The following is a 288,358-nucleotide window of genomic DNA, read 5'->3' on the forward strand; positions in this document are numbered from 1 at the left end:
AATGTTAGTTGGTTCTATATAGTTTGATTGGTTTATAATTCTTATAGCTCTTTTTTGTAACTTGAAAATATGAAGAGTGTTCGTTTTATATGCATTACCCCATATCTCCAGACAGTAAGTCATATATGGAAGCAACAGAGTACAATAAAGTGTGTATAATGATTTTTTGTTCAGGACATGCTTTGTTTTATAGAGAATAGCAATGGTTTTTGACATTTTTGTTTTCACGTGGTTTATATGAGACTTCCAACTCAGCTTATCATCAATTATCACTCCAAGAAATTTATTTTCGTACACTCTTTCAATTTCAATTCCATTAACCCTTATTTTAGATACATTTTCCATTTGTCTAGTGCCAAAAATAATCAATTTTGTTTTCTTTATATTTAATGATAACTTATTTACATCAAACCAGTTTTTTAATATATTTAACTCCTTTTCCGCTGTAGTCAGAAGCTGTTCTAAGTTTTTACCTGAGCAGTACAGAGTGGTATCATCAGCAAACAATACACATTTTAACAGTTTGGAAACACTACATATGTCATTTATATATAATATAAATAATTTAGGGCCCAGCACAGAGCCCTGAGGAACACCACAAGTTACCTTCAACTGCTTAGATTTTACATTATTGAATTCGACATATTGATATCTGTCATCCAAGTAACTTTTCATCCACTTGTATGCTATCCCTCTTATGCCATATCTCTCTAGTTTATTCATTAATATAGAATGATCAATTGTATCAAACGCCTTTTTTAAGTCTATAAAAACACCAACAGTATATTCCTTATTATCTATTGCATTAGATATCCCTTCAACAAGTTCCATCACTGCCATTGAAGTGGACCTTTTCACTCTAAAGCCATATTGGTTATCACTTAGGAGATTATGCTTCTCAATATATTTATCAAGTCTATTAACGAATAACTTTTCTAAAATTTTTGAGAACTGTGGGAGTAGTGATATTGGCCTATAATTGGTAAACTGACATCTCTCTCCGTTTTTATGGATTGGAATAACTTTTGCTATTTTCATTTCCTTACCTTTGGGCACTGAATCTGCTGCTGTGAGCGAGCACACTTGTGTTTGTTTCTTCACACACCTTCTTTCCTGATGCTGGAACCCACCAGCCTGGATACAGAGGTTTCTACTTTCTAAGCGTGTCTGATTCTAAACACATGATAAACAAATGGCCCTTACTGTAGTGACAAAACGCTCATATGAGACATTTCCTTTACACTTCAGCAGGCCATTTTAGGTGCATTAGCCCCGAGAAAAGGAGCCCTTGCAGTTGCAATATGTTTCACTAATCCATCATGACCCCTATTCCCCCCTTCCCTGCTCCACATACAAGAAAACAGAGGGAAGAAGAGAGGACAAATAAAGTTCAAGAGACCAGGAGAGGGGACAAAAGGGGGGACAAGCAACCTTTCACATACTTTAAGTCTCAAATGAATCCATTAAGCGGTTTAAAATGTGTCACAGAGCATCTAGATTGCTATGAGTAGGACAAACAAGGACACCACAAGCTCAAAAACAACACGGTGTTTTCCATTTTGGCATAAAACTAGCCAACAGAGTAGCAGGGAGGGCCACAGTGTTGTTTTGTGAAAACACTATTTCATATTGTAATTCAGATGTCAGACTTGCCCATAATATACTGGTGGACTTTTGTGTGGGGTTTTTTTACCCACAGAAAAAAGTATGCCGAGAGGTTCAGCTGTAAGTCATTGGCACCATGCAACCACTTCCCCTCTGTTTAGTTCACCTCACACCTTCAACAATGGGCAACAGTGGTACACTGTCCATTTTGGTGCAGCAGGGCTTTGGTCGCCGTTCTTAGAAGACAGCACAACAGCACAGAGGTTTCAACAAACAAGCCTCTACACTTTCGTGAAAGTTGCATGCACTTTTGCACATTTAACAATGGCCAAACTTGAAATGGCTGTTTGCATGTGTGAAGCTCAAAGGTGTTTCTCACGCAGGAACTGGCAAAGTCAGTGACTAAAGAGTTACTTTAGTTTGTGATTAACCCAGAAGTTGTGACACAATCTTTTTCTTAGTGGGCCAGTCATCAACTGTATCTGCACTGCTCCATAAAAGACAGAACCTACCTGGTCTCTATTTGCTCAACTTGTTGTAAAAATGAGTGCAGCAGTTAAACATAGCCAGACTTACTGTGAGAATGTGATAAAGGAACAGGCTTGACTCCTTATTTTATTGTTTCAATCTTACAGTAGAGGGAACAAAACACTGCTGGCTACCATCCATGCATTACTCACCCAAATCTAGCCCTATTTGTGATCACAGCACTTGGTGCATTACTCTGTGATTCCGTCATTTTTCCCACAAAAACCTTTAAAGAAAGATTTGGATAAGTTGTGACTTTACCTGGAGTATTTATTTTAAATATATCTGTGATACTTGTGTTTGCATGTCAGGAGCTAAACCAATTGTTTAAATATAATATTTCCACATAGACTATCCATGCAGTCTGCACAGATGACTTAAAATGATTCAGGTAAAGCAAAAACCTAAATGGACAGTGCTTTTGCAGCGCTTTTCTACTCAATTTGAACACTCTAAGCGCTTTCTTACAACAAGCCTCATTCACCCATTCATACAAACACTTTTAACCCAACATTCACCCCTGACTGATGCATCGGGGTAACTCTGGATTCAGTATTTTGTGGGATCCAGGGATCGAACCACAAAACCTTCCAATTTACCTCCTGAGCCACAGCCACCCCCCTGGAGAACATTTCATTGATCATGGCAAAAGTCAGACATCACCGAGTTCAAATGTACTTTAAAAAGGCTTCCTGAAGCTGGGCAGTATTTAACCATAACAATCGCAAATAGGTAAATATATGTATATCATTTCTTTGCAGTGAGTTTTTTTTCTGTTATGTTGTCATGTGCCTTAGACAACAGTTTTGCATTAGATCAAGTATTACAGAATCAATGTATCTTCAGAAGCTTCATAGTAGCATCATAAATCTTTCACTTCTCAGTGTCTACTGCTTTCACTCTATGATTAGTACACAGCAAAATCTCCAGTGTTAAATTAACACTGGAGAGTGTCTATATGGGTCCACACCTCTGAGTGTTAAATACAACACTGTTGAGTGTTAAATTAACACTTTTGACAGTGTTATATGTTTAAAAGTAACCTAGTCAGTTTTGAAGATTAACAAAGACTAACACTGAGCAGTGCTGATTTTCTAACACTGGAATATTTCTAACATTTTGAGTTATTTTCCAGTGTTAGAAAATTCTTCTGCCTTTCAATTGTATATAAGCATGAAAACTTATCAAGAGTAATTGTGCAGTAAACGTGTGAACATGCACACAACATGCATATATGTACTTTAAAGCTTGAGTGTTACATATATGTACTTTGGTAGTAAATGAACAGGTGCAAATACACAGCCCAGTCTTAAATATGTAGTTTTACCAAACCCTAGAGGTGGGCGGATCAATCCAAATATCGATAGTATCGATACCTACCTACTCTAGTATTGTTATCAGATAGATACTAGCACGATTGGATAGATACTTTGTTTTTGTCCTTCAGGTTCAGTATGTAGCCCGCTGAACTGTGTTAATTATTTCTTTGGAAAAAATAAACCTCAAGCATGCACTATGAAAAATGTCTGAACCTTTTTGTGTGCTTTAGAGACAGAAAAATTTACATTCCAGGACTCCAAAAACCCAGTTTGAAAACACATGAAAAGCTGAAAGGTGTGTTTTGTTGTGTTATACAGTTATTCTGGAAAGTAACAATCACAGTGATATAGTGGTGTTTAAAATGTGTTCAGAATTTGCAAATTGAGAATTCATCTCACAAGTCACGGCACACTGCTCTTCCCAATTAGTTGCCTGAATAACTTAAAATTATTGGCACTGATATCGGCAATACTGGCCCTGTATTTACTTGCCATTGGATTGATACCAAAATTTGTCGTGTGGCACAGCAGTACTGTAAATGAGGGGAAGTGTGGATGTTGAATGTTTTTGTTGAAATGTCCAGGCAAGTATGTACATGTTAAATGACATGATATATGTCTTCAAATCGCATCAATTAACGCACAACTTCAGGATTTTTTTTTTCGATATGATAATTCTTCATAATTAAACAATAAGAACAAGTAGTCTGATGTCCTGTAATCATTATGAAGCTATAATTTGAAATACGGTAACATATTAAGTTTTTGTACAAAAACAAAGTATTGGTATCGAATCAGTATCGTTGATACCACCCTGAATTTTACTTGGTATCTTGTGTGCCCTTTTCTTGAGACTTTTTTTTTATGTGTGTGTGTGCATGTGGAGTCCTGCCTGTGCCCCTCAACAATAACATTGAACTATTCATCACAATTTTGCTAAATAAAATGATCTGGCTTGCATCAGTCACATGACTACCATTAACTAATGTTCGCCCTTTACAGCAGCAAAATTATTGAATTTCTACAGTTTAAACATTTAATAAGCTATCTGCCTTGCACAGAGTGGACATTCAAACAAACTGAATCATCATAAATACATTTTATATTTATTATTTATTTTTAATTTTTTTAATTCTCATTACTTTTTTATTACAGCACTAGGAATAAATAATAATGGAAGGTATAAAATGTCGCTCTGTGTGTGTGTGTGTTATGTGTATAGATTTTTTAAAATCATTACTCATGATATAACATTATCCAGACATTCCCTGTAAGGGCATTAGGAGGAAACAGTGACAAAAAGAGCTATGTGAGGCTGCTAAAGGCAGTGGATCCCTCACCAGTTGGATTAAAAAGCTTAGGGAACAATAACACATGTACTAGTTGTTGCATTGTAGAGGTATTCAAATATTAAACCAATAATAAACACAACTGCAATGTTTTGGTTCTATAACATTTTTCTATAATTACTTTATTTTGGATTAGGTGCAAGAGTTGTTAAGTGTGGATAATTAAATCATAGATGCAATAGCAAATTGTGCTTTGTTCTCAGATGGACAGCAAGTGGAGAGTGATAGACCAGATGAGGAGATTTAAGGAGGAAGAGAGGCAAAGAGTGATTCACAGGGAGAGCCTAGTTTATTTCCCAAAGTTTTTTTTAAATTCTGCTGCCTTACGGTTTTAAGTGCTATCACCAATCTTTGCATTTTATTATTATCTCATAACACTTCTTTAATTAGCTACCATCTCTCCTATGGACTTTTCAATGTCTACAGTCTAGATCAACACAGCCCTGGCTTCCAGAACTCTCAGCAGTAGGAGCAGGAGCAACCCCTCAACAGCAACATTGTACCCCATCAGGTAAAACATAGGCTATGTTTGCTTTGCATTGTCCCCACCTGATGACAGTGATATAGTATGATGTGATTCAATATTAGATTCCTGATGAATGTAGGTTGTTGTTATTCAGTCTGGTTCTATGTGTCCCTTTTTTAACTTTGAGCACCTGACCCTTCAAACATCTCTGCATGGCCCTGAGTTTTACATTATATTTAGGATAAGATATACATTATTATGCAGTTAGGACATCTCTGAATATATCCAATAATCATCATCAAGCCAAGAGATTGTTTTTTAAAATCACTTATTAGTAGTGTAATGTAAGTAATCAGTTCATGATACATTTACAATTAAAAAGCTACTTTATTAGCAGTAATGAATCTTTTAAAAAGTCCATAATTACAATGCACACTGCTTTGTAAAGTACTGTATTTATACCACAGTAACACATCAATGTGCAGTCTTTTACATAATATTTTTATTATGTAACAGGTAATGCAGTACAATACAGCTAAAGTATACAGTCTGGCTTTTCTCTATGTTACCTGTAAAGGAACAAACATATGTTCAGTATCATACATGTAGCTAGAATTAGTTTAAAATCATATGACAGCAATCACAGATAAATGTATTTTTAAAAGTGTGCATGTATTTTTTTCACACCTCAGAAATGTGATGATTAAGCGTAAACTAATACTGTGAAGGCAGGGTCAAAGACTCCTTGTTTTAAAGGGATTACATATTGTTGTTTTTAGCGTAATTTTTTAATCTTCTTCTCTGTTAAATGTGCAAGAGACAGGAAAGCACTCCAACGAAGCATAAATCAACAACTCCCGTCAAAGAGCTTTGAGCAAGAAAACAGTAAACCGCCAACAGCTCCTGCTAAACTGTTTAACACACCACGGCTTTTCCCTGAAGAGCTTTGTCTGTCTGTGTGTCATTAAAATGTGGTCATGTTGTAAATAACTAATCAGCTAGACTTGGCCTGCTGAATGTGGGGAAAAACTACAATTCTAAAGAATAAGGCTAATAGTGAAATGTAACATTTTAATGACCAAGTGAGTTTCAAATGATTTACTGCCTGTGTTAGGTTTTAATGCTTACACAAAGTACGATCAAATAGTTTCACAACTGTGAAAAATAAAAAGCAGAAACTATAGGTACATTTCATGAGTCCATTATCCCTCTTAAACAGATATTCTTATGAAGTGTGGCATCTCCAGCACCCTTGTTATGTTTTGAATCGCACCCTGGATCGCACTGACCATTTGCACCTCAGCACTGAATTCTGAATGCCATCTGGTGAGTTAAGTAATGGTATAGACTGGGACAGTAACTGTAAGGTTACACAGGTTATCCAGATGAAATTCAAATTATCAGGGGGAACTTTTCTGTTGTAAATATATTCTAAATTGCCCTTAAGTCTGGTAAGGCATGGTCTTGCATTTGTAATATAGGCACTTTATGTGTTTTTGTAAAAGTGCATTCAAAACATCTTTTTTTCTTCTTATTTTTTGAGCCAGCACCATTTGGTGCACTGTGAATTTAAATGACAAGCACATTGCATTATATGCAGGTATATGCATGCACTGAATACCATCATTCAATTAAGTGCTGACTGCAAACATAAACTGGCACAAGAAGCTGCAATGCAACCAGAGTAAACCCACAGACTTCTACATTAACAGCTTCTCTTAAACACCACAGCTGTTACTTCTTTTTTTTTCAACCAATTTAGTGACCTTGCACTTGCTTGACTACTCTTTTTTTGTTTCTTTCCATGATGAAGAAATTCCTCTTATTCACTCACTACATGCAATTTCAGTTTAATAGCACCTGATATTCAGAGCATCTCTACTCTTTCCATTACACAATAATCAGTGGTCCATGGGCAAAAGGGCAATCACCAGATAAGGCACAAGGCGCACAGGGTGTGGTGACTATGTTAGGTATTTGTGTGCCCAGAGGCACATGGCGCACCTGCGGCACAAGTAGAAATTGGTATTGTATTACTATCAATACAGTGTGGTGTTTTACTACTTGGTATCTAAATCAGGCTTGCATATTCACTTTAAAAGGACTCTCAGCAGTCCTTTGAAAAACTAAGTACACCCCACGATTCAGTAGATTGTACTACTTTTAGCAGTAGTAGCTTGATGTTTTCTGTTTAAATTTATCTTTCTCTGATTTTGTTGTGGAGAAATTTTGGCCTCCTCTTCTTTATGATGTTTCAGTTCACTGAGGTTTGCAGGGGTTCATTTATGCACAGTTCTCTTAAGGTCCTGCTGCAGCATTTCAATCAGGTTGAGGTCTGGACTTTGACTGGTCCATTGCAACACCTAGATTCAGATGACATGGGTGACTCTAGAACACTTTGTTATGCAGAGGAGTTCTTAGAGACATCTTAGAGAGCCACATCTGGTGAGTTGGGTAATGGTGTAGACTAGGACAGTCATTGTTCTAGTCTATACCAAATTACTGTATTCGAGGGAAAACTCCAACAGTCAGACAACATCCTAAGAGCAAGCGGTTTGCAGTGGTGGGAAAGTCCATCCATCCACAATACAAAGCTTGTCATTAATATACTGCAACAACATGGGAATAGAGCAGCTTCGAGAGAATTCAACATTAATGAATCAATGGTACGAAGAATGAGTTGAGTAAAGTTTGACTTATCTGACTGTTTTGTTTCGCTTAATGCGCCTTATAATCCGGTGCGCCTTATGGTCCGAAAAGTAAATAACATGCTGGAGTAGTATATAAACATGTGGAGAGTGAAAAGACACGCATGGAGAAAAAGTGCTCAATGCACAAGTCCACAGCAGTCTGAGCCAATACCAACATAACGAAGAAATAGATCAGGGTCACCTGATCCAATCCTAGTAAAAAACTTAATGAAAAAGGAAAGAATCTGGAGATGATGTGTATCTCCTGAATCTAAAATGGAAGCTGGTTCCACAGGAGAGGGGCCTGAAAGCTGAAGCACCCTTGTTACCCTTGTTAGCGTTTCTACTTTTAGAAACTCTAAGAACCACAAGTAAGCCAGCAGTCTAAGAGTGAAGTGTTCTGTTAGGATTATAAGCTACTATGAGGTCTTTCAGATATGATGGGGCCTGATTATTCAAGATTTTGTATGTGGGGAAAAGGATTTTACATTAAATTCTGGATTTAGTAGAGAGCTAAGGAAGAGAAGGTGATGGAGGAGAAACATGGCCACTCTTTCTCGTCCTTGTTAGCAGGCTCAGTACAGTGTTTTGAATCAACTGAAGCTTTTCACAGAACTTTTACAACAATCTGATAATAATGAATTAAAGTCGTCCAGCCAAGAAGTAATGAGCTCATGAACTAGTTTTACAACATCAATCTGAGACAGGAGGTAAATTTAAAGACATGTGCAGATGATAGAACAGCCCTACATATTTGTTTGACATGGGCTCTGATGGACAAATCCTGATCAAAAATGACTAAAAGATTTCTCACAGTGTTGCTGAAGGCCAAAATAATTCCATCAGAATTAAGTATTTGATTAGAAAACATGTTTCAAATATATTTAGGGTCAAATATAATAACCTCAGTTTTGTCGAATTTAGAAGAAAAAAATTACAGGAATTCCAGGTATTTATGTCTTTAAGTCAGGCTCATAGTTCACCTAATTGATTTGTGTCATCTAGCTTGATGGATAAATAAAGCTGGGTATCATCTGCACAGCGGTGAAAATATGCACAGTGTTTTCTAATAATCTTGCTGAAGGAAAGCGGGTATAGTGTAAAAAAGAGTGATCCCAACACAGAACACGATGTAACTCCATGACTAACTTTTGTGTGTGGAGAAGACTTCCCATTTTCTAGAACAAATTGGAATCTATCTGATAGATATGGCTCAAACATTGCAGCTTATTTGTTTTAATAACATTGCACAGCCTGACCTTGGTGTCAGTTTGTTGGGGCATTCACTTCTGGGAATATTGTGGCATTGTATCAATGCATATCTGAATCCTCCAGACCAGCAGACACTTAATGATAATCAGTTAATCAAGTGAATTTGATTAGCAGCACTACCCTCCAATTCCTATGGAAGCACGAAGGGCGTACTGTAATTTTTGTTGTTGTTGTTGTTGTTTTGACTATCCTTTTTCAGGACTGCAGATTCCTGTGAAAATGTTCTTTTTCAGGTGATTATATAGGAAGCTATGGACCTCACAAAGATTAACTTCACCTGAAGGTGCAACTTTATGAGCAATGTATTTTCTATTGAATTTGTGAAAAAGTGATTATTTAACATCTGCACACTGTAATTACAGGCTAAGTTCTCATGCATGGTATCTAATTGACTAAGAAATTAGGCTGAAGGTCAAAACACACTTAATTTACTTCTAGACTGAGGTTATTAATTTTAGGCAGTGCTGCAGAGAGTACACTTTTCAATGCGTACTTTTCTTTTGTTCTAATACTTCCTGAGGACATTGCAAAACATCAGGAGGAGGCCTGAATTCTAGTATTATGTTCATTAATATGACATTAAAAAATAATGTGCGGAAGTGTAACTGTAAACAATATTACTGAATAGGAGCACTATTTACTGAGAGTTTGCAGAAAGAAACATTGAGATCTGCATTTATTTTATACGTCCACACAGTAGAAGTCCATGTACTATGACATTTCAGTCCAAGCAAAGAGAGGTGAGTTGAAAGTGCATATTATTTTTATAGTCTTTTCTTTATCAATGTATTTGTGGGTGTAGCGAATTCTTATGAAGAGAAACACTACCCCACAGTGGTTAGATTTTCTCAGTGCTCCAAACTGTTCCTGTCTCACACTAGTGGAAAGATTTTTGCCCACCGCAGAAGGATTCAGTAAAAGGCAAAAGTGCATTTTTATATACATCATGTGAGCGATTTAAATTACGCTATATGTGTAATAAATGTAACCTCCACTGCCAGAAAAGATCTCATCTGTCTTTAAAAAGAAAAGAAACAATGCAAGAGGGAAAAGAATGCTTTAATTTTTAACAGCACACAGCCAGGATAAACAACAACAAAAAAGATCTAATAAAACAGTTGATCAAATGAGCTATAACAATAAATGAATTAGCTAATTGCAGTGCTGAAAGTACATTTACCTACTACAAGTTTTAGTGCATTCTTTAACTATATGTCATATAATTACTACATTACACACATTTAAAGTGACTGTTGATGAAAACCCCAAAAAAAATTACAAATGCCGTCAGTTCCCCTAAGCTCTACACAGCTTTATAGCTTCTCGTCAACACTTTCATCAGCACAGTTTTCAACCACAGGAGGCAGCAGATACAGTAAATGACTAGCTGGTGAACACAACAGAGCATTTAAGAGCTGAAGAGAGCCACATATTTCCCTCAGGAGTTACTGTTGACAAAATCAAACCCACAAATGACAGTGAATAAATATTGAACCTGCATTGATTTGGCTGTCTGAAATATGACTGCAAATAAAGGCCAATGTTTCCTTTGTGTGTGCTGGATGTGTAAAACTGCAACTTTCACCATATTAACTTCCCAAGGTAATATGTCAGCAGTCTGTTTACAGCTTGGGGCATCCCCAAAGTGTCAAAAACTAACAATTACTGCTGTTTAACATGAGCCGATGTTTCATTTGAAAATGAAACCATGTGATTAACATGAGGTTGGCTAGTTACTCTAAGAAAAAGACTAGATTAAGTGAAAATATACATGCATTTAATTTTATTTTAATTTTCATTGTTTTCTTTGTTAAAATAGAAGTGCTTCTGTTTAATGAGGGGGTTATGTGTTTAACAGAGTGGATCAAAACTGAAAAGCTGTTTTCACAAATAAACTTTGTTCTTGTTCTTTAGCCTAAGGCTAAAGGGCTAGACACCCCGTATGGAAAAGAAATAGGAAAAACCTATAAAAGACTTGCATCAGCTTTAGCTTGCTTCATATAGTGAATCACATAAGTCTTATATGATTTACTCACCACTTTCTCATTACTTTCATATATTGTTTTAGGAAGTATCCAAAACATACAAGTTTCATTTATATAATTTTTCAAGGGATCTTATATCTGTTTTCACTCTTGTATGCTTTTCATACAAGTTTCACACAAGACAGATACAAACTTTATAAGATTTATATATATCTTTTCCATATGGGACAGTTCAGTGAGTCCTGGTAATCCCCTGTGTCTAAGAAATGAAGAATGTTCACTTTCAAAGTTGTGCCTCATCACGGCAGCCAATGCAATTTAAAAGGTGCAACTTTTACTATAAAGGCAAAGGATCTGCATTTCCAGCTTGTCCACACTTTTCACAGATCACCAAGCAATTTGTGAGTGTTTGCAGATAAATCTCCATTTTCCATTCAATCTGCAGGTGACTACAGCACCCTTCTATTGCCCTTGCAACGAGTTTTTCTGTACAGCATATATCTCTTTGCAACTGATTTTACCCAGTTACTGGAAGCAACCTCTAGCAACCACCAACCAGTTGGAAACCAGTCTTTTCCTATCATGGCCCTGACCAGTCTCTAGGCCAGTGCAACTGGTTTTTAGTAACCCCCAACAATCACTATTTGGCGTGTCTGGTCAATTTGGATGGAGGACATATTGTTTTGTCTCTGTTTTCCATTTGAACAGGCACTGTGCAGAACATCCAGTTCCCTATTATGGCTTTCACATTACTAAGATTCCAGTATCAAATGATTATATAATTCTGATTTGTTGTTCCTGCACTCCATAACCTTGGATTTGACTCAGGGTTATCTTTTTCTGCTGAGGTTAAGTAGAACTTATTTGTTCCATTATCATACAAGATATGTAGCTTCACTGTATGCTGTGAAAAGTGTCAGTGATTTTCACTTTTTGTCTCTCTTGGCTACCCTCTATCTTTTAGCTCTGATGCTCAATATAAAAAAAGGCAAGCCCTAAGGGGCAATTTGATGCTAAGGCTTGAACTGTCATTAGGAAGTCAGAGATAGTGTGACCATAACGCCAGATGACGCTGTCCATCTGCCCTCAGAAAAGTGTCAGTAGTCACAATAGTCACCTTCTTCTAAAGCAGCCTTATATATCCGATGTTCGTCATTCCCAAGCTATTATAATGCATCTTTTGTCTTCTGGCCAAAGCTGAGACCAAAGAGCATCTCAGACAAGGGGTCATAGAAACAGCGAATGAAAGTAAAGCCTTCATCGGCCTTTCAAGGTAATAAAACACTTGTCATTTTGTTCCAACAGTATTATAAATAAATTTGTGACACTGCTGTTTTCAAGCCTTGAAAAGGGTTTCTGAGGACATACACAACTCCAGTCATTTATGGTGTTGTATTGTTGCTTGTAAGTGTCGACAACACCAATTTTATATTGTCCAACCAAGACCTACTACATTTACTGCAAAACTGTCGTCATGGAACTAAACAGAAAGCTGGTTGTACTGACTCAGAGGAGGCTTGCGTTTATGATGACCTAGAATTTTTAACTATTAAGGCTTTCAGCTAACAGTCTTATATTAAAGGTTACTCATGGATATAATTCCTTCGCAGCAATGGAGGACAGCCTGCTCTAAAGAAGCATCTAAGTCTTAAGGCCTAAAGCACCCGCCCTCATTAAAAGGTTACCCATGGATATAGTGCCTCACAAGCAAAAGAGGGCAAAATGTTTCAGGTTTTTATATATATAAAAACAATTTGTATAACTTAATACAAGCACCTTCGTGGATTAGTGCATATTTCCTAGTTGTCAGTCTGCTGAAAGGCTGTTAGTGAAGGAACACTGGGATACAAATTATCTGTAAGTTAAATGTTTTATCTCCAACATTCCCTTTGAAATCTTTCAGAGTGCATGCCCTGTGATCCCATTTTTGCACGATCAGCCTATGTGGTCTTGTCATTCATCCCTTTTATCTGTATAAATGCTCATTGTGATACCATCCCCTCAAGCTATATTCTAGTATCTAAGTATGCTAGCATCAGCACAGTGCTCACTGTTGTCTGTGACAAGTGGCATATGTCTGATATAGAGTATTCTCGCAAAAGAACAAGAATGGTCTTCATCAGACTGAAATCTGTAGATGTTCAAAAGTGCCAGTATAATCCACGATCCCATTTATTGGCACTATAATGCCCCCAAATATAATTATAAATATATTTTCCATCACTCAACTTAATTGACTTACTATTTCCACTTTCATTAATAAGTTGTTTTTATTGTCTCAGCATGGCACCTGGCAGTTGTTTGAGATGTGGTGGGGGTTTTTATATACCTAATTATCTGTGCTTGAAATCAATTAGCTTTTATTCTCTTTAGGCTTGGCAGTAGGATAGAATATATTTTCAGTATAGTCCTGGTATACAGCAAGAAAAACAGCCAGCCGGTGAGGGAATAAATGTGGATCCTTTTAGCCACAAAGACTAGCCCTGTGTGAAACTCTACCTCAAACAGTCCCCAAACATAATAATTGAAAACCACAGAGGCAAGCGAAACATAGAAACACATATTAGCCTATGTGTGTCCTGTAGCTGCAGGCCATCTTTTGAAAGCACGCTGTCAAATTAATTTTCAACCTCTCAATCTGAAAGTCCTGCTGATGGCGAGGTTTGGTTTATCCTGCCTGTTCATTGTGGAACTACATTTGCAACTGATAGAGCACCAGAAATCCATGCTGTTTTCCTTTTGTATGCCCACAAAGTCTACTGGGTGTGGACAATGAAGAGAAATGGTGGTGTAGTTTAAACAGTGTGATATGTAGGAGGCAGTGAATGAAAATCAGTTAAAAGGTTGTTACATGTTTAGGCTAAAGCAACTGACAAATAAATACCATCTTAGTCAGCTGTTAACTATTGATGGAAAGAGTTAAAAAAGCAGTGCTGCCTAACAGACTGATTATATTCTGTTATACTCTCTGGAGGATTTCCTGCTTTTTCTGGGAAGACATGAATTGGGCTCATTAAGATTCATGTTGGGATTGGTGTCTGCTTTTCTTACTCAATATCTAATGACTTTTCAGCAATGACTTGTCATCCTCTCTGACTCTTAGAGTGACCGTAATTGACAAAATGGATCAGATGTTCTATTCAATATGACCTGAAACTAGTCACTAGGCCCATAAAGTCATCATCAAAGTATTTACTGAGATCACAGCATAGGGAGCGGACGGCTGTTTTCCCATCTTTACAGTCTGAAGTATTGTTGTCACCCTGCCCTTTCTTTAGAAAGAATTCATGTTTTAGCACTTAATTAACTTACCAGACCCAGAAGCTGCGTCCCTATCATACACCGTTTCTCCTAGAAATACTGGTTAACAGAACAGGCTTGCTAGCTGCTATTCTAGAGACAAATGACTAGCAATGTCAGGTAAGCATTTGAAATGATAATATTCTGAAACTCTGATAAGTCCATTTTAGTCATTACAATTTTTCAGGATATGTACTGGATTGCCAGATTTTCAATCTATTTAGTGGATGTGGTCGTATTATAGTGTGGACCAAAGAGCAACCAAGTGAATGTCACATCGACATCCATAAAGCAATTACACAACCGTGTTCAAATATGCTCTGCCTCTGACCTGTAAATGGCACTGCTAGTGATCCTGGTTCTGCTGGTGAAATTATGCAGTTGATATAATGCAATTGAGCAAAAGGAAGCACAATGTGATGCACATGGAGCACCAAAATTCTATCATCATTCCTAAATGACCGTGACACACATTGCATAAGACAACTCCTTCTTGTTTCTCAGATCACCCTCTTTCCTTTTTTGTCCTTGCAGAGTTAACAAACTCCCCAGTGAGAGAAAACAAATGATTTTCTATTAGTTTTCAAGATTCAAACGGTGAGTGTGACTCACCATTGGCTTATACAACACAAACCTTCGTAGTTCTCAAAGCTCTTCTATCCTATCCTCTCTCCTTCTGTCACTCCTCTCATTCTGTCTTTCTCTCTCCATTTTCTTCACCATCGTGCTTAGTCTCAAGGGTAGACGAATGTCCTCTTCCATTTGGCTGCTATTTTGGTCTCCATGTCAACAAGATATGAGTCACCACACCCTCCAAAAATGTGGACACAATCACTGAAACAAGCTACTAATAATACAGCAATCAACCAGTTAATTCACTGCTCACACATGACCGTGCGTCACTCAAGCTCCATCTGAACAGCTGGCCCAGTGATAAGAAGATGAATAAAACCATGTGAACATTTGAACAAAGCATCGCACTGTAAGCATTTTACTTATGAGCCTATTTTTACATGCTGCAGTTAAAGCACTTTCTACAAAAAAAAAACACTGGACCACAGACTCTCTGTGCATGTGTCTATCTATCTATCTATCTGTCTGTCTATCTGTTGCCTACTGGCAAGTAGCATTCCAGATTAACCCAATTTAGTGTAATTAAGGCCATTTAAATTTGTTTAAGGTAGCTGATTTGATGTAATTCATCTACTAATCAGTATTAGCTCTGCATATTAGCTTAGCAGTCTCACCTAAATTATAAATCATCAGAAGTATGCAAGTATGTGTCAGCTTTGTTTGGTTGCATCATGCAGTTAAACATTCTGATTAATACATTATGATAATGATTGCGTGCGTGCTAAGCAGTCAGCTATATAATATTACAGAGGGAAGCCTCAGGGATTTAGTCAGCAGATGATTCCTTTTGTGTGCGTTTAAAAAATTTTTCCTGGTTTTCCCTCTGTGACAAAATACAGTGATGTTCAAGAAAATAGCGGGTTAGCCATTTCACTCATGAACTGCTTGAGAATATTGGGAGCTGTCCAGAGTTGTCCTTTGTTATTCTGAGGATGAAGTCTAAATGATATATAAATGGTACATAGCAATTTAAATGATAAAAAGGTTACATTTGGACTTTTTTATTTTATTTTGATGGCTACACATTTGGTATTTACTTTTGAACAAAACCTACAAATAATGACAACTAAATAAGACATGTCTCAAGATGGTTTTTCTAAAATACAATTCCAATATTAACCCCACTGAGCTAATCTGTTAACCAAAAGACCAGCGATATGATGACACAGGAATCTAATTTTTATAATGAAATGCAGTCACCAGCCATTTTATTATGGTAAAAATGGTAAATGGCCTGCATTTGTATAGCGCTTTACTCAGTCCCTAAGGACCCCAAAGCGCTTTACACTACATTAAGTCATTCACCCATTCACACACTGGCAATGGCAAGTTACATTGTAGTCACAGCTGCCCTGGGGCGCACTGACAGAGGCGAGGCTGCTGGACACTGGCGCCACCAGGCCCTCTGACCACCACCAGTAGGTAAACATGGGGTTAGTATCTTGCCCAAGGATATTTGACATGCAGCCAGGAGGCAGCCTGGGATCGAACCACCGACCTTCTGATTAGTGGCTGACCTGCTCTGCCGCCTGAGCTACAGCCACCTACACACACAACTTGGTAGCAACAGGTTGGACCCCCTTTAATTCTTCATGGCATAGATTCAACAAGGTACTGAAAATATTCCTCTGAGATTTTGGTCCATCACATGGCTGTCTCATCACAGAAACTAATGGTCAAACTCTCCTTTCCAGCACCCTGGCATAGACTTTCCCAGGGAGGCTGAGGAGTGTGATTCCCCTGTAGTTGGAACACACCCTCCAGTCCCCTTTCTTAAAGATGGGGACCACCACCTGGGTCTGCCAGTCCAGGGGTACTGCCCCTGATCTCCATGCAACATTGCCATTCAGTCCTTATATGACCGTTGCAAGAGCTTGGTCCGCATAGCCAGCAATAAGTCAGACTCATTCCTGATGGCTGATGGGCTCCGCCAGGGCTGCCCTTTGTCACCGATTCTGTTCATAATTTTTATGGACAGAATTTCTAGGTGTAGCCAAGTGGCGGAAGGCTTTCACTTTGGTGGTATCAGGATCTCAACTCTGCTTTTCGCAGATGATGTGGTCCTGTTGGCTTCATTGGGTGATGGGCTACAGCTCACCTTGGAACGGTTCACAGCTGAGTGTAAAGCGGTGGGAATGAGAATCAGCACCTCCAAATCTGAGGCCATGGTCCTCAGCCGGAAAAGGGTGGAGTGCCCACTCCGGGTCAGGGATGAGACCTGCCCCAAGTGGAGGAGTTTAAGTATCTCAGGGTCTTGTTCACGATTGATGGGAGAAGGGAGCCGGAGATCGACAGACGGATTGGTGCAGCGGCTACAGTGATGTGGACGCTGTACCGGTCTGTTGTGGTGAAGAGAGAGCTGAGTGTAAAAGCGAAACTCTCAATTTACCGGTCGATCTACGCCCCTACCCTCACCTATGGTCACGAGCTGTGGGTAGTGACCGAAAGAACGAGATCGTGAATACAAGCGGCAGAAATGGGTTTCCTGCGAAGGGTGTCTGGCCTCTCCCTTAGAGATAGGGTGAGAAGTTCGGCCATTCGGGAGGGGCTCAGAGTAGAGCCGCTGCTCCTCCACATCGAAAGGAGCCAGTTGAGGTGGTTCAGGCATCTGACAAGGATGCCCCCTAAGGGGGACTTCTGGGCGAGGTTTTACGGGCATGTCCCACCGGGAGGAGGCCGAGGGGCAGACCCAGGACACGCTGGAGAGATTATATCTCTCGACTGGCCTGGGAATGCCTTGATGTTCCCCTGGAGAAGCTGGAGGAGGTGTCTGGGGAGAGGGAGGTCTGGGCTTCTCTGCTTGGGCTGCTGCGCCGGATAAGCGGAAGAAAATGGATGGATGGATGGACATTCTTTTTCCCTTTTTTTTTTTGCCTGTCCCATTTGGTTCTTTAGCTGTCCGAATTGTTGTCTGAAGACCAACAAGGATACCCAATGGATTTACTTTGACAAATGGATCATCACGGCCTTGCCGTATTGGTCCATTTGATCGACCTTTGTTGTTTATTTATTATTATTTGTTTTATTTTTTTTTCAGTTGTTACAGACGGGACAGACATGACTGAGGGATAGGGAAGGGAGAAAGAAAGATGAAGGAAAAGAAAAACAGAAGGGAAGAGGGACAGTGAGAAAGGGCACTTAAAAAGAGAAAGAAGAAAAAAAATCTCCTGGATCACCTGTTGAGAGAAAAAGAAGAGAAAACAAGCAAAAAAAAACAGAGCAACATACTAAACACAACACCATCACGTTAATCTAGCTAAGTGTAAACAGCAGTAAATACTAAATATTGAATCTTGTTGTGTAGCAAGCAGGACCGACAGCGCACAATGTGCTTGGAAATAGCAGCCAATAAAGGTGTAGTTTGTCTATGAACAGTGAACACCCGTGTGCACACCTGTGTGGATCAGCGTGCTTGTATTCAAAAGGTTTCCCCATGTAACAGTCTGCTAGAGGGTCTAGAGAGCTATAGCCCCGCCCCCCAGGGCATGAAGCAGGCATGGAGGAGATCCAGGCTCCAGACATCCAGAGGCCCCACAGTGAGAGAGGACCACTGGAGGGGCATCCGTGCCACCCTCCTGGGAAGAGCTGAGGAGAGCCCCAGATGAGGGGTCACCCAGTAGCCACGGAGCAGAAGCCAGAGGGGGCTGCAGTGGCGTGCCCGCCAGCTTTGCCGGCAGCCAGCTGTACCAGAGTGAACCGAGCTGCAGGCCCAGATGCCGGAGGCCTGAGGGCCCCCTTTGCCCTGGAAGAGGCCTGACCGAGCAACAGGCACCAGGCCCCGCCAAGTAGTCACCGGGAGTGAGCTGGTACATACCTGAGCGCCCAGCCCCGGACACCAAGAACCACCAACGCACCAACCCCTGAGGGCATCAGTTACCAGCAGGGAGTGTGGTGAGGGGAGATAGGCCTTTGGAGGGCCTGGGAGTTCCCAGAGAGGTGGAGTGTAAGACCCGACCTGACATATAGACACGGACAAACAGGCACACACAGACACAAACAAGCATTCCCACCCTCATGCACCCATATACAGATACTCAGCCAATCACCCAACGTAGGGATAGACATACATGGACACTGTACACACAATCACACTCCCCAAACAAACTCTATACCCCGGGTCCAGGTACCCTCGCCCCTGGAGGGGGAAACGGCACCTAGATCCAGGAGATGTTACCCTTTCCCCCGGGGTGGAGGCAAGCAGACTGCCCCAGGCTCCGCAGCAGCAGGGAGGCCCCGCATCCCAGATCCCAATCGGATGGCCAACTCCTCCCCTGCACCCTGGTGACACACCCGCACCCCAAGGCCCTACTTGTGTGGGTGGGTGTGTTGGAGCGAGAAGAGGGAGGCAGCCGGGGATGGGGAGGAAAAGAAGGGAGGAGCAAGATGCCCCTCCAAAAAACCCCAAATCCAAACCGTGGCTCCGCTCCAGTGAAAACAGCGCTCTGCTCCCGATTCGGATTTGACACAATAATCCAGCATCAACTGAAGCCCAGCCACACTGTTAAGTAGAGAGGCTCCTGATGAAGGCAACCAGTTAGAGCTGGTGACGGCAAAACCTGAGCTAGGCTTCAGCGCAGGAACTCCTCTCAGCCTGACGGTGCCTGTAAACTGGCCTTCTGGATACACACATACGCACACACAAACACATGCACACACACACACACACACACACACACGGGAGCAGAGCGCTGTTTTCACTGGAGCGGAGCCACGGTTTGGATTTGGGGTTTTTTGGAGTTTTTGTCATTCACCTTTAACCTCCTAGGACCTGTCGTCCACATATGTGGACATCACATTTTGGGTTGTCTAGACCAAAATACTACATTTTGCTCTACAAGGGCCTGATATCCACGTACGAGGACATTATACTGCCGCTGTTCTATTGAAATTTTAAACAAATATCCTCATAAGTGGATCTAATTTTTCTCAGAAACAAAAATTAGGTTAAAAAAAATAAAAATCTGGTAATTCTTTGTTTTTACATTCATCAGGTGCCAAGCAGCCCAAATATCAAAGAGAAATTTAAAATGCATACCATGGAAGAGTTCGGGTCTTAGCAGGTTAATGGACGCTTGCACTGTGTGGGATTTTGGCAGAATCACCATGGGAGCCACAGTGCGAGGACTGTCACCATTGGCTTTTGTTTTGTGTTTCTCATCACTGTAATTAAACTCACTGTCTGCATCGTAAGAGTCCTGCGTTTGGGTCCTACTTCAGCCAGACCCTGACAGGTGTGTGCCTTTTTAAATCATGTCCAATCAACTGACTTTATCACAGGTGAACTCAAATTGAGCTGTAGAAACATCTGACAGATGATCAGTGGATGTACCTGACCTCAAACTGTTTTAACTTTGTTATTATGATGTGTTGTGTGTTGAATTTTGAGGTGAAAAATGAATGTAATCCATTTTGGAATAATGCTGTAACACAACAAAATATGGACTAATTTTTACCTTTAGTTAGTTGGCTCATTTACCTACCTTGTCTGAGGTTAATATCCTTTATCGTTAGTTGTTATTTTGTCTCATAGTAACACTTTAATGTTACACCAATATAATGGATGTATATATACAGTTTAAATATAAATCATGTAAACAAGCCACACTGTGTACCAAGGAAAAACATAACACTGTATAGAAGCCAAAGTTTATAGCCCTAAGTATAGAAGATAGTATTTCTAGCTCACCACTCATGTGCAAAACTAATTAATAATTTCTCAGCTGATGTCCTCCATGAGAGACATCAGAGGATTGAATCACGTCACTGGGTCTCTCTTGCGTGGATATTTCTGCCAGCACAGTTAAGCAAGGCTTTCCCAAAGACCTCTAGGCATTTCTGTGTTTGATGAGATTCTGTTAACAAAGCAGCTGTGAAGCAAAGAAATGGAGACTGCAGACAGACTGCAGCAGTATGAACCTTGTTAAATAGGGAGAAATGATGAATAATGTGACATATATTTTACATGTTAGATTAGTCAACTGTACATCAACAATAAGAGAGAGCAGAAATGCTTTAATCCATATAATTTCAGCTATCAGTCACAAGGAATCCTGTTTTTTCTTTTTCCCACAACATTGCTTGAAGTTGCTTCACAACTGATGATCTGCATCATTCAATACAAAATACATTCAATGCAGAGTGGCCTTTGAAGACACAAATCACAATTTTGTGGTGACTGTGGCTCAGGAGATAGAGCAGGTCATCTGCTAACAGGAAGGTTAGGGATTTGATCCCTGACTGCTTCAGTCTACAAGTATCCTTGGGCAAGATACTGAACCCCAAGTAGCCCTAAATTCATCTGCGTTAGAATATATGTGAATGTTAGACATAAAGTACTTAGGTGTAGAAAAAAATACTTGTATGTGTTGCATATGTATACGTGGGTGAATGGGGCATGTTGTATAAAGCCCTTTAACTGCTCAAATAGAAGAAGTACTGTTTAAGAAGCAGTCCATTTACAATTTTCTGTGGGTTTGTCTATGCACTACCAACTCCTTTCACATTTATAGATTTATGATCCATTGAGAAATATCGATTATTTCCTGTTTTAAAAGTGACCTGTTGCTGAAGGTAATGCTGAACATCAAAAACAGCTAGTAACTGATTATGAATGAGATCGCTTTATGTGAACCAATGAGAGATTGAAACATTTTGCTGTGCTGAAAATATCAAACAGTGAAGCTTGCAGCACTTTGCTATCGTAAAGAAAGAAAGAAAGAAAGAAAGAATTAAAGAGATTTTGATTGTGATCACATGTGATTACAAAAAACTAATAGTTATACAGTAGTCTCCTGCTTCTTGTTTCTGCTGTCCTTTTCAGCTCAAACTGTTCTTTACAGCCACTAATATTTGTGACTTAAATTCTGAGATCTTATTCAAATGAACTTGGATGGGATTAAAATTGAAAAGCTTCAATTCCCACATGGCTGACATTACAAGCAACAAATAATGAAGAGTGCAAAGTTAGAAGTCACAGCATACAAACAACAGATGTAACAAGTCCCAGTGTCCCCAGAACAGGCATAAGCAAGCTGGTAAGCTAGATCTGGCCTGCTAACATTTCTTTCTTACCCAAGCTTAGCATGGTTTGTATAACTCCTGAAAATATATGCACAATTAAAACCACTAAAATCAATGAAGAAAATATGAATATTTTGATAAATGAATATCCTTCATAATCTTGCATCTAAGAAGAGAAGGAACATAAGGTCACACTAGTACCATGTGTGACCTTATGTTCCTTATGTTCCAAATGTCGAAGGCATTAAATACGATATAAACAGACTCAATTAAAAAAACAACTGAATTTTCACATGAACGCGATGGCTAGCAGACATTTTAAGAATAAAAAGTTTGACTCAAAGATCATGATAAAATGAATGGGCGTGAATGGATGAAATGAATTTTATTCACAATCTCTTCCAAATCACACAGATGACACCGTCTGCCCTCCTCTGGGACTTAATGGAAGCGTCCAGTTTCCACAGCTAGAGGCAGGATGCCAGGTTTTAGCTGAGCACAAACAGACCACTGAGCTCTGCCCAGGTTCAGGGTGACATATTGCTCAGGATGGTAAATGTGTGGAATAAACACAATATGTTCTCAGTTTGCTTAGTATTTCTTCTGAACATCTTTCTTAATAAACACTACAAATACTGCTAATATGAATCCCTTTCACTTCTATAGCTACTGAAGCAATCCCAATAAAACCTTTGCTTAGTGAGTAACTTTATTGTCATGCAGTAAATAACAACAGTAAGTCACCCTTCACATGGTTCCCAGATCACTGTACACAAACTCGAAGTTTGTTCAGCTATCACCTTCCAGCTGCAAGGATCTTTACAGAGCTAACCCTTAACAAAAAAAAAAACCAACACAAACAAAAAAACAAAACACTATACACCCATAAAAACAGTTACAAACCAAGGTAAAGCCTAAATATTTAAAATGACCCACTGAAATGCAATTTGTTGTCTAAAATGCATGATCTGACCCATTTACTAGCAGGAAGTAAACTGTTAAATTATTTACATGAAATCCAAAGAGTGTAGGGGAAAGCACAGGCAGTCTTTACTCATTAATTTGCTTGATAGCTTTTGCAGCTTTATAAAGTATCCAATCAATACCAGATTTCTGTAGATTGAATGTCATGATTTACACTATCAATAACCTTAAAAAACCATAAAGCAAAAAGTCAAAGTCCCTTCCTGCATTCTTGCATGAATGATTGTGCAGAGAAAGTATAAACTGATGAGAGGTAACAGTACACTACCTGCTTAAGACTGTGTTGTCTAGCATCAGTTAATGCATGCAGAAAAATGTGAATAGGTTGGAAATTATTCTGGGAAAAAGCTCAGCCGCAGTGTTCAAACGACCAAAATGAATGAGAGAAAAGATTGTTGCTTTGTCAAACTCCCAAGTTACAGACAGCCCTGATGGCAATACCAGTGCTAGTTAGCATTTTTATCTGTCCCTTTCCAAAACTGATGATACAATTTAAGGAAAGAAAGAAAACAAAACATAATAAAAGTGTATCTTTTTATGTTTGTTACTCTGATAGGTTGAATTTAAAATGTTTATTCTATAAATCAATGTACCAAGAAAAAAAAGACACATTTTTAAAGGCAATTTAATTTATATAAAAATGAAAATGAAAAAAACAATTCAAATTAAAATTGCATCAAATATGTGTACTCAACAATCTAACTGCAATGTAAAACCTGAACTGTTGTCATAATCTCTATTAATTTAACTGTAATAAGAAAGAATAAAAGTCGACTCACTCTCTTCTGCTTATCCAGTTTAGTTGTTGCTGGAGACTATCTCAGCTGCCACAGCGTGGTGATACACCCTGAACAGATCACCAGTCTGCCCAAGGCCAACAAAGAGAGACAGACAACCATTCACACTCACACCTATGGGCAATTTCACTCGCTGGGCCCATGTCCTCATTTTAGGTTTGACAGTGTTTTAGTAGATGAAGGTGTACGGCTTAAACATAGAGCTGCGATTTGGGAAAGGCCTCAAAGGGGACTGGCGGCAGCTCCTGGGCCTGGCAGATCCCAAAGAAGGCATCCCTTAGAACATAGGTGTCAAACTCTGGCCCGCGGGCCAAATTTGGCCCGCAGCCTACTTACATTTGGCCCGCGAAGCCATACCAAATTACTATCAGAGCTGGTCTACTGGTATTATACAGCTAATATATATATATATATTGTTTAGTATTAAGCTTTGCTTGTTCCATATTCAGTTTTTCAGCAAAACGTGTTTGAGTCCATAAGAAAAGATTCATTCTTATATCTGGAGGAATAAATATATTTCAATAAATATTAACGTTAGCCCACGACTTTGTTTCAGTTTTGAATTTTGGCCCACTGTGTATTTGAGTTTGACACCCCTGCCTTAGAAGCAGAAATGACTCTGCGTTATGAAGGTCAAAGACCTCTGCAGTAATAATAATACAATCGCATGACCCCCTATGAGCAAGCAATTTGGCGACAGTGGAAAAAAAAAACTCCCTTTAAACAGGAAGAAATCTCAGGCAGTACCAGTTTCAGGGAGGGGCAGCCATCTGCCGCGACCGGTTGGGGTGAGAGAAGGAAAACAAAACAAAACACATTTGCGGAGAGAGCAAACGCCAAGTGACATCACCACCCAAAGGAGAGGAATATAACTGGTAGGCAGGCTAGCGAAGATAAACAGCCCATGGACTCAATAAGGTGGTCAAGGATTCCATAGAGTGGAGTGGATGAGCTTGGAAAATTAGGAAGGAACGGCGGGAGAAGAGATCAAGGGAAATTCGAACAATGAAAAACCTTAATAGATGAATGAGGGGAATCCTTAGTCAGGTAGCGATGTGGCTCGACTCTGAACTGAGCTCTGACAGTGACGCATGCCGGGATTTTAAGACGGCTCATAAAAGCTTATGTAAGCTTGTCTTTCAGTAGAAGATGGAGAGGGGGTGTCTAGCTGGTTAATTCACTTTGGGTAAGGTAGCGATAATTACTGTGCCGATTTCTGAAACGAACAGAGGTGATGGTGAGCAGTTTTGGAAGGGTTGGTTGAATTGAAAGACTGATTAGAGGAGAAACACCTTTTATAATGATAACCCCCAAAACCGGCAGAGAACAGATTATGATTCCACCAAACCTCATAGAACACGTGTCAAACTGCTAATGTGCTAATGTGGCTATAAATTAAGGAATTTAATTTAAGATGGCACTCCGAGACAAAACATCAGGATAAGCTGAAAAGCTTAAATGCAGAGCAGAAGCTACAGAAAGTAGAAGAGGTAAAGAAGAATCTAACATTTCAGCAGACATTTGTCACCAGAGCAAAATCACAAATGAAGCGGTTGTGAAAGCAAGTTTTATTGTAGCAGAGGAGATAGCCAAATCAGCCTGGCCATTTACAGAGGGAGAGTTTCTGAAGAGCTGCATGATGAAGGTGTGTTATACCTATACCCCAGTGTACACATGCGAATGCTTTGGGAAAGGGAAACCACCACAGGTGCCTAGCCTCCCACAAACGGCCGAACCTTCTCCAAAGAAAAGGACAAAAGAATTACACAAAACATACAACTCAAATAAACAACAAACACGGACTCCATCCTAGAGTCTCCTTTAAACACACTTTAAAACATCACCATCAAGCGTAAAATACCATCACACTAGGGGCAAATAAATGCCGACCCTAGTTAGGTATAAACCCAATTATGGATGGATGGATAGTAAAAAACAATTAGCTAATGTTGTTCAAGAGACTAGTGTCATCTCACTTTGGTTATGTAACTATAATATGGCCACTATTAAATTTATTATTATATTAATTATTTTTATTTATAATAGCATAAAACTCAATCTCTGAACTCAAATACTGAGCTTCAGTAAAGATTCAAGTTGCATTTATCTATATTTCCTATCACTTTATATCTTCACTCAAGGACAAGTATCTTTTACAGTGTATTTATAGTTGTATTATATATAAGAGACAAATATTGTTCTTTTAATATGTTGGCATTGCATAAAATTTGTCTGAATGCTTACATTCTGTGATAATTGTTTTTGATAAAATGAAGAGTAGACTAATATAATAAATATTCCTTTATTGGGTGAAAAAATCATACCATGTCATAACTGCTTTAAGTCATACAGAATAGATATCAGAGCCTTAAACAGGCTGACTTCTGCTAAATGGGCAGAAATGATACAAACACATAACAGCCTTATAAAATATGATGCAACACTATAGATCAACTTACTCAAAATATATAAAGCATATGAACATTTACAGCAATATGATGCAACAAACACAGCAGTACTCCAAAATACTCCATGCTTCATATAACTGAAAAAAAAAATATGGACATTTATTTTCAGGTAGACTCTGCTGCTTATACATACATACTTTAAGTTTCTGAATATAAAACTTTTTATTGCCTTTCATAGTGTTTAACTTAAAGGCCCTGAGTACTGAAAACACTTGAATGGAAAAAAATATTTTAACATTACCTAATAAGACTGATTCAAGACAAATAGTTATTTTAAATTTTTCTAGCAGTCCTTCACAAAGAGGGAACAGTCTGTCTATTCTTTCCATCTCTCAGCTGGTGCTGGCCCTTCCTCAGACACTGCTGAGTTTGTCCTGGTGTATCATCAGGGGTGCAAAACCTCACAGATGATGTGCAGCAGTGGTTTCTTCAGTCTGTCCTCACTCTGGACACTTGCAGTTCTCACACATGGAAATCAAATGTGTGATAAGCTGCAGGATTCAAACACAAGTTCATCTTATAAATACATTTTCATGCTTTTATTAAACAATCCGATAGAAAGAAAAAGAGAGAGAGTACAGGACAGACAGAAAAGTGATGGGCTCAGGTGGTATACACTATTACAAAACAGCAAAAGAGAAGGAGTCTTTTCTGTTTGTGAATTAGCAGTATTAAATAAGTAGAGTTCCCAGCTGGTACAGTGGCCACGTTTCACTCCTATGAATAAAGCACCTTTCTTTTAGCTTAACGAGTGAACCGTCACCTTTAATAAATGTTGAAGTCCGTTTGGCCACCGAACAGAGGCCGCAAAATAACCAAGCTAACATTAACGGTGCAGTGAATCCTACTTGTGCTGTGATATTCAGGACTGAAAACCAGGCAGCATTCACATACTTTCATCTTGTTCTGTCTGTAGATATATTACTAACTTTATTTATCCATGAAATTGTCACATTCTCTTTAAGATTAAGGTCAACTATTGAACAGTTCATGTTTTAAAGTAAAGGCTTTAAAACCAAGTAGAACCTGAACCACGTTAAGTACTAACATCACTAAAATCAGATTACTTTACCAACATGTGGCCAACAGTAATCTTTTAATGTTCTTCGTTATTAAAACATTTGTATCATAAATAAGTGACATAAAAGTCAGTATAGTGGTCCCTCACTATGACGCGGTTCACTTTACACGGCCTCGCTCTTTCGCTGATTTTTTTTTTTTTTGCAGGCTTTTTTTTGTCTTTGTTAACAGCGCATTGTGTTCTGCATCCTGATCGGCTGTAGACCATTGTCAATCAATCTCCGCCGTGCCGTGTCTCCTGTACAGTACAGAATGCATTCAGCTTATCAAATTTACATAAATCTTCGATCTATCGCAGTGTGACTCTGAAGTGCTGTACTGTATGTTTGTAAGTTTTGTCCCCAACAAACACAACAATGTCGACGAAACATTTTGCACCATCAAAGACACCTGCAGTAGCATCCAAAAGGCAGAGGAAGATGCTAACCGTCGCACAAAAAGTTGGACTTCTGGACATGCTAAAGGAAGGTAGAAGTTATCGTATTTTTCAGACCATACGCCGCACCGGTGCATTAAGCGAAATAAAACAGTCAGATAAGTCAAACTTTACTCAGCTCATTCTTCTAGCTTCCTGTACTTCCGTACCATTAATTCATTAATGTTGCTCAAATAGCTGCTATATTCCCATGTTCTGGACCTGAAAATAGGGTTTGATCTTTGGTTTCATTCTATAATACTGGACACATTTTTCTACTAAGGTTTGAACTTTGAGGGTGTTTAAACAAGAGAGAAAAGTGTGAAAATGTTCATGCCTGTCTGAGAAAAGTGTATAAAGTGTGTACTGAGGGGGTTTACAGCCTTAAAACATTTATAATAATTGTAAAAAGTAAAGTTGGCTACTTCGCAGATTTCACCTATCGTGGGTTATTTTTTGAAGTTTACTCTTTGGCTGCCCCGCTTGAGCCATTCCCCATTTTTTCTAAAAAAAAAACCCCAAAATGCAGCACTATGAATCCTGGGATAGGTTGGGCCACGAAGGATACACCTGACCAATCCTTCAAATCCAGGGAAAAGGAGGACGCATTTGTGGGCCGCATTTGGAGCAGCCTTCATTGCCTGGCTTTGACGTAATCAGCCTTTAAGTGGGGCCTCCGAAGGATGTGGCCTATGAATTGGGACACAGCTTTTATCTCTAATTAGGATCACTAATCACTAAGTGCATGTCTTTTAGCTGTGAGAGGAAGGTGGAGTACCCAAATGGTGCATTTGAACCCAGGACCTTCTTACTGTAACAGTGCTAACCATCACACTGTAGCCTGGAGATATTTAAAGGGGCTAAGTTTTATTTCTAATGTACATGTACATGTATATATGACTAGTTCTATTTGTTCATTTTTGTATATCCATTTTAGTGGAAATTAAGTTTGTTGTTAAGGTGCTTTTATTTTGGAAGAAGAGGTCAAGTGGTAGAGCAAGCAGAGACAGCAGGCTGCAAAAAAGGAGAGAGAAAGCGAGGAAAGAGCGGAGCCACGAGGAACCGGAGTGAGATGGAAGAGCCTGTGGTTGGATGCCACTAGCATCAACTAGGACACTTGTGAGGGACAGTGAGGATAACCCATCTCACGTCTACAGCTAAGGAACAGAATAAGGCAGAATGTGAGTTAGTGCAGCTTGGACTACCTTTGTACTTTTGCCCAGTAAACCAGTTAGCGGCTAGCTGGCTAGGCTAACCTAACCTACCGCTGTTGACATCATCCTTTGCAGTAAGATCGTAATGTGCTGTGTTTCATTTGAGAGAATACAACCCTGTCACAATTTACTCATGCTAAAGTAATTTTTTTGTTTGGATTTATCTTCAGGCCATGTTGAACCGGAGGTATTTCAGTAGGGAAAGCAATAATGATGGTCAAGATGCAGATAGAATACTGGTATAATTTACAGAGGCTACTGCAAACTATAACATAAGTGAAATAAGCTGTTGAACTCTGTTGAGTTATCATGAGTGTTTTAGTGAGCAAGCTGCTCTCATAAAGTGAAGACATGTTCGCTGCGCGTCTGCTCTGGACCCAGAACTCTTTTTGCCCTCTAATGATGAGAAGAGCAGAGGATGTTTAAAAGGCAAACCCTGCCAAGTGAACCCACATAAAATATTTAATTATTTTAATTCCCACCTCTGTATGAGCAACCCATTACCTTCAGTTATGGGGCAGAACATGAGGTTTTATGAGCATAAGGCCAGAAGCAGCAGATATATGCAGAGGTGCGTGTTTCATATGAGGAGGCCAGCTCTAATAAAGAACTACAATAAAGAATTTCAGTGACTCTGGCCAATTGCACGTGTTTTCACGTTGAGCTATAGGTGGCCCATGATGAATTGGATGAGATGTTGGAGTAAGTTATCACCCAACTCTTGCAAGCTCAGTTAGTAAACTGCTCGCATAAACTGTGCATACAACATACAGACACATATGGCATAATAAGTGCTCAGTAAAAGACTATTAAATATTAGAATTTCACCTACCAAACTGATTTATTCTGTACAAAGCAACAATATTTGTCAGATATTACATTTAAAATGCTCTGAAAGGCACCAACTGCCCAAATATGGTGGAAAGATTCAGATCATTAACTCACATCAGCAGGGGTGAGGCCAGCAGACATTTATCCATTGCAGCTGCCTCCGTTAGGATACCACTTTTCTTTTTTAAATCATGGCTCTAAATACCCCTTTTCATGCTGTAAAGTTGGAAATTTTAACATGCAACTCTATGAAAATGGACTCACTTTTAGGGCTAGCCCAACATGGCAATTTGATTGTGTTTTTGTGTTTAAAAATATATATATATTTCTCATTTTTAAAGGGCAAAAGAGGTAAGCATTTCGAGGTTCAAGCAATTAGTAGTGGAGCAGATTATTTTGATGCTCAAGCTAGAGGTCAAGGTTTGAGACCAACATGTCAGATTGTGAAATGCACTACACACAGGTACACACACACACAGGTCTTTATCACCAGATTCCACATTTATTCATAGTTTTCCCTGGGTTATGGCTGAGCACGGTTTGACAGCTGTCGGTCCCAGCTGATTTCCCTCTCTTCCGCTCCTCTCCGTCTCACTATAAAAAGGGAAGGAAACCACCATCAGTCCAAATCGCCATCAGCTGTTCTCACCGGCATCTCCAGCACCGCCCCGTTGAGCTCACTGCACCACTCCTCTCCTGCAGCCGCGCCCGGGACCACACCTCCGCCACACAGATTTTTACAGATGACTCGTCATCATTTTTAAATGCGTTAATTATTCAAACATGCTGCTTAGTTACATTTAGGCTTTAAAAGCAACTTGGTTAGGTTTAAGCTCTAAAAAGTAGTTGATTGAGGCTAGGATTTAAAACTGTTGGATTATATTCATGTTAGGGTTAGGGTTAGTATATTCAAGAGTAGGTCATCTACTTATTGAAAGGTTGGTGGTTTGATCCCTAGCTGTTTGAGTCTGCGTGCCTTGTATCCTTGGGCAAGACACTGAAGGACACAACTTTGTGTGGGAAAAAAAATCAGTTTCATCAAGTCCCTTTTTATTTTTTGTATTTGTATTTTTTTATTTTTTGGAAGGTGTCTCATAATTTTTCTTAACATACTCGGGGATTTTTTGACTTAAGGACCTGAAATCTACACAGATTATTTTTCCTGCTTTACAAACCTCTTGAAAGCTGAATGTGACATTTAAATGGGTGATTAAGACGGATGTGTTTGGAGCAACGTGTATACGTTTAAATAACATTCAGCGCTAGATATTGAAGTTACAGGAGGATCCGCGTCACTACATCTCCTAAAGCTCAATTATTTTTCAGCCGCCTCTCTCACACACTGAACCCTGTCTCTCACCCTCATTTCTTCTGTCCATCATTCAGCACCTATGCGTCATCCTCTCTTTCTTTGAAATTCAGCTCACAGGCAGTCCATGTCAAAATGACTTATCATACATGATAACTAATATTGGATGCATAATTAACTGGAATTCATATGTTTTCGCACTATTTTTAAGTAAAAATGGTGTTTGAAGCTTCACACCAGCTACATTTCACATGATGCATATCAATTTTCAAACATCTGCTACGTGCAGACACCTGTGAACACTGGCTGCATGGACAGAAATATAGAACAAACCATTCTGTCTACTTTAAAATGAGTAAGCATCACCTTTGTGTTCTTCCTACTAATAAGTGCAAGAAATCTGGCCTGTAGGGTGGTGGCCACTAATAAGTACAAAGTAACAAAATCCAGTGACATTGTACACTCTTTCTTTACCCTGAAATGTGTGGACTGAGTGAAAAGGAGGCTCTTGCTGTCAGTGTGAACAAGAGAACAAGAGAAAATCTGCGTCACAGTGATGCAGCACTTCTGTAAACTTATTTAAGCCTTCATTTGAGTCAGAAAGAAAGACATAAAAAGACAAAAAAACAACTGTGGGTTGATTAGGAAGCTTGAATTCTGTATAATACTTTAAGACAGAAAACAGAAGATTTGCTTTAGTAAATTGATAGTTTAGCACTTTGACAAACTCTTCACTCTCTAGATTTGATGATCAGCACCGTGTCTATACACCAAAAATTAAACCAAAGGCAGGAGCTGATTAGCTTAACTTAGCATGAAAGCTGTTAACAGGGGAAACGGCTAGCCAAACACGTGTCCAAACACGAGCTAGCAGCACTATTAAAGCTCACTAATTAACATGTTAAATAATTTGTTTAATGTGTTCACAACCGTGATCTGTTCCCATCAGTTTGACACTGCCAAGCAAACACACCACAGGAAGTCACAATAATCAGCCAAGAACTTGTTGCCACATGTTACTCACAGTGAAACCCTGGCTTTTCATTTTCACATTTCCCTTTGTAGATTAATCCAACATATTCTCACAATTCCCAGTTGCTCGCATATGATACTTAGTCAGGATGTTTTAGCACCGTTTCAATGCACGGGTATCCCATTTACAATTACATATTGATAGACTGTAGTATGTGGCTGGATGAGGACATACAGAAAGCGCTCACAGTGGAATGCAGACAGGATGGGAATAGCATGGACCACACTACTTTCAGAATGCATTATCTTGTTTAGGACCACCCCTTTTTCTACTTTGACTTCACAGTCACTGTTTGGTTACGTTTAAGAAAAGAGGTTAAAATACACGTTAGACCCACAAAGCATCTGCAAAAAGTTTTATCATTAACATGGTGTTGACTATATCCACAGTACCAACAGAAAACCTGTGGCTACAATCTCATTGCATCTGTCTCAAAAGTCAGTCTATCCACTATTCTTTGAGCATTCCTGTTTTCACTCTTAACCTCCTAGTACCTGGCATCCACATATGTGGACATCACATTTTGGGTTGTCTAGACCACAACATCAAATTTTGCTCTACAAGGGCCTGATATCCTCTTCTCAGAAACTACATCAGGTAAAAAGATAATTGTTTGTTTTTACATTCATCAGGTCCCGATCAGCCCAAATAGCAAAGAGAAATTAAAAATGCATGCCATGAAAGAGTTCGGGTCTTAGGAGGTTAATGCTAAGTTGGGCTACAGCCTTAGTCACACAGGTCTAGAAATTGGTTGGCCATTCCCTGGTTGCCAGCAAAAATGTGTATTGATTGACCAGTTGGCAAGTTGCTTGAGGTTGCTGGCTGTCAGTCAGTGAAATCAGACACAAAGACAATTCTGCACCAAAAACCTCCTTGTGATTATTTTTGTTACTAGTAGATTGCCACAGTTACCTTTAGTTTACATGGAAGTTGCTGACTTGTCCCCAAACACTTGCCACCTGACTGCCCCTTCCTCAGCCTGCTTCTTCTGGAAGCTTCTTCCTGTTGAAAGGGAGTTTGTCCATCCCACTGTTGCCAAGTGCTTGCTTATAGGGGGTCTTGTACTATTATTGTAGGGTTTTTGCTTTACAATACAAAACACCTTGAGGCGACTGTTGTGATTTGGTGCTATATAAATAAAACTAAATTGAACTGAAAAGCAGTCATGCATAACTTTTATTTTGAAGGTTTCACTACAACTTGGCGAGTAGTTGGTGTCAATGCAAACTACAGGCAACAGTGGTAACCAAACTTGTCAGGGAATTTACATTTTTTCTACAGACAGGCGGTTGCCAGGGGATCACCAGCTGGTCTGTAGGCCTGTGAGAATGCGGCTATGTGGGATCTTCCCATATGACAAAAAAGAAAAAAAAGTGGTATTTCCAAAAACTCCTTGAATCCCCAGAGCCTGGGATACACACCAGGCTACAAAATATCAATATGAAGGCCAGTGAACTTTTTCTTAAGAATACTTCTTCACAGGAGACATTTGGAGTTGCCACTGAATAAGAAGAAAGTGTCTTAAATTTTGTCAGGTGCTTGGTTCATTCCACACAAGCATTCTGAAACGAGTATTTTCAGTCATGCCTTTGCCTTTTCTCCCATGTCAAGTCAAAATAACTAATGAAAAACTAACATTTTACAGTTTACATTAAATACTGAAGTTAATCTGTAAAATATTTGGAAAGTTTTGCGTAGTAGTAACACAACAGTTCTTACTGATAGCATTAATGATGCCGACTGGACTGTTAAACTGAGGCAGCTAAATGGAACAAACAGCTAAACTGCTAGTCTTTATATATATATCTATCTATATCTATATAGATAGATATAGATATAGATAGATATAGATATACTTTGTGTTTTTCCAACCTTTCTTAAAAAGAAAAAAAAGGTCTGCTATTTTGAAATCATGTTAAGATATATTCGGATGAAGTGGACTTTTTTTTCATTCAGTAAGAAATGAGTACAAAGTTCCCATAAATCCTATTAGGTATTTTAAGGGACCATTTTGTGTCTCTTTCTTATGGACATTATTTTCTTTCTTTCTTTCTATGCAATTTAAGAAAATTGCATAGAAAACCTTTAAATGAGAGTGAAATATAAAAATAATCGTTTGTAAGCCCTCCTGGCTGAAGGATGAGTCCTAATATATTTGGTTTCTTTAGCTAAATAACAGGGACAGGAATAGCTTAAGTGTTATGAATGAAAATTCCACACTGTCTAAACTGTGGTGTGTCATACCCAAACAATGTCACTAGATGCTTCTAGCAGTGAAAATACAGTCAGCTATTAAGTGGGTGCCATAATTAACAGTACATTTATTGTACTATTCGGAAATAAAGACCTCAGGCCTTGGAGTAAACACAGGCATGGAAAGCGCTCCAACCCTAATGGTGTTAGGTGGAATATGGAAGGAATGCTTCATCTGTCTCCTCAGTCAGGTTGAAAGGAGGTATTTAAGTGTGTCTAACATTGTTTTGCATCCTGAATGAAACATTTCAGCGACATTTACGTTTATGTTATCCTCGCCGAGTACAGCCAGCACTGAACTGGTCTAACCCAGACTACTGATTAAGGAAAGGCATCCTTGGACTGGAAACTGATCTATGTAAGGAAGACATCCGCACATTTCAAAGGTTATTGGTCATCATGATGTTAAACATTTCAAGGAGGACTATTAATGAGGTGTTCAGGGAGGTAACAGTCCTTTCACATTGCAGCTGCATAACTTCGAGAGAGAGAGAGGAAGAGAGAAAGAGAAAAAAAATTGTTTCCAAATTCAGTTTTATTCACAATGGTATCTCTCATTCCTTGTCTTCCTTTCTGGTTATGTTTTCTTTCTGTCCCTGCCTTCCTCCTCCCCTCCGTGTTATTCTCACCTCCAGCTCCCAAAACTGCAGCCTGGCTGACTCATCACTGGCCTTGCTATTAGGCTCCTGCCAACACTCACTGATTAAATCATAAAGGAAAAGAAAAATGAGCGTTATTGAACACACTGGGCCCTATGCATGTGCCAGTGATAAATAAAGAGAATACAGTAAACAAGGTAATAAAGTCAGCACAGGCAGTGGGGAGTGGTATGTTTAAAGCATATTTGACAACTTAAATTCTCTCATGTCCGACCAGTACATAACACACATAACAGATGTACAGCGAGAGGATGGCAGAGTATAGACATGAGTTTCATCTGTGTTATTTAAACTGTGAGCTCTACAGTTTAAGTTATAATAATATATTTATTTTCCATTAGAGGGCAGAAGAGTTCCAAAACGAGCTGAGAGACACACAGAGACCTCAAAATGTTCTCACCTTGTAAATATGGCAAAGCGCAGCTGACTCGTGTTGAAAGATTAGACATCTACCAAACACTGGACAACATTACGATCCCATCATAGTGCTTTTTCTGGCTCGTGGCCTTCAAATGGAAACACAATTACTGATGTGACACCCCCTAGTGGCAGTGCACCCTAATTTGTAAAAGTTTTTTTTTCCATTTTTGGTATAGGTAAATAGTTAAAAGTTGTTGGGAATCTGTTTTGCAGCAGTATAGTTAAAGAGGAAGGAACGACTCTTTTTATGTATCGGATGAGGTTGTGTAATCTGCACTCACACAACGTCGGTTGCTACATCAGCCTCCAACAATTTAAGGCAGGATTACCACCTTTCTTGGTCTCAAAAAATATGTCTGTTAAACTATGGGATAAGTGAAACCTAGAAAACCTGATTTTGTGAAGGACTTTTTTTGTGTATTTTATTTTATTAATCTGTAAAATGTATGGATGGCAGAGGATAACACAGCATGCTAGTTCTGTTAGTTACCTTGTAAACATGAACTGTTCTCTGAAAATAAAGAATTAGAAAAAAGCACACAGATAATACAGATACAAATACAGAAATCTGTCAGTAAAAAAATAAATTAACATAATTTAACAAAACAAACAAAAAGGAAAAGCAGCACACGATAACAAATGACAAGTAGAGATTAGCTGAGGTGTATCCTGCAAGTGAAGTTCAACATAGCCAGGTTTTCTTTGAGTTAGCTGGCTTGAGAAAACCTAAAAACCTCAGTCAGAGATAACAGATATCACAATGGTGGTTATCAACTTTCTTTGTTAGCCCAGGCTTTCTGCTTCAGCTTCTGAATAAAATCTATCAATTGAGCATCACCTACTCCAATCAGAGACATTTTCAGATAAGGACAGGCCGGAGATGTATAAGCGCATAGAAAAATGGTTAAACAGTAAAATGTGATGCTGGTACTCCAAATAAAGCAATGCTGCAGAAAACAGTTAATCTTGGTAATTTGTTTCATTTATTTTACTAGCATAAGGCATGATCATTGGTAAAATAGATGCATTAATCTCACTTGGTGCTGCTGTTTAGTTCTAATGTGACAGCTTCACTTTCCAGCTCTGAAACTTCGAACATGTTCACTTCTGACTCTGTCCCACAGCCTAATGAAGCAGATGTAGAAATCACATTATAGTGTGTCGCCAAATCATAGGGAAATTGATTTTACCGATTCAATCTTGTCAGTGATCAATAGCCTACAAATGCAACTAATTCATTTTTCAGCTCTGTGTTCTATTAGCTGCAATTTCAGCAGTGTGAAAGAGACTTCGCATCAGATTGGCGCCGAGCACAACGCAATGGACAGTTTGTGATTCTGTAACTTTGCAGTAATGTCTCATTCAGTGCACAGTAAACAAAAGCATAATGCTCCGGATCAGCATAGGTACTATGGTAATCTAGGTAGAAAGGTAAAAACACAAAACTCAGACTTTAAAACTTTGACTTTCAGGTCATTGTACCTTCCTAGCCTAATAATCTTGCTTCCTAATAGTTTAGGATTTAGAAGTGGTGAACATGAGATGATTTTCCTCTTTTTGCCCTTTCCCATATTAACTAAAAAACAGATGCTGTGATCAAATTATATCTTTTTATGTCTCTGGTGATTCATAAAGTGCATGCCTTCAAAACCATTTACTTTCAGTTTAAAGTCTGTTCCACTTTCTCTCCGAAGACGTCGCTCTAATGTTGCCTGACCTTCTTCTTTCCTCCTGTCTTCATAAATATAGCTGTCAAATCATCTTTTCTCCTCAAGACCAACATATATGAATATATCTTCAGGCCACTTGATGAATTCCTTCTGTTTTTTAACTCCGGTTTGGTCTCTACCGATATTTTAAAAAATATCTGGGTCTCCAGGAAATGCCAGTTTCTATCTCATAGACAAGAATCTGAAAATAACATAGAATCACGTCATGAGCCCGCTGAGTAAACATATTTCATAAAGACTTATTGAGACCTATGACGCCAGTGTGACGTAAACAGAGGGTGTGTCTCAAAGTGAGAGACACTTTGATTCTGGGAACACCTCTGGCTCCTCACATCTTTGCGTCTCAGTTATGATCTGAGTAACATAATCAACAGCCCCAAAATAGCAGCTCCCACCTCTTTCCAGGGTATTCTGGAGCACTGATCCAACAACCTGCTTTAGCAGGATTTAGATACATTATTCTTCACATCATCTGTGTGCTATGTTAAGGATATCTTTGCCGCAAGGAAACTGCACCTAACAGGTCGTCTCTTCCTGACACAAGACACTGACAAAGATCTTTTGGGCGCATAAACAGGAGCAGTTTATAATCAATCCTTCTACCTTTTGCAGTGACGTACCCATTTCATTATAAGGTGTGTGCAGTAAAGTAATCTGGTAGTCCGACGACGGAGAGTGAGTGCTGTTCTCTGTAATAAGGCAGTGGGGATGAGTCATCAGCGGAAGTGAAGCTGGGAAATAAGGAATGTGAAGACTGTGGCCTCTGGCTGAGATGAAAACCTCTGGTTCTAAAAGACAGACACACTTTACTCCTGTGCAGCAAACGTGACCCACAAAGTCCATAACAGTGAGTCTCTATTCACTTACAATAAGTCGATACAGTTAAAAGTCCACATGGCTCCGACAGTGTGTTCACTATTTCAGTGCTGTCTTTTAAATCATGGATGCAGAAGTGCAGATGACACTTTACTGACACTTATTTTTGCTGTTCATTGATAAGCTCTGTATGCTGTGTAGTTTTCAAAGATATAAATGGAAATAAAAACTGCCAGCACAGCTGATATGAAGTGAAATTCTTTGTTATATTTTCCACTATATGTATCTTTATTTGTTTTACCATTAGAAATTATTTTGATTGAACTCAAGGTGACAGGTACTATAATAAAGAAAATGAAACTGTGTAACAAATAAAATGTCACGTTACGAACATGGCCATCTTACATTTGAAGAAGCAAAACCAAATAAACTTGGATTCAGTATATAAAACACATGATTAAACACATGATTAAATAAATAAAATCAGGGCTTAAATTTTCATTTTACTAAAAAAAAAAGTCCCATAACTGAAACTGTATATACAGCTGATTTTCAGTTAAATTCTTTTAAAACAGTGGTTTGCACCCGATTGTTAATGACGGTCAACATGCGTAGTGAAAATGGACTAATGCATTAACATAATAATAATTAAAAATAATCATATTTTACAAATCACCAAGGTACACAAAAAGGTACAAGAAACAACTATGGATTAAAAACAAAGGTTAAAGGTGTGGTTAAAACCCAGTCATAGCTTTAATGGTGACCAGTGCCTCCTGGAGTTAACAATGGTAACGTAAGGAGCTAATTAATGTCTCTTTTCATCAGATGAGGCCGCCCACTAAACCAAGCCATAGTCATCATGCTTGTTAAACTCCCATCTTACATGGGTTGTTGCATACTTATAAATGATATACACTGTATACATGCATTATACATTATTATTTACATTAATTAAATTCTAAAGATACAGATTATGCCTACATGTACAAATTATTTCAGTGTTTCAACACACCTAGATATGTTGTAATTTGTTTTCTGGCAGATTTTCTCTGCATCCTTGTTACCATTAATACAACCCCTAAATAATTAGCCTTTCCTGTCCATCTTTGATGTTTTCATTATCCTTCATTTCTTACAATAATATGTAAATTCTCTGTCAGTCTGTGTGTTTGTTTGCGTCTTTGTCCAAAAATTCCCTCTAGACCATTGTGAGTTGAATGACCAAACTTGGCACACAGGCACATCTCTGATCCCTGATGGTTCATATCTATATCAGATGTTATGATATCATCGTGTTGCTTAGCAACCACCTAGCAACACCCATTTTAAACCTTTATGCATGTACAATACCTTAGGAAAGTATCCTATCATTTTAATTTCATGATTATAACATCATTTATATCCACAAAAGTTGAATGATACATGTCTGGCTTTACTTTTAATACAGAGATTAAGTATATAATTTTGCCAATAGCACACAGGGCATATATTTGTTGTAATAATTTATGGAGGCATTTTTTCCTAAATTTACTTAATAACCTTTCAGAGATCACAAACAAGCATTATTTACTAACCGTACTACACTATTGTTTATGTAGTTTCAACAGATAAGCCAAGACAAAGTCATTGTGTTGTTAAATCCCATCTCATATGGCAATAACTACATGTAGACAGAAGCAGGTTTGTATTGATGTTATAAAATATTTACAAAGCAAGTAAATCATTAACTAAATAAGCAATCTCTAAAACTGTAGAATATGTTTGTATAATCTGCATCTTTCTGTCCATTTTTGATCCTTGTATTATCCTGTTTAACTAATAGCCTTAAAAATAGTCTGAATAGTAGTTTGAGAAGTTTGACAAAAGCTGAAGTAACTACACCAATGAAGATGTACAGCTGTTCATCCAGAAGTGAAGCTCGACCTTAAGATTAGACCTTATGACCTTAAGCATAAAATTCACATTATTCTTTCCCCTTATCCTTGTTGTGGGTCAGGGTCCTCACTTATATAAAAAGGCATTCACTAATAAATTAGAATTTGCAGTACATACATAGACTTTCCCTCTAAAGCATTTTTGTGCACAGACATACCAGTTCTCTGACAAAATGTTGCTCCATTCATTCTCAATAGTGTGACGTCAGTCTCTAAACATGCCTGTGCTCTGTCTCGGGGTGACTTCAGTCAACACCACAGCCCCAGCGAATATAAATAAAATTGAACTGGTTCTTTTCATACATCATGCTTGGAGTATCCATACTATGCACAGTATTTTGCCAATGAACAGGCTCCAAGTCCTGTGAATGTCATTTATAAGAAGAGAGTGAAATGATAAACAAAGAGTGGCCGGGGGTTCGCCCTCCAACCTTTCAACATGACGATCAAGGTAATGTGATAAAGGTTTACTATGAGGATAGAGGGCCTGGTGAGTCATAGGTCAACAGTAGGTGAGAACATCGCAAAACCTCGGGCGTTTAGGGAGATAATGAGGCCTCATGCATCTCCCAGCTGACCAACATTAAGAGTTATTACTTCCTATCCTGCTGTAGCTTCAAGCCTCTCGTTTCATTCACCGTCTTGGTGCAACTGCTGTAATTGCATACACGCGTGCAAAACGTGCATGTCATCAAAATCAAACACACATGCACCAGGCTTCACACACAACCTGCTAAAACAGCCTGTAGTATTTACTTTGGTCTAATTTGATAAAGGGATTATTATTTTGTAACGTCAGTTCACTAAATCGCTCATGTCTCACGTTTATAAGCTTTATCCAAATGCAGGTCAAAGCAAAGCATGCTCTCGCGTTTCACAATCTGCCCTTCAGCCTGTTCGTTTTCACAGCTCCATGTGCTGCAAATAGTGTTTTAAAAAGATCTGAGCCAGAACAACCTTCTGCTTATCTGTATCTGACATTATACCAGCAATTAAAGAAACATAGAAGACCAGTCAGTACATACGTCATTACTCTGATGTAAGTTGCATCCAAGGCCATCTTTGCAATGATGTGGTCCTTTAAAGGCGTCAGTGCACCACCCACTATTTCTTTGCTTCTGCTGCACTGCTGCAGCTCATATCATTTAGCATTTTATGAATATCACTTTTGTCTCAATTAGGAATACTGAGTTTTGTTTTGTGTTTTGTTTTTCATGATATCAGTGTCCTTAGAGTGTTTTAGTGGATTAGTGTTTTAGCTGTAGTGTTAGGTTTCAGTCTTTTACAGTAAAGGTCAAAGGCTGGTTAAAGTTAAATCAATTTCATGAATTATATTATAATGTTACATTTATCCATACTTTTGGAAATAATATTAATTTCTTTCCCTGTCTTTTTTATGCTATGTTTTATACTATTTATATTCATTGGAGTTTTGTATTTATAGTGTAACTGAATGTTGTAAATCTTGCTTGTGTATTGTGAATGTAAGAACCCAACAAGAGACAAGAGTTGAAGTTCAGCAATAATTATAACCTCTATGAATTACATTTAAGAGTTTCACGCTCCACATCAGAACTGTGTTGAAATTCATTGTCCCTTTTAAATAATTAAATCTAAGTTTAAATTTAAATTTGACCTTTTTGTACTTGGTTTATGCATCTTTCCTGTCAGCTTGATCCGTTCACTAGACAATTTGGGATATCTAAAAAGGGTGGAGTGATACATTAATCAGCTAATGCTGGCTTGCATGGTCAGCAAGGTGCATCCAGCAGGTAAATGGGTGCACCACACTGAGTTGTGCAGACACAGATGCTTGCTCATAAGAATCTATGTAGCAGAAATAGCAGAATTTCACTCACCAAAACTAGTACGCAAACTGCAAAAGGCACCAACACCACAAACATGGTCAAATAGTCCAGTTCAGTGACTCATATTAGCTGAAGTCAGCACTCACATAACACTCATAATATCCTGCATAACTTTAAGCACAAATGCAAATAAATTGAGTGAGTGACATTAGATTTTCTGAACTGTGCAGCTGCAGTTCATGATTGTTGTTTCTTCCACCAGGTTGCAAATGTGTTTATTTCTCCTTTTAAAGTGGGCAATGTAGCATGGGGGCCAGCGTTGTGTGACTCACATTTGCAGCCAGCCTCAAGTGGCGCCTCCAGAGCACTGCAGTTCACTTCTGACTTGGCTTCATTTTCTAGCCTGCTGCTTAAAGACATCACAAAGAAACAGCAGAAAAATACCACAAAAGAAATATGACCAGCAGTCGTAGGATGAGCACGCAGTCTTAGGTGGGAGTGGGTGTGCTTGACATTTAGTGAGGCTTGTAAAACAAAAAAAAAAGTTACTGGAAAGTCCTTACTTACTGAAACTCGTCTGGCTTACAGTTTTATTGAAGTCAGTGAAATGCTCCACCGAGCACACTCCACTGTGATGTGTCCTTTTGACCCCGCTGATGTAAGATATTTATGTGAGAGTCACACGGAGATATGTTTCCAACAATCAAAATATGTAAACTGCCATTTGCCATTGGTTTTGACTCCTGTTCCCACAGCAGTTCCTGACAAGTTTCAATATTTACATTTTTCTATGGCGTCAAAATGCAGCAGACTGAACAAAGGGAGGATGAATACGGTGCAGAGCTCTTGCTTTGTTCTTCAAAGGGAAACAGTTCCTCATCTGCAAAATATCTGAAGCGCTGTCACATGGACTCAACGGAATTTGAAGCATTTACAGGCTCCATCTTGTAACTGTCAAAATGCTAAGTGTTGAGGGTAAGTGTCGTTATTGTTTTGGAATGCCTGTTCTGCCATCACTGTCTCTTCCTGTATTTTCATTTATGTAAAAAGTTAAATAAAATACATTCAGGTGAATGGTGCTGCTCAACTGATCTAATTTCATATCCAGTCATTTCATTCAAAGCCTTCTGAAAGTGTATTTTAATAATTGTTTGGTGCCTGTCCTGGTTTGGTGAAAAATAAAAGCATCTTAGTTGATCTTGATGAAAAAACAGAGTCTGATGGTACTTGGGGGACTATTCAAGTGGCTGCAGGAAAAAAAAAAGAAAAATAAAATGCCTTGAAAAGAATAAATATAAAAAAAAATTTCAGCATATATGAAGCAGATTTGCCTGCAGGGAAACTGGATATCGTGGGTCACAGAGAATTGTGTAATACTGCTGGCAGGCTGAAGCAAAGGTTTTCGAGATTTCAAAATTGGTCTTACTTGATGGATGGTTGATAAATATTTAAGCAAGGGGCTTGTCTTTCCTCTTTTTGTAAGGCATGCCCTCCCACAAATATTATATTTCACAGGTCTTTCTCTAACTTTTGTAAAGTGTATCCACAGCCGGGAACTTCAGTCTTTTAGTAACAACTGTCACAACGACAGCGCAACTTTGTATATGTCACCACTTTTTTGTTGCTGGTCTTGTTATTATTATTATTATTATTATTATTATTATTAAAATATGTTATTTAAAAGCAAGCATAAATAAAACATTCTGTGAGGGATTTAAAAGGCACAGTTTAATAAACCTCGGTATTTTTTTAACTTTGAATCATTTACTAATAAAAACGGGTTGAGATTATATTTACCTACACCCACTTTATGCTGCATATGCACACAGATGTTTTCACCCCCAAACCACCACCATTTGCAAGCTACATGAAAAGCCAGTGGGGTCACTCGGGTATAGCTGTGTGACTTCATCATTCCATTACTTCATCACATCATATCACACCTAAAGTAATACAGACATTTTTTTTCTTTAGTTGCTGCAGAGGGCCAAAGTGAAAGCAGGTCTATGTAAAAGTTTTAGACTCGCTAGAGGTTTTGGGTTTTTTGCACAGTACCATCAGGGAGGTCAGTGTGGTTCCCGATTAATTCTGCAGCATGACAACTACCCCAAACATGCAGCCAAAGTCATAAAAAACTGTCTTCATCCACAAGGAAAACAAATAGTCCTGCAGCAGATGGTATGGCCCCAAAGAGCCCTGATTCTGAACATCACTGAGTGAGCCTGGGCTTGCATTAAGAGATAGAAATCCACAAACAACAGTTTGAAGAACTTGTGTGCAGATTATCTGGCAAACTGTGTGCAAATGTATTTTGTGTTTTATTTTATGTTTTTTTTTTCTGTTTACTACCTATTGTATTATGTTAATAGATAAATAAAAACAATTGAAACTATTAGTTTTGAAATCACACCAAGACTAAGTTCCAGAAAGATTTTTAAAAACCCATAAAACATAAAACTTGGAACAAACATGTTTTACTCTTCAGTTGTGTGGAAAGCAACTAATACCTAACTCTAGATTTGTTTTCCTCTCCGTGCTTTGTTTTGATTAGTTGTGAATTTCCGTGCCTTATGGGTGTCCTGGTGGATGCTGATTCCTGGAGTGAAGTTTCAACAAGAAACAGGCCATGAGTGGAATCATGTCCAAAGGCTGAGGATCACATCCTCTTGCTACAGGGAGGTATGACCTAATCTCTGTGGGTTTACTGCAGAGAAATTCCTTGGAAGTTGGGGGGCAGGACAGCAGAGACGAGATGAGGTTCAGATATGAAGTTTGAGACACTGAAGGACTATTGTTGCATTAGAAATGTTAACTACACTTCCAGTTATCTTTTCAAACACCAAAAGAGAGTTTTGTTATAATATCCACAGGGAAGAATGAATCAAACAACTCTCAAAAAATAAACTCAAATAATAGTCTTGGTGCAAGTTGCTGAAAAAAAAAACACACCCACACCCACCGAGGACAGTTAATTTACCTGAAGCCAACTACAACATGATAACTGTACTAAGAACAGAGTGATAACAGAAGCATGTGAAAATCACGCTCTGTGTCTTACTTCAGTCATTTATCCTTTCTTTGTCTCCTGATCAATTCTAAGTTACCATTCACAAGACTCAACACTTAAAAGCCTGTAAGTGAAATTTGGTATGAAAATTGAGACGAATCGAGATTAACACTGTAATTAAATGGTTTGCACTGGTGTTGTCAGCCTCTGGGGTTTCGCTTGTCTTTCACCAGTTTCACTCTGTGTGAGAAAAAAACTCCATCTATCTGACTATCTATCTATTCTAAGATGCATTTAAAGATACAAACTTAATTAATAAAAAGATGGATAAATGATTTTTATGTTCTGTACATTTATTTAAACAAAACATTTTTAAATAAATTAGTGTTGTGTTCATAAGTGAAATAGAATTTTTAATCCAGTCATTAATTTGCAGAATACAAATATAAAAACAAATGACTTCAAACAAATTCATCAATAAAATATGTTTTATATGATCCCCTTGGCATAACTCGGTCTCCATCGCTAAAACTACATTTGATGTTGTGAAAAACATGTTATGTGATTAGATGTGCTGTGACTTTGTAAGCGAGGAGTTGTGTCGTGTGACGTGAATGAAAACCTTCCCTGATCTGTGTCACTGTTCGAATCAGTCTGCCTTTGCGTCATCTCTTTTCCAGCTCCACTCACAGCTTTATTCACTATTCTGTAGTATTAAAAGTATCCAAATATTTTCTTTAATTAGTACCTCATTATCAGTCCACAGTTATTCATCCAGCAATTGAAGACGTTTGTTTTTGTGGTAATAAAGAGTCAGTGTGTTAATGTGCCCTCCTACCATTCTAGACTATGACTCATATCTAATCCTCACTGCAGAGAGTTATATGTGAGGTGAATACTTATGAAGGCAACAATCCTAAACTTGTTTCTACACTTCAGCCTTGTAAACCTGTATGTCAGCAGCATGTACTGTTTGCCTTTCATATGTATATGAACAAATGCGCACAATGCTACATATAACAGTTTAACGACACTGTCTTTAAAAGAAACAAAATCTGTTTAAAGAGAAATGAAACGGTTATTGGAAATGCTTTTTTTGGTCATGTCCATTTGGTTCTTATTTTTGCTGCATTTAAAATTGTATATTTACATAACTCCTTATGCATGGCAGGATTGTTAATATGAGGAACCATATTACATATTAATCTTATGTGTTTCTTGTTTGCTAAGAAATATCTTAATGCTTTATTTTTTTTAAGCCTAAAAGTTATTGAGTGTGTTTTGAGAGGGGAGGGGGACTGTTAACTGACCAACTGAAATAACTGTTGTTTGACGTCATGATTTTATTTTTAGAAGGTAATATATGGGTGTGGAAGTGCCTTTTCATGTTAGAATGAAAATACAAACACGTAACATACACACGCTGATGTACCCATGTGCAGAGGGCAGACAGTGTGTGTGTGTGTGTGTGTGTGTGTGTGTGTGTGTGTGTGTGTGTGCATTTGGATGAGAGTTTTGCTGCTAATACCAGAAATATGTATTCACACCTGCTGATGAGCTATTTTTGTTTGCACATGTACTGCTCTGCACTGGCTCAAAGGTTTGTGTTTGTGCTGTGTTTATTTGCGTAAGCCATGTCGAAACAATATAAGACCTAAACTTTGAATTGCATCAGATGAGGAAGGATTTCAGTTTAGTTTTTTTGCCTCTCACCTGAAATATCCTCACAGTGGGTGAAAGTATTAACTTGGATTGTTCAGGCTGAGTCCTGGTTTGCCACTGATATCCAGATCTCTGTGGTCACTTGGACATGTGCACTCTAACATGGTAAAAAAAAAAACAACAACAAACAAACAGTAAAGGTAAAGTGTGTGCAACAAGAACAACTAAAAAAAATGTGGATGAAGGTGGACAGAATAATATTGGACAAATACTATAACTGTGTAAAAATTTAAATCAGCAAAATCAAAATATGGTATATATAAATGAGTAGAGAGTCAATAGAAGAAAAAAAAATGAAAATATACCTATCAATAAGGCTACAAATGAAATTTCAAATAGTTTATTTCAATTTATTTACTTTTTAAGTTGTTTTTTTTGACAATTCAAGACATTTTTCATTGTTTCTTATGCAACCGGCATTTAGGACTTGATCAAATTGCCTTTCATTGAATGCTTTGAAGTAAGATATCTCAAGAATGCATTCTGAAATTTTAAAGATTTTTTTAAATGACACAGTCATAAAATAAAGTAGGTAAAATAAAATTTAAAAAAAAACTGTGTCCACAAACGCAAGAAGGAAACTGAGAAAACCCACAATGTTAAATTATTATTAGCTTTACTTGGTTTTAAACTGTAAGGTTTTTGGAACTGTTCAGTCTAGGAATATTCATAACCTTAGTTTTAATAATTTTAATGTATTTAATAAAACCCTAAGCTAATATAGTCACTTTGATTTATAGCTGAGTTTAGTGGTCAAGAAAACATTTAAGCTGAAAAACAAGGACCCTTTAAATATATATTCTTCTTCTTATTGTTGTACATTAAATTAATATTAATATTAAATCATGCAATATCCTCACAGTGGGTGAGGATATACTTTGCCTCGTATCTTCAGACTTAGACAAACTGCCATTAAATTGTTTGTACTTTAAAATAAAGTTAAATGTAATTAGTTAAATCTCAGCATAAACTACTTGTTTTTTGAATGATATACAAGAAATTTAAATTTACAAATGTGACTATTTTTCAAATTGCATCAGTTTCCCCATAAATATTTAGGTAGTCATAGGCCTTTTTTAAAAACAAACAAACAAACAAACGTATATACATCAACTTTAAAATGTTGTTTTGTTTTTCTCTACAGTAAAGTAGCATTTGTAAAGTAGGCTGCTTGACAGAATACCACAATTCAGTTTGTTTAAAGTATTTAGTCAGAAGATGTTTATATTTGGAACTTGGTCCAGTTAAACTCCCTACAAAGAAAAGCTTGTCAGGTTAATAGTTCTAAATTAAGACCTCAAATAGTTGGAGTGAGTAACTAGAAAAAGTTAATAGGATAAACCTACTTTTTGTTCCAGCACCTGCATTACTTAGCTACAAGCATGCTAGCAAGTCTAAAACTGTCCTAAAAACTGCAGCACCTAAATAAGCTAAATAAAATCTTGCTAGCCTCCTGCCTGTTTCTGCTCTAGGGATGGGTATCGAAACCCGGTTCTTGTTGAGAACCGGTTCCCACTGTTTCAATTCCTTGGAATTGTTTGCCATTTTTGCAAACGATTCCCTTATCGATTCCAGTCGCCCCGAATGACGTCACCACGTTGCGGAGCGTCATTTACCTGGCAGGAAACACGGTGCCTAAGCGGCTCAAACGCTCAAAAGTTTGGTTACACTTTACGAGAACGGATGACAACAGGGCAACTTGCAATACTTGAAAAGTAGATATTTCATTTAAGGGAGGAAACACTACGAATATGCAAAAGCATTTGCTCACAAAACACACGATGACCTTAAATGAATGTCGTGTTTTTAATTCCGCTCCAGACTCGTGAATCTCAACCCAGCAGCAGCGGTAACGTTTGCACGTCCTCTTCCGTTAATGCGGCAGGTAAATAATCAACTAACAGTGCAAATTATGTTAGCGCGATCTGCCTTATTACAAAACCTGCCGTTACTGTGCATTTAGGTGACCATGATGAGAGAGACAGAGTCTGGCTGGCTCAGATGCTGGCAGTTCTCGCTGCAGTCTACCGTTAGCGTCTCCTTTCAGGCCAGGATAGACGAATGTCACCGAGCAGTGACTAAGTTTGTGGTAAAAGGCTTGCACCCATTTGCCACAGCAGATGCCCCCGATGTTTGGTAAGAGAATGTGTTTAATTGTAGGCAGGGACATTACTGGAAATTCTTGTGTAATTGCTACAGAATAATTTATGTTACACTTTGTTATTGCTACAGAAGAATATTTATTTTATTATTTTACATTTACAATTTTTTTTCCTGGGGACCCTGTGACACCCCATTGAAGAGCCGTAGGCTGTGGACCTCTTAAGATCTCACTGTTGGGTTTGTAAGGCCATGTTACTCCTAAATTTCTATCTTGTTCAAAGAGAAGATATAAAACGAAGTTCTAAGCTAATCGACCTTAGTGTTCTCCTTTTTTAAAAAGAATCGATAAGAGAATCGATAAAGAATCGAATCGTTAAACAGAATCGAAAATGGAATCGGAATCGTGAAAATCTTATCAATACCCATCCCTATTCTGCTCCTAAGTTCACTTGTCACCTGCCTGTTCCTGCCTCTGTGTTGGATAACCATAGGCCTGCTTGCAATGATCCTGACAGCCTCTAGCGACTTCTTGTTCCTGAGTGCCTCGTGCCTGGTTCCACCCTCAACGACTCCCACCCATCAACTATCCCAGGAACCCTGCTAGCACTTAAAATGACTCTCACAGCATCTGAATGACATTGAAGGTCTTGCTTTCTCCTGCTGTCTGTCATCTAGCTGTTGGTCCTTTTTCGAGCTCTTGATGCATTTAGCTGCCAGCCGACCAGTACTCGTAATCTGTTGGTCTGTCTGTCTCCAGCCTGAATCAGTTTCTATGCCGGACAGGATGCTTCTCTCTGGTTGGCCAGTGCAATAGCACACAATCAGTGAACTTCCTGGTCCACCTATGGGATTCCTTTCAGGGTAGCCCTCCAGAAGGTTATATAGCTTCCAGACTATAATCTGTTCAGATCCTCATTGATACTAGTCCCTAATGTCAAGGAAATCAGTCTGCTCAACACAAAAGCCAATGGTGTGGCTAGTGGCCCAGCCCATGTCTGGTTCATGCTTCCTGATCAAGAGTCTACTGTCTCTCTTAGGCTACGTCCACACGTACACGGGTATTTTTGAAAACTGAGATTTTCCGTTTTCGTTTTTAAAAAAAATCCCGTCCACATGTAAACGCAGAAATGAAGGAAAACGCTGCTAGGAACATGCCAAAGCAACAGGTGGCGATATGTTCCTAACTGTGTAGAAATGTTGGCCAATCAGAAGTCTAGAAGCCTCGGTGGGAAATAGTAAACAAGGATGGGGCATAGAAGCAGAACCGAGTCGTATGTGTGGAGGGACAGTAACTGTGTGTGTATATGTAAGCATTTAAACACTGCAGAGAGTACAATTAACAGTAACAGTATTGTAGAAATTCATTTCACCAAAACAATAATGTGGCGCACAGTGTGACGTCAAAAAAGGCGCACACCTTTGACGCTGCGTTTTCTGAGTTTTCTCCGTTTTCTCCGTTTTTCTCGTCCACACTTAAATGCAAAAACTGAGTTTTCAAAAATATCCACCCTGGACGGAGTTTTTAAAAATCTCCGTTTTCAGTGACCGAAAACACCGTTTACGTGTGGACAAAAGGTGCAAACGCATAGAAAAATCTGCGTTTTCAAAAATGCCCGGGTACGTGTGGACGTAGCCTTAAACTCATTTGCCCTGGTACCATGCTTTTTTGCTTATGGGCCGTTGTCTTTAGCTGCCTCATTGTCAACACAGCCTCTGGGTTGCTCTCTTGAGCAGCCCTGGCCAGGGACCAGAGGGTTTTCGGCACTTTACCAGACTGTTGATCCTCCTTACTTGGTTCTTGTTGATGTTTCAGAACAGAAAAAACATAATTACTAAAACCAATATTTGTCATGTCTTTGTTTTTCATTAAAAGCTTCATGTCTGATAAAGGCAAAACAAAAAGAAATTATGAACCCATTTAATCCCAAAATTTTTCCTTAAGTGTATGCATTTTACTCCTTAGACTTCCCCTAAACACAATATGTTAAATTTTTTGTTAATGTAATAGGGGGTTAAAATGGCAACAATTGTTGCCGGTGGGGTTAAATGGGTTAATAAAGCAATTTTAGTTAAAAAGTGCAAATATGCATGAATGCTGGTCTTTGGAAACATGTGAATCTACGCGAATTTCCTCTGAAAATATGAGAGCTTTTCAGTCAGCAGGGGGAGAAAACACTTCATCCCACTCTCAGTATTTCAAATCTTGGTCTCACGCTTTCTCTCTCTCTCTCTCTCTTGCTCTCTCTCTCTCTCTCTCTCTGCCGACTGAGTCTCCCTCCCCCACTGTAGGCAACACCATGAGTCAGAGAATGGCACACTGGCATAAGTGCCATGGCCAGCTTCAAATATACTCAAAGATACACCTTGGACTTTTTTTCATTGTCCACATCCTGTGAAAATATGTCCTTCTTAAGCCTAAGTTACCTTGTTTGCAAGCAAAAGCTGGATGCCGTCAAAGTCTATGACAACAGCCTCGGGGACTTGATCAAGGCCACAAACTGAAAGATTTTCAGGTCAGATGAGCAATGTTTTGATTCTTTTGTTAAGTACTAAGAATCAAACAAGGGTCATAGGTCACAGAGCTTACACATGTTTGCTTCTGAGTCTATTTACATCTGTGTGGACAGAGCAAAGTGACATATTACACAGATTACTGACTAAAATTAGTTACAACAGTGAAACGGGGATGGTTTGTCAACTAATTAAAGGTCGGGCTTAGTTAAAAGTCAGCTGAAAGTGAATATAATGAATTCTGACTAACTAACTATGCGTCAATCCAAATATATTTTATTCATGGGAAGAAATGTGCTAAATTCTAAAATAGATGGATGCACCTGAACCTAATTACATGCCAAGCACTGAATAGTTTGGAACCAATTTCTAAACTGCTGCTGCAACTTCTGTGCAGTACTAACATGTTGCAAAAGAAGTAATACTATACAACATAATTTCTAGGTGATAATTAACACAAACCTGCTTTAAATTAATTTATCGCTTGCAACTCCTGGTCTGACTAAGGTATGGAGCATCACATTTAAACTAATAGATTTATGTTTTTGTATATTATATACACTTTGTCTCATTATTCCTATTGTAAGCCAGTTCTCTTTTACATAAAGGTTAGTCCCAGATTCTAACCATAATATATAACATGCACTTACCCCTCTCAAAGAGTATTCAGAAGTATCCTGGGAGGTCCAAAGGCTAAAGGCCAGGATGCAGCAACTGGCAAAGACATTGCTGAGGTCAGGTTAGGTCAGTGGCAGGCCAGCACGCAGGGTAAAAAGGGAAAACAGAGGACACGCTTGGCAAGTTAATGAAGCCAACATTCATATTGCTTTGATGGTTCAAGGGTTTGCACTCATTAAAAACACCTAAAAGATTTCCCAGTGCATGGCAGTTTTTTGTCATGGCCAGAAGTGATAGCTATGGTTGCTGCTGTCATTTGATATGTGTTAGTTTACAAATGAGCAGGGTTTTCATGGTTTTTTGTGGTTGCTCTTGGTCCCCCAGTGGGCCAGAGGCCATCACTATGAGCTCTCCAGGCACATCCATCATGGACTAGTGTCTCTAGCTGTCCTCAGATATTCACAAATGTACATAGGATGTGCTAGAAATCCATCATGAGCATCATTGGTATAGTTTATCATCACCAGCAGTTGTTTTAGTCACTGCCAAATGTCTTGATGCTGTTAATGCTCTCAGGCCACCAAATCTGAATAACATTAAAGAGGAAGGTACTGAGGAAATTATGGATTTTCTCGCCAATCTGAACTGTAATGTTTTGCACCGCTTTCTTATTTACAGTGCTTCTAAAGGGGTTTTCAGAAAAGACATGGCATGTGCCAAGCAGTGTTAAGCACACTGACAAAAAAAATCTGCTTTACCTCCATTTTGCCTGCCTTGCTAACAGCTGCCAGTGCTAGCGCTTTGCTTGGTACAATGCACGAAACTGGAAATAACAGGCGTCATAGTGCAAGGGTGCTGTTACTGTGTCCAATCTGAAAGAGTCTTTAGATGTTCAAAGATCTCTGTCCTGTTAGTGCTTTACCTCAAGATAATGAAGACTCTGGTGATAGTGATCAATGGAGGCTCGCTCTTCCCCATGTGGATGTTGAGGTCAAAGACTGCTGAAGTTTTGGCTCATTGAATTACAAGCAGAAAAATATTGCAACCTTTAAAGCATTTTGGAGAATGAGAACAGTTTTAAAGAATTCTGGGAAATATCCTCATTTGCTTTATTGCTGTCTAAATATAAAACTACTGTTAGCATCTTACTTAGCTTAGTTTAGCATAAAGATGGGTGAAAAACTGTTCAAAAGTAACAAAATCTTCTTAGGAGCGCCAAGCAGTGATTCCAAAGTTTGTTGGGTCCCTTGGCAAAAAAATTCCAAGAGGCGTCTCCAGCAGGTATTCATCATAATTATGTTATAAACAATCTGACACCAACAAAGAAATTGGGTACTCAACTTACATTGTGGCTAGCAGAGCTTGACACTTTGCTTGGTAGGTTAGTTAATGTTAAACATGAACATAAACAACAGAACATAGAATGCAAATTAAAAAATGGCATTATAGTTAGCCATTTATTAATATTCTCCACCCTCCACTGTCTAGCTTGTTGTCATTACATTTCTTTAAACTGGATCATGCTGACACTTACTGTGCGAGTGAGTGGAGTCAGGTGGTTAGGACCCTGTAAAGAGGTCAGTCACTCCTTGGGGCTTGGGGCACCAAACAGTTGCCTCCTTTGCCTGGTGGCAAGTGATGCCTCTGCCAGCACCACTCACTGATTAATACGTTAGAAGTAATTTGTTTAATTTGTATTATAGACATTTTTTTCATCACTGCAGGTCAAAAAAATCATTTTTATCAATATGGTTTGGGGTTGGGTTTTTTTTAGTTTATTGTTTGGTTTGGACTAAAGACTTGTTTAATTTTATTTAACTGGCAAACTTTACAAATGCTGAGAGAAATAGGAAAGGAAATTCTTGATGCCAGAATAGCAGTCTAACCTAACTGCCTACAGCTGCATAATTACGCTACAGATTTCCACATCTCTCTCTATAGATCTACCTATTAACAACATGGGATATAAAAAGTGGAAGATTTTATACAGACACAGATAAATAAAATGAGAAAAAATTAATAAGGTAAGGAGTAGTTTAATATTTTTTTAAATAGTAATACCAATAGATAGATATAAGGAGTGAAACATTTAAAAAACAAAAAGGCTAATGTTAATTTTAAAAGGTAATGAAAGGCAATACATACAATAAAACACATGTTACAAAATGTTATTGTTATGTTCACTTATTATCAATATATAATCAGCTTATTTTGAGAACTGCAGTGACTTCTTTTTTCTCTATCTATAATACACAAAGGCACAGAAAGAGACACTTTCCAGATGAAGACCTGATCTTAACATCTGGGATCTGTGTATAGTATGCTGAGCATGTTTGCTGTGATTAGTTATTTGGTCAATAAGCATGAATATTAACGACGGCACAAGCTTACCAGATCATTTGACTTTTTTATGATGAATAAATGTATGAAACTAAAGCTATCTTCTGCTTTACTCTTATCAATAGCTGTTTGTTTGTTTTTTGTGATTTACATGAATTCAAAAACATAACAAAAATGTGAATATTGTTAGCATTGGGGAACAGCAATAAATGAAAGAGAAATGAGGCAGTTGTCATGTTAAAGAATGATAGATGGGAAAATACAATAGCTGAATGCCCCTCATAACCAATCAGAAAGAAAGGGCAGATGAGTAGGATTTTTTAAAGAAATGAGTCACGATTTGTATTCCTGTCTTCACCGTATATTGGGAAATGCACCCTAAATAACATAGAAGCTATATATAGCAAATGTGTAAATCGCATCACACGCAGATACACACACACAGACAGACACGTTGTGCATTTTAATTGTCTCACCGTTTGAAGTAACTCAAAGTGAATATGTGATTTGTCAATTGATTCTTTTTCTCCCAGGCTATGAATAAAATGCTTTAATTATTGATGTACTGACGTCAGATGTTCGCTTGAATGTTGTATGTGGTGCAGACCTCTTTCTCCGGGCAAGCTACTTCCACCCACCCTGTTCTCAACCCAACAGCACCCCACCACCACCTCTGCCACCACCCCTCCCCAAGCAGACACCCTCATGCTCCCCCTAGCTGATGCCTCTACCTGGCAAGAGTGAAACTTGAACACGTTGCAGGCAGCTCGCAGACAGGTGTCAACCAATACAAAAAATTAAGTCAGCATCTCTATATCTGCCAGCCCTCCCCTCAATCTACTGCAGTCTTACCCACGAGAGGTTTGTGTGTGTGTGTGTGTGTGTGTGTGTGTGTGTGTGTGTGTGTGCCATGCAATCGGAGCACTGCTGCTCTGTAGAGCAACTGGTATATCTGGAAAACTGCATCCAAAAAGTGGAGGTGGACATGTGTGGAAATGCGGGGTGGAGAGGCTTAAAAAAAGCTATTGTAAAAGTTAAAAATAAGTAAATACATAAATAGATCCAGACGAAATTCTGACAGTTGCTGATGTCATAAATTAAGATCACCGGCCCTTTTCCGAGTGTTTTTTCCTTCAGCAAAGAAACTCCAATGATTTAACTCGGCTGGCTTTCCACACACCATCGAAAAAAATAAACAGCAGTAGCTGTATCAATATTTTTTTTCTTTTCTGCCCTACAGTGTCAGGTGTATTTGTTTTTAAAAAAAACAGTAAGTATACAGGCAAAATGTAAACCCTTTAATTAAGAGAATTTATTTAAGGTGATTGTTGTGGACAAATGAAAGGGATTAGAGTTGAAACTATTTTTTTCCTCATCAAATAAATTATCTGATTTAGTAAACATAAGAGAAAGATATCCCATCATGCCTGAATTGACATCTTCAAAATAACAAAGTCCATATAAACAAAAAAAAACTGTATTAGATAAAAAAAAAACCTAGAACTAGAATGTCTGTTATTTTATAATTTATTGATTATTGCTTAATTGACTGAGCGTTTTAGCTTTGTTGTGACCTGGGACCTTTCTATGCCTGCCTGTTAAATAAAAGCAGCCATTGGAAAACGCAGTCGCTATTGCAATACAAGCATTGTCATTTGTACTCATTTACAGACATTTATTTATTGTATGATATTATTTTTGCTGTTAGCTTTCACATTGTGACCTTTACGTGTAATATCTAACGTGCCATTTAATGTCAGAGAAAGGTTCTAGCTTAAATGCTACTGAATGAGCCTAGAGGCATTAATGATCTAATGTCTTGATGCATGCTCAATCATCCAGGTAAGTAAAGCCCCAAAAGTTGATTCTGTTCATATGGACGTAGTTTTCAGTGGGAGAATAATGATCTAATGGTTTTTTGTTTGTTTGTTTGTTTGTTTGGGGGGGGGGGGGGGGGGTTTAAATCTATTTTTACATTTATTCTTACATTTTACCTCCACTCAGCGATCCCTCGCCAACTGCTGTTAAGAAAGAGCTCGAGAGGTTTGTATCTTTGTATCTGGGCAGTTCAACGAAAATATTTTAAGTGTTTTTCTGCAAGTGATGGGTGAATCATCCCAGCTCTGATGTAGCAGCTCCTGTTCATCACAAACAGTCTTTTTTCTGCTTTAATGAACTCCTTATAAACATAAATCTTCACTGCAGAGCTACAAAAGCATTTGCTCTCTTAACCTGAACACTGTTAGGTCTGAAAGATATTACAGGCTGCTGGCCTGTTGTGCTGTTCTTTGTCTAGCAGTGCAGAGAAAAGGTGTGACTCACTGCGTTTCCACCACCGAACTGTGCTATTGTCTGAATATTATCAATACAAAGATATCACTTTCACATTGTCAAGATATCTAAAAGAAAAAGCAAATCCCTTTGTACCCAGCACAGGATGACAAAGCCTGGAACTTCTCTTGAACGTCAACTCTTTTATTTGTTATCCTGCATTTTTGACTATATATATATATATTTTTTTTTTTTTAAAAAAAGCTTTTATCATAATTAGAAATAAAACATTTCATGCTTGATGAGCACCCACCCCAAAGGTGTGGAGAGAGACAAAGATAGACAAGCATAGCTAGGACTGGCGTATGCCATGGATGTGAAGAGATCCTCTTGAGGAGGCGGAGGGATGGAGGGAGGCAGAGGCACATTGAAGCAGATGCAGAGAAATGTGAGAGGGTGTCAGTGAGACTGGTGATGACGCGCTCATGGCTGCGGAGAGCTGGCGAGGCCGCGGCCCTGGCTCTGACTCACCTCATCCCCACGGGGCCTCCTGGTTGACGTCACTCAGTGTGCGCTGTGGCATTTCTCTGCTTCAACTTCTTTGTGTGCAGCAGCCACACTTGAGCCTTTCTCACATCTGAGAGAGTCTGAAAATCTGCATTTGTCTATGTTTACAGCATCCATCTATCTATCTATTTATCTAGCTATCTCTCTATCACTCTTTCTGTCTGTCTGTCTGTCTGTCTGTCTATCTATCTCTTTATCTATCTAAATACTCTACAAAAGCTTTTTATTTTGGGCAGTTTATTATCCGTTAGTAAAGCTGAAAAACAGTAGCACACAATAATTTATTAGCACCACTGATACTGCTACTTTTTACATATGCTAGAAATATTCAAGAGGCATCATAGGATTGTTGATATAACAGAAAGTCCTATTGGTAATCTCTTCCTACAATCTACGAACCATGTGAGTGTTCCTGGATACCTACTGCAGTGTTTTTACTTTGAAAAGAGTAAAAAAGAAAAAAAAATCCTCACTAGGAGGAAGGTGGGGTGATGGAGACAACACTTGCTGTTTACTTTTGTTTTCACCTGCTGTTTGTTTATGATTAGACACAAAAATGACTTGGTTAAAACAATTTGACGACATGTCTGAAAGGAAATTGTTAAGGTTACTAATGTGCTGATTTCAGCCCCAATAATGTGGACCACATTCTACATGCACTGATTAACATGGGCGTTAAAGATCCGTTTACTTTAAAAAATAAGTATGGGCTATAATAACAGCATTTGCTTCATACAAACATCCATGTTTGCTCACTCCTGTCCTCCAGCATCGATCTACCTTTTTTTAACCCCCCTTATTAATCTCTCTCGCTCTCTTTCTTACCTTTTAATAGTGGCATGGCCATCCTCTGGTTCGCACACACTGCCGACTGACACACCTGCAACCAATCTCCATTCATCTCCTGCTCTTAAGCACCAGCTCATCATCTAGTTCTCCATCACATCGTTCCTTCTACTTGTGTGAAAATCTCACTCACACTCACAGTTACACTTAGTAAAACTCTAGTTCTTGTTACCTCAATGATCCTGCCTCAGACTTACCTTTGTCTCTCGCTCTTTTCACTGTTGCAGAGCCTCCCCTTATATTTGAGCCGCCATCTCAGTTCTCAAAGGTGGCTTTTTGGAGTCACTCTCACATACCTGTAAAGTGCTTACCTGATGCTTACTGCATGTATGCGTTAATACATCTGCACTTTATATGCTAATTGTTTTCCAGTTGTCACATCCTCCTTTAAGGACAAAAACAAATAAGTGACAAGAAGAAATTAAGCTAAAATTGTGGGCAAGCAATGTGGCCTTTGAATTGCTTTCAGGCTTGGCTAGGTTTCACTCATACTGTGTGAACATTTTGTTTCATTCTGTTAAGAAGAGCACACTGAATGCTCTTCTGGACCACTTTTATGCATCCAAGTGAAACTATAGCATCAACATGAGCTTCAAGCTGATTTATTAAATGAATGAGCCTCAATTAAGCTGCATATGCTGTTGCCCTGAAGACAGAACAACAGCACCTTGGGTTTGTACAGCCACGGTGCTAAACTGGCTTGTGTCATAACCATGTACAATATAACAAGCAGGAAATTTTTTATTTAAAACAAAATATACAGATAATTATCATCGGCATAGCAAGGGTATATATTTTCCTGAAGACTTTGTGGCCAAATCTGTACATTAAAACAAGATGTGCAATTTTGGGGCCGTTACTCAACAAATCTGTATCCTAATGAGAACACACAAGATCTTTCTTTTGGTGTTTCAGTTTTAATACAAAGCCGACAACACAAAGCATAGTTTAAAAACAGCCCAAAGGTACCTCAAAGGGATCGCCACACAGATTGTACTGTAGAAACATGTACAGGTAGAATTGGATGCTTCAAATCACAGCTGTTGTTTCCTGCTATATATCGAGCTCTGGCTGATGGGCTCAGGTTGGTATACTCTTAGGTTTAACATCACTCTAGGCTCTTAGTTAGTTTCGTGTTATTGTTGCATGTTGTTTGTGCAGATGTGTTAACTTTATCATGCAGCTGTTTCTGTCCTGGCCACATTTTGCACTTTTTCATCGCACTCTTGTTCTTTCCTGGAATAAAAATAATGCCCATATATCCACTCCTCAAAAGTTCTAGACGACGCTGCTGTTTTACTCCTCTCTACATATTAACTGAAATCAGCTGGTTGTAGTCTAAGCGTGCAAGAAAAAAAATGCATGTTTGATGTTTTTTCTTTCTTTCTGTCCTTATCTTGCAGATAAATAAGCTTTGTTTGTAACTGTAATGTAATTACAGTAATTAGTACACGAGTATATTACATCACTGGATTACCAAGAAATGTGAAGTGATTTAGAAAATGTTACACCCAACACTGGGCATTTGTAAACTGAATTAAGTCAAATGAAGCATCAGCCCTTGTTAGACAAGAACATGTTTTTCCCCCAACAGTTCCCCTGGCAACCATGTTTTTACTGCTTTAAAGGTGCACAAGATAAAATTGTTGAAGGTGGGTGATGTGATTTCAAAATTGCCATCAGGTCCAAACTAAATTTTTTTCAGCCATGTTGATGTTGTGATAAATGACAAGTTTTTTGACTTGACCTGAGGTTTTGACTTTTCAGTGCACATGCAACCATCGCTGAATATTCACAGTTGATACAAATTGCACTCATGTCCTTGTTCATACAAACAGATGTAAAGTTAACACAGTAATATGAGACTTACAACATGTTTGATTTGAAGGTAAGGAAAAGCTTTATTTATTTTTTATTGTATGTAAGATTAAATTGAGGCTAACAAGTAAATAATGTATTGCAGCTTTTCAGGCATGAGGCCACATAAGAATGAATAATTATGATGTCTTTAAGATGCTGGAGCAGGTTATAATGGTAATTAATGTCAACATGTAGAGGTTGAACCTTTAGCTACAAATGTTGCACAAAACTAAATGTCATCCAGACAATTTGAAAAAGAAGAACACTGCAAGAGTCACTTCAGCAAGTGCTCCAAAACTATATATATTTATGTTCAAATACAAAGGGAGAAGGAAGAGTCAGCATGGGTCAAATACATGACTTTAAAAATGACCTTCTTTCATAACTTTAAACTTTTACAGGTAGTTCACTAACCTTTGTTGTGAGTAGACACTTTTAGCTTTTTCATTCATGTATTGTTGCTTCTTTGGTGGTTTTTGTTTATTTGTTCACATGAAGGAAGTGTTTTGGGGAACAATCAGCTTGTTAAATCTGACATCATTAGTAATTTCTGGGTCCAGATGCTACTTTGGTTTCCAAAATCAAAGAAACAAAAAAGCACCACTGAGAGTCCAAATTATGTCAGCTCCAATAAAAAGATCCACGAAAAAGAGGATTTACTAGGTTTGGCTGAGTTGGAAATTAGCAGGAGGTTAGCTCGCTAGTGTGGGAACAAAAAAACAAAACAAAACAAAAAAAAACCCAAAATGAACTTGGAACTTTTTGTCAGAGTTTCTACCAGAAAATGTGTCTGAAAGCTCCAGAAAAAAAATATTTACATTTTATTCACCAGCGCTAAGACAGAAAGACAGACAACCATTCATGCTTACATTCACATTTTGAGACAGTTTAGAATCACCAGTTAACGTGTTTGTCTGCGAACAGCAGGAGGAAGCCGGAGTACCCAGTGATAACCAATGCAAAAGCTCCAGCCCAGATTCAAACTCAAGACCTACTTGTTGTGAGGCAACAGTGCTAATCACCACATCACTGTGCTACCAGTACTAATAGTTGTGATATAAAATTAACTGTCATGCTCAACCTCACATAGGATTTATAATTGTTTTGTAATTGTTGGTATTTTCTGTGAGGAAATTGACTTGAATGAACTGAGTTAATAGCTGCATGAAGTGTTCCATATTGAAGTATTGGCACACTGAAGGTTGAGATACTGAACCCCAAGTTGCCCCCAATATATCCATTGAAGTGTGAGAACATATGTGAATGTTAGATCAAGTGCTCTATGAATGAGTGGCTGAGGTTTATATGAAAGCACTCTATAAGTACCAGTATTTATCATTTAAATTACCAAAATGTAATGAACCCTGAATTAACAAAGTGCTGTGTTTACATTGCTACAGCAGCACACTGATGATATACCCATAAAAAATTGGAGGGCACCCATTAAAGGCCTGAGTGAAGGTGTCCTGTGTTATGGAGTAATTTACACTTGCACAAACTCCATCATTTTAACCCCAGGGTGACTGTTCAGCGCGTAGCCTCGGTTTCTCTGTCAGTGTAGAAAGTGGTGCCTCAATAAGAGCCAAATGGACAACTGCTGGGAATATTGCAGGCTTGTAACCAGACAGGCAATTTTCCCTACGGTGGGATAATGGCAGAAAATGGGGGGGTGGAAAGATTTAGTCATATACTGTACACCTACTTGGAGGGTGGTGATTTTATTCCGCTGCCACCATCCAATATATCGCCTCATTGGTGTTGATTACAGACAGTTCCTGGTTTCTAGGTTTTGCCATCTCACCTCCTACAACCTGATTTAAAGGTAGTTGGGGTTTTTTTTTTGTTGTTTTTTTCCTTGCAGTGTGATTTTACCTCAGTCTTATTTTGTTATTTTACGGCAGTACAGAAAAAATGGCAGTTATTTTCCTGGAATGAAACACATTTCGGTGACAAGGTATGATCTAAATTTAGGACAAAGTGAACCATGTGTGTTTATAACGAATATAGATTCAAGTCAAGTTGATTCTACACATTTAAAAAAAAAATCATTCTCGTTTCACATCTTCGCTGGCATTCAGAGATGTAGCTCTGCATCTGGTTTTACTGTGTCTATAACAAAATCTGGTCTTGGGTCTTTATATTCACACGTGGTGCTAATATGCATACACATTATCTCAGTTCTCTCCGCACTGTGACTCAACATGTAAATTAGACCAGCAGAACTGGCAGTGTTATTAGCAAACATAGAGCATGAAGGTCAACTTAACTGATGTGGGACAATCTTGAGGGACTATAATGGCCTGCAAGGGCGGGTGCCATGTGACAGACAGAGAGACAGCTGAAATCATCCCAAAACCACTTTTCAGTTTGCTAAAGTTACTAATCCTGAAACAAGGTGATCAATGGTTTGTTTGCACCAAAGTTAAATGTCCTCCAGAGTGTCAGCTGCACAAAAGACGAAGCATAATGAAATATCTGTTAAACCTTTCCTAAAAATCTCTATGATCCCTGGAATTTGTTATGTTCGGAGTCTTCTTAATTACTATATTTGAGTTTGACTTTGGGTTTTTTCCCCTTTTATTCCAGTGTTTGTAATTTAGATTTCTGTGTTATATTATGTTTTGGTTCTCTGTTAAGTTAGCCTCCCCAGTGTTCCTTCGCTTCATGTTCAGTATGTCGTCTTCTCTGTGTGTTTGGTTGGTTTTCTTTTGCAGTTTCCTGCAAACGCTAGCTGTCACTTGTGCTTTACTTCCTCCCCTGTGATTGTCTGGATTACCTGAGTCTTGTTTCCCTAGCTGACTTCACTTCTCTAACCCTACTAGTACACACCCATGCTACTTTGTTGATTGGCCTGTTTAGGTGGTTGGCCATGAAAATAAAATGATACAATGATTTGATAAGGTGTTATAGATTCATAAGTACTAAAGCAATTCTTAGGTGTTTGCTAGAAAACATGATATCATAATCATAATCATAATATATGATATAGATTTTTTTTAAAACATGAAAAGGCCTAAAATATACTTGAGGGCCATATTTGGTTCCTCCTAATCGTGTATCAGGAGTTGGCAGACAAAGAAACAAACACACAGATAGACAAATGTGTATAAATAGTCCAATCATTTTTCTCAGTCTTTGTCATACCGTCTGTGTACTTCCTCCTTGTGCTCCTCATTTTATCTTGCTCCCTGTGAGATTTTGTTTTAGGTATCTGTTGCTTTCCATGTCGTTCCATGTCCAATGTCGTTAGAAAGCACTAAGTGTAGATAAAGTGCTTGTGAGAATGGGTGTGATTGGGTGAATGAGGCATGTTGTATAGAGCGCTTTGAGTACTCCGTGAGAATAGAAAAGCGCTATATAAGAATCAGTCCATTTACAACATAACAGAAACTTACATAATACCAAATACATCACAATCATCATCATTATTATTATTATTATTCTCAGGTTTGCTGTAAGACTGCTACACTTAAATATCAAAATAGATGATAGAAATAAGGAGGTATGTCTTTGAAGGTTCTCAGTTATTCATGTCATCGTAGTCTACGGAGGATGGAAGGAAAAGCGTCTGGAATTCTTTACGTTTGCTTGAAGATGTTTCACCTCTCATCCAAGAAATTTCTTCAGTTCTAAGAGCAACTGGTGGAGAGTCCCAGATTTTAAGCCCTATGGGAGTGTCCCCAAGAGGGTCATTGACCCTCTATTGATCCTCTACACTTTGGCGACAGTGGGAAGGAAAAACTCCCTTTTAACAGGACGAAAACTCTGGCCGAACCAGGCTCAGGGAGGGGCAGCAATATGCCGTGACCAGTTTAGGTGAGAGAATGAAGACAGGACAAAAGACATGCTGTGCAAGAGAGCCAGAGATTAATAACAAGTATAATTCAACGCAGAGGTCTATTAACACATAGTGAGCGAGGAAGGTGACTGAAGAAGAAATACTCAATGCATCATGGGAATCCCCCAGCAGCCTACACCTATTGCAGCATAACTAAGGGAGGATTCAGGGTCACCTGATCCAGCTCTAACTACAGTATCTCACAAAAGTGAGTACACCCCTCACATTTTTGTAAATATTTTATTACCTTCCATTTGAGGATGCACTGATGCTCAATAGGGTTTGAGTTTGGAGACATGCTTGGCCAGTCCAGTATCTTTACCCTCAGTTTATTTAGCATTCACTGGTCTTTTTGGAGGTGTGTTTGGGGTTGTTATCATGTTGGAATACTGTCCTCTGGCCCAGTTTCTGAAGGGAGGGGATCATGCTCTGCTTTAGTATGTCACAGTATTTGTTGGCATTCATGGTTCCTTCAATTAACTGTAGTTCTCCAGTGCCAGCAGCACTCATGCAGCCCCAAACAATGACATCCCAACTCCATGCTTGACTGTAGGCAAGACACACTTGTCTTTGTACTCCTCACCTGGTTGCTGCAACACACCCTTGACACCATCCGAACCAAATAAGTTTAATCTTGGTCTCATCAGACCACAGGTAATCCATGTCCTTAGTCTGCTTGTATTCAGCAAACTGTTTGTGGGTTTTCTTGTGCTTTATCTTTAGAATAGGCTTCCTTCTGGGATGACAGCCACTCAGACCAATTTGATGCAGTGGCTGACTGTGTCTGAGCACTGATGGGCTGACTCCCCACACCTTCAACCAATGCCAGCAATGCTGGCAGCAATCATGCATCTATTTTCAAAAGACTACCTCTGGTTATGACGCTAAGCATGTGCAGTCAGCTTCTTTGGTCGATCATGGCGAGGTTTGTTCTAAGTGGAACCTGTCCTGTTAAACTCCTGTATGGTCTTGGCCACCATGTTGCTCAGTTTCAGGGTGTTGGCAATATTCTTCAAAGCTTTGTTAGCTTAGTGTCAAATAAGTTACAAACCGTAGGTAGATGTTGCAACTTTCTGTGCTTAGCCTTAAATAATCAGCAGTATTGGTTAGTTAACCTCTGAGTATAGGCTGTATGTAAAAGATGGGACAGTTGTCCACAGTCTAGAGGTCCAGTTAATGTTTGGAATTAGTGGAGATGAGGAATCTATGCATGCACTGAGGGGGTGGACTTCAAAGAAGTATAATAGGAATGGAACTCAGTGTCTCCAGCAGACATCGAGGTTTTACAGTCCCACAGGCCTAGAGACTAGTTGGTGGCCACCTAGCACCAACGAAGGAAACTGATTGCAGTGTGGTTAGAGTGGGTTGGTTGCTGTCACTAGGGGAAACTGGTCGCAAAGAGGTATATGGTGCTGCACCAAACTTCTCTTTGAGATTGCTTTTGTAGCTTGTAGACTGCTGATTTGTCTGCAAACACTCACCAACCTCACAGACCAATGGCCTTCAAAGAAAATTTGTGCCTTTTCAAATGTGTTGGTTTCATGAGTAAGCCACAACTTTTACTTTGAAGGCAAACAGCTTACACTTCTGGTTTGTGTTTCCAGCCACTCAGTTAGCACTTGTCTTTAGACAGATTAGTGTCTTCCATGCAAACTACAGGCTACGACAGTTTTTGGTGCCACATCTTCTTTGTGACCAGGTTCACCAAGTGACAGCCAACAACCTCCAGCACATCACTCGCCACGCAGGTGGTGAATACTGGAGTTTATACTATCACTGAAGTTGCATTTTAACATGAGAGACTGTGGTGATAGATGCTCAAGAGAGTACGGACTAGCATTTATATATCACTTTTCTAATCCTTCTGATCATGCAAAGCACTTTTAGACTCCAGGCCACACAGATCCATAAATTCATACAGTGCTTCATTTTCCACACTTTTATCTCTTTATCTACCTCACATCCATTTAGAGTCACCAATCACACTGCATGTCTTTGAACTGTGGGAAGAAACCTATGCAGGTACAGGGAGAAAACGCAATAAGACACTGTGTTGCTGCAAGGTGTCTAACCACTACACTATGGTCATGATGCGAAGTCTAGCTAAAATAAACTAATTGCTAAAAAAAACTGTAAATTATTTAGCTATTGATTAGCATTATGCATGCTTTGCAAACATGTAAACATGTCAAAAAAGTTTTAAATATAAAAAGAACGTGTATTTGTTGTATGTTACATATGCATTTGATGAATTTCATTTAAACTTTTCTTAGCAAACCTTTGTGATTAAGTTTTCCCTCCAGAAATTGAAGCCATAGAACACATACAGCTGAGGTTAAAAATCCTCTGTAACTATTATTATTACTATTAGCATTCACATCAATCCTGAGAATGAGTCCTTACAGCATCTTAAATGAGAAATGAATCACTTCTAACATGTAAACTTTTAAAATGTGGCCCATCAATTTCAACCAAACATCTGTGTTATGCCTTTTGGTCAAAAGTCAGTAGTTAGTGCATAGTCTGATTAAGTTATATAAGCAAAGTGATAAATAAGTTCAAAGTTAAGAAATATTATAAGTAATTCATGCTAAAAACAGTTAAAATGTATGGGTTCGAAATTTGCTCAGAGTGAGACATCATTATCACAAGCGATCTTTGTATTGTATGTGCGGAAATGGGAGCGAGGGAACGCTCTAATCATTCGCATATCTTTGACGTGTTTTCTCCGTAAATGCCGTGAAAAGTGCTTCGGCAGTATTAAAAGAGTGAACGAGGTCATGTACACGCTAAGAGTGCCCTACACGCTTGTGCCTTGGGAAACGTTCGTCTTTGTGAGTATTAATATGTTCAGAGATAACTTTTATATGTGTTTACCTGGAGTGAACTGCGATGTTAATGTAACGCACGTGTTAAGCTAGGCTAATCAGTAAGTTTGTCATTAAGATGTGTATTAGCTAGCAATTTATTTTCATTTTCTGTATGTTTCAGTTACAAATAAGAAATAGCAAGGAGAAGCCTTGAGAGAGATAAGACTTTAAAGGATCTTCATTAAAAGCAAGAAAAGCAAGCCTTGTGTGGAAGATCTCCTCTATTTTGTTCGCTAGCTGTCTAGCTTCACATGGTCACGTGTCGTGAGGGCAGCATAATCTGCATTGTTTAAGACTTCTTTAATCCCATTTAGGATGACAGAAGTAAAAATCATTATACTGTAAAATAACGGCAGGGTTTTTTTATTATTATTATTTTTTAACATTAATAGGGACTTTGGACAGCACGACTGCGGCAGGGTTTGTTATAGCCAGACAGAAACGAGCAGGTGCAAAAATCCAATTGGCTGTTACAGGAGGCAAGAAAACTGGTGTTGTTGTCTCCTTCAGTTTGAGATTCTGGAGTATGTGAGCTGACATCAGGTCACTCTGTACACTACCTGACACAGCAAGTAGTAGTCTGGTGACGGGTGTAACATAATGAAGAGGCTGTGATCAGCTTACGCTCAAGAATGAACTACACACCAACCCAAAGGTGACAAATTTGAGTAAGTCTTAAAAAGGGTTTGGTTTTTTTTTTTTTTCAGTGCTGTGGTATAATCATTTGAGCTGAGTTTCAAAACTGAACCTTAGTGGTTGGATCTCCTTCCCACGAGACCTTCAAGGATTGTGTCAATCATGAAAATGATTAAAACAGTTTTGACCTTAGCATTTTGCCACAAGAAAAAAAAAAGAGATGGGCATGCAGTGAGAGTAAGACAGGAGTAAAAATGTAAACAGAGGATTCTGAGACTGTCTTACAGTGTGTTCACACCGAACGCGATGGGCGCGTGAAAAAAGCCCCAAACGCCCCTAACTTGACGCGTGCACATTCGCACCCTCTACGCGTGTCCAAGAAAAATCCATCGCGCCCCAAAATATCATATTTTAACGCGCGTGAACCGGAAATGTGGGAGGGATGTGGGAGGAAGTTTTGCAAGACCGGTATCTTTGCAAGATGGCAGCTGTCGAGCTAGCGCTTGAAGAGAGAGTCTCCCTTCTCTATTTACTGTGGAGAGCAGAGTAGCGGCGTAAAGGACGTCCTTGCCGTACCTGGGTCCATCAGGTCCTCCAGAGGCGTGAGCAGTTTGGTGAGTTTCACCACTTGCTCCAGGAGCTGCGCCTGGATGACGGCCGATTCCAGCGCTATCACCGTCATTCACTCGGCCAGTTTGAGGACCTGCTGTCCCGCGTCGGTCCCAGAATCGCCCGCCTAGACACCAATTACAGGCGCTCAATCCCACCTGCAGAGCGCCTGTCCGTCTGCCTGAGGTTAGTAAAAGTGTTTAATACGGTAGTCCTTTATTGATACCTGTGCTAATATATGCTAAACCATCCATTTATACACTGCTAACATGGATGTGCTATGCTAACAGTGAATGCTGTCGGTGTTTACTGAAAGCAAACTGTTGTACAGAGACGACTGTTTATAATATTTCTAGTGATACTCAGAAGGTCTCATCAAGTCCCGATTTAATTCGATTTATGCTGTTATCAGTGTTTGAATGATAGCATGGCTGTGGTGTCACATCAATGTATGCGCTGGTGTTTGCTGATATCAAACTGTAGCATTAGCACCACTGAGTTAACCTTGTAGTGATACTCACTCCTTTTTATTTAGACCTGGTTTGATTCTGGGATAGTTGAATATTTGTATATAATCCCTGCAGCTGTCAGACTCTATAGCAGGGGTCACCAGCCTTTATTAAAACAGAGTTAGATAAAACTGAACAGTTTGGTTCATCTCTAGTTACATGGTTCTATCTTGATAAGCTATGTCTTATCACAGATTAATTTTTCAAAAATATTAATGATTTAAGCAAGGAAAGGGCTACATGTCAACATACAACTCTTTATTTCTATTAATGTCTTACTTCATTCCTACCTGATTGACATGTTTAGGAATTATGAGTGATTGGCTCACTGTAGTTGTGAAAGTTGCTACCAATCAAATTATGATATGTTAAAGTTAAAACAAAACACAACTGTTTTAGATATGATCTAATATACATTTTGTAATTATCCTTATAATTACAAAATGTTTTATGTAAGATTTAAGTTTTGTGATTTAAATCTGACATCACAAAAGTATTTTGGAATTTGAATAATGTATTTTGTAACTGCAGTACACATAATACTGATTTTGAACAATTTTGTCCAGGTTCCTTGTCACCGCGGACTGCTTCAGCACCAAGCGTTCAGTTACAGAGTCGGTGTGTCCACGGTGAGCCAGATCACCCCCCAGGCAGCGACGGCCACCTGGGACTGTCTAGTGGACGACTTCATGGCTGTGCCTTCACCTGGAGACTGGCGGTCCATCACAGAGGGATTCCAGGAGCGCTGGAACTTTCCTCTGTGCTGTGCAGCTCTGGATGGGAAGCACGTCCAGACAAAGGCACCCCATATATCATATAGGAGACACACACATTGATGTACACTAAATATTTATTTCATTTATTTTTTGTGGTGCCCAAATTTATGGACCTGCCTGATTTTGTTTAAACAATTATTGCACACTTTCTGTAAATCCAGTAAACTTCTTTTCACTTCTCAAATATCACTGTGTCTGTCTCCTGTATGATATTTAACTGACATTTTTTATTGTAACAACCAAGGATTTATACAGGAAAATTATGTCTATTAACAAGGTTGCCCAAACCTTTGCATCCCACTGTATTAGTATATTTTGTCATTAGTATAATATGAAATAAATTCTACATGTGTCAAGTCGTGTGCCAACATTTGCTGTGTAGTAGAACTGAGACATTAGTCATTATAAAAATTTATTTGAAATAATATTAAAATTCTCAAACAGAAAAACATTAAACATAAATATATAAAATATAAGTATTTACAGAGAGACAGGAATAAAAAGGACCAGCTGCTCTCCAGAGCAGGAACATGGCTGAGGAGGAAATGCTCCATTGGAGACTGGCGTGGCCTCTTCAGGGACTTCAGGATGGCCAGCTCCACCACCGATGGAACGTCCTGGGACCCGTCCCTCATCTGCCTCGGAGCCGTCCTCCCCTGTGGGCCTGTAAAAAAGCACAGAACACAAAGAAATGAGAAGGCTGCGACTAGATTTTTATTTCAACATTGAAAAAAAACAAACAAAACAAAAACAGGATATAATCAGATTGGTTGTAGATATTTAAGGTGATCACAAGGCAATCCCACCGACTAAAAAGGTATCAGTGCTTGCTGTACATACCTGTGGGTGCAGGAGCTCAGGGACTGGGGAGCCAGGAGAAGCAACAGGGGATGCTCTGCTTCAGAATCAGTTGGTTCTATCAATACAGTATTAAATGTTAACAGGTTGGATATAATAATCATAGAGTAGACAGTGGTCCCTCATTTATTGCAGCAGGGGTTCTCAGAATAACTAGCCCCTGGTCACGCACTTTATACACTGTTTTCCCCACACACATGAACATTGGTCACAGTTCTCACAATTGATTCTCAAAGTACAAACCTTTGTAGATTGCAAAACGTAAAAGTATTATTATGCCGTGTTTTGTCTTCATCTGCCTGCCACTTTCGTGCGCCTTTTTCCCTTGCGGTGCAGGTGTCTATTTCCGAATGAGGGTTGTAGTTATGGGTGTTTTTGTGCTGTTTTTTCTATTGGACGTGATAGTTATCAAAACCAAACATGATAAATTTGGCAAGCGCAGGAGACACGACACGAAGGAGATTTGTCAATCAGGCTGCAGAATGCAATGCTGTACGGTGCAAAAAAAAGAATAGAAAAAGAAAATCAGCGAAAAAGCGAAGCAGTGACGGATGAACAGCGGGACCACTGTGTGCTGTTTATTAATAAACAAAATATATTCCTAAATGACAACATGCATAAAAGCAGAATGGTATTTGTATGTCAGAGGGAAAATAGCGGTGGCTTGCTAGCTTTTGTGCGGCTTCCCCGGGTCAGTGAAAACTTTAGAGAAAACTTAAGAGAAATGAATGAACTTACCAGATTGCCCGATCTCTTCACATATCTTCCTCCAAGCTCGGTCCTTTATATTCCTGTCTCGGTACAGAAAGCAGCTGGTGTCGTAGAGCTCCGGGTTGTTTGCTACCGCATTGATTAGCCTTCCCCTCCATTGGAGTATGAAAGGCTTTGGCTGGATCTGCCCCTTTGACCTAGGTAACAGCCACGTCACCAAGCTCCTGATTGGTTGTCGCGGCGCGATTTGACGCTGGAGTTCAGATTTTTCCAACTCGAGCGGTAGACGCGAAACGCGCGTATGCACAAAATGCAACACAAAAACTCACACGCGTTTTTTTTTTCGCGAGTCAAACGCCTGAAACGCGCTACACTGACGCGCGTTTCACGCGTTTTGGCGTTTTCGCGACGCAAATCTGCTTCCGAATTTTCGCGGGAGCCGCAATCGCGGGTCATCGCGCCTTTCCATTAACTTTACATGTAAACCTGACGCTCTGGCCGCCTCTATCGCGTTCGGTGTGAACACACCGTTAGCCTTCAACACTGTGAAATACATACATTCTTCAGTCTGCTACACATGGAGCCACAGACCAACTTATCTCACTCCTCACACTGAAAGGTAATGGTCACAGGGCCAAGATTACTTCTCTCTGCCAGAGAAGGTCAAAAAGCAAAAGCTACAATTTAAAAAAAAAAAAACAACAACTATTCTTTCAGTCTTCATATATTTAGCCTTGTCTCTTTTGATTATGTCCCTCACAACAGTGGCAGCTGTGGCCCAAAGCTTTCCAGGCCTTTTTATCCGTGTCTCTTGAAAGTTGTGGAAGCGTGAATGTTCACTTTGACTGAGGACACTCTTGCATTACAGGTGGCACTACTGCAGTTTTTGGAAGTGATGTCTGTGTTGCCACAATACTGTTAGTGACAGATCCTGGACACAAAATTTTAATATCCTGACTTATCTCTTTAAAAATATCTTTTCAGCATCAGAATGTTTGATATGTGACTTAAGGAAAATGTGTACATTATATATAGCAGGACACCAAGGACCTGCTGTTAGTATGCTACAGCTATCTACTTGACAGTCAATTTATAGAGTCCAAGTGTTTAATAACATCATCACCTTACCATATATTTACTGTTATCTGAAGATACCGTTTCCATGGTAAGTTTGCAGTCATAGATAACAGGAATTTGTAATTAGTGCTCCTGTCTATCAGTCTCTCCTGCACTCGGTAATAAACACCAAGTGATGAACTTCAAGGAGTATTTTGTGCATTTACCTGCAATCAGCCATCATGAAACTGCTCACACTCAGTCTCAAAAATAAACCGTCCATGAAAGTCCATGAAAACAGCAGATCTGAAATGATGAAAACTCACACTGTCTGAAGCATAAATTATAGGTTTATGAATGACTGCAAAATAACAAAGCAGAATATAGCTTTATAATATTATATCTTATAATATATAAGAGTGGCACATGATGTGGCCTTGTGCTCCTGTAGCCCTTCTGCTTCAAGGTTTGAGATGCTCTTCTGCATACCTCGGTTGTTACAAGTGCTTATTTGTGCTAATGTTGCATTTCTTTCAGCTTGAAGCAGTCTGGCTATTCTCCTCTGACCTCTGGGATCAACAATACTCAGACCAACCTGTTGGGCACCAACAACTATGACACATTCAAAGTCACTTAAATCACCTATCTTCTCCATTCTGATGCTCGGCTTGAACTTCAGCAGGTTGCTATTCCATGTGATTGGCTGGTTGGATATTTGCGTTAATGAACATTTACATATATTTGCATGCTGCTAACGACCCCGCAAACTGCTAGTGAGTCCACATCTTTCATGTTCCACACTTAAATGATGTGTTTTCCCCTTTTTTCAAAACTGCAGCTTTAAAGTCAGTGTTAAATGTTGAGCTACTTATCAGACGAATTAGAAAATATTTCAAGTTCATCTTAATTTTAGTCATGCATCTATTTTCATGACTGCTGTAGCTAGACTACTTGTGGTGAGTATGATCCTCCTGTGATCTGTAGAAGCAGAGCTAAGATTACAAATATGCTGAAAATAAGAACGCACACAATAACATGGCTCCGTACTGGGTACAATGATAACAGAAGAAATGACTGCTTTAAAAGGGCAAGAAAACGTCAGAAAAAGACTACTATTATTACTGTTCAGGGAAAATGTTTACTCAGAAAAAAGTGCATCTCATCTCCCCTATCTGCTGCTTTCTTCATCCTTTTGCATTTATATGAACGCTGTCACGTGTCAGTGCGAAATGAAGTCGTGAGTCTAAGTTTCTTACCCGTGTTCACCTCCCGACACACGATCAACAGTTTGATTCAGTAAAGAGTTTTTGGCCATAAAATAGAAACAAAGTATCCACAAGCTCAAATGTTAGGACATGTTCAGTCAGCAGGGATGGTGTTTTCACATCCACTGATGTCAAAAGGGAGGGACAATCAAACTCACGATGCAGCATCATTTCATATTAGATTAAAACAGCATATAATTTTAGACACAGTTGAGTGTTACTTGCGCCATTTAGTTTCCAAGGTAACGAGAAGGGTATATTTAGAGAGCACTAAACTGAGACAGAAGAGAAAAAAAGTGCTAATAATCTTGACGGAGCAATTACAATTAGTCAAAGTCAAATAGTAAAGATCAAAACACCTCATCTGCTTACAGTTGAAGGTGAGAGAATGCTCAAGAACAACCACCCAGCTCATTCAGCACCACTTCTGACACTTGCGTCATTCAGTATTTTGTGGCATTACTGATTCATGTGGTACAGTAGAGGTCTCACTCAGCCAGGGAGGTTCAGGGAAAATACAGACGTCAATGAGAGAAGGTGGGGTTTTTCTTTTTGTTTGTTTGTTTTATATGTTGAGCTACTTAGCTACAGTGACTGTTTAACATGCTGTCAAACATGAGCAGTGTAAGAAAGTATATGCTGGATTTAAAAAAAAAAAAAATTGCTAAAACATAAGACCTTCCTTCACTTCAAACACAGCATGGGATCATTGCAGCACTGGTGGAATGAAAGGAATTGATCAATAAGGACAACAAATACAAAAACAGACAATAACTTTATTTGGGAATAAAACTTCAAAAATGGCCAGCTTCGTACAAGTCTGTGCTGACTGTTTCATCTTCTATGTTAAGCACATTGAGTTTGTGTGTAATTAAACATGTTGTTTATGTGCCATTGCTACTGTTGTAGCTTCTGTTTGATCTTGGTAAGAGGCCTGCACTAAGAAGTATCATTTAATCTTATCCAGGTATAACTTCAAGGTGAACCCCGGGGTTTTTGTGTCACTTCTTACAGAGGTATACCAGTGGTAACTTATGCTACAGACCTAACCTGCACAGAGCAGGTTCAGGTATGAAATCATCACCTACTCACCAATAACATCTCTAGAATATGGCGTCACCATTCATGGAAGATTTTGCAGCATTGTTGCTGCAGAACTTATGCATAGGTTTTCAAATTTTACAATTTACATTTGCATTTGAAGTTATGAAAATTATTCATTAAACATGTTTGTGGTTGTTACAGTAAAAAATATAGCTTTCTCTACTAGGATGTTATGTTTTTTGTCTGATTTTAGATCAAATGTGTTAATACAGTATGCATTAAAATGAAAAAATAAAGAAAAATTCAGACATGTGAGGTTGTGCTGAAAAGAATAATATAATATTGTAACTCAGTTACTAACTCAGTTACTTTTTTGAAGAGGTAACTAGTAACTATAACTAATTACTTTTTCAAAGTAACTTTCCCAAAACTGCTGGAACTGTTGTCCATTTTTGTTAACTTCCCTTGCCATCCATCCCCAAAAGTACTCAATTGGATTTATTTCAGGGGAACACGCAGGATGGTCCAAAAGAGGGCATTGTGTACTGCAGCATTGTCCTGTTGAAAAACCCAATTGTTACCTTACAGACGAGGGCCTTCAGTCATGATGAGGGATGCTCTCCGCAACATCTGGACATAGCCAGCAGTCGTTTGACGCCCCTGCACCTCCTGAAGCTCCATTGTTCCACTGAAGGAAAAAGCACCCCAGACCATTATGGCGTCCCCTCAGGTGGGATCTGCTTGTCATGCCAGTAACATTGGAAATCAGCACCTTGAGGCAACTGTCGTTGTGATTTGGTGCTGTATAAATAAAATTGAATTGAATTGAGTTCTTTTAACTCTAAGTATCAGTAATGTGGTAACATCTGGACTGAAATGTTTACAGACAGCGTTTTAACCACGAGTTTAAAGGCTGTAGGTTGCAGCCATTGCTCTAACACTGTAAAAATGTAACAGGGCTCAGTTGCTGGTTAGCCATGCTAGCACGTTAACTTGAACAGGTGGTCAGGCTGAGTCCCCAGGCCCACACTCGGAGCTTCAGCACTCTGTTTCACTGCAGAGCCCCTTCATTCTTCACATATCCATGTCGGGCAGAGTATAAATCTCGAGGCTGAATGGCAATTGTGCAAGCACCCACACTACTTAGTGGTGCAAAGCTATGAGCACAAACAGCAGTATATAATATTCCAGGCAGCCAGCCTGTGTCTGTCCAACCAATCAGGGAGCTCCTTACATTGCGCTGTGTGGCTAATTTGCATTGCTTCAGGATTTTGGAAATGAGATAGCTAATCTGACAGCTAATCCAGTAGTTAATCTCAAAGCTAATTCAACAGTAGAGTTAGGTGGATCAATCCAAATATCGATGCACTGATACCAGCACTAGTATTGGTATCGGATAGATACTAGCACAATTGAATCGATACTTTGTTTTTATCCTTCAAGTTCAGTATGTAGCCCACTGTACTGTGTTAATTATATATTTGGAAAAAACAAACCTCAAACACGCACAATGAAAAATGTCTGAACCTTTTTGTGTGCTTTAGAGACAGAAATTTTTACATTCCTGGACTCCAAAAACCCAGTTTGAAACACATGAAAAACTGAAAGATGTGTTTTGTTGTGTTAAATAATTATTGTGGAAAGTAACAATCACAGTGATATAGTGGTGTTTAAAATGTGTTCAGGATTTGCAAATTGAATGGATGAATGTTGAAAGTTTTTGTTGAAATGTCCAGGCAAGTATATACATGTTAAATGACAACATATGTGTTCAAATAGCGTCAATTAACATACAACTTCAGGTTTTTATTCCTATATAACAATTCTTCATAATTAAACAATAAGAATACCCATATGGAAAAGAAATAGAAAAGACTTATAAAAGACTTGCATAAGATTTGGCTTGCTTCATATAGTGAATCATATAAGGCTTATATCACCGGTCCCCAACCCCCTGGGCCTCGGACCGGTACTGGTCCGTGAGTCGTTTGGTACCGGGCCGCGAGAGTTGAGGCTCAGGCGTGAAATGTATGGTTTTCGGGGTTTTTATCGGTTTTCAGCGTTATTTTGTTATCGTTTTTATCGTTAACTCGGTTTTCCTGGGTCTTTTCGCGTGTGTTATGAATAGAGATGGCACGATACCACTTTTTTATGTCCGATACCGATACCGATATCATAAATTTGGATATCTGCTGATACCGATATGAATCCGATATAGTGTTTTTTAATCAACAAAACTGTTTTTTTAAATATCTTGCTGCATTTTGTATAAGTTCATACTCAAGTTTAAAACAACAACTACACTAAAGCTATTCTGTTATACCTGTATGCAAAAAAAAAAAAAATTCATAGTTCAGCAATACTGATCAATCTAATAAACTTAAACCTACACCATCCTCCCTATTCTGGTATTTTAAAGAGTACTTAGCATAAATATTAAGCAACCTAACTAATAGGGTTCCAACTCCCAGCAACAACAAAAATAAATAAATAAAAAATAGGGAACCACCCCTCACGCTCCACCTCATGATGCTTAATCGACGTAATCAACCTTAATTTGATGCAGTGTGAAAAAAAAAATGCCCAGAAATAAATTATTTTTCAAGAAATATTAAATAGATTCAACATCTTTCTTCAACAAAATTGCAGACTGCACAGATGGTACCTTCCCAAAGGAAAAAGTACTATAGCTTACTAGGGTATATATATTAGACTTAATAGTCACTATATACAGTAATTGACTTCTATTCATTTTACATCAAATTAAAACTTTGGGTGTCAGATAATTATTTATTAAAAGCTCGACATTTTAAATGAGAATAAGAAAGAAAAGTATGTCTTTGTGCCGCCTTTTCCCTGTTAATGCCCTATTGGCCCCCCTGGCTAAACTTTGCTAGATCCGCCCCTGCACAGTTACCAGCGTCAGCTACGTAGAAAAAGATCCTGGTGTAGAAAGTAATATTAAATACATTCTAACAACAGCTGATCAAGCTTAAACGTGCTGCTGTTGTTCCACCGCTGGTTTCCTCTTTCTGGTGCAAAGAGGGCCAAAAACAAAGAAGAGAGACGGAGTCGCGACAGAAAAGCCGATCAGCTGATCATTAAGCAGTTTCATGATTGAAGCAGCAGCAGGAAGAGGCAGTCGCTTGTTAAGCTTAACGCAGGAATGCTTTACAAACATTCAGAGATGGACTTACACACTTGCTTTACTTCTCTCGGGGATAACTTTATCGGAGATGAAATGCCGGGTTGCTAGCGAAGCTCCAAATTCTATCCAGACCACCGACAGGTCCCGCATGCCACAGCTGCTCTATCACGTGATGCATACTGCTCCGACGTGCTAACGTTCTGAGGTGAGTTACGGCGTGTTGCAAGTTTTGCGAGGTGCTTTCGTGATATTTAATGGATCGGATTACATTTTTTATTTTTCTCCGATATCCGATCCAGTAATTTAGGTCAGTATCGGACCGATACCGATACGTAATATCGGATCGGTCCATCTCTAGTTATGAATAAATCTTTTTTTTTCTCGGTACCGGTACTAGTTTTATTTTGTTGTATTTATCCGCGACACTTTAAAGGCCAGTCCGTGAAAATATTGTCGGGCATAAACCAAAAACATAAACCGAGCATAAAATGCTGGTATTAGCCTATTCGTCGTAGCAAGCTAGCCTGAAGCTAATATTTGCTAAATTTAGGGACACCTGTGTCTCTTTAGGAGTTGGAGGCCGGTGTTTTAGGAGCGGCAGAAGATCTCATCAACAGGCAGTGTTGGGGAGTAACGTAATACATGTACCGGCTTTACGTATTTAAAATACAAAATATGAGTAAATGTATTTGTTACAGTTACCGTTTAATAGGTGACATTTAGAATACAGTTACTTTGCTGAAATAAATTGATTACATGGCGGTATTTTCCTGTTTCATGTGTTAGGCTATGGTCTCTCTATTTTTGGTAATTCCACGCCAAAACCCAAACAAAACACACAATAAGAGGCTCTAATGCCTGTATCTTGCAGTGACATGGGCCGCAAGATATAATAACAATAATAATTTTTTAAAAATTATTATACAAAAATTATTTAATATGAAGCCAATAGGCAGAGTGTTACAGGCATAGCCCTAATAAATGTAGCCTCATGGGCAGTGTAATCCGTGCTGCAGGAAGAATGGACTGCCATATCCGTTATGTGTCTGTGAGCGAGGGAGGGAGAAAAAGGAGAGTGGAAAACTACGAGCTGTCACGGAGCAGAAACGGGAGCTGGAAGCATGTAAATATAATAATAATCACTGCAGCCAAGAAGAGTGCCTGACGAGCCCAGTTGTAAGTACGCTATTAAGACTCGACTGTACACCGTGTTCGTGTTTTCCTGTGAAACAATAAGTTCCGTTGGAGCAGCCTTTCAACGCCTCTCTCTGTCTGTCGCTAGCAAAGTTGACCCAGACAACAAAGTAAAGCTAGTTTTCAGCTACAAGCCCGACACGAACCCGACATATTAGCCAGAGGTCCCTTTACTACGGTTCGGAGCCGCGGACCTGTTTTATATACGTGTGGAATAGTTTTCTATACAAGATCGCTGCAAAAAGTGCAGCCTAATGTCCACCCTGCTGTTACTCATTTATATTAAGATTTAAACATCTAGTTGGTATTGGTATGGCAAGTAGCCTTCAGTAATAGTAATAGATCACACAGCAATAGTACATTCATGTAGTTGTAAAGTATTCAGAATACGTTACTTCTGTAATCTTTAAAAGTAACCTTCCCAATACTGTCAACAGGTTAGCACCTCATACCACAGTGCAGCAAAGCAGTCTCATGAGCGCTGGGAAGGACAAGCCCAGAGCCCAAAACAGACAGTGCAGGAGATGACAAGGTTAGTAATTGTATGGTGAAAATTATACTTTTAGTTATCTTGATTGGCAAAAGAAAAGTAAATACAAAATCTGCTTCTCACATATAGGGCATTTCCAAGATTTTTTTCAGACCTTCTTCCCTTTATTTCATTACAACAGTCCTGTGCCAGATGTTCTGTTGACCCACAGTGAGAGACATCATTTCAGAAACACCAGGAAGACTGAAACTCATCGCAGGGATCAAGCAGGGCTTGTGATCTTCACCAGCAGCTCCCTCACAAGAGGGATAAACCCAGCATTTCATGAACACTGATGGAGACCTTTGCTTTGTGTAATGTTAGAAGTACTCAGACAATCCTCAGAGGGTCTGGATTTTTACATAATATAATATCTTTAAATCCTGTAGAAAGTTAAATATATGTTGTGCTCTCTGGTTACTCTGGTATGAATGACTCTGAATTACTTTATGATAAATAACACACTTTTGACAAAAAACAATGAAAGAATTCCAGATCCAGATTCCAGAAGTTTTTAGTTCAAAATACAAGTAACAACCTTTGACTTTAATCAGGTTTTATTTAATTGTGCTCTTCATGTAGCTGAGTACATTCAGTGGATTATAGATAATCTATATGGATTATAGACCCAGTTTTGAGATCCCTTCCCAGACGCCTTAACGCCCACTCACATCCTGGGCCGTCTGACCTCAGGAAATCACATGATAGGGTGGGGCCAGGTTTCACAATGAGCTCACCCGAAACCCTGGCTGATTGGGACCCACACCCGCTTTCACACCTTGGCTCATGTGATTAGGTAGAGGATCATCAGGGGGTCCTTTTTCCCTGTTTGCGGGGAAACTCCCACTGGGTTTAAATCTGGGACTCTCCACCATTTGACCCTTAGAACTGAAGAAGCTTCTCGGATGAGAGGTGAAACGTCTTCAAGCAACTCAAAGAAGTCCAGACGCTTTTCCTTCCAAGCTCCTTAGACTACGATGACCTGGATGACTGAGAACCTTCACACATGAAACTATGAACAACTATGAAACACAGTGTGAAACTACGACAAAGACTATGAAGACTGTGGTGACTGTGGTAAGTATAACAGACGACCTGACAATGAAACACAGAAAACAGAGGACTTAAATACACAGCAGGTGATCAGGAAAATTGAGAACACATGGGGAAACAGCTGACTGAAATTAAACAATAACATCACAAGTGAAACTAAACACAGTGACAAAAGAACACATGACTCTTTTAAAATAAAACCGGATAACATGGAAACGTAGACATGATAACACCAGCTCGACAGACCTAAAATACTAACAAGAGTCAAAGATACCAAATAAACTCAAAACGCTGGGTCAGGTTCCCAGCCTGTGACACTCTGACTCATTGATTGAAATTTGTTTAACATTTAAACCTATTTTCTGCATATTCCAGGACAAAGAAGTGTGTTTACACTCACTCTTTCAAATAGATGCAAATAAAACACAGCAAAAAAATAAATAAAATCAAAGATTCAGCAGCACTAAGTCCTGTCGCTCTTAAGTCTATTTTCACCTGTTTGGCAGGAACTTTGCCCGGTGCCACAGCGGTCAGGTTTCTCTTTTAATTTCACATTCCCAAGGCAGCGCGCCAGGTGCTTGCTCAGATTTGAAGTTTAATTTATATGCTGGAATATGCAGAAAACAAATTTCTTCTAGAGAATGTTGCATAAAGTTAAAAGACTAAAACTAATAAAACAATTTTTAAAAAGAGACTTTTTCATTTGACTCAATTTTATATGATGGATTACGCAGAAAAAAAATAGAATTGGGCTGAAAGGTCTATTTCTTTATAATGCATTCAGGTTGTGTGTCATGTTTTTTTAAAAAAAAAAAACTAAGTAACTAATTACTTTTGAAAATAAGTAATCAGTAAGTAATGGGATTACTTTCTTGGAGAAGTAATCAGTAATTAGTAACTAATTTCTATTTCCAAGTAACTTGACCAACACTGTTTAAGCACAGAATTCTTTATAGCTTACTTACAACTGGACTACACTGCCCATGAGGCTACATTCTTTAGGGCTATGCCTGTAACACTCTGCCTATTGCCTTCATATTAAATAATTTTTTAAACAATAATTTTTAAAAAGATTTCGTCACGTCCTTATGCGGGCCGCAAGTAGAGGTGACATAGGCCGCGAGATTGAGACACAGACATTAGAGCCTCTTAATGCGTGTTTTGTTTGAGTTTCCACCAGCATGGAATTACCAAAAAAAGGACGGGACAGCCTAGCATATGAAACAGGAAAAGACCGCCGTGTAATCCCTTTATTTCAACTAAATAACTGTATTCTAAATACCACCTTTTTAAACGGTAACCGTAACGGAATACAGTTACTCATATTTTGTATTTTAAATACGTAACGGTGGTACATGTATTACGTTACTCCCCAACACTGCCTGTTGATGAGATCTTCTGCCGCTCCTAAAACACCGGCCTCCAACATGTATTCCGTTACTCCCCAACATTGTTGGTAGTACATGACTCCGGTAAGGCAGACCGAGGTAACAACAGTTGACTAAAATATAAAGGCTAAGCACTTATCAAGTTCCCTCCACACGGTTTAAAAAGAGTCTTATTTTCTGTGACATCAAATGCGAAATGGCTCCATATGACTTGTCTTCTTCCCAAACGTTGACATTTTGTCACATTTTCATGAGAAACAGAGAGCATGAGCGCTAGCCGTACCTTTTACCAAAAAAATCTCATCTTACTTCACAAGATCACTTTTGATTGGATCACTTCCCCTAACTCCTCCCACCTTCCTAACAAGTTAATTAATTCTGATTGGACCTCGTCTCTCCGGAATATTTTCATCCATTTTTATTCATTTACCAAAGGGTCAATTAGGGATGGGTATCGTTTAGGTTTTATCCGATACCGGTGCCAAACCGGTACTTTTGAAATGGTGCCGGTGCTTAAACGGTGCTCAAACTGGTGCTTAAAGAATGAAGAACACAAACTTTGTCCAAAAACCTCTCATGTTTAGCTGTTTTCCACTTTTTCTTTGGTCATTTTAGCCTTTTTGCCAGGGTGAAGGGAGTATCTGCCATCAAACAGGAAGACAGCCACATGTAACTACAACGGTGTTTGCTAATTCACCTTACATGCATTAATTTAATAACGTGGTTAGCCTACTCAGCGTAAATTACACACGAACAACATTAAACTACTGACCCAGAGAAGAACGGCTGCTGTTCATCATCATCGGTCATCATTTCTGCTACACTGGCAGGGCTAGGGGCCAGGACTCTCCTCGTCGGGTTTTTGGGGGATGTTGCTAACTCCGGGTCCGATAACAGGCACCACACCCGCAGTAGATGTGCTTGATGTGAGGTCTCGCAGCAAGCTATCAAATACGGTGCATTTCTCAGCTTTTAAAAAACGCTATGCGTCGCCAGGTGTTTCATCGGATTCGAGGTGTTACCTCCTTTGCACAGTATCACCTTAAAGCACTTGTTGCAGGCTGCTGAGTTTGCATCTTTTGCTGTGAAGAACAGCCAGACTTTTGACCACTTCGCCTTAGGCATTTTTAATCTGTAGCTCTGCTCTAAAAGAACGTACGTACCTGGGCCCGCCTACTACGCTTGCAAAGGTAAAATGATTGGCTGGAATCTAAAGTGTATCACAGCTCAGGAAAAAAAAGCACCGAAATAAAGCACCGAAATGTGCGCTGCTTTTCGGTCTGGTTACTACTGTTTATGTCAGAACCGGTGCCGTCATGGCACCGGATACCGGTACCCATCCCTACTGTCAATACATTTCATCACAGTTTTTGTCCTCGTGCATTAGTTTTTCTTTACTTATCATCTTGTTTTTGTCAGAAAAAAAACAGGTTGTTCACAACAACTAGGAATATGAAATCAACACTGGTAAACATTTGTTCCATTTAATTCAAAATTTTAACTGTAAATGAATTTTTTATGTTCCTTACAAAGCAAATAGGAAACAGTACAATCACCTCATGTCTAAAGTCCACTTAGTAGCTTACAGTAACACACTGAACTCTGCTGAGCTCCTTTGTTACAAAGTGATACCAAGTCTACTGAGATTTAACCCTGAGTCTTTGTAGAAGTTTAATGTTCAATGTAAAAAGCTCCAACTTTTTTTCTACAACTTCTATTGTCTTATATTTAATGTTCAATAGTTATCGTCTGAGTGCTGCCCTGAGTTTGGAGGAGCGTCCTCGAGGATTCTCCTTAACGTCGTCTTTTTCTGGAGTGATCACTTTTCTTCGCAGAGGAAGCCAATAGACACTTCCGTCACTTTTTTCATGCGATAGGTTTTCCTTCTTGGTACCTTGCTTCCTCTGGCTGAAGTGATCCAGATTAGACAAGTCATCTCCCCGGAGGAAACGTTTGACCAGTCTATCTTCTAGTGAATGAAAGGTGATAACACAGAGACGTCCGCTGGGTTTTAGCAACGTCTGGGCAGCACACAGGCCAGCGTGAAGTTCATTCAGCTCATCATTCACAAAGATACGCAAGGCCTGGAAAGTCTTAGTGGCCACGTGTGCAGGTCTGTTGAGCCGGTCTTTACGTGCAAAGAGAACTGCAGGAGGAAACGATCCTGGAAACAAGAATTGGTCAGAGTTAATCTTACAAGTTTAATGGTCCAATAATGATTTATTACAGCATTATTGCATTTTAATTCCAAATAAAAACAGAACAAATTAAACTAATAGTTTTACTAATTTGGTGATAACTTAAAGGTAGAGTTACACTTCTATCCAGTCACAAAATTCACACATTTTTATGCAGTTGAGTCAACTCTTTTAGGAAATATTCCTGAAAGGTTATAACAATAAATGTTTAAAAAAAAAAAAAAAAAATTATAATGACCAGTGGAAACCTTCAGAGCCATGCAGAAGTGGAAAACAATGCAGTTCCTCTAGGCCCCAATTGAGGCTACTTAGAGGCTTACATGTCAAAATGCCTAATTTTACTGCATAAAGAAAAATCATATTGGTACAGATATAAAGAAAAATCTATATTTTAAAACAAAGGCACCCGCGGTTGCCTTTGACGGTGCAAAACATTTCGTAGACATTGGGGTGTGTGTGGGGGAGAAAACTTACATACAGTACAGCACTTTAGAGTTACACTGCTAGCGATCGAAGATTTATGTAAATTTGACAAGCTGAATGCACTCTGTAGCGTACAGGAGACACTGCACGAGACTGATTGACAATGGTCTTAAGCCAGTCGGGAGAAAGGACAGAATGCGCTGTAAGAAAAATAAAAAGCATGCAAAATTGCACCAAAAAAATCTGTGAAACAGCGAGGCGGCGAAAGGTGAACTGCATTGTAGCGAGGGACCACTGTATTTTATCAGTACACCACTGAGCACCAAAAAAACATGTCTCTAAGTGGCACCCATATAGTATATGAATGCAGCTGCTGACCAGGCTAGCTAACATTAGCTGATAATTTGGCAGTACAGGTCAACCGTCTGGACTGACCGGACTGGAGGACATGGTTTTAAAAATTTGTGAATGGTGTTAAACAGACGAGCAAAAAAATGCACATGGCAGCCAGTGAAACCCCACAGCCTCCTGGTTTGAAAATTATAGGCGCTTTGTATTAGTTCTGGTGGATTATGCAACGTAATACATAATCCACCAGAACTGACCATTTATCAGTACATATCCATACAGCGCTGTACACAACGGTAGACTAGTGCGTAATAATCAAGCGAATAACGCAGAAAACAGAGATTTGAGATGGGAAACTGTTCCTTAGTACACTGAGAGAGAGAAAAACGTGTGCAGGAAGTGTGATTTTATCGTGGTGGAAGCAAAACAGCAAAAGTAAGCACGAATTCATGACGATGTTTTTCAAACGTGGAGCATAGTTTTTATGTTCTTTTGCTGCTGTTTCAGTGAATTTTGGTCGGAGAGTGACAAAAGCTGCAGCATCAGAATCTGTGAGATGTCGGCTTTCAGCCCCGGCGGCATGTCTATGTACATGCTGTCGGGTGAACGACACTCGCTTTGTGTTTGCATCTTTGTGTGGAATCCGTTTACCTGCTCTCATTTGCTGTTTTAGCTGTTTGGTGGTTGCTGAAATAGTTTTGTGAACTCTAACCTGAGATTCTGGCATTTCTGCCTAAATACATTTATATTTAAAAATAGATTCAGAATTTAATGAGTTGATATTGCGCTATTCAAGCTAAAATCAGTTTGATTTGATATTTTAAACCCACCCTTATTAGTGACCAGTGGTTCTCAGTGGTCTTTAGACCTGTGTGACTGGGAAGTTGAACAGACAAGAGAAATACTGACAAGTAAAGCAGATCAAGCATAGCATCTTAAAAACAGAGTGGGTTCATGCCATACTACTTATCTGCTAACACATTACCAATCTACACACTGATCGTTGTGACTTCAACAGCCCTCAGGTGTTATCCTTATGAGAATAACACTGGAAATGTTAAAATAACTCCCGGTATCCTCTCTCTTCAGGAAAATAAAAGAAACCCGTTGAATGAAAACATTTCCCAGAATAAAATAAATCAAGCTGCCTTAACATTTCTACACTCCTGAATAATTTGCACCTGACATTCAGAGGAAGAAATCTTTTTCTTACAAAACCTCTTGTACCCCTTTAATTTATTTGAGCCTGTGGTCAAAATGCATGTGCCATACAGAGCATTGTAAACTGCAGACACTCACCAAATATTTAAAGTTTCCAGAGCAACTGCACTTACCAAACTTTGCACGAGTAACATATACAGGGTGCAGAATGCACAGAGCTAATGTGCAAATCAGTCATGTCAAATCAATCAAATCATGTGGGTATTAAAGCAAAAACTAAAAACTGATTATTTGCTGCATATTAAAGTTTCAAAATCTTTCTTTTTGCATTAAAACAAGTGAAGAGCTTTTAGTGCCTCTAACCAACCACAACACAGAAGAGACAAGAACAATTAGACACTTACATAGACCAAAAAAGAAACCGCAATAAATAGAGAAGTGAGTGATGTGGCATTTTCTCTCCTCCTGCACTGAACAGCCCAAGGTGTGACTCACACTGCAATCAATACAATGCCTGCACAGCAAGGACCAGCCCAGGGCTAGCCTCACCAAGCCATGTGCACCCTCTCTAATTCATCTTTCAAAAGGTCCTGAAGACAGATCCATTGAGAACAGAAGAGATTATGATGTGTACATGAAGGAGAATCAGGTAGTTAAGCGTGAACCAAAGCAATGTTAATGTTTTGGCAGATTTTAAATCAAACAATCAAAATGTGATTTAACTACAAATTATCGATTTTGATTTAAGAGGTTTATTAAAAGTATTGCATTAGGTTAAGAAATTATCATAGCCATTCTTATACACACTTTTATACACAGTGTTTTTTTACAGTAAGCTGTTTATACAGTTTTGCAGCATTTGACTGAATCTGACCAGAGAGTGTAGCCCTCTACACACAGTTCATCCTGCCTCCTCTATCAGCAGTCACATTATCACTCAGTTTCATCGGCAGCCACACGTGCCCGTGCTATAACATTGACTCCACCATGTTTGACAGATGATGTGATATGTTTCAGATCATGAGCTGCTCCTCTGGGAAACAAAGAGCGGGAGCGATTACGCCCTGTAGTCATGTCGCAGCTCCAATACGCAGCCAAGCCCCGTTTATTCCCAGGCTTTAAATGTCACTTAATGTTTCTTCTATCAGCTTGTGCTGCTTAACGGCCGATTTATGCTCACCACATTGGTCACTTTGTGCACTGACGTGATGTCATCACACAACCATATTTATACCTGTCATTACAGGAGCTTTGTCCATTTGCAATATTTTCTGTGAATCCCTGTGCTCTTACACATGTGTGTCATATCAATTCAATTCCATTCAACACAAATTAAAATTTAAATATACAGCACCAAATCAAGATAACAGTTTTAGAAAGAATTTTTAAACCTCTGTCGTAAATACAACAACCAATCAACTCTTAATCTAAAATCTAAAAAACAAAAAGCTTGTTGGAAAAATAAGGTTTGCAAATCAATTTATTAGTTAAAATAAATACATTTCTAATTCAAAATTTATAAAGCTGAAAAGATCTTATGGTTCTGTTTGAAAAAGGAGGCACCCAACACACACACACACACACACACACACACACACACACACACACACTGTGTATGTGTGTGTTGGAATATGTTCACTTTGTTGATGTGTTTTAATTTAAACTTTGAAGCATTTTCTGTGTTTGAAAAAGTTATAAAGTTGTAAATAAAGTTATTATTATTATTATTATTATTATCATCATCATCATCATCATCATCATCATGCTTTTATTCAGTCATCCTATTTTCTTTTTTATTTGTTTAATATTTATTTTTATGCAACTCAAAAGTTGGATTTTTAGGGCATTTTTGTTTGATTTTTTTGATCTGTGTGTGGGAAGATGGTTAAGCATTGGTCTTAAATGCTTCATCTATTGTAGATCATTTGTATTTGGACCCATTAGTGTATACAGATCCTGAGCCCTGGTTCTTTGTTTACCTATTGCTAATTTCAGTAAATTAATGACTGAAAACAAATGAAAGTTAAAAACATTCTGCAGAACTTTTTTGTTGTGTCCATGTAAAAAAAACAAAAAAAAACACAACTTTAAATATATTTGTGTATTGCTGAGTAATGTCCCACATTATCCCTAAAAAAGAAAAGCATAAGCCCCTCGTCATTTATTCTGAAAATGATGCCGAGTATCACTGTCACAACTGGTCAGAGAGCTCCCCCTGGAACTTTCTTAAAAAAACCAGACCTCTTAGATTGTTCCCAATAAACACTGGTGGTAGCTCGCTTTGCTCTTCAAAAAGCATCAAACAGCTGCTCTTACTCACACCTGTTCTCCCAGGGTGACACTGACGCACATACTGCTCTGTGCAATAACTGTTGCAACGACATCTCTCCCATTCAGCATCTCAAATGTGGAGTCATAAGGCTTAAGAGGAAAAAAAGGAAAAAAAACAATCATCGAAGACAAATAATCTAACCCCGGTTGTATGCAACTCGTGTGTCGTTTGTGAGTGCATGTGGGTGTTTGCATTTGTGTCAGGTGTATGTCTGTATTTGTGAGCAAAGAAAAGACGGGGGAAAAAGAGGGGGAAAGGAAACAAAAAAGGTAGGCAGTGTGGAAGGAGAGAGATGGGCTCCTGCATGTGAGTTAGGCATACATTTTATTCCAGCCATCTACAACTCAGTTTCTTCCTCATCTTTATCTCTCCAAGGATGGTGGAATAAAAACACCCAAAACAGAGGCACAAGAGAGGATGATGACTGAGATCACAGTTCACATAATTTTCTGAGACACACACATCCCACTGGGAGACAGCCTTAATAACTCCACTCCTTTTTTATTTTCCCTTATAGCCTCCTGAATGCTGCAGGGAATTAATCAGGGTGGTGTCTATTTACCTGCAACCACACTGGCCAACTGCTGTGTCCGGGTGATGGGGCTGACACGGCGTGCCTCCACAATGGCTGAAGCTATTTTCCTGGCGTGTCTTTCTTCCCCATATGCAGTGAGGATGGATGCAAGAGCCTGTTGATCTAAGGTATTCACAACGTCAGCGGCGCAGGGCATGTCGGGGTACCTACGCACAAAGAGAAGCCCAATTAAGTTGCTTGACGTCATGTCCTTGCTGACAGTGGTGAATCCTGACAACTCTGAGCTACAGCTGAAAACCTTTATGACAGTCATGAATAGAATGATTGTGAGGGAAGGAAAAGAGAAAAGCAGCTTTTGCATCAGCTTGTAAAGGAGTTTCTTTGTGAATTATGCTGACATTTTAAAGTGATGCAGAAATGTTTCTGAAAATATTCGGGAAGGAATATGGATATTTCTATAAAATAATATATAAAAACTGACACAAAATGTAGTACATTTTACTACTTGGGAAATACATACTTTATTGGATAAGACCAAAAGGGAGAAATTGATCTTTTGGTTTGGAAAATACAGTTGTGGTCAAACATTTACATACACTTGTAAAGAATATAATATAATGGCTCTAATGAGTGTCCCGTTATTTCTAAAACTCTGATTTTTCTCAGATAGAGTGATTGGAACAGATACTTCTTTGTCACAAAAAACATTCATGAAGTTTGGTTCTTTAATGACTTTATTATGGGTTAACAGAAAAAAGTGATGACATTTGCTGGGTCAAAAATATACATACAGCAACATGAATTAGCAATTTTGGTGACTTAGAAAGCTGTCAGTGAACTGAGCTTCATAGCATAGCCTCTTAACTTCTTGTGAGTGATTATGAGTGACTACAGCTGGTGACTTCTCTTAGGCCAGTTAAATAGGGCTCATTGGATACAAACGCCCACAAACGCTACAATGGGAAAGTCAAAGGAGCTCAGCATGGATCTGAAAAAGCGAATTATTGACTTGAACAAGTCAGGAAAGTCACTTGGGGCCATTTCAAAGCAGCTGCATATCCCAAGAGCAACAGTGCAAACAATTGTTTGTAAGTATAAAGTGCATGGCACTGTTTCGTCACTGCCAAGATCAGGAAGAAAACGCAAGCTATCACCTGCTGCTGAGAGAAAATTGGTCAGGAGGGTGAAGAGTCAACCAAGAATCACCAAAAAGCAGATCTGCCAAGAATTAGAAGCTGCTGGAACACAGGTGTCATTGTCCACAGTCAAACGTGTTTTGCGTCTCCATGGACTGAGATGCTGCCGTGCAAGAAGGAAGCCCTTGCTCCAAAAGCGGCACCTTAAGGCTCGACTGAAGTTTGCTGCTGATCACATGAACAAAGATAAGACCTTCTGGAGGAAAGTTCTGTGGTCAGACAAAACAAAAATCGAGCTTTTTGGCCACAATCCCCAGTAATATGTTTGGAGGAGAAAAGGTGAGGCCTTTAACCCCAAGAACACCATGCCTACAATCAAGCATGGTGGTGGGCGTATTATGCTGTGGGGCTGTTTTGCTGCCAATGGAACTGGTGCTTTACAGAGAGTAAATGGGATAATGAAGAAGGAGGATTACCTTCACATTCTTCAACATAACCTAAAATCATCAGCACGAAGGTTGGGTCTTGGGTGCAGTTGGGTGTTCCAACAGGACAATGACCCCAAACACACATCAAAAGTGGTAAAGGAATAATAATAATAATAATAATAATAATAATAATGGATTGGATTTATATAGCGCTTTTCAAGGCACCCAAAGCGCTTTACAATGCCACTATTCATTCACTCTCACATTCATACACTGGTGGAGGCAAGCTACAGTTGTAGCCACAGCTGCCCTGGGGCAGACTGACAGAAGCGAGGCTGCCATATCACGCCATCGGCCCCTCTGGCCAACACCATTAGGCAAGTAGGGCTAAATCAGGCTAGAATAAGGGTTTTAGAATGTCTCCTGAAAGGTTTAGGTCCCAGTCACATGGACGTAAAGACAGGTCCTGGAGACAACAATTCACTGAGGAAAAATGGAAACATAAAATAACAGAGCTTTTCACCACTGTAGCCAACACATTTTTGTGTGCCTCTGTTCAGTTTCACTACAACTCAGAACGTAGCTCCAGTAGTTTGTAAACAAAGTTTCCCATGGATACTAGAGCCAACCATGGTAATCAGTGCATACCCATATGGAAAAGAAATAGTAAAAACATATATGATTTACTCATGAAAGTGGCCACTTTCTCATTACTTTCATATATTTTTTTTAGTAAGTATATAAAACATACAAGTTTCATTATATAATTTTTCAAGGGATCTTATATGTGTTTTCACTCTTGTATGCTTTTCATACAAGTTTCATACAAGACAGATAAAAACTTTATAAGATTTATATATATCTTTTCCATATGGGTAACCACAGCAATTGCACCATACATCTCATTGGGACAAATTTACCTCGTGACTGCTAGCAACCACTCACCAATCAGTCAGGGAACTCAAATGTAGCTAGCCCAGTCGCTAAGTGTGACTGAGGCATTAGTACACTGATGCTGACATCTGTGGAAGAATTGAATGTACTGTGTTTTTTTTATGTTAGCCCAATCACAATCTCAGTGAATGAGTTCCTTGCTGAGATTGTGTAACATGGGTATGTTAACGTCTACTAATTACCGGTACAGTAAATTATCTAAAGGGTATAACTACAAAATTACCAAATTAAATCGCAATGCTAACTCCCTTCTTACATATACCATCAGTTTACTTTTTGCCCTGTTACTGTGTACAAGTCCCGAGCACATCTCAGATAAACAATATAAAAAGAATAGAACTTTTGTAATGCAAAGTGCTTTCATGCCTGGCACAGCCAGTTTCATTGATCAGATTGGAAGTTTAGTTTTGCTTCACAAACACTCTGCAAATGTTCAATGTAGGAACAGGACAAAAGTTTTTTGGTGAACGCTTTCTTTAACATAACCACTAGAGGTCGACTGAAAATGGGTTTGTTTTCATTGTTTAAAAAAAACAAACAAACATTTTTTCACGCCTTCAGGTCATCACTTATAGGAGAAACAAATAACATTAATTGGACCCATGCTGTTGGTAACCCATTTTAGGTACGCCTTTTTGTACAATCTGCACTTTCACATTATTACACTGATTAATACCGCACAAGCGCTTCTGATTATCCAGCATATCACAATAAGCCAACCAATGTATGTATCAAATCTTTTACCTGTCTCCATCCATTCTCATATCCAACGGTCCATCTTTGCTCAGGGAGAAGCCTCTTTCTGCCTCATCCATCTGCATGGAGGAACAGCCAGCATCCAACAGGACAGCATCAATGCTGCCTGGCTTAACGTTCATGTTTGACAGCAGGTCTTCAAGCTCACTGAACCGGCCAAGCATTGGTTTCACACGACCACTGAGAAAGAATTAGGGAACGAAATAGTGTATTTAGAGACAAAGACAACTGAAGACATGATGGCTATTAAAAGACTGGAGAATATGTTTCGGCTACATATAAAACATATGTAGTCGAAATCTAGAAAAAAATATTTTATAATGTAATACAAAGAGATTATATTTGTAACCAAAGAAAAAAATCCATAGTAAATTGAAGAAGACCTACCTTCACAAATGCTTACAATGTGGAGACAAATGAGTATTTCTAATACTATTGTGAAATGTGTTCCATATTTTACAAAAAGAAGTTGTATTACATAATTTTATATTCTAAAATGTGTCTATTAACTAGGGCTGCCACGATTAGTCGACTAGTCACGATTACATCGACTACGTCGTTTGAAGCTTTGTAAGATCACAAAAGACGCAGGAATAAGTAGTAGGATTTAAGAGTGCAATAACGGACTGAAACAGAAGATGGCAGCACTGCATGTACAAGGATGCCAGCTGCCGTTAAACCCCGAAGAAGAAGAAGCTGTGTCCCAGAATTCATAGTGCAGCCCAGCTCAGTTTCCAACAATGGCGGCAGCTAGTTAGTTTTAATATTACTCTTATTATTCTTTCTGGGTCACAAAATAAACGTTTAACATATTTTCAGGCGAGAATGTAACTGTATAAACCTCAAATATCTGCTCAGTTTATCAAGACACCACATGCTTTCAAAAGCACTCCGACGTTTTTGGAAACGTCTGTTACCCACTAGCTCGACAGCTAGCCGGGGGTAAGGCTCACTAGAGCCCGTGAGAACACCGGACTCCCGGCAAATTGTTTTCAAACCAACTGCAGTCTTTCGCTACTCAGGTTAAACATATATAAGTCATTTAGATAACTTCAAAATGTTATTGTTTGGCTTTTTTATTATTTTATTTGTTCCTGAGTAAATCGGTTTGGCTGAGATTAAAGTTATAGTTTTTACACAGCTGAATAAACATCAAGAAGACAGCTGATTATCAGAAGTGTGAGATGCTCGAGAATATACTCCGGTGTCCTGTTATATTTTAGATAGCAAGGAGTTTATTAAACTTCACCGAAACAATCTGCAAATTTCATTAAAATTTAATAAACTATCATCTTGTCTTTATTTTTAGTTAGCACATACCTTAAACACTTAAAACTGTAAGCTAATGATAGTTATATAAGAGCAGACGCATGCTGGTGCAATAAGCTGTACGTTTTACGTCCAATGGATGCATGATCTGATTAGTCGACTAATCGCAAAAATAATCGGTGACTAGTCGACTATCAAAATAATCGTTTGTGGCAGCCCTACTATTAACTAGACAAAATATATAGTTAATGAGTTTATTAACTGATACGTAAAATGTAAGAAATATTTGTGGCTAACAGAAGCAGCTTACTGTCATGTGCATAAAGAGGGTAAAAAATGGTTAATCATGAACATTAAAAAAAAAAAAAAAAAGGAAGACTAGTAGACCAAGAATACTTCCCTGAGGTACACCAATATCACAAACAGAGTAAGTTTCAATGACCAGTTCTTACCATCTTTTCTAGAGTTCTTTTAACCCTCTGGAGTGTAAGCAGTCATTAGTATACAGCAACTGTAACCCAAACCCTAACTTTAAACTATCAGCATTTAAAATTTTTGTTTTAATTCAACTGTTTTCCTAAATCTCAGCAAGCAGAGAACAACTAAATTCTTCATTCTGACTCCCATCAAAAACCATTGAAATCTTTTCCCCAAAAGTTCATTACTGCCTTCCAAAACTTAGGATTAAATTAGGTTTAGCACTAGGGTTGTAAATGTTATTTTTCCTTTCTTTTCTGATTTTGTTCGTTTTTGGGAGGTTTTGTCACACCGGTCAGAGGCTAGAGGTTGTACTTACCCTTAGTCTGGGCTACGACCAAAGTAAGTGGCACAAACAAACACTGCTCTCTTTTTCTCACTTTATCAGACCTTAATGGCACAACTTCATCTGGTAAGAATGGTTAACAAACGAATCTTGCAAATCTTTGGGGCATAAACATGAATACATAAAATCTTAAAACAACCCGCACACACAACATCTGGAGAGTGGTTGTTTTAAGCTGCCGAGTTCAAGAGGAGTATGACATACCAGCGAGTCACTGGCAACACATAAAAGCTTGAGTAGTTTTTCGTGAACCTTTTAAAAAATGAATCAGTTATTTTTACCCCCTTGGAGGCCGACTGTCTTAGCTAGCCTACTGAGATCCTTCCCCTTGTCTGACAGAGGAGACTCTGTGTACCGACTTCCTCATGCACGAGTGGTAAGATGCTTAAGCCATCTTCATGCATTTTTCATGTGACCTTTTAACATTGTGTGAACAAAGATGATGGCAGAAAAGAGCAACAGGAGTTAGCGTCTATACATTGGGGGCAAAAGGTCGTATGCAGCCTTCGTCAGCTCCCAGATATATGAAAATACATTTCTAGTGAAGTCATTACTCATCAAAAAAGCAACCAAAATGTCAGATTGTCCTTTCCAAATGACAAAAAAAACAATTTTGTAGGTTGCAGAGTAACAGCAAAAAGCTAAGCAGCTCAAAATCTGAATTCATATGTTTCATACCACAAAAATGGAACGGCTGCTCCACTTCTCTAAACCTCAACCAATAGTTTAGAATCAACATACTGCAATTGTTGCAACTGCATCTCTCCTTCTTGATTTAATTCCTTTAATGGTTTACATTTCCTCAGTTTTTTTTATTTATTACACTTGCCGCAGTTACATAAGCTACCAATGTCCATTTATTAATGTTTGGTTCAGCCTACATACTGGAGGGCATCACTTGTTAAACAAATGAAATTATCTGGAAAACTTTGTAGTTACTGACCTTGGTCTGTTTGCCTTTCTCTATTCCTTAAAAGGTATTGAGTATGAGCATTTACTGGAAAAAAAACAAACATTTTGACAACTCAGAAGAGAGAATGTTGGAATTATTGGCCCTTAGCAATTACACTGCAATAATATTTCAGTGTTTCGATGGTTGGGATAGCGTCAATAAGCTACGCTGCCCAGATTCTTCTTTTTTTTTGACAAGCCTTAATGTTAGCTAGTGAAGCAAGCCTCTGCTCTTAAATGCATGCAAAGCACTTTCAAATGCCTTGTTAAATCTGATGTCTCACCCATCTTTGAAAAAAATCAGCAACCTGTGCACAAAGACTGAGTCACTGCTCTCAACACACGAACCTCCATCTGGAGAAGGATGGTTAATTTCAGTCTATGCCTGCCATGTGTAAGCTATACATCACAATAAGTGCTCACAGCTAATCAAAAACAACACGCTATTAATTTTTCCCGTCCCTCCATTTGTAAAGGACACATTTTCAACACGCATTGGTGCACTTAGGTATACATTTTAATCCACATAATAAAAATGCATGCTGATCAAAGCCTTGCAAGAGTGTTTTTTTGTCATTAGCTTCCCAACTGATGCTGCTGCTCTTTGGTTCCCTATCATTTTTATTCGTTTTAGTTCATTTGCTTGATGTTTCCGAGACAGTACTCTTACAGCACCCATTCATTACCGTTTATAAAAACCAGTTTATTTTTAATGACGATGATTATTATCAAATTGTTAAACAATCAAATCGTTGGACTATTTTCTATACAGGTTAATCCGAGAGTGTTGTAAAAGTATGTATCAATAACATTATTCAAAATCTACATTGATGCAGTCGTGGTATTAATGACAATAACAGAAAGTCTATATAAACAAAATGTAATTTGTTTTTGAACTGTCGCCAGCTCTGGTTGTGAGATTGTGAGGAGTGTCAATAATAAATCGGATACTGCCGTAATCTGTGTAGTAACTGTTTATGTTTGCATGTATAGTATTGATTGATTGATTGATTGATTGATTGCAGTATTTTCACTACTACTGATTGCTGCCTGTAAGCTAAATTGGCCCTGAGGGGGCAATAAACTCTAGTAAGATAGTTTACTCAATTAGAAACTTGCCCTTTTTAGGTACATTACAGACTCCACCTTCCTCAAGATTAACTAGGGGCATTAAAAGAAGGAACACAAATTGACAGGTCCTCTATTTCAAAACCCACTGAAGACAAAATGGCAAGGGAGCATCTCACCCACACAGTCAGGGCCTTTCTTTGCTTTGCTGTTGTTATTCACTATCCCGCACAGTGATTAATTTGTTGGAAAATCTATAGTAAAGGCTTTGTTGTTTTCCCCCATCACCTGCACAATCCCTTTTTTGTTCTGCCTCCTCAGTAGCACTCTACCCACCATCTCCAATTTCTACCTTTTTTTTCATTATTTAAAGTTGCAGTGTAAATGATTTGGCAAGAGTTTCAAAACTCTTACAGTTAAGTTCAGTGGAGAACAGTGTGGCACTGTTTCAAAGCTATTTGCTAAATTTATCTGCAAAGGCAGCATATTAGGTGGCTATTTTCTCCATATGTTTCTCCATATCTTTGAGTAACTACATTACAAAGTTACTTATCCATCCATCCATCTTTATTATTATTATTGTTACATATTATGTATGAGCAGTGACAAAGAAAGTAGTGGCTTAAAAATATTAATATAAGATCGCAACATTTACCCATGACAACTATATTTGAGCTCGAGGTCAACATAACAAAATCATTTAGGCACATTTTATGTGACTATGTGACATGATTATGTAATTTGCTAATGAAATGCAATTGTTTAATTGATCATCAGCAAGTGTGCACAGCTCTATAACAACAGAAGATTTGGTAGTTTGCAGGTCTGGAGCATTCAGGTGTGTGTCAACACTAGAGCAGGGCGATATGACCAAAAATATTTATCACGATATGCATTTGAAAATTTGCGATAACGATATAACTGACGATATAAATGACACTAGACAAAATACTTTACAACTCCACAACTTTATTAGTGCAAAAAAAATAAATGTATTTTCACTTAAACAAGCAGCTGTTTTTTTATGTGCATTAAAGTTATATAAAAATTTAACAGTGCAAATGCAAATGCCTTGCTGACAGTTTAACCAAAAGGCATTTCCAGTGGAAATTGGCCGACATACCCTCAGCATAACCATGTTTAATATCCACAAAACTTAAAAAGAGGTTATACACACACACAATACGGTAATATTATGTTGAAGCACAGTACATATCACACCGCGAGGCTCCTGCCTATGATAGCCGTAATGCTCCGACAATCCATCGAGCAGTGCAGAGTCGTAGGTTAGCAAAGTCGTACTAAAATATTTGACAGATTTTCGAGCGCCGTGTACCACATAAAATTGTTTCAAAGTCAGTAAACACAACCACAATTCATACATAAGGCACACGGGATTATAAGGGGCACTGTCGATTTTCAGAAAAATCAAAGGATTGATTTTAAGTGTGCCGAATTTTTCCAAAAAACACGGTAATAACGACGGCCCGCTAGCATGCGCTACCAAAAATAGTGCTTTGTTGTGCATCTGACGGATGAAAGCTAAACCAGTGCCACACCACTGTAGTTGCAGCATTTTTACAAACCAATTCTGGTTCATCCGTTTCATTCAACAATCCGCTTTCGCCCTTCTCATTCTCCGTCGCCACCGCCATGCTTTTTCTGCCATGTGCGTATGAAAACAAAGGCACTGCGGATGTGCGTTTTACCCATATTCTATCGCGATATTTCATTTTATTATCGTTGCCCAACATTATACCGGTATTACCGTGAACGGTATGATATGACCCAGCCCTAGTCAACACAATGCCAAAATCTTGCCCAGAGTGGACATCCCAGCAAATTCACACCAAGGCCAGTCAGTGCAGTGTTCAGAGAAAGTGCAAAAATCCAACAGCTACATCTAAGACTTTACAAGCCTTAGTTAGCATGTTAAAGTTCATGTCAGTAGAATTTGAACAACACTGAATAAGTATGGCTAGTTTGCTAGGGCTGCTAATTTTTACAAAACTTTGACCTGAACAAACCACAAGGCATCTGGAACAATATCCTCACAGATGAGACATATGTACAGTGGCACATTTGCTGAAAACCAATCATGGCATATCAGCACCAACCACCATGCAGTCACTGAGTAGACCATGAAACCTTCTATACACCAAACTACATTCTAGACTCAAAATATGAGGCCATTTGAGAGCTTAACAGCGTCAATGTGTTAGCACAGTTAGTCTGTGAAGGTTCTCAGTCATCCAGGTCATCGTAGTCAAAGGAGCTTGCAAAGAAAAGCGTCTGGACTTCTTTAAGTTACTCGAAGACGTTTCACCTCTCATCCGAGAAGCTTCTTCAGTTCTAAGTTCAGTTTTCAAGTAACTTAAAGAAGTCCAGACGCTTTTCTTTGCAAGCTCCTTTGATTAGCACAGTTAGCTCGTTAATGCGTTAGTGCCGTGCAGGATTTGCACGGGCCAATCCACGTTAACTCGCTAATGGGCATTTGCCGTGTTAATGCGGTTATGGCGTTAACGTCGTATTAACGAGATTAATGCTGACAGCACTAATGTATATATATGAAAAAGTTAGGTTTTTTGACTTAAAACCTAAAGTTAACATAACATAGCATAAACATAACCCTAAAAACATTTTTTCCCTCCAGGTTTTACCTCCGCATCACATGCTCCTCAAGCCATGGCAATACAGAATTTACAACTCACTCTTGGGTGACTACACAATCAAGATTTCTGGCCTATCCCACCAGAGCATTTGAACAAATGTCATGCTAATTCACATTATGGTTACAGTAAGCCAATAAAAACAGTATACTTGCCTACATCTTTACTATAACAGTAGATGTGCCTGTCATCACACAGTTGAAATTATAGTGAACTTTAACTGTGTAATTCCATCAGTGCAACAACAAAGTTGACTCATATGTTTCCCAGGCTGGCTATTGTTTGGCTCTTTAGCTTTCTCTGGGTTTTATTATGTTATAATGTTTTGCACAAAGTATTGAGAGCTGCTGAAAACTGTCTGATGTAAGTGCAGTTATATGTCTCTACCTCCTGCAGCTTCTGCATCCTTTCCAGGTGAGTGGCACTTCATCTTAAGTGACCCATTTACCTTTGTAACAGCTACCATGATTTCAGGTAGAATTCTCTGAACGATTGTCTTATTTTTGCCTTGCATTTTTTGGAAAAAAAAAAGAAGAAGAAGAAATAAATACTGGACTGCTTAATAACTGCATGCCTGTTTGGAAAATTTTCACTTTATTAATTTCACTTTGCAGCTTATGTAACTGCATTAAATTCAGTTATACTGTGAAATAACTTGCATCATCTTGTGCAGCAGCAGTGCTTCCTCTAATCCCTGGGGGGAAAAGGCATGAACTAGATTAGAAATGTTGCAACTATTACCTAAGATGCATTTAAACCTAAGGTTTAACCTAAGTATGCATTCCCTGTCTCTCTCTATCTGTAAAGCAAAGTTGTAAAGAAGCAAAGCGTAAAGTAAAAGGATGACAGCAATGCTAACCTGCACAGTGATGTGCAACAACGTTCTGCATGATTTGATTAATGAAGAATGTGATTAATGGTTTCATAGAAAATAAAATAAACATGAAGTATTTGTTTGGCCAGTAATTAACTCTGCCCACAAGAGTAAGCTCAGTTTTTAATTGTTTTCTGTCTTTTATTAGGTTAAACGACTTGGTTACCAAACATAATTTGGTTAGTTAACAAAAATGAGCTATGGCTATATCCTATTCCATTGTACATGTGTCAAGACAGCAAACTCTAACTGGAAAACTATGCTTTCTTTAACCCATTTCAATTTCCTGTGTGAGATTAAAAAAAAAAAAACTACAAAGAAAACTTGACCTATTTAGTCTTGCTCCTTAAATTAGGGCAGAAAGCACAAAGATTGCAAATTGACAATAGGTCAAAAAGAGTGACATTCTCTCCCCCGAATGCAAATTCTACAAACGTTGTTCTCTTTTTAGCCCAGCCCCTAACTTTTTTAGACCGCTGCCCCTGCAACCAGGTCCAGGATAAGCAGCATGACATGGATGGATGGCTGGATTTTAAGGTGTCATTTTTTAAAACTCTGTGTTTTATAATCAGTATACTCTAGGCCCACTAGGAGTGGATCTTTTTCTTTTTTCAAAAGAAGTATTTCAATGTCAATGTTTCCTTTTAAGTTCAAGGTTTGTTTTCAATGCCAATTTATAGTTTCTGCACCAAAATTAACCATCACTGTGCTGTTGTTCTTTAACGTGTTTTTATAAGCCAATGAAGGATTTAAAAATATGCAAAACAGTTACATAAGATTTCTAAATTATTAACTTCTTTATGTGGCTTAGACACAGAGTTGGAGATATAAATGCCTTATGTAAGGTCTTATATTATTAAAGAGGACAAGTTTCAGTGGTGTATGTGCTGAGGTTCAAGTGGGCTCATAATTGCTTAAGAGATCTGAACTATTTATAGCTGTAGCATCGTACAATATTGACATGCCTTTGTTTTTTGTTATTCTGGCATCTCAGTGGATCAAGCTGAACCCATTATGCATCATTTTCAGTTCTATAGTAGTTTTGCATTATTGACAGTTCTAAAATTCTTTATTTATCTTATACATGGTTGTAGTTCATATCTTCTGGTAATTCATTGCCTGAAACAAGCAGTTTAAGCGCCTCTCCTTTTAATAAGGGAACCATCCCTTTTACATTCTTATGAGTGGCTGCTGATTGTAAGCGAAAGGTTTGAAAAGTAAGTGGGTGGGGTTGCTTTGTTCACTGCTAAACGCCTTGTGAAGATACATCCACTCACCAGCCACCTTATAAGCCCCACCTGTTCCAACTCATCGTTTATGTAAATATCTAGTCAGCAGTGTTGGATAAGTTACTTTAAATTAGTAACTTAGTTACATTACTAGTTACTTCTATCAAAAGTAATTCAGTTGCTTCAAGTTACTCGTTACTTTCATTTATTTTCATTTATTTTTCATTTATTTATTTATTTATTTCACACTTGGTACAACAATTCAAACCAACCAACCACACTTTCTATCAAAAAGCACTACAACCATGTGTGAAAAGGAGCAGGAAGGAGAAAATATTCTTATTAAACCCTGCCCCCTATCTACAATCCAATTTATATTACAAGTGGGCACCAAAAATCAGGGAACAAACTAACATTAACATTTATCTCCGGTCCTAACCCAAACCAAACAACAAATTTACAATCAGAATATACCACTCCACATAGTAAGGAGAAAAATAAAATTAAAATAAATAAAACAAAAAATTATAATGGATCCTTTTTCAATGAACTCCAATTTCATTCACATTCTTCATATTGAGTTGTGTTCGACTACTCCGCCTAGGCTGCACTGTCGAGCGCAGATCCACTGAGCGCTCAACACAGACAGCATAGTCAGAAGGAAAATTGATAAAATAAATTACAAATGTTGTATTGTTCGATACATATGCGTACCGAACCGAAAGCACTGTATCGAACGGTTCAATATCGATACGAATATAGTATGTTGGATGTGCCATGCAATGCTCAATTACATTGGTGTGAACTAGTGTGTTAGCGCAGTTAGCTCGTTAACGTGTTTGCCGTCTAGCCCCATGCACGGAGCAATCGGCGGTAGCTCGTTAACGGAGATTTGCCGTGTTGTGGCGTTAAGGTTATTTCAACGAGATCAACCTGAAAGCACTAGTGGGAACACAACGAATATGACTGCACATTTACGCTGACATCATCCTAGTGCAAAGACAAAAACAACAAGCATGCTACTAACTTTAGCCGAGTCATTTAGACAGCTGTTAGCACATGATTCTCCTTATGCTGCTGAGAATATAGCCCAGAAGAAGCGGATAGTATAGCTTTTATTTTGGAAAGAGCCATTTCTCTGTAATAAACTCTCTTTTCCAAAGATGAGTGATTCCTCAATCAGATACAGGGCTTGCAATATCGCTAGCCCGACGTCCCAGAGCTAGCGATTTTTTCAGTCGGGCTACCAAAATCTATCTCTTCCCTGCCCGTCGGGCTATTGTAGGAAAAATATATGTCAATGCTTTTGCATTCTTTCAGAAATGTAGCTGGGTAATTATGTCATTGGCATCGGTGAGCCACTGTCAATATGTGACATATTGAAGTCGCGTTTGAATTTGCGCTTGTTTTTTTGCTTTCACTTTGCAATCGTGCGAACTGTGTATAGAGAGCGACAGCACTGATCTGTGAGTGATGATAATTTGTGCACGAATTCCTCTGACATCGTCTTATTAATCGTTAGCTTACTATGCAAACATGACAAGTGAAATCTCCCGCAGCAAGCTTAAACATGTGAGAGGTTGATCGCGCAGAGAATCGCTGAGCTTATGTGAGTGAGCGTGTAAAAGCATTTCAGTTCTGCTGAGCCAAATAAGACAGGTCAGGGTGAAGAAGTGACAGCCAAAGAAAAGCTTACCACAAAACGGAGAAGTTATGACAAATCAGACTATAAGGCAAAAAGAAAGTGCAGCTTTATGGTTTCATGGACAAAAGAATTTCTGTGGCTGCAATATAGCTAAATAACCAGGGCTGCACATAAGTGGTCCGCAGGTGCGCATTCGCTGTCAAAATAAAAAACACGCACAAGGGTTAGGGTTAAATTTAAAAACTGTACTTTTGAGTTAAAATATATATTTATAATTTTAATAAATGACAAATTAAAAATGCATGAACATTTTTTTTGTATCGAAAAAATATCGAACCGTGACACCAAAGTATCGAACCGAACCGAACCGTGAATTTTGTGTATCGTTGCACCCCTAGAAAAATCATAAAGCCTTTGAATGAAAACAAACGCTGTTGTGACAGTGATGTACACAGTTTTGATGGTATATATGCATCAATCTATCAATCGTTTGTTGTAAGATTCAGATAATTATTTTTTAAAAGCTAGATATTTTAAATGAGAATAAGAAAGTAAAGTATTTCCTTGTGCCCCCCTCTGATGCCCTACCTGGCCCCCCTGGCAAAACTTTGCTAGATCCGCCCCTGCACAGTTACCAGCTGTCAGCTACGTAGAAAAAGGATCCTGGTGTTATTTGTCTCTCAGAAACAGTTCATAACTTCCCTTCAACTCATTCATGTGACCTAAAAGATAAACCTGTTTCTCCATCACCTGTTCAGCTCTCATGATTCAGTAAGGACATCTCCTGGTTTCATCTTCATGTTTCCCTCTTACCAGATAACCAAACCGACATCATGACCAGCAGGTTTACAGCTGTGGCTCCAGCAAACATCAGCTGATACTAAAAATTAATATTAAATAAATTCTAACAACAGCTGATCAAGCTTAAACGCACTGCTGTTGTTTAGCGCAACATCCGCTGGCTTCCTCTTTCTGGCGCAAAGTGGGCGATAAACAAACAAGAGAGAAAAGCTGATCATTGATCAATTTCAACAGGAGAGGGGGGGGGAAAGAACGAGAGAAGAAGAGGCAGCTGTGCAGCTCCAGCTTTGTGTCTTTTTCCATTCTAGCTGAAGTACGGGACAAACTGCGTTCCTTTTCACCTCAATACGAAACGCGTAATATTTTCTCTGAATACGAGACGATTCTGTTTTTTACGGGACGGTTGGCAACTCTACTAACTAACCTTATGAACAAAATAAAGTTCAACATCAACATCATAGCACCCATCCAGCTGTATAGAAACTCCGTCATGCTAGCTAGTACGCAGTACGGAAAAAGTCAGCATAACGAAAATAAACTCCACCGAAACGTGGTTTATATCTGACCCGGATAGACTGCAGGTCATAACTTCTTACCTGAAGTTCAGTTCACCTGACACTCAGACCAGCGGCCGCCTCGGGTCTCTCCTCCTCCTGCCTCCCCTTTCCCTCATCCACCTGCTGGTCTCCACCACTTGCTAATGTTACTGAATCTTGGGAAGCTCCGCGATAGCCACCACACAAAGAAACGAGTAACGACCCCTATCTAAATCCCACTAACGCGTTCCTGATTTTGGCATAATAACTAGTTACCGTGCTCGTTACCACAATAATAACGTAGTTACTGTAACGCGTTACTTAATAACGCGTTAGTCCCAACACTGCTAGTCAGTCAATCACATGTCAGCAATGTGAAGCATTTAGGCATGTAGCCATGGTCAAGTTAATTTGCTGAAGTTGCTGAGAATCAGAATGAAGAAGAAAGGTGACTGAAGTGACTCTGAAAATGGCATGGTTGCAAAACAGAGCTTGACAACAGATAACAGATAAACAGATAGTTCATGCCAGATGGCTGGTCTGAGTATTTTAGAAACTGCTGATCTACTGGAATGTTTTTTGCACATTCTACCACACAAACATCTCTAGAGTTCACACAAAATAGTCTGAAAAAAGGAAGGCAGCAGTAACTCAAATAACCACTTGTTACAGCCAAGGTATCCAGAAAAGCATCTCTGAATGTGCAAGACTGTGAACTTTGAGGCGGATGGGCTACAGCAGCAGAAGACCGTACTAAGGCTCACTCCAGTCAGTCTAAGCTTTCTGTTCTTAGCTAAGAGTCACTAAGACTCAGCAAAATTTGACAAGAGAAGATTGGAAAATTATTGAATAAACAACATAAAAGCATGGCTCCATCCTCGCTTGTGACAATGGCCGAGGCTGGTGCTGGTTATGTAATGGTGTGGAGGATATTTTCTTGGCACATTTTGAGTCAACTAAGCATTGTTTCAACGCCTACCTGAGTATTGTTGCTGACCATGTCCATCTCTTTAGAATCATCCTGCATTAACCAGGACAATGCATCACTTCCCAAAGCTCAAATCAACTCAAACTGGTAACCAAAATCTAAATGCTGGCCAAAAAATAGTGGCTGGTGAGTGCATTTCACCTCTGGTCATACAATAATAATATAACAAGTCAACTTTAATTAGAGTACAAAGAGTACAAACAAAATATGAATTGTCACTTTGTGTGTGTGGGGTTTTTGTTTTTTTGGGGGGGGGGGGATTAGAGATGAACGAAGTTCGGCTTGTGCGCTATTCTCCTCCAGTATCTCAGCTTTTTTCTTATCTCTCTCATTCTAATGACCACAATATGAACCATATGGGGTTTTTTGTTGAAGCTGAAACCTCATCTTCTATATTTTATCCTGCCAGGTCGCACTGCCCTGAGTGAATTTGCATCTGATCGCGCCTTTTCATTTCACCTTGTATCCATTCACACCATCTCCATGTCTTCCTTGTGTTCTGCCTGAACACAAATGGGTCTAGATTAAATCCCCTTTAAGATCTTTTCATGTTGTGTTTGACAAATATGCACATTTCAGTGAAGAAAACACAAAAGTCATGCTATGGTGAAGCTGAATTTGAATTTAAAATTACTTTTAGTTATCGACTTACTACTTTTATAAGCTTTAAAATGTTAGGGGTGATATTAAGAGCACCTTATGAGTGAGTCATTTCCTTTAATTAATTGAAAAAAATAGGTATACTTTTCTAATATTATCTTTACGTTCTTTCATAAAATACTTTCTCAAAACAGCTTTATACTGTATCCATCAAACTGTCAAAATAGGTGGCAATGATATTTTTTCTTTCTGCCTTTTCTGAGGTCAGTACTGAATCTTTTTTTTTCAGAAATCATTCCTTCACTAAATATTTAAGGCTACCATTGGTGAGGACATCAGCAGCCTTCACAGTAGCCTCAGTCTGAGCGCATGCTCATTCAGCATCATGCTGCTTCTTCACAAATCAAGCCTGAAACATTCCCTTGTGTTGACCTGCTCAGTTCCTTTACCTGCGTCACTGAAGCCTAAGACAAGATGGTGATTGATTGCTTTCAGCAGGGGACCGGTGATGGAAATATCTACAGTCCAGTGGAGGAAAAAAACAGAAGAGGGATACAAACACAGAGAGGCTAGCCTTTAGAAATGACTCTTTTATTTTTAACTAAATTACCCCAGATGACCCAGAGATGCATATAAAAGACTTCTCTCTGACTTATTTATGTACTGTTAAAGCCACGGGAAAATATTGAATCGTGAAGTTTGTCCTGCCCCCCTGTTTCCCCACTTTAATTTCATCATCTTTACTTCCTGGCTGACAAGCTCATTTCTCCATAGTTAGGAAATGCGAACACGACATGAGTTTCTAAACATGGAAATCAGCACTTCCCTCCATGTCGTCTATGATGTACGACTGATTGATTGATTGAGGTTATCGCTCGGTTACAAAGAACTCAGAGAACTGCCGACGTGTGGGCTATACTGAGCAATGCAAACACTATTACACTTAGCTGGGAAGAGCAAAACAAGAGATGGCATGCAAGAATGAAGAGAGAAATTAAAAAAGATTTTTTTGCAGCCAATTAACAGCCATTATTATTATTATCATTATTATTATTAGCAGTGATACCAAACATCTTTTTTGGCATGGTTTGCTGATGGAGGTAAAAGTAGGTCTCTGTGGCAGTCACTCCTTGTATATCATAATCTAACTAACATTTCTTATTATACGTAGCCTGGGAACATTTACATCATTTACATTTTAGAAACAGTTGACCAAACCGACAGCTTGGGTAGCTTAGAAGGACGTAAATTCAAGTTTGTGCATTTTAGGATTTGTGAAGTGTTTTGGTGAGTTGTATGCATTAAATGCATAGCACTAGTCCTTGCACTGTTTTAATGCAGGACTATTCTCCCAGTAAGCTCTGGTTGACTTCACCCATGAAAAAAAGCAACAAAAATGGCAAAATGCCTAGATGAAATCAATGTAGGTCTCCAAGGTGTTGCTATTTTTTTCAGTAATAAAATAAACCAAACAAAAGTCAGCATGTTTTATATTGGTTAAAAATTACACCTACGTGATGCTGTTGTGGGGAGTGGTCTGTGGCGCCGCTGCGGGGAAGCTGACAAAACAGAGCGGCATCAGCAATTACGCCTCACCTGCATTTAAGAGGAATGAACTGGGTTCTATTGTTGTGTACCTGTGGCTGGCAGCTGCAAAGCTTCAGCTGGGTGTTAATCTCGAAATTTCTACTTTATTCCCAAAATGACAGTTAATATTTAAACTCAAACACCGAGCTGACAGCACAACTGAAGCGGCCTCTGCCAAATACAAAATGCTGTGTCTGTTTTTTGGACACTTTTTGTAGTTTTAACGACCAAAAGTAATACTGCCAATCTGTTACAACACTAACAAACAAAAATATCTTGTCTATGTGTGGGTTTGTTTGTTCATATTCATTAATCCTAATTGAGGGAAAATGTTTCATGAATTGTCATTTTTTTTTAACTTAAAGTCATATCACCCAGCCTTAGCTGTAGCTGAAAACATCTGCACCAACCAGTACTGTTGTAACTATTGTTAAAAATGGATGCCTCTTAAATGATTGTTTTTAATTTTCCCCCCATTGCATTGAAAATTGTAAGTATTTTCCAGGGTATCTCTACTGTTTGAAATTCTAGTATTGTAAAAATCCTAAAGGAAAGTGCCAAATAATTCATCAACATGTTATTATAGGCTCACCTTTAATTGCAGATCTGACAAATCTCCAATGTAAAACCTTTAAATATAATTTGATTTCATGCAGTGGTCTTCAAACAAACAACAAGAATAAGAAAGAGTGGAATAAGAGTGGAAAGGAAAAAATAAAAGAAGGATCAACTGAATAACAAAAGCAGAAAAGAGCTACAGCCTTAGAGGAGGGAAACTGTTCTTATGAAAACATTTTAAATAAGCCAAATAAAGACAGAGAGCCAATATGTGCAGGTAAACTCTAAGAAAATGGGCTTCATGTGTCAAAGCATTCAGAGCCTACTACCCATGATGTGACAGGCAACATGGCACTCGGTGTAAATCAACAAAGAGCACAGAGTATGCAAACAGTTCAGATCTCACTTCATATCAGTCAGTTTCACCATATATGTACATGTAAATCCAATGTTTGACTTTTCAATGACGTGCTGTGCCTTTTCAGATTTATAACATGTACTGTGGGCACAACTACTGCAGAGCTTCGAGCGGAGGGAAGTCATAGCAACAAGAAGAATGATGCAGAGAATAGCAAGGCTCAACATGCAGGAGACAAATCCCATTAAGTACACGGGTGAATATTATTCAGGGAAAAGAGATTTACCTTCATAAGCTGACGATTTTGAAATGTTTGGACTTGAAATTGTTCTCTTTGTGCTGTAAAACTGGGTTCAGACTGACACCGAAACTCAACAGTTTGCACTGAGGTTAGACTTTCCTCAAGAAACGGGAGTGCAGAGGAGAGAGAAAATCCTCTAACCCTGTTGTGTGGATGCACTGCGTGGGCTGCCAGGGTCTTTTACTCAGGCATCCAATAATATTGGTTAATTGCTAGATTTCTCTAGCCTCTCTCAACTTGCATCACGAGTAGGCGTGGAAGAGTTTACAGCAGGGGTATATTGCTGCTGACAGAATACAGTGTTCTCATTCACTCTCTCTCTCTCTTAATTGTCATTCCCCGCTCACAGGCACATTTCTCTGGCAGATTCCCTTGAGAGAGGTTTCCCCAGAATCTACGTAAAAGGATTCCTTCCCACGCCATGGTCTTAGGAACATCTTATTTTCATCCACCCGCGCTTTGCTCATGCAACCACACACACACTCCCTCTCACCCTGGCATTGTGTCCTTGTGTCTCCCTGCTCTCTCTTATATTTTCATTTTCTCTCTCTCTCTCTTGCTTTTTTTGCCTCTCTCTCTCTCTCTCTCTCTCCATTTTTAACCCCCACACCCCCCACCAGTAACTTATAGATCCTCTGTGGGAGGTAGCATCTCCCTCACACAGCAGGCGTGGGCCCTTACTCTGACAAATTACATGCTGGGCCCACCAGCTTTGCGTGGGGGGAGAAAAGCTTTAAGTTAAGAAGGAAGAATGGCTCTGATTGGACAGTGGAACTCAGGGGCTGTATCTTGGCAAGCAGTATTTGATCGGGCTCAGGGAAGAAGTGAGAAAGTACAGGGAGAGCTGCAACACCGTATATCAAACCCACAGTATCCTTTAAGAAATGACCACAAACCACACACTGCTTAAAACTGTCAAGCTGTCAGCTATAACAACAAAAACTGATGGCCAAACATTAGCCATGATAAGGTATAAACATTTGTCTCAACAGTGTGTAGCTTGAAGCTTCAACTTTGGTCTAGTTGATCTTTCTCAATAAATCACTTACAAGTGTTCCTTGGCTAACTGCTGGGCCAGAGAAATTGCTGTGGGATCTCGATCTAAGGCCAGGACCGTGACTTTGGGAACTGTGCTCAGAATTGCTTTGGTATGACCACCACCTCCAAATGTCATGTCCAGCACCACCTACATGTGAGAAAGCACAAGAACAGTTCTCACAACATGACTCCATATATGTGAATCATCTTTTATCATCACAATGTTAGTTCATCATTTAAGTGTTTAACTCACGGTGGTGCACTGACATGTGTCATGCATAGGCACCCACATTTTCACACATTGTCACCTTCCATTTTAGTCTGTGACACCATCTAGATCTGTATGGTAAAAAGTTCTGATTGGGGGAACTCCCCAGCCTCTTTATCAAGTTTAAAGTCTATACCTCAAGAACTATGGTACCAACAACAACAGGTGAAAGAGTGTGTGTTTATCCACATAACTTTTGAAGCACTTACCTGATTTTTAAAAATGAGGTCCAGGTTTTATATCATCAAACACATTTTAATACTACACAAAGATTACCATGGTAAATACAAAATGCAGTTTTTTACATGATGATTTCATTAATTAATGGGGAAAAAAAGTTAACCCAACCCACCTGGCTCTGTGTGAAAAAAGTAATTGTCCCCAAAACCTAATAATGGGTTGTGCTAACCTCAGAGGCAAGAACTGCAATCAAGGAGTTGTTCATAATGTGCAATGAGTCATTGAGTTTGGCCCCATTATCCTTGCAGAATTGTTTGAATTCTGGGTAGGGGGAGGGTTTTCGATTAGGAATGGGCTGTTTAAATCATGTCAAAACATCACACCTTGATATAAGTCTGGACTTTGACTAGGCCACTCCAAAAGACTTTATTTTGTGTTATTTTTCCATTGAGAGATGACTTGGTGGTATGTTTCCCTTCATTGTTCAGTTGCATAACCCAAGTGTGCTTGAGTTCAGGAAACAAACTGATAGCTGGACATTCAGGATTTTCTGGTAGAAAGCAAAATTCATGGTTCCATTAATTACAATAAATCGTCCAGGTCCTGAAGCAGTAAAGCAGTCCCAGACCACACTACCATGTTTGACTGTTCAAGTTTTGCCTCATTGTTCCCAAGAGTATTTTCCCAAAAGTTTTGGCGATTAACATTTGGTCAGAAGTGGATTTCTACTTGAAATGGTCTCATGGATGCCATTTTTACTCAGTCTCTTTCTTATTGCAGTATTATGAACACTACCTTAACTGAGGGCTCCAGTTTTTGTTGTTCTGGGCTCTTTTATGACCTCCTGAGTCATTGATGCACTCTTGGAGTAATTTGGTAGGCTCCTGGGAAAGTTCACCAGTCAAGTTTTCTCCATTTGTGTATAAGAGCTGGAGTTCCGAACCCTTAGGAATGACTTTGTAACTCTTTCCAGACTGATAGATGTCAGTGACTTTGGTCCTTTTTTAACATCTTTTACCCTTCTTCACTTTGTCAGACAGGTTCTATTTAAGTGATTTCTTGATCCAACAGATCTGGCAATAAGCAGGCATGGGTGTGGCAAGAGAAATTGAACTCCACTTTACAAAAATGTGATTAGTCACAGTTCATTCATAACTACAGGGGTCAATTACGTTTCACATAGGACTAGTTTGGATAATCGTTTCACCTTAATAAATGAAATGATCATTTAAAAAGACTTAACAAAAAAAAAAAACAGGAAGGGGGAAAATACCTTTTAACAGCACTGTATGAATGCATTATAGCTCAGACCAAGCCTTCAAAAGAATTCATTTGAATTTTTCACATTCAGTTCGGGGCAATCAAATTTAGCAATAAAGACGTTAAAAAGGAAGTGATTTCACGATCATTACAACACACTGAGGGGTGTTGTAATTAATAAAAAGTATTTTTCCCCCATCATGGAATAACAACATTAAAGCTAAAATTTACATAAGCCGTAAGTTCAAGGTAAACATGCTCAGTATATACATATAAAACTAACATTTATCCAAGGTATCCTGTACCTGGACTTGTTTCAAAGTAAGGTTGGGCGATATGTAAAAGTTTTCCAACCGACAATCGTCAGTCCAATAAATGACGATAAAGGCAATATGCATGTGCAGGCGCAGACTTTTTAATGGGTGGAGCAATGTAATCATGCGTGGATTTGCGCATTTAGAATTTATACATTTTGTTTGGAGGGAATATTTTACCTTCTTTTCTTGTTTGTTTCAGTATTAACATAGCTACTTTTTGGATTCTTCATTTATTTATTTATTTATTTAAGAAGGCAGTTGCTGTTTGTTTCCCTCCCCACCATTGTGTTGTTTTTTTTTATTTAAATAAAATGTTGTTGTTTTTTTTAACGGCTACTAGAGATGGACCGATCCGATATTACGTATCGGTATCGGTCCGATACTGACCTAAATTACTGGATCGGATATCGGAGAAAAATAAAAAATGTAATCCGATCCATTAAATATCACGAAAGCACCTCGCAAAACTTGCAACACGCTGTAACTCACCTCAGAACGTTAGCACTCGGAGCAGTATGCATCACGTGATAGAGCGGCTGTGGCATGTGGGACCTGTTGGTGGTCTGGATAGCATTTGGAGCTTCGCTAGCAACCCGGCATTTCATCTCCGACAAAGTTATCCCCGAGAGAAGTAAAGCAAGTGTGTAAGTCCATCTCTGAATGTTTGCAAAGCATTCCTGCGTTAAGCTTAACAAGCGACTGCCTCTTCTTGCTGCTACTTCAATCATGAAACTGCTTAATGATCAGCTGATCGGCTTTTCTGTCGGGAGTCCATGTCTCTAGTTTGCTTTTGGCCCACTTTGCACCAGAAAGAGGAAACCAGCGGCTGAACAACAGCAGCACGTTTAAGCTTGATCAGCTGTTGTTAGAATGTATTTAATATTACTTTCTACACCAGGATCTTTTTCTACGTAGCTGACGCTGGTAACTGTGCAGGGGCGGATCTAGCAAAGTTTAGCCAGGGGGGCCGATAGGGCATTAACATGGAAAAGGGGGCACAAAGACATACTTTTCTTTCTTATTCTCATTTAAAATGTCGAGCTTTTAATAAATAATTATCCAAATCTTACACCCAAAGTTTTAATTTGATGTAAAATGAATAGAAGTCAATTACTGTATATAGTAACTATTAAGTCTAATATACCCTAGTAAGCTATAGTACTTTTTCCTTTGGGAAGGTACCATCTGTGCAGTCTGCAATTTTGTTGAAGAAAGATGTTGAATCTATTTAATATTTCTTGAAAAATAATTGATTTCTGTGCATTTTTTTTCACACTGCATCAAATTAAGGTTGATTACGTCGATTAAGCATCATGAGGTGGAGCGTGAGGGGTGGTTCCCTATTTTTTATTTATTTATTTTTGTTGTTGCTGGGAGTTGGAACCCTATTAGTTAGGTTGCTTAATATTTACGCTAAGTACTCTTTAAAATACCAGAATAGGGAGGATGGTGTAGGTTTAAGTTCATTAGATTGATCAGTATTGCTGAACTATGAAATATTTTTTTTGCATACAGGTATAACAGAATAGCTTTAGTGTAGTTGTTGCTTTAAACTTGAGTATGAACTTATACAAAATGCAGCAAGATATTTAAAAAACAGTTTTGTTGATTAAAAAACACTATATCGGATTCATATCAGTATCGGCAGATATCCAAATTTATGATATCGGTATCGGTATCGGACATAAAAAAGTGGTATCGTGCCATCTCTAATGGCTACTGCCTTTCTTTCTTTCTGTTATGAATTTGAGTAAATGAATCGCTGCATTTGGGCGCACTCTGAGGAGGGTGCATTTGTTTGCAGATGGAAGAGGGTGCCATTAAACAGCCCTATTATTTTTTCCATTGACCGCTTCTCTTAGCTTCAACCAACATTATTAGCAAACATACTCATGGGCAAATGAATAAATCGCTCTTCTAAAAACGATCAGTGAAAGGCTCAGCCTATCATAGATAGTCGATATATTCGTCCAGTCGCCCAACCCTTATTTTAAAGCCACAATTATAAAGGCCTATAAGTACCAAAGTACCTCCTGATCATAATGAAATAAATGTAATTTCAAAATGTCTCAAACTAAAGGGCAAAAGCTGGCCAAAAACCGAGACAGACTGTCCAATATTTTAACTTATCTTAACCTTAATGTCGGCAAATATCTCTCCAAACTATGTCTGAAAAATGTAGCTTATTGAACAGTTCGTCATGTATACATTACAAATAAACAATACAATATTTTCCCCCAAACCTTATTCTGCAACTTTCTTGGCTGTGACAGGAAACCCACACTCAGTGCACCAACAAGCCTGGGAGCGCAACCTAGTCAGCAGGCAAAATTTTTCTTTAGCACAGTCTTTAGCCTGTGGCAATAACGCTGTGTAAACTGTGACTGATTGACAATTTCTGGTAAACTTAGTGGAGCTTTTATTAAAAGTTTAATCATTATGAACATGGTGGTTAGCACTGTCACCTCACATTAAGAAACTCCTGGGTTTGAATCAAGGCTGGGACCTTTCTGTGTGAAGTCTGCATGCTCTCACTCCGTCTGCGTTTGTTCACTTTGGGCTCTTGATGTGAATGTGAGCGTGGATGGATGTCTGCCCTGTGCCAGACTGGTGACCAGTCCAGGGTGTACCCCGCCTCTCACACCATGGCAGCTGACCCAGAAATGGATGGATGGATGCTAATCCAGAAATTCCAGATGAAGATCTGGACTGCATAATGCATACATTTTATATAAATATATAAATATAATATATATATGTTAATAAATAAATAGAAATGTTACTTAAGTCATATAAAGTGTCTGTTTCACTGAAACCAATAGCTATTCTTTTGCTTTTAGTCCCAAATTCACACAGAATTGTCACCTGACTTTGTAGTTTCGATCGGTTTTGCAGAGGGCTTTAGCATCTTTAGCCCACTGTTTTGCTTTGACGGCTCAAAACTTCGCTGAACTTTAGTTCACTCCCCCTGCAGGAAATCAGAGTCATTTTAAACAGCAGGAGGCAGTTGTTTTCAGCAACAAAGCTCTGATAAACTGGATGTGATGATGTGCTAATGCAAATGTATTCATGTTAGCCTTAGAGCCTAAATTATACTGTAAGAACTTTTTTGAGAAGCTCTAACACATTTGACTTGATACTTGCAGTTATGGAAATGCCTGAAAACAAATATAAACACTTCACCAAATCCCGTAATTCAAGGTAACTAAACCAAAATTAATGGAAGTGCTGTTATTATGTTAATGCACATGACCTTAATCCTCACACAACAGACTCTTTCATCATACAACCGCCTTGATGAAGAGAACACTCCCAAGTCGCTCCCATAGGAATCTTTCTCATCTCTACCAACCTTCTTATCAATCCAATTCAAGAGATTACCTGATTAAATAAAGACCATATATGTACCGTTTATCAGTGGTGAAGCAAACTTGACATGCATCATCATTTCAGAAGCTATAGACACATTCAGCCCGCAGTTTCCAGTTAAAAGGGTTACTCACTGTTTTGTCTGTCCTAAAGAGATCTTGACCTCAGCCTTTTTTTTAAACTTATAAACCTCTTTGCTTTCTTTTCCCTTGATATTGCAGTGTTCTGCTGATAGACAATAATTGTGTCATACACACGCACACTAGTGCTCAGCATGCATGTACAAGACACCATCAGACAGGCCCTAATGGATCGTGTCTCATCATCAATTTAGTTGTGAAGTCATGGCCTTAACAGTCAGCTCAATCGCTGTTAGTGTGCTCTTTGTTTCAAGTGCAGCAGGGAAGCACTATAGTAATAAGGCTGCAGGAATCCCTGTAAACCAGAAGAGTCAAACTCAGTTCACTGGCTGCACGCAGGCCGATTCGATCTCCACCACTCCTTTACAGTATGCGCTGTTTTTACAAAATTAGGTGCAGTTTCAACATTATGTCTATTCAATCATTCTACTTTGATCACAAAGAAATGCTATAATGCATCAGCAGGACACAGTGGTTTAACCACCTTTCTTTGGTGTGGTATGAAAACCTTTGTCAGTAAGAAGACTGTAAAAGTGAGGATGATTCAGACCTCTGACTCGGATTAAATTAACAGTTCAGACAACCAATCACATGATGTGATCCATTCTTAACAACTTATACCCTCCTTTCTGCAATTTTCACACTTTTCAGAGCCAGCCTGGGGACCAGATTGGACCTTTTGGCAGGCCAGAACTGCTGTGAAGTCACCATACACTACCTGCAAACTGTTTCGTCAGTTCTTGATGTAAAAAAAGATCAAGTCAGAAAGATGAGAAAGTGAAAAAACTATTGCCTTGATTTCATTGTGGTGTTCCTCAGTTTTTTAGCACACAAGTTTCTGTTTGCTCCATAAACCAACTCTTATTCTATTTTACTTTTTTTAAAGCACTGTAAGAGAAGACAAGCAAAGGGAAATTGTGTTTGAACGTTTGTTAAAAATATTAATCATCGACTTCAAAATAATCTCATATGTGGATGTCAGTGTTTTTTTTATTTTATTAATCAAGTATTGAGAGCAGGGCAGTCAGGAAATGTTTTACGCAGGATATATGTAACGCTTATCGACCATTCTGCGGGGTCTTTGCTGTTACCAGCTCAACTAAATAAGACGTGCAAAAAAAAGAAAAGTTTTCCTATCCAGACATTTTTCCTTATATATTCTTGACTGAGCCTGCTACAAAAAAAGGAAAAAAAGAAATCACAGCCTGTTCAATCAGTGTCTGAATGGTCTGAGACTGTCTGAATAATTCGCTAGATTATCTTTTACTTTTCATCTTCTACATGTCTGCTCCGTGATTTATTATAATGTCAGCAAATGGTCGGGAACAGATGTAAAAGGACACAAAAGGAAATGCCAGCTATTTCCCACAAAAACATTAAACATGTCGATCGATAGTGACGTTGAAGGTGGGGTGTGTGCGTGCATGTGTGAGGGAAGAAGTGATCAATGGCGGTTCCCTCTCCTTTCCAGCGCACAGCAGCAGATGGGGAGGGGGTGTGGGCTAGTGGGATGAGTCACACGCATAATGAACTTGCCTGTTGTGCTATTCAATACAAAAAAGGAAAACGAAAACAGAAACACAAACAGCAAAAGTAGGCTGGCTTTTATCAAACAGTCGACACAAGCAAACGGGAGACAAACTGGTCCTCTGCTGGAGGGTGAGGCACTTGTCACAACAATCTTTTGTCACATCTTGAGGGAGCTGTGGCCAAAAGAACAAAGGTAACGCTGATCTATTTCACCAGTTCAAATGACAGACAGACAGCTGATGCTCAATATTCTTAGAGGCAGTTAGCTGGAAATGCAAATGCTGAGTATTTATTCTTCTTTGTATAACTACTGCACCAAGCACAGACACTCCATCTGTACAAGGTTCAGCAAAAGTTTCGCCTCCTTCACACACACGCACAAACACACGCATGCACAAACCAAATAAAGTTACCTAAAAATTGAGTGCATGTCCAAAGGGAAAAAAAGGAAGCCTTATCTTTACAAGGTCATTTACAAGGTAAACTAAAAATCTGGTTCCTATGCTGGAGGATAACAAGCTTTTTCAAACGACCTGAATGCTGCTGCAAAAAAGAAAGAAGGGAAAAAAACCCTCCTCCCTCCCTTAAAAAAAAAAAGAAAAGCAAACCTGCTACTTCTGCCACCAGATGGACACAAGAACTTCTTGAAAAGATTTGGTGATAATAGGTTTGGCGTTTGAAATGATGATTAACACCAAACTTGGGAATGACTCATTCACAATATTTTATACCGAGGGGTTTTCAGCAAGGCTTTCACCTAGGCCATGCCTTTTGCAGAGAATGCGGCAGATTGGAATCAAACCAGAACAAGATGCAGGTGATTCTCGGTAATGCAATGCCAAGAATGATCTTTAAAACAAAATTACTTACTCCAAGTCTGCGTTTCGTACTTCGTCTGGAGTGTGCAATATCTGCCTTTCCCAGCAGAGGGAACAGGAGAGTTAGGAGTGGCCGAGTGGTGCAGTCCAACAGTGAAGCAGCAAGGTGCTATAATGCAGGACACCTCAGCAGTCATCCCACAGCATTTTTAATGAGCACTTTTTTTCTCAAAGTAAAAAGACAAATGCTTCATCAGTTCATATGTCAAGTCAAAGAGAGATATTTTACATACATATCTAAAAAATAAAGCTTTTGCATCAAGCAAACAAAAAACAGCTCGTGCACCAGTATATGATATCCTGGCCATGTGGAAAAAATGGGCCTCATCTGAAGCTTTCTTATGGCTGAATTCATTAGGAAAAGACAAACAGGAACCTGAGAGAAGCCTGAGTACTCACCTAAATCCTACTTGTGACTCCCCAGCCCAGGTCAGTTACAGTGGGGGATCTAAAATGTCATTGAGGGGAGTTTTTTCAGATCTTGTTACACTAACACACAGACCATTAGGGAGACAGATACACAGGTACAGGATCGCTTTTCTTGTCGCGTCCGTTGCCATGGCAAGAGTGGAGGTAACCGGTTTGCATTTCTTTCTCTGTCACACAAAGTTCATGGCGAGACACAAGTGTGCCCAGTTTTAGCAGGATGTTTGCAGAGCACAGAATGATTCATGTGGAAACCCTGATATAATCAGTGATAATAATGCGGGATTTGGTGGCTGTAGAGAATAGTCCGATGGCTACACATCTGGCCAATGTGAACTTGACTGGACATAAAATCTCACTGCTATGTTCCAACTGTATCTCATGCCCGAACCTCCGCAGCACAGCCTCAAACTGTCTGTTTCATTACTGCTTCCACACACGTTTTGACTTTAACTTCACCAGGTAGGAGGCAAATGTGTCCAACACAGATGGCCAGTGAAAGCAGACATGAGATTATCTTGATGGTGATCACTCATGTCTGACACACATACATGACTCACCTACCTAAACTTAAAGTGGACTTAACATATGACAAGTGGACTGAGAGTGAGTAAAAAAAAAATATATATATATATATATATTTTTTAAAAGTGTGGGTGAATGAGTGAGCGAGTGAGAATGAACAAGTGATAGGGAAGCACAAAACTGTTGACAAAACTCTTTGCCAGAATGCTCCTGCCTCTGCGTATGTTGAATTAATCTCTCTTTTGTTAAAGGAATGCTGCAAAGTTACAACAAATACTTTCATTCCTCATCTATTCAGCACCGCTTGCACTCTTTTGGCACAAGTTTAAATAAATGTGCTCGAGGAGGTATTTGAGCTAGTTAAGACAAGACACGTCTATGCACGCAAAAACAGCAGTAGTTCATCTGCCAACAATAACACCCGTCTCAAGTTTGTAGGTCATTTATAGCCTGAGAATGAGCAAATCATGTTAGAGGCACTTAGAAGACATCAAGAAGGCCAGACTTTTTCAGAAGTGCCTATGCAAGGTTAAGTATCCTTTTCAGAAACACAAATTAATGATGGGAATTTTGTAAAGAAAGGAGAAAAAAAAAGTGGCACAGCAGGGGACAAACTTTGTCAAAACTCAGGCAAGGAAATTAACTCATGACGCTATTCCAGTGGCATGAGGTTTGGGTTTTGCTCTTACTTTTAAAGGATTAAAAGCTAAAATATAAACTATTACAGTTCTGTTTGCTCCATTCCCTTGCTTACATCTAGCATCTAAAAATGTGAGAGAAATTGGATCCTTAATGGATGACCTTTATGCACAGCTGTTCAAACCTGGTCTGGTCTAATCTATTGGCCAAACCCTCGGTCTTCCTGTGGTCCACTTCTGCCCAAAGTTAAACGTCAAAATGAATAAACAGATTATCTCCATTAAATCTTGCTGATAGTCCTGAAACAATGAATTCTACTTATCTAAATGTCATCATTTGTAAATGTCTAGATAGTATACAAATAATAGAAAATGACTAACAAGGTGAAGAGCATGTAGAAGTACTAAAGTACTTCTCATTTACATTTAAGAGACATTTAAGAGACATATCTTATTGTGACCATTATGACTATTCTAAATTCCAAAATGACTACATGGTGTGTTTTTAAATACACTCATTTGCTATTTGATTAGATACACCTCTATCTAGGAGAATGGTCAGCCTGCTTTGAGCTGATAGAAAGGCAACAGTAAAGAACAACTTATTACAAACTAGGTATGCAGAAGAACATCTCTGAGTACACAAACATCAAACCCATGGCTACAACAGCAGAAGACCACATCAGGTCCTGCAAGCTAACAACAGAAAATCGATGCTACTGATTTGTCCTGGCTCATCAAAACTGGACAATAGAAGATTGGAAAAAACATTACCTGGTCTGATGAGTCAATTTCTGCAGCCAGATTAAGATGGTAGAATTTAGTGTAAACAACATGACAAGGAAGGTCATTAATATATCCACCTTTGTATCAGTGATTCAGGCTGGTGGTGTAATGGTGTGGGACATATTTTCATGGCACACTTTGGTCCTGTTAATACCGACTGAACATAAAAAATACATCACAGTCCAACTGAGTATTGCTGCTGACTATGTCCATTCCATTAGGACCATAGTGTCTGATTGCTGCTTCTAGCAGGATAGCGCAAAGCTCAAATCATCTCAAGCTGGTTTCCTGTACTCAAATGGCCTCCACAGACACTAGATCTAAGTCCAACAGAGCACCTGTGGGATGTGGTTGAGCAGGAGATTTGCATCAAATCTGTAGCAACTGTGTGATGCTGTCATGTCAATGTGAAGTAAAGTCTCTGAGCAAAGTTTCCCTGTTCAATCTACAGGGAGTGCAGAATTATTAGGCAAATGAGTATTTTGTCCACATCATCCTCTTCATGCATGTTGTCTTACTCCAAGCTGTATAGGCTCGAAAGCCTACTACCAATTAAGCATATTAGGTGATGTGCATCTCTGTAATGAGATGGGGTGTGGTCTAATGACATCAACACCCTATATCAGGTGTGCATAATTATTAGGCAATGTCCTTTCCTTTGGCAAAATGGGTCAAAAGAAGGACTTGACAGGCTCAGAAAAGTCAAAAATAGTGAGATATCTTGCAGAGGGATGCAGCAGTCTCAAAATTGCAAAGCTTCTGAAGCGTGATCATCGAACAATCAAGCGTCTCATTCAAAATAGTCAACAGGGTCGCAAGAAGCGTGTGGAAAAACCAAGGTGCAAAATAACTGCCCATGAACTGAGAAAAGTCAAGCGTGCAGCTGCCAAGATGCCACTTGCCACCAGTTTGGCCATATTTCAGAGCTGCAACATCACTGGAGTGCCCAAAAGCACAAGGTGTGCAATACTCAGAGACATGGCCAAGGTAAGAAAGGCTGAAAGACGACCACCACTGAACAAGACACACAAGCTGAAACGTCAAGACTGGGCCAAGAAATATCTCAAGACTGATTTTTCTAAGGTTTTATGGACTGATGAAATGAGAGTGAGTCTTGATGGGCCAGATGGATGGGCCCGTGGCTGGATTGGTAAAGGGCAGAGAGCTCCAGTCCGACTCAGACGCCAGCAAGGTGGAGGTGGAGTACTGGTTTGGGCTGGTATCATCAAAGATGAGCTTGTGGGGCCTTTTCAGGTTGAGGATGGAGTCAAGCTCAACTCCCAGTCCTACTGCCAGTTTCTGGAAGACACCTTCTTCAAGCAGTGGTACAGGAAGAAGTCTGCATCCTTCAAGAAAAACACGATTTTCATGCAGGACAATGCTCCATCACACACGTCCAAGTACTCCACAGCATGGCTGGCAAGAAAGGGTATAAAAGAAGAAAAACTAATGACATGGCCACCTTGTTCACCTGATCTGAACCCCATTGAGAACCTGTGGTCCATCATCAAATGTGAGATTTACAAGGAGGGAAAACAGTACACCTCTCTGAACAGTGTCTGGGAGGCTGTGGTTGCTGCTGCACGCAATGTTGATGGTGAACAGATCAAAACACTGACAGAATCCATGGATGGCAGGCTTTTGAGTGTCCTTGCAAAGAAAGGTGGCTATATTGGTCGCTGATTTGTTTTTGTTTTGTTTTTGAATGTCAGAAATGTGTATTTGTGAATGTGGAGATGTTATATTGGTTTCACTGGTAAAAATAAATAATTGAAATGGGTATATATTTGTTTTTTGTTAAGTTGCCTAATAATTATGCACAGTAATAGTCACCTGCACACACAGATATCCCCCTAAAATAGCTAAAACTAAAAACAAACTAAAAACTACTTCCAAAAACATTCAGCTTTGATATTAATGAGTTTTTTGGGTTCATTGAGAACATGGTTGTTGTTCAATAATAAAATTATTCCTCAAAAATACAACTTGCCTAATAATTCTGCACTCCCTGTATGCACAAAGAATTAAGGCAGTTCTACAAGAAAAAGAGGGCACAACCCAGTACTAGTACAGTGTACTTATTGAAGTGGTTGGTGAGTATATTATCTGAATATACTCAATCAATATTATTATTATTATTGACTCAAATTATAAAACAAACCCATAAATGGGGAAAAAAAGCACTAATAACAAGAATGTTTATTACATTTTCATAACTGTCATCATTCTACTTTTGTTTCCTCAGCACCAATCTGGATCCAATCAATAACAAAATACTGCTGAAAAGATTTGTGCAGAAGTTGCAACATCAACTCAAAGATATTCCCCTGGGACAAATGTTACTGAGAAAAAGAAGAGATGAAGAGTCACACAGTATCAGAGATTAGCATTACCCTGCATTGCACAGACACAGTGCATGTGCTGTAGCATTCAGTGTCAGCCATGTATATTCAAAGTGAAGATAACTGAGTCAAAACCCACTATCAGTTTTAACATAAATAAAGTCTGAAAAAATAGCTTCACATGATAAATGTTGGACTTTTGTCAAATTCTTTCTTTCTTGGGAAAGTTGCCAACTAAGACATTAATAAAACAACATTCTTGGGTTGTTTTTTAAGCCAATTTTTAAAATTTTTTTTTATAGACATCCCTTTTTTGGAATAGCTGCTACAGGGCATGGCTATTGGTCTACAAATGTGTGTAGTTGTTAGTGCTGCACAAGGCAGAGGACATACTGGAAAACTATCTAAACAATTTCAGGAAGCTGGCTAGTCTGTTTGTCATAGTGTCTCCCCTCACCATATATAGCAAATTTTAGGCACAATCTGTCCCTGGATGGTTAAGTGGCTTTATGTTCTTCCTTATGTCACCTTGCTGTAAGGCTGGAAAACTGCCATTAATGTTCATAAAGCCATGAACACACAGCAGCTTATTTACGGAATCTGTAGAGAAAAATGAAAACCATGATACATTGACTCTGGAAAGTATTCATAGCGCTTCACTTATTCCACACTTTGTCATGTTACATTCTTATTCTAAAATGGATTCAATTCATTTTTCACCTCAAGATTATACACCCAATACCACACAGTGGCAAAGTTAATAAGGTTTGCTTGAGATTCTTGCAAATTTATTAAAAATTTAAAAATTAAAAATATAACCTGTACATAAGTGTTTGTACATACATACAGTCTTTGCTCAGTACTGTGTTTGGCTGCAATTACAGCCTCAAGTATTTTTTAAGTATGATGCTACAAGCTTGGCACACCTATTTTTGGGCAGTTTCTCCCATTCTTTTTTGCAGAACCTCTAAAGCTCCATCACATTGGATGGGGAGTGTCAAGCCATTTTCAGATCTCTAGAGATGTTCAATCGGGTTCAAGTCTGGGATCCGGCTGAGCCACTCAAGGATATTCATAGTGTGGTCCCTTTGTTATCTTGCCTGTGTGCTGTTGGAAGATGAACCTTTGCCTCAGTCAGAGGTCCAGAGAACTCTGGAGGAGGTTATCATGGAGGATGTCTCTTTATGTTGCTGCATCTTTTCTTCAATCCTGACTCCCAGTTTCTGTTGCCAAAAAACCCACAGCACGATGCTGTCACCACCATGCTACACTGTAGGAATGATATTGGACAGGTGATGAGTGGTGCCTGGTTTCCTCAAGACATGACACTTGACATTCAGGCCAAAGAGTTCTGTGTTTCATCAGACCAGAGAGTTTTGGTAACCAAGCTGTCATGTGCTGTTTTCTCATTTTAATGCGTTTGTCTCCTTTCGCTTCTAAAGTACTTCGAATAGCTTGCCTTGCCTTTTACTGAGGACTGGCATCTATCTGGCCACTCTACCATACAGGCCTGATTGCTGGAGTAGTACAGTATTGTTGTTCTTTTGGAAGGTTCTCCTCTCTGCAATGACCAACACCGGAGCTCTGTCAGACTCCCTGACTAAGACCCTTCTATCACAATGGCTCAGATTGGCCAGGCAACCACATCTAGGACGATAACCCGGTGGATCCAAACTTTCCAAACTCCCATCTACAAAAATATATCTCTACTCTTCTCCATATCCGTACCTCGATACAATCCTGTCATGCACCTGAGCACAATTCTTATGGCAAAGGCTGTGAATTTAATTAACTTTGCAACATGACAAAATGTGGAACAACTGAAGCACTGTGAATATTTATCAATATAAAATATTTTGATAAACACAGAATACAATATATATATATATATATATATATATATATATATATATATATATATATTTTAAGTTTAACATTATTCTTGCAGTTTTTACACTCACATCTTTGAGTTGGACATATAGAGCAACACACTGCACACTGTAATATACAATAAAATGCAGTCAAATACAAAGACGAAGCTGATGTAAACAATAGACCAGTTGCCTCCTAATAGTAATGTATGCTTACTTAAAATGGGATAATCATTCCGAGGAGGAGAGTGAAGCTGGTGGGCTGATAAAGTCAAGAGGAATAACACTGATCTGTACTTCTAGAAAAGTGCCCTCGCAAAAAATCTCTAGTCCAATAATACTCTCAAATTTCAAAGTTTACAAACCAACAGAAGCAGCAGTTCTTTAGACATGTAAAGAGAAAAATCACACGATAATCTCAAATTTTCCATCAACTACAGCACAACTGCCAGGAACAGAAAATTCCCATCCAATATAAGACTTCAAAAAATTGAAAGTCTATATGTAATAAAAATTAAATAAAGTGAATATTTCATTTAATTAACAATTTAATTAGCTCATGGCAGCAGTGTACTCAAAAATTATGGGTGTCCCTGCAGCTTTCCTTCACCAAATAAATCATCTCTACATTTACTGTAACAGATCAATCATCATTAAAGTCAAAGCTAAACACACCAAATGATTATGTGGCTAATTTGCCAGTCAAAAAATAAGTTTGCAGGACAAAATTGAAAAGGAGATAAAATTGTCACAAATCAAATTAGAATTGACAAACTGTCAGAACCTTCTTGGAAAAAAACAAAAAGGGGCAACTCCTGGAAACATCCTGCAAACATCCTGCAAATGTATAACAAAAAAAAAATCTAAAACAAAACAAAAGAATAATTTGTTAGATTTTATAAGACACAAGCAAAACCATGGTTTTTTTTTTTGGAAGAAACCACTACATAACGTATGTCTCAGTCACAAAGCCCTAGACCCCAAGCAAATGTGTGCTTCCCAGCCAGTTGGTGAGTGGTTGACATAAGTTACTTGATGTCACCAGGGGAAACAGGTCACAAAGAGGATACCTTCACTGAAAACCTTGCGATGTTTCTGTGGTCACCAGTTATTGGCAAGGAAGACGCTGACTTTCGGCAAATACTTGGCATTTACTCTCCAAGCTGTAGTGAAACTTGAAAAAGTGTAACAGAAACTAACAACACAAATATTTCTGCCTTTGGAAAGGCAGAAATGGAAAGCATTCACCTTCAAAGTAAAATTTGCACTTTCTGAAAAGTGTTGGTAGCAGTGGTAAGGCACAACTTCTGGTTTGTATCACACTCAAGTTTCAGTACCACTTGGCAAGCAGTTGGCAAGTGTTTGCAGACAAGTCCATGTCTTCTATAATGACTCTAATGACTGTGGAAACCTGATAGCGAACAAAGCCATTACAAGGTTTTTGGTGCATTTATCTCTTTGTCACCAAGTTCATTCTAGTGACCACCTCTAGCAACCACTCGCCAGCAGTTCATGGAATACAAACCTTCCTCTAGTGCCTGGTAGTTACCAGGAGGGGTCACTGACTGGTCTCTAGATGTTCACTGTGACATCAAGCTACCATCAACAACCACTCACAACTGGTCAGAGAATGCACACTTTTCCCTGGCAACTGGTGGTTGTCAGATGGTCAACGACAGGTCTGTGTCACTTAAGTATTTGAGAAATTTATTGTCATATTACTGAATAACATTAACTTAATAACATTTATTTTTTAATTCATATGACTTTTAATTTTTTTCCTGTTATGATTCCAATAATGGGACCAGGGTTCATCTGATTTTATGTGTCTTGAGTTCCATGATGATAATAAAATAATATTCTGATCAGTTGTGGTAAAGGTTCAGGAGTATTAATTGATCTTTGTGCTTCCTAACCATGTGGATATAAATTTTTTTAAATTTTATTTTACATTGTCTCCATAACTTTGTCATGATCGCTGTCCAAGGTGCTGATCCTGGGACCACCAGGAACGTCCCCTAGTTCAGGTAAACTAAACTGGTGGCAAAAATTGCTGTCAAGAAAGCATAATTTAGTACATTTATAAAAGGCGGGGCTCCGAGAGGCTGAGGATGTATTTGGAAATAGTGTGCAGAATCCTAATTACCCGATGGTGTTATCACCCAAAACTGCACTGCAGCAGGCCATGAGCGCAGAGCTGGGATTAAGCACGACTATTTAGGGTCACAGTCACTTTGACATCACGTTGCTTCTTTTTTGGATCTCATCTTTTGGGATTAATGGTTTTAACTAGAGTAGTTTTAAAGCTTCGTGTACAGCTGCCGATTTATGGAGGTTCTTGTAGTACTCTACCCACCTCGTCAAACACCATAACATTCCCAAAACCTGTCACAATCTCTTAATCTTCCCACTTTATTTGGTCTTCTTTCCCCCTCACTATTACTTTCACATAATTCATGCAGAGTCTGCCTTTGTTCTGTATGTACATTTGTTAAAATGTTCAATAAAAACTTGACTGCAAAGAGGAAAACCCCCAGTCCCTGTCCTCCTCTACATAAAGCTCATAAAGCCCATGTCAAGCATCCGCTCACTTCAAGGAGTCCCGAGACTGGCTCTTACACTACAGTTGTGCTGGGTAGCTCTCTGGAGAAATGGGGATAGCAGACACTTGTATCTTCTCTCAAACTATGAGACAATAACTCAATATTTACTGTACGTGGGCAACCCGGTGCAGCGATTAGTCTCTCTGTTGGGTTATGTTTTGAAGAAGTAATCTGAAAGCAATTAAATTTTAAAAATGGCAAATTAATATAGCTTTTTTCCCCCAGTGTTTTTCAAATCAAAACGTAAGTTTTATATAAACATGTCTATGTTTATGAAGTAGCAATTTAAATTTTCATCCTGAAGCACAAGGAAATTTATTTATGGATTTTTGAGTCAAATTTTGTTGGCACAACATAAACAACATGTCCAGGATTCACAGGATTATTATGTGTATTTCAGGACAATCATATTATCATGCTACAATCTGTGTAATAAAATGATGTGAGCTGCATTGTTTCTTACCTCAAATGTTCTAGACCTTGCAAATAAAGTACATAAGGCATTGTGAGGATTTGATTTGGAGGCAGTGAGTGACAGCTGTGAAAAAAATGATTGGACACTGAAAAAAGTGGAAAGGGAGGGACCTCTACTGCGTGCATGAGTCATCACTCTCCACCCCCCACCTCACCCCCAGCCAAACTGTCTGTTTTTTTTTTTGTTTTTTTTCCCCTGCAGGTTGGAGATTTACTGAGCAACATTTTCTCAGCTGGTAAGATTCATTTTTACATTAAATTTATGGCAGGTCTTATGCAAATTAGTGAGAACATCATTGTGGGTCAAAACTGAACATAACAAGCTCAAGCTAGTGTTTAAAAAATTACTTCAGTAAAACAGTGCAAAATCATACATAAGGAGATGTGTTTCTATTAGTTAAGTTAACAGAAACTGTTAATTCTCTAGCCAACTACTTATTCTTCTACACACTTAGCAGAGAGGCTCCATACAAAACAGCCTTACAGTCTACACAGACTATGGCCTTACTTCGGTGCCATGTAGCTATGGGAGAGAGTGTTCATAATAATTAAATTAAAGCTTCTCACAGTCTGGCAGGTCAGTTTTGGGTTGAAAAAAAGAGGGGCAAGAGGGTTGTAATGTGTAACTTGTCACACGCCTGTTCTAAAACCATCCATACAACCATCCATTTGTCATCCTTTTCAGGGTCGCGGGGGCTCAGCTGTCTAGGCGAGAGGCGGTCACCCTGAATCGCCAGTCTAGGCCGAGATATCCAAGAGGGCTATATCTCTATATAATTACACAGTTTTATCAACAAATTTTGTTGCTATTCATTTATTTTATGAGTGTGCAAAACTCTTGAGACACCTCTCACTTCTTTATATTTCACTAGGAAAATATAATGTTTGTTTGAAAGTTTGAGATCTTTGGATGTCGGCTGCCTTTTGTTCCATTCTCTCTCAATTTGATCCCAAAAAGCTTCAGTAATGAGGTCCAGGCTCTGGGGAGGCTTTAGGAATGACTTGGCAGCTACTCTTTTACTTTTACAGATGGATCACTTGAAGGTCCAGCTAGGTCTTTTCCAGATTTTTTCCTGCTTCTTAAGATCATGAGTTTCAGATACTCTTCATCTGCTGTAGGTAGTTTTTTAGGTCTACCAATTCTTTGTTTGTCCTCTACTTGTCCACTTTTTTCATTTTTTAAAGGACACACTGCACAACACGCTGAGATATGGCAGGTTTTCAGCTAATAGCTCTTTAGGAATCATCATGTAGGTGTAAAAATACTACATTTTAAGCCTTTCAAACTGATGTATTTGGCATTTTTCCTTGATTCAAATAAAGAAATGGGAACAAATTGGGTTTTTTCATTTGGTTTTGTTGTTCTTTGTTTTGTTTTTTGAGACAGGTCACCAGCAAGAAAGTGCCTAAAGACACAAATTAAAACTGGTCTTTGCTAAGTTGTCTGTTATGCGTAGACACAACATTGATTCATCACTTGAGTTAGGCACGTTTTCTATGCTTGAATGATTCACAGGTTAGTGTTAAGTGGCTTAACAAAAAACAACAACAACAAAAAAAAAAAAAAACACTCCTCTGAAAATGATAAAACAGAAAGAGTGAAAAGGTAGCCAACGAAAAACTCTGAAAGACCTTCAGAAATCCTGGAGATAAGTTATAGCCATATCTATCTGCTGATGACGAACATTTCCCTGTGCTCATAAAAATCAGAATTTAGCATGTGTATTTACTAGGGGTGCAACGATACTCGTATCGATATTGAACCGTTCGATACAGTGCTTTCGGTTCGGTACGCATATGTATCGAACAATACAAAATTTTTAATTTATTTTATCAACTTTCCTTCTGACGATGCTGTTTGTGTTGAGTGCTCAGTGGATCTGCGCTCGACAGTGCAGCCTAGGCGGAGTAGTCGAACGCAGATTCACTGAGCGCAGGGCAGAGCGAGACAGAAGTTAAGCTCTCCTTGCAACATGGCAAACTGAACCTCCCCCACCCTCATTCAGATCTGGCGTTTGGAACTATTTTGGTTTTCATGTGACGTATGACCCTGAAGGTAAGCGCGTCATGGACTAAAGTAAAACAGTATGTTGGATGTGCCATGCAATGCTCAATTACATTGGTGGGAACTAGTGTGTTAGTGCAGTTAGCTCGTTAACGTGTTGGCCGTCCAGCCCCACGCACAGGGCGATCCGCGGTAGCTCGTTAACGGAGATTTGCCGTGTTGTGGCGTTAACGTCATTTCAACGAGATTAACGCTGACAGCACTAGTGGGAACACAACGAATATGACTGCACATTTACGCCGACATCATCCTAGTGCAAAGACAAGTGGAAGCAGACAAAAACAACAAGCACGCATGCTACAAACTTTACCCGAGTCATTTAGACAGCTGTTAGCACATGATTCTCCTTATGGGGACCCGATATGTTTAATATGCTGCTGAGAATATAGCCCAGAAGAAGCATATAGTGTAGCTTTTATTTTGGAAAGAGCCATTTCTCTGTAATAAACTCTCTTTTCCAAAGATGAGTGATTCCTCAATCAGATATATATATATATTTTATTACTTTGTTGTTTCAGCAACATTAAATTTAAAAACTGCACTTTTGAGTTAAAATATATATTTATAATTTTAATAAATGACAAATGAAAAAGGCATAAACATTTTTTTTGTATCGAAAAAATATTGAACCGTGACACCAAAGTATCGAACCAAACCGAACCGTGAATTTTGTGTATCGTTGCACCCCTAGTATTTACACATAGGTGTCATTACAACAGATTGAAAATTGAGCCTTGATCCAATACACAGCTTAAACAAAAGTGATTCAAAAACACAAATGCATTGAGAATTCACTCTCAGTGATGCAGGAGACATTTAAGCTACGTCCACACGTACCCGGGTATTTTTGAAAACAGAGATTTTTCTATGCGTTTGCACCTTTCGTCCACACGTAAACTACGTTTTCGGCCACTGAAAACGGAGATTTTTAAAAACTCCGGCCAGGGTGGATATTTTTGAAAACTCCGTTTTTGCATTTACGTGTGGATGAGAAAAACGGAGAAAACGCAGCGTCAAAGGTGTGCGCTTTTTTTGACGTCACACTGTGCGCCAAGTTATTGTTTCAGTGAAATGAATTTCTACAATACTGTTACTGTTAATTGTACTCTCTGCAGTGTTTAAATGCTTACATATACACACACAGTTACTGTCCCTCCACACATATGACTCGGTTCTGCTTCTATGCCCCATCCTTGTTTACTATTTCCCACCGAGGCTTCTAGACTTCTGATTGGCCAACATTTCTACACGGTTAGGAATATATCGCCACCTGCTGCTTTGGCATGTTACTAGCAGCGTTTTCCTTCATTTCTGCCTTTACGTGTGGACGGGATTATTTTTTAAACGAAAACGGAAAATCTCCGTTTTCAAAATCAGGATCGCCAAATAGTAACTGTAATGGTTTTGTGCACAAAATGGAATAAATAAACCTAATCATGGTATTCATATAGAGATGGGTGAGGGCTACATCCATTTTGTGAACATTGCAATCAGACCAATCTTCTTGCAATAGCAGTTCTTGTGAATTGAGAACAGATATCCTATCATTGCATGAGCTTATAGATCCTTACCTGCATATACTAAAAATATGTAAACCAATTTCATAAAAATCAGACCAGTTTGGACTTCTCCAGTACTAAGAATCTGTGAATGAGATATACCAGCTATACCAAGTCTATATGTAAGATACTGCCATTGTGCTGCACTTTAGACAAGAAATCACAAAGCAGAGTATTGTGTACCTTTAGTATCAGCAGCAAATCTGTTATTGATACTGGAGTAAGCAAAAAATTATCGGCTATTATTAACTAAAAAGCCATGGCAATAGACAGTGCCAATATTATGGCTAAATTTAGGTACCTACAACATCTATAAATAGGTTGCGGAAAGATAACCATGACAAGTAATATAAATCATCACTGAGTGTGGGCTGAAGAGGAGGGGCAAACCCTGGTCTAAAGTATCGACAGAAACACGCCTCCCTTTGAGTGTGCTCGCCTTGTGTGTCAGTCTATCTGTACATGTGTCACTGAGACTAAACACTGGCAGTCTGAGCTGAAAAAAAAGATGTCTTCTTTTTCTCGTCAGAATCAACTCAACTGAAAATGGAAACAGTTTTCAATCCTACTCTGACAAGCTTCTTTAGAGGTCATTCTCCTAGATTCTGGGGACTGTTGCCCATAAACACTGATTGTTAAGCAGTAAAATGTCTTCTAAGATATACAAACACACATGCACAAACATTCCAAACATCTTTTTCTGATTAAATTTTAATAATAGCAACGAAGCTATCTGCCAAAGCTGATATATTTACAGTATATGTGATAGGCCAGTATTGGCCCTTAATATTTGTAGACTATATATCAGTCTGATTTAAAATACAAAGAACAGACTGCTAACTTCTGCTGGATGGTAAATACAAAAAACCCTATAAAAAACAGAAACTGTAAATCTGTGTTTTGACAGGAAACGCGAAATAAGGTCAAATCTGATGCCCTGGATCTATTCAAAATGATTATGTGCTTCATTGGTGCCTGCTCTGAAAGATTTTTCTTAAGTGTGACACCACCGTCAATGCAGTGTGCTAAGGAAACAATGCAAACTGCATAAAGCCCAAGAGTAAACACGAGTGGAACTGAAAAGAGGGGGTGAAATCATCTTAACTATATTCACAAAATGTAAAGAAGCATCAGGAAAGATGGCTATCTCTCCTGAAGGTGAATTTCCTAGCACTAAAGGAAGACAAAAGAAGAACAGGGCCAAGTCCATTAGGGAGTGCAAGGAAGAATTGAGCTAAATGAAAGCTACATGGTGGCAGGCTTGGTAATAGGGAAAAGACATCTAGAGGCGTTTATGAAGATGCTTACTGTAGTTTCAAGACTGGGTTGACAATGTATGAAATAAAAGGAACTAGGTAATAGGGTGGAGGAGGGCAGTGGAGGTAGCTTGATGGAAAGCTTTAGAAGGAAGCTTCATAGTGCAGCACAGATTTTTGATAAAGTTGCCCTGGGCCGTTCCACGACTGCTACTATAATCTGTCCACCAATGTTTGGTACCTTCCGTGCCTATTAAAAAGTGACAACACATTTCAATGCATTACCCTGAAAAAGTGACAACACATGTGACTGGACAATCTGTATTAATTCATTATCAATTCACCATTATTCTGTTTGGGATGGTGCATTAAGCGACAACACGCTCAACAACATGCCGGCTCATTCCGACCTTAGTCTTGTGAACTGGATGAATATGCTCAATAACATGTTGCTGTATTGATCTCATCTCCATTTCTGGTTATTTTGTGGCGATTTTTAGTGACTGTTTCACAGATTCATCCAAATCAGATATCTGAAACCACTCTATCATGGTAATAACACTTCACGCCTGACAAATTTTAATTATCTTGCTGTCTATACGGTCAAACTGTCTAAGCATATGGATATAAATGGCCAAAGTTCTGGGTGAGCTTTTGCCCTTCTGCCCCATGGGAGGTTACTGTCCTCCCTGAGCTTGCCTTATAATGCATGCATTACAGTTTGACAGGTGTACTGCTGCAGTCAAACTCCCCACCTTTCCGCAGAGCGTGATGTGCCCAGTGGGTGACACCAAAAGCTAGAAGCAGATTGGGGTTCCTGTCCCCACCTCATTGGGTTAGTGAAGAAATGACAAGGTAAAAAGAAAAGAAAGAGAAGGTAGAACAGTGGCGCAGTGGTTAGCACAGTAAGAAAGTCCTGAGTTCAAATCCACTGGCTGACTGGGGCATGTATGGAGTTTCTTCTCCCAAAGTTAGGCCACGGTGTACCCCACCTTTGGTTCTGTGACAGCTGGGATACGATCCAGCACCCCCGCAACCCTGAACTGGACAAGCAGTTAAGAAAATGGATGGATGCTTTAAATCTGAGGCATGTAAGTCTTTTGGGGTGTAGTGGTCAGCATCACAAACCATAAGCTGCCCAGAGGGTACATGTATGCTGCTGATATAGGGTAGAGATGGCACGATACCACTTTTTTATGTCCGATAACAATATCATAAATTTGGATATCTGCCGATACAGATATTAATCCGATATAGTGTGTTTTTTAATCAATAAAACTAACTAAGTTCATACTCAAGTTAAAAAAAATCAAAAAACACTAAAGCTATTCTGTTATACCTGTAAAATAAACTGCAAAAAATAAACTGCATCCAAAATATTTCATAGTTCAGCAAAACTGATCAATCTAATAAACTTAAACCTACTCCATCCTCCCTATTCTGGTATTTTAAAGAGTAAGCAACCTAACTAATAGGGTTCTAAAACTCCCAGCAAAAAAAAAAAAAATAATAAAATCAATCGGCCCCCCTGGCTAAACTTTGCTAGATCCGCCCCTGCACAGTTACCAGCCGTCAGCTACGTAGAAAAGGATCCTGGTGTAGAAAGTAATATTAAATAAATTCTAACAACAGCTTATCAAGTTTAAACGTGCTGCTGTTGTTCAGCCACCAGTTTCCTCTTTCCGGCGCGAATAGGGCAATAAACAAACAAGAGAGATGGACTCGCGACAGAAAAGCCGATCAGCTGATCATTAATCAGTTTCACGATTGAAGTAGCAGCAGGAGAGGGAGGGAGAGAGAAGAGGCAGTCGCTCCATATATCGGTTGTTAAGCTTAACGCGGGAATGCTTTACAAACATTCAGAGATGAACTTACACACTTGCTTTACTTCTCTCTGGGATAACTTCATCGGAGATGAAATGCCAGATTGCTAGCGAGGCTACAAATACACACAGCCGCTCTATCACGTGACGCATACTGCTGCGACGTGCTACGGTTATGAGCCGAGTTACACCATGTCGCAAGTTTTGTGAGGTCCTTTTTTGATATTTAATGGATCGGATTATAGTTTTTATTTCTCTCCGATATCCGATCCAGTAATTTACGTCAGTATTGGACCGATACCGATACGTAATATCGGATCGGTCCATCTCTAATATAGGGATGCTGAAATTCACTACAACTGGCTGTGGTGCCAGTGTAAATACATTTCCTTCGGGTACACATCAGCAAAAGGTGAGGGGAAAGCATAACTGGCCTCCAAAGCATTAAATTTAGAAGTTGCCCAATGTCAAGAGGACAGGGCGAGACTTGTGGGACTTGATGTTCGAACTAATGCAGTAGTCCTCAGAAATGCCTTCCTACAAATATTTGAAATGTGCTCGCTGTTGTGTTCATTAAGTAGGTATTTTTAAAACTGTGGAGGTAGATGTGGCGGGGAAGTTGTGTGAGCATAAGTGGGAAACCTCTGCTACTGGTTTAGGTCTGTAGAGTCATGTAGTGTCAAGCGGACATGGTCTTCCCTGCCAAATTAGTCAGGGAACAGGGTTTGCGAGGAGTAGGAGCACTCCAGCTGAGAACAACAGCACTTCATCTGGATGCTGTGGGAATATAGATAATGTTAGTTACACAGATAAGGTCACTGCAACTGACTTTTATCAGAAAAGGCACAACAGTAGTTTAATAAAACTCATTTAAATGCAGGAACACATGCAGAGGAAGATCAGTAAAGGAGTACACAAAGAAAGCTGATTTAAATCATCCTCAGTTTGAATAGGCCACATGACCTAGGCTAATAATACTAACAGAGGGGATTCTACAACTACTGTCTTAACTATCAGCTTTCAGGTGAAGAGTAGAATTACCCCATTTAGGGTTCAAAATAGTTTGTCCAAATTACAGGAATTATGTCTGCACATTTTGAAGCCCTTACAAAATAAAAACGACGGGAACAACTTCATTTAAGACAGATTTTTAAAAAAAAATCACAGTCAACAAAGAAAAGATAAATGAGCTAACCAAAGGCAAGCTATAATAATAGATTATAGATTCATGCTGAACATATTTAAAAGAAAGACCATTCAGATAATGTACTTGGACCTCACACAAACACCATATGAAGATGTGTTGCAGGAATGAGTCATCTCAATCCAGCTGTCCACAGGGCATGTATCTGATTTGCATACCCACACTCACACACCAGGAACAAATGTAAATATTGCAATAAAACCTGCTATAATAGCTTCAATTCGACATGAAGGAGGGTTTCCAGTGTATTTTTGCCAAGTTTAACAATATTTGATTCGTGTGAGTTATACAGTGTCAATAATTGTTATTAAAACTATATGCAAATACAACTCAGGAATTGATGTTGTAGCAGAGCACTCCCCTCCGATTTATGCCGCTGTTCTGCGATGTTACGTGTGCGTGAGTTGTTGGGAGATTTCTCTCACACACCTTCTGCCTCTCCCCTTTCCCTTCACCCACTTGTATCCACACATACATGCACACGCGCAGTTTAAATTGTCTTACCATGGTAAAGCCAGTCAAATAATAATAAGAAGGTCCAACAACTAGGAAAATTTTCACTTCGAAGGGAGTGTTCAGATTCAGGAGCATAGTGTGCCAAAAACTGTAAGATAGTTTTGTAAGCGATGCAGCAAAACTGGAAAAAAAAGAGCACTTAGATTTTGGAAGTTGGGAGGGGGAAGGTTTCATTAGTTAAGCTGTAACAGCGAGGCACACTAAAGAGTCTTCTTTATTTGTTTGTTTATTGTTGTTAAAGTGAACTGGCGGCTGAAGAATGTGTAAGATGAAAGGACGAAAACATGTCTACAGGACAGTGCGGTGCGGCACCCACAAAGGGGTTGTCTGCTCAGCAAGGCTGAACGATTTGGCGCTCTGTAGACTGAGGCACCCCATTTGGCTAATGAAGTCCCAGACTGTCTTCACACCACACCCCCACCCACCACTCCACTATGAAATGTTCTACTCATGAAAGTAATGAGGCAGGGAGGGAGAAAGACTCTTCTGGCCACTGATAACCTCAGACTAAACTTGCAACCTTACGAGACAAGGGCCTAATATCTGGCCGTCAATCAGCCCCAGCATCCCTGGCTGGAGTGTTTAATTACGAGGATCAATTATTTACCAGCCTCGTCTTTCACTACTCAGTGCTCCCAAAAAAGGAGTGTAAAGGAGAAAAAAAAGAAAAAAGAACACCAGCATGACCCAGAAGACACTGTGGCAGCAAATTAAGTACAGATAAAATGGTAAGCTGACTTTGTTGTTGTTGTTTTTAAATGAATGACTAAATGGGCACAAGTGCTCGCAGATAAATACACACCCAACTATAGAAAGTGATAAGCTAAAAAAAAAAAAAAAAAGACAAAACTGCAGGGATACTGATAAAATGAACTTCTGACTAAAGTCAGGCAATGTCTTAGTGACAGAGCTAACTACTAGTCAAAGTCTTTTATAAAGTTAATGAACCTTTAATAATATGTTTTGCATGTCCCAACTGTGTTCTAAGGCTAGTTACAAAAACAAAACAAAAAAAACAAAAACATTTTCACCGTTTAACTTGTCTGACTTGGTGTACTTCATATTTATGTTGACTGCAACAGCAACTTCAATGGTTTTAACAAGATCATATTACCCCTTGCTTGTATGCTTGTGTTGACAACAGCAGTTCACCTTGACAATGGACTGGATATACTGGATATATTTAAAAAAGAGATCGAAAGAGAGATTTCATATTAGTTTTAAAGTAAACTGTACTCTCTGTACTGTGGATTTGTCCACATGGGGATTTTTCTTTTTCCCTAAGGAGGTCCAGAATTCATCTGCAAGACTTTAAACTAATTTAGCGAGACAAGATCATATTAGCCTCAACTATGCCCTTCTTTCCAAGCTGGTACACTCAGTACCTAGTAAAAAAAAAAAAGGATTGTGATCTATCATTACCTTAAACTACAATAAAGTATATACAGATCAGCCACAGATAATTAAAAAACTACTAACAGGTGAGGTGTATTAATAGTGTTCATCATTATAAGAGTCCTTGCATTTTTGCAGATGTTTGTTTGGGCACGTACAATCATGCCACTCCCTGATGGGAACGCCCCCTCCCCCAAGCATACCGCAAAAACTGCACAGGACTTGATTTAAAGAACTCGACAAAGAGCCCAGGATCCAAATTCAGATTGCGATCTGACTTAGCATCCAAGGGATGCTCTAAAATACATTCACTTAATGTGTTTTAGAGCATTCACTGCCAATGTCCCACTGCCAGACACCGCAAGATACCCCAGAGGTGCTGTGTCCATGCCCCAACAGATTGGAGGTGTTTTTGGCAGCAAGACTTGGGACATACACAGTATTAAGCAGGTAGTTATTATTCTTAAGGCTGCTCAGTGCAAATTCTAAATGCCATCTGGTTTAAAAATTATAAATTAAATTAATTTAAATTAATGCTGTTAACAGCTTGTTTTTAATCACACAGGGGCACGCTATATTTTTTTCTGTGTTCTGTTGTTCTTCAGGGGCGATCGTGGCCCAAGAGTTGGGAGTCCGCCTTGTAATCGGAAGGTTGCCGGTTCGAGCCCCGGCTTGGACAGTCTCAGTCGTTGTGTCCTTGGGCAAGACACTTCACCTGTTGCCTACTGGTGGTGGTCAGAGGGCCCGGTGGCGCCAGTGTCCGGCAGCCTCGCCTCTGTCAGTGCGCCCCAGGGTGGCTGTGGCTACAATGTAGCTTGCCATCACCAGTGTGTGAATGTGTGTGTGAATGGGTGGATGACTGGATGTGTAAAGCGCTTTGGGGTCCTTAGGGACTAGTAAAAGCACTATACAAATAAAGGCCATTTACCATTTTACCATTCATAAGAAACAGCTGGCAGTGTTTTGTGGTCACCTTTCCCAGAAAGGATTGCCTCTTCATGTGTCCGAATTCTAGCAAGCTCAATAACCCAAATAACAAAGTGAAAAACACAGCACTCAACAAAGTCTGCAATGATTCAGCAACTTAACAGCCACAACACCTGTGGTTTGCCTGTTTTGTTGTATTTTTGTGCTACATATCTATTGTCGTCATGAGTCTAGCCTAATCTGCGCTATTTATGGATCGCAAGCGCCACATCGGTGGCCACCTGCTCTCTGCTCTTCTTTACAGTTACCCAGAATGGCTTAATGCACTTCTTTGGGACACTTAATCAAAGTTTTTATATTGATTATTTTTACTTATTGCTGCTGCCTTGGATTTGTAAAGTTTTAGAAGTATTAGTACTACAGCCATGTTACAGCTGAACAGAAACTGTCAATACGATGATAATTGTGTTAACCTAAACCCACCACCACCTAAATCCCAACACGTTTGATACAGTTTGATATTTGACCCTTGCTATAGATGACAAAAGAATAATGTTATGCGATTTAGAGTTATTTTGTTGTGAAATGGTGCTCAATATTTAATTGATTGCTGAAGGACTGATATTGAGGCAAGGTTAACATGGCCTCGTTAATTCCACAAGGGGGAGTGTGTTGAGGCTGACATCTAAGAGTAGGCAGCTCGTTTCTCCTCCTACAGCAGCTCAGGGTTTTTCTCCTGGACTCTCAGCTGATGGCTCATTAATCTATTCTAGAGGAGGGCCCCTACGCAAACAGATAGCCTGCGCAAGTGTACAACTCCATCCTTTTTAAACTTTTTTTAACCACGTGAAAGCACTGTAACAAAGTAAAGTTTAAAAATGAGTACATTTGTTTTAATTATATAAAATACAACTCCATCTCTGTCTGCACACAGTGGAGTTGAGTCACTCCAGCTCTCATCGGCGTCTCATGAAAAATCTGAGCAGTCATTCCCAACTCTTAGCTGCCAGAATCTCTATGATTGCAAATTCCCATGATAAACTCACTCAGCGCCGTCTCAGGAACAATACCGCAATCGCAGTTAGGGGAGTTCTTAGTGCCGAATTGTCGAGTCAGTTACACGTTTAAAAAAAATAAACAAATCTGTGACTCTAAAGTAGGAAACACTAAGAAAACTGTACAAAAATGAAGTAAATAATTTAGCCTGTGACACCGCTACCTCTCTCTGTCTCTGTAGTCAGAAGACAACAGACTATGCCCTGCCCACTGCATCGGCAACATCAGATTGGTATACGTCCCGCGCAATAGCTTATCAGCAGAAAACAAAGCAACAGAAAAGAAACATATGCAGTAAGCTAACAGAAAAGCGTTTTGAAGGTAAAGATGCACATGACAAATATAATCCTCCATGCTGAAAGTTGCAATACTGCATTCTTATAACTTTCAGATCTTAGTAGAGGTAAGTACTCCGGAGGGTGCAGTAGGAGGAACAAGAGGAAGCTGAAGGCTAAACTTGAGCAGAAAAGCACAAGGGATGTTTCGAGTGGAAGGAAGAAAATCACTGGCCTCCACATCCCCCCACCACTGTCAGTGATTTTGCCCTTCTTCTGGGCAGGTTAGGCATCAGCTGCAGAAAGTACATAATGGAAAAGGAGCGAAACCCGATAGTAACAGCACCTAGGTTCAGTTGACCTGTGCAGTTGTCTGTGATCCTGAGTCACATTTACAACCTGAGTCTGAAGTAGAGGAAAGTACAGGTGTTGTAAAATATTTCCTGTCTGGTTCCTGCAGTCCAAACCATCAGAACTTAATGAGCACCGATGATGAAGGTGCTGGAGAGACTAGTCTTAGCCCACCTGAGACCACAGGGAGACCCTCTGCAGTTAACAAATCAACATAATCTGGGAGTGGATGATGTAATCATCTACATTCTAGAGAGACTGCACTTCCGTAGATATTAACAGCTGCACTGTGAGAATCATTGTCTTTGAATTTTCACATCCATTTAACATGATCCAGCTGCTGCTTCTCAGGGAGGAAATGGAAAAAGTCAGCAAGCAAGTGAACTTGTCCACCATCTCATGGATTACTGCCTGACAGACAGGTAGGTATGTGACACTGGACAGTGCTCTGTCTGATTTGGTGCTGTGCAGGAGCTCCATAAGGGACTGTGTTGTCTCCATTCCTGTTCAGCTTGTACACCTCAGACTTTCAGTACAACTCCAGGTCATGTCACCTACAGAAACACTCTGATGATTCTGCAGTGGTTGGATGTATTAGTGAAGGGCAGGAGGAGTACAGAGCACTAGTGGGTGAATTTGACAGGATGTTGATGTGGTGGAGGAGTACAAGTACCTGGGCGTCCATGACAACAGGCTAAACTAGAAAACACAAATACAAATGCTGTATACAACAAGGGAATGAGCAGGCTCTAATTCAAATGAACTCAAATATGGGATAAATAAAGTACTTTATATCAGCTGACCATCGTGTCTAATTACGTCAGAAACATTATATGGGAGAAACAAAAACACTCAAAGAATATTGAACACAAATATCCCAGCCCTGCCCCCCAAAGAGCCAGTTAACAGCCAAATCAGGAAACATACAGTCCCATTTTTTTGTTGCACTGAACCATGCACACACGGTGCATGGTTCAGTGCAAAGGTTTTTCTTAGCTTGCTGCATTCATAATGCAAATTAACATGGCATGGCATTGTTCAAATGTTTTGCTGGGTTGAGCCAATGATGTTGATTGGCGCCACTGGAAGTGATAAATAAAGTCAAGGAACTTGTGCGAAAATAAAAACTTTTTAAAGTCAACTTTGGATAAAGTCATTAAACCTTTTAACCAGCTGTTATTAAATCTGACTGGTAGCTCCATATATGTAGTTAAAGTCATGGTCTCTATCTATTCAACTAGGTAGGGCCTTTAAAAAATTGACCAAATAACTGACCAAAGCTAATACGAGCTAATAGCTAAGGCTAAGGCTATCGCTATAGCTTGCTGTCAGGCCATCTAGAGTGGGCTACCTAACTTTAAATAAATACATAAAAAAATACAACTGAAATCTTTAAGCTAACAGTTAAAATGTTAACTTATGTTAACCGTTGGCTACATAGCCACAGCTTAACAATCTTGTTTTCCCTGGCCATCACATCCCTCAGATACATCACATACCATATTTCAGATTTCTCTGGTAAAAAAAAAAAAAAATCAAATAACATAGAATTAACATTTGTTAAAGGCCATTTTAATTTATCCTTAGTGTACACAAATAGTCTATCTACTGAGATATTTCAGTCTATATCAAAGTGGAGGCCTGACACACTAATTTAAATATCCCTATAACAAAATAGTTAAAAGGGCAGAGAAAAGAAAATATCACCTTAGGTTTAGTCCTGTCCCAGCAAGCTGTTTCACACAGACCTGCATTAAACCAAGGAAGAAAAGCCATCATATGGGGCTTTGAAGGCAATTCATGGTGAGATACAGTGTTCTTCATTAAGCAAGGATACAATTTCAGACAAGAAATATGACAAACTATCAATCAAGACCCAACAAGCATGATGGCCATTTGTAAAACTGAGAAAATAGAGCGCAGGCTACCACTGCAAATTAGATACCTGCATACAGATTTACAGCCAGACGTCCTGTGTGGGAGGCAGCAGGGCACTGAAAGCCTCCATTTACACACTTCAGTTTAACTGCAGTATTTGCTCTGACACCCATCATCGTGTAAGTCCTCCATTCATACAAACTCTTCTTCAGCCAACAAGAGCAATTACATACTAGTGATTATTTTTATAAAGCCCATTTAATCTTTAATCGTTTGGACATTTGTCTGCAATTAAGGGCAGGTTTTCCTCCTCAAAGCAACTAATCTGTTACTGACAACACCACACGCCCACTACAAATTTAAGCACTTAAATGGCAGCTCTGTCAGAGCCATGTCAGAATTCACATTTGATTCCCTGACAAGTTATAGTTATATTTTTGTAGTTATGCAGTTATATTTAGCCCTGTAGATATATGAATACGAATGACTATGAGTCAGCACCCCGATAAGGTTGTAACATTGCTGTAGATAAAGACCAAGTTCATTTGTAACACTATGTTCTCACATGAAAGAACAAACATCTGCAGTGAAGGAACACTAAAGAAAGACTTCTGAAGGTAATCACACATCATTTCCACAGAACGTCACACCAAGTGAGGTCTACAGCACATACTGTACAAAAAAAAATAAAATCTATCAAACTGTTTTTAATAGCATCTGATTGGCAAGCTGTCTTGGGACAGTTGGCACATGGGCGGGTAGCGGAGGAGTTTAGAGGTGCTAAAGTTCAGGCAGGAGCGATGCAGCACCCTGTGTCCTGCCAACAGACTTACAGTGGCGCAATTCCTGACTAAGTTGTTGACCCATGGCCCCCACCTGCCTTGACCATGCATTATCTGAGGGGTGGAGGGGGCCATTACTTTTCCCTCCTTTCCTGCCTGCCACGCCAGAAGGCTTTTGACTCATGCCCATCTGTCCTGGTAGTACATACATTAAGTGAAAGCCAAGATACTGCCACCCTGTCCAACTCATGAATGCCTTTATAACAACAAGTTGTTATGTAGTGTGTGAACAGAATTTCACCTTAGCAACAAACACCTTTGTGAAGAGGATGGTTAATCAGGATACAGGTCATTTCAATCCTCAAATCACAATGAGAAGAGACCTTTTTGTAAACCTCAGTAGCCGACACAATGCACGCAACAGCCTGGCAATAACTTGCTTTCAAAAGCTCTGACACACATAAGAAAATCAAAATTTGGGGACATGAGAAACACCTCTCAGTATGAGTTTGCATGCCTATGCTATTACCACAGCAACCGAGGCAGACCGGATAACAATCCCTGAAAACACAAATATGATCTAATCACTTGCAAATATTGTCGGCAGTCAGTCTGGAGATTCAATTTAGTCCTGCGTCAGATTTGCCTACAGTCTGAGCACATTCCAGGGCCTTTTTAATATGGAAATACACCAGGTAAAAAGGTTCAATTGGAAATAATGTTAATAAACACAAGTAAAAAGTCAACCCACTGCTACCTGAATGCCCGCCTAAAGCCCTCATTTTGTCCAAATGAATATTTGACATATTTCTAAAAGAATGGTTAAACAAACAGACATGAACTTTATTAAGGACACCAAAAATTGTACCTGAGCTGGTTGAATGTCTAAGTATTGAAGCACCTCTTTCAACATGACAGGCGTGTGAGGAGGCTTTTCAGCTGAAACAGCAGACGGGTCTTCTGATCTGTCCTCGTGACCTGGACCAGAAGATGCACCAACGAAACAGGAGTTCAATCTCGGCCTTAGCCTTCTCCATGCTCTCCGCGCAGCCAGATGTGTTTTTCGCATCATTGGGTAAGAGCGGACAGTCATGTGGAAAATCATGATCGTTATAATGATCTGTGGAGAAGTAAATTAGCAAAGTTACATGATGAGAAGAAAGATGGAAGGTTAAGCTAATCAAGAGGAACTTGGTGTGTAGTACAATTTTAAAGTTGACACTCCATCATCATGAAGCTGTGCTCTGGAGAAGCTTATAGTATACTCCGGGGTTTATCCAGTTTAACAGCTGCACTGAGACCAAACAGGTGGGAACAGGAACAATACAAAACTATGAATTAAAAGCTATCTTACGTTACTTGGAAGAGGAAAACATTACGGTTCCAAATCCAAGCCGATGCAAAAACTGTTGACTGACTAAACCTTTCCAATAACACGCTTCATTTTGAATATATTTAAAGATGTGGCCATGATTCTCAGTTCATGATTGCAGTAATATTGTGAAGCATTCTATACACGTCTATACATACTTTACAGCAGTGGTTCAGACACATGTGAATTCATATGTGTGAAAAACCTGTATTCCATCTCACAGCAATATTTCTTTTTATTGTCAAATGATGGCGCTTTTTTATCTTGTTGACCTAGGAAAACACCAGCTTATCATTGTTATTATTATTATTATTATTATTATTATTTTTATTGCAATGAGCTTCATTAGCAGGTATCTAAACTACATGACACCATGTTAGCACGAGTAAACTCCTCCAGGCAAATGGCGTCCCCATTTCAGCTTCAGCCATAAGACATGAAGTTATCTCAATAGTTTCTATTTACAGTTTTTTTCCTTTTTATGTAGGTGGTAGGCCATTTGCTCTGCTGACACTTGCCTGCTGGGACTCTATTCTTCACCTCTCTTGTGCACTTTCTATTGCCTTGATTTGCTGACCCAGGTATTGAAACTCATCTATCTTCACTAACTCTGTCCCTTGCTGCTTCACTGTTACACCTGTTTCCCTCTCATTCACACACGTAATCTGTCTTGCTTCACCTGACTTTCATTCCTCTTTTCTCTAGACCATACCTCCACCTCTCCAGGCTCTCTTCCACCTGTTCCCTACTCTTACCATAGATCACAGTGTCATCTGCAAACATCATAGGCAATGGAGACTACTGCCTGACCTCATCTGTCAATCTGTCCATCACCACTGCAAACAAAAAGGGGCTTAGAGTTGATCCCTGATGTAATCCCACCCCCACCTTGAACCCATCTGTCATTCCTATCACACACCTCACTATTGTCTGTCTGTCCTCAGATGCCTGTGATTATTTTGTATTTTATAGCCTACAACTACAATAAGAGTTGTATTGTAGGTACTTTTTTCTCATGAACCCCCCCCCACACACACACACACCTACCTACCTCTTCTTGCTGTTTACTAAACGTTAGCTGCTATCCTTCAAGCTAGGAGTAGGAAGGTCGTACTAACTTATCTGTAGGTTGTTAGAGGTTAGCAGTTCCCTTAAACAAACATGTGCCATCATTTATGGTGATATTTAGTAGCAACTCCCCACACAAAAACAGTATTTTGGTGTAAAGGTTAGCTATCTACCTAGCTAAAAACGCCTGAACATGGAGCAGATACAAAAAGGCATGCACGTGTTTGACGTGGCCATGACTGTAAAGCTATTATCTATTAAATTTTGAATGTTTAGCCCACCCTAATGCTCTGTAATACGTGTATACAGGCTATGATATCAGCAGAGGCTGGACATGTTACATCTAAATAAAGCGATGCAGAGGATACCGTTGCTATGCCACCATGTTGGATGACCGCGCTTCATACCTACAGAGACTGTCAATAAAATATACTGAAAAGGACCCGACGGTGTAGTCAGGTCCATTTAATCAAGTTTCACAAATGTTGAGCCAGACAACCGTGCTTATGCACAGAAAGCGGCAGTAGCTTACCGTAGCACACCACGGAGTAGCTCCACCTTCCGCAGCGTGCACTGTGCGTCACCACGGCCCGCCTAGTGACGCGCCCCTCTCGACCTATCAGATGCCACAGAGGAAGACGACAGCTTTTTTGAAAATATTGGCGGCGGTTGTGCTAGCGACAAGGTTAGCGAGTTTATTTACTTAATTCGAGCTACTTTTAAACCGAGCGTTTGATCTGAAAGTGTCGCCTTAGTAGGGATATGGACGATAGTCGTTACTAACAAAAGGTAAGACCGAAGATTGCATCGGAGACGAAGTAATCAAAGCCATCTTACCGTTAGTGACTGTACTACAGCTAGCTAGATGGCATTGGGCTGGCCAGTCCTGCTGTATTTACGTTGGCAGGATTGTCATCACATTGTAACGTGTGCTCGACTTGGACTGTTTATTCCATTTAATAGTACTGAGCTAGCTGTACCTGAAAATTGCATGTTAATACCTGTTAGACAGCATTTGATTATATTATGCTGTTATTAAACATATATATATATATATATATATATATATTATTATTAAAAAAAAATTTTTAATGTCACTGAAAAATGTCCATGAGTATCAGTCCCTAACCCAAAACGTTTAAAACACAAGTTTAGGTTTTTGTTGTATTATTTTTTTATTTAAAGATTATTGTTATTAGTTTTGTGAAAGTTTCAGTATCCTTATGTACAGTTGTGGTCAGAGGTTTAGATAGACTCATCATGTGCATGAATGCCATGGTAATTTCATGTCATGGTAATAAATCCTAAAAACACTGTACCAACCATCAAGCATGATAATGGTAGCAACATGCTCTGGGGCTTTTTTCACTCATAGTGATACTGGTACATTACACAAAGTGGAGAGAATAATGAAGAACAAGGACAACCTCCAAATTCTTTAACTTCATCTCAAATAAACAGTTAGATGGTTGAAATATGGTCACAGTTGGGTGTTCCAGCAGGACACTGAGCCCAAGCACACATAAAAACTGCTTTTGGAATGGATAAAGCACTAAACAGTAAGCTTGTGGAATTACCTACCCAAAGCCATTTCTGCCTAGAAGATTGATCAAATATTGAGCCAAAATTATGCCAGAAGCTTGTTGATGGCTACAAAAATCATCTGAGGTGCAACTTACTAAGGGACATTTTACCAAATATTAGTGTGGGGGTGTATTTATATATTTGAACCTGTATGTATATGTTTGACCCTGTTTGGATTCAAATAAATCCCAAATAAATTCAAACATGTGCACCCAATTCTTGTTTTTTTAAAGTAGGTAAAGATGTGTCCTGTACAATCATTTCACTCTAGAAAAAGAACAATCATGATGAGTGTATGTAGACCTCTGACCACAAGCTTTGCACAGCTTTGACTTGCTCTGATTTCAAATGTTGAAACCTTGCTCTACACAGAGTGCATATTGCTTGTCTGGTAGTTAACAGACAAGAAATATTATAAATTACAGTGAGACCTGACTTTAGTCTGCACTTTGAGACTATGGAACTGGAAGTTCAAAAAAGCTAAAGTGTTTCCAGTTTTTAGGACTCATTCCTGTGGCATTCTGTATGAAAACACTTTTAGGCTATTCACTTACCATAAAACAAGTTCAACTCTGCCTTCAAAGTCCTCAGACCATGTTTGAATTTTATCAGCATATTTTCAAGATTGTGAAATCCAGTTAACATTTTATTTGTTTGTTGTCTTGTTTTGTAATGCTTCATTCCTTGCAGGGAAACCAAGATGGCGAGTGATGTGTGCAGCCATGTAAAGGTTGTTGTTCGTGTGAGGCCGGCCAATGACAGTGAAAAGCGCGAAAACTGTCGAAATGTGGTCCAGGTCGTCGATAACCACATGCTCATATTTGACCCCAAAGAAGAGGACTTGTCGTGCTTTGGGTCACAAAGAGTACGAAACAGAAACATCAATAAGAAGGCTAACAAAGACCTGAAGTTTGTTTTTGACCTAGTCTTCGACGAGAATGCTACACAAGTCGACATTTTTGAGAACACCACTAAAGGAGTGCTGGATGGGGTGATGAATGGATTCAACTGTACAGGTGACAAATTAATGAGTACAAGCTGCAGCTACAGTCTGTCTGAATTAGTCACGATGTCTGCCAATTATAAAAAGATGCAGAGCTGATTAACTCATTCTGTAGTATGCTAGTTATTTATCTGTCTGCAGCGACAAATTACCCTCACTGCTGTGAAGGGGATAGACCTTCAAAGATACGATTTTATTCCAGGGCTGGATAATGGAGTGCAGAGTGTTATTCTTTACCATATATTTTGGTGCAATTGACTAAGCCAAAAAATAAAGAAAGAATTGTATTTATTTCTCTAATGTGAATTTAAAGCTTGAGAAAGTATTACTTTGTATAGTTCTGTACTGTGCATAAGTCTTAAACCACCTCTCATTCCCTTATGCTTTGCTAATATAATGGGAAATATTTGCAGTGATTTATCGAAGCATCTGTAAATATTTATAAAAAAAAACAGTATACCAAGTAAAAGTGGTCTTCAGGAATAGTTCTCCAGGCTTCTCAAAACACATTCTTTGGATGTTGGTAGATCAATCCCCGTCAAGGGGATCCTACACTGCTTTAATAATGTTGAGGTCCAGACTCTGGGGAGGCCAATCCATGACTGATCGTGTTCCATTGTGTGTTTTTTAGATCCAGGTATACTTTTACTGACTTGACTGTAGGCTTGAGATTATTGTCATGCTGAAAAATGAAGCTGTTGCCAATGGAATGCTTTCCAGGTGGTTTTGCATAGTAGGTCGAAATTTGATGGTACTTTTCTGCGTTCATAATTCCATCATTTTTAACAAGATCCCCGGCACCACTGGCTGAAATGCAGCCCCAAACCATGAGACGGCCTCCAATGTGTTTTACAGATGGTTGTACATGCTCAGTGTTGTCAAAATGACAAAGTGCCTAAAGATGCCATCTATAACTGTGCAAAGTTCTCTCTTATGTGTTGAGAAAACACTGTTTCATCCCTTGGGTTAGGTGCTCTTTTTATGAATGAGTCATATAATCAGTGTTAAGTGGATTAACAACAACAACAAAACACATTCCTTGGAAAATTGTCAGCTGGAAGGACTGGACCAAAAATAAATGAAAAAACAGTGAATGTCCAGAGAAAAACTGTGTTTGCTCAAGAACATATAAAAAAAAAATTACAAAATTTCTTCCTTGGAAGAAAAATTTAAAACATTGAAGGCTGGCTTGAGACCTTTAAATAGTGTAAGTTCAGTCCTCCTTTTGGATATACTTGATACTTCCATTGCTCACATTCCAAGTTTTTCACATTACATGTTTGGTTATGCTCTTTTCTAAGCAAGCTTTATGCTGAAACTGTTTTTGTAGAGTTTTCTGTAACTCTTAATTACTTTTTCACTTGCAGTGTTTGCCTATGGTGCTACCGGAGCAGGCAAGACACATACCATGTTAGGTTCACAAAATGACCCTGGGGTCATGTACCGCACAATGAAAGAGCTCTTCAAACGCATGGATGACGCCAAGGAGGAGAAGGAGTTTGCAGTTGCATTTTCATATCTTGAAGTGAGTATTGGATTCTTTATTTTTACCTTTATTTTTACTTTGCTTTATTCTCCTTGTTGTTTATGGAATGTTGTTTCTTACTTTGTTTGTTTGTGCAACATATTAATCACTGTGTCAAGTCTGGATAGTCAGACTTGTACAGAAGACTTTAAGTTGTAAAATGTGTTCTCAACCTACACTGCTTGTATGTAAAGGTATCGCAGCAGGATTCATGATTTCTACACCTTGCAGTATCATTGTGTCTGAAAGCTTTTACCTGACCATACATTTTTGTCTTTGTGTGGTTTCATAGTGTTTTGTTGTATTTGCACGTGTTCACAGGTTTACAATGAACAGATCAGAGATTTGTTGGCTAATGCAGGACCTCTTGCAGTCAGGGAGGACAGTTCTAAAGGAGTGGTTGTACAAGGCCTCACACTGCATAAGGTCAGTACTACCATCTATTATTAAAAAAAACACACAAAAAAACACTTCCATGCATGCACTTCTGTTGAAAAATGCCCGTCCTTTTAAAAACATTAAAAAACTGCATGAAAGTGAGCAATATTTGGGTAAAAGCAGGTGGTGCTAGCTCATTGTATAATAACCATGAAACCTGCATAGCTCATCTTGGGCCACGACACATGAGCAGGTTGGAAAAAATAATAATAATTGTCTTTTTTTTTTTTTTTTTTTTTTTTTTTTTTTTTTAAATGAAATAAATATGGGCGAAAACAAATTTAAATTTGCACTTTGTGATGTCAGCAGTTGTAAAGATTAACTTCTGTTTGTTCAACTATCTTTCCATTTAACCAGAAACTTGCAAATCAGTAAAACTACTGCTTTCATTAAAATTGTTCTCCAGAATTGCTCAGTGGCGGTTCCATATAGGGAAATATATCATAGCACTTGTTCTTGTAATGTATAATTATTACATTGTGTTACACATTATATTATATACCATAATATATTTCATATATATGTTTATTTGAGCAGGCTGGTTCTTTAAATAGATTCCTCTGCCAATGTGACTAACCAGAATCACTACTTCATGACTACTTGAGATGGTGCTTATCAAATGAATGAGGAATTTAACTCATGTTGCAGAAGAAGGAACTCACAGGGGATAAAGGCAGGGGAAAGCAAATCACGAAGCTAATTAAATGAATTGCCTCATTATTAAGACTGAGAAATAATGATATCGCACAGAAACACGTGGAAAAAAAAATGTAAATGTCTGAATAAAAGCATGTTTAGGTGTGTGTTTTATTTCGTCAGGGGCAGATATGATGTATCACAGATTATCTTGCAGTATTAGACTGCGTTTCACTTAATTATCGTATCATGATTGCTACTGTGCGAAATGTATTTTGATGGCAGTGCACTGCAAGTTATTTTCCCCTGTGTGGCGTCCTGTGTATGTTCACGTCTTTGTTTTTGTTTTTACCGACAGCCCAAATCTGCAGAGCAGATTCTCGAGGCTTTGGATTCTGGCAATCGAAACAGGACACAGCACCCGACTGATATGAACGCCACCTCTTCTCGTTCCCATGCTGTATTTCAGGTAAGCTAAATGACCAGAAATCATCAATAAATTAAGATATAAATACTATTTAAATTTTTTTAAAGACTCCTTATCGCTCCAATCATGTAACAGTGTATCAGACTTTAGTTTTTGATAACCTTGAATGAACTTTGTTCTATTGTTTTCCTCCAGATATATTTGAGACAGCAGGACAAAACTGCCAGCCTCAATCATAATGTATGTGTTGCCAAAATGAGCCTGATTGACTTGGCAGGCTCAGAGAGAGCCAGTGCCACCAACGCTAAAGGGGCACGCTTACGAGAAGGCGCTAACATCAACCGTTCACTCCTCGCCTTGGGAAATGTCATCAATGCTCTTGCTGACCCAAAGGTGAGTGAAAGTGAATGTACAAGGGACTACTTTACAATCACAACTGTTTCTGAGAGCCATTTAAAACCTTTTAAAAACATTAAAAACACTTAGTAACATTAAAAAACAATGAGTTGATAATATTGTTTCCTAACTGGCAAATAAAAGGTTTGGATGGTTACTATAAGGCAGCACCTGATGTTTTAAAACTGTAATATTGCAGTAAACAGAATCCTTAACTATAAGTATGCTCAACTCATTGTACACTTCTCGGCTTAAGCGGCTGCCATATTGCAGAGTACAAGGGTCGAATATGTTTGTTATAAAAGGAGACATTTTTGACCTCAATTCTCAACCCCAAAAATCTATACAGGCCATAAAACAGCCTTTTAATGCCAATTATATTAGATATTAGATTTAGGATTGTTTAATTTTTATTTTTTTAAAAGAAAATAATTTCCAAATTTTAAGATAAAGTATACATTTCTTATCTTACCTTACTAGCCTTTTAGGTTATATATAGGCTCTATATATATTTTTATTAACATTACTAATAGGGCTGGGCGATATATCGAGTTTTTTAAAAATATCGATATATTTTCATACGAGATATAAGATGTGACAATATCGTTTATATCAATATAGTATATGTTACGTTATAATTATACTTGTGGAGCCGCAAGTTTGCCTCTCTGTCGTCCACTTTTGTCTCTACGCAACGTTACTCGGCCTCGCCTCTAGTGATGGGATTTTTTTTTTAGAGAACCGGCTCTTTCGGCTCCGAACCGGCTCTTCAGGTTGTTTTGTTGCTTTAATTAATTTATTATTAGCAACAATATGAAATTATGCACAAAAGGAATTACTAATGTAAAAAAAGAGTGGATTTATTTAGATATGTTTATATATAAATATATGCGGTGGCCCCAAGAGACAAAGCACGTACAAACTCCAAAACACATTTCTAGCGTTAACTGAACTTCCAAAACAGAGCTACCTAGATCACTTAAATTACACAATTGAAAGCATATGTGTATTGTTTTTTACGTTCTTCTGAGTTTTTACGTGTTTTGGGGTTTGCACGTGCTTCAGGGATTTGTACGTGCTATGGAGTTTTTACGTGTTTTGGAGTTTTTATGTGTTTTGTCTCTAGGGGCCAACGTAAATATACTTTTATTTATTCACTCCACATAAAATGTAATATTACAAAAAACAACTATTCACATTTCTATTACTATTTAAATTTTCAGCTTTTTCCTTTCAAACAAATTTAAAGTGAAATAACACAAAACACTGCAAACCACAACACAATTAAATATCATCCGCAACTGAAAATAGTTGTGGATCATCACTATACCTTTCTAATGCTGGGCAGACACTGTGCGATTTTTTTTTTTCCAGTCGCGCGATTCAGCTCCTGCTCAAACTGTACGATTGACTCGCAGGGGTTAGAAGTTCGCAGGTCACGATGCAGGGTCTCACACTATACGACCCGATGCTCTGATGCGACCTGAGTGCTCACACTGTGCGTCCATAAAATGAAGGTTATAACAGAAATTCTGTCGCTCGCTCTCCCTCTCTGTCTTTCACTCACACAGACACGCACACCACCACCATCAACTTTGCTAAATTGCTAATGAAAAACATTGATCAGGCGGCTGTGATTGAGCAGCAATGTAGATCCAACTATTTTCACGGTTGTTGTGGTCGTGATAATTTTGTGAGGCCACATCGAAAAGGCTCGGATGAGGTTGCCATAGTTCTACAAGTTGTGCCTCCATCGCTTGTGTCCAGACCGTCTTTTTCGCTGACATTTGTGTTTGCGCGTGCGCAGTGTGAGAAACTGCAGTGACACGCTCACGACGGTTGCAAGGATTTCAAACAGGTTTGAAATCCTCACGACCAGCTCCCGATCATCAATCGCTTGGTCGTGAGGTGTTAATCGCTTCTCGTTACCCCACGTATACTAATACGATGCACGACGCACGATGAAGGCCAAAATCGGGCCGATTGCCAAAACGGTCGCACGACTCAAAAATCGGCTCAAAATGGGCCAAAAATCGCACAGTGTAAGCCCAGCATAATGTGACGTTGTTGTCCCTGGCTCTCTTTCTCTCTCTTTCCCTCCCGCTCTGTTCCTGTCAGTGTTGGATAAGTTACTTTAAAAAAGTAATTAATTACTTAAGTATTTTAAATACAATATTGATTATCTAATTACTGTGTCTGAAAAGTAACTTAATTACTCAATAAATAATTTAACTAAATACTTCTTAAAATCCCTATAAACCTTGAGTGGACAAACAATAGAAATTAAACTCTTTAAATAATAAATAATTTTTTAAAAAAAACATACGAGTCAACATGAAATAGTTTAGCCTTTTAGCTTTCTGAATCATCTTTATTACATTCTATAAAAAAAAACATTCTTTAATAATTACATTTTTTAGTAAGAAATGTAACTTTCTTTAGCAACATATCTGAATAACAAAAAAGCTTAACCTAACAAATGTTAAACATGACATGTATCACGCTGTAAACATTAAAATGTTTTAATTTTCAAAGCAATGAGTAACATATTCATACATAATGTATGTAATCATGTCATGTGTTTCAACAAAGTGAAGTTAACTCTGACCTTTGGTTAACAAACAGAATTCCTCTGAAACTTCCTCAAACCAATGAGCACCATATTTCCTGCATACTGTATGCACTCATGTTTTCCAAAAACCTTTTTGTACTACTTAGTTGTCTTGTTTTTGAAAAAGTTGTTGTATCTCATTAATGTAAGTCTCTCAAAGCTTTCACTTGACAGTCTGTTCCTTCTGGGTGTAAGCACAAGATTGCCGAGGCTAAAAAGCCTTTCGACTGGTGCGCTTGATGTTGTGGCTGTGTTGTACCTCAGTGAAATGTCCTTAATCCTGGGAAACTGGCTAAGAACACCCAGCTCAGACCCAGCAGATTTCAAATATTCCATCACCTCTGTTTCAGCAGAGTAGGTACAGTCGTCCTCCTCAAATGAAAAAAAGTCATCAGTGGAGTTAGCAGGGTTCTTGTGATCTTGAGCAGGTTGTTGTTCTTCAAGAGACAACCCACGGCACTCTGTAGTAAGCATTGCCCTAAGCATGTCTTTTTTCTCTTCTTCTCTGATCCAGCGTAACTTAAATTTAGGCAAAGTGACTGCAGCCAGGAGAGCTTCTTTATTGTCCATCATTGAGGAAAAGCGCACCTTGATCACCTATGAGACAAAAATACGTCAGACAGTTCACATAAGAGCATGATAAATAAAACAAAAATTTATTTTAGGGTAAGGCCACATATATATACATATTAGATTACCTTAGCAATTATATCAGGGAGGGATGCTGTCAGCTTAAGCTCGTCCTGCAGTGCCAGCGTCCTGGACATTAGAATCTCCAGAGTTGGAAGAAGGATTCCAAAATAGCAGTTCTCTTCTCCTTGCAATATATCTAGTGCAACAGTGAGTGGCTTCAACACGATACAATACTCCTTTAGGAACAGATACTCCCGATCAGTGAAGCATTTGATTCCAAACTGAGTGCAGACAGTATTTAATTCAGCAAGGGGAATGTCAGTGATCCTGGACAGAGCGTCGTGAAATGAATTCCATCGTGTTGAAACAGGTACAATGAGTTTTTTCTTGAAAAAATTATCTACTAACTCTGAAGCAACAGAAGAACGGTTTGCTTTTGTCCACATTGCAGAACACTTTGAAGTTGCACTTCTGTAGATGAATTTTGCCTCATTTGCTTGAAGCCATTTCTCAACATCATGAAAAATTAAGTTCAGTGTGTATGATGCACACCTTAAGTGTGGAGGGAGAGAAAACTGTCCTTCAGATTCTGTGGAGAGGGTCTGCTCTTCATCTTCTTCGGATTCCTCATCAGAGTCTGATTTTTGGAACATTCTAAAAGCTTTGATAAAATTAGAGTTCAGTCCATAAGCCGAATGTACTTGCTCGATTTCATTGCAGATGACATCATATGTGTGTCTCCCTCAAACTCTTTTACATGCTAGCGCTGCATGTCCTCGTACAAAAGTAGAAGGATCAATCCAATGTGCCCTCATTCCGAGAAAACTTGAGGTTACTCTATTCCGTAACCCCTGTTCTCTGATAACATGAGTGAGGTGTCTCACTATGGGGAACGCTCTCTCAGCGTTGTCCTCAGAAGCCTCTATATCATTACTCCAGCCACTATTGGCTGGCAGTCGTGACGCTTGCGTCAGGGAGGGGCCACCCTCCTCCCTATAAAAGGGTGTGACGCAGCGTCACCCGTCATTCAAGATAAGCTCACCTCTTCCTCGCTTCGTGCAAGGAGGGTGATCTGGTGAGACACCTCACTCATGTTATCAGAGAACAGGGGTTACGGAATAGAGTAACCTCAAGTTCTCTTTCAAACATTCGTTTCGGTGTCTCACTATGGGGATATGCAGACTCCCGTATTGCCAGATAAGCCCATCTGAACGACTGACTGCCAATTTAGGAGGTCTCGTGGGGACCCACACTTAACACAGTGTGGGCTAGAGACGGTGCAGTGACATCCAACCTGTAAAACCTTGCAAAGGTCAAAGGTGAAGCCCAGCTCGCAGCTGCACATATCTCTTCTATAGAGACACCCCTAAAAAGGGCCCAAGAGGTTGCCATCCCTCTGGCAGAATGAGCACGAAGTCCCTCTGGGGGGGGCAGACCCGTGCTGGAATAAGCCAATCGGATCGCCTCAACAATCCAGTGGGAAATGCGTTGTTTGCTAACGGGCTTGCCAAGATGTGGTTTAGCCCAGGAAACAAACAGCTGATCCGACCTCCTGAAAGCCTCTCTCTATATAGGTACATAAAAGCCCTAACTGGACAGAGAGCATGTAGGCGCTCCTGTTCAGGGGAGGAGAAAGGAGGAGGGCAAAAAGCTTCCAGCTCCAATGGGGTGCATTGAAGATAAGGATTTTTGGGCACAAAGGCCGGATTTGGCCTGAGTGTGACTCTAGAGTTATCCCGCGTGAATCAGGTGCACTCTTTGTGTATTGACAGCGCATGAATATCACTGACACGCTTCGCAGATGCGAGAGCCAGGAGCAATGCAGTCTTCAAAGACAGGATTTTCATTTCCACCTGGTTTAGTGGTTCAAATGGTGGCCGTGAAACTGCCCCCAGCACCAGGGATAAATCCCACGTGGGAACGAGAGGTTTAGACACTGGGTGGAGCCGTCGTGCCCCTTTCATGAAACGGCAGACTAGCGGGTGATGGCTCACTGGGCCATCCACGAAGCCCACATGGCAGGCTGAAATGGCTGCTAGATATACTTTAATCGTGGAAAAGGCCTTTCCGTTATCTAACAGTTCTTGGAGAAAGGAGAGAATTGTTGTCACAGAGCACTGAAAGGAGAGAGTGTGAGACTTTCCACACCATTCCTCAAATACCCTCCACTTGTTCTCATACAATGATCTTGTGGAGGGGGCTCTAGCACTCTGAATAGTGGCTATAACACCCTGGGGGAGTCCTGCCGTACTCAGATTCAACCTCTCACGGGCCAAGCCCACAGGGCGAGGCGCTCGGGGTGAGGGTGAAAAATCTCCCCCCTGGCTTGGGAGACTAGGTCTCGTCGGAGAGGGAGAGGCCAAGGTTCGCTCCACAAGAGGGGCATAATCTCCGCTAACCAATGGGACCTCATCCACCTTGGGGCGATCAATATCATTGTTAGCCCTCTCTCTCTCACTCTGGTTAGAGTGGGAGAAATTAAGGCCAGTGGAGGGAACGCATAAAGCAGAGCATGTGGCCAGTTGTGAGCTAATGCGTCTACCCCTAGCGGAGCCTCCTGGTCCCTCAGGGAGAAATGTGGACACTGAGCGTTCTCCCTCGAGGCAAACAGATCGACCTGTGGCTGGCCAAAGCGGGTCCAGATTTGGGTCACCACATGTGGGTGCAGGGTCCAGTCCCCGTACTGCGGGTTTCCTCTGGACATTAAGTCTGCTTCCAAGTTCAGAGCTCCTGGAATGTGAGTAGCTCTCAGTGACAACAGATTGATGCTGCTCCACATGATCAGTCTGCGAGCCAGCATGTGCAAAGGACGGGAACGTAACCCGCCCTGTCTGTTGATGTACGCCACAACAGTGGTGTTGTCTGTTCTGATCAGAACATGGTGGTTTCTCAACAGGGGAAGGAAGTGTCTCAGTGCTAGAAAAGCTGCTAACAATTCTAGCTAATTTATATGAGCACCCCTCTGTTGTGAGTCCCAGCTGCCGCTCACTGCTCTGCCCTCGTGAGTGGCACCCCAACCCGTGAGACTCGCGTCCGTGGTCACCACCTTTCTGGCTGTGACAGCTCCCAGTGACACCCCCTGAGTGAGAAATGCGGGATTTCTCCAACAATGGAGTGCTGCAGCGCAGTCTGCTGTCACTCTGATATAGCGGTGGGTATGGCGCTGTCGATTCAGTCTCAGTGATGCAACCCATCGCTGAAATTCCCTCATATGCAGTCTGCCTAGTGGAATGACTGCCAGTGAAGACGCCATTAATCCCAGCATCTGCAGGCATTTTCTGAATGGGAGATATCTTCCCAACTGAAAAATGCCGGCATGTGATAGCATTTTTTTTACTCTGTCCACAGAGAGACACGCTCTGTACGAGGCGGAGTTTAGAGCTATTCCTATGAAAGAGATGGCCTGAGCTGGCTGCAGGACACTCTTTTGGTGGTTTATGGTGAAACCCAGAGCCATCAGATGATCCACTGTCAACCTGGTGTGCTCTCTTCCCATTATTTCTGACTCTGATAGCAGCAGCCAATCGTCTATGTATGTTGCTATGCGGATGCCCCGCCTCTTCAGTGGGGCTATGGCCGCCTCTGTGCATTTCACAAATACCCGAGAGCTCAGTGAGAGACCAAACGGCAGGACCTGGTACTCGTACATTCTGCCCTGAAAAGCAAAGCGCAGGAATTTTCTGTGAGGCGGGTAAATAGGGATGTGAAAATATGCGTCCTTCAGGTCTATTGATGTAAACCAATCGCCTGGGCGCACTACATGCAGCAGAGTGGTGGTCGTCAACATCCTGAATTTGTATGACCTCAGATGCTGATTCAGAGCCCGTAGGTCCAGTATCGGACGTAGTCCCCCTCCCTTCTTGGGCACGAGAAAATACCTTGAGTAAAAGCCGCATTGGCTCTGCTCCTGGGGTATTTCTCGTTCTGCTCCCTTTGATAGCAAGGTAGTTATTTCTTCTTGCAGGATCCTGGCTGATTCGCCTTTTGCAAGAGAGAAAATCACTTTGTGAAATCTGGGAGGGGTGGTTGCGAATTGCAAACGATAGCCTCGCTCTAATGTCCTCACAACCCATTCTGGCGCAGCGAGAGCTCGCCATCTCTCTATTCTTGCTGACAGCGGCCCCAAAGACAGGCACTCCACAGTAGACGGAGCTCTGGCTCCCTCTTGTGGCGGAAACTGGTCCTTCGGACCAGACCCTGACTGCGCATGCGCGGGCGGCCCGCGCTTGACCAGCGATTATGGGGCCGGACACCACTGAGGGAATCAACCCCGGTGGTGTCTGGGTGCGTGGGGGCATTATGTTTTTCAACATACTTTCTGTGTTTTTCACACATTTTTCCCGTGCCCTTGGCAACATGCCTGGATGCAACGGGTGAGTTTTTAATAAACAGTGTGTTTTGTGAGACAGACATGCTTGATTCAGCTGAACAGCGTTTCGTCGTCTCTTTCTTGAAATCCGCTCTGTGGGATCCAACTCGAGTCCCAGGCGCTGAAAGGTGGAGGCAGAACACACTTCTCCGAACGGGCTCCGGAACTGAGCCCTGGAGTGAACTTGGAGCCCGGGCTGGTCCGGCTCCGATCTCCCCGTGGGGGATGTTAGGCAGTCCGCTTCTTCTTGCGGTCCGACTGCTTGGCTGGTGGTGGGGCACCCTGAGCGGCAGCAGGCGGGACGTGTTTCTTGGGCCAGTGGGTCTTAGGGTTCTGCGATCCTAGAGGACCCTGGGCCGCGACCTGCGGGGCTGGGCGGCGAGGGATTTTAAACGTCGGCACGCCGGCTGGACGGCTGGTGACCTGAGCGAACGTGCGGCGACCGGGTGGAGGCGCAGCCTGGGTCTTCCTAGGGAGACACAGCTGCAGGGCCTCTCCCTCTTTCTTCTTCTCCTCGCACCGTCTTTGCATGGTGGCAACGGCGGTCCCGAAAAGCCCAGCGGGGTCGATGCTTTCGTCCAGAATGTCACGTTTTTCTCTGTCCGAAAGCCCCGACAAGTTCAGCCATCTTGCCTTCTCCTGTAGGACTATGATGCTGAGGGCTCTGCCCGCCGCTTGTACTGCTGCTCTATTGAGGTGGAGACACTGGTCCGTAACTACGCCCAGCTCTTCCCACAACTCGCTAGCATCCGGGTTCGCAGCAGCCTGGTCCTGGAGCTCCGCCGAGTAGGCTAGCAGGAGCGATGAGGCATTCAATGCCCTCGCGGTGGTGGAAACCAATTTATACACCTTGTCAGCCAGGGAGGACTGCAGGCGTTCGGCCTTGGAGGGCAGGGACGGACCAGATGACATGGAAAGTTTCTGGTTTGGGTGGAGATGAGAAGCCACCAGATTCTCCACTGTGGGAATTTGGTAGATGCCCTTCTCTTTCATTCCAGCGCAGTCAAACGCCGCCGCTCCCTGCACGGGGTTGGGTGACGAAAATGGCTTTGCCCAGCAGCGTGTGACCTCGTCCACGCATTCGGGGAAAAGCGGCAGTACCTGCTTAGTAGTGCGCTTTGCTTTGGGGAGCCTTTTACCCTCGTATCGTGAGGTGGAGGTCTCCGTTGTCACCGCGGGCCATGGGATTGCCAGCTTTTCAGCTGCCCGTTTTGCAACGTCAAATAGCTCCATGCCACGGGACTGTGTGCCGGGGTTATCACAATCGGCCCCTTGTGTCGCAGAATTCCGACCAGAGGGGGCAAAGAAAACGTCGTCATCCTCGTCCGAGACAAGATGTTCCGACGCTCCCTCAGAGGATTCGCTGAGTAGCTCGTCATTAGCCTCGAGGGAATCAAGCATAGCTTCGCAGCTGACCCCGGCATCATCCACCAGCGGGAGGACGATATCCATGTCGTCGCCCCAGCTGGTGCCTGGTGTGGCGGACTCAGTGTGCTCCATCGGTGGGTCGATTGGAGACAGCATTGGGTCCTCCTTCGACAGGCTAGCCTGGCGGGCTAGCCTTCGGCGAAGGCTTTTTAGGGTGAAGCGAGCGCAGTGTTCGCATATACCCGGTGTGGAAATAGCCGCTTGGGCGTGTTGGAGCCCGAGGCACATCACACACGCGTCATGTGTATCTGAACCTGAGATTTTGCAACCGCAGGGGCAAATTCTGGGCAGCGGTTTGCAGTCTGCCATATTAAGGAAGCTTGGTGTAGCTAGCTTGGAATGGCTGGACGGCTAACGCTGATCTTTTTTTTTTTTTCTTTTTTCTTCTCTCGGTCGGGTAGCTATGGTGAGCTAGTATGACCTGGCTAGTGTGGTGGCTAGCGCTTGTGCTACTTGGCTTGGTGACCGTGTGTAGCAAAGACAGTTAGCTTGGTCAGCTAACTGTTGTGCTAGATGCGTGGTGGCAGCTAACACACTCTCCGACCTGGCTCTGTGGTGAAGAGCAGGCGACTCGAAACGCGAGCCGTGCTAGCGCCCGGTGACCAAGGTGTTAGCTTGCTCGTGTGGACAGTTAAGCTAGTACTCACGTTCACAGTCAGGAGAAATGAGGTTTCTAAGAAGCGAGAAGAGGAAATTGAATGACGGGTGACGCTGCGTCACACCCTTTTATAGGGAGGAGGGTGGCCCCTCCCTGACGCAAGCGTCACGACTGCCAGCCAATACTGGCTGGAGTAATGATATAGAGGCTTCTGAGGACAACGCTGAGAGAGCGTTCCCCATAGTGAGACACTGAAACGAATGTTTGAAAGAGAACTTTTGTTATGGCTGGTCCAAATGTCAGCAGTCGTGGAAATATATTCCAAACTCTCGCATGTCCCTTTAAGCTCCATTTCCATGTCAGCATAACACTTATCTAAGTAAGTAGAAAACGTTTTTCAATCGGGCAGTGCTGCTTTTTTGCCACACACAGGTATTTTGTTTAATATGCACCTAAAAGATGGAGACTCTACAGTACGCAGCGGTAGCATCTCTTCCACAATGTAGCCTGCAATCATTTTTTTAAGCTCACCTTCAGACACTTTCTGTGCTGCTGAAGTAAAAAAATTTTGCCTGCTTAGCAGGAGTTGCCGCGGTGTTATCCATGGATGATGAACAAGAATCACTCAGAAGGGTTTGTCTGTGCTGCCGTGTCAGGTGCTTCAGTAGATTACTCGTGCTATTGACAGCGGCCGATAGTTTTTTCTCCCCAGGACATAGCTTACATATTACTGTAATGTTCTTGTCTGCTTGTTTTAGAAAAGTGAAGTGACGTGAATATTTCCATTTCATAAAACAGCCACTCGCTTCAGCCGAGTCCGACATCTTCTGCTTTAGAATACGACTATGCAGCAAACTGGCGCGAATTGACGTACAGCTGTAATACAGCGATGTTAAAGCGGCAGAGTTTACTTCTACGTTTAGAAGATAGATTATTGAAATTAAATAATGATTTTCAGCGAGTTTAATTATTTTACAATGTAACGCAAGTACATTGTAAGTAACTGTAATTAATTAAAATACCTAAAAATGAACAGTAATCAGTTACTCTACTTTTTCAGTGGAAAAGTAATTTAATTACAGTAACGCGTTACACCCAACACTGGTTCCTGTGCTACTGCAAGTGTAACTACCGCCCCTCCCCCCTCTTCCCAGCGCAAAGCACAAGGCTCGCGTGCGGAGTGAAGCGGAAAAAAAGGGTGAGAGAGAGGGTGAGAGAAAGAAAAGAAAAGAAAAACCCATGGCTCGCGATAAGGAGCCGGCTCGCGTCGTTCACGTCAAAGATCCGGCTCTAAGAGCCATTTCATTCGCGACCGACACATCATTTCCGATGAGCTGTCATTAATCACAGGCTATAATGCTGCTGCTGGTACCTTTGTTTCAATAAATTCACACTTCAAAATAAGAAGTCTCGGTAGCGCTTGTTATATTCTTATTATGATGTCACACTATTAAGCATTAGAAAGGTATTAGTACGGTATTAGCAAGTGCTTAATTCATCATTTATATATCATTACTCCTCCTTAGTATTCCATTTATAAATACAGATATGTTTATCCATCTGATACTGTTGCACCATGTACAGCTATCACTGCTACTATATCACTGCTAGTAATAATCATAAGCATAGTCATAATAATATATCTGTATTTACAAATGGCATACTGAGGAGGAGTAATGTTATTTAAATGATGAATTAACCACTTGCTAATACCTTAATAATGCTTAATGGTGTGGCATTATTTTAAAGTGTAAATTTATTGAAACAAGGTACCAGCAATACTATTACATCCAGTAACACAACATAAGTCAAATGTAAGCACAAAAGTATTCTAGGTAGTGTTTTCCCTGGGAATTTGAAGCAAGTATAAAAGGACAACTTAACACTTGAGTTTAACAATAATTAGAGTAACTTAATAACCATGTAACTCTGGAGCTGAAGAATATTGTTGCATAATAAAACAGAAAATAATTTTCTACCTGGGATGTTGTCTCCAGGGTTGAGCTTTTTAACCAGCTGCTTAACGCCCTGCTTTTCCCACCATATAACTGCATTAGTAATTTCCATCCACCGTTTGCTCTTCCCGTTATATGCACTACAGCTAACGAGCCCTCAGGTGCAGTCATTTGTTTACATCTGGGTAGCACATCCCTACCTCCGAGTATCTCCTCTTTCAGAACCTGGTTGTACTGGACAGTGTTTTTGTCTCAAGTGGTGAAACAAGTTTGCTGTTTCCACCTTTAGCAAGTATTGTGCTGCTTTGGAGGCTGTTGTAAAGGCAGGGTGTTGCCATAGCAATGATATTGAGATATGGCATTTTTATATCGCATAAAAGTTTATACTGGTATTACTGTGGACAATATAATATGCCACAGCCCATGGTGTAAGTATAAAGCTGTATGGGCCACATTGAATCCTAACTTTATTTGTTACAAATCAGTTTAATAGCAGCTTATTCTGATACTAAATAAAGAAATTAATACCGCCTAACAAATGGTGCATGTGGCGCAGGACACAGGATTGAGACCTTTGAGCTTGGGAAAGAGAGGAACTACTGAACAATTTTCAACTTAAGTGAGCTATACCAGCATTAACAATTATGCTTATGATAGCATGCAAGCTAACGTTTTTTATTTGTTCGTTTTTACAGGCTTTTTTGTTATTTATAGTTTATGGGTGCTAAGTTGCCCTCTTCACTATAACAAAGTTAAGCATTATGTGTTCAGAGGCACAAAGTTGAAATGTTCACAAAATGACGTAGTTGGTGCAACAGTCACAGACGAAAGTAACTAATGTTAAATGCTGTTTCAATTTACAGATAACACTAACCCATTGAAGTGTGTACAACTAAGTATATAGTGTACAAAATGAAGGTGTGCTAATAGACTTCTCTAAACTAGAACCACTAAGAGTATTTCATTAGTTTTGTAACAAATTAAAAATGTACAATTAATTTGTGAAACTGATATCTGGCAACTTTTTTTTTCTTTTTTTGTTTTTTTAATAGAAATTTTGTGCAAGCATTACATTTAACACTGGATCTACATCTCTTTGGTTTAGCATTTCAGAGGAATATACTGAGAAAACACATACTTTTTTTTTATGACTTACCACCTTTAGCGAGTATTGTGCCAGGTATAAAAAACTGGTATAAAAAAGTTACATTAAGGAGTATTTATAAAAATGTCTTCATTTGGAAACCTTAAATACAAATAAATAATACAATACAATTCAGTATTTTAAACAATACTATAATAACTAGCAAGACTAAAAGAAAATGCAGTTTATCTCATGTATAGTTTACTTCAAGAGTTTTACAGTCTGAGTTGGCTCTATTGACTTCACTTACGTAATCATCAACAACAGACTCTACAACAGTGTTAACAGCTATATTTATTTATAATGTTTATTTATAAGGTTTATATGTAGATGTCTCCATAAATAGAAACGGATACAGTGAACATAAAATATATTTCAGAAGGTCAAACTTTTAACCTTATTATTCCTTTGCTGTTCTTTATTTATAAGTGAAAAAAATAATGTTAAGATTTTTGTGGTTGTAGGTACATAAAGTTAACCAATAGTCTCTATATGAAACAGAGTGCCTGTGAAGTACAGAGTCAACTGAGTATTTGGGTATTATTTCATTCCAGTTGCATACATTAACCTGTCAAGCAGTGTTCTCGTTTTACACACAGTCTCAAGGGACGAGGCGTAAGCAGGCCACATGCATTTAGGAAGCGCTGTGCAGATCTACCACAGCCATATTGAAATGTGATCCAACTTCAACAGGTTACTTCATACTTGAGTTAAAGCAGTGTCCTTTCATGGGCGCTGTCCAGTTAGAGTCATACCATCCCACCATTTTTGAGTGTTGCAGTCATGCCTACAATGCCCAGCATTCGTTTCACATCCTGTCGCCATGGTTATTGGTGTTTCACTGTCTGCTGCTGGCAGATCAAGAATTCATGTTGTGGCCATTGTTTACAGGAAAGAATGTCCTCACTTGTGTCTGGGATGACATGCCATTTGTTTGAGTGAGAAGAATGTGTGTACTTGCATTTGGGCTGCTCAGTGTGTCATCTTCATGCTATGTTGCACAGAGGTTTTTGTTGTAAGTTGTTTGCCCTAGGCAATGTCCGAAGTAATTCAGATACATTTTACGATGCACCCTACTCTCCAGCTTGGCCTTCTATCTACACAAGGCCACTGTTTCGTGGTCATGAAAAGGGGACTTTCTGAAACTGTTGTAGAATATGGATATATTTGAAAGTTCATTTCTCGTAGAAGGGCAAAGCTAGGCTTTATGAAAGTGTTGACATGAGCCAGTTAGGGTACGTTGTAGCGGGGTACCTTATTATCAACCCTAGCTTTTTTTTTTTTGTTGAAATTTGTATTTGTTTTTGCTTTGGTTTTTTATTTTTATTACAGAAAAGGTGCATCCTTTGTCAATTTTTAGCTTTTAGATATAAGGATATAATCAAATATGATCTAGTAGGGTTGGGCCATATCATACCGTTCACGGTAATACCCGTATAATGTTAGCCAATGATAAGAAAATGAAATATTGCAATAGAATATGGGTAAAACGCGGATGCGCAGTGCCTTTGTTTTCATATGCACATGGTGGAAAAAGCATGGCGGCGACAGAGAATGAGAAGGGCGAAAGCGGATTGATGAATGAAGCAGATGAACCAGAATTGGTTTGTAAAAATGCTGCAACTTCAGTGGTGTGGAACTGGTTCAGCTTTCGTCCGTCAGATACACAACTGGCCATTAAGGTGTCGCAGTTAAATACAACAAAATAAAACCAGTACTGGTACCAAAACAAAGAAGATTTATTCATAACACACGCGAAAAGACCCAGGGAAATCAAGTTAACGATTAAAAAAAAAAAAAAAAACGCTAAAAACTCTGAAAACCATCAATTTCACACCCGAGCCTCAACTCTCACGGCCCGGTACCAAACAATTCCGGTCCGGGGGTTGGGGACCACTGATGTAAAGCACGCCGCCACTGGACTCTATAGTGGTACAAATGCGATCTCTAGACTGATAGATAAGTAAATTACCAAATGTAAAGTTGGTAAAGTCGACAAGGGATTATGCTGTGGGACAGGAACTGGGCTACGTCATTTCGTTGTAATGAAAGGAACTCGTAATGCTTCAGCACATCAAGACATTTTGGATAATTTCTTGCTCGCAACTTTATGGGAACTTTTTGGGGATGGTCCCTGTCTGTTTCAACATGACTGTGCACCAGTGTACAAAGCAAGGTCAATAAAGACATGGATGACTGACTTTGGTGTCGAAGAACTTGACTGACCTGCACAGAGTCCTGACCTCAACCTGCTAGAACACCTTTGGGATTAATAAGAGCGGAGGCATGCAACATCACTATCTCCCCTCACAAACGTACTTCTTGAAGAACAGTCCCATAAATTCCCAATAAAAACATTTCTAAACCTTGTGGAAAACCTTCCCAGAAGAGTTGAAGCTGTAGATGCAAAGATTAAGCCGACATATCATATTAAACCTTATGGATTAAGAATAGGATGTTACTCAAGTTCATATGCATGTAAAGGCAGACGAGGGAATACTTTTGGCAGTATAGTGTAGTTTAGCTTCTGAGACTCATAGAGACACCTGTAGCAGCAATTGCTTGAAGTACTTGTTTTCTATATAAATTTATCGGTCTCACGTTATTTTGGAGGAATTTCGGTCCACTTGGCTTTTACGATGTCGCTTCAGTTTATTGAGGTTTGCAGACATTAATTTGTGTGCAACTCTCATAAGGTCAGTTTGGGCCAAGCTGTAGCTATTGGACAGGTGGCCTCACATTCGATTCAGGAATACTTTAGTTTATAGAAGTGTTCATGTTCGACTCAATGACTACAGAGCGCCCAGGTCTTGTGGCTACAAAACAATGCTGGACAGTTGGTATGAAATATTTGTGCTGATATGCCATGATTCTGTGTATTATGGCCAAACATTTCCACTTTAGTATAGTCTATTCAAAGCACATTGTTGCAGATGTCTTGCGCTGTGATCAGATGGGACTTTGCAAGCCTAATTGTGCTGCCACATTCTTTTTAGAGAGAAGATTCTTTCTCTTGGGAACTTTTCCAAATAAGCATTATTTTATTGTCTTTTTCAAATTGTACTGTCATGAATTTTAACATTTAACATGCATGTCAGGTCTCTGACCAGAGTTAGCATGTCAAATGTGTGATTGGGAAATATCATGAGTGTTTTCAGTGGAATGTTCGGAAATTCCCAGTTTGATTGGCAGCAACAGTTGCTTCTTTAATGTCATTATTGATGTTTTCCTCCTTGGCATTGTGTTAAGAAACACCTCACCTGCTAAGAAGACTTAAAACGTTTGCTTTTAGAGAGGTGCTCACATTTGCTGATGATCATTTAATCAAATGCATTGACTGGCAGCACCCAGCTGCTACTTACTGTTTTAATTCATACAGAAGCTGTAAGGGTGGACTGTTTTTCGCGCACTGCTGCTGCATTTTCGTTTAGTTTTAAGTAAATAATGGTGAAGTGAATAATATGTCATGTGTTCTTGTTCATCTGAGGTTGTTATTAGCTAGTTTTAAGACCTAGCAAGAACCACATGATTTTTATTTAATTATGTGGCTGTACTTTTGTTGAACAATGACTATAATACCATTTTACCGTTTTGTAGCACACCCAAGTGTAGTGGATGGGTAGCTCTCTATCAGAAGTACAAAAAGTAACAGCTGCCCCCAGCTTTCTCTCCCAGCTCATGTCATTATTATGCACACATTACACTTTGCTTTGATACAACCTTTTTAACAGACCTCCACATATGGGATATGGATCGTCTCCACGTATCCCATGTAAGCAAACTTTTTCTTCAACTGTGTTTGTATGTGTTAAAGAAAAGAGATGGATCAATAGAGTGACTGGACCATGACTTTTTCTGAAGGATATTGTATTTTTAACAAGAAGAGCCTCTGCTAACTTTCCTGTTGTTTTGATATGTAAAAGGTGTTGGCTTGTTTCCAATCCTGCAAATGTGAATTTGGTGTTATTTCATAGCTACTTGCAATGTTTAGATGAGTTCAGATTCTTATATTCACCTATAAGTTGTGGTGATCATTTTGCACAGACTTTGCAACAGATTCTCAGTGACACACCACAGTAATGAAATTAAAACAAACGGTTGGAGTTTGGCTGACATATTCCCTTCTAGATACTGACTTTGGAACAACTTTGAACTCCTGATCTTATTAAAACGGTGATTTTGTTTCCCCCCCAAAAGGCACGGTTATCCTGAAACTCCCAAGACCTGACATGAACAATGGTTGAATCCAGATGTTGTCTTTTTTTTTCTTCCCAAAGAGAAGTGGAGGCACAGCTGTGGTCCCTAAAAGAGACCATTTTACACTCCTCTTGCTAACTTGTCTTTAATGTGACTTTCTGCAGTCCCAATGCTCACGAGACTCTGACTCACCTAAGCAGCTGTAGTTTATCTGCTGCCATTATTAAGACTTGAGCTATGTTCACAGACCAGCTGAGAAAGATTTCAAATCTAAAATGAACACTCCGTGCTGAATTTTGTTCCCTTTTAGGTTTATTGGTCCCCACCAGACAGTGAAATGTCAATAAGATTTTCTTGTGGCGGGTGTCCAGATGGAGATGCATCCTAGGGCAATTCCCATGAAGGGTTATTACTCTGCATAAAGTATAAATAAGGTTCAATCAGGTTTATTTTTTGTGTTGATTTGTGTGTTGTTTTGTCAAATTAGTAAAAATCTCAATTCTGAGTTTGTTCCTTTTATTTTTTTATTATCATTTTTTTTAAATAAGCACAAGCTTGGAGAGTTTCCTGTGTTTTCTGGATACTTGTCTATCTACATTATAAAGAAACCTAACCCTTTTTGTGCCAACCCTGATTTTTCTCATGTGTTTCAGAGTAAAAAGGCTCATATACCGTACAGAGACAGCAAGCTGACGCGGATACTTAAAGACTCCTTGGGAGGCAACTGCAGGACGGTTATGATTGCCAATGTTAGCCCCTCTTCCAAATCATATGATGACACCCATAATACCCTAAAGTATGCCAACAGGGCTAAGGAGATCAAGTCCTCGGTTAGTGTTCAAGTCATATTGTGTTATGGTCACCAGTTGTAATCCTAGCTGTGATTCTTGGACCATGAATATACAAAATGACATTATATTAGCCATCCGTTTTTCTCTCTACCTTTACCTTGACAGCTGAAGAGTAATGTTGTCAGCTTGGACAGTCACATTGGCCAGTATGCTGTGGTCTGTGAGAAGCAGCGGCAAGAGGTAAGACAAAATTACAAACAGGACAACTAATTACTTTGTATTTGGACAATCGGACATGGACATGATAAGTCCTGACTGATATCAATGTTCTATTTAATCCCTAAAGATCATGCAGTTGAAGCAGAAACTAAAAGAATATGAGACGAAGAGCACGGGGGCTGGGGCTTTTAGCACAATCTCTTCCCAGAAGCAAGAAGAGTTCAAAAGGTAAGCAAGTCCATGAGCGTGACTCAGAGTGTAACTTGTTACTTTATGTGTCATAACCACTTTTATTGTAAAGCGTGTAACTGGAATGAAGACAATGATTCAGGCAGAGAGCTTGTGGCCTGCATTTGCTAATGTATCGGACAATAATGACGCATTATGTGGTTTTGTAAATGGTTCTGGTAGCTGTAGATCCATTAGATTCTATAAAGAAGTGGAACAGGGAACGTAAGGTGTAATTGGGTGTAGTGGGTCAGGTTGTATAATCAAGAATGATATCCCAATTTACAGCATTTTTAATGTGGCCCTTTGTCTTTGTTCATTGGCATTTGTGGTAGATTAAATATTATGAAATTAGCTTTTAGCAATGAGCCTTTTATTAAATCTGCTCAGCAGCTTGAGAATATATTGAGCTGCTTGATTCAAGATTTATACTAAAACCATCACTTGATGGAATAAAATGAGGTCAGTGGCATAAATATGCTGTCTTGAATTGGTATGCATCGTACAAAGCCTTTATATGAGTTGCTAGATCTGCGTTATTTAATGTTTACATTCACTCAACTTTTAATCAGCGTTGGCTCCAAACTTATTGACAGCCTGTCAAAGAAGTCTCCAAGGAGGCATTCTGAAAACTTTGCAGACAGCACCCCACAATTCAAGAACCAACATGGCGTGTTATTTAAAAACAGCATGAGGATGTTCCAGTTTTTGTGTTTAACGAGTCTGGCTTTGAGTGTGGGCATATTTCAGTATCTTTTGATCTAATGGCCAAATGTAATAGCAGGCATGTTCAGCCATAACCCTGATGCCTTTGGCCTCTTTGAGTAGCTATGAAGTCTCCTCTGTGTTCAAAATGAAACCATTATTATAGACTTGTGAAATTTATTGCTCAGGACATGAGACTCATCACTGTTATTCTCCCATAGGGTGCAGTTCTAGTTTAAGAAGTCTTCTAGAAATGATGGTGCATGCTGGTTGTTATTTTATTATTTAATAAATAATAATAACATATTTTGTTTATTAGGCTGTTAGGGTGGGCAGGTGTAGTGTACTCAGGTGGGTTTAGCTAATCTAGAGCTTTAAAAACAAAGCAAACCACCAAAAAACAACTTTAAATAGCACGCAGCATTGTTCAAAGATGAGGTATGAGTTAAGGTGACTACATCCCTACTAAACAGGCTTTTAAATGACATGTAACGAGGATGGTCATTTCCACCTCCATGTGGGGGTTTTTTCCCTTGGACTCTACTAGAGTAGTTTTGCATCACCTACAGGCCTCCCTTTAAGCTCACTGTCTGCTGATTGGCTACTCCTCTTAAACAGAAGATTTTAACAATAGATAGGGATTCAGGTGCTCATAGTCAGGTAGGTGGGATGACCGTATGAAGGAAGCTCTTTTTGATGTCAGAAATATCCAGGAGTAGAAAAAATGTGAAACAAGTATTAGTCTGAAGCCTGAGCTTTTTATTAACGCAGGGATTGCTTGCACATGCACTGACTTTGGCCATCCACCATTAGCTCCACTTTAAAGACAGCCACTTTACAAAAGGTACCTTTGAACACCAGACCTCGGAATCACAGTTCTGCATGAACAGTCGAGCAGTTTTTATGTAGCTGTTGTCTTGCGGCCTGTTTTGCTCTGTGTATTTTCTGATAATTAATTTGGAGTTTTGTAGCCGATTAAGAAAAGTGGTGTTTAGTTGCGAGACATCACTGTCACCTTTCTCCAGTACTTCCGGAGGGTTTCTCAAGGCATTCCCAGTCCAAACAAGATTATCTAGAATTCCTAAAGCTTTGTTTGGGTTTGCCTTTAGATTTAATCGGAGACCCTAACAACCTCCACAGGCCCCTTTTTTACGGAAAAGTGGCTGGTATTTAACTGCAGATGCATTCTGAATGTCTCCACCCCTCATCTCGTTCTTAAAGGAAGAACCATGTGACGAAAACTCCTTCTGGCACTTTGCATCTGTAATATCATTCATAGTGTCAGCACATGGAGCTCCTGACAGTCAATTGCAAGACTCGTGTTACTTTATCTAACATACCAGTCAACATACCAGTCTACCTGCCAGTCTCCCAAGCAAAATTCACCTCAGTTATAAACAAGAAGTAAAGATATTTGATTTCCTTCTTTTGGAGAGAAGCAAGTAGTTCCTAAATAAATCTGTGCTGTCTATCTTTTCCTAGCAGAGTGTAGAGGAACACACCCGAACTACTGTGAATGAAGCTAGTAAAATCCACATTTTAATCGTCTTTCAACGGTCACCAGTGACAATTTGTGAAATGATACAGGATGGATTTGTGACGGCAGAAAGTCTATGAAGAGCTTGTCCTCAAGTTTTTCCTAAACATTATCCCAAAGCTTAAATGCACTCTTAAACCAGGAGTGGCACTTTTCATGTATCGGCCATGAAAACTGTTGCTAAAATAGGAGCAAAGTGACTTTGTTTGGCCCAAGGCGATCCTACACGCTTTGTATGCCGACATAATGTTGGTGTGCAGTGGCAAACACCAGCTGCTGTTTATTTATTTGTATGTGCCTCCATGCGTATATAATCACACTTAGGCCTTTAACAGAGTTTTTGAAAGCTGACCTGTCCACAATGTACTGAAAACAAAGTGTGTGAGCCAATGATAGCAGTCCTGCTAAATTCCTAATGAAATGAGTCCAGCCCACCTTGTTTCCCTGATCATTTTTACTTTTAAGCAGCTTGTTTTTGTTACTCCCATGAAATGCTGTCCCTTGAAATCTGCGCTTAGGCCTCCTGGAAAACTGTTACTTCCTGGAAAACAGCGCGTCTTCAGTGATGACCTCATGCTGCACTAGTGGGTATAACAAGTCCCATTAAAAAAACATTCCACCCAAATAGCCTTTTTTCCCTCCTCTTTACTGATATACCACTGGTTTAATTGTTGGGATTAAATGTGTAATGTATAGTGTAGGAAATGCATCAGAAAAAGACACAAATACACTTTCTCACAGTATTTAGAGAGAGTTCTTTATTTATTTTTATGGGCTTTTCCCCCCTTTGGATTAAATCTGCAATATTGTACTAGCAGATACAAGCAAATTTAACATCTGCAACATTTCCTCGTGATTATTTACCTTTACTCATCCCTGAGCTACACTCAGTGCAAAGGATATGCATTTTAATAATAATAATAATAGTGATTGACAGTGTGACAGCAATTAACTGAACTTTCAAACGAAAGCAGAATAAGTAAAGGGCCCACTTGGCTCTACATTTAAAGTAACTAACTAAATATTTGTTATTATGTGAATTATGATTATTTCTGTGCAGACATTTTATCTGTTGGGATTTGAAACTTTTGGCACTGGACAGTTTTGTATTCTGAAACATGGATAAAATTACACAAATATGCAGTTAGTTGGTGTCTCCTGGGACCAAGTTATGCTAGCGCTGATTAAAATTGCTATAATCCACATTAGATAGATTTCTTCTTTAATCTTGAGTCTCGAATGACAGCCGTGCCTCCAAAGCCTTTTTTTTTTTTAAATGAAATTATATATGCACATTTATTTATTTTAATTTGGAAAAAAAAATTTCACATCATCACCATCATTGCATCTAGTAATCTTTCAGGCATTAAGCGGCATCTGTTGGGGTACTTGAGTTAGGGGTAGGGAGGGGGGCAAGGAAAAGCTGAATGAGTCTCCCTCCCACACATTTCATTCACTGGCATCAGAATTCACAACTCGCACAGTGAGAGGCTCTGAATAGAGGCTGCACGCTTCTCACACTATTAAAAATTCAGCAGTCTAGCAAGGCCACGACGTCTCCTACGTCACTGGAGTTGCATTGAAGAGTGCAGTCACATTTCAGCGACAGCTCTCCAGCCGTATTTACCTGCATACCTCTGCTATCTCTCCTCCTGAACTAGACAGCCCTTTGAATCCAACCTGGACATCACCTCAGCTCTAGTCCAGGAAGAAGCTAAGAATATCTTACGGTCGCAGTGCAAACAGAAGTGGCATGTTGTGAAAGTTAATGATTCGTGTTAACATTATAAGAGATGGCTGTCATCAGATCATATACTTTCATTTATTAGCTGTATTATTGCATTTGCTAATGTATCGGACAATAATGACGCAGATTAGATGTGTTGTGAAAATATTACATATCTCGTGGCCTTTTAAGGAGCTATTAGAAACTTTTAAGATCTTTTGGCACTGCAATGTATTGATAGATTGATAGATTTGCCCCTTTACATGTTGCACACACAGCAGCTATTAATCACATTTGGCTCCAAACCCTGTGGTGGTGTTGTTTTATTGCACTGGATTATACTAAGAAGTGTTTCTAATATTTTGCCCCCATTCGTCTATGTGAATCGGAGGGAACCAAAGCAACTTGCAGTGTAATATTTTCCCAAAGCTGCAGCGCCACGGCCTCAAAAATCACGAGCGTCTCTTTGACATTACCAGCAAAACTGAAACCTTTTAGCTTCACACTTGCATTGCAAGCTGTTATCACTCCTGTTATTGATTTTTTTTTTTTCTTTTTCTTTTAAAGGGCAAATCCACATTTGCCCATTAAAAGTATACATTTGTTTATATAGGTTTGTCGGATGATTGAATGAGGGAGACTGACCTGCTCTGACTTTATGTAATTACACACCAAGTGGGTCAATTCATATTGCTTTAAAAAAAAAAAAAAAGTTTGGCATTTTAAGGTGAAGCTTCTAATGAAAAAGTCTCTGTCTCCAGGGTGTCAGAAACGCTGCGGCGAATCTTCTCGAGCCGAGCCCAAATCAGGCAAGAACAGCTGGATTTGGAGAGACAGCTGAAGGAGAATGAGCTGCGCCAGCGCTACAGTGAAGAGGACAACCTGCAGGTCCAATACCTCTGTGCCAAGGAAAAGACTGAGAAGGTAGCTGATGCTTACTCTGCTATCCACAGTTTTCATCATCCCTGCAGAAAAACAGCTGCTGACTCATCGTTTCACTTCTCCGCTCCCTGTAGTTGTCTCAGTCTCTCATTTACGCCACTACAGGAAAGGGTCACTGCTCATCAGTGCCTGGCTCTTTTCTGTCATGTGTGTGTGTGTCCCAGTGTTATTCTCAGCTGTGATAGCATTTAAAATAGAAAAGACAATTCTTAAGAAGTGTTTAGTACCACACCTGTGTACTTGACTATGTGCGTATGTTTTTAGTCTTTTATTTTATTCGAATTGTTGACCCAACTTGTTTCCGACATTGGCTCAAAACCAGAAAACCCCCAAAAAACAGCTTGTTCGCAGCTATAATTATTCAGACCACGAACACAGTTAATGGTGTGTAATTCTAATACGAGCACAACACAATCCATGTTACCGTTTGATGTGTTTTTCAACAGGCCACTTGTAAGCACGAGCGGAAGATTGCCAGCTTACGGACTCAGCAGCAACACATTTGCAAGCGTTTGAAGGAGGCAGAAACGCGTTTCCTGGAAAACGACGGCTGGCTTCACCGCGTCGAGAACGAGATTAGGTTGTTAAAGTCGAACGATCAAACCACAGAGGTGAGTTGAACTCGTTGGCCCGTTCAGGTTTTTTTTTTTTTTTTTTTTTTGGGCGGGGGGGGTGTTTTTTAACTGGCGGTACGAAGAGAGCAATTCACTGGCAAACATGAATCAACTTCTATCCTCCTTTAATTTGTTTATTTATTAAGTATTTCTGATCATTTTACGCAATCAAGATTGTTAATACTTGTCAGTCTTTGATCAGTAGAGCCAAATAGTAAGTAACACTACCTAATTACATAACTTGGAAGACAAGTGAGCACGATTATATGAAGAGAAAAACTTTACAATGTGGGTTACATCCGTCAAAACTCACTGCTTGGTGTTTTTTGTTTGTTTATTTTGGAAGGTGGGCTGTGTCTCTACTGGTGTCGTGACTGTCTTTGTTTTCTTCCCATCTGTTCTCCCAGTAATTAGAACCGTGCTCATTTTATTTCTCTAGCTCACTCGTGGATCACTGAAGAGAATAAATCAATACCCTTTACTCATCCCTCACACAGCAGCCAGTTACCTAAAACCATGTCCATGTTATTTTTTTCTGCTTTATCCTTTCTTCCAGGAACTGACCCAGAACTATGACGCATCCACCCGGTCAAATGTTCTCTCTGCTGTTGTTTCGTAGTTTCTTTACGTCAGAGTTCCCTTTTTTTTCTTTTCTTTTTTTTTTTATTCCCCATCTTTTTCCCCTCCCTTTCCTTACCCCGAGTTGACAGCTTTTCTGGTGAAACATGGATGAACTTTGTGTCTTTTCCCTAGTATCCTAACCCCTCTGCCATCTTTTTTTTTTCTTGGTTCTTCTTCTTTTTTCTTCTTCTAATTCTGCCCTCCAGAGTACTTATGTTAGAATGGCTTTTGACTTGTCACTTCTGCTGTCTGACCTCAATTCTCCCCTTGGTTTAGGTGTTAGAGAAGGAGCTACACTGCCACAGATTTGAGCTGCAGGTAAATGATCTCAAACAACACATCAAGCAGATGGTCAAGCTCACCAATCTGCAGGATCAGGAGAACAAGCGCATGCAAAAGTAGGTTGGGCCAGAGTGAATTCACTCTGAATTAAGTGAACTCTTACTGCGGCACACCAGGAGAAGTTTGAACGATCGTTTTCCCGCTTCTTTTCAGAATGGTGAACATCTTGCTGCCAGCTTATAGTCGGCATTATTCTGCGCTTCGTGGAGCCGGGCTGACCACAGAAGCTGACGAGACGGACAACCAAGAACTCGAACACCTTGTCCTGAGGGAGAGGGGCGTGGTCTGGGCTGACCAGGAAGGGGCGGGGCCGCAGCAGAAAGGTGGAGGGATTTGTGTGGAGTCACAGGAGACAAATGAGGCAGGAAAAATTGGACTCCGCAGCGAGCTGGCACCTGTCCTCTCTTTCACACATCTGCAATACCACCAGAATAGCCCCTGCAGTAAGTCATCACACTTTTACCACCCTATTCACTCTTTGGCTACTAGGTTGCATACGTGAAGAGGAGGGCAAGTAATGCTAATGAACGTTAAATATGTTTGTTTTTAGTTCACCAGGAAATACAGAAATTATGAACAGCACAAAATCCAGTTGGAGAAATAAGGGGAGATACATTTACCCTGGTCTTCAGGTGTATTTGACAATCTCACTTCTACCAGAAGCAATCAAAGAGAGCAAGAGAGAAATAAAGAGAAGGGTTTTGATGCTGTGTCAGTCATTTATGGGAGGAAAAGTTTTGTGTTATGAAAAGGAAGCTTCTAGGTTTTTTCATCCACATCTTGTTTGTAATTACCACAGCACCCCTTCAGTAAATCCATACAGGAGTTTTTTTTATGCCAGAAGAGTGTTGGGGTGTCTCAAGCTGGATTTACACTAATCAATCAAATAGCCAGTATCAGTTTATTGACTTAAGATACTAAGGTAAGTGCGGACATGTAACATCTGTGTGAAAGGTTTCCAGTTCAGTGCGTATCATTATATGAATACTAACCTTTAAAGAATTCAGTATATTGTGATTTTTAACGTAACATTGTCATTATTTAGTGTAACACATTTTGAAAAGGGGATGTAAGGTTCACATATGTTAATGCTTATCCCGTACCTCCCCAGTTTGTCTTACAATTGAGCGTATCCAGTGTTCGGATCACAAGTTCTTCTGACACCAAGTCTACATGTGTGACACCTAGAAGCAAGTTTTTATTACAGCATCAAATATAAAAATTCAGTTGTGCTATAAGGTAGTTTGGTAAGGGGGAGTGTTTATGGCATTAGTCCAGGTCTATTGTGTGTGGCGGGACCCACGAGACGGCACAGTTCATTTTTAACTGTCATCTCTGCATGACCTAGCAGCACCGGGCCCTCGTGACATATAAGCCATGACAGACAGTGGAGCATGAACTGAAGCCGGCCAACAATATTCACTTACTTTGATGGTTGTCTGTTGTTTGTCATGCAGTAAATTTTGACTTGGCTGTCTGCGCCGCTGCTTGCATGTTCAGTATCGTATTACTTTTCGTTTTTGGTGACTTTTAATGAAATACGCCGACAGTAAAAGGAGGAATCCGATCACTCGTGAATAGCGGCGTCGCAGCCTCTCTTGGGTTATAGTTTCGGTTGTAAATGATTATTAGGTGTTTTTGTACACACGCCAAAACACTTGAAGTTGTTCTTTGGGGAATTCATTATGAATAAAAGTTGGAGGTTTATGCCGCTATTGTTTTCCTGACTTCACATCTCTGCCACATTCGTGCATCATGCATTGGCTTTGACAAAGTTGTTTTTTAAAATGTTGTTTTTCCTGCACATTTTACGTTAGCCAGATTGCTTTTTTTTTTTTTTTTTCCTTTCCATGATAGAATCACGATTTGTTACTGACTGAACATCTGCGCTGCCTTCACAGAGAAAATTGGATAAGAAGCGCTCACAAATGTTTCACCTTCGTATTCTTCTTTGTCACGAATGCATTCAGTGAATCATCTCACTCAATTTTAAAATATATATCCATGTGATTTTACCAAAAAACTTGTGAAAATGTTACATTGTATGAAAGAAAATCTAAGAAAATTGATCCTTTAGTGTTTTAATGACACTTGAAAGTTTTATTCACAGGTTCAGAGAGGCACGCGAAAAGATTGTGCAATCCTTCTCCATCACCAAAAGGTAAGTCAACTCTGCTCTCTGGTTAGTAATTACTCTAAAGCCCCTGCATACTTGTTAATCCTACTCACCTTTAGTCATTCACCTATTTGTGCTCCCCCTCATCACCTTTTTACCATCAATTACTCAAACACAAATTAACAGACAGTTTTATTTATAACGGAAGCAGAAACCAGTTCGTAAAGTGTTTTTTTTTTTTTTAGTTTTTTGGTTTTTTTTAATTAATTACCATGTAAACTGGAAATTGATGTGTTCGCCTTCATTTCTACCTTGCTGTGTTTTATTTACCAGACATGTTTTTAGCCGTTTAGCTGTGAAGAACTTGTTCAGAGCCATAAAATACACAATAAAAATCAGACACGTAATATAATGTGATTTATAGTTGCGCCGCTGACCCTCTGTCCCGGCCAAAAGTTGAATAATGAAATGAGCTGAATGCTCACAAGCTGTTTTCTAGAGGGAACTCTGTACATGCAGAGCCTTTAGGGGAAAGTCACACAAAAATCTTTGTGAAATATGGCTGTTCAAATTGCCTGTAATGATATTTACTGCAGGTGGTCTACATTTCATTGAAACTTATTGTGGGAAATGTTACGTCTGAAGAAAATACTTCTGCCAGATGACCAGAGTTTCTTGAATGGAAATGAAATATGGAGGCATCAGGGAATTTGTCACCACCTCTATTAAATTTCCCTGCAATATATTGTAATAAGCGAGCTCTGATAGTGCACCGACTTGTTTTTCTGATATAAAAAGCTCCACTCTCTGCTTGGTCTGTCTGACCATGACTAGTCTTTATACTTTGCTGGTCAAACAAGGTTTTATTGTTCTTTTTTCCATTTGCTCTTATTAGTTCCACATAGCAGCACCTTTTCCTGGACTAATGTCTGCACACATGCTGCATTTGTTTGACTTAAATGGACAACCTTTGCCTTTTAATGCTTTGTTAGACACAACCAGAAAACTGTGGGTACATCTAATGGAAAAACTCCAATGGATACAGTTATCTTTCTTAATTGAGCATATAACGATGCACATAGCAATGAACAAAAAACAGGAATTTTAGGTACATTAAAGTATCTCGAACCACTAAAGTCACTAATCCGTCAGTGCATACTCGCCAGATCCTTTGGGGCGTGGCTTGTTCTGGTGCATTACACAAACGGCCGATGGGATCAGGGTTTCGGGAGTCCCAGAGAATACTTGGACACTGTGTTGCATGTCTTCGGCTTTTCCTGATGTGGCAGGCTGTATTATTTTCCAGTACGCAGTGGTCATCTGGGAGCGTCGCTGCAAAGGGAGGGGATTGAGCTGGGCCTGCGGCAGTGTTTGGTTTGGTCCACTAAGTAGTAACCTCTGAGGCAGAAAATGTGAACAAGAACACAATCATAGTAACAGATACAGGAAGTTTTTAGACTTAACCTCGAGTACTGCGAGTTAGTAAAGTGGACATCACTGCTGTGTTTGTGTCTTTCTGAAGAATTTTAGTAGTATCCAAGTAATGTTATGGCTTACATCCATCCACTAAAAGCAGCATCAACCCCAAAACCCAGGTTTCTCAGCAGGACATTGCTTTGCGAAGAGATGATCATTGGGCTCCACGTCACCTGCCAGTGGATTTAATGTTCTGACCGACAAGTAGAGGTGTGCATGCAAGCCTTTTTGAGACTAACCAACAGCTTGATTGGCACCACTCATATGACACATCATATGAGTGGTGTAATTTGGGTGCTTAGTAACTGCATCACTATTTTTCTTTCATTTGTATCATGTACAGTTTGCAATTTCATCTCAGTTCACTTGCACTCACTGACGCACACTTGCATCCTTCAAAAACAACTCTGCCCATCTTGGATTCAGTCCAGAGGCAATAGTCGTACATGCATGTCATATATGCACACAGACACAAACACGTGTTATATACACACGAGTGCTGCGGTGTTAACCAGCTGTGCAAAAAGCATTTTTCCAGTTTACAGACATAATGATACAGAGATGAAATGGCACAGGTTTTTAAGTTAAGGTGGTTTATTTTTAGCATTCAGACAAAGTGCTCTGATCTTCTCATGGTGCTGTTTGTCAGTCCCTCACTGCTTCCTCGGCTCTTAATGGAAGTCACTGCAGCATGTTAAGAAAAATAGCTCCACCCTGCAGCTTGCAAAGCCAATCAAATTTCATCGGTTTTAGAGAGGGTTGTGGTTTCAAAGGAGCGTTAACTCTTTGTGGAGTGCTTTATAGCAGCAATTTACACAAACGTGATCACAGTAAAAGAGACTTTCAGCCTTTTACTGTTAATAATTATAAGACCACAGATGCATTTATTAATAGTTCTGTGATTTTTCATTCAGCTATCTCCCACTGCCTCCCACAGGCTGTTCTTTTTATATCTTTCTGTTCGATCTTGTTTCTAAATTCTCCCATCTACTTTTTTTTTTTTTTTTTTTTTTTTTTACCCCACCCGTTAGATCCTTTTTTTCTTCAAACATCTTTCAGTGTGCCCCCTCCCTCCATTCTACCTTTCTTTCCCTCCTACCCTCAAATGTTTTTCTGTGTCTGTCTAGCATCTAACCCTCCCAATCCCTCTTGAGCTTCATTCATGAAAATGCAGATCCACAGCAGGGCAGGAAAAAACGTCAACAGACGTAAACTCCCCTGCTCCACCAACCAGAAAAGGCGCACTATAAAAAACAGGCAGCAGCAACCAGGCGACCCTAATTCAGTGCAGCCTCCACCAGAAATAGCAACTCATGCATGTATTAATCCCCTACAAGCCAAAAATATGTGATTGAAGGAACTCTGCTGCCATTTATTGCTGGGGACAACTTCAGCCACAGGAAAGGTCTATTTATTACCGTTTCCTCACTCTGTGTGGTGTCTGAAGTCTGACTCACATTTGCTAAATATTGCATTTGATATTTAGGGGAATGTATAAATCAGTCATTCACCTTTGCATTTAGTGTTCTCGCTTCCTTTATGTGCTGGCTTCTTTCCCTTTTAGCCTCCTCCCTCACCCCTACCACATTGCTACAGGAAATGCCATGAGTGTAACTACTGCTAATGGGATGCAGACACCTTGATTTAACCTCATTCTGCGATGGAGTCTGTAAAAGTTTTTGTTCTTGCTGCTGTGTTTAAATGCACCACTGCAACATGGATATACATCAATGTGACAAAAACGTGCTTCAGAAAATATCATCTGTATAAACATACTTGATATAAAATAATATACAACGGGGGGGGTGACCGTATTTGGATAAAAAGGTGGACATATGTTAATATTTAGTCGAATTCACATCAGCATTCATTTCAAGGTTGAGTTTCACAGTGAATGAAATACTACACAATAATAGTTAATATAACAGCAAGTAACCCCTGCAACAACTCACTAACTGGTCAGGGAATGCACTTTTTTTTCTCCCTAAACAGTCTCTAGGCCTGTATTGACTGAGGTTTTAGGAGTCACTCTGCCAGCGAGCACCATCAGCCATCCTGGGAGGGCTAATTTCTGGTTGACATCTGGTCTCTAAACCCAATTGACCAGAATCTGACACATTTAACCCTTCTTATTAACTAAGCATCATACAGGCCACTTCAACTGTTAGGAAGAACCTAATGGGCTTTCACCCAAATTGTGTTTCAGTTGAGGTCATTGTCATACTTTCTGACAAGAATCGGTACTCCTCTTAGAGCACTGGTCAGGTTTTCTCACAAAATACTACACGTTCTCTCAGAATGTAACCTTAAATCAATTTGTTAAAAACAAAGCAGACCAACACCAGCAGTTGTAGCTACTGTTATGTGTTTAAGCTCCACGTTTTTAATAACAATGCACGCCTCAGTTTTGACTTTGTAGAGTTAATGTTTACAGGGTGGGAACTGTGCATAATGGCTCCAACACCAGTGATCACATTTTTAGTGTAACTTAAGGGAACGGTCTGATTTCTCTGTTGTGACATTATTTAAATTGCACTCTTTAGCTCAGGGCTTACTCTTAAGCGCGTATAACTGATAGAGTATTGGGGACTGCATCATTTGGGAAGAAATGTGTTTACCGTTAAAGTGGTTTAATTTGCTTTCACTTCCAAGGCCCGCAGTTGTGAGGAACACATTGATAAGAAAGGTCGAAATAATGTCAGCTTATTAGTTGTTGCCAATCATTTCTCAAGGACCAAATGTGGGGCAGGCCACAGGCTTGAATTATTGTCTAAGAAGTGATACAAAGGTCTATTGACAAAACAGTCAACAAACACAGTAATCGTCAAAGGTACACTCAGTTGCTAAGTGTCGATCAAGTCCATACGGGGGGATAACCTTTCCGTGCGCTTCCACGTGTGGAAAATGGTCGAATGACGCTGCAAAATGTTCTGTTCTAAAATATAAATAACCTATTGCAGAGGTGGTTTTAATACTGTTAGCAAACATTGTAGTCACGGAATAAAATGGGGACATTGCTGACATACATCCTCTTCCATCATGTGACCTGCTGAAAACACATACGGCATCTGGAGCAATAAACTCTGGATACACAGTGTGTGCATAGGAAATGAATTCAGGAAACAGGAAGCAGTATACAGGGGCATTCCACTTTAATTTTTTCCACTTTCTCAGTCCAGGTTTGACCATCTGTGACTGTTCAAATATTAGTTTTTTTGATAAGAATCCGTATATGAAATGGGTTGGTCCTAACAGTCATTGAAATGTGTTGGTCTCAACAATTTTGAGAAATGCTTTGTAAAAAATTTGACCAAATAAGCAACAAAGTTAAAGTTTATTTTAATTATATTCATTAAGAGTTCCAACAGTTTAAGAAAAAAAAAAATCAATCTGCTTTCAAAGGGCTGTGTGGGTGTGTTTTGATTAGCACTGACAGTGCCATGCATAAGCAACCAACCCGCAGTTTTCATCAGAATCTGATCAGATATTTGCTGAGTTGATAGATTGATGCAACACGCCTTTTTGTTTTCTTTACTGAGTCTGGGTGCTTTTAAAGATATCAAAAAAGATATCAGTAAAACAGAAAAAACAAATATATAAATAATTAGATTTGTTTTAAGAAAATGTTAGGCCCCTGATAAAAATAAGAGCAGCCATTATCTTTCCTGTTGGTGGGAATAATGTTGTTTATTATTGTGTCTTCTGATTTGGACTGATTTTACTGCTGCTGTTTGGTTTTCCAGGCAAAGGAAATCAAACAGATGTGGCACAGGAATCACTTCCCAGAATGCCCATCAGGAGAAATTTATCTGCGTTACTCCCACCGCAAAGCCCCCGCACAGTTGCTGCTAGCCAAGAATTTGAGGAGGACATGTTTCCTCTCCAGTGCACGCCAGAACCGTGTCAAAAAAACACCCAGGCCCAGCTGCCAAGCTCCTCCAGTGCCATGGATCCAAACATGACCTTTGAAGTTATAGACAATGAAGACCAAGCTGCAAGTAACTCGACCATCATAATAAGCAGCAGTAGTCCGTGTCAAGCATCCACGTCCACAGACGTCTCGGGTCAACCTAACAAAGCCATGGAGGGGAATCGGATGACCACCAAACGGTAAAATAAAAAAACAAAAAAAATTAATTTTAACTGCAAATGTTTGTTTCAGCTGTTATCTATGCTTTCAGTGAGTGTATCTTACAGTAGAGCTTAATTTTTTATTGTATAAGACAGCAAAACAACTTCAGCATTCGTGCTACTGCAACTCCCTGGTGCAACATTCAGGCACATTTCCACATTAGGTTTTTGCACAGTTTGCACACAATTTCTCTTGCTAGTCTTGAGTGAGAGCTGAAAAAATACTTGATCTATAACCCCTTTATTCATCCACCAAACAGGTTTTCTCAACACGAGCTGGTAATGTTACAAAAACAGAAGCAGAAGCACAGTGGGTTAAACTGTATGAGTCAGACTCTTAACAGAATTAGTTAAACAAATTACGTTTTTAACAGCTGGTTTAGAAGTACTAATGCAGCCTTTTAATTCTTTCCACAAGATCTTTAAAATCATCCCCTAAATGTTTCAAAGCACACGGTAACTAAACCACCCACAACTGGTAAATCCTTCAGACTTTAATCAAAACAAGATGGAGAGTAGAGTTATTCTCACCAGCACCAAGTGTTCAGAGTGGAACATTGGGCAAAGAGGCTTAAGTCAACTGAGCTGAGCAGTGACCTTGTGTCTTCGGCTGGAAGTGCTAAACAAAATGAGAATCGTTCTTATTTGTTAGATAAATTTGTTCCTGCCCAACCTCAAAAGCAAAACACATCACCTCAAACAATGAAATGGCTCCACAAACAATCTGCCTGGTTTCAAAACATCTTCACTACAGCACAAATACACTGCATCATGACAAGCTGTTTTTTCCTCAAATAATAAATATCATTGCTAATCCAGCCTTTAAGAGAGCACTTACCCTCCAGCTGCTGCTTGTCTAGAAACCTCAAAGGAAAATGACAGCAAGAAAAACAGGCAAACTAGATGGAGGAAAAAAGACCAGAGCTTTACGTATGGTTAATGCAACATCCACAATTAATTCGCCATATATGAACACCTTAATAAAAGCAGCGCATTCTGGTATGCATTAACACAACATCACAATCTTCCCAGCTGCAGACCTCATCGTAAATTCACCCCAACGTCAGACTGTGCAGTGTTTAGTAAAATTGCTACACGTCAGACTCCACAGGCCTCAGTTAGCATGTTAGATGTTAAAGATCATAACAGTACAATTAGAAAAAGACTGAACAAATATTACTTGTTTGACCAGAACAAACCACAAGGCTTGTGGAACAATGTCCTTAGAACAGCTGAGACCAAAGTGGCGAACTTTGACCATTATGCAGAAAGCTATATTTGGTGAAAAACAAACACAGCATATTGGCATAGACACCTCGTACCAGCTGGCAAGCACAGAGGGGCGATGATTTGGGTTTGTTTTAAAGCCACACGACCTGTTCACCTTGCAGTCACTGAGTCAACCATGAACTTCGAAGTATTCTTGAGTCAAATGTAAGGACATCTATCTGTCAGCTAAAGCTTGGCCTAAACTGGGTTAAGCAACAGGACAATGATCCCAAGCACAACAGCAAATCTCCAGCAGAATGACTGAAAAGGAAAAATCACGGTGTCGCAACGGCCCAGTCAAAGTCCAGACCTCAACCTGAAATGATGCAGAAAGACCTTAAGAGAGCTGTGCATAAATGAAAATCTGCAAACCTCAATGAACTGAAGTGATGCCGTAAAGAAAAAGAAAGATCAGTTTGCCACAAGATTACAGAGTCCTGTTTAAAAAATGAGCCACACCCAACCAAAAATCATTGATTTACTGTTGAAAATGAGGTAGGATGCTCATTTTGCATAAGCCAACTTTTTGACAGCAAAGTTGGTATATCCAAATTCTGATTGCATGCGCACCAGATATCAAGCTGAGAAATACACAACAAAAATTAAGATAGGTGAGGTGGATTTGAAGGGAAATGTGCCAAACAGCAGACTTGTCATGTAACATGAACCTTTGCTCTACAGACAACAGAGCGCACCGCTCCAAGAAGCGAGACGCACCAACCCGACCTACATGAGTATGACGTCTGCTGCACAAGGGAAGCGAAAGTTTAACTGGTAATGTACCTCTCTGTGTTTTTGGCCAATTAAGCTCTTAAAGCTGTTTAAAATGGCCACAAAAGTGACAACTTAACAGATATTTCTGACAGGACAGTGCTGAGTTTCTGGCCCTGATTACGTTTTCTGTTTTTCTTTTGTATTTTTGTTTTTTTGTGCTGTAGCAGCTTCAGAGAAGAGTTAACACATGCAGCAAAGCGCGTAAAGAAAGACTCCTTGGTGGCCCAGAGGCCACTCAGAGTGCATCGTTTTGTTGGTAAGTGTCAAAACAGGACATCCACAAACACACACTGTAAAGCCAGAACATTGAATGCCTGAACCAGCAAACGGTCACAGTGTATATTGACACCAGATATTGCTTTGAAAGACCAAACGCATTTATTGACTTGTGCATCTCTCTCATAACTCCAGAATTAATTCTGCTCTACATGTGAACCAGAAGGATGCTTTGATTTCATCACATTACATATGAATTTAGCGATCAGTAACCGAATGCTACTGAGATCCATCGGGAATAGAGGAGTACAGTTTTATTTATTCTTGACCATATCCTCTGTTTGGTGTTTCTTCCTCAGGTTCAGAGAACAAGCCTCGGAGAGTTGTGAGGAGCGTTTCTGAAGGATATCTTAACCTCATTGAACCGCAGAAACCCAAGTCCATTTTCTATAAAACATCTCAGCAGCTGAAACGAGTGGCTAAACGCATGTGAGGCAGCACTGAGCTCAAGTCATATCGCCTTTAAAAACACTTTCGATCCTGCACCTTTTCCATCCTCATTGGTGTTTTCAGAAGATCTTTTTTTTTCTCCAAAGCTTAGAAGAAAGTGCTCAATCGTGCAGAAATGCTAAATGTAATTGGATAAAAGTTCTGCTGAGTCGCGTTTTATTTCCTTTCAGCCTTGCACTGAAGTGAACTTTCACTTGTACATAAGCATTTTATGGGCAGTTGTAGAATATTCAGATTCTTCTTGATTTGTATTAGTTTGGAGCCTTCCTTTGTATTTTAACCTGTATTATTAAAGTTTTGTACACACTAACAGCAAAAAGAAAAAAAAATGGATAAATCACTGTGTGTCCTACAGATATTTTTGTACATTATGTACTTTGATCTATTTTCAAATGGTGATCACCTTTTAGGTGACCACATTAACCAGGGCAGCTAATAACATCGAAACTGCTCGACTCTGAGCTGTTTGTGTTTCTTATTTTTATCCTGTACAGGTAATAACATGGGTTTATAGATATTTCATAATAAAAGTGCTTGTAAGAGAATCTGTGGTTTTTCAATAAAAAGATCCTTTTCATCAAAAAAAAGTAAAAAAGAAAGTAATATCTGCTTTTTGTGCCATTGATGCTGCGCGTGAATGTGGTTCTCAATGACGTTTCAGTTACAAGATGTTCCAACACTAAGTAAGTGACATCAGACGGCCTCAGAGAAGGTGAAAAATACAATGGCAGGCAAAATTGAACTGAGCTAGGAGTGAGTCACACATAACTCTTATTGTCTTCCTATAACATTCATATGCTTTTAGGAAAGAGATCGTGATTTCAGCGATGCTATCTTTACAGATGAAAGTACTTTGGTGTTGTGTTTGGGTGGGTTTTTTTGCTCTGTTTTTTTGTTGTTTTTTGGTTTTTTGGGGGGTTTTTTTGTTCAGTTGCCAAAAATATGTTTAAAAAGAACACATGGAAAAGGTGGAGACTGCCAGACCATTTACAATTGTCCTTCAAAGCGTAACACAATTGTCACATTGTTACTGTTTGGAAGTATTGGCTGTAAGGAGGAACAATGCACAAAGTTAGGCTGCACTCCAACACCAATGTAGGCAACTTAATTCAGGCTTCATACAAGTAAGGCAAATATGTCAAAGTGGCTCTCATATGGGGTTTAAGGACCACTCGCAGCAAGATAAGGCATTCAACCATATGCACAGAGAGCACAGAACGGCCCTAGCATGGATTTGAACAAGGGACCTTTGTGCTGTAAGGGTTAGGGTTAAATCACAGGATCAGAGAATTAAGTTTCCTTACCAAAGAGGTCTCTCTGGAGCATTTATAAATAAATAAATAAATCTAACAGCTGCAAATAGGCATGTAAAGCAAAGCTGTCTGTAAATATTGATATATGACTACTTTTTTCTTTTATATTTGGGCCATCAAGCTTTCTGCTTATGTCAATATAGCTGCTGATTTTCTTTATACTGAGCAAAAGATCCCCAGGAGGAGATACAAATCACTTTGGTGTTGCCTCATACATAAAAAAAAAAAAAAAGTCTTTTTCTTATACAGAAGGTATGTTAGAGTGATAGTGGTCAATAAAGGAATCGTGGTGGACTGCATTGAAAAGAAAACTACTTATCAGTTTACTGTCATGCACTAATTCATTGTAGGCCTCTCTTTTGTGAAACCAGCTCCCAGTTTGAATTCAGGACAGACGCTCTCTACTTTTAGGATAAGACTTTTTTGATAATGCTTATAGATAAGGTGACCCTGAATTCTCCCTTAGTTACACTGTAATTGAAAATGCAATAGGTTTCTTCTGGACTCACTATGTTAGTGCTATCAGCATTAATCTCGTTAAACTGACGTTAACGCCATAACCGCATTAATATGGCAGATTTCCGTTAGCGAGTTAACGCGGATTGCCTCGTGCGTGGGGCTGCACGGCGTCAATGCGTTAACGCTGTGCAGCGCCAATGCACTGTAGGCTATTTTCAACTTGGTTCTGTACTTGGTTATTTTCTCACTTTTTAAAATGATGCACATGTTTTGTGAAACCTGTGAAATCGTTTCCTAAATTGCTTGTGTTTTCTTTATTTGTGTCGAACTCTCTGGGGCACAGCTCTTTTAAACAGCTACAACTAATGAATAAATTGTTTAGCTAAGAATAACAGATAAATGAGCTTAAAGTCATAAAAAACAAATGGCTGAAATAGATATGTAACAGAGAGACTCAGGATTAAAGTAAAAAAGGAAATAAGTATCCAAGATTTGCCACACCAGTTTTTTTTTAAGCTAAATACAGCACAGATATATATAGATATATATGTATATATATCTTCTTTTTTTTTTTTAAATTAAGAGGCATACATTATAATATACTTGAGCATGGTCTTATAAGAAGCTACTTTTTTTTTTTTTTTTCCTTTTTGGAAAGTACTGCTAAACGCCACTTTAAAGTTGTGCCTTGAAGATATTTTGGGCTTCCCTGTGTTACATTTTTAGACTGATGAAATGTGGTGAATCACTGGGAACAGGCTTCTGTTTGAAATCTATACTAAAAACCAAAGACAAAAAAAACTGCTGGATCTATTATGAGGGTGGGACCTCATTGCTCTGTCTGGAGAGAACTAGACTTGTCACTTTGAATTCAGTCTTGCAACTTTCAGTGGCACAGCATTCGGTGTGATCTTTATTTTTAGCTCAGGAGCTCAATGCATATATCAGCACTGTACTGCGCAAGCACTGACACCCTCTCATGCTCTCATTCACAAGAATCTCTTCATTGTGTGTGTTGTGTGTGTGTGTGTGTGTGTGAGAGAGAGAGAGAGAGAGAGAGAGAGAGAGAGCGTGTGCGCACACAGGGAGGCAGGTTCTGGCTAAAGTTTATTAACTTTCTCTTAGCCAATGGGACGCCTTGTGCGTTTTTCCTGCTGACCAATGGGACAGATTGAGAGGTTGGAGGTGGGTGTTGCTTAGCAACTGCAGGTAGAATCTCAGATCATGTCGGACCCATTGTTTTATCTCGCCTCCCTGAGAGACATTACATGCTATGTGTTGTCATTTGTTAGTAAAAGACACCCCTGTGCAAATGCGTCACAAAGTTGTTAACTCTATTTTTGTTACTGTTAAACAAAGATGGCAGGGACTTTAATAGCATTTTGCCCTCGAGAAGGAGTGCTTTCGTTTCTTTTCTTTTCTTTCTTTCTTTCTTTTTTTTTTTGATTGATTGCCATCATGTTACCACCAGTACCTGTCTTAGTCTCATCACCAGACTGACTGGAGCACATACAGAGGAATTTAGATTTTACTCCTTTATTCATTGCTCCTCATTACAGGCATAATAACCTTCAGTGAACCTCATGCAGAGTCAGAGGTGAGTGATTAAAAGCAGACAACAGACAGGGCTTCTCAAAGCAAAGATGCTGGCTGTCCATGAAACATTTGCCTGTGAAGCATTTGCCACATTTAACCTGCTACCCCCCCCCCACACACACCATCTCACACACACAAGTCACAGATGCATTTAATATGATCCTTAATACATTTTTGATTGGAAACCTTCTGTTTTGTTTGGCTGCCATTATATGAGCAGCAGAGAGAGATGCAGACCGCTCAGTATAAAAGCAAACCGTATGATCTCTCCTGCAATGTTCCTGACTCCCACAAGGCCGCACGTCACAGCTGTGAACTTTTCGCCCCCTGTCTAATTAGATGACCTGATATCTTAAAGCAATATGTCAGAGTGGAGCGCTGACCACCAGTACTGTCTGTCCTTTTTTGTTTTGTTTTTGTTTTGTTTTTTTGTTTTTTGTTTTTTTTTTTACCACTAATCTTTTTTTTTTGGCTTTTGTTTTTCCTCTGTTGGCCTTGAATCACATGGCTGTGACACCTGTGGGGGGGGGCACAAGAAAAATCTGTGACCTCTTAGTCATATATAGCATAAAAGAAACTTTCATTCATTCAATTTTTTTCATTTCTTTTTTGGAGACAAAAACATAGCATAAGAAAAGCACCAAAGGTTTGCGTTTGCTCGTTGGCCCGTCCCGTGATGCCTAATGCAAATATTTAAATGGGGTTTATGGAAATTCCTGGGATGCACCCAGGTTTGGCATGTAAAACAGGGATGTGAACATGGTTGTTTACACCGTGCACATTTGTGTCCAGTAAATCCCACTGTGGGAAGCAAAGGAACAGAGATTTAACAACACAATAAACTCGCCTGTATTGTTTGTTGAAGTGTAGCACATTTGGAGACGTGCTTTGATTCAAAAGGTGGTTTGGTGTAGTACTCTAGACAAGGTAAGAGTTTATAAATGTATTCATCAGGTGCTCTGAAAATTGTGAGTTTGATCATTTGTTTAGGTTGTTTATCCAAGACTGCACTCTGGCTACTCCAGTGTGAGCATTTAGTGCTCTTCTCTCTTTCATTTGAATGGGTCCTCTTGGTTTAATTGTAGGCACTATTGCACTATTTTAAAACATTTAAGGGACTAAGCAAGTTCACAAACGGAACATTGCGCTGGACACATTACAAAGTGCTGGGGTTTGAGAGCTGCTGATTTTGTTGACTTTGTAAAGCCTGTCGATTGATCATGTTGGAGCACAGAGAGGATGATGGTGATGGTGATAAGTGCAGCAGAGATTTATCTGATTTTATTTATATATGGTTATGTGTTTGTCATCCTCGCTGATCACCCAGCAGTTGCAGAACCGTTTCATTTCTGACTGCATTTGATTCAGCCAGTGTATTTTGCGAGGAAAAGAGAGAGAAAAAAGATGTGGCAGCAAATATCTGGCTCTCTTTATCAATACACATCTGACTGTTGACAGGACCTTGTGCGGTGGTAATCGTGAGGGAAGGGGAGGGGGAGGATGGGTGAGATTTACAGTTTCCTTTACCAGGTAATGTCTCCTGTTGTGAAACAATGTGACAGAAAATCAGTACATCTGTGATGGCTCAGCAGTGTTCTTTGCCCCTCTACATTCTCCTCCAGGAGCTTATCCAAAGCTCACCTCAAATGTACTGTATGTAGCCTGTGGATGACTCATCCTCGGGAGAATGAGCTGCAAGGTGCAGGTAGCCTTGCAAATAAACATTTCACGATTTGCAGCGTCCTCTGAAGTACTTTGCTGACTTAAAGTCTGATCCTGCAGACTGCAAATACAAACTCTGACAAACCAATTCTGCTTCATTCCGTCTGTGAGGCACACCGTGTAAAATGTCCTGTGGTGTTGATGTGCCCCTTCAGTGTAACACATGTGACGTGTGCATCAGTGAAATCCTGACACACACACGCACAGAGTTGTGGATTTTTTTTCTTTTTTTTGCCATTTTGTTTATTGAAACAGAAAATTTGTCATCATTGCAGCAATTGCCATGGAGACAGGGTTTAAATCCCAAACCTAGTGGTATTATACACTGCATGAGTGTATGCTCGTTACCGTTTACCGCAACTTCCAGGAAGACTGCACGCTGGGTGGATGGGTGACTCCGCCTCTTTTGGATGGTTGTGAAACATGCGTCCATTCAAATCATCTTCGATTCCCGGCAGCCTTTCACACACGCACTGTTCCCCTAAAACATGTAAAATTCTCCCTTGTTTATCGTTTGCTTTGCAGCATCCTGTTTTTCTGTCATATTAGCGGATATGGTTCGTACCATAAAGTTTATCACTGATGACCAAGCAATGGGAGCCACTTTGCTGTGATTTAATTGTACTTCATAATTCACCTATAGTGAAATTGGATTGAAGTGGTTAGGGGGAAAGTTCTGGGTTCACCTGGAGTCTTTCTGTGTGCTTCTGTGGGTTTTTCCACCTCCCTGCTGCAGGTCAACCATTCAGGTTAGATTAATTGGTGATGCTAAACTGGCTGTAGTTTTGCTTGTATGTGTGTATTTTTTCCTGTGACAAGCTGGCACGCTATCCAAAGAGTACGCTGCTTTTCCCCCAGTGTTAGCTGGGATAGCTCCCAGTCAAGAAAATGGTTGGCACGTGGCCTCTTCTTGGGGGTAAAATGAGAAGAACTGTGTTGTCTAACATTCTTGTTCAACTAAATTGACACTATATCCACTTTAAGATGTTTGTCACCAAATGAGTACTGTTATGGCGCGGCCAGACCACAACATAAAGGGTGATCCATCCCCGTCCAACCCCAAGCAGCACGTCACACACTTAATATTTCGTGACAGTGATTTATTTACAACGAGTGCAGTTAAACAAAGGAAGGGAGCATACCATAACTTCAGGGTGAACCCAAGGCCAAAACAACAAACAAAATGTAGCCTATCTCAGGAAAAAACACAACTTACCTACTCAAAAGAACTAAACCAAACGACAATCACTTTCCTCCCTGCCTAACAAAAACAGGAGAAAACTGTAGTCAAAACTGTTGTCATCTACATACGTATATAGAGTCTAGCCAGGACTTTATATTCCTCCAGAAATACTGATGTAGTTGCTGCAGGACAGCAATTTAACCGCAAATTGTCATAGGAGCTCAGAAACCTGGTTTATATAGGAATATAACCAGGACAAAACCAGTTTGCAACCGAATTGACTTCCCTGCTGCAAAGAGACGCATTGCAGACAATTTGTGCTCATTCGCGGAGACTGACTGTAACGTGTTGACAATCTGTTTGTATTTTTAAATCTGACTGCAATTATTTCCAAAAATGCACCCATCTGTCATGATTGTGTGACTAGGAATGACCCACGCAATCAAAATGGGATCAAAAGTGCTCACCAAATGTGAAAAAATTGAAAGCAATCACAGGACAGCCACCAATTTTTCTGAGCAGGCTGCCATCTTATTTTCACTCTAGTGTGACTGAGCTAATATTTACTGCATCTAGTACACACAATGTGGTCCTGACACTTTTATATTCTCATAAATTATCCTGTAATCTACAATGTAAAGTAAATATTTGAAGAAAAAGTCCTGCTAGCCATTTTTAATGCACTCCTAACCTGGAGCTGGGAAAGCCTGTATAGACCAGACAACTTTAATCTTAACCGAGAATCCCCCGTCTGAGTATCACCAGTAAACACTCAACAGCCACACTGCCCATTTAGTAAAAAATGTATGTGCTCACACAGGCTGGTTAAAACAAGCTTGTGTTAAGATTACACTGGCCTTCCCCCTGCAGGTAGTTCTTGCAGGGGGAAAGCCAGTAGCCTATAGTCTCAACACAACACCACGGGCCATTTACACTTCCTGACATCCTTTTTATCGAACAACGGAGCAACTTTTTATTTGGGTTTAATTGGTTTTGTTTCAAATAAAGTTAGAGCCACATCCATGTTACACCCACACAGGTGTTTTCACTTTCTTTGCCTGATTAGAACTCCTCTCAGGACTGTGTGGGTGTGTACAAACTGCTCGAATCACATTCGTATCACTCTACTGTTGGTTTCCTTGCACTTGTTATGTTAGTACAACTTAAAGCCTTTAACATCCTTATTACTCTCACACTTGTTTCTCCTTCAGTATTAGGGTGCACATGATTGTTGCAATGTTTTAATTATATTTCATCTGCAGTTCCTAGAAATACGGGACACATTATTGTTGGGAACATAATATCTCACCAGTCCAATCCCAAACGACAATCTGATTGTTATTTGGAGTAAACTGATGAAGGTTTTGTCAGGTTTATCTTTGGCTGGAGGGCTGCAACAAAATCATAGGCGCTTCCTGATTGAAATTTAAAGTTGTTATGTAAACAGCTAATAACAAATCTGTAAATATATGTTTTAAAACAGTACCTCCTGCTGATGATTCCTATCTTCCTGAGGTCTTCATGCGAGAAACAAGATCAATATTGGTATTGAAGCTTCAGTGCAAGCTTTTTCATGTTTTGTGTATTTTCTAAAGCCATAAGTTACCATGTTTGGATGAGAAGGTGGATTGCTAAGTGATCAGCTAACTAGCTGGCTTGGTTGGCAGCCGCTTGCATACACTGCACAGATGTGATCCACCTGCTAATTGGTGCTCAGGTAACAGGTTTGTAAAATAGAGGAACTTTGACTCACCACAAATGAAGCACAGATTTCTTGGATGTCTGTACCACATAGAAAGCGATAATATAAGTTAGGCAAATCTTTAAAGTGAACCAAAAGCACATTCACATACATGAGGTATAAAATAATTTAATCCACTCTGAGTTTTTATGAGATAGGGGCTGCCATTTTTATTGATTGTTTTTTTTTTTTATTTTGTGCAAAATGTAAAATTTCTGTAAAATGTTCTTTTTAATCCCGTTAGTTTGGGCATTTGAACACGTTAGTCCTCTTAGAACCAGCCTAGTGGGAGGTAGAGGAACAGCAGTTTTGGGGACTTTTGGTTTCATTTTTGAGGTCTGAAGGTAACTTCTTGATCAATCTTTGTCAGTCCCCATAGACTGCTATGTTACAGAGTTAAATGTTAAATTAATTCAGAGACCTGTTTGTCCGTGTACACCTGTCCAGGCTGCACTCACTCTCATATCTTAAAGTTCAGAGAGTAGAACGATATGTAGTCATTTATACCAATGCTAGCTAATATTTTTAATATTACAGTGTGATGTGGTGTTGGTGTTGCATTGTGGAGATTTTGTGTTGTCAGAGGCTCCAAAATTTTCAAATTGTTTTTCCCTTTGTTTGTTTACATAGCGTCTGGGAACTGATCCAGAATATTGCCACACAATACACATGTAACCCAAAACCTATTGAACCTATTAAGCAAACTATATTAATCCAAGCAAATGTGCACTTACTGAGTGGCTTTTACTAACCTGTTCTCACTACTAAACCTTGATCATGCTTTGGCAAGAACCATCACATTTTAACCCCATTTGGGTAAATGGAAGACTGTTGTGGTTAACAATGAAAAAAAATGTTCAATTTAACCAATATCATGACCTCTTGGTAAACCTGACCAAAATGTTTTATTGCATAAACTTAACCAAGCAAGCATAAATGACAACAATGACAGACCAGCATTCTGGAAATCAGTGAAAGCTTATAAGACCATGCTGTTTATACTTTTATTTATTTGGAAGCATGAGTTTATTGTGAAGAAAAGTAAAAATTTAACAATCAGATTTTTCTTTACAGTTGCCTGCAGATCACAAAAACCTTAGTCCTCACCTCCTGCATTAAACTTTTCTAACGGCCGTTATGGCAGTGGATGAAAAAAATGAACTGCTCATCAGAAACTACCCTCCTCTTCTAAATGAAAATAATATATAAATAGAGATGCTGTTTGTGTGCATGCATATGATTGCTGTCTACAGTGAATGAACTTCATTACTATTAAAGTCTGTAAGTGCAGTCCTACATCCAAAGGACGGTTGTCTATGCACCAGTTGTGCATAAAATGGGACTTCAGCATGAAATTTATGACAGGAGTTATTGTGTACCATAACTTACGGCCTTTGCATACCTTATTACTGCTATGGTTGCTCCAAGTGGATCAGCTTTACCCTGTTCACCTTAATGGTGGTGTGATGTGGTATTTATGTATATGGAAATGTTGTTGTCCGCTTGCTTTAGTTAGCTATTTTCCAGATATTTGAAGGCTGTGTTGCTTTGGGGTGTTTGTGGTGTTTCTCAAGCTCTGTCTGGATTGTTTTTGTAATTGCTACATGTGGACATGGCCACATGAACGCCAAGACCTGAAGCTTCCCAGAGTAATAGTTAATTGTACTGAATTGATCAGCACTATTTAGTATATCAGACCCTAGATTTAATAGCACAATGGGTGAAGTGTCACTCATGTTTTATAGGCTTCTTCACTGTCAAAAACTGTTCTCCAACTGACCCAAAGTTTTAGAAAAATGTTATCGTTGGACTTAGCATTTGGCCAATTAAGGCGGCATTTCTGAATTAAATGGCACTAGCAGCAATCATAAAGTTAAATTCATGATCAGGTTTCCATGAAAGTGTAATGCCAGCCTTATCCACACCCTTTCAAATGAAGTGTTACCATGGATATAATTCTAGCTGTATGTGGGCTGGATTTCTGCAGACAGAGGTTAATTAAATTTTCTCCTGTCTACCTTCGCCTTTAATTTAAATAAAAAAATTGCATCTGCTTTGTAGAGATGAAAAATTCTTACTTAAAACCACCCCGCCATATCTCCTCCCACTTTCTGCACGTGTGCATGTGAGGCCTGAGAGGCGTACTTCACTACTGACACACACAGGGCTTCTCTGTCAGTTGACAGGAAGCTGCACTTCCAGGCCAAAGCGCCTGTTTGATAAATAACACGCGTGTCTCCGGGCGCACAATGTATCTCAAAGACTCTAAATGTGGCCCTCAGTCTTTGTCTCTCTGACACACATATTGCACAAAGCCACACACACACTCATGCTTCTGCACTCTTTCATGCATACTGTACACAAAAGCACTAGGTCTCTCTTTCTTACCCTTTCTTTCTCTCTCTTTGCTGATTAGAAAACAATATCCAGCTTATAACTGCAAGTTAGGCAGACACCCACACTCATTTGCAGTGAAAGGCAAATGACCCTGATGATGAGTCATTGCATTCACTCAGATTTTTTTTTTATTCAACACACTGAAGTGAAATCTCTTAAGGCAGAGTTAAACACTGGTCCTTGCCATTATTTTTCCGAGTGAACTCAGTTGTACTTTTGTGTTTTTCTCAAATATATTTACATGAGTAAAGGTCAACTAGAAATAGTACATAAAATCTTTAAATTTCGGTCCACTTTTTCCACCCATACACACACACACACACACACATCTTATCTTTGTAAAATCATTAATCAGTGTTCCTCTAAAATGATTTTCCTGTCTTTGTACTGAAAGGAATCAGGAATTAGTTCGTTTCATGCATGTACAATAAAAAGAAAACTGCAAAGGCTTTGCTAGGAGCTCTCGATAATTAAAGCAAATGTACTATTAGATTCAATTAAAGATTTAAAAATCAATTTTTTTTTTAGTAAATACAGTTTTGTGCAAAGATCTCAAGTCACTCCTCATTTCTTTATGTTTTCCTAGGAAAATTGGAAATAGTTGGAGTGAAAATGTACAAATGTACATGACAATACTGTATAATACGTGTAATTCTAACAAGCTTTAAAGTCAATATTTGGTATGACCACCTTTATTCTTCAACCCAGCCTGAATTCTCTCTCTCAAACATTCAAATCTTTTCTTTGGATGTTGGCTGCATTTTGTTCTGTATATCAAGATGATCCCACACAGTTTCAATAATGTTGTAATCTCTGCACTGAGGAGGCCAATCCACGACTGGTAGTGCTCCATTGTGTGCTCTTCAAATCTATCTATCTAGCTTCTACTGCATTGGCAGTCTGTTTGGGATCACTGTCATGCTGAAAAATTCCAGATCTTGTGTGGCCTTTTCTCCCGGTTTCCCTTCCTCAAGAATGGCTTCTTGACAGCCACCCTTCCACTGAGACCATTTCTGATGAGGCTTCAGTAAACAGCATCAGGATCAACTGAAGGGCCTGATGAATCTCTCATGCCCTAGATAGATTTTTTTTCAGATACTGTTCATCAGCTGTAGATAGTAGTTTTTAGGCTTGCCACCTCTTCTTTAAACCTCCATTTGTCCAGTTTTCTAATGACAAATGGCTCTTGTTGGGCAAAAATACTATATTGTGACTGTCAAACTGTGCTATCTTTTGCATTTTTTATGGATTCAGCTGAAGAAAATGGAATAAAATATGTGTTTTGTGATAGACTGAATGTAACAAAGTGCCTAAAGATATCATTTAAAATTGGTTCTTTGCTAAGTCTCTTATGTGTATACACAACGCTGGTTCATCCCTTGAGTTAGGTGTCTTTTTATGGTTGAATGATTTATAGGTCAGTGTTAACAAAGCAACAAACAAAAAACACACAAAATAAATTCCTCTGAAAATGGCCAGGTACAAGAACTGGACTGAAAATGAGTGAAAAAGCAACCAGTCCAAAGAAGACCTTGAGAAAGCCTGAAGAACTAGTGCAAAAACATTGGAAAAATGAATTAGTATAAAGAAATAAGGGGTGACTCAAAACTTTTGCACAGTACTGTAAATCTTTGTTGTTAGATCTTAAAATAAAGCAACATTTTTTAGGTTCAATCAAGATATATCAGTAACATTTCTACCAAAAAGTGATTTTTCCCTTTACTGTTTTTGTTTGTTTGTTTGTGTTCTTTTTAAACTATCATCAAGGCAGGATTAGGCAACACTCATTTGATCAGTATTTTGAAATACAAAGGTTACATACAAAGGTTTTATAAACATAACTTTAGGTTAACAGTGCAGCTTCTTCTGTCCAGTTAATTATCTGGATTACCTGGATGATACAGGGTGGTGTAAGACGTGGGTTTTAATTGAAGCACTGTAAGGAAAAAATAACATTTAGTTCATGAAAGACTGATGAAAGCAAGAAAGTGAACACAAAAGTTATAAATGATACACACGCACTCGTCTCACTTCCTTCTTCTTATTTGTTAATAGCATGGAAATATTTTGTGAGCGATAAGAATTTATTCTGCAGGAATTTAATGTCTGGCAGATGTTAGAAGAAATCAAACAAAGATTTGACGTGGCCATGCAGTCTGACCATAGTTTGTAAAAAAAAAAAAAAAAAAAAAAAAAAAGCCAGAATGAACCTGAGACTCATTTTTGGACATGAGGCCTGAGGGCTGCAAGTGTTATCTGGCTGCATCAAGTTTACTTTGTTTAAGGAAAGAAAGAATAGTGGAGTGTACGGGGGAGGGAGTGTAACGAGAGTAAAAGGGACTGAAAGGATTTTGATCCAGTGATATTATATATCTGTCCTGGTCAAGGGCACACAAAAGCACACAGCAAACCACCAGAGAGCAAAGCATGTCATCTGAATAGTATGTCTTCTTTGCGGTGTTGTACATCCAAAGGCTTTGTGCGCCTGAATTTGGTTGGTAGAAGACACAAAGGAGGCAGTTTGTTCGCCCCTGACAAGTGTGCTTTTATTTGTGTCGGCCCTTTGATGTATAGAGAAACTTTGGCTGGGATATCCCTCTCAGACAAATGCACAAGAAATCCCACTCCTTTGTATTATCCTTAACAATTCCCTCACCGGTCACTGCAAGGCTTTTATTCCCTTTAAGACCATTATTTTAAACTTTGTGCCTACTGTCTGTCTGTCAACTGTAATGGGGTATCTTGTCTGGCTTTGGGGGATGGATGGTGGGGAGTGGGACTTTGGGCATATATGCTTAGTTGCTGTGCTGTCAGGTCAGTAAAACAAACTGGAGCAGGCTGGTGCTATTTTGTCCGCTTTGTCACCATTTTAAACTTTACAAATATAATATGATGTTGTGCTTATTGCAGACATCGCACATTAAAAACAAATAAAATCTCTAGATATGCAGTATTCTTCATACACATAGACAGCCATTTATTCAGTATAAGCCTATTCTGGCAAGTCATCCAAGTACTAACAAAGCAAACAACAGGCAAGATCTTTAATTGCATGACAAGTAGACAGATCCACTGATGAAGAGATATCACGGAAAGCTCCAGATCAGGTAGTGTATGGGCTTTGTGGAGCAAAAGGTGTTCTGCTCAAGGGTGAGCTATAAATCTCAAATGTTCTGACGCTCTACCTTTAGAATAACAACCTGTTTAAGTAGCTGCTGCACATGTTGCTTGATGCTTAATCAGCGAGCCATTGGCCTTAATTTGAGCTTGATTCAAATCTGAAAATGAGTCCAGACAAGGTGAAGAGAAAGCTCACGCGCTCACATCTGCAGCCGCAGCTTTTACACTGTTGTTACCAAACAGCTGGGACTTAAGTAACTCCACGCAGCCGCCCTTTGACGAGTCACTTTTGAAGCAGAGTGCAGCGTTGCTTTCCTACACAGCTTTTGTCAGTCAGTCCGGGGATTTGAACTGCCAGCCGTCCAAGTCACGAGCATCCACCTCCTCTGCAGGCTGCTGCTGTCTTTTATAGCAGACGACCAGTAAAAGAGCTAAAAACTCTTGACCCTTCCATTCCTGGGGGCGCCCACAAGTGCTTAAGCAGATAAAGATTATATTCATCGCATAGACATTTTAGTACGGGGGTCAGAAAAGGGCTTTTACATAAAAACAGATTGTTTTACAGAACGAATAATGCCGATGTGAGTTTAGACTGGTGGTATTGCTTATGTTGGCTTACGCTCAACTGTACTGTAAGGAACTGGTGGCTATACTGGAAACCTAAACAATGAAAAAAAAGGTTTTCTTTTCTTGCAAGTAGAAGAGGATGCCTGTGAACTCAAAGTCGGACTCAGAAATCCATTACAAGGTCAACAGCCTGTGCTGCTTCAGTCCACCTCACCGGTGTCCGGTTGAATCACACAAAGTGAATATCTGAGAAGACAATCTACCTCCTACTTCCTGAGTATGTGTGCAATATTACTGTGGAATGACTTCTGTACATCTGTAACCTATAAAAATAACCACACACTTGATATTTTTATTTTATTCTTTTTTTTGTCACTACCATCGTTTCCTTCCTTTTTTGTTACATTCCAGCATGTCTGACTACATATCGGCCATCAGGGTTAAATATTAATGACCGAACCTGCCAAATCCGCCTGAACATTCACAATACTTTTAATGCAGCTGCACTTATTTTACTGTGTCTCCTTTTTCTCATAGAGTTCAGAAGAGAAACCGAAGAAGCCAAGGCAGTCATGAAATGTGAACATCTGTGTCGACAAGTGTTACATGTATGCGCTGCATTGAAGGTCAGTGGCTCATACTTCCACTGTGCAATATCTGGCTGATCATAAAGGGGCTACCATTTGCAGGGTTGCCTTGCATGCAAAATTTCAGGTCACGACCACTGGGAGCCAATAATGCCTTTGGCTAAGCAACAAGATGCAAATATATCTATTCAAATTCGCACCACTCCATACACATTCAGGGCTTACACAAACACAGACGCACACACACACAATCTCATCTCAGTGCAACGAGCCCTCGTTTGATCCATGAATAAGTCACAGTCCTGGGGCAATATTTGATCTGAGACGACTTCAGATCCATATTTCTGTGTTCACTTTTCTTGTTGACCAAGAAAGGAGACCGAGCTTACACCTTCTAGATTATTTTAGTCATTTTCATTGTGCTCGCTGTAGTTCAGCAGCCTCTTAGTCCAGTGGCAGGCCCGGATTACACGTCTCACCCAGGGCAGGGATAAAGATAACAGCAGACAGGCAGCACCCTCCACTCCAGGCTGTTGAGCAGACGGAAGTTAGTCAGAGTTAAGACATCAGTGTACTTCTATGTCACACTCGGTGCTCCAGATTCCCCCTCCGCCTCCCCGAAGCCCTAAAGGCAGAGTTTACACAGTCACCTGGTGTTTAACTGGTCACAAGAAGATGGATGGCAGTGTAGGCAGCAAAGCTAGATAGAAACCCCCTCAATGTCACAGCAGCTCATTCGGTTCAATTTCGGCCCCTGCTTAGCCACTGGGGCAACCCAGATATCATTCATTCTGACACTGTCCATCACACTATACATAGACCAGCGAAATTAGCACAAACGCAATGCTCGCTATCAGTGTGAAGTATGGTGGCAGTAGGGGCGATTATTTACGGGCTGCATTACTTTCTGAAGACCTGAGCTCTGAGTCATCGACCGAGCCTGATAATTAATTCCACGCGCTACAGAAATATTATGAAGCTGCACTACAGAATGACAGATGTACAGCATGAAGCACATTGTCAACAGGGTGACTGTATTAAGCTATTTTGACTGCTTCATTATGAGATTGTGCGTTCCTGTAAAACAAATCCGTAGTTTTCATTTTTAATACTTGGCACTTTATTTTCCACAAGTTGTATTTTGTTTTCGGTAAACAGAGGAGACAGGAGATCCGGCGGTTTGATGTACTCATGCGTAATCAGACTATTTGTTGTTTTCTGTCTGCTCTTTGTTTGTCCCAGAGCTCAACTTCCTGTAGATACAAGAGGTAGAGATACACTGGGATCTGACAGTAAGAGATAACCTGCCATCAGCGAGCCGTCTATTTTTAACAGCAGGTACTAGTAACGCATGACGTGGGGCTCTTGTTATCAATATTTATGGGACAAAGATTAAGACAGAGTAATGATACACACAGCCCTGACTGGATCCATCCTCGCTTAATAGTTGTCATTACGGCGAGGGGGAGGAGGAAAGTGCTTATAGACTCAAAATTTTTAGGCTGGCACTCTGCATTTTAGTAATGATTCCAGAGACCACAGTGGGCCCCAAATGTGATTAGCAGATGTCAACAGGGGTGTATGATGACTGCAGTGTTAAAATGGCTTTAACAATACTCCCCCCCCCCCCCTCTTTCTTTTTGGTGATTAATTTTTCTACAGTTGTCATTTGAGGAGGTGGAGCTGAGAGTCATTTTCAGGCATTCACGGGCAGATTGTTGGAAGCTCCTTGGGAAAAAGGTTGGACAAAATCTTACACACAGTTACATCTTAAAGGCTGCATGCAGCTCGGGAGGTTAAAAGACAGGTTTACAAAAATACAGAGCAACAACGACAACAACAAGTGGTAATGAGCCAATCACAAAAGAGATACCGCGACTGCTTCTGCTATAATTGTGACATCCTACATCTTCTTTGCTGCATTGCCTGTATCCGATTAACACCAACACCTGTACCTCCTAACAGACCTCGAAAAGGCCGGAACAGTGCACATTCTTCCCCCGTGTTTATCCCGAGGTGCAGCCCGTTGGCCACACATTTTAATAACACTCCCTGTGCCAAAATATATTTCACTCAAACTCTTATAAGTTCCAAGAGTAAGCTCAAAAGAGGTGAAGTATCTTGGCAGACCATAGAGCAAAATGCCATGCAGTCATATGCAGCCCAGGGGATGAAGTGATTGATCTATGACCTCGGACTCGGATAAGATATTGTGCTGAAGAGTGCGGGGGAGGACACGGATAGTGGAAAAGGGACGAGCATGAGTCAGTAACAGAGTCTGCGAAAAGCTGTGGGAGCAGAGGAAGTGTTAACAACATCACAAGTAGGAGCAAGTCAAGTTACCACGTCAGGAAGCAAAAAGGCCTGAGAGTAGGATGATGGTAGGAGCCTGCGAGGTGATGGGGACACATACATCCTAATCATTTAATCATGTAAGGTGAAAAAAAAAAGAGGGGGAGTTGTTCGTGCTGTCCTCACCCGGGCTGATATGTGTTACCTCTCTCTTCATGTCACTGCCTTTTATTAGTCGCCTGTAATGAGTAGCCCCCTGTGTGAAAAGCCTGCGAGGACCAAGTTCAAGGATAATAAGCTATGTGTGGCTCTTAAGTCCAGCACTGCTTACCTGTTTGGTACATGGAGAACCACATCTTTCTTGCCCAGTAATAATTATGATTAAACACACGTATATGTTTTTTATTTTTATCTGATTATGCCATCTTGTGTCTTTGAGGCAGAAATGTATTGACACAAACCACAAAAAAAACTTCTCTTTTTTGTTTTGTTTGTTTGTTTGTTTTTGGCCACTGCCTCTACAAGCAGGCTGACACAGTAGCTACATGCGTAGTCAGACTAGATTAGAATCAGCTGCGCTCGCCAAGAAAAGACTTTTTGAATGTGTCAGAAGTTTTGGTACAATATTGACAAGTGCCACTGACAACAGAGAAATGTGACTTCAGGTTCAATATTAAAATCAGTGCGTATTTTGGCACATGTACTCCCCTACGTGAAGGCGAACAGCAGTATCAGAGCAGCAGGTGTGGGTGGGATGGCATCCAGGTACCTGAAACACTTTGATGAGCAGCTTTTTTTTTTTGGGGGGGGGGAATTTAATGTTTTTGTTGTTTGTTTCCAGAGAAAAGTCCAAAGATTTGTTAGATTGGTGCTATTGTCTCTTTTTTTTTCTTTTTTTCTTTTTTTTTTTGAAGAAGCACGCCTACAGGTTCCAATAGCGCGCCACCCATGCAGCGTTATTTCCATAAGCTATGACCAAAAAAAAAAAAGACGAAAAAAAAGATCATAGCACAGAATGACACTTTTCTTACACACGCACTCAAAAAGTTTGGGATGTTGGCAAAGAGTCAGGCATCACCTATTACTCATGTTACTTAGTACATTTGGGGCTTCACTTGCAAGTACGGCGCTTCGTCACTGCATAACAATCAGATGGCTGAGTGTTGGCAGTGTAACTGATGGAATTTTACTGAAAACAGATTTCGCCTTTGAACTTCCAGATATTCCTGATCGAAAAGTATCATCCGTGACTTCACGCACTGTGGTCGCTTCTCTCGGTGTAATAACGCTTCCGGAGGACGTGGATTAACTTTTTTCACATTTATTTCTGTCCTGAAGGGGGGAAACGCAGCACTTCAGCAGAGTTTGACAGTGTAAGTATAGATGTATATATATATGTATATATATATGTAAATATATATATGAGAGAGACGGAGTGTGGTCCAGCAGAAAAGGGGGAAGAAAGAAGGAAAGGGAGGAAGAAAAGGGCGGAGGGGGGGTTTCGTTTTGAGCAGCAACAAGTTCCTCTAGAACTTGACAAGCAGACACCGGGGCGCTGTAAATGTCTATTTGTTTTGTGAGGGGGGGAAAAAAGAAAGAAAGACAAAAAGCCCGCTGCGCATCGCCCGTAAGAACAATCTAAATGACCAGTTGTGCGTATGCGTAATAGGCCCATGGCCCTTCGCCAAAGAGGGAGTTAACAGTCTATTACACAAACACGTGAATCGAGAAATGTCTCAGAAGTTTTATGCCTCTTTCGTTGTTCCTCGATGCGGATTTAAAGATTTGAGGCGGTGAACGAGGCGATCAGTCAGGAGCGAGTGCCCCCCATAAACTTGTATTGCCGTCGCTTATTTCAATCACGTAAGACCCCCTAATGGCGTTGTCCTGGCGAGGGTGTTACGTATATCTGTACAAGCTTTTCTGACAAGCCAGCCTTGTTGATATTTGTCTTTACTGTAGAGCCACCAAGGTGTTGCCTAACAGAGTTTAAGCACGCCGATATTGCAAAGGGTTATTAGATTCATAAGTCAGCGAAGTGGTGGGCGATCTACTGAGCACAGCAGAAGTTCTCATATGATGACTTCAAACAAGACACATTACCTACCAGCATCTGTTGGAGTGAGTGGATATTAAGACACTTCTATCTCCAGGACAGCGTAGGGGAAAATGGTAAGTAGCAATGGAAACACACAGCATATAAGGGATGATTACCAGCAAATAGTCGTGCTTGCTGTTTAGTCTGGCAACGCATTGCTGGAAGGGTTGGACTCTACTTGAGAAACTCAGTATCGAGACCCATGTCTGATGAGGCTGATGTTGACAAAGCCTGTGTGAGAAAGGATTGTGTGGCATTTCTCTGCTCAGGATATGCCGGTACAGTGAGAGGGGTAAGGAAATATTACATTGTGTCTGCGCGCTGTGTGTGGATGTGATGTGGGCTGTACAGGCTGCCTTGGAGGGCTGAGTGCTGGCAGAGAAGGGTTTATATTTTATGCATGCATTTATGTTGCCTTTTGCGAGCGGTGGCCATGCTTGTTTAAATAACATAAGCAACATGTGCCACTTGGCTGTCACACTTGTCATAAGCATGACATTAAGAACAATGGGGCACAGTATCAGCGCTGCCGGTTACAATTTGGCGTAAGAGTGTAGCCTTTCTGTGGCGAGCGAACTGAGCCGGCGTTTGTGGTGTATAGGTGCTGTTTATCTGGGAGGAAATGTCCGACCAAAATGTGATCAAATATTAAGAGGACTGGTTTGGCAAGGGGTGGGAAAATACACGTGACAAGACGCGAGGAAGCAAGCTGAGTAGGGGGGTGAAAAAGGAGCTGTTTAAAGTGGGCACTCAAAAAAAAAAGTATATAGCTATTTTCTTGGCCCCTCATAGTTACCCTGGCTGTGTTATGCTTTCAGCACGTTGGACAGAGGCACCGGAGTCGTGCATGGACTAAAACGCCGAGTGGACGCCAACTCTCTTTCTCTCTTTTCCCAGCCCCCCTATGCCAAACCTGGGATTGTTTTTTCAACTTTTGGTAAGCTTATTCTGAAGGAGCCTGTGGTCTGTAAACGGAAAATAAACCGGATTCTAAAAAGAAAGAGAGGGAGAGAGCAAGAGAGAGAGAGAAAACATTTTAAAAAAGGGGGTAAAAGAAAAGCGCTTGCCATTAAAAGAGCTCGTGCTTCAGATGTGTTTTTTTTTCTTTTTTTCCCCTTTTTTTTGTAGAGCACTGTGAAAGTTGAAATGTTAGGGCGTCTGGTCTTTTGCACATCACATTCTCGGTACCTATAAGCCCCCCCACACTGCGTTAAACTTTGGGACATGCAAGTCTTGGTCGCGGAGATCTAACCACGCACATAGTGGTTGTCAGCCCTTATAAAGGTAAGAGCACAATCCATTGTTTTTTGTGTGAATCCTTTCTTCCTGTCGGCTTTTTTCACGAGGCTTCGGCTGGCTTTTTTTCCGAAATGAACTTAAAACTACAGCATGCAGCCCTTCGTCTTTTGCAGTGTGTTCATTGTGGACATGAATGACCGAAATAACTCCGAAATGAAGCACGATCCAGGTGACCAAGACCCCGCGGAGCATATCTTTCTTTCTTTCTTTCTTTCTTAAAAACAATCCTGAACTTATTGTTATTTTTAAGCTTTTTTTCTTTTTTTAAATAAAATATAGGTGCGTGCACGTTCATGCGGGGAGCTTTGTGAAGCGTTTTTTGGAGTTTCCGAACACTGCTGCAACACAATTTGCGTAATCGTTGCGTTGTGCCTAATCATGCTCCCAATATGGGACTTAAGACGCTGCAGTGATACTTTCAGCACGAACTGGAATACTGATGCTCGTGCACATCATAAAATATCTACCTATCTGTCTATCTGTGCTTATTTTTCTTGTTTGGTCTGCTGCATTCATGTTTTGTCTTGATGTCAAACCCTCCGGATTTTGTTATCGACCAAAAATAGCCCTACTCCCCCCCCCCCTCCCGCGCCAGCACCCCCCCTTTTCCCTCCATAGCCCCCCCTCCCGTCATCGCCATCAAATCACTTGTGTTTTTACTACGACCGCTCCACGGTTTCATTCATAAGGTGCTTTTCACTTCACCTGCTACCCTACCCCCCTCCTCCTCCCCTCCTCCTCCTCTTTGTCCGTACACGGCTCTGTGTCGACCTGTCAGACTGCAGGCTACGAATGAATAAAAATATTAGTGATAATAAAAGATAAATAAAGCCTTAAATGTAAGAAAAAAAAGCGAAGGGCGGTGGGGGTAGAATAAATAATTCCTCGCCCCTTTTAGACTCGTGTGATTTGCTGCCAAAGCGAGGCTCATTTACTGTGTACAAATTGTTCGCTTTATTCTTGTGTGAAATTACAATAAAGATGGGCGTGGTCAAAGTCCATCCTCTGACAGATGTTATGGCTGAACGTTATGGTGAGAGATAAGATGGCTTGAGAGGAAATTGTTCGGGAAGCATCGCTTCTTTCTTTCGTTCTTTCTTTCTCGCTTGCTTTCTTTTCTTCTTCTTCCTTCTTTTTGTGTAATTTAAAATTAAAGCAATCAGCATCACTCATCTCGCCTATTTGATTTAGATGATCATCACCCAAAACTGCCCTGGGATTTTATTTCTGTGCCCTCCTGAAGGACTTGTAGCCTTAAAAAATTCGTCTCGCACCAATGCAGAAGCAGTGGATATTGTCTACCCCCCGGCTCTCTCACTCACCCCCCCTTTGGTCAAAGATTTAAGATTTCTGATCCAAGTCGAAGCAATTGCATGGCAAAACAACAGCATGGGAAGAGAAAAGCCCCAACGCCCACTGGCAGTCCTGTTTTAATCAAGACTCCTCGTGCAGGGGGCTGTGATTTCAAATAAATACTTCCAATATGAAAGTATCCAGTAAATCCCTAATTACATTTGAATTATGGGACACCCCCCTCCTTTTTTTCTTCTTCTTCTTCTGCTGGCGTTTTCCGTAATTTTAACCCAGCAATGTAATGCGCCCAGATCGGTTTCCGCATATTATGACCTATTACTCCTCATTTTATGAGACGCTGAAACCCAAATAGATCACATTACTTATTAGGCTAACCCGACATTCATAAAAATGCTCCTTTAATAAAGGCAGCGACGCGACTTTAATAGCCACATTCCAGGCATCAGTGCCACAAAACCCGCTGATTGCACAAATTACGACCAATCATTAATTTGCCGAACGAAACGAAAGGAAGGGTTCATTGGATGACAGATCGGGGGAATTGTGACAGTTTAAAGAAATTTTTGGCCTTATGTTTTTTTTAAATTCACAGATGCTATCATTGTCTCACCTTTTTTCTTTTCTTTTCTTTTCTCCTGCACCATCTTTTTTCCCCTCCGACTGCACTGTTTATAAACGTAAGCATTTTTTTCTATTTCTATTTTCTGGCCGTGGCTTTATTTTTATTTTCTAATTTATTTATGTTTTGTTTTTTTTTTTCCATCGAGACGTGGGATTAGATGGTGTGGGCGTGGGCGTGTTGGGTGGAGGAGGAGGGATGAGCGGAGGCGGGTTAGGAGGGGTCTGTGGGGTGGCACGACACACTTTGTATGTATGAAGGTTTTTTTATAGCACTTTTCTGCAATGTACGTCAGCGGATCAGTCCATAAATGGGGCTGCGCGTGTTTGTGTGCGGGCGTGCGCCTGCTTGCGCTCGCGCCTGTGTGCGTGCGTCTCCGCGTGTGTTATCTTTACCGAGAATCTCCCCTCTCTCTCTGCACTCTCAGCTCTGCAGAGTTGGGGTGGGCGTCAAAAACAAACCTGATGGTAGGTTTCTTTGCAAAAAAAAAATAAAAAAAATCCGATGAAATTCTTTCGGATGGGCCTTTTTTAAATTAAACGGGGGGAAAAGAAAAAGCAACGCCCTGGGTGGAAATAAAGATAGCATTATTAACGTGTTAGATTATCTCGTGCAGCTACTATTTTTTTCTCCATCATGTAATTGTTGGTCTTTGTGTGTCGGTTTTTTTCTTTCTTTTTTTCTTTTTCTTTTTTGTTTTACCCCGACGCCATTAATTCTGCACTTTGTGGAAAAATCCGGATTTAAATGCCATTTTCCCTATATAGACATGGGCGACGTTTGTCCCCCAGTAAAACTCGGATTTCGGATTTTTTTCCACCCCCCGCTTTCATTCATGAAATGCAATCGCTTGATGTCTGATATAAATTATAAATAGGCTATTGATTATTATTTTTCTTTTATTGGGGGCGGGGGGTGTATAGATCTCGGAAATCTGGGCTCCGCAGAGAGGCGGACGTCACGATATATTTAGATTGAAAATTAATCATCTTAATCATTATGAAAATGTAGGCTATCGCCCGCCGCCACCGTCGCTGTCCCCGCTGCTGCTCCTGCTTTAGTCATCACATCATCATCATCTTCATCACTGGCACCTTCATCCAATTAAGAGGCTTGTTTAAACAAGTTCTGGCAGGAGGCGAAGCCTTGAACCTTTATTCCGAACATTTAATTACCAGTTATTCGTCATTCAGCAGCGTGACTGTGGTTTCGCAGCGATGAAGCCCACGATGAGTTATTAATACATAGTTGGAATATTCTTACTGTAAAGACATCTTATATGACGGACCACTGCGGGACAACAAGGATGCATGACGCGGCGTGACAGGAAATGCTCGACGATTCCGGCAAACCATTCACGTGTGTCTCCCAGCAGTATGTGAACATGCAGCACATCAGTGATTTCAGACAGCTTCCAGAAGCCATCAAAACAGCTTTTTTTAATGCTGTTTCCTGAGTGCCAGTTAGACGGAAAGTGAGCCGGCTTTGGCCCGTAAGGTTGATTTAAAGTATCTAATTTCAGGCCTTTATTCTGAAAATTGCGTTTTTGCTTCCATATGGTGGCAGGAAATCGCTCTATAGCAAATCAAGGCAGGGTTTTAATTTTGTGCATCCTCTCTTTCTTAGCATTTTTTAAAATTCTGCTTTCTTTTTTAAAATAGAAAATATTTTATTATAAGCAGTGAAGCAAACATTAGTGATGGGGGAGGGTGGTGTTGGGGGGGCAGAAGGCAAGAAAACAGACAGAGGCTTCACAGGCTGTGGAGTGACTTGCAGTCTGCCACTATAGAAATAATGTATCAGCTGAATGAGGGTGTGGGAAGGAGGAGTCTATAGGCCATATATGATGCTTAGAAACCCAGTCTGCTGTCTGCTTCATGATCACATTAAAGGTTATTGTCATCACAGGAGGGATGACATTAACTCCTCACACCAGCATCTGATTATTTCTTTTTCAAAAAAGGCCCTGCACTGACTTTATCAATTTAGAGTTTTCACTCAGCTCACTCCTCGTCTCCTTTGACGTCACACAACCTCCATCCAAAGAAATGTTTTCTCAGTTGCCTCCTTGAGGAGCAATGCAATTTCCCTTTGATCAAAATACCCTCATCGCCTCGCTTTATCCCCGGTGAAAATGACATTTCGCAAAAGTCATTTCGCCTGTGTTACATGGTCCCCTTCTCTCATGCAAGGAGGCATAATTCTACTTGTTAAGTGAAGCTTTCGGCAGTGTGGACCTGTCAGCGTTCGTGTTGCATTTGGCGAGAGAAGCTTTGAAAGGTTATACAAGCGGGTCGTGTTGTCAGGTCTTGTGGTTGTTTCTTCTTCTTCTTCTTCCTGCAGCCCAAACAGCAAAAAGGGTCGTGAGCTGGGAAGATATAAGGAGAGAACTACCCAACTGCTACTTCAAATTACATGTGTTCGCCTGTCATTCTGATCACTAAAGCATATGAAAAGTTGCCATACGACATCAAAAGAAGATTTCATCTTCAGAGATCTCAAACCTCAACAAGATCCAATGATGGTTTAGTGGTTTTCAAATCGACCTCATGGGTGACTTGTATTAGGTCAACAATGTCATGCTTCAGTCTGGTCCTCAACTGGAGGAGCCAAAGGGCTTCTAATACTCCCCACTACCCCTTATTTCCTTGCAGATATTAGGCATTGTGTGGATTTCATTCAGAAATCCAGCCTCAAACACGTGCAAGCCATACGACTTCTCTTGATAAACCACCTTCAGTTGTGCTGTATTTGCAGAAATGAGAGAGACCATGTTGTTGTTTTTTGCTCCTCTAATGAGATGCCAGGTGATGTATTTATGAATTACTTGTTTGGAACAGCCCCCTTGTGCAGTGTGCATTTTTTTTTATCCTCTTTGGAGTCATGTCGCTCAGTGATTGCTGATGCAACTCTTTGTCATCTAGAGTTTGCCCTCACCTCCTGTGAGCCTTCGGGGAGGGCTATATCTATCTTGGCATTTCCCTGGGTGTTGGAGGTGGGAGTGACTCATTAAGCAGGTGTGAGCATCCACTCCCATACAGCTACATGCCAAACATGGGCTCTCCAGTTCATAAGCTTGTGCAGGGAAGAATCATGATGGCAATATAGCCAACACATCACAATAAATCTTTGCACTGGACCGAGGCCAAGTCACAAGGATAATGAGCTTCTGTTTCTCCATTATGCTCGCTCTCGTATTCATCAGAGGTGGAATTTCCAAACGTTCATCACCCATTGAAAGGTTGTGCCTCGGCTGACATCTTCACTTGAATTCTGCCTCATTAAAGAAAGTGAACCAAGGGGAGAAACAATATCAAAATCAGCCTCGCGGTCCAAGATTTCCCTGTAAATATGATGTGGTTTGCTTAGGTTAACATTTTGGGAATAACAACCCATGAAAGCTGGTTACTACACTGCAGAGCACCTTGCAGGGGAGCCATCCATCTGTTGTAGAGATGGCTCACTTTAAAAGCAAGGAGGAGAACTGCTTTCAATAAGTTCTCATCTTTACCTCCCTCCTGTGCCTGTTAGCATCCAACACTGCCGTTTTACAGCAGTTAAATTATAAGATGACAATCCTATACTGGATTTGGGTTTATTCTGTGTATATAGCATCAGAATTACAACCAAAATCTAGTTTATATAAGAAAATGAGAGGGTTCTTCATATGTTATATCAGGGATACTAACACAAGATGGATTAAATGATGTGAAAGGGGCACGCAAATGGCTCCTTCACACAAATACCTAAGCTTTCTTTGATATAACTTACCCAGTCTCAACACTATTTCGAGACCCGTAACAGAAAATGCTTATTTTTAATTTTCCCGATGTCTAATTTTACACAAATAGGCCATCTGTAAATGGCACGCAGTGTATCACGACTTGGTGGAGACGCGCTGTTACGCAAAACCTTCTAAAAAAATGCCACCTCTTTTAGGCTGAGTACAAAAAAAAAATACGGAAGAAGGAGGCTTCCTTTGCAGGCTACGGCATATGCAGATAAACAATAATAATACATAATGCACACTGAACGCGCATTAATAGTTCCGCCTCGGGGCTTTTTAAACAGGAGTTTGGATGCGACCAGGCAGTCAGCCAGCGGCAGGTCACATGTTGCAGCGTCATTCTGTAGTAAAGTTACTGTAGTTGCAAAGAGGCTCCTCATTTCAGCTCCAGAGGTCTCTCATCTCCGTGGTGGTGGTGCTGCGGCGGCGTCTCGGCATGCGACAACTTCAGTTTCAGGCGATCTCCAAAGGAGCCGTGCAGCCATGGGAGTGCATTACCTCAGCCATGCAATTTCCACTATCAATAATTTAATCTATTTGCTCCAAAGCTGAAGAGATATCCTGAAGCTTGTCGGGAGAGAGGAGTGTTTTTTTGGGGGGGAAGGGGGGTCAGAAATACCGCTTAAGTAAATTACTCGGGGAGTTGTCCAAAACATCCCAGATGACACTACCGTCCTGTTGAATGGTCTGTTTTACGACTGGGCACTAAAAGGTATGTGTCTGCTTCTTTCTGATAACTTGTTTTAAGCACTTTCGCCGTGTTTGATGCTGCTAGTGGAAAAGACAGCTGGTGTGTGTGTGTGTGTGTGTGTGTGTGTGTGTGGTGTTTGGGGGGGGGGGGGGGGACTGGGTAGGGCGGGGGGGGGGGGGGGGGTCTAAAAGTAGCTCGATCAAGCCCGGTTATCCTGCGAACAGACAGCGCAGCAGCCCGAGAGGGGATATGTGTAACCTTATCCTCGTGTTCATTAATAAAAAACGGAGTTATTATGTTGATTGGGTTTCCAGTGGGGAGCACGAGCTCAGCAGATGTAATCTCGAGAAGAAGAAGAAGAAGAAGAAGGGGTGGAAAAGGTCTGTGGTTACATTATTGGAGCAGCCAGTGGTACATATAGGTAGGCATTTCTCCATAGCTAGCAAAGTGGAAGCCGTCCAGTGTGCATCTGTGTGGCTGTTTTTAAGGAAACTTTACGCACATAAATTGCTCAATAAACTCTCTCCTCCGGCTGTTTGTCTGCATTTGTTCGTCCAAGCTTGGACCCTCCTCCTTCTCCACCTCCTCCTCTGTGAGAAAAGAGACAAAAACACTCCAGACAGTTTTTGTTGTATTGTTGTTTTGTTGGAGGGAAAAAACTTTGATGAACTCATTAAGACTTTATAGGAAACCCGAGACTTAAACGCCTAGCTCGGTCGGCCAACACACACTGTTGGGTTTTTTTGGCGGTGTGTGCTCGTGTTGAAAAAACCCAAAACCTCACAATAATTATGGATTCAAACAAAGTGGGAGGAAACTGGCTCATTTGCGGTGTGAAAATATGTGGTTCAAGAAGTAATCTCAGATTAATAGATGGTTTAATGACGAATTTTTTTGATGAACCATTCTTGTAACTAAACAACATCCAACTTAACTTTATATATGTCTTGTATGACTATGCCCTGGGAAAGACAATGTCTGTCCTATCTATCTATCTATCTATCTATCTATCTATCTATCTATCTATCTATCTATCTATCTATCTATCTATCTATCTATCATGGGGAGGAAGGAAAAACAGGAGAGAAAGGTGGAGAAAGGGTGGAAGAAAACGAGCTCAGACTATTTGACGGTCTCATATGCCATCTAGTGTACAAAGCTGGGCACAGCAGCGCTGTCAGTGTGCAGCCGCAGGTCTGTTGGTCATTCATGGGTTAAAATGAGGATTTCTTCGCTAAGCTTACAAGAACCTAAGCACATCAGTAAGGATTTTACCATGCTGTATGTTGCTGTTGTATCCTCTAAAGTGCCCACTGCTGCACGCAGTGTGGGAGGGAGTTAACAGCTCTTTTGGGTAGCATAAATCACTCAGCAGGTATTTGAATGCTGGGCTTTCTGTGGCAGTGGCTGGGGTTGGCCTGGCGGCCAGGTATAATCCTCAGTGATGCTCATGTATTAGTAAAACGTGCTCTGATGCTGCATCAGATTGAAAACAGATCTCAGGAAGCAAGCTTCCACATGTGTCAGCCATTACTGCAGACAACACAATTAAGTCTAAATGCCTGTTTGTTTTTTTTCTTTAAGTGCTGCATTGTAGTGCACAAGGGGTCCTAGGGTAGCCATTTTGATAATATTTGCTGTACTTTTCCTGCTCTCAAACTGAACATTTGGCTTTGTGTGTTATACTTATTGAGCGTGATAAAACATGTTGCCAGGTAAACCGTATTCTTGAGGAATTTAACAAAGATGGGTGCCTACGAGGGAGCAGAGACAGAGGCAGAGAACAAATGTTGCCATGGGGTCGCACATTTCCATTCAAATGTGGTAACTACACTTCAGATCTCCTCTCTTGATGTGTTTTTTTCCCCATGCAGTGGTTTATAAGATATCACGCCTGCCGTTAGTAAAGATGAACCCATAAAGTGTGCAGACATGTGCGTGGAGGCTGGGAACGTTACTGTAGTATGTAATAACACTAGCCACGCTAGTCCTTTCATGCTTTAGGGAAACTTTTCAGCGTCTGTCAGAGGAGGCATTTATCACTTTAATCCCCACCTGGCACAAAGAATAACTGCAAGGGTAAGTTACATATCCCTGCCATACAGCCGTGCCCTCAAAGCAGATGAACAGGTGGTCATCTGGAGCTAAACAGAAGACAGAGTCCGTACACTCACCTGCTGCTATTGTTTGGGGTGTTTCACGCTCTAGGCGTGCTGTCATGAATAAAGGCATGTTTGAGCAGCAGTTATTGTGGGCTTTATTTTCCCCCGTTCATGTTATTAGCTCAGTTCTCAGCATGTCATGTTTAGATGGCTGTGCATTCTTTAAACAGTCAGCTCAGAGGAAACTGCACCTTTCTCAAGCACAAGTTGCCACAAAGCTGAGAACTAGAAGCTCCAAAGGAGTGTGTGTGTGTGTGGGGGGGGGGGGGTCTTATTCTTCCATATGTAATCCATCCCTTGCTTTATTATTCATTGCTCATTCTGTTAATGCTCGGGCCGCTTTTTTATTAACTGTGAAATCCGCATAAAATCTTCAGACACTAGATGTTGTCACATTTAGCCTCTCACAGATATAAGCCAGAGATCCTCCGCCGGTCCCACAGCAATTAAATGATTCATTGGCTTTATCGCATTTTAACAGGATGTTGATTGAGAGCATAAGCCATATTGATTGTACTGATGGAAACAGGAAATCAGCGAGATAGAAATAAAATCATCTGTTGTTCCCGGTGTGACGATACACGGGGGAATGGCTCTGCAATTGCACACTGTTGAGTGGCATTACCCCCAGCAACCTCTCCCCCCCTCTCCTCCACCCCACCCCTTCTCTCCATTCTCTCCCCTATGGAGACCTGGAAGAGACGTCATCTGTGGTTGTTATGCTGCGAAATGACGCTGGCACTCTCTCCACCCCCTGCTACTGCAATATTACCCCTGTGGTCTGTTACGGAAGATGCAGCACTCTTCGTCTGCACCATTTCCAGCATGAAGTTTGACGCCTAACAGTAATCAGCCCTCTGCCTTCATTTCCCTCATGTGGAAGTGGAACCATTTGAGCGCGATGCTGATAATAATATCAGCCTAAATGCATCCTACACATAAAGCTCGTGACTGGCCTCGATCCCGTAAAAACCTACACGATTCTCAGTGCTGGGAAGCCTCGCAGATATCATTTCAGATATCATTAACCACAACCTTCACAAAACTGAAGGGTTAATGAGCCATAAATGGAATTTTGTTAACAATATCCGAGTTGACAATTAGCTCTTTATTCTTGGCTTTGTCCCCATTGTAGTTGGTAAGAGGAAAAATACCCACCCCACCATCAGCACCACCATCACCACCTCACTGCAAAACACATACAAGCCAGCCCCTCCCCATGCCCTCCCTCTAACACGCACACTCACACACTCCGGAGGAGCACGTCACTGAGCTCAGGGAATGAGTGGCTCATTAAGAAGAAGGATGTGATATTCTGAATAGAGACTGTGAGACTCCCAGCACGTCTATTTTTAGACGAGATATCTCTATGGCAGTCACCGTGGTGTCGGTTAATTGCAGCCACAGCCCCAGATACCAATTAAGAATGAAACAAATGCTTTTAAGGTGGGGTTTCGCTCCTCCTTATACTGTAAAGGTCCTTGTGTCCATTCTGTGAGTGGAGGCTGGAGCAGGGGCTAGCTCTCGCCGTGTTTTCCTGTGTCAGGCTCGGACATGCAGAGTGCAGTCAAAGCCTCGGCCGGGCTATTTTTAAATTAGCCCCCGTGGAAAGCAAGATCTAGATTTTTTTTTCTTTTTTAAAAAAATTATGGGTGTTTTAAGATCTATGTCCTTTGGATTCATTGATTTGCTGTGAATCTTAGAGCTTCTCAGAGGTAAGGGACGCACACATGCTCAGGTAATTTTACAATATATATGTACAGTGTTTCAGTTTGGTTTTGCGTATGCTTTGAGTTGTTCTCCAGAGCCTCGATAGCAGTGCTTTGCACGGCAGGATGTCAAATCATTCTGTCATTCAATTTCCTGTTAATTCATCCCGCAGTGCTCTCGCCTTCCACCTGCTGAAAACAAACAGTGTCCCTCAACAAACCCATAGTTCCCATTCATGACTACAAGCTGTAGTACTGACCAGTTTTTTTTTTTTTTTTTTGTTTTCTCTTTTTAATAAAGTAATACTGGAGCATCAGTGTTTGCCAGCGCTGACACAAACACACTGACTCTGTTAGGTAGTGCTGTCCACACCGGAGGTTCCCGAAGTGTTAATACCGGTGATTTGTTTGTACGGTAACGTCACGGTCGCGTATTCGTAACGCGGGTTGGGGGGGGGGCATAAATCCATCCACAAGAATTCAACAACTACAGGATGAAGTTTAAGAATGAAAATCCTCAATTTCCTTACCCAAAAGCAGGGGGCACCTGTGAGCTTTTAGTACAGCCAAATAAAAAGAAAGAAAGAAAAAGAGCCAATTATTCCAACAGAAAGCCATGATTGGCCTTTTAACAGACCAGTCAAAAAGCTGTTAGGATGTTTCGACATCTATTTGTGTAATCTTATCTTTTGTAATAAGCAGCCGCTTTGATGCTCAGCACAGCTTTTGTGCATTGCTGCCAACAAATAGAGATCTAAGCCAGACCTCACATAGGAACAGAATGATTACAGTTTGCAAACAATTTGAAAACACCGATGACACAGTGCCAATATCAGTTTAATAAAAACATGTTGTGATTATTCCGAAGCTACTGGCTCCAGTTTTTTGGCTTGCAAAACAAAGAGTGGAGGGTGGAAATAGGAGGAGAGGCTTACATGGTGCATTATGGATCAAAAATAAGCTAACTTTGTTGAAGATGCTCTTTGACTGACCATCTCGTTCTCTCGCCCTCCCCCAACCCTCCTCTCTCCTCTTGTTTTCTTTCTGTGTCTCTCTCCTGTCCCTCCAGTTCCACCAGGTTAGAAGAGTGATGACCATCCTGTTCCTTACTATGGTTATTTCATACTTCAGTTGCATGAGAGCTGCGCCCCTGAGAGATGCCCCGGGCATGCGGGGCCATCGGACGGAAGGCTACTTGGGCGCTGCTGCAACGGCCGAAAGAGGCCACGGGACTCCCCAGAGCGGTGGAGGCCCAGGCCAGCGTGGGGAACTGCCCTCGCTCACAGACACGTTTGAGCAAGTGATAGAGGAGTTGCTGGAGGTGGAGGGCGAGGCGGCGCAGCTGGGACAGGGGGCCGATAAGAGCCAGGGAGGTGGTGGCCCATCCTCTGTGGTCACCACGGAGGCCAAGGATGTCGATCTGTACAACTCACGGGTGATGATCAGCAACCAAGTGCCTTTGGAGCCGCCGTTGCTCTTTCTCCTGGAGGAATACAAAAACTATCTGGATGCCGCTAATATGTCCATGAGGGTGCGGCGACACTCCGATCCCTCACGACGTGGAGAGCTCAGTGTGTGTGACAGTATTAGCCAGTGGGTGACAGCTGTGGATAAAAAGACGGCAATAGACATGTCCGGGCAGCAAGTTACCGTCATGGAAAAGGTCCCTGTCCCCAATGGCCAACTGAAGCAATACTTTTATGAGACCAAATGCAACCCCATGGGGTACACAAAGGAGGGCTGCAGAGGAATAGACAAGCGGCATTATAATTCCCAATGCAGGACAACCCAGTCCTACGTGCGAGCGCTTACCATGGATAGCAAAAAGAAGATTGGCTGGCGGTTTATAAGGATAGACACTTCATGTGTATGCACATTGACCATTAAAAGAGGGAGATAGTGTATAAAATGTATAGATTTTATTGAAGAGTTTAAAAAAGAGAATAAAGAGAAAATATCTATTTGTATATATACATAACAGGGTAAATTATTCCGTCAAATGAAAATTTTATGGACTGCATGTAAAAAAAGATGAAGTTTATACAGTAAAAGTGATACTACAGTCTATTTATTGAACATATTCATGACCTTGTAAACAATTAAAAAAAATCTGATCAGTCATTTGCGCCCAGTTTAAATTACTATATCACATTCCTCAAGACATTGTGATTTGTTTACGTTGCCAAGAATTAGAAAAGGAAGGGAAAAAAAATTAACAGGCAAGAAATGAGCGAGAGAGAGCGACAAAGAGGGAGACAAAGAGGGAGACAAAGAGGGAGACAGAGAGAGAGCGAGGACAGTTCCATCTTCAAAAGCTTGCATGCTGCTTCAATTGTAAATCGATAAATTCTCCACTTACAGAAAAAAAAGGATATGATGCTGACCAAAAAAAATTATTAAAAAAAACATTCCGTTTACATATTCAGCAGAAAACAATTTCCTCTCAAGTAATTTATCTGTTTACTGTTCTAAACTTCTCAAGGTAATGTTGGAATTACATACTATGTCAAGGTGCTGTTGTCAAAGCTTTGCTGTTTATTTTTTTATCCCCACCAGAGGACAAGATATATATATAAAAAATTATATAAATATATATATATATAAAATTTATTCATTGACATGTTTCTGGGTTAATATTATTCATTTTGTATGTTGTGAAGTTGTTTGCAATATTAAACTGAAATATTTGAAGAAATAAAAATGACTATAGGCAACTGAAAAACAAAATCAATGTCGATAAAGTTTCAACGGTGCATTTTTAGGCAGAGTAAACTTTATTATACGGACAGTCTGCAGGCAAGGAGGGAGGAGGCACATATGCACACATGCATGCGCACAAACCGCCACACGTCCGAAGCATGAAAGAGCAGAAATTCAAATCCTAAGCAACAAGAAGTGATGTTTTAAGAGAAGAAAACGAGTCCTTGCTTTGGGTCACTCAAAGATAACGAGTGTTAGAGTACAGAAAGCAGCTCCTGGTGTCATTCAGCTACTTCAGGAAGGAAAAGAAACTGGAGAAGGAGAGAGGAGGTGCCCCTAAACCGCTTCCTGCTCTCCACCAGCACATTTTTTCAAAACAAGTTTATGTGCTTTGGATCTTTAGTGTTCATACACAGGTGTTCAGAGCTTTTGCTCCAGCGGCATGTGTGATGTCGCACAATTACGAGACCCTATTAACACAAGAAAAGCGCCTACACGTTCAAGTGCAGACTAGTACAAGTGGGTACACTGCCTGAGCTTGACAGTGATGGATTCAACCACCCATACATTTGTGTACATTGAAAATGTACACCTAGTGTTTTGTTATTAGTGTGCCGTAATCCCAGCTTTAACTCCTCCACAATAGGACAATCACCACTGATTTTTTCTAGCTCTAAAGTCACTGTGATCAGAAGGAGAAGCCGATCTCCATAACTGGTTTGGCACCTGGGTTAAAAGAATCAACTTTCTCCCTCAGGCAGCTAATAACTCATTGCAATGCATGCCTGCCAAGTCTGGATTCCATAGCTTAAGGTTTTAGTGGGAATACAATAAAATATGTTCAGCGTCTCATCTTCGTTACATGAAACATTTCTAGAACATACTGCAAAAAGATTAAAAACAACAACAAGAAAATGAATATACAAAATTTCTTCAAAACACCAGCGATCCCTTATGAATGAACACAATCACCTCATTTTACCACGCCTCCATCAGCCTGAAGGTAAGTGCGAAGACAGCCAGATCTGAAGATGTTGAAGGAAGGATGGGCCAGCTTCTTCACTGCCCTGCTTGGACCCTTCACAGAAGCCTGATGATGATGCTGTGAGTTAATATCATAAATAAAAAAAAAGATACAGAGGCTTCTGCAACACAAACAGTGGGAAGACGAACAATATCATAAATGATCTGGTCTTCCAGAAAAATCCACCTGAATGACACTATCCCGTCCTCAGCACATAGGACAATGAATCAGCCATTCAACATTTTAGATAAGATGATAAGGATGTGTTTTGTTTATCATGAGCATGAGCCTTAGGCTATTATTTTTTACAAAGATCAAAAAAGTAATCTGCCAATTAAACATTTAATAAAAGAGTGCATAAAGGGAGGCAGGGTGAAGCCCATGGTGTTTTTCGGTGTGACCATAAATCAGGCATATGAGTGAATCCTACAGTATAATGTGGTATTACTTTGCTGTTGCTGAGGAAATAAAAACAAGAAGAAAAAATATTTTAGGAAAACAATGGGTCTACTGTGTTAAGAAAAGAACAAAAGCTGCTGCTCACCAAGTCTTTCCGTGTGTCTGCTTTATGCCACGCCCACATTTGTGATGTCACGTTAGGTATTTTTCATCACCTGTCAAAAGATTTGCGTTTCATCACCCACTGGGGTGTGGTCAGGAGTGAATCATGCTCGAAACTTTCAGGATACAGAGAAGCAGTGCAGCTGCAGTTTTCTGCATTCATGGAGGCTCAAAATGTGATGCAGCTCACCAGTAGGGGGTGGCAGAGAGAGCGCTCATATCAGACGTCAACAAAAAGCCAAATAAAGTTTCCTCTGGCTGGCCCTTGTTGTGACAGTACATATTAATGTAATCGTCCTTTGAGCTATGTCTGTGGAGGCTGAGCGAAGCTGTTAAATGGAGAGTTCTCCGCCCCTCAGGTTGTTAAATGGTAATATGGAATCTAGGTTTGGATTCTAGCCAACGAGACCTTCAGTGGGCTATATGCATGGCACAAAAATATCCCTACTCTCATTGTCAGCATCAGCAGTAAACATAATAAAATCAAACCTCTGTGCTTAAAACTAAATATGGCATTACTAATATCCAACATTTGAAGCTGCTATCTAAGGTGTACGTTTGGACGAATTAAAGAAAGGACATTTGTACACTAAAGCGAGGTGGAATATTGGTAAAGCTATGTGTCTTATGTATGTATGATATATCATAGTTTTACACGAGTAGTCGTCTAGTAAAAGGAAAGGGTAACAAATACACACGCAGTGACTTTAGAATGTGACTGAACATTCCGAGTTCACAGTTTTACGAGGTTTCCCTGAATGCATCACGACACTGGCAGCTAGCCTAGCCGGCTAACTTGGCTAATCTGATTTATCGTCTCAGTTAAGCGCACATAACGCCAGCCAGGATTACCAAATTTAGTTTTCAGTATTTTTCCTTTTAGCTAACTATCTCCCTAACGGCAAACATCCTCCCATTTCAATAATGGCATCGCTTGGGGAGCCCGTGCGATTGGAAAGAGGTGAAGTTAATTAGCTAGCTAGCTTTAGCTTAAAAATATTTGTTGTGATATGCGGGCGACATAAACCTAGCCTAGCTAGCATTAGCTCATTAAAGCAGGCGGTTTATTTTTTTTGTCTGTGTACTCTGTTTTATGGTGGGATAACGATAGAATAGACATCTTGCGGTTAATTCTTGTATGATTATGTATATATAGTCACCCAGCTAAAGCAGCCACAGCTATTGCGGCTACATTTTTGTACTTAGTACATTAGCCACCTAGCTAATATTAATGACAACAGACAGTGATTAGTCAATCTGGCTGGTTTGTTCACTGTATCTTACCATAAAAGAAAGAAGATTTTACAGTTACGCTGGTTGTATCATTATATTCATTTTTGCGACCTGTCTGTAAATAACAAGTTCTGGGTGTGTGTTGCTGAAATGTGCAGAGGAAGCCCAGATTTGTGTGATAGTTTAAACTTACGGGTTACACAAATACACACGTAAAACTTCACGATTAGAAATATTTAATAAACTTACAAATGCTTATGAATTCATTGCTATTAAAGTAAGCTGTACATTCACAAAAACAAAATAAACAAAACAAAAACGTGATGCCTGGTGCCTTGAATTTACTTCATGTTACTCTGAGAGTTGCTTTATTATTGCATTATAGCGATTTGTACTAATTGTAGTATGTTCTGGTGACCGTGGGAGTCAAGCTTGTCCGGAGCATATCTATAATCAGAACAAATGTAGTGCAAGTAAATGTGCTCTGACACTGATGTGGGAAACTCTCACTGCCAATGTTAAAATCTACATTTGCAGGCCTCAGTAATGGTTATGTACATGTTCTTGTTGACAGATATCAACCGTGCTATTGAATTGCTTGATAAACTCCAGAGGACAGGGGAAGTGCCTCCCCAGAAGCTGCAGGCACTGCAGAGGGTCCTACAGAGTGAATTCTGTAATGCTGTCAGAGAAGTGAGTCTCTTTCGTCTTGTATCATTCACTTATCAAACACTTAATTAAGAGACATTAGTTCACAGTTTGGAGCTTAACCCTCTGCATCCCAGTAGGATTCCCAATAGAATGCTCCAGAATTAAGAAAGAGAGTGGAAGTCTGGTAAAAAAGTTAGTTTAAATTTAATGTCCAGCTATATATGACCATTTAAGATTTGTACATTTATGTTTTCAACATCTCTTTATCATTGCTTCTTTGTCCTCCTCTTCTTCATCTGGCACATCCACACCTCCTCTCTGCTCCCTAACCTCCAACTCATTCTCGTTTTCCTCACCTCACGCCTCATCCCCTCAACTGAAATCGAGACTCTAACATAATAAAACATGCATAAACATACTTATTCGTTCCCGATAATATAACTAACTAAATAACTAAAAGTGTACTGCCACTTTGGGACAGCTGATAGCCAGACGGCTATAAGAACAACAGCTAGTGTTATACCAGATAATGTTAAGCTAGAGAGTCTGAAAAATCACATTTCCCTTTGCTAAACATTTTCACATCATATAAGTCCCCTTTTACAAAGTTTTGCAGCCTCCTCGAAATTGATGTGATCGAATGCTGTAAATAGTGGACTGACAACCGACACTGTTTACAGATGTACGTCAGCCATAGTGTGAAATAAAATGTAAAATATTGCAAAATACTTAAATTGCACAGCCATTTCTTTTTTTCCCCTGATTTATTGTTAAGTATTGACTTAACTCAAATTTTTAAAGTATACTGTGTCCAAAAGTGTTTGTGACAGTAGTAGAAATATGCTGGCTGCCCACAGCTTTTATGGGTTATAGAAGGTTAACCCTTTGGTTTGGTTTGAATTCTTTGTGTTCGCCTGTTGAAATACTGTCCACTAATATCTCCTCAGGTCTATGAGCATGTGTATGAAACGGTGGACATCAACAGCAGCCCCGAGGTCAGGGCCAATGCCACAGCAAAGGTAGACAGTTGTCAGTTACTGTCTGAACACAAGATTTGGTCTTTTTGTAATCTTAATTTCAGACATTTAATTTCTTAAAATGGGTAATTTTGTGCTTTGACTGCAGTACATACAGACGAGATATCTAAACACCACTTTCCTATTTGTAGGCTACAGTGGCAGCTTTTGCAGCAAGTGAGGGACACTCACATCCACGAGTTGTGGAACTGCCCAAGACAGAAGAAGGGTTGGGTTTCAATATAATGGGCGGAAAGGAGCAAAACTCACCAATTTACATCTCACGGATCATCCCAGGAGGCATCGCTGACCGACATGGAGGCCTGAAAAGAGGGGACCAGCTTCTCTCAGTGAATGGAGTGGTGTGTGTGTAATTCACAGCATGGTTTACATTTTAGACTGAGCCTGAGCAAATTCTCTATTTCAGATTTTTTTTTTTTAAACAGACAGATATTAGAAATAATACATTCTTCAAAAAAAACGAATGCACAGCTAGATTTTGTTTCAGGATTTAAAAAAAAGGAACTGCAATCACCGTGCAAAAATCTGGGTCCCATCTACTTGTAAAATCGTTGTTTATTAACTTGTTACACCATAATTTATTAATGAGAACTTGTAAGGCAGGTCAACAACTCTCCCGCTCGTCAAACTCTTCTAGTAGTGCCTTAAAATTAAGCTTATTAAAGCCTAATAAACAGGGGAGTGCTATAAGAAGATATCAGCTTGTAGCTTGGAGTTGTTGGCAACAGTTTGTCCATCATAGGGACTGACAGGATTCAATCAGTGGAATTTGCATCAACAAAGAAAACCAAAAAAAAATCAATAAAATCCCCTGTGCTCACCTGTGCTTTTTTTATTTTCAGACTATCATCATGTTGGTTCATTGTTAGCCATAGAGTCTGACAATGATGGCCATTTACCAGCTAAACCTTCTTCAGTAATCCATATTACCAGTGAGCAGCTGTCAGAAAAAAACCTCAGAAACCCTGTGGAGTCTTTGGTGTCTTCTTGGCGCAATGGAAAAGCATTTCCTTATGTCAGTGACAGGAAGCTGTCAATTTTGTACGTTTAGAAATAATAATAATAATACTAATAATAATAATGATGGTAGTAATAGTACATTGATGTAAATAATGAAGGTGTCAGGTTCCTCTTGTAAAGCTCTGGAAATGTTAATGTGTTCAACATGTTTATTATGGCTTAAAGATGGACACAGTGAGTACTGATGGAACACTGAATGTAAACGTGCCATGCTATTGTCTGGAAGTGTAAATCTCAAAGTTCAGCCAATAGCAATCATCCAGTTGACTTTGTTTATTGCTCAGCTTGTTCCCTCATTAAAATTTCCAAATTGCAGGCTGTTTTATGTGAACAGCTGCTAGAGCTTATGTTGGAACTACATTCACTCCAGTACATGTAAAACTCTTGTTTACTCCAAAAGTGGCCACATACCTCGTTGCTCTTGTGTTTAATAATTGGACCCAGTAGGTTAATCTGTAGAGATCATGGACTTTTATCTGTTCCTGGTGAAATCGTAAACTCAATTTCTGTTTCTTTTGCCTTCAGAGTGTGGAAGGAGAGCACCATGAGAAAGCTGTGGAACTCCTCAAAGCAGCTCAGGGCACAGTGAAGCTGGTAGTAAGGTACACCCCCAAAGTCCTAGAGGAAATGGAGTCACGCTTTGAGAAAATGAGGTCGGCGAAGCGCCGGCAACAGAACAACTTTCCCAAGTAGGATTTTCCCATGTTGATGCCCAGCTCCCGTGTCTCTCCTTCTTTAGCCTTCTGGCCATCTGTTCTGATCCCTTTCTCATCTCCCTGCCCCTGAAAAAAGAACAAAAAAAGAACACGCTCATGTTTAGTTTTAGCTCATACATACTGTATATTGCGCTTCTGCCCTTTTCTTTAGCATTTTGATATTCAGCATCGTGTATTGTACTAGACACTACAACTCTAGACGAACACTAGGAAGATCACGATTGTCAGTGTGTGTCACACCATGTGCATTATTTTTGAATTGACAATTTGAATGCAACTTCTGAGACAAACTATACAACTGCTTTGACTGAAAAGGTAGTGTTTTTCAGTGATTTATCAGAGCCACTACCAAGTGCCTCAGGGCAAACACATTTATCTTATGTACTGTTTTTTCGTTTCTCTTCTTTCTTTAGCCGTTTAAATTTCTGGAAATTAAACTATTGTGGCAGGAATTAATTCATGCTTTTCACCTGTTTTCTCAGAGACCGTAGCTTTAGAGGTGCTGACGACAGTCTAAATTAGTTAAAAAGTGATAAGTTGTTAGATTGGTATTATGGCTACCCTACAAAAAGTAGCAAAAGTGCTGGATTATGTTTGAGCGTTCTCTCTAGGCTTACCCTGCAAGACTTTAACATCATGCCACGCTATAAAAAGCTCCAGTAAGTGATGTAATGGGGTCTCAGCAACTTGTGAACTAAATAGCTGACACCACAAAGACTCGCACATTTATCAAAAAAAAATAAACCCTCGAAACTCTGGAGTCAGTATGACATGAGATGAAAGTCAGTTATTTTGTTTTGACATAAATGAGGAATGTACTGTGTCACATTTTTACTCTGCCAGTGACAGAACTTGATAAGAAGTCAGTTATCCAGTGACCATCAGAATAAGATAAAATTAGGCATTTGTAAAATTCAGCTAGTCAGATGCCTACAGTCTCTGTAAGGCCCTGGTCATGCAAGCCTAGAAACCAAGCTGTGACCCCCTGGCAACCACCAATCATTAGGGAAAAATGTATATTATCCAGCCGATTGGAGAGTGTTTGCTGGAGATTGCTGGCTATCTGTGAAATCGACTGCTACAGCCTCAGTCACAAAGGCTCAGAGGCTTGTTAGCAAATCCCTGGAAACCTCTGGTTGCCAGGGAAAATAAGTGTGCTCCCCAACCGGCTGGCAAGTAGTTGCTGCCAGCGACTACGTGAAATGATTAACAAAGAGGTTTGGTTGCTAGCTTATTGCTGTGGTTACTTACAGTTTGCATGGATAATACCAACTTAGCTCCAAATACTCGCCAACTGTTCACTGAGTGAAATTTCAAAAACTGTGACACAAACCAGAAGCTGATCCATTTGCGCCTTTTAAAACATGTTGACAGCAATAGTAAGACACAACTTTTACTTTGAAGGTGAAAGTTCTCCAAACTTGCACTCCCTCAAGTTTCACTATCGCTCAGCGAGTAATTGGCGAGTGTCTGAGATTTTTGGTGCAGCGCCCTCTTCGGAGCTCATTTCCCCCTGCTTGCAAGCAATCACCAACTAGTCAAGGAATACACGTTTTCCCCCTAGCAACCAGAGGACACCAAGGGGTTGCCAACCAGCCTCTAAGCCCGTGTGACCAAAACTTCAGTCACATTAATGCAGCATGTGAGTTTTAATCACTTGTTCAATGAATGAAATGTTAGTACACATACTGTATATAACCTCTACAGTGTTTGGTGTATTATGCTGTAAATGTGCTGCAGTGACATATATCTATTTGTAATCTTTCATCAGTTTTTTTTTTATTACATTTTGTAACTTAACATCTAGCAAGGGAGTCGTAAATCAAACATTCGCTTAACCTGACGTTTTTTTATTCACATATCGCATTCATGTTAAAGGACAAAAGACGATACAGGTGCTTGGGTAAGATCTATCGACAGCTACTTTTAAAAAAACATTTTTTGATGCTTGTAAAATGTTAATAAAATGTTAGTAAAGCCCATATTTCAATAATTTACAGCAATAATTTCAAACTTGGTCTTGCCTGCATGTTATTACCAATTCATTTTCCATTCATCTTTGCGCAAATAAGTTTTTTCTTTTTTAGGTGGGTTGGGCACAAATGTACTCATATATAATATACAAAATGCATATCATAAAAATGAGAAACACTTTATTACCAAATACTGCCAAACAATCAAGTTTGTTCTGATGTGAATTGTTAAGCAGGCAAATCACAAAACAGTCTTAATTGTCTACTGTATATTTTAATGTGTAGGCTGCCACAGTTACACTTATTCATGTTCCACATTTTATAGTTATGAAGTGGCTGCATGTTTAGCTACTGTGTTGATAGTCATCATAGGGAAATCTTCATTCAGCATCTCAGTCAAACAAGTCCACAAGTCTTGGTTTTCTCTTAAAAATAAAATGTATTGTTTCATTAAAAAATCAACTCACTAGATGTCTAATCATCCACCTTTTTTGGCAAAATGTCTACAGGACAGATTTAACTTCAAAGATTTATTCCTAGAGGTTTTTTGTTTGCAGGGTAGTTCTAATAATATGTGTACAGAATTATGGAAACCAGGCTTTTGCTGACTAAGCCATACTATTGTCCAGTCTCAGGATCAACACCTGGCATTATTGAGACAGGAAGGTAGTAACGTAAAGGTAGTGATTCCTATCGGTGTAGATTAACCAGCCGATGCCAAACTGTTCTTCAGAAGCGAACCGTTTTATCGAGGGGGAGTCTTATGAGCATGCCGCTGATTGGCGTGTGCGGGCACGATAGATGTGTGCTGTCTGGTTCTTGTGACCATGTCATCTGAAATGAGGTCACTTTGAGTTTCCGTTTGCCTGGTTAGCTGCTCCACAGCTGTTTGTATTTCCATCTGTTTCTTTTATTACTTTATCCACCGTCTCCTGGCGTACTCTGATGTTCCCCAAGTTACTAACAAATCGTAAATGGGATGTTCAGAGGTCCATCGGTACTGTTTTTGGGAGGATAAAATCTAAAATCCGGCTTCTGAGCTTTTGGTAATCGATCCTTTAAGTGGGAAAAGACTCGTAAAAAGATTACTGTAGATTAAATCTAAATGAATCACTGGTTAAAAAGCAGTACCTTTTATTAGTTGAAAGTGGCGTGCTAGTGTTGATGATTTGAATGTCTCTGCACGTTTCCCTCACATCAACTTGCTCAGCTGTTGCTTTGATTAGCAGGTTTTTGTAAGTCAGTGAAAGGGGTCATCGACTTTCATCTGATCGTATGGTACTTAAATAATGCTTTAAATATCACAAGAAATGACGACACATGACGAGTACAGGTAAAATTTGGTGGGTGAATCCCCTGTAATCCATTTATCTTTATGAAGACAGCTGAGTTGAAGGTCAAAGTCTCAAGTAAAACGCGCTGCAAATATGGAATGCACATCAATTATCTATGCAAGGTCTTTAAAAAAAACCTTTATTGGTGCAAAATAGTTGTCATTTTCCTCCAGAATGTTATTAAACTTACAACAATAAGGCTGTGTAGACGAATGTCTAATGAAATATGACATTCAGCAGGATTTTGAGAAGAGTTGCATGTAGTTGGATGATCCTATGAGATGTTTACAAATTTTGGGAGGTTTTTTGTTTGTTTTTTTTGATGTAACATACTGATTACCATGAAGGAGTCAAAGAAGGCAATTGGCAAAACTTTGGGAGATGGCTCTCTATTAAACATTCATAAGCAGTAGTTAACAGGCTATAATGTAGTTGTAAACTAAAAGTTGTCATCAATGTGATGTATTCTCAAATTGTGACAGGCAATAGAATAAAAATATTTAAAAACATTAGAAATGTTCTTACGTGTCCTTACAACTACAGTATAGTGTGGTTTTGTTGGTTACTTGTACACTGCTGTACACACTAAAATGCTAAATAGTGGGATTTAAATAAGCGTTCCTGAATAGTTTCACGTAACAGTTTATTTAAACTACATTGATTATGCTTTTGTTTGGAGGCAGAACATTTAGCACAGCAGTCGGGGTGTACATAAAAGACTTAATATGATGTATAGTTTGTCCCTTGATTGTGTTTTAACTAACATTAGCTAGCTAGATTCACTTCTCACGCACATACAAACATGTATAGTAAATCAGGAAAAAAATGTAATGAGACTTGGTATTGATATTGCACACTCTCCACTGAATGTCACTGACTATAGTCTGATTTTAGTTACAAACCTTTGGTGAGGTAAACCTTCAACTTTCTACCCGTTTTCATTGTGTATTGGTCAATAGAGTATTTTTTTATAATGGTTTTCTTTTTTTGATATTTTTCTCAATTTTTATAAGTGATTTTCCTAAAAAAAAAATCAGATACCAGGAATGATTGGTACTTCCATTTTGACTGTGTACCAGGGCCATATCAGCGCAGCGTCTCTGCAAAGCGGGGCAGATGTGGGACAGATTAACTGTCACAGATCAGCTCCTCTTTTCTGAGCTCTGCACTGATCTCTCCTTTCTTTCTAGGACCGAGACCAAACTTAAAATGTTGATACTGTTTTAGTCAGTGCTTATTTATGATTGCCTGTAGATAGTGTTGTGTTATTTTATGTTCTCTAGTCTGTTTATCTAATTTACTGTGTTACATTGATGTGGAATGTAAAATGTTGTGATGTAGAACATAATAGTTGGACAGGAGGCTCAATAAACCGTGCTTAAGTTTATGACTTTTAAACGTGTTTTTCCACTATCTGTTACACGTTACATTCATTTTTAGAAAGAAAGACACATCTCTGTCACTCTTGTGGTACAAGGTAGGTGTCAAAAAGGTAAATCTATAAAGAAAAGAGTAGTATGGCAGCAGCGCAGCATGAAAAGGGTGGGTCATGTGATCAGAAATGGTAACATGGACCCTTCAGGGACTTCACAAGGCAAATTTGAAAGTGTTGTTGAGGGTGCTGGAGCCAGTTGCTAGTCTATTGCAGGCCTAGCAGAGAGAGAAAGACAGCCATTCACACTCCCATTTAAACTTTGGGCCAATTTAGTCATCAGTTAACCTAACATGCATGTCTTTGTAGCTGGAAGGCACAAAGAGAATGTGTAAGCTCCACGTAGAAATCTGTTCATCTCATCCGCAAATGATTTCTGCTATGCAGATACTTTCTAAGAGCAAAGACACAGGGAATAAGGAAAACTCTGGAAGATGAACTGATGGTTCCTGCTGTCAGAAGAGGTGCAGTCTCAGCAGGTTTTAGCTGCTTGTGTTCTGCTAACCCTGCATGCAAAATAGTACAAAAATAATGAAGCAAAAATAACATCATCTTCTTTCCGTTGCTCTCTTCAGGGGTCCACCTCCATCTCACCCTATCAAACATCCTCCAGTCCTCTGTGTGTCCTTCTTCACTACATCCACGAACAATCCTCCTTTCCTGGTAGCTCCATCTTAAACATCCTCTGTCATTTCTTATCCTTTCCATTATGGTCACTCCCGTCTTTTTAACTCTGCCACCTCCAGCTTGCCCTGCTGTTTTATTGTCAGTGCCACCATCTCCAAACCAAACCATACATCACAGCAGGTCTCATCTTATAAACTTTCACTTTTTCTGCTGTCCTTCTCTCACACTCACCCCTCACCCCTTTTCTACACCCTGCCTGCACTCTCCTCTTCACATCTCTTGTGCGATTAAAATCAATTTAATTAAATTTTATTTATATAGCACCAAATCCCAACAACAGTTGCCTTGAGGCGCTGTAAAGTAAAGATTCTACAATGATAGCTAGAGAGAAAACTACAGTAATCATAACCCCCCTATGAGCAGGCACTTTGGTGACAGTGGGAAGGAAAAACTCCCTTTTAACAATAAGAAACCTCCGGCAGAACCAGGCTAACATAAGGACGGCCATCTACAGTCTCCAGTGGAGGGTGAGAGGAGGAAGACAGGACAAAAAACGCACTGTGGAAAAGAGGCCCTGTCCGTTGCTTCGGATGGGCCCCTAGGTTTTCAAACTCAACTGAACTAATGCAGTTACACTGGTCTCATTAAGCATTTTTAGTTGATAAAACTAAGTATTTGAGGTATTTTTAATTTGGAAATTAAACCTTGTCTGCTTACTTGTTCACTAGATGGAAAAATGTCCATTGCATAAGCAAAAAAACTGTAAATAGAAAAGCACTGGCCTTTCTATCAGCTAAAAAGAAGAGACACTAATCAACCAGCATGAGTCAGTGTGGAGAACTGAACTATCAGTGGAGGAAGCAGCTGTGATTTCCCAGCTCAACAAAACAGATATAGGCCTGGTGATCTTTATGGACCCTGGCAATATTTATGGTTTTTTTTATTGCATAGTTGTTGTTATTTCTCTCTTTTCTTTCACTCCAGGATGTTTAATTATTTTTTGAAACATGTAGCGCTATTTGTTATGGCATAGAGGAAATGGTCAAATATTTGCTTTCACATACTTCCAGATCGTCACCAAAACTAAAAGGTAAGGAAGCGTGGTCGGAGCATTATGGAAATACCCAAATGGATGTGAAAGTAGAACATAAAAATAAAATCACAACCATGACAATCATGAGTAAGTTCACAATTCCATTGAAAACTGTATTAATCATTAGATGCATATAGAAAAATCAAGTAGCACAGAAACTGGAAATTCGTTGTCTGAATAAACGGCTTTCGTGTGAATGTGATTCATAAGCCTTTTTCACAGCAGCTATTTTGACTTCTCTAATATAACCAACTATGGCTCTATGCCACAAACATATAGACATACTATGTGGCAGGTTGAAATTAATTTCTGACGTCACACAATCACACAAAGAGAGACACGGCCATCAGGGGTAGAGCGAAATGCATAGGATAACAGAGGGGAACAAAGTAAAGGAACGAATGACATGACTGCGTGAAGGTCAGCAGTTCTTTTGTGTCCATCGTTTTCCTTTATATTCGAAATATATTCAATATGAGTCATCTCTGTGGGCTGATTGCTCCAGAGGGCGGAGGAGCTGACACTCATTGATATCCAGAGATATTTTCTGTTGGCTCCTTCCACAAAAAAGGAAAGATAAAGTACAAATCCATAAAACCAGTATTTCCTAAGGTTTTTTCAATGCAAAGATAAATTGTTAACATTCACAAATATCAAGGCTAATAATACACTATACAGACAAAGGTATTGGGCCACACTTCTTAATCTTTGAAATTTTAAAAGTAAACATTAAAAGGTTCTATTGGGGCTTGTAGTAAAAAGCACTTAAGCCACCAACACTCTGCAGACTCAGAAACTGCAGCGCTCCAAACCTCTGGCATTAACATCAACATGAAGACTGTGCACAGGTAGCTTTGAGGTACAAATCGCCATGAATGATGAAATCCAGAAATAAATGCTTACTCACTAAATGTTATACATCCAAGATCGTTTAAGACAACAGTCTGCCTATCTGACAAGTATCCCTCTCAGGTAACTCCTGCAAGTTTGCTGCTCTTGTCAGTATTAAGTAGTCTTTGCACCCCATCCAGACTGTATATGTCTGAGAGGAAGGAGGTCTGTAACAAGAGCTCGGGCCTGTTCTCCTGGAACCAAGCAGCGCACGTGACAGCGATTCATTAGAGCTGGTTGTTCACACTACAGCTTGAGAGCACAGCACAGCTGCTGCCTTCTCATGGCATTGACGCCATCCGTCGCAGGCTCTCATGTGTGGATGGTTCACTTCGTCTCTTCTGGCAACTGAAATCAATCACACCCAGGACCAAACGCAGCAGCAGCAGGGACAGAAGAAGAGGCAGGAAGCCAAACCAGACCAGGAGCCAAGTGAGCAGTAGCAGCAGACAAGGAGGAAGAAGCTGATTCATGTTCATATACAGTGTAACACACACTGAAATGGTTAGAGGAGAGCTGCTGCAGAGTCACGAAAGCACAAAGCTTCATGTGCAAAAAGATGCAGATGATTTATAGATATTATCTGATTATTATCTTATCTTATACATGAGTATTGACCCAAATAATGAGGTGGGGATGGACTTCTGCAAACAGCACCAGAAGAAGGCTGATAAAAGTCTCCTGGATGAGATACAAATATGGATTCCCAGTAACCTTTGTGGATCATTTAAGATTTTATTTACTTTTCCTGTTTAACTGGACAGAGTGCAAATTAAAAAACAAGCGAACTATAATTTAATGTTGCACTATGCTGAAATAAATCTCAGAGGTTCGTTCCCACCCATCTTGAAAGATCACAAGATTAAAATAATACATCTACATAAATGTCTTTACTGCTTTTCTTCTTGTTTAGTTCCTCACTATCTAACAGGGTTATGATTAGGCTTTACAAACGTCTCTAATACTGTATTATTAGTTAATTAGCAATTGATTACTATTATGCATTATATTAGGCACTATGTTAACAAAAAACAGCTGTGTTTTGCGACATTGATTTGTCCATATTATAACCCTGGCTCACTGGAAGTTAGTTCCAAAGAAACTCGGCCCACAACTTGTAAACTTTTACATTTATTCACAGTTGGTCAAGTTTCATATATAATAATTTATAATCAAAGAAAAATGTCCACAGGATGTCCACTCTAGGCCTCCAAGTGTCCACAGCCAAACCACTCACATACTCAGTACAGGAGCCTCTCAAGGTTGCGGCTGGAGCCCTTCTCTTTACTCTACATACTCTGTATGCATATGACTGCACACCACGTTGTAACACAAAACCCATCACTGAGTCCACAGACAATGCCATGGCGGGGCTGATCAGTGGAGGAGATGACTCTGCCTGCAGAGGTTCAGAAGATGACAGGCTGATGTGCTAAAAACAAGTTGGTTCTAAATGCCGACAGGACCAGAGAGCTGATAATTGATTTCAGGAGAAGTCAGAATGGCCACTTACCACTGAACATACAGTGCTGTTCTCAGGAAACAGTCTGTGTTATGCTTTTTTAATGAGGCGGTGCGTGTTGTGTGTCCATGTGAGGTCCCTGAAACCGGAGACTCTCTCAAGCTCCCTTATGTATACAGTGCTGTGAAAAAGTATTTGCCCTCTTCCTGATTTCTGTCTTTTTTTCATATTTGTTCACAACACATATATGGAAAAGGGTTGGAGAGAGTGTCAAGTTTCAGGGGGCCTCACACAGACACACAACACACACTGCCTCGTCACAAAAAATACAACATAGACTGTTTCCCGAGAACTCCTGAGAAATTAATTTTCAAGGAAGTGTACAGTGTCACTTTTTTTTTTTACACAGCGACATTAAAGTAACCTTGATTCTTGTAAAAGTGACATTTCATCCAGCGCTTCATATCAATAAAGCATGTAGTTACAAGCTCCAAATCTTTTATACAGGATATGAGTACATCAGAGGGACAGCTTAGTTTGAACGGTTTGAAAGCAAAGTTAGAGAGACAAAGGATGTTGAATATGGAGATGCCAGTTAGGAGCAAAAGAGTAAGACCACAAAACTGATTCATAGAGTGAGAGATGGAGGACATGGAGAGGATTGGTATACCAGAGGAGGATGCAAGACATAAAGTGAAATTAAGGCAGATATTCAATCCACGGTGGCAACTCCAGGGGGGGGGGCAAGAAGAAGAAGAAGAAGAAGAAGAAGAAGAAAAAGAATGTATTTTTTGTGTAATATTTCGCGTTAGGTAAAGTTTTTACACCGAGGTTGCAAACACACTCCTGAGCAGCAGGCCTCGCCTCGGTTCCTGCTTACTTTTAATGCTCTTACGAAGAAGAAAGGCTACTTTGCTTTTTTCCGGTGACGTAACTTCCTTTCTGTCCGTGCTAACCTCAGAGTGAACACGCGCTCTCCTATCTAGCTCAAGTAAGTTTGGTTTTAAAACGTAAATAACGTATTAAACACTGAGAAAATAACTGAGCCACCCAGATAAGCATGTACACTTTCAGCCCAGGCATTTTAAGAATATTAAAGAGCGTTTAGCCAACATTAGTTCCTTTCTTTGGCTCCCGGAGCTTACGCTAGGTTGGCTAATGGTAGCGGAGAGCCGCATGGGTGTTAAAATTATGCCGTGTTTTCCCACATTGTCGCATTTTTGAGGATTTATAGATGTAGAGAAAACAGTATTTTAGTAGAAGCATATTCAATATTCGAAAATATGTAGTTTTTAGATGAGTGGACGATGGGTATCGGCTGTAAAGTAAAGCAGCGAACTTCTGTTTTACTGAAAATCGCCGTAATAACTCAGAAATGCGTTGGGATCACAGTCCTGTAGCTGTGTAAACCCAGGAAAAAACGGACCCCTAAAGGGGTCGACCCTACGTCTTTTGATGTTTTTGTTTGTTTTGTTTGGTTTTTTTTGTTAAATGATGCACTAACAGGGACAGCATTTAATATTCCCCTGCTGTGGTGAAGCCATACATTTCTTATAAACTGTAACATTTTCACATAAAAATCAGAGATTGAGCTTTTGAGGCATACCATAACTTTCTCCAGGCTTTGATTTTTATATAAAAAATTAGCATATGCTGATAATGAAGAAAAATTAACATGTTGTATGAGTTGCTGTGTTTCCACTTTTGTTAATGCAAAAACAGATTGTCTGAACTTTAGACATAACTCATTTTCCTGTGTCCATAAAAACGTCCCGCATGGTTACTAATGTTTCCAGTAAACTTGGTGTTTCAGGATGCGTTACGTTGCTGCTTACCTGCTGGCTGCCCTCGGTGGCAATGAAAACCCTGATGCCAAGGACATCAAGAAGATCCTGGAGAGCGTTGGCATTGAAACCGATGACACACGCCTCGACAAGGTACACAGCCACCTGCTCCTCTTTGTGTTTTATTACTGTTGTGGCTTCAGTTTTTCCCGGCAGCTGGTTCCTACCTTTAGGTTATGTTTATAATTGCGTCTATCTTTCTCTCTCAACAGGTTATCAGTGAGCTGAAGGGCAAGAACGTGAATGACGTTATTACCACAGGTGAGTTTCCCACAGTTTCATTTATGTGTGTGTGAGACCATGATTAATTTTGGTTTACAATTTTGTTTGGCTGAAATGTTGTTAGGTCTGAAAGTTTAGAATTAAATGGCTTCAGGCAGTATTTTAATACTGACATGGACTCCCTGCAGGGGTCTGAACTAGTTTATGGTGTTGGATACTGTGACTAGTGATAAAATCATTTGACGCACAGGGAAAACAGATTTAAGGGTAAAAAAAAGAATTATTAAAAATATGAGTGAACTAAGCTCTCAATGCTGGATTCTTCCGTAATGGAGGATGGCACACTGTGTATGGACCACAGTTATACTGGAGAATTTGTTCATTGAAAATGGTTCATAAGGGTATTGTGTATAGACAAATTACTTATTGTATGCACAAATTATACTTCTTAATTAATTTTTATTAGTCATCTTACACACTCAGTGCAATAGGAGTAAAAAACAGAAACCCAGTATCAAGTTTAAAAGACTAAAAAAAGAACTCATTACTGAACTACTACTAAAAATACAGCGAAGAACAACAGAATGAAATATAAACGTCATAATGTAGAGTACTGCAGATGGGCAGAAAAGTGGCACAGTGTTAAAGGGTTAATACCAGTGCTACTGGTGCATGCAGCAAGTGATACTTGTAATGCAAAAACTATCCTAAAATACAGTTGGGATGGTGTGAGTACAAGTTGCAAAACATCAATATTTCATTTTCTTATTTGGGTCTTCGTGATAGCTGATCTTGCACCCTATTTGTGGGCTGACATAAAAATATTTCCTGAGTGTGTCATGGTGCATTTGCTGTGATAATGAGTTTTCTTGCCATACTTTCTATAAACCCGCAGGGCATGATATCTCATTGGACAAAGTGAATCGATTTGAATATAAGATAAGAAAAAAGTTGTATTTAATCAGATGTGTAAAGTCAGACCACATGTAATGATAACGGGCCGTTTCTGACCTCTGTCTTGTTTCTGACTGCTGAGTGTCGATGTTATCACTTGTGCTTCATGTCTGCCAACTTGTGTCTCCTCAGGTTACGGTAAGCTGGCCAGCATGCCAGCAGGTGGTGCCGTAGCCGTTGCCAGCTCTGCAGCTGCTGGCTCGGGCGGAGCCGCAGCTCCTGCTGCAGGTGAGCATTGCAGCTTAGCACCTTGTTTGGCACCATCAATCATATTTGCCACTTTGTGATTTTGCCTTCACCTTGTATGTTTGTACGACTACATGGAGCCAAATAATGATCTGTTGACATGAAAGATGCATCTACACAAGTTAATCCACACAAAATCCGCACTATACTGGGTAAATACAGTGCAGGCATTTTAATTTATTCTACGGTTTTAAGTTGAATGGTTTTAGAAAAGAGGCTTTTTTTGTTTTTATATTAATACAGCAGCGTGTAAGAAACTCTCAACAAAAACTGGGAAATTCCAAAATAAAAATCAGTTGCATTTAAATGTATTTTAAAACAACCGTTATATTAGGCAACCACGTGAGCAGGTTGCTGTGTCATGGTGATGACAGCAGGAAGTGATGTCAAGTGCTTTTTGTTTTTCAGCTGAGGAGAAGAAAGAGGAGAAGAAGGAAGAGTCTGAGGAGTCCGATGACGACATGGGATTCGGCCTTTTCGATTAAACTCCTTGAACTGATCAATAAAGTTTTTACCAAATCCCTCTTATGCAGCTTTTCTCTTTACTTTAAAACTTGTGTGTGTGGGTGTGGGGGGGGGTGTAATTTGACCTGATCGGGCCTATTCTTTGTTCGGTTATGTGATCTTATTCAGTTCAATGGAGAAAAAAAAACTGAAAAGGCTCTGGCTGATGAGATTGAGCCCAGTGCTCAGGAGATGGCGCTGTGGAGCCTTTGAGCGCTAAAGCAGACGACACCAGACCCTTCATTTTTGGGCTTTTGTTCAGCGGTTTGAATTATCCACGAGCTTAGACGCAGATATCCACACTTGACACCTGTGAGGCTAACACTTAAATTATTAACAGCTAGGGACAAAGTGTCACGTGACGGCGAACTGCTGCCGGCACGGCTGAAGCTGCACGTAGTCCTCTGCGTCAGCAGCAGTGAGCCTCAGAGGGGAAAAAGCAAAGTTGCAAAAAAGAAGTATTAGTTTTGAGGAAAAGAAAGGATGCTGCTGCTTCAATTGCATAGCGTAAAAGTAAATAAGACAGTTGTGTAAAGGATAAACGCTTCGCCGATTGAGTGTCGGCAGCCTGTCGCTATGACAACTTTACAGTAAATATCTATTCGCATACATCTTAATGTTTTATAAAATACATATTTAACAAGTAAGAAGACTGTTTTGCAGTGCTTGATGTGAGTAAAACTACATGTATGTAAAATTCGAACATTGGTCTAGAAATGATACTTTTATGGTTAATTCATTAGATTTTAGCAGGGAACAAACGGTTTTACAAAACAGCTCAGGTGTAATAAGCAACGTGTTAGAAGCAATAATAAAATTAAAACAAACACTCTCCTGAAAGCATATATTATCAGCGTGTAAAGGTCAACACCCAGAATGTAAATTATTCACCACAGTATAAACCGCGCAGGCGTCCAGTATCAAGAGCGATTTTCTCTCATTATATGGGACCAAACATCACATGTTGTTTTTGTTGACTGGGAGTTATACTGAATGCCTCTTCCAAGTATCTAGGGTGACAAGGTGTCCTGCTTCACGTGGAGCTTAACAGCATTTTTATACCTTGAACCCTTGTCCCACATATTAGGACATTGCCCTATATTTGGCTCTTGTTTAAAAGAGACAGATAGCTCCCTAGAAAGATTTGGCTCAAATATGGATTCGTTCCTACTGAAAACTAAAGATCAAATGCTGAAATATTTGCTTCCTTGTGAAAAGCTTTAAAATTTTGATTTAAAAACAATTACAGCACATTTGTTCTTTTTTATGATTTGTGCCAAAATTTTAACCGAAACACCTTGTCCTTGTTTATTTTTCAAGTTAGATACATAAAAAAAAATTCAAACAGCCTCCAAACTTTAGAAATGGGTTCCAAGCAAACATACACTCAGTGGACAATTTGTTGGGTACACCTGTTCAACAGCTTGATAATGTAAATACCTAAAATCAGCCAATCACACCGCAGCGGGTCAGTGCAAGTAGGTTTTTAAGGATGGTCACAATGACTTGCTAGTTCAAACTAGTTCAAACCAAGCTAGCATCACAATGGGGGAAGAAAGGTGATTCAAGTGACTCTGAACGTGGTTGCTGGTGTCAGATAGGCTGGTCTGAGTGTTTCAGAAACTGCTGATCTATTGGGATTTTCCCACACAAACATTTCTAGGGTTTACGGAGTATGAAAAAGAGAAATTATGCAGTTTCTCTGGATGAAAAGCCTTGTTGATGTCAGAGGAGAATTGCCAGACTTGCTTCAAACTCTGGAAAACAACAGTTACCGAAATAACCACTCATTACAACAAAGGTGTGCAGAAGAGCATAACACTGGATACACAAAACCTGAAGCAGTTACACAGCGGACGACCACACTGTGTGCTACTCTTGTCTGCAAAGAACGGGAAACGGAGGCTACAATTCACACAAACTCACCAAAATTGTACAACAAAAGACTGGATAAATGTTGATCTCATGAGTCTAAATTTCTGCTCCCACATTCAGAATCCTGATCAGAATTTGGTGTAAACAAGATGAAAATACTGATCCATACTGTCTTGGATCAGTGGTTCAGACTAGCGGTAGTGGTGAAAAGATGTGGGGATATTTTTTCACCATGCTTTGAGCCCCTTAGTATCAACTGGGCATTATTTAAACACCACAGCCCACCTGAGTACTGTTATTGACCATGTCCATCCATTTGTGACTACAATGCACTTATTTGTGGATAGCTACTTCCAGCAGAATAATGTGCCATGTCACAAAGCTTGAATCTTCCCAAACTGTTTTTTTGAACATGACAATAAGTTCACTACACAAATGATCTCCATGGACACTAGATCTCAATCCAGTAGAGCACCTTTGGGGTGTGGTGGGTCAGGAAATGTACATCATGGAGTGAGTGTGTGATGCTGTCACATCAATATGAACCAAAATCTCTGAGGAGTGTTTATAGCACCTTGTTAAATCTAGGCGATGAAGAGTTTAGCTGGTCCAAACTTGTACTAGAAATTGTGAGTGTACTCTAGATCCCAGTTTGTTGGCATCTAAGTGAGGAAAACTACACACAATGCTCCAACAAATACAATACTTAGTACGTGCAAGTAGTGTTTATTTTTTTTTCTCTCATTAAAAACAAAAAGTGAAGAAACAAACAAAAACAACCCTAGGGAGAGCTGGTTGCCCCTTTGGGAAACCTTGCCTTGGTAATGACACAACAAGCCTACGCTATGGATTTTTACCAAGGCAACTCCTGTGCAGGGTGTCATAATGAACTTGTTAGTCATGTTCTGGTAAGTGATCATAAGACTGTTTCTTAACCTCCAATTTTCTGGAATGTTTTAATGACATAGTAAAAAAAAAATAAATAGATGAATCATTCCACATGATCAAAGGTGAGTCAGCAGATCTTGTTACAAACCACAAACGGGACCAAAGACGTATGAACTAGTTAGTATTATCACTTCTAAGTTGACTTTGTTCACATGTGAATGAAAATGATGAAAAGGATGTTTTGAAATTAAACAAAATAAAGTCAAATAGGCTCACTAACACTGGGGTACGTGCTCTGATGTTCTGCCTCTTGGCCCCTCCCACACCCCCGCCAGGTGACGTCACTAAGTGCTAATCTACAGGCGCCTGAGTCGAAACATTCAGTCGTGTCTCTCGTTAGCGGACAGTGAAGGTTACCTGCTTCAACAGTGCTTGAACGGCAACCTTTCAACTGTCTTTATACAGCACAGCACGGGACCAGTCGCTCCGATACATCGAGTGAATTTAAACTTGAAACATTAGCTAGCTTAGTCAGCCTTGAAAACCACCTAGCTCGGAAGCTAACTCTTTGTTTTGCTAACAACGCACTGCTTCGACCTCCTCTCAACAAGACCTGCCACTGAAATTTGGTAAGGAAACGTTCCCTATGTTTTCTTTTCTTATCGTTATGTTTGATTATAGATTCCAGGCTGCCATTGGCTTTGTAGTTTGATAATACTGGTTCGATTTATCCGCTTCAGGTCGCAGTCAGTGTGGGCCTGTACGCATTTGGCTGCCCAAGCTTTGCGCAGTGTTTTCAGCGCCATGTGTGGCTTCCTTCAAACGCATCGTACTAAATAAATATTTACTTTATTTAAACAAGTCGAGCTTTAACCAGATTCATACTTTGCGTTGTGACTTATGTAATTGTTAAGGCCTGTTTTAATGGTAAAGAGTGCAAAGTTTAGCAGATGTTTTCATGAAACTTTTTTTCCCCTGATTTTTGCCTTACGTAACGTACATGGCCTAGCCCAGTGATACTGTTTGATGAAAGAATAACGTTCGTCAAACATCAAAAATACTGAGCAACACAATCAGTATTACGCAGCTGTTATGAGGTGTGACACTTATAAGTCGAGCTATTGTCTGAGGTTCGTGGGCCAAACCCCAGAAATGTATTTAAACACAGTAAAAGGAGCCTATTTAAAAATAAAATAAAATAAAATAAATCAGAACCTTTTCACTGCTCTTGAACTCGTCCTACTCTAATCACATTTGCAAATAGTTACTGATATAATTGTGATTTTTATGTTTCAGAACCATGAGTTCCCAGGTCAGACAGAACTTCCACCAGGACTGTGAGGCTGCAGTCAACAGGCAGATCAACCTGGAGCTGTATGCCTCCTACGTCTACTTGTCTATGGTAAGAGCAATCCATGGTGCACAGTCAGATTAAAAAGGGTTATTGAAGGACAGCTCAGTGGAAAGTACCAGTCTGTAACATCTGGTGACACTCGGGTAATCGTGCTCAGAGAAAAGGGAAGTGTGAGTAGATTTTATTTATAATCAAGAAGTGATTTTAATTCCTTTTAACTAGGCTGCTATGTGGTATAAGTGCTGTGCTTGGTTTCAGTCCAGGTACAGCCATTGAGCTGAGAAAAAGGCAGGGGAAGTTGTTTCGGAGGTGTTGAAGCAGCCTACTGCCATTTAAAATGGATAAATAAATAACCCACTATCAGAGCAAGCTGCTTTTTAAACAGGATTAGTCAAATATAAGGGAGGTTTTTAAACTGAGGGGATATTAATGTTTAGGTATTGAATTAAAAAAAAAAAAAAAGGTTGAAGTTCCTTTGAGTATGTATAAAGAACAGGCAGGCAACTATGGTTTCTGTCCTCTGTATGACAAATCCTTTTTGTTTGTAATGGTTTTGGCAGGTAGATTTTAAAAACCTTACCTAAAGTTTACAAACGTTCTTCCTTACAGTCCTACTACTTTGATCGTGATGACCAGGCATTGCACAACTTTGCCAAGTTTTTCCATCATCAGTCGCATGAGGAGCGTGAGCACGCTGAGAAGCTAATGAAACTGCAGAACCAGAGGGGTGGAAGGATCTTCCTCCAAGACGTCAAGGTATGAGATTTGTGAAAACAAATGGACTGTAACTTATGTTAACTTCTGGCTGAGTGTGAGATTGTTCTGGGCTATCTTAAGCTTCACATGGGGACAGAGAGATACCAAGGGCGTGGGCGTGCAGAGTCTCTTATCGCTTTCGGGCATGCAAACATGACCGCCAGAACTCGAGTGAAACGTTAAACCGCAAATCTGCTTTACATATTCAGGAAGCTTGTTTTTTTGTTTTTTGTTTTTTTTTAGGTCAGGTTGGTGAACGTTTATCTTTCATTAATAAATGTCTCACTTTGATTTTGGGTTTTGTTTTTTTATGATGCTTTAATTGCAGAAGCCAGACAGGGATGAGTGGGGCAGCGGTGTCGAGGCTCTTGAATGTGCCCTGCAGCTCGAGAAGAGTGTGAACCAGTCACTGCTGGATTTGCACAAACTCTGCTCTGAACACAATGACCCACATGTGAGTACTAAAATATGGTGTGTATGTTACACAGCAAAGTGCAGTGAGAAGGAACACCAAAATTAAATTGTGAACACACGTAAGGCATGCTGATTGTTTGTACACCTGCAAATCTGGAACTCCATTTTATTTTTTGTGTAATATAAAAACATAGGTGACTCTGATGTGGCCTGTATGACATTTATTTTTAAAGTGTACGTATAATGCAGGAGATGTCTCGCCTTTGTTTTTTTTGTTTTTGTTTTGGTGTCGTCTTATTAAACCAAACTGTCTCTTTCAGATGTGCGACTTCATTGAGAATCACTACCTGGATGAGCAGGTGAAGTCCATCAAAGAGCTGGCTGACTGGGTGACCAATCTGCGCCGCATGGGCGCTCCCCAGAATGGCATGGCGGAGTACCTGTTTGACAAACACACTCTTGGCAAAGAGAGCAGCTAAATCTCTCACACCACATTGACTACAGCTTATGTGTATTTGTATCTTGCTTCAAAATGAAAAGCCATCTGCATGTTGCTGGTTAGACCTTTAAAGTTATTACTCATGTTATTATTAGAAGCCCCTGTGAGTTTGTTCAAACCCTCCCTATATCTTGCATGTCTCTCTACAATTAGAAACGCTCGTCATTGCTACACATTTGCTGTATTTTAAAGCCTGGAGGTGTTACTCAGACCAAATAAACCAACCCTCTGGATTCTGAACTGTTTTTTTGTCTTTCATGTTTCTGTGATGGTAAAAGTGCAAAAAAACCTGCCTACACCAAACATCAATCTGTTTCAGTTCCTTCTCCAGAGAAAATAAACTGCAGCTGATTGCCTTCAGATAAAAATTCACACACGTTGGAGTTAAATGGCACAAATGTCAGGTCAGTTTTAAATTTTCAGCAACTGGTAGTTTAAAGTCTGGCAGCAATTCTTCTTGTTTTAGCATAAACAAGCAAAATAGTCAGTTTAGCTGAACATAAACAGTTTTCAGAGAGCCTCAATTCTCCTAAAACGTACCCACCAGAAATCCCAAATAAGCACCTTGATGTTAGACTAATTGACAGTTTGTTGTCCAAGTTTTTCAAGTTTACGTTCTCAAGCTCCCTCAGTATTTTTTTTTTTTTCCCTCAAAGTTTACGAAACTAATCTGGGGATTTCCAGCTTGAGCAAAGCTTGTACAGGAAATCAAGATGAAATGTCCGAGAGTCTATCTGCGTCATCAGCAGTTCCCTCTGTTTTGCAGTCGCATACATGTTTTCTTCCAAGGATACAGACTGTGCCCTCTGGTATTTATTGTGACTCCCTCCAGTGGTGAGTTACAGCCAGCAAGACTAAACAGCGTTGATGGCAAGAGTAAAGGTGTCAGCAAGGCGGAAGAATGCCTTACAAGCCGCCATAATGGAAAAAACTGCAAGTTACTAAATGCAGGATAATGTATGCCAAGGAAATGTGTTTGTTGGGTCTAAACTCAGACCCCGCTGTATCCAGGACTTATTCCCATGAAAGAAAAACAAGGCAACAGTGATCGATCGATTTCTTGCGCAAGGGAGGCCTCTCATCTGTGTCCAGCACGACAAACGACCACACTGGTGGCCTCCTCTCGCTGCCTTTTATTGACAAACTTCAAACAATAGTTTAAAAAACACCTCCCCTTGCAACCCCCTTTGGTTACATAGACAAGGACTGTATGTAAGTGTGTGTGTGTGTGTGTGTGTGTTTGTTCCTGCTGATCAAAGGGTCATAAAACCTAAAAGCAGGAACAACATCCTTGGTCATCAAGAGGGTAGTCTCCCCCACACCCAATGTATGGTTTACCATAGATAACACAGTGAAACCATACAAAGGGTAGGAAGTTCTACCAAACATCAAACAGACCTTCACAAGGACGTTCCTGTGATAAAACACTTCAACCTCGCACCCAGAACCTCGAGAATCTGGGGATGGGAGGAAAGAAAGAATTCCTTTCACAGAGTTAAAACAATGGACAAATGGTAAATATAAAAATGACAAATGTTTAACTATTTACTCTAACAGTGTTAATTAGCCTAAATGAAAGTATTTGGGCTTCACCTAAAAAAAACTTAAGATTTATTTTTTTATGGCTTGATTTTCATTTAAAAATATATTTATCAACATTTAAATTATCAACATATTTTATTCAGACCTTGTTCAAAAGTTAAAGGGATTAAACAGTAATCAATGCATCAGAGTAGTCCAATTTGAACCATGTCAGTCAAAATGCAAAAGTGAATTCATGTTAGTGAGAAAATCAAACTTACTCCCACCTGAAGCTATCCTACTTCATATGCACCCATTGTGCAATTTATCAGGAAAACCTGTTCAGCTGCTTCCTACTGTAAATCTTACCAGCCAATCACGTGGCAGCAACTTATGTAGACATCGTCAAGATGACCTGAGGTTCAAACTGAGCATCAGTGACTTTAAACATAATATGGTTGTTGGTGTTAGATGTGGTGGTCTGAGATTTTCAGGAGTTGATCTACTCAATTTTCTCTCAAGCTCTCTTTTCTTTAAAAGCATAATTGTCTTCATAGATGTTAATATTGATAGTCTGTGTTCTCTATTTATTTAGGTGCTAATTTTATCTTAGCGTTTTCCTCTTACATACTTTGTAAATGCACTTCTGTCTACTAGTGAAGTTAAGTAAAGTCTGGATATTTACATTACAACAAATCCTTTAACTATGAATGCTTTAGGAATTTTCTGTGGGTGAAAAAAGTCTTAATGCAAGAGTTCAAAGAAGAATGACCAGAGTGCTAAGGCTGCAATTCACAGGCTCACCAAAACTGGAAAAACATTGCCTTTCAATTTCTGCTTCAGTATTTAGATGGTAGGGTCAGTATTAGTTGTTCAGACTGCTGATTTTGTAACAGTGATGGAGAGATTTTATTGGGACTCTTTTTTACCAATTGAGCATCTTTTAAACACCAGTGTGCCATCGTCTGATGGCTGCTTACAGCAGGATATCTTACATGTCGCGAAGCTCAAATTATCGCAAATTGTTTTCTTGAACATGACAGTGAGCTGACTGTACTCAAATGGCCTCCAGAGTCACCATCCAGATCTCAGTCCAATAGAGCACCTTTTGGATGTGGTGGAATGAGAGATTGACGTTGTGGATGAGCTGACAAAAAATGCTATCATGTCAATATGGACCAAAATCTGTGACGAATGATTCCAGCACCTTGTTGAATTCATGCTCTGAACCCAAGAGGAAGTCCAACCCAGTGCTGTATCTAAGAAAGCCACCATTTACTGTATGTCACAAATTAGCAGATATGGGAAATATCACATTTCTATCACAAACACTTTAGGGGAAGCTGTTAGAACAACACACCGCATACTAATACATCACATGTTAATGTACCACATAAAACTTTATTCCATACAAAGAAGAACTGTTTTTCCAAAAGCAGAAGTGCTATAAGGAACAATCCCCGCTATCACTCTGATCATCAAACTGCCTGGAAAACTCTCAGTCAACAGCAGGATGTGATGTTTTACGCTTCTTCAAGCTCCACCAGCACACCGTCACAGTCTTTAGGATGGAGAAACATGACCGGTTTGCCGTGAGCACCTATCCGCGGCTCCGCAGAAAGCATTCTGATGTTCTTGGTTTTTAGGTCGGCTATCGCAGCGCTAATGTCGTCTACCTGCAGTCATAGGGGGAACAAAACATTATTGTTCAATTCACTTGTTATCATTAGGGTTAAAAATGATCACAACTGAGTGTCAACTCTCATAACACTGCAAACTAACGCACAGGCCCCCCGTGCTGAGTCACATAATTTGGGACAAGCTGTTACTGGATTTATAGGACCAACAACAACACTGACATTTGTTGTCTGACATGAACACATAACACTAACAACAAACTCTACTACACTCACACAGGCCCTAGATAATTATTCCTAAATACTTTTTAGCTTCGATACACGTAGTAATTATGATTTCTGCAAAAGCTGAACTGCTTTTTTTTAAAAGTTATTTTACTTTATGTAATTTAGTAAATTCATAATATTACATTAGGCCATTCTCATGGTCAGTCAGTCACCAATTATTTTTCAGTTTTTAGTGTTCGAAGATGTTCATTTTTAGATTAATTTGTTAGTTTCCGTCTTTTAAATTATTACCTTATGATGGGTATTTGTAAATTCAGAGTAGATCTTAAAATAAAAACACAAGCAAAGATAATCGTGTGGTCATCCCAGGTCATATCATATGTATTTATATGTACCAAATAGCCATACTACTACACCGATTCACATAACAAATGCAACACAACAGTTTCTTATAAATACCATGTCACAGTCTGAAGGAAAGCATGTTTTCTTTGGGCCATTCTGACTCACAATCCTCATAAAACACGAGAGAAAGATTTTGCTGCAGCACATCCTCAGAGCAAAAGGAAAATGAATATGAACCAGAAGGCAAGGATTGGCTCATAAAACACTAGTGCAACTAATGCTTTATACCAGTACACTCATTCATTATATACACGTCACAGTAGACGTAGACAAGAGGAAGTACGAAAATGAACAAATTCTGAATTCAGTTTCGTGAACTTGGGGTCACGTGAACAGATAAATGAAGCAGAGTCATGCAAAAATGTAATAAAAGCTCTCCCCTGTCATTGCCGTCTCACCTCGATACAAATGTGATGCATTCCTCCTGACTTGTTTTTCTGCAAGAAGCCCGAGATGGGGCTCTTCTCTCCGAGAGGATGGAGCAGCTCCAGCTTGGTGTTGCCGAGCTCCACGAACACAGTGTAGACACCATGATCGGGCAGGGGCACCTTCTCACTCACCGTGGCCCCCAGCACGTCCCGATACAGCGCCGTGGCCTTCTCCATGTCGGGGACAGCGATGGCGATGTGGTTAAGCCTGCCCAGCTTCCACAGAGACGCGGGAACACCCTGATGGAGGGGCACCGTTGTTGAATGTGCCCTCCGGAGCGCGACGCGAGAGCATCTGGAAACACCTGCCGCTAAATATGAAATTAAAATACAAAGAGATCAGCTGTGTTTGTTCTTTCTACTCGAGTAGCTTTGATGTATGCTGTATATTCTGGACCAAGTCCCGAGTTACATTAATGATATTTAAAGCCTATGCTTCCTGCACTCCCAAATCTGTTCTCCTTTGTGTGACTGACTGTTGGTTTTAGATCATATAAATAATAAATAGACCAATCTTTACCGTTTGGTGTTCTGTTTGATGCTTGCTGACTTAATGTAAACATGAATAACACCAATTTGTGAAAGAAAGACTTTTCAAATTAAAATGATTAGGCTTCCCTTCCTCCTACGACCAATCGACAGGGCAATTCCTTAAAGACGACTTTTTAAAGTAAAGTGCTCATACTGAACATAAAATAATACCCTCATTTTGGCTTTTCTGCACCTTACCATTCATTCAACTCAATAAAGTGTTTCATACTTTCAAATGACTTTATTCAGTTATGTTGTAAAATAAACCTACCGTCTCCTTATGAAGACATAGTTTTTTACTGATGATACTTAGTTTTTTATTTTAAAGCTGAAGTATCAGGAGTACATATCAATAATCTTTGTTTTATTACTATAAGAGCAATCTTTTGTTTCCCAGGCTATAATCTTGTTTTTGCCTTCATTGGAGGTCATCTTTGAATTCTTCTCCTAGTCTCAGACAAGGCTTAATCCCTGTCTGGGAAACCTGCTGTTTATGTACTGAACATATACATATAATTAGGTTATTAGGTCAACCCTGTGTTTCAGAGAGTAAATAACAGTACCCATATAATTTTACACACATCTCCTTACCATACAAAAATCTTGGAATAAAATGCTCCAGTGTGAAGTTACTTCATGGTATGGCTTTGGCTTAAGTTAGTAGTTAGGAAGTTAATAGGTACCTTGGCCAAGTATCTCTGTCTGTAAACGCGACAGCTTGAAGTGAATGATAAAACTTTGTAGGGGTGTAGCGTGGGGTCATGTTAACTTGGCTTACATCCACCAAGGTCAGCGTAATGATTTATTGGTCACAAATTCACAAAAAGCTTTGTAACTTAGAAACTATCATTCTTATGATTGTCCTGTGTATTGTAAACATGGAGAAAGCAGATTGTAAAGATTTCAAATGTGTCACATTTGACCTCTGACCTCTCCTTCAAGGTCAATTGATTGATCAATTGATAGCCTGATAGACTGAATTGATTGAGAGGTGATAACAACGCTATGTGGAGCTATTTTATTGGAAAACAAAAGTAAAAACTAGTTTGATCAAAGACTTTTTTCACCTGACATGTATTACTAAACATTTTAGGAACCACTGAAATGAATGCTACACATGTACTATATCCACATAAAAAATGATACTCAAAATTATGCCAACTATATTCAAATGGGTTTCAACGCGACAAATAACAAAAGCCTTTTTGCTGCACTACAAACTTCCTAAAGTATATTTGAAAAGAACAAAGAAAATAACTGAATATAGAGAAAATACAATACTACTCCCTTAAAAGTAAATACTGTATACAGAGTGAGCTGCCTTGGCGGAGGTTTGCGCTTTTTGAGTGCTTCTGGTTCATGATGTAACGTAAACATTGTTTATGTTCGTCAACTTTGCGGGCTCGTTTGAGCTTCCGAAAAAAATTACAGCTCACTATAACGAAGCTTAGCAGCATCGTTTATCGTTTGCAGAACAGTGAACTTAATAGCGAAAATTTCGAAGCTGAATAATTGTTGACACAGACCTGCAACCTTCAGCACGGCGGACGCCATGTTCGTTCCCCGGAACCAAGTGGCAGGTACAGAGCGGTTTCTCGGTGAGCCTGTTTACGTGCGACACAGACAGCCACACATGTGGGGACAATCATGGCTAGTGGAGATGTGTTCGGTGTTCTGGAAGAGTGTGTAAAGAAAATAAATGCCAACACAGCACAGCCAGAAAACTTTCTCAGGTAAGTGTTTGTTGTTTGCGTTGAGTAATTTTTTTTTAATCTTTTGAAGAAGCTGTTAAATATTTTTATAAATTCGCTCCAGCTAGCTGAAGCTAACTGTAGCGATAGCATAGCATTAACACATTTACCTGACAACACGTTTATACGTCGAGGATTTGGTAAGATATAAATGATTAGGCGAGTTTCTCCTTTTTGTTTCATGTAGAAACATTTAGTCGCTTTATGTTCCTAAAATCAGCTGGCTCACGTCTGCATTTGGGGATTGCTACACCTTTAAACAGATCTTCATGGTATGAGCGTATCCAACTGCAGTAACATTTATGCTCATAAAATAAAAGTTAGCTCATTACTGTAAGCTGTCTGTAGAGCTACGTAAAAAAAAGAAAGATGATGTGCAGACTACCAACTGCTGTGACACACCAGATGTTTATTCATTGCATATCATGTTTGTCAATCCTGATTTAGACTCAGAAAGTCCACACCTGTTAGAAAATGTAAAACTTCAAATGTCTTGAATGAAGTAAATATCTAGTATATGCATTTGTGCACACAAGTCTGTGTTGCCGTATTTCAAATGGGGGTTAAGACCCCTCACTTCACCAAACGGGAGAAAACTTGTATGAATAAAATGGTGGAGAAGCCCTACTGAATTTCCACAATCAGACAGGCAAGTTTTTCCCAACAGAACAGGACTGATTCCACAGGTTTGCCATAGACGGCACATCTCAAAGCCCAGTAGTCAAAAAAGGCCTGAGCTCTTGGTGCTGGAGCTGCTTAAGCAGTTTAACAAATAAGCACAATGCTGTTTGGGTGTGGGAGGCCTGGATCTCACACACACACACACACACAGACACAGAGCACAGCTTTTTCTTGAGGAGCCCAAAAGTCGGCGTAATACAGGAAAATTGTCTTCATTCTGAGCTACTGAAACAAGAGAAGAAAATTGCTGAAAAGTGGCAAAACGTGCACTTCTAGACTGTATGTGGTATAGTAGTGATCTTAGAGCCAGCCCAAAACCACAGGCCACATCATCCCATGGCAACTAAATCAATAATTTGAAGGATGAAACAGTCCCATGGGGCAAGTTGCTGCCCCAAGTGGAAGAGTTTAAGCATGAATGAGGCGAGGAGGAGACTGGCAGATGGATTGAAGCGGCATCAGCAGTGATGCGGTTAGTCTGTCGGTTTGTTGTGGTGAAGAGAGAGCTGAGCCTAAAAATGAAGCTTTTGGATTACCGATCGATTTACATTCCTGCCCTCACATATGGTCACGAGCTCTGGGCAGTGACCGAAAGAACGAGGTCACGGATGTGATTGCGCCCATCTGGATAAGCTGCAAGAGGTGACCGTGGTGAGGGAAGTCTTCTCTGATTAGACTGCTGCCCCTGCGACCTGAACCCAGATAAGCGGTAGAAGATGTATGGATGAAACGTAGTGGTTTTGTTTTTGTACCAACACATTAACAAATAAACCACAGACTTTCATCCAATTCAGTTATTTAATAAAAACAACAACAACAAATCTTCCCCCCCAATATTGCATCATAAGACATACCCGACTAATTCTGTGTCTTTTCATCTTTGCAGCCTTCAAGATGAAGTGGCAACAGACTTTACCTCCATCACTAAGACTCTGTATGACCTCCACAAAGCTCAGGAACCTGGACATTATACAGGAAGCCCGCTAGCTCAGCTGGTTGTGGAAAATTTTGATGAAGAACAGATTTGGCAGGAGCTAGAGCTGCAGAACAAAGCCGTACTGAAACACTTTAAAAACGCCATAGACGAGGCTTTAGCAGATGAGACGTTAACTGTGCTGGAGGAAGAGGAGCAGGAAGAGAGTGGTCAAGAAGAAGAAGGAGCATCAGCAGATGATGATGACGATGAAGAAGAAGAGGAGGAGGAACAAGAATTGGAACCACCGAGACGGACAAAGAAAATGGCTGTGGAGGAAGACGATAACACAGAGGATGACTCTGATTTGGATTTTGATGTGGATGCTCTGGAGAAAAAAGAGAAACAGAAGAAGGATACAGGAAGGAAGGCATCCAAAGCAAAAGTGGTGCCCTCTGAGGTTGATGATAAGTTCTTTAAACTGTCAGAGATGGAGGCATTTCTGGATGATATGGACAAGCGCGAGGGAAAGGAGGATGAAGATGACGTAGACTATTTTCAGGATCTGCCCTCAGATGAGGATGATGATCTTGACCTAGAGCAAATCATTTCCACCAAAAAGCAAAAGAAAAATACTGTATGTAACTTATCACACATTTTCCACTCATTTTTTTTTGCCTCCCAATAGTTCAAACTACAGCAAATATGTTGATTGTTCTTTATACCGACAGGTGAAGAGCTCCAGGAATCTCAAGTACAAGGACTTCTTTGACGCCGTGGACAGCGAACCAGCTAAAACAGACGACCCGTCAGATGGAGAGGATGACAGCGTGGATGAAAGCCAGGAGGAAGGTGAAGAAGTAATAGATGACGACTATGATGGCGAAGAGGAGGGTGATGATGAGTAAGTGCAATCAAAAATTATAAAACGTGCAGTTATGTGTGGGAGAAGTCAATTTCACCATGTTCGTGTCCTGCTTTACCTGCACTTCGGCAGGGAAGAGGAGAGGGGTCAGTCTAGGTCGTCTCATAAGAAAGTGACCTTTAATCTCTCGGATGATGAAGACAGCGAGGGAGAGGATGTGGAGGACATTTTGGGAGGAAAAGCCAAAGGCTCAGCCAAGTCTGAAGCAAAATCATCGTTTGAGAAACGGCAAGAAAAGGTAAATGAAATGCAACTGAAACGAGGTTTTAGATGTCACTGGTTTGATTAACATATCCAACACAGCAAGTTGGAGCAAGTTTTTTAATTTGATTCCAATTTATCCCTGTTTGACTTAAGAGGATGCAGCTGTAAGCCCTCCAGAATAATAAAAAGCAAAATAAAGTGTTAAATCACAAGAGGACTGAGGGTGTGCTCACACTAAGTGTGGTTGTCTTGTATCGTGCTTGCTCTTTCATGCACTTAAAACTCTTAAAAGTGCTCTTGTAGAGCACAGTTCATAATTCTAGGATGCATGTGTCCTCTCACATGTGTTATAGATGTATTTAAAAGGCCCCATTAAACTTGCATTCTTTTGAATGGCCCCCAGGTGGCATAGTTGTGGTTGCAGAAAGACTTAAAATCCTATTCAAGTCTACAAGTAAATGAACCTCTGTAAACACTTTGCTGATTAATTTTGGTCATTGTGTTTGTCAGAAAGGAGAATTATCCAGGTTATGTTCATTGGCTTGTGATTGACAGCTTATTAGGCGATTTACTTGTGGTTTCACAGTCAGATCCACCCCTCATCTCATCTGGTTTTAAAACACCAAGATGGCAAGGGTGAAAACTCTCATTTCGAGGTATCGGGAGTTCAGAAACCAGTGAATGATGATGTAGTAGTTGCATCCATCTGTATCAGGCCTGAGTTGAACTAAACAGTGGGGAGCAGCGATCACACTTGACGAATGAACTAGAATTTGGGGGTTCAGGCACGATACTGATTGCTTTGTGTGAGTACACTCTTTAAATCTGCTGGAGTGCTAATACCACCTTTTGTTTGTTTGTTTGTTTTGAAATCATAAATTTCAGATTCTTGCACTATAGGTGATCCTATAGTGTAAATTTCCCAACGTATCACATTAGTGAACGGCGTCCTTCACTCTTGTTGGTAGTTGCTTCAGAGTGGAGATTAGTTTAACTCCTTACCTGCCTCCTTCGATTGAATGTCTCACCTGTACCTGAAGGAGCACAGATCATGGGTACCCAACATTGACCCAACAGGGCTGATTTTTAGTTCACTGTTGGTGACTGTGCAATCCTGCATTTGCTGTAACCTGCAGATGTCCCAGAAGATTGAAGAGCTAGAGAAAGCAGCTTTAGCAGAGAAACCCTGGCAGCTGTCCGGAGAAGTAACTGCACAGACCCGTCCAGAAAACAGCATGCTGGAGGAAGACTTGGCGTTTGAGCAGACGTCCAGGACGGGTTAGTGACCACCCAGCACCTCCCAAACTCCCACTCCGTTTGTGCATGCTTTAGTTTGAATAATTAATAGCAGCCTTATTATGTCAAATCATAGAGTAAAATTTCTCATTTGTTTTTTCAGCCCCTGCAATCACAGAAGAAACTACACTACAGCTGGAAGACATCATCAAACAGAGAATTAAAGACCAAGTTAGTAACAGTAACCAGTATTTTTTATTATTATTATTATTCATTTTTTATATTATTATAATGAATAACCTAGTTACTTATACTTGTGTTTCTGGAAGGCTTTCGATGACGTGGTTCGCAAAGAGAAGCCTAAGGAGGAGGTGTTTGAGTACAAGAAGAGGCTCACGTTGGACCATGAGAAGAGCAAGCAGAGTTTAGCAGAAATCTATGAGCAAGAATATCTCAAGCAGAATCAGGTTTGACTTTTTTTCTTGTTTTCATTAGAACTTTGACACATATGAAGCATTGCCTCAAATATTCATTGTATTATTATTATCATCTTTTGTAATTTCAGCAAAAAACGGAGGAGGAGGAGAACCCAGCCCATGTAGAAATTCAGAAGCTTATGGACACACTCTTCCTAAAGTTAGATGCTCTTTCCAACTTCCACTTCACACCTAAGCCGGTGAGTTTTTCCTGCTAGCAGTGACTAAAACTAGATAGTCTGCAGTTTCTCATGGTTCTTTAAAAACCTGTCCCAACGTGATTGTAGTCTTTAATTTAAGCTGTAATTATCGTTGGATAAACAGCTGATAAACTGAATGTATATTTACACAGTGCTGTACTGTGAAAGGTAAAAGGTTTCTGATTCATTTTGTATTCATGTTTGCTTTTGTCCATAGCCCGTTCCTGAGGTCAAAGTGGTGTCTAATTTGCCATCCATTACAATGGAGGAGGTGGCTCCTGTCAGCACTAGTGATGCTACGCTACTCGCACCAGAAGAAATCAAGGTTAGTCTTCAATCCATGTACAGATGTCCATTATTTTCATATGAGGATTTTGTCTAACAATCCTCTCCTCCAACCAAAGGAGAAGAACAAAGTGGGAGATTTGCTGGGAGCGACAGAGAAGACATCAACAGACAAGAAACGTGAGAGGCGCAACAAAAAGAAGGTTAAGCGACTGAAGATCAAAGAGAAGGAAAAGAAACAGAAACTTAAAGAGGCCAATAAAACCGAGGAGAACAAAAAGCCATCGAAGGCTCAAGTGACAGAAACCCTCAAAAAAGTCACAAAAGGAGGCAAAGCGACAATACTCAAGGTGAGTGCCTGATCTCGCTTCACTCTGCTGCTCTCAGTAGGAAGTCGTCATCAACCTGCTCAGAGTCCTGTCAGATCAACATTAGAAATGTTTGGAAGTGCTTTAAAGATGCACACAGGAGAAAGTAATCATTATTCATATGATACGACTAAGTCTAAATATCACTAAACACCAATGTGATGCTTTTTTTTTTTTTTTTTTTTTTTTTAAACAAAGTGTATACAAAATGAAGTTGATTTAAAAAAAACAATTACCTTTTTTTTTTTTTAAGCGTGAATAATAATAATTTCATTACACTCACTGGCTACTTTATTAGGTACAGATTTCTAGTACCTAGTGTTTGTGGCACAAATTCAACGAAGTGCTGGAAACATACAACAACAACAGATTTTGGTCCATATTGACATGACAGCGTGACACATTTTCTGCAGATTTGTTGGTTGTCAACACAAAGTTCTTTATTTGGAGAACATTTCTACAAGAAAGATAAGTTACTGTATTTTTTGGACCTTAAGGCGCACCAGATTATAAGGCGCATTAAGCGAAACCAAACAGTCTGATAAGTCAAACTTTACTCAACTCATTCTTCTTGCTTCCTCCACTTCCGTACCATTGATTCATTAATGTTGAATTCTCTCACAGCTGCTCTATTCCCATGTTCTACTGCGTGACTGATAGTTTGAAATCCGTATCATAATCATGTCTCTTAACAGGTGCCTTATAAGGTCCATATAGACACACAATAGAGTAATATTATGTTGAAGTACGGTATGTATTACTCCTCCAGACTACGGTAGCCGTAATGCTCCACCAATCTATCAAGTGGTGTGGCTTTGTAGCTTACCAAAGTCGTACTAAAGCATTTTAAAAGTTTTTGAGCGCCGTGTACCACATAAAATCAGTTTGCGGTCAGGAAGCACAACCAGAATTCATACATAAGGCACACTTTTGTGGAAATTAAAGGATTTTAAGTGTGCCTTCTAGTCAGAAAAATACGGTACTGAAAAAGTTATTGTGCTTAAGGTGCTTCGCTGACATCATCTGAGAGGTTCTACCCTTGACTACCTCAGATTGGTTTAGACCATGATTTGGGCTCAATGTTGTCTGCTGTTGGCCACACAGAGACTTTCAGAGTTGTGGAGACTTTTTTTTTTTTTTTGTAACTCGAATGCCTGGTCGCACCGGTGTGACCTAGGATGTTTTTTTTTTAGTCACACCATTGAGAAATTAGGTCACATTTGCGACCACATTGGTCACACTCTACAGCCCTGTTTCATGTTGTTTATAACCAGCCACGCAACCATCTGTGTGTTGCAGCAGAAATCAAGACTCATCAGACGAGACAACATTTTTACAATGTTCTGTGGTTTAATTTTCTTGAGCCTCTGAAAACTGCAGCCTCAGTTTCATGTCCGTACCGGAGCAGCACCCAGTGTGATCTTCTGCTGCTTCAAAGTTCAACGAGTTGTGCGTTCAGAGATGCTCTTCTGCATACCTTAAGCCCCTTTTTCCATTAGTATCTACATGGATCGACTTGCCACTGTTCGCCACGACTTGATTGGGATCGACTGGTTTTCCAATACAATCGAGTACCACCTAATGTGTGTGGTCATTGTCATAGCAACATGGCCAAGCATCCTGTGATTAGTTTGAGACGTGAACCCTACAACAAAGGTGGATGTCGAGGCAAGAATATACCTGCTACTCGGTCTGTGGCTTTCCGTCAGACTCGGGAGGCACCGGCATTATTTGTAGCCATTTCCCTCCTAGCTGGGTTTAAAAAATGGCAGTTTTGATTTTCATGAATGAGATAATCTAATGACTCATGGAGTCACCCCCTGACAGGCCAATCGGTGGCATGTAGTCTGACGACGTCACACTTTAGTACCTGCTTGTATCACTGGTAAACTGTGGCGAACTATTGCGAGTCGATCTGAGTAGGTACCAGTGGAAACGGGGCTTTAGTGGTAGCGAGCAGTTCTGTGAGTTACTGTTGCCTTCCTACCAGTTCGTTATCCTCTTACATCAACATGTCATTTTCACACATGGAACTACTGCTGACTGGATATTTTGATCTTATTCGGACCATTCTCTGTAATACTAAACATTGTTTGGGGAAAGTCCCAGTAGATCAGCAGCTTCAGAATATTCTCAGAGTCAACGACTGTGTCACGTTCAAAGTCACCGGTGTTCCACATTCTGATGCACAGTTTGAACTTCAGCAGGTTGTGCTCTATGGATTAACTCATGTTTTAACTATGTAGTGCCATCACAGACTGGGTAATCTATTTTTAGCAAACAATTAGTCAGCCTTTTCCACTTCTCAGACACACCACACATTTAAGGAAGGCTTTTGTTGTAAACATTACACAAATTCCTACTTGCTGCAGATGTTCCTGAGGTGACTTTACTAACCAAGTGTTCCTCTGTTTCAGGACGAGGGGAAGGACAAGGCTCTGCGGTCCTCTCAAGCGTTCTTCTCTCAGCTGCAGGACCAGGTCAAAAGTCAGATCAAAAGCGCAAAGGACCAGCCTTCAAAGAAGAAGAAAAACAAAGAGGTTTCTGTTAGCAAACTCAAGTTATAATAGCTGTGATGGTTTGTTAGGGATTAGCAATGATTTATTGTATATATTTTTATGAAAATGCAAAATAAATGTTATGTCTGAAATTCTTGTAACATTTTGATTAAAAATAATCAGGTTTACAGATGTGCTGGTGCTCTGTTTGGTTTTTGCTCATTTCCCATATCCCTCTGTATGAATAGAGACCCCACCACATGGCTTTAGACGGTCCTCTGAATATTAAGCCATTTTCTAAGGGAGTCTTATCTCTTGACACTCTTCTAAAATGTAAGCTAGTGATCCTCTGAATCATTCTGGGCAGACAACAATTCGGTATGGTGCTCACTCTGTAGTCTGGGAACTATGCAAATAATATAAAATAGCCTCTAAACCTTGAATAAAATAGTTACTTCTCTCACTAATGCATATTAATTGATATCTTTTTGTAAAGACTGTATTTATAGATCAAAGACATGTAATTTCCCAGACTGGAAAAGATCAATTTCACAGTGAAAAGCAGCTCTTCATTTTTTTTTTTTTTTTTTTTCTAAGTGGAATTCTTATTTTGATCATTTTAATTATTAACCAACCATGTCTGTAGATTAGTCTGTGTATTTTTAACATGTTTGTAGTTGTTTCGGCTTCCCAGTTATTTATTTCATTTAAATATATGGTACAATGTTTACTTGGATACATAATTTTGAGGTTTATTTCATTTAATTTATGCTGTGATAAACCACAGATTTGAAACAGACTGCTTCATCTTGATAATATATTCATACCCCCTAGTCCCCAAACCCACCTTTGTCCCCCCTAATTTTATCAACTGGGTTATCCCACAATTAAATTATTTCAAGCAAAGGAAAAAAAACAAACATTGTAATTAGCCTCCACCTAACTTAACCTCGTGGCTCAAGAGTTGGGAGTTCGCCTTGTAATCGGAAGGTTGCCGGTTCGAGCCCCGGCTTGGACAGTCTCTGTCGTTGTGTCCTTGGTCAAGACACTTCACCCATTGCCTACTGGTGGTGGTCAGAGGGCCCGGTGGCGCCAGTGTCCGGCAGCCTCGCCTCTGTCAGTGCGCCCCAGGGTGGCTGTGGCTACAATGTAGCTTGCCATCACCAGTGTGATGTGTGAATGTGTGGATGACTGGATATGTAAAGCGCTTTGGGGTCCTTAGGGACTAGTAAAGCGCTATATAAATACAGGCCATTTACCAGGCCATTTAACCTCTGTTAACTATTAACTTTTGGAGTTTTCTGTGTTAGGTAGCATTTAAACTGATTGGTTTACCCTGTACTGTGGACAGCTGCGGTATTTCTAAAATAGCATACAAACTGTTTTATTTATATATTTATCTATAAGAAGTAGTATTAGGGCCACATTTTAAAAAAAAAAAAAAAAAAAGGAAAAAGTAACGTCATCGGCTGACAACTGGGTCACACCTGCACCTGTGATTGACGCTCCTTTGATTCGGACAGCAACCCCGCCCCTGGGTTATTCCCCATGACGTCACTGGAGATAATCACGGAAGTGAAGTGAGCGACGAAACAAGACTCAAATAAGTTGGTTTGTGCGTTCGACTCGTATTTACAGGTAAGCTTCTGGCATTTTTTTTAACCTGTTAAACTATTTCGAAACTATCTGAATTCTTAAAGTCTTTCAGTGTATTTGACTTGGTTTTGTTGACGTTACACGACGGAGCTAGGTCGGTAGCTAGCACAAACGATAACAGAAGACTGCTAACAAAGCAAAGGCTGTAGCTAGCAGATTTGTTCACACAAGCACCGGCTCGGGTTTTTAAAAATGAATGATTGTAATGTTAATGGGTAAAACGGTACTGGACACGATAAGACGGTATCGTTTAAAGTAGCATGGCTGGCCTTCTTGTTACCTGTTCTCGGCGTCAAGCTAAAGCTAATGTTTTGAGTCGTTAGTAGTTTAATACTTTGTGTTGGTAACTAACTTAATGTTTATTCCTGACCTTGTTTACGTGTGTGTTTGTGTTGTGTGTCGCGTGAATGTGCGGAGTCATTGTGTTACGATGGGTTGGTCATGCTCACATGATTGAGTGACTCACTGGATCAGAGATGGTAAGTTAGATGGGCTCCATAGGTCGTCTTCACTTATTTCCCCTCTCCTCTCTCCTGTCCAAAGGCTGTCCGTCATCATGCTGGGAGGAGGTTTCAAATCAGAGAGGCTGAGAGTCAACCTCCGACTGGTCATCAACCGACTCAAACTCCTTGAGAAAAAGAAAAGTGAGTCACCGTGCTGCTGTCCAATAGCTGAAGTGGCTCTTTATTTGTAAAGTAGTTCTAATGTTTGTTTGTTTTTTCCTTTTCCCATATTGCCAAATTTAACATAAAGCTGAGCTTGCTCAGAAGGCCAGGAAAGAGATTGCAGATTACCTGTCATCAGGTAAGGATGAGCGGGCACGGATCCGTGTGGAGCACATCATCAGAGAGGACTATCTGGTTGAAGCCATGGAGATCTTAGAGCTTTACTGTGACCTGCTGTTGACTCGCTTTGGCCTCATTCAGTCCATGAAGTGAGTACTGAGCATTGTAAATTCCTTACCTTCAGTGTCCGTCCTCGTTAACACGGTTGCTGTTTATCCATTATTAGAGAACTAGATCCAGGCTTACAGGAAGCAGTGTCCACTCTCATCTGGGCAGCTCCTCGTCTGCAGTCAGAGGTGTCTGAGCTAAAAATTGTAAGTTCTATCTAAAAATCTGTCTCCAGTGATAATAAACACTTGGTATTTACATCTATTCATTTCAAGTCAGTATTGACAATCTTGTTTCTAAAATCTTCTTTCAGGTGTCTGAACAGCTGTGTGCAAAATATAGCAAGGAGTACGGCAAGCTATGCAGGACAAACCAGATTGGCACAGTCAACGACAGGGTAATTTTTTTTCCCCAGTGACTGTCCACAAGCTTGTATAGGAATGTATGAACCTTTTGTCTAGTGTGCTCTTAGCGACATCTAATCAAATATCTGATTTCAGCTGATGCACAAACTGAGTGTTGAGGCTCCTCCCAAGATCTTGGTCGAGCGCTACTTGATAGAGATCGCAAAGAACTACAATGTCCCCTATGAACCTGACGCCATGGTCCGGGTAAGCAGCAAAGAATCTGTTGTTACTCAATATGAAAGTTGGAAATTTTGCCCTCTGTTTATTTACCATCCGCTACTTCTCCGGATAGCCCGAGGTGTGTACTGGGGAGGAGGCAGACCTGATTGATGTCGACAATGACAGGAAGTTTGGAGGAGGAGGAGGTGGTGGAGGATTCACAGCTCCTCTAGCTCCTGGAATCCATATGCCTATGCCCATGCCTATGGCTATGCCAATGCCAACAGCTTTCAACTATCCACCTCCCAATGGAGCTGTAAGAGTTTCCTTTTAAAGACGATGATTTAGTTGAATAATATTGTGTTGCTTTTTACTTTCTGTTACAGATTTAACGTGAACATTTCACTGATATTAAAACAAAAACACTTTTCTAACTTTGCCTTGTAATGACATGCAGATAATGTTATGCTCATTTTCAGGATATTGCTACATGTGTATCTGGATGGAATTTTGTTTTTGGTTCTCAGAACATCTAAAGAAATTAGCAAAGCAGTAATTTGTTACTACTGGCAGTGACCCCTCAGCTTTTCATCCATTTCTGAAAGGCATAGATGGCATAGAACATTTACAGCACTTGTTCTAAAGAAAAATGTATATTTTGTTACATTTTAACAGTATGAAAAGTCCTTCACAGCTGCTTCTGACTTTTGAAGCATGTTGTTTTGAGGACAATTTAATGGCAGTAAGATCACCAGGATGAAATAGATTCTAGTTTGTTGTATTTACTTTGTATGAGAACTATACACTATATTGATAAAAGTACTGTGCTACCTACACCTATTGGAATCAATGAAGACCCATATCATGAAGCTCCTGGCACGCAGTTTTTGGGCTGATGTTAATGCCAGATGTTAGAACTCTATAGTTATTGAGTCAGCAGTCTTAGTGACTCATTTAACAGCCTGACTTGTTAAACTGGTAACATTGTATTACAGTACCTGTTCAGTGACAGTGAATGACCCATTCATTCACAAATGTTCACAAAAGGGGTATGGCCCAATACTTTTGACCTTGTAGTGTAATGTGTACTACCTTCCTCAAACTTGTTTGACCTTTTTTTTTTTTTGCTTACCCCCAGGAACCGTTTCATGGACCCGTTGGAACCTACAACAGCTTCCAGCCCCCCATGGGAGGAGGGCAGCCACCTCAGTTGCCCACTTCTCCCCCTACATACGAGTCTGTAAGTCTGTATGACTGAACCCTTCCCCTCCATCCATGCCCCCTTCATGTTTCCAAAGGTGGACAGACGGACAGGGCAGGGAACCACTCAGGGAAGAACTGTTTATTCGGCTTGCTTACAGTTCTGCCTGTCCTCCATACTTTAACATTATTTCTCAGAGTAGGCCCAGATTCAGGTTCATCTGCACGGATGTAGGTAGCATGAAATTTGCCAACTTTAACCTACTAACTATGACCTGATCAGCTTTTCTTAGCGGGACTGAAAGAAGCGATAACTGAGGCCCTTTACCAAAAATCATGTTTAGTGTTGCACACTAAAGGTGATGGTTTCCATTTTTCTTTTCTTTTCTTTTTTTTTTTTCTTTTTTTTTGGTTTGTTTTTGCATCTGCCTTTTATAAATGAAGTATTAATCAAAATCTTATTAATACTAACAAATATATGTATATATTTGTTTTTGTTTTTAAATATGGGGATGAGTTCATCACGAACACATTTGTTTGTTTCAGATTGACGACCTAACTGAAAAACCTTCTTTTCCTTCCCAGAGCGTAGGTGAGTTCTGTCAACAATCAGCAGCAGTTAAATGATGAGAGGGGAATAGTTTGTTTTCTTATTGTCAGCGAATCAACTGAAATAACTATAACCCACATTGTGCCAGTTAGTCTTGAATAGTATTTAAATCTTTTAACTCTACCCACATGAAATAATTTTTTAAAACATTTCATATATATACGTAACTCTTTGACAAAATTATCTTGTAATTTATTGTGCAAATTAAGCATTATTAGCATGCCAGTGTGCTTGTTGGAAGCAGATTTGCTGCTTTGATGTGTATTTGCTGCAGAAGGATGGTGAGGCTCATACTAATGAAAGCAAAGGTTACGGAGTGCAGCTCACAGGTGGGGGAGGTCTGTGGAACAGACCTTGTTTGTTTATTTATTTTAATCTGTCTTGTTTGCAGTAGATTTTAACAAGGTGGGAAAATAAAGTAGGGTAGGACTTAAGTTATCCTTAAAATGCTCACCTGCCAAACATTTTCCTAAATAATTAATGCCTGTTACTCTCCAGGTCCCGCTCCTTCGGCTCAGATTTATGACAACAACGCTCTTCCAGAACTCCCATCTGTTCCTGACACACTCCCAACATCCTCCTTGGGCAGAAGCAACACCACCTCGGATGACATTGACTTTGATGATTTGACGCGGCGCTTTGAGGAGCTGAAGAAGAAGACCTAAATGCTTTAACCTGATATACATAAACAGGCCTGTGTCACCTACACAGCTCAGAACAGGAAATAGGAATTGTTCAAGGCTCTGAATCAGATTTGGGTAGCTCTCCTCCCTCTTTCTTGGTGAAGTAATTTTACACAAATATTAAACATACATGTAATCTATTACCTCATTTATATAGCTGTGACCAGCTAATGAGAGAGAGTACTTTTAAGCGCCACATGTTTTCATTTCTTCTATTTGGCACGTTGGATAAAATCTTAAACAATCATGTGGGTGTTCACCCCTTCTCGCTCCTTATTTAAAATCGCACTGAAGTTTAACCTTTTCCATTTGTCTGTGTGGTAATTAATATGTTCACATTTAGATCTTAAGTGTTGATTTTTCTGAAGGTTTTGGGTTTGATTGATATTTATAGTACATGCCTTTATTCTACTTTGGACACACTGTCGCTGTGATCTTTGCCACTGTGTCGCTCAGTCCCGTCTCAGACCAGTTTGACAGGTATAGCGGGCTCCGCCACCTCGGTGGCGAACAAGCTTTTACGCATTAAAATCACCATTTAGTTTCCAAAGTGAGGCTCCAACAGTCAGTGAGGTTTTTCTCAGCTGTACCGGGACACATGGAAGCCATATTTTCAGTGTGTTACGCAGTTTTTCTCACCGTGGGATTGTTAAATACTCATCATTACCGAGTTTCTCAAACTTCAAGGTGTATTTGTATCAGAAAAATAGTATGGTTTCAAACCTTTTCCGTTTGAGGGCGATGGGACACAGATGTAAAATGACAACATGTATGGAAATCTGTAATATAAAACACTTACAGCAATATAGGTAGACTTATGTACATGAATGATTTAACTGTATAGGAAAAGGAGTTTGGCAACCAGGAGTTGTTCAATATTTGACAAATCTGTTTTATATACACTATCTCCAAATAAAGTTTTCTTTTTGCCCTTTTGAATGTCAGTTTTACAAAGTACCTGCACTTTTTTATGACTGAACAAACAAATTTGCAATTAAAATCCTGGCAGGCGAAAGCAGCCAGACAGCAAACTGATTTGATTAGATGTAAAGTTTGAGAGCAGAGGAAAAAGTTCGTGCCATTGTGATCTTGTGCATGGGTCTTGTACTGTATGTTCACCACTTCATTTGCCTTACCTTTCACCTCTCATCCGAGGCCTTGCCAGTCTGTTTTAGGATTAAGCATCTGTTATCCACCAAGACTGGACACATAATGCGTTTTTCAGTTTCTAATTGACCTTATTTGCGTTACACTCCACAGATTCTGAGTTTTAATTTGCTTGATAGATTAAAAAAAATCTGTACAGGCATTAGAGGTAGATGTTTCTAATTATTGTAATAAGTGTAGTGAGAGGTTTTTGTTATTGTTCCTGTAACCTGATTACACCGGGCTCTGCTTGCATGGCAAATAGACGGTGGCCTTGAATAATATGACTCAGCGCTTTGAAAAGCTTCCCCACTGGGTTATACGTGCAGTTAATTAATAGTTTTACATGAGCTGGGAAAAAACTGAGAGATAATTAACACTACAGAACTGTGATCTGCTCACTGTCTTTTCTATGTTCGATTGTTCTTACAAGTTAAACTTTTAAGACACAAAATAGTGTCTTGTTGCAAAAAATAGTTCCCCTCCCCCCAAACAATGTATACTACAATAACAATTTAATAAAAGACTATTTGGAACTGGAAAGCTTGTAAGGTCTGCACATAATTTTCCATCAGTTTTTCTTTTTAAAAACAACCTGTAATGCTCAATGGTAACCAGCAGAGCTCGCTAATGTTAAGGGAAAGCTCTGAAAGGGAAATCATTTTTTCAATTATGTAAAACATACTGTGATTTAAGTTAATGTGAAACTAACCTCTTTACATAATGGATCCTTTCAGTTATCGCAACATAGTCTTGCATCAAGTCATACTTGACTCATTTTCTGTTTGACACTTGTGATCAATACAGGTGTGAGTTAAGAGCGACTCAATCATGTGAAAATTCATCCTGTTACGTTTTAGTGATCATTTGGCTTTGGACAGTCTTTGTGGACTCTCCCCTTTGTTCTTTCTTTGAGTTTCTAAAAGTAGGATGAGAGGCAGAGCCTTCAGGTATCAGGCCTCACTCCAGCTCTCAGTTTGGATTTGGGAGAGAGATTAGGCTTAAAATTTTACTTTTTCCTAAAGCTCATGTTTTCTCTTTCATAGTTTGTTTTATCTGTGTCTCCCTATCATCTCCTTTTTCCCTTTTCTCTTTTCCCTCCCTGAGTCTGCTTATCCTGGATGTTTCTTCCTGTTGAAAGGGAGTTCTTCCTCCCCACTGTTGCCTAGTCCTAATTATAGGGTTGTTGTTGGTTTTCTATCTAATATTGTAGGATATTTACCTTACAATATAAAATGCTTTGAGGTTGCTGTAGTTTTGAATTGGTATGAGATGAATTTCTTGAGTCTTGTAGTCTGTGGTCACACCGTTTTACACACTTGTGATAATATTTGTGTTTTTCTGTGTGATTGAGCCGACTGTTTTTTAAACTGGTGTCCAAAAAAGACTCGAGAGTTCTGTTTCCAAGGGTTGGGATGCTGTTGAGATGAGTAGATCCCAACAAACTAAATGTGGGAGTGTGTTTATAAATAGTAAGTGGACTGCTTCTTATATAGCACTTCACAATTCACACTCTGACGAACACATCAGAAGCAACCTGGGGGTCAATGTTTTGGCCCACGATACTTTAGCATGTAGACTGGAGCAGCCAGCCACTGAACTCCCAACCTTTAGTGGACAATCTGCTCCACCTCCTGAGCCTCAGCCAGAGAAAATGTGGATGAACATGTGTGGGAAGTACTAAAGCTGGGAGGTAGTTAATTTCTTTTTTTTATATTGAACTTATAAAATCATACATACAAAATTTGCAAGAGGTTTAGCAGTAATCATGCAAAGGTCTCAAATACCACCTTTTGGTTCAGCTTTCCAGGGTAATCTGGTGTGATAGTCTTTGTGCACTGATTATTTTACTAATGCAATGACTGTTAATTGTTATGTAAGCTGCTGGTCATCTCTGGGATTCACTAGGGATGCATACACAGATCAGCACATCTCTTTTTGACCTGAGTTCAATTTTATAAATCATTTAAACATTAAACATCAACTAAGCAACTGCAGATTTTACCAGAGAGCTGTTTATTGAAATTCACACATATAATACTACTGTATGACACCAGTGAATAAATAGTTTAAATCATTTGTGATTAAGCACAGAAGATCTAAGACAGGACAATCAGCTGTCTGAAGAACAGCTTGTATTCCCAAACCAAAAGCACAAACTTGAATGAGATCTGTTACATAAGCCTTTTAAACTGAGGACTGAATGAATCTCAAAGATGCAGCCAAGAGTGATAAAGAGGCATGAAACGCACTTTCAGAATCAATTACAGTGACAGGAGTGAAAAATGTAATCAATTAATCATTAGCTCCCAGATGGGCAGCAACATAAAAGCACCTTCGCACTATTTCACACAACTTCATTTACAGCTATTAACCGTTAGAATCATAGGGAAGCATTTAAACAGAAAGCTGTGTTAAAGTTACTGAAAAATAATTCTTTGCAGGTTTTTCTCTTCTATTTCTCTTGGATCACTACTTTATTGGATAAAGGACAGCTTTTTTCACACTCAATGATAATAGTTCTTAACGTGTTTACATATGTCTGAATCTGTATATGTGTTTTGCACTAGCATTAAATGAATGTATCAACAGTTTTTTTAAAAAGGAAAAAAAAAATCTCTTTTTCTCATACGTAATCATGGTGAATTTCACATACAAGAACAGTTATTTAATTGCCCATTACTCTGACTCACAACTTCAAAAAGATTCTCATAGGCACTGGAACCTCTGTACACATACAAAACACCATGATGTGTAATGCAACTCTATATCCAGAAAGTAAAACTTACAATAAGTGCAAAAGATTTTCTAAGAAGCGGGGGGGGCATGTGTCGCAGCTGTGCATGTCAGAGGAGGCAGCTCATGTCGTCAAATGCAGTAACCTCACATCGTGTCCCTGCCGCTGTACTGTCTGCACTTTTCCTGTTGCTCTGTTAAATGGAGAAGACACAACTGTAAGACTCAAAGCACTTATCTCAAGCTCCGCAAAGGGTACATGGATACACAGATGCACGAGAGAAAGGTAACAGGAAAAGAAAAGGATCAGTCTTTTATCGCTGTCAACAAAATTTTGGGTGTGTGTGATCTGCATGATTACATCAGAGCTCTCGGCAGCCAAGCTGAAAAAAAGTGGAAAAGGCTTCCTTGGTCTGCTTCGTGAAATATGAATGAGACGGTTGCAGTAAATCTTTCCTGTGTGTTGAATAATATTTAGACACTATCTCAGGTTAATATGAATCCATATAATCTTTGCATGTTGGTAAATAAATTCTTCCAATTTGAAATATGAATGATTATTTTTACATGTACACGCAAAATAGGTTCATCCAACCTGTTTCATTTTCTGTGAATTAATGAAAACTTCATATTTTTTGATTTCAGGACAGCCTGGTGACCACCTATCTGACCCATTGTCCTCTGACAGGAGCTACAGGCCACAGGAATCATAATGCCAAGGCCTAAGTCAGTGCAAACATGTAAAATGAAATCAGTCCACCACAATTTTGCTTTTTGCAACAAATGCATCCTTGTTGCATCTACTAATTTTTATATATATTCATGAATCTAATTGTTTACATTCAGTTGTATAAGACTGATACATACACAGATGCATAGTGTTATAGTGGACAATATGTTAAGAACTTTAATGCACTAAACAATAGCAGCTCTCCTAACATCATTATATTTTAGTACGGTGACAATAAGGCTTTCTAATTTTTTTTATTTTAAAAAAAGTACTCCAAAAAGAAAAGATACTGATTATACGCTGCTGAGAAAAACGTCACAAGTAGCACAAAGAGGTCATTAAAGAGAGTAACAAAAGTGACTCGTTTATACTAATACTACTAATGATTATTATCAAAGAAAAAAATGTTTATTTAATTTTAATATCTATAGTAAATATCTATAAAATATTATAAAAATATTTATAAAAGAGAAAAAATGGGTACTTTTTTGTAAATATAAAAAAATTATTCAACAAAAACATCACATCACAGTATATACTTAAAGCTTTGCACTGACCTGTTCTGGCTGCTCAGAGACTACAGAACAAGTTTTCTTACCTAACAGGACTTGCTCAACTTCTTCACTCTCGTCTACAGCTACAGGTTTGAGCAGCAGGGCGAAAATCACAGCAACGCCTATCACCTGTGAGAAAAAGCAGACAGCACAAGAAACGAATAGTGTTGCATACACGTTTGCAGAAATTTCAAAAACAGAAACAAACTATAACATTCTGTAGAAACCCAAGTATCTTCAAATACATACATCATCTCAGAGCGTGACATGCAGGAAACACTTCAGATTATCAGCCAAGCGAATTGACTTTAAAAAAAAAAGGATTTATTTTACCCACCTTTAGAGGCTGCAGAATAAAGATGCTTTCGAAAAGGGAGAGGCCCAGAGACATGACCCACTTGATGGACTTCTCCTTGCCGTACTGAAAGCCGTACAACAAGGTGAAGAAAGTTGAAATGCCGCTGATGGACAGCAACAGGAACCAGCCTACAAACACAAACCACCATGGCAGCCAACAGCCCAGGATGGTCGTTGCCTTCTTCTTTTGCTTCTTCGCAGGAGGTGGGCTGGGTCGGGACGAGATGGACAGAAAAAACACACGCATGACGTACCAGTTCAGTATAATAGCACAAATAGCTCTGCAAATATTTTTGTCTCACTGGCAGTTGGAGTACTGACCAGTAGGCCAAGTGGCTGCTGAAGACCATCTCAGTCTTGCGAACCAGTGCGTTGGTGTAGTTGAGGGCCTGCTGGTACTGGTCTAGAGTCGCAAAGTATCTGAAATCCAGTTTCTCCAGGCACATCAGGAGATGACAGAGACTAGCTAGGAGAAACTTGCTGCAGTACACCAAGTGATGGTCGCTCTCACTCTCTCCTGAGAAAGATTTATATTCAAACATATACATAAGAAGGTAGTTACATTTCTCTTGAAGTTACCTCTTTCTGAGAAGAAAGGTAACACTACTGTCACACTACACAAGGCAGAAAAGTGCTGCTGCTTGGCCTGATCAGACAGAGGAGAAGTTATTTGCCTAAAACTCAATTTGAATAAAAAGAAATAGGTCCTAGCAGTGTGCTACATGGAAATCTTTAAAAGACACATCTGATGGTATTGATGTTTTTTTCCTGACAACATAAAAAAAAGAAAATAAGCCTTAAATACAAGCGTCATGTTTCTCAGCACTGTTGTTTCTTTGAGATAGGTCTCCCTCTGTGAATACTGACGTCTGAATCATAAAGTTGTGCCGAGCATTTGTTAAAGGTAAAATGTGCACTGCACAGCTGCCTTAGTAAGAAAAAGAGTATAATGGTTAAAAAATGCAAGTTTTTAGATTGTTTGAAATAACTGTTGATGGGGTGAGAGCAAGGAAACAAGCGTTCACTAGCCTTCTTATTGGTTCTTCTCAGTTAAAGTAGCAACAAACTGCTGTATTCATAAGCTTATGCATCTTATGTACTCTTTTATTAGTTTAAGATCACTAATAGTATGTTGCTTATGTGTATTCATGTTAATTTGAGTATATTATAAACATTTTATCTGTCTCTTTTTTCTTTCCTTTGCTGAGATTAAAGTGAATGAAATAAAACTACCTTGCATGTGCTGAATTAATTCATTCAACCTGTCCAAGGCCGAGAAGAGATCAACAACGGACTCCAGTCTGTGCATCTCTAACATCTTGTTTCTTGGGCTCTTGCTCGCCAAAAAAATGATCTGCTCTACATCCTGTTGCAGGGAAGAACAACAAGTACTAAATTATACATGAGCGGTGCACCGTTTCACTGCATAGATAAGTATGTAATAGCAAAGGAGAAGCCAGAGCTACACGGACTATGACATGGACTATATTCAAAAAACATCTCAGGCTTGCGGGTTCTGTGATGAGTACGGGTCATCTGACAAATATAAACATGTAACGCACCCTCAGCACAGTCGGTATGTTGACTATGGGGGGTTTCACGTTCTCCTCAGGGTCAGCTTTTTTAGATTTTGGAACTATGCGAGGTTTGATGCTTCGAAAGATTGTGATGATGAGGATGTTGATTGGGAACATGAGGAGACCGCACTGCACGCCCACCATGAGGTCCTGCCAGGTCATCTTTATTGAACCTGGACAGACACAACAAAGGACACGGTGATGATGATGTGAAGCAACTAATACAGCTCCAGCTAATAACACCCAAATAAACAGCTGCAAACAGTAATGCAATGTTTTACTGCAGGGTTCTTTCTCAGTTGATTTTAACAGAAAGCTGTGTGCGACTGTTTGCTCTCTGACCTCGTGGAATCAACTTTACATTATTTCAGTTTGAATATTGAATATCTATCCATACAATAGAAAGGTGTGACTAAAGGTCACATCAACAGAAGATCCAAGTGCAGAATGTAAAAACTCAATAACACGTAGATCTGCTAAGAAAGCAGCAGTTTTAACAGTGTTTGGCCAGGTGGAGTTAGTAAGGTTCTGAGTTTGGTGCACATCTGGATGCAAATGTGTTGTAGGTAATTATTAAGAACCAGTCATGTTCACCTTTGGCATGCAGCCTTGGTCCTAGATACAATCGCTTGTGAGCAGTAATCCTTATCCAAACACTGCTAATATTAGCACAAAGAGCAGGTTCCCCTCCTGAATTAAACTTTGTTGTTTGATGCTAAGAAACAGATGTAATCAGTAATCAAACAATAATCTAAGACTTTGTAATCACCAATTGAAAAGAGTACTGTTGAGTTTGGATCCACAGGGATGTTCCAGAAGGCGATGTTGATGGCCATGGTACAGAGCAGAAGGCACATGCAGCAAGAAACCCTCTGGGCACGTGTGAACGGGCTGCGTGAGGGAGGATCCACGATGGACACCCAGATGTGTTCGTCTCTAAAACCAGTCGATGTCCTGGTCTGGAAAATGTTCCTGAGAGAGGACAGAGAATAAATAATATCTTAATGTGAGCGATGTGATGAGCAATTTATTTTCAGCAGTGTAAAGGGACTCTAACCTGAAGCTGGCAACCTCGTTGACTTTTGCAGCATTGAAGGTTTTCTTGGTCATGCCGTCTCCGCGCTCAGAACTCAGCCAGCATTCACAAAAGAAGTGCCACATGTGTCGCGTTTGGAGGTCCTGTACAGTCATTTTGTTTATGTACCTTTAAAGAAAAAATATACAGAAATGAAAGATGACACGTTTAACATTTACCTAAAGAATTAAAATCATGGTAATAAAAAGCAACTTTGCAAACTAGGAGCACCAAAACAGAAAAAAAAGAATTCAGTTATTTAACTCGCCATACCATGTGAAAGAAACACACACCAGACGTCATTAGTAGAACCCAAATCTATATATTCATAGCCACACTGTAAATCATACCTTGCTTTATCATCTATTTTACTCTAAATAGAGTCACAGTTAACAAAATGAGCATTATATTGCATTAAAGGAGACTTGAAACGAATAAATAAGAGCATAAACCCATCAGGAAGGTATTTAAAGGCACGTTTAAGTACCTTAATGCACCCCTCGCTTTTGACTAGCCCCTTACCTGTATAATACCAAATCAATCCAAGTATAAAAAAACACACAGCTGTCTGTGTAGTATAGTAGTCTTTAAATAGTTGCCAGCTTTTCAACACGTATGAGAGAAAACATTCTCATTTCTGATGAAAAGCACTTCATCCTGATCTGACGTAACGCCAAACGATCTACTTTTTGCTGCTCATGTCCTTACCACGATGGATGACCTCCAGAGTTGTCGTGCTGCAGCCTGATGGTCTGCACTTCACCCAGTGGGAAGGGTGTGGTCAGCACGAAATAATCGACAGATCCTCTCTCAAACACTGGCTTCTCTGGGTCTATGAGAGTGTGTACGTTACTCTCTGCTTCTGAGCCAATCAGCTTCACTGTGACCTGCGGGAGAGCACAGCATACCGATGAAGTGACCCAGACTGTATATACAGTACTTGAAGGACCGCACTATTTTTGGCCATGTGCAACAAACTGTGAAGACTTGACATAACCGGTGACCGAGGTTTCTAGAGTGATTTCATATGTAATTTCAAACCGGCTTCCATTAATTTAAGCACCTTCCCTCTTCTTGTAGATATAATATTAGTGCTTGACAAAATAATGTTAGGAAAACACAAGTTAACAATATTCTTTGACATGTAGTCCTTAGGAATTTCTTTCATACTTCTTCATTTATAGTTATCATAGTATTGTTGTTATAGTGAGTGACTCTGTCAACCTATCCAGTAATCCAGTGTCAGTGGGAAGTTGTGAGTTGGCTGTAAAATAGTCTTATTCATTAAAGACAGGTATGTCATCCTGTCTGAAAACAACACTAAGATGCCTGTCTGAGCGTTGAATCGGGTTTGTTTTCTGTAATCATCTCTTATCCGCAGTGATTGTGGTTTATAGTCTTCTACATGTAGTAAAATTTAAATGAGCCTATCCTTTAGGGAGGCGCCCATATTTACATAGTCCTTTTTCCGATGGCCGTGTTTGCTTCTTGTTTGCCTAAATGGAACTTTTTTTTTTTCTTTTTAACAAATATATTGACTTGTTTTAAATGTAAATGTTCCTTATCAACTAAATTCCCACTATAAACTGAACTGAATCCACTGCCTGTCTGTAAGGTAGTGACTGTCAGTGCTGCATGATACTGCAAATTTTGGTATCAATCTGATACCGTGTAAATACAGGGCCAGTATTGTGAAGATCGACACTTTGCAGGGGAAAGCAATGGGTCATGATGTATCAGATGAGTCATCATCAATTTGCAAATTCTAAACACATTTTAATGACCACTACAAACTGTGATTTGTACTTTTCACAAAACTTAGTTAATGCAACAAAGCAACGCTTCTCAGCTTTTTGTGTATTTTGAAACTGGGACCTGGAATGTTGATGTGTCTCTAAAGCTATATTGTGCCATCAGCTACAAATAAAGACGTGACCATCAACACGAAAGGCTTCAGAGATTAATAGAGCATGTTTGAGGTATATTTTTCATTAAAATAATATTTAACACAGTTCAGTGGACTACATACTGAACTTAGAGGATACAAGAAAAGTATCAATCCTATTGTGATAGTATCAATAATACTAATACCAGTGCTGGTATTAGTATTATTGATACTAAGCGCCTTGAGATGACTGTTGTTGTGATTTGGCACTATATAAATAAAACTGAGTTGAAATGATATTTTGATTCATCTGCCCATCTCTGCTGTCAGTGGAAAAAAGACTTACATTGGCACTGGTCCCAGCATTTCTGCGGCGTCCAGTTTGGATGCCGATCAGGTAGCTGTACTGTGCAGCTGGGTGATTGTCCTCCAAGAGTGTCATCTTTCTCTGATGGTTCAAAAACGTACAACATTGTGATGTTAAATAACATGAAAATATACATGCAAAAAAAGGCTGGATTTATGAAAACTGGCGGGAGACAGGCTGACCCTTGTGCGTGCCCTCCGGTCAGCATAGCAGGCCCACAGCAGTGTCATCAGGTAGAGTCCGAAAAATGCACACAGCAGGGCCAGCACCACATAGTTCTGATTCACAGTGGCAAACAGCTCCGCAGTGCGGGATATGTCGACGTAGTTTGGCATCACAAAGAAGGAGCTCCCAAAGATAGTGAGGTGATTACAGAGACACTGCGTTTGGTACGGAGTGCTTTCTTTCCCCACCTGAGGAAAAACACAACACATGACTGACTGGTACTCACCTATGCTAGAATATTATAGTGCATGCAGAGCCAAATGATCAGATTTTATCCAGGGGAAAACATACCATACAGCCTTCGGTGCTCCATTTCTTTGCGTCTGTGTTCCAGTACAGGCACTTGCTCGTAAAAGTGGTGATCTTCAGGTTCATGTCTGGCTGCCATTCAGAATCAGAAACTCTTGTATCAATATACCAAAGCCCAGGAGTCTTTTGTAACATCTCTGGTGTTATCATCCAGCGAAATCCCTCTAAAGCAAAAAAGCAAAACCCCCCGAAAACAACTTAAATATACTGCATAAATAAGTGTTTTTGCTATGATCAGTACATATAAATAATACCAGAGCGAGGTGTGGCCATTCTAGTGACCTAATTTGACTTTGCTGACAGCTACCTGTGCGGTTCAGTACAGTTCTGTTGCTGTAGTTTGTGTTATTAGGAGGCCACCCATGAGACAAGAGGAGAACCAGTGACACATTCACATTGGGCTCCACGCCGAAGAAGATCGTCACATTAGGGTCTGAGACATTGAGTGTAGTCACCGATTTTGAGTTTTTCTCTAACACGACAGTAGTGTTGATCAGAGCTGCAGCATTTGGACGAGCCAAAAAGATCTGGTGAAAGGAAGGAAAGAATTTGTGGCATGAAGAAAAACATCTTATTTCAGTCTGTGTGCTGAAAAACAGGTTTTAAAATTAAATATTCAGATGTTTTTGTTTTAAAGCAAGCTTCCTAGTATTAACCGACCCATCTTGATTCATATTTAATCGGTTATTTACTAGTTACATATTAGAAACTATTAAAACTATAAACCAGGCATCACTGAAAGCTTTACTGTACTTACACCTCCATTCTTCTAACTGTAGCTACACTAAGAATGTAAAAGTCACCTCCTGTGACAACTTACATTTGAAACAATTAGCAAATGAAGGAACTGCTGGTATTCCTTATGCAAAAATTAAATAAAACAAAAAAGTAAAACTATGACCTTAAATCGTGTTATTTTAGTAAAGTTAATTGACACTAATCACGATGTTTAAACAGTTAATTATTAACGTCATGTTATTGATACATACGCATATAATTGATCTCATCTAAGTAATTGTGCCTTTGTGCTTCCAGTAGGTTATTGTGCACTTTCATACCTCCCGGTACTGGTATTTTCAAAACTGACAATAAAACAAGATTTGTGATTAGATTTTTTTTCTTAATTTTTCTATAGCTGTGATGTCACTTTTGTAATTGCGTTGGGTGTGTTGACTGTGCAGAGAAATTTGATATTGGCAGGTGTGTTGGCAAAGAGGAGTTCAAGAAGACAGCATGTTTGGAGTACACTGAGGATGAAGGCTTGAAAAACAGTATGTAAGTTAAATGACTAAACATTATGAATTTTTGGACTTTGTATGTGATTATTTTGAACCGTTTTTATGTTGTTTGTTTTGTTTTGTGGCTTCATTGTCTGCGTAAGCATCTCAGCATGTTTATTATGTTTTGTCTAATTGTGTATTTATTTTTGTTTTTCTGTCTTTTTCTACTACAACTGCAAGACACTGCAATGTCAAAATGTCCACTGTATAATGAATAATGTCGACTGAGCTGTTCTCATACAGTAAGCAGTAAGTTGGCTGTACCTCCACCATCTCTGTCAGGTTTGCCACCTTAATGTCCTGCGTTCCATCACTAAGTGAAAGGCTGCACACACTCCCTGTTATGTTGTCTTCAGATGGATAGGGATTTTCATTGAACGTAGTCATCTAATAATGACAAATGCTCAGTTAAACAGGCTGTGGATGTCAGCAAAGATAAAAACACTAATGATGATAACACACACACAGACTCAGACCTGAGAGATGATGTTGTTGTAATTATTAAGCACTGGTCCAAGCGCTGAATTTGAAGGGAGCTTAGCGAAATTGCCAACTTTTTCTGAACCCAGCACTGAATTGCCAATGTAAGCAGGTTTTTGTCTGATGGAGGGGGAAATTAATTTCATATGTAAAAGTTTTTAAAGCAGAGGCAAGTGACATTTTAAAGCAAAATACCCACGTTTTCTGATAAATGGTGCCCAGTGGGTATTGCATGACAAATTCGTTCTCTCTTGATAGCAGGTTAGCAACTTTCATAAAAATCTTAAAGACATCTCCAAACAAATCCTGGAGAAGAAAAAACATCATTCCAGTGTGAGAGCTGAAACAATAACAGAGACATTTATGTTGCTGGTGATGTAGTTACTTGAACTTACTTTAGGGTTTGGGTTGTTTTTAAGATCGCAGTTTTTCAGTGACAGACTCAGGATGGCACTGCTGCAGTTGAGGATGTGATTGAGTGTCTCGGTGTTTTTCAAAGCAAATGAGACGTTCAGTAAGTCAACACTTTTCAACAAATTACTCACGAATGCTTGCTTTTGGAAGAAAAAGGAGGGAGAATTTAGCACAGCATGAATATAAAAACATGAGAATAAAACAGTAATGATGACAATATGGGCATATCAATGGAAATGTAGCAGCTCACAGAGCTGGAGGGAATTTGGGTGGAAAAACCTGATAAGATATTTTATTACACCTCACCAAAAATCTCACTATGAAAGTAACTCTCCCGCTTGCTGGAGAAATTGTGGAAATGCAAATGCAAATCACTATCATATTTTCTGGGACTGTCATGTTATTAAAACTTATTGGAAGGGAATACATGCAGAAATACAAGAGACATTTGGAAGATATTTACCTTTGAAGACTAGAGGAAATATTAGTTACATTAATGGAAACAGAAACACACTCCCTACATGCCTTTTTTTTCCTTTGTATTTTTTATTTATTTTTCTGTTTTGCTTCTTTTTCTTTTTTCTTTCTTTTCTTTCTTCTTCTTTCATTCTTTTTGTATGGATATTTTAGTTGTTTAAATACAGAAAAAAGGAGGAGGATGTAGTAACAAATTGCTAAAGTTGATGGTATTGTACAGTGATTCCTAAATGTCAATTTAAAAAAATAACAGTACAAAACTAAAAACAGTAATGATGAAAGTGTTCTTGCTTTCGTAAATAAAGGTACCCACCCTGCTGCTATTTGTCGGTTGCCCTGGTGTCACGTCCATTGTATTTAGTACTCTGTCTGCATCCTGTCTCAGAAACAAGGGACAGCTTTTAACTCTGGGGTGCTTTTTATAAAATAAAAAAAAATATTTGCAATTCAAAGCTCCTCATAATTTATAAAAAAAATATGTTGATATGTAAAATGATTTGTCTCACCTTGAGAAATATGTTAATGTTTAAGGTTTTCAAAGCGTTTTCAAGGATTGTTAGATCGTCAAGGTTTGGAATTAAATCTGAAGGTAGACCCCTTTTGTGCCCTGGAATCAAAGAGTATGTGATGTTTAACAAGGTCCAGTAAAAAAAAAGAAAAGAAAAGGGGGAAAAAAAAGCGATACAACACTAGATTTATGTCATTTAGGGTGTTGAATAAGAAGACACAAATAAAGTGCATTCTAACTTACGAAGTTTGGTTGCATTGCTGGAAATTTCGGTACACTGCAAAGAAAACATGAACAAGGTGGACAATATGAAAGCTGAGTCTTGGAGGCTTGCATGGCTTATTACTGCCTGTGAAATTTATTTGTCTTACCTTTGTGTTTGAGGGAGACTGTAAACCTTTAAAACACAAAGTTATGTTATGAATGAAAGAGCACAAATGAAGAATGAAAACAAATCTGGTTAGGTTAAAGCTCGGATCAGAAAGCTTCACGTACTGTGGGTGCAGAGGAAGCCTCTTTTCTTTTTACAGTCAGACGTTACGAGCTGGAGAGGATTCAGCTTCATGTATGTGCATGAGGTGTTTTCTGTTGAAAAGAAATGGCATTAGGAAAGGTTAGTTTTTGAGACAAAGGTTTAACAACGAGACAACAACTAACAGGGCTGCAACTGTCAATACACGGCAATTATTTACAAATCAATAATCTATAGGTAAAATGTAAACAGATGATCCCAGAAGCCACATAAAGCCATGTGTAAAGTCTTCTCATTTCTTGCTTTATGTAATTAAAAACACACATTTGAATGATCATAACACAGGTGGATGGAGCAGATTTTCCTTTTTGATCCTGGCAGTGTTGTGGGAATCTTGTGAGGCAAACATCTAATCGTAGAGATAATCCTTCAGGTACGGAAACTTATTTCTGCCACCATAAGTTAAAATTTTGTATTATTATCTAAACATTTTGACCTTGAAATTTCAAGCTGTTTTCTCAACGCTTGAGAAACACAAAAAGTTTTCTTTGTTACAGATGTGGAAACAAATTTCTATATTCTGGAGACATGGGTGTAAAGTATAAAATATATAATCAAGGAGAAGAGATATCAGCACAGGTGTTCATTTAGTTTTGAAGGGTTTCATTTCACAGAGATTTCCTTATACCTTCATTCCTTGTCTACATCTACTTTCACTTCTAGACAAGAGAATATGCGCTCTCCCACAGCTGGACAATATGCAACCAGGCTATCCTCGAACCCTCTGCTGAAGACCTGCGGTTAGCTCATCGAGCTTTATTCAGGCTCTACCAAGCCTGACTCGTCTCACCCTCCAAAGCAGGCCTCGCATAAAGACGGAAAGTAAAAAAATCTTAATCCCTCACAGCAAATAGTGTTGGAAATCTTATTGGGTAATTTATTTATTGTGATCTGCAAGTTTGTCTTATTTTATGACATGAATCTTCTTTAAAAAACAAAACAAAACAAAAACAAAACAAAGCATTTACACACCCAAGGGAACATATTCAAAAATATTTAAATTCAATTGCTGCTGGTGACATGACAAAAATTCAAATGAAACCCAGCCTTTTCTCAGCACACAAACGTCATCAGCTTCTCTTACGTTTATGTCAATTTATTGTAATGTATAATTATTTCTTCTTAACGATATAGTGACCTGAACTTACTTTCGGGTCTTGGTTGATTTGAAAATGGCAGTATTTCAGTGAGAGACTCATGATGACACTGCTACAGTTAGTGAAGAGATTTGAGGGTTGTTTAAAGCAAACAAGACATTCAGTCTCTTTTTTAAGATTATTTTTATGGCATTTTGATTTTTTAGATAGTGGAGCAGTGAAGACAGACAGGGAAGTTGAGTGAGAGAGAGAAGGACTTACTTGCTCACACAGTGGGCTAAACTGACAATCGACATTCAGTATCTTATTGCTTGCCAACAAAACTATTGTGATTAAACCATTAGCAAACCCCCCCCCCCCCCCAAAAAAAACAACAACAAAAACAACAACAACAAAAAACAAAGCACTGGTGATTGATCAATTCAAACAGACAATTATTACTTTTTTCTTTTCTTTTTTTCTCAACGTCTGTCAGACATGCCTTCACTTGAAAACTCACAGGCCACAAAAGCACAATAATCTGTGCAACAGAAAATAAAATTATGGCACCAAAATGCATGTTGTGTTTGTGTATTTTACTTACTATTGGTGGATTTCCAGTTATCCTCTCCAACTGTCTTTTCAAGCCACCATGTGTGATTGAAGTTGGTGTTCCAGTCTCGGGTTTTGTTGTCCAAGAAGATTTTGGTTGGGTTGTTCATCACCTTCAGGAGCTCTCCTCCTTGCTTTTCACAGCTGCTCCTAGCCTGGGAATAGGTTTTCGGTTCTCCAACAAACTCGAAACATACATTTCTGAAAACAAATTCACAGTTTGCCGTGAAGTTGTTTCTTGGACAGTTCTCGGTTCTTTCAGCTACACACAGAAATCCAGCTGAAATCCACACAAAGACAGCTGTCCGGAGTACCGTATCCATTGTTATTGTTCTGTGGAGAGCACGAGCGCTTAGTGCTGCTCGAACTGTGGCTGGAACAGATACTGAGCAAGGTCACTTCAATCCATCACATGAAAATCAGAGAGCTTTCTCCAGAGAAACCCTGCATATGTTCTTAATACATTAGGAAAATCACCTGAGACACTCAAACAAGATGCAAACTGAAGGAATCACTCGGTGTCATTAAAGGCCAGTCAGGCTGACCTTCTAAGAGCAAGGACAATTCCATTGTTTGATTTGCAGTTAACAGTAAAAACACTTTATTCCATTACAATGACATTTTCCCCCAAAATAATTCTTGAATCAACGCTTGCCTGTCTGCATGTTGACTTTCTGTGAGAAGCATCTTCTTATTAGTCGTTTGCATTTTCTTTTCTTTCTTTGTCTTCTTTTTGCTTTAGCTGTCCATTGTTATGATCCCTGTAGTCTACTATTGTTCAGTATTACCCTGTTGTTATCAGAAGTTATGAAGTTTCATTGTCATATGCACAGTGGAGATAAACACAATGGTTTACAATGTACAGTGAAATTCTTATTTTGTCAGTCTCCCTTCACACAAAACAATTATAGCATTCTAATAAAAATAACAATAAAGATACAAGAAATTTACAAAGGAAAGCACAAGTAATAAATATGCAAAAAAAATTTAATGAGTTTAAAGAAATGCCTTGAGCTAGTCTGGAAATATATCTGTCCCAGCAACAGCAGAATATAATAATTACAGTAGCAGTGAACAGTAGTGATGGGGTGGGAGAGGGTTGTGCTGACATATTCAGGAGTCTGATGGCCTGTGGATAGAAGTGAGAGTCTTTTAATCATTCATTTCAGCCTTCTGTACAGTTTACCTGAGGGCAAATGTGTGAACAGGCTGTGTTGTGGGTGTGTATTGTCTTAACAACCCTGCTACTGTAAAGTGATGTACTGTGCAGTTTTTTACCACATGCTTTCCTGAACAGTGTACATCTGTAGAAGTTCCTGAGAACTTTGTGCAATTTTTTGGGTTTTTTTCAGTGGGAAAAAAATCACACTGGTGGTGTAGAAGTCTGACAAAAACTGTATGTATCAAATATGATACACTAGGGGTTAAGAGGTTAATACTCAATCAGGTCTCTCTTCTTAAATTCCCTGCCTATTCCCTGTCTAAGGCATTATAGTTAACTAATACTAAACTAAAAAAATTACTTAATTAAATAAAAAGAAAAATTAGACTTTTGAAAAAATAAAATAAAATCAAAAGAGTTTGGTGAATTTGGAAAACTAAAATTCAATTAAATTAAATTAAAATGAGGAAATATCCTGAGTTTTATTTCTTGTTAGTCTGGTAATAATTTTATTACAGTACACCTAATGAGGCTTTGATGAACATGTTTATTAAGACTGTGTACAACAGACTTGAAATCTCCAGTGTTAAATTAACACTAGAGAGTGTCTATATGGGTCCACACCTCTGAGTGTTAAATACAACACTGTTGAGTGTTAAATTAACACTTTTGACAGTGTTATATGTTTAAAAGTAACCTAGTCAGTTTTGAAGATTAACAATGGCTAACACTGAGCAGTGCTGATTTTCTAACACTGGAAAATAACTCAAAATGTTAGAAATATTCCAGTGTTAGAAAATCAGCACTGCTCAGTGTTAGCCATTGTTAATCTTCAAAACTGACTAGGTTACTTTTAAACATATAACACTGTCAAAAGTGTTAATTTAACACTCAACAGTGTTGTATTTAACACTCAGAGGTGTGGACCCATATAGACACTCTCTAGTGTTAATTTAACACTGGAGATTTTGCTGTGTACTTTCAAGAAGTTCTGTGTTTTTATTGTACTGCTTTTCCTAAGGCTTGTCCCCAACATATGCTCTCCATACAATAATAAAGCATAAAAATTAAATAAGATTAAAAAAATAATACTAAACTTTTTCACAACAATAAAAACTAAACTGAAATGAGAAAATCCACTCTGGAAACCAACTGACACTAGACTGAATAAAAAATAGTGGCTATTAAAAAAATAATTACAAAAAAAACCCTTTATTAAATCTAATACACACGTAATGTAGTGTAATGCACGTCAACTTTAATCACCCGTGGTATCTGAGAATGTCACTGTCCGCCCGCCCACGATTGAAATATCGCGAGATGATGTGCCGGAAGTTAACACCGCGTGGGTTTGTGTAACATGTTAGGAAATACATTCAATGCCCTTTATTGCGAAGGCAAAACTGCGTCTATGGCGGGATTGAAGGTAACGTCAGAGACCGTGGACAACAGAGTTTGTCTGGCAGGGTTTCAGCGTCGCAGCGATACTTGTGCTCCTGTTTGCTAGCTCGTTTTCTCTGCCTGAAAGTAATATTACTGTAAAACACTCCAGGTCGTCTCTTCTCGTTTTACTGCGTAAACACAGGCATGCAATGAATGAGTTGTTATTGGGTTTATTTGCATTTACTCTAAGAAAGCTAAACAAAGTATGCTGTTTAAGTTTTTTAATGCGTATCTTGCATCTACTACTGACAGGGACCAAACCTGACCTCAAAAAGTAAAACTTTTTTTTTTTTACTAATAATACTTTATTTTTTGTCCATTTGAAATGCATTTTCGTATTAAAACACACATGAGTGAGGTATGTGTTTGATACCACACATACTTTTATTTGTATTGTGTCTGTTTATTCAACCCCAGATTGTGTCATTGTAAACAGAGTGAGTAGTCATATTGAACTCTTAGCAGTCTGGTCACATGATGTTTATCACCCTCTGTTCAACAGAAAAAGTTAAAAGAAGCCGTGAAGGTCATCAGCTCAGGTAGCCTCCTGTTTGCTTCCTACCTCACTGTGACTGGAGATGAGCGTTTCTATGCCAACCAGCTGATGCCCCTGCTGCAGAGGATTGTGGGGCCTGAGACAGCCCATGTGCTGGCAGTGAAGATGATAGGTTTAGGTCTGGTACCTCTGAACCGTTACCAGGACCCTGTGTCATTGGTAAGCATGTCACAGGGCTGTCTCCTCAGTGGGTTGCATGCGCTTCTGGACTTCTCTAAGGGTTTGTTCTGTTTGTCTGCAGGAAGTTAACGTCCTTGGGTTAAAGTTCAAAAACCCGATTGGGATTGCGGCCGGCTTCGACAAGCACGGAGAAGCCGTTGATGGCTTGTACAAACTGGGCTTTGGCTTTGTTGAGGTGGGGACAGTTACTCCCAAACCTCAGGAGGGGAACCCGAAGCCACGTGTGTTTCGCCTCACTGCAGATAATGCAATAATCAACAGGTGAGGTTGGAAGTGCTGCACCACAGTTGGTGCTTTAAAAGGCCTGTTTTATGTCTTTAGGTTGACATACTTAGCTGAAAGTAAAAAGTGATTGCTCATGGTTCTGTGTGTGTTTTATGTCTAATAACCTTATCTTTAGTTGTAAATAGTCTGTAATCGACAGGATTTATGAAGGAGTTTTACAATTTTCACATTTTCTCATGGCTCTGCATTGTTGTATGTACTCTATAATCACTTCACTCCTTAAAATATTGGTCAGCAAATAAGGCCAGCATGGTGGCGCGATGGTTATTCTAAATCGCCCATAACTGCAAATGGTAGTCTGTCTCTTTGTGTTAGGCTTCTGACAGACTACCAGTCTGTCCAGGGTACACCCCGCCTTTTGCTCTATGGGAATTTGGATTGGCACCAGTCCCCCAACAATGCGGATTTGGATAGGTGGAAGAAAACGGCTGGATGAATATCTTTGTAGAACTGTTATGTTTGTTAAGTTCTATTTGTTGTCATTCCTGATGCCCTTTTGGCTGGATTGCTCTTGAAAAGGAGATTTTAAATCTCAGTGAGACTTAATAAATAAAGAATATATTAAATCTCTTTGCCGAACACTGATTGCAGCTTTTATCTTGTGACAGAAATGTCCTTTGTTGTTCAAAATGACAACATGTCGTTCATGAGCGATATGAGAGATCATTTGCAACTGTTTAAACACAGACAACACTGCCACTGAGGTTGTGGGCAGTATTCTCCTGAATGGTAGGTGTCGTAAATTGTCCAAAACCGCAGCATCAGTGTTGGTGTGTGACGTCACTTTTGGCGTGCGCCTACGACAATGATGACGACAACAGGTGTTGTGTTTTTGATGCTGTTTGTGGCCAGTCGTGTACCTCACCACAGCCATGTCGAAGACACGAGTGTATGCTCATGTTGGTTTTTACCGTCATGTCAGTGAGTTTCCCAAATTATTCAGAGGGCAATGATGCAACAGCTAGGAAAGAGAAAATCTTTTCTCTGCTTTTTTGACTTACATTAGTGCTGATGCTGAGGTTTTGTCTGTGTAGTGACACCTGTCATTCAGGACGATACAGCAGCAAGTATAGGACACTCAGCGCCAATATAAATAATATCACTGGCTTGTAAGTAACCTGTCGAATGCTTATGTAAATGCACATCACACTGACATCACAGGTGGGAAGTAACAAAGTGCAAATACTTAAGTAGAATTTTCAGGTACCTGTACTGTACTTGAGTATTTATTTTTCAGACAACTTACAGCTTATGTGTAATTTGAATCACATATTGGATCTGTATTTGATGTGTTTTGCAGTAATTTGGTGAATTAAAGGTCTGTGTTGGACTGGGCCACAGTGGTGCTCATGCTCACATTTAAGTTACATAGCAGAGATTAAATTGCATTTACAATGAGGATACTTACATTAATTCACTGAATGAATTAAGTGAAGAAAGTCTGTACTTTTGCCACATCTGCTGTTCATATCCTTTAGTGCTGCGGTCCCCAACCTTTTTTGCGCCACGGACCGGTTTATGCCCGACAATATTTTCACGGACCGGCCTTTAAGGTGTCTTGGATAAGTACAACAAAATAAAACTAGTACCAGTACTGAAAAAAAGAAGATTTATTCATAACACATGTGAAAAGACCCAGGAAAACAGAGTTAACAATAAAAACGATAACAAAATAACGCTGAAAACCGATAAAAACCCTGAAAACCATACATTTCACACCTGAGCCTCAACTCTCGCGGCCCGGTACCAAACGACTCACGGACCGGTACCGGTCCGAGGCCCGGGGGTTGAGGACCGCTGCTTTAGTGCATTTGCCAGCCTAATCCGGAAGCAGAGGATGTTTGCTTGTAGAAAATACTAGAAAGGTAGAATGATGTCAAAAAGTAAGCCAGATATTAGTTATACTGATACTTGCACTGGATGTTTGCAGGTCTGAGCATATACAACAAACAAGCATTAGTAATTCATCACTGGATTTTTTTTGCATTAAATTACATGTTTCTGAGATGATTATAGGTTTTTCTTACATAGGTAGAGATTTCATGCACTCATGATTTCACAAAGATGTTTAATATGATGTCGAAATGTCAAAGGTCAGCTTGACTGTCACATTATCATGTCTTGTACAAAATTACGTGCCATAACAAACCTATAGTTTTTTGACTGTATGTGACATTTGGTCAGTTAATTACATTCTTTACTAAACAGGGTGTGTGTGTGTGGACAGGCACGATCTGATATCCTCGTGTTGGTGTTGTTCCCAGATCATCATACTAAATGTTGTTCCAGGATCAACATTGCAAGTGACCAATCAGAATGTTGTGACGTCATACTTTTGCGACTTCGGGAAAAAACGGCATAAAACAAAAAACTGTACTTAAGCTGCGAGAAACCGCCTCTGTCCGCCGATCAACGGACCCTGACCCTAACCCTAACCGTAACCCTTTAATAAACAGTAAGCAGAATTGATATTGTCCTTGCAACATTGGAATTTCACAAATGCACGAATGGCTTGGCGCGCAAAAGAATAACGTCACAACAATGTGATTGGTCACTTGCAATGTTGAACCTGGAACAAGATTTTCATGATGGTCTGGGAACAACACCAACACGAGGATATCAGATCATCCGTGTGGACAGACATGATTTTAACCCTCTCCAGGCAGACGTTGCAGATTTGCAACAGTTAAGAACTAACAACCTGATTACCCCACATACATATTTTATGAGTTTCTTTTACTCAAAAGTACCACTGCAGGACTTGGTTGTGCATTAGCAACAAAAAACTTAATTTGGGCCTGAGAGGGTTAAGCTTCAGTTTGTCTGTTGGTACGTGCATAGAGTTTAAGCCAGTGTTTTAACAGGGTTTTTTTTTTACCCCCTCTGTATGTAGATATGGATTCAACAGCTGTGGTCTGGCAGAAGTACACACGAGGCTGAAGGCCAGAGAAGAAACACAGCAAGGGCGAAGTAAAGGTTAGCAGATTCTCTTTGTATTCTCTGAAGTACTGTAAATGTGGCACCAGAGATTACATGGTTCACTTTCATTTAGATCTTACATACTTTTGTTTTTTTTGGTGGCTTGTGATGTGGGATGTCAGCATTAAATTATGTATAAGGTTAAATATATTTTTAATGATCTTGACCTTTCCTCATCTTGTATTTTAATCACGCCTGCATACTTACTTAAATCTCATTTAGCACGTCAGCAGCTTGTGCCCCAGTTGAGTCATGTGCCTGATGATGCAACCTGTGTCTGTGTTTTCTGAACTTTCCTGTTTGTGTGTGTGTGCATGTTTGTTTATAGCTGGCCTTCCCCTCGGCATCAACCTGGGGAAGAACAAGCTGTCACAGGATGCGGGGACAGATTATCTGGAGGGCGTGAAAGTGCTGGGCCCGCTGGCCGACTACCTGGTGGTCAACGTTAGCAGCCCTAATACACCAGGTCTCCGGGATCTACAGGGCAAGGCTGAGCTTCGCCAGCTTCTGCACACAGTAGGACTACAGAAATGATAATTTAATTGCAAACACTGAGAAGCACAAACAAATCCTCACTGGCATATTGGTGCAGTGATTAATGGACGCATGCCATGTAATACAGTTTATAAGACAATAACATTTCTAAGAAGCAGTTCTAACAAGCCTGAAGTTGATAATTTGGTATGATCACCTCTATTCTTCAACATAACCTGTCTATCTTTACTAACCTGTAGACTACACTCTTGAAAAGTGACGATGAGGATGCTATTCAAGGCTGAAGTTATAATCCACAACCTCACTGCTAGATGCCACTAGGTCATATGTGCTGCTCTTTTAACGTAACAGTTTGTAGTTTTTTGTAACTTGAACACAATGCTTTGAATCTGACCTGTAGCCATGTGCTAATTTTGCCTTTGTGTACTGAAAAATGGTTTCAACAGTGATTTGTTCAGCTGATATTTGTATAATTGATAGTATTTCTCCCGTGTTGGTTTTGCTTTAACTTCTACAGCTTCCCCAGCTGTAGTATTCCCCCCCACACCCACCACCACCCTCCTCCACCCCCACCCCTCCAGTGAGAAGCAAATGTTGTTTTCCCTTGCAGCAAAAGGGGAAAAAAAGTCAAGGACAGGGTTAATGAATGTCACAGAACTGCGACATCTGTGATAAAAGCTTCATGCCCCATCAGCACCAAATTTGAGTACTCATTGGCTTCACTGGTTCAGATTGGGTAGTGATGGGTAATAATGGAATTTTAAAAAAGGCATTTTTATAAACTCCCCGTTAGGTTGACTGAAAACAATTAGAAAGGCATTCAAGTGGATTTGATGGGTATATGTTAGGTATTCAATGTAATAAAATCTGTAGCTCCAAAGTCTCTTTTCTGTACATCAGTTCTTGAACCATAGGCTGTATTTTTAGCCCTTCCTATTTCCAAGGCTTTAGATCTTATGCCACAGTAAACCATCTTTCTAACTAGTCTCTCTACCTCATCACCTGACACTTGCACTATCTGCTCAGGTGCAGAAGGAACGTGATGCCCTGCAGGAACAGCGTAAACCTCCCGTCCTGGTGAAGATTGCTCCTGACCTGACTGCCCAAGACAAACAAGACATTGCTGATGTCGTCACTGAGGTGGGAATCATTGTTATGTCTAAAGTAAAACATGCTTTATCTAAAAACTAAAAAAAACAAAACAGCCTTAACTCTGCGTAAAGCTTCACATGGCTCCCTTCCTCCTCTGTGCTCGGGTAACCTTGTCACTACTTCAGTAGGTTTTTGTGCTCATTGGAGCGGTGAGGAGTTGCACTTTAGTAAATGTGACATTGAGGACGGAACAGAAAGCGAATCACACTTTGTCTCTTTCTTTGTCACCGAGTATTTCACATCAGAGGTCACTCGCATACATACATCAGTTCTGCTGCTGTAGGTGCCGCCACCTGTGACACCTACTTTCTATCTCCGCTTATGCTCTGTGTTTCCAGCTGGGAGTGGATGGTTTAATGGTGTCTAACACCACTGTGTCAAGGCCAGAGACACTTCAGGACCCAAATAAGTCTGAGGTTGGAGGGCTGAGTGGAGAACCTCTCAGAGACCTCTCTACTACAACTGTCAGAGAGATGTACAACCTCACCAAAGGTACGGAGTTATGTCCATCTCCCTCAGTATTGACGGTGCATATAAAGTAAATTTCCTGTATGTTGTTATTATTGTAGGTAAAATACCAATTATTGGGATTGGCGGTGTTGCTAGTGGGCAGGATGCGATGGATAAGATCCGTGCTGGTGCATCATTGGTTCAGCTCTACACTGCTTTGACCTATCAGGGTCCACCTGTAGTGATAAAGATAAAGCGAGAACTGGAACAGCTTCTTAAGTGAGTATGAAAATAACCATTAAGGCCGAGTTCTCAAGTGAAAGGTTTAAGAATTTTTCTGGTGT

At 39.7% G+C, this 288,358-nt stretch overlaps 11 protein-coding genes and 1 long non-coding RNA gene across 26 annotated transcripts in view; 9 read left to right on the forward strand and 3 right to left on the reverse strand.

Annotated features, from left to right (window-relative positions):
• Positions 1-766, forward strand: part of LOC120721603 — a 16,301-nt gene extending 15,535 nt beyond the window's left edge. Inside the window, exon 3 of the long non-coding RNA XR_005693201.1 lies at positions 584-766. This is a non-coding gene — a long non-coding RNA (uncharacterized LOC120721603). The remainder of the gene's footprint in view (positions 1-583) is intronic.
• Positions 767-82,720: 81,954 nt separating this feature from the next.
• Positions 82,721-144,805, reverse strand: mettl15 (methyltransferase like 15). 5 transcript variants are annotated; one of them, XM_040010969.1, is made up of 8 exons: positions 144,788-144,805; positions 144,483-144,566; positions 142,379-142,630; positions 108,828-108,964; positions 106,489-106,533; positions 91,510-91,701; positions 88,275-88,453; positions 82,721-83,414 (listed from the first exon to the last, which is right to left on the reverse strand). In XM_040010969.1, the coding sequence occupies exons 3-8, from the start codon at positions 142,613-142,615 to the stop codon at positions 82,993-82,995; spliced, it is 1,212 nt and encodes a 403-aa protein (XP_039866903.1). In that variant the 5' UTR covers positions 142,616-142,630; positions 144,483-144,566; positions 144,788-144,805; the 3' UTR covers positions 82,721-82,992. The 5 variants fall into 5 exon arrangements, with proteins under 5 accessions (XP_039866903.1, XP_039866904.1, XP_039866902.1 ...); XM_040010970.1 differs by lacking the exons at positions 144,483-144,566; positions 144,788-144,805 and adding an exon at positions 143,934-144,473; XM_040010968.1 differs by lacking the exons at positions 144,483-144,566; positions 144,788-144,805 and adding an exon at positions 143,638-143,657.
• On the forward strand, positions 144,512-185,697 carry kif18a (kinesin family member 18A). 3 transcript variants are annotated; one of them, XM_040010964.1, is made up of 18 exons: positions 144,512-144,635; positions 146,225-146,550; positions 147,905-148,062; positions 148,384-148,488; positions 149,495-149,605; positions 149,759-149,956; positions 167,548-167,724; positions 167,851-167,925; positions 168,032-168,132; positions 172,862-173,024; positions 173,489-173,653; positions 174,554-174,675; positions 174,773-175,062; positions 176,730-176,780; positions 181,955-182,321; positions 184,293-184,385; positions 184,550-184,641; positions 184,961-185,697. In XM_040010964.1, the coding sequence occupies exons 1-18, from the start codon at positions 144,574-144,576 to the stop codon at positions 185,092-185,094; spliced, it is 2,790 nt and encodes a 929-aa protein (XP_039866898.1). In that variant the 5' UTR covers positions 144,512-144,573; the 3' UTR covers positions 185,095-185,697. The 3 variants fall into 3 exon arrangements, with proteins under 3 accessions (XP_039866898.1, XP_039866900.1, XP_039866901.1); XM_040010966.1 differs by having other exon boundaries at positions 184,553-184,641; XM_040010967.1 differs by having other exon boundaries at positions 144,580-144,739; positions 184,961-185,696.
• A 3,584-nt stretch (positions 185,698-189,281) lies between these two features.
• bdnf (brain-derived neurotrophic factor) lies at positions 189,282-218,129 on the forward strand. Of its 8 annotated transcripts, none has more exons than XM_040010756.1 (3): positions 189,282-189,406; positions 199,747-199,835; positions 216,837-218,129. In XM_040010756.1, exons 2-3 carry the CDS (start codon positions 199,782-199,784, stop codon positions 217,665-217,667), a joined length of 885 nt encoding a protein of 294 aa, XP_039866690.1. In that variant the 5' UTR covers positions 189,282-189,406; positions 199,747-199,781; the 3' UTR covers positions 217,668-218,129. The 8 variants fall into 8 exon arrangements, with proteins under 8 accessions (XP_039866690.1, XP_039866692.1, XP_039866691.1 ...); XM_040010758.1 differs by lacking the exons at positions 189,282-189,406; positions 199,747-199,835 and adding exons at positions 203,006-203,461; positions 205,005-205,123; XM_040010757.1 differs by lacking the exons at positions 189,282-189,406; positions 199,747-199,835 and adding exons at positions 203,643-204,260; positions 205,005-205,123.
• Positions 218,130-220,808: 2,679 nt separating this feature from the next.
• On the forward strand, positions 220,809-229,403 carry lin7c (lin-7 homolog C (C. elegans)). Its single transcript, XM_040010764.1, has 5 exons — positions 220,809-221,013; positions 221,860-221,978; positions 222,884-222,955; positions 223,105-223,314; positions 224,519-229,403. Exons 1-5 carry the CDS (start codon positions 220,977-220,979, stop codon positions 224,684-224,686), a joined length of 606 nt encoding a protein of 201 aa, XP_039866698.1. The 5' UTR covers positions 220,809-220,976; the 3' UTR covers positions 224,687-229,403.
• Positions 229,404-234,389: 4,986 nt separating this feature from the next.
• LOC120720907 (60S acidic ribosomal protein P2-like) lies at positions 234,390-237,315 on the forward strand. The gene is made up of 5 exons (XM_040010765.1): positions 234,390-234,512; positions 235,335-235,458; positions 235,578-235,626; positions 236,674-236,769; positions 237,196-237,315. Exons 2-5 carry the CDS (start codon positions 235,336-235,338, stop codon positions 237,270-237,272), a joined length of 345 nt encoding a protein of 114 aa, XP_039866699.1. The 5' UTR covers positions 234,390-234,512; position 235,335; the 3' UTR covers positions 237,273-237,315.
• A 3,089-nt stretch (positions 237,316-240,404) lies between these two features.
• Positions 240,405-243,317, forward strand: fth1a (ferritin, heavy polypeptide 1a). Its single transcript, XM_040010767.1, has 5 exons — positions 240,405-240,683; positions 241,351-241,456; positions 242,018-242,164; positions 242,493-242,618; positions 242,899-243,317. The coding sequence occupies exons 2-5, from the start codon at positions 241,355-241,357 to the stop codon at positions 243,055-243,057; spliced, it is 534 nt and encodes a 177-aa protein (XP_039866701.1). The 5' UTR covers positions 240,405-240,683; positions 241,351-241,354; the 3' UTR covers positions 243,058-243,317.
• Positions 243,318-244,048: 731 nt separating this feature from the next.
• Positions 244,049-249,466, reverse strand: mcee (methylmalonyl CoA epimerase). Its single transcript, XM_040010768.1, has 3 exons — positions 249,354-249,466; positions 247,267-247,607; positions 244,049-246,274 (listed from the first exon to the last, which is right to left on the reverse strand). Exons 1-3 carry the CDS (start codon positions 249,379-249,381, stop codon positions 246,122-246,124), a joined length of 522 nt encoding a protein of 173 aa, XP_039866702.1. The 5' UTR covers positions 249,382-249,466; the 3' UTR covers positions 244,049-246,121.
• Positions 249,452-257,556, forward strand: mphosph10 (M-phase phosphoprotein 10 (U3 small nucleolar ribonucleoprotein)). The gene is made up of 11 exons (XM_040010766.1): positions 249,452-249,560; positions 251,146-251,809; positions 251,904-252,076; positions 252,170-252,335; positions 253,438-253,579; positions 253,701-253,768; positions 253,867-254,004; positions 254,103-254,213; positions 254,431-254,538; positions 254,618-254,848; positions 257,284-257,556. The coding sequence occupies exons 1-11, from the start codon at positions 249,475-249,477 to the stop codon at positions 257,431-257,433; spliced, it is 2,037 nt and encodes a 678-aa protein (XP_039866700.1). The 5' UTR covers positions 249,452-249,474; the 3' UTR covers positions 257,434-257,556.
• Positions 257,557-258,872: 1,316 nt separating this feature from the next.
• On the forward strand, positions 258,873-264,661 carry ist1 (IST1 factor associated with ESCRT-III). Of its 2 annotated transcripts, none has more exons than XM_040011293.1 (10): positions 258,873-259,002; positions 259,564-259,664; positions 259,774-259,954; positions 260,032-260,119; positions 260,227-260,310; positions 260,414-260,524; positions 260,613-260,795; positions 261,618-261,719; positions 262,226-262,271; positions 262,788-264,661. In XM_040011293.1, the coding sequence occupies exons 2-10, from the start codon at positions 259,577-259,579 to the stop codon at positions 262,952-262,954; spliced, it is 1,050 nt and encodes a 349-aa protein (XP_039867227.1). In that variant the 5' UTR covers positions 258,873-259,002; positions 259,564-259,576; the 3' UTR covers positions 262,955-264,661. The 2 variants fall into 2 exon arrangements, with proteins under 2 accessions (XP_039867227.1, XP_039867228.1); XM_040011294.1 differs by having other exon boundaries at positions 262,265-262,271.
• A 1,456-nt stretch (positions 264,662-266,117) lies between these two features.
• pkd1l3 (polycystic kidney disease 1-like 3) lies at positions 266,118-279,700 on the reverse strand. The gene is made up of 23 exons (XM_040011291.1): positions 279,305-279,700; positions 277,588-277,677; positions 277,464-277,489; positions 277,336-277,369; positions 277,091-277,191; positions 276,898-276,960; positions 276,089-276,247; positions 275,893-275,999; positions 275,690-275,813; positions 275,478-275,600; positions 274,241-274,460; positions 273,916-274,097; positions 273,582-273,812; positions 273,379-273,480; positions 271,856-272,034; positions 271,130-271,276; positions 270,842-271,044; positions 270,058-270,245; positions 269,729-269,861; positions 268,817-269,012; positions 268,476-268,704; positions 268,183-268,267; positions 266,118-267,048 (listed from the first exon to the last, which is right to left on the reverse strand). The coding sequence occupies exons 1-23, from the start codon at positions 279,633-279,635 to the stop codon at positions 267,002-267,004; spliced, it is 3,300 nt and encodes a 1,099-aa protein (XP_039867225.1). The 5' UTR covers positions 279,636-279,700; the 3' UTR covers positions 266,118-267,001.
• Positions 279,701-281,770: 2,070 nt separating this feature from the next.
• Positions 281,771-288,358, forward strand: part of dhodh (dihydroorotate dehydrogenase) — a 7,963-nt gene continuing 1,375 nt past the window's right edge. The window contains exons 1-8 of the mRNA XM_040011292.1: positions 281,771-281,900; positions 282,420-282,632; positions 282,715-282,914; positions 285,832-285,914; positions 286,246-286,433; positions 287,439-287,552; positions 287,903-288,056; positions 288,134-288,293. Of these exons, the coding sequence (XP_039867226.1) occupies positions 281,835-281,900; positions 282,420-282,632; positions 282,715-282,914; positions 285,832-285,914; positions 286,246-286,433; positions 287,439-287,552; positions 287,903-288,056; positions 288,134-288,293 (1,178 nt within the window). The 5' untranslated portion in view covers positions 281,771-281,834. The remainder of the gene's footprint in view (positions 281,901-282,419; positions 282,633-282,714; positions 282,915-285,831; positions 285,915-286,245; positions 286,434-287,438; positions 287,553-287,902; positions 288,057-288,133; positions 288,294-288,358) is intronic.

The sequence above is a fragment of the Simochromis diagramma genome, unplaced genomic scaffold (genome assembly GCF_900408965.1).
Source record: "Simochromis diagramma unplaced genomic scaffold, fSimDia1.1 OVJJ01000603.1, whole genome shotgun sequence".
Taxonomy (NCBI): Eukaryota; Metazoa; Chordata; class Actinopteri; order Cichliformes; family Cichlidae; genus Simochromis; species Simochromis diagramma.

Excerpts from the sequence above, each read along its gene's own strand:
- mcee (XM_040010768.1), bottom strand. The coding sequence starts at position 249,381 with ATGGCGTCCGCCGTGCTGAAGGTTGCAG. Across the intron at positions 247,608-249,353 it reads CGCCGTGCTGAAGGTTGCAG|CGGCAGGTGTTTCCAGATGC; the intron begins GTCTGTGTCAAC and ends TTTCATATTTAG. Across the intron at positions 246,275-247,266 it reads TGCATCACATTTGTATCGAG|GTAGACGACATTAGCGCTGC; the intron begins GTGAGACGGCAA and ends CTATGACTGCAG.
- mphosph10 (XM_040010766.1), top strand. The coding sequence starts at position 249,475 with ATGGCTAGTGGAGATGTGTTCGGTGTTCTGGAAGAGTGTGTAAAGAAA. Across the intron at positions 252,077-252,169 it reads GAAGAGGAGGGTGATGATGA|GGAAGAGGAGAGGGGTCAGT; the intron begins GTAAGTGCAATC and ends GCACTTCGGCAG. Across the intron at positions 252,336-253,437 it reads TTGAGAAACGGCAAGAAAAG|ATGTCCCAGAAGATTGAAGA; the intron begins GTAAATGAAATG and ends TGTAACCTGCAG.
- bdnf (XM_040010755.1), top strand. The coding sequence starts at position 204,389 with ATGTCTGATGAGGCTGATGTTGACAAAGCCTGTGTGAGAAAGGATTGT. Across the intron at positions 204,479-216,836 it reads ATGCCGGTACAGTGAGAGGG|TTCCACCAGGTTAGAAGAGT; the intron begins GTAAGGAAATAT and ends CTGTCCCTCCAG.
- lin7c (XM_040010764.1), top strand. The coding sequence starts at position 220,977 with ATGGCATCGCTTGGGGAGCCCGTGCGATTGGAAAGAG. Across the intron at positions 221,014-221,859 it reads GCCCGTGCGATTGGAAAGAG|ATATCAACCGTGCTATTGAA; the intron begins GTGAAGTTAATT and ends TCTTGTTGACAG. Across the intron at positions 221,979-222,883 it reads TCTGTAATGCTGTCAGAGAA|GTCTATGAGCATGTGTATGA; the intron begins GTGAGTCTCTTT and ends ATATCTCCTCAG.
- mettl15 (XM_040010968.1), bottom strand. Across the intron at positions 108,965-142,378 it reads TAGACATTCAACCAGCTCAG|GTGGTGCTGGACATGACATT; the intron begins GTACAATTTTTG and ends TCTCACATGTAG. Across the intron at positions 91,702-106,488 it reads ACTCCCCACAACAGCATCAC|TGGTCGTGTGAAACCAATGC; the intron begins GTAGGTGTAATT and ends ATTCTTTCTCAG.
- kif18a (XM_040010964.1), top strand. The coding sequence starts at position 144,574 with ATGCCACAGAGGAAGACGACAGCTTTTTTGAAAATATTGGCGGCGGTT. Across the intron at positions 168,133-172,861 it reads AAGCAAGAAGAGTTCAAAAG|GGTGTCAGAAACGCTGCGGC; the intron begins GTAAGCAAGTCC and ends CTCTGTCTCCAG. Across the intron at positions 184,642-184,960 it reads CAGAGTGCATCGTTTTGTTG|GTTCAGAGAACAAGCCTCGG; the intron begins GTAAGTGTCAAA and ends TTTCTTCCTCAG.
- ist1 (XM_040011293.1), top strand. The coding sequence starts at position 259,577 with ATGCTGGGAGGAGGTTTCAAATCAGAGAGGCTGAGAGTCAACCTCCGA. Across the intron at positions 259,955-260,031 it reads GGCCTCATTCAGTCCATGAA|AGAACTAGATCCAGGCTTAC; the intron begins GTGAGTACTGAG and ends ATCCATTATTAG. Across the intron at positions 262,272-262,787 it reads TTTTCCTTCCCAGAGCGTAG|GTCCCGCTCCTTCGGCTCAG; the intron begins GTGAGTTCTGTC and ends GTTACTCTCCAG.
- LOC120720907 (XM_040010765.1), top strand. The coding sequence starts at position 235,336 with ATGCGTTACGTTGCTGCTTACCTGCTGGCTGCCCTCGGTGGCAATGAA. Across the intron at positions 235,459-235,577 it reads ATGACACACGCCTCGACAAG|GTTATCAGTGAGCTGAAGGG; the intron begins GTACACAGCCAC and ends CTCTCTCAACAG. Across the intron at positions 235,627-236,673 it reads GAATGACGTTATTACCACAG|GTTACGGTAAGCTGGCCAGC; the intron begins GTGAGTTTCCCA and ends GTGTCTCCTCAG.
- pkd1l3 (XM_040011291.1), bottom strand. The coding sequence starts at position 279,635 with ATGGATACGGTACTCCGGACAGCTGTCTTTGTGTGGATTTCAGCTGGA. Across the intron at positions 273,481-273,581 it reads ACCGGAGGGCACGCACAAGG|AGAAAGATGACACTCTTGGA; the intron begins GTCAGCCTGTCT and ends TTGAACCATCAG. Across the intron at positions 271,045-271,129 it reads AACGAGGTTGCCAGCTTCAG|GAACATTTTCCAGACCAGGA; the intron begins GTTAGAGTCCCT and ends GTCCTCTCTCAG.
- fth1a (XM_040010767.1), top strand. The coding sequence starts at position 241,355 with ATGAGTTCCCAGGTCAGACAGAACTTCCACCAGGACTGTGAGGCTGCA. Across the intron at positions 241,457-242,017 it reads CCTACGTCTACTTGTCTATG|TCCTACTACTTTGATCGTGA; the intron begins GTAAGAGCAATC and ends TCTTCCTTACAG. Across the intron at positions 242,165-242,492 it reads TCTTCCTCCAAGACGTCAAG|AAGCCAGACAGGGATGAGTG; the intron begins GTATGAGATTTG and ends CTTTAATTGCAG.